The sequence below is a fragment of the Malaclemys terrapin genome, chromosome 20 (assembly GCF_027887155.1).
Source record: "Malaclemys terrapin pileata isolate rMalTer1 chromosome 20, rMalTer1.hap1, whole genome shotgun sequence".
Lineage (NCBI taxonomy): Eukaryota > Metazoa > Chordata > Testudines > Emydidae > Malaclemys > Malaclemys terrapin.
Genome location: NC_071524.1, coordinates 14,190,591 through 14,470,659, shown reverse-complemented (window position 1 = coordinate 14,470,659; position 280,069 = coordinate 14,190,591). Strand labels below are relative to the sequence as shown.

Here is a 280,069-nt window from a genome sequence, read left to right as displayed (position 1 = left end):
GTGGGCAGCACAGACGTCAGCTGGTCCTCTTCCTCTCTCTTCCAGTTCCGGAATTTTAAGATCATCTACCGCCGCTACGCGGGGCTGTACTTCTGCATCTGTGTGGATGTGAATGACAACAATCTGGCCTACCTGGAGGCCATCCACAACTTCGTGGAGGTGAGCACTGCCCCCGGCCTCTGCCCTTCCCTTAGTACGACTCAATTGAGCTGTCTTGTGGCCTGGTCCTTTGTGCCAGCTCCTCAGAGGGATGGCAGCCCTAAAAGGACCGTGAGCTACTTTCTGCAGCCCCTCTCTGTCCTGACAGGACAGTCAGCAGTTCCTGCCCCTCTGATCTCGGCTGTGATGGGACATAAAGAGGGTGCCTCGTCCTTCAGGTAGACTGGGGGCTGTGCGTGTGTTAAAGGGGGTCAGGGTTGCAGATTCCACTGGCTGCAAGGGATCTCCTTTGGTGACCCTTTTCTGAGGCATATCCCGCCCAGGCAATGGTCTGAACCATTGCAGCGGCCGGAAGCTGAAACTAGAGGAAAGGTTGACACCATTGGAACAACTGACCCAGAGACAGTAGATTTTCCATCCCTTGGAGTCATAAATCCAGGCTGGCTGTGTCTTTCTAAACAACCTGCTCTGGCTCAGGCAGGGATCCTGTGTGGGGGTCTGTGGGCTGTGCTATGCAGGTGATCAGACCGGACAATCACAATGGTCCCTTGTGACTTTAGCATCTCTGACCGAAAGGTGGCGTGGCTCCCTCCTTCTCCCGGTCTCTGAAATCCAGCTCTCCTTTCTCTTGGCCCAGGTTTTGAATGAATATTTCCACAACGTCTGTGAACTCGACCTGGTCTTCAACTTCTACAAGGTGAGCTCAGCCCGGCGGGGAGGGGAGCACGGGGCCAATCGCTCTGCGGTTCCATGCAGCTACTGCATAACACAGTCTCATGTCAGATGTACCTACAGGCTGGGGGCCCCTATCGTGGGAAGCAGTGACTCTGAAAAAGGTTTGGGGGAAGGAGGTGGATAATCAGATGAACATGAGCTCCCACTGCAATGCTGTGGCCAAAAAAATATATGCTTTATCGTGATGGATTCAAGGAGCTAAATCTATTTAGCTTAACCAAGCGACTGTTAGACTGGGATCAAGTCGCTGCCTATCAGTACCTACGTAGGGAACAAATATTGAATAATGGGCTCTTTAGCCTAGCAGAGGAAGGTCTAACATGATCCAATAACTGGAAGCTGGAACCAGACAAATTCAGACTGGAAATTTGGTGTCCATTTTTAACAGTGAGAGTCATTAACCACTGGGACATTTGACCAGCGTCGTGGTGGATTCTCCATCGCTAACCATTTTAAAATCAAGAGTGGATGTTTTGCTAAGAGATCTGCTCTAGGAGTTGTTATGGGGCCTGTGCTACACAGGCGATCTGACGAGATGATCCCAATGGTCCCTTCTGGCAGGGGAGTCTATGAATCATTGCTGCGCTGAGCGTGCTTGACCTCTCTCTCTCTCTCCTGGGTGGGGGGGGAGGGAGGTTTAAAGATTCAAAATATAACGTGTTAAATTGACAGCCCTTGCCCCCGATGACCCTTCCAGCTTCACAGGGCAGATCCCATGCAACTCTGTGACATTCCGGTAGAAAATTCCCCCCCTGCAGGTTGGGAGATTTTAGAGGGCTGGAATGTAGCAGGGAGAGGTTCAGCATGCTGGTCTCTATTTGATGGCTATGGACCCACTTGCCAGGCCTCAGTCCCACGAGGGTCCCGCTGTGTCAGGGTCACTCCGCTGCTCTGGGGGAGGACACGGGTGCCAGTCTTTTTACCCTCCCGTGGCACTTGGGACGCAGCAAATGGCAGAACCTGTCACAGCGTTGTCCTTGGAAATGCTTTTCGGTGCCACTTGGTGGATGAACCCAGGCGCTGCGTACTGCGCTGCCAGTGTGCTGCAGAGTGCCCCAGAGGGAGAGGCAGCGCTGAGGCTGTCCTCCGTGCACCTGGCTCACGGGTGGTCTGTTCTTGCGGCAGGTTTACACCGTGGTGGACGAAATGTTCCTAGCCGGCGAGATCCGCGAGACGAGCCAAACGAAAGTCCTGAAACAGCTGCTTATGCTGCAGTCCTTGGAATGAGAGAACTGGATCGAATTGGCCCCATCCCCCATCCTGCCCCGGGACTCCTCCTTGCACCCAGTCCCTGAATCAGTGACTGTCTCAGAACAAATTTAGCCACTCTCCATTGGGGGGAGGGGGGAGGACACCCCCTCAAATGGATAAGAACCACAAGTCGAAAGTTTCAGTCCCACCTCCCCCATGCTCGAATGCGGCAGCTGAGATCCCGGGTGGGTGGGTCTAAGGGGAGAGAGCGACTGTATTTAAAAAAAAACAAAAACCTTTTTTGGGGCCCTGACACAACCATCCCCGAACCTCTGTGTTTTCCCTCCATATAACCAGCGCGCTGTCTCTTCCCCCAACCCCCCAACCCCCCAGCTCCGTTCATGTCCGTGTGTGTGCCGAGTCTGCACTAGAAGTGGGACCACAACTGTGTGTTATCCATTGGTGAGTGGCAGCCATACCATATGGCCAGTGATGTATTGAAATAAACCATCTGTGAAACACTCCTTCCTCTGGGGTGGTCTCCGAAGGGTCCTGCAGCAGCAGGAGGGAGGGAGTGGGGGTGGGGTTCTTGGAGGTAGATTTGACATAAGGCTCTGAGGTGCATGCAGGAAACTCCTGTTGGGTGGTGTTGTCCGGCATTGGGAGCGGGTCATGTTCTCAGTGAGCTCGGTGTCCAGTGGCCTCTGGTGGGGAAGGAGGTACATGGGGGAGAGGGTAGGTTTTCCCCCATGGAAAAAAATTGTTTTGACTAAATTTTGCATGGACAATCTTGGCCAAAAAACCAACAACCCACAACTGTGTGTTTCCGGCCAAATTATTTCAATTTTGAAATGCTGCTGTGGTGCATCATGGGAGTTATAGTTTAGGCACCTTATGCTCCCATTCTCCCCATAGGCTGGGCTCCCTGGTTGGACTACCACTCCCATGATGCACCAGAGTCTTTCCTTTTGAAGGGAGGCAGTGCATCATGGGAGATGTAGTCTGGCTGGGGAGCCCAGCCTGTAGAGGAGAACAGGAGCCATGATGCACAGTTGCCATTTCAGGACTGAACTATTTTGGCTGTAATACTTAATATTTTGAGCTAAGTGGGTCTGGTCAGGAGCTGCTGTGTGACCTTCACATGCTGCAGGGAGTTCACCATAGACACGGGGCTCTTGCAGTAGTTGGCTTTCTCCAGAGCTTGGACTATCTACTGCTCAGGAATTTACCCTGGTGTCTCATGAAAGAGGCCACTAGTGCAATTCTCAGGAGCTGTCGTGTCCCCTGTTAAGGCTTTTCCCTCATGTTTTCCTAGAGAATGCAGGCTGTCTTGGGGCAGCCCGCAATGCAGGGAAAGGTCCTTTCTCCCTGGGGTGAGGCCTGATTCTTTTTAGGAAAGTCTGTCCTCTCAGCGTGCAGTGAACCACTGCTCCATCTCAACTGGAGCCATATTGGGCTAATAGGTTCACTGGTTCGTTGGGCCCAGAGTCCTGGATGAGACTTGTAGGTCCCTCTAGGTAGCAGCCTGGTATCCTTGCTCCTTGGGCGTCACGGTAATGGCTCAGAGATGGTGCCTACCCTGAATAATAAAACCTAGCTCCTACCACCCATAGCTTTCAAATGAGGACAGTAGCACCATCCCCCATTTTACAGATGGGGAAACTGAGGCACAGAACTGGACTTGGCCTAAGGCCAGCAGCAGAGCTAAGAATAGAACTAAGCTCTCCTGTGTCCCAATCTGGTGCTCTATCCACTAGGCATCACTGCCTCTCCCTAATTACTGCAGTAGTACCCTGCCTCCAGCAATACCCACTGGATGTGTTTCTAGTGGGGTCCTCCGGGGGTTGGTTCTTGGCCCTGCGCTATTTAACATTTTTATTAATGACCTGGAAGAAAACATAAAATCATCCCTGATAGTTTGCAAATGACCCCAAAATTGGGGGAATGGTAAACAATGCAGATGACAAATCACCGATACAGTGCGGTCTGGATCGCGTGGTAAGCTGGGTGCAAGCAAACAATGTGTTCACTATCATATGGCTAAATGTCAATATAGACATCTAGGAAGAACAAATGTGGGCTGTACAGGAAGAGAGACTCTATCCTGGGAAGCAGAGACTCTGAAAAAGGTCATCAATTGACCATGAGCTCCCAGTACGATGCTGTGGCCAAAAAGTCTAATGCGATCCAGGGATGTATAAACAGGAAGTTTGAGTAGGAGCAAAGATTTTATTTTCCCTCTGGATTTGGCCCTGGTGCGACCGCTGCTGGGATCCTGTGTCCAGTTCTGGTGCCCACAGTTTAAGAAGAACATTGATAAATTGGAGAGGGTGCAGAGAAGAGCCACGAGAATGATTAAAGGATTAGAAAACCTGCCTTAAAGTGATCAACAGATAGATAGGAGCTCAATCTTAACAAAGAGAAGGTTAAGGGGTGACTTGATCCCAGTCTATCAGTGCCAACATGGGGAACAAATCTTTGATAATGGGCTCTTTGTTCTGGCAGAGGAAGGTCTAACACAATCCAAGGGCTGGAAGTTGAAGCTAGACACATTCAGTTTTGGAAACGAGGCGTACATTTTTAACAGGGAGACTAATTAACCATTGGAACAATTTACCCAGGGTGGTGGTGGAGTCTCCATCACTGGCCATTTTAAAGCCAAGCTTGGATGTTTTTTTTTTCTAAAAGATCTGCTTTAAATCAATCAGGGCAGTCCTAGGGCCTGTTATCCAGGGGGTCGGGCTAGATGGTCACCATGGTCGCTTGGATCTATGACTTGATCTGGGATACTCCAAAGGAAAGGGAAGGCCCAGAGGGAGTTAATGCCACGCCTGAGGACAGGGAGGCGCAATGAATCTCCGTGCTATGAGCGTTTAATCGCACCTCTCCTCTTCCCATGCAAAACTAGATCAGAAAATGCCCCAGGCAGCGAATTCCACAACCTTATCCCTGCTCAACCAGGTGACTGCCCTCTACTATAACCATGTAGCCGCTTGTTCTTACGTTTATATGTGTCCTGCGATGCACCAGGACCAAGCCTAAAACACCGCTGCTCTGGAGAGATGTGGGCTGGCCCCTGTTTGATCCAAGTGCTGATTAGTGCTGCCAGCTGAACATGGATCTTCAGCCACTAGAGGGAGCCCGTACTGTGTATTTAACCATGTGTAAGAATGTTCCCTCGTAACTGCTTTATTCTCCCCTGGGATCATGGCTGCTAGCCGGGGTTGCTGGGATGAAACGAAGACGGGGGAAGCACCGGGTGATCATCAAGCAAAGCAGCCTGAGCATAAAATGGATTATTTACTTTATTATTAGTTACACTGAGTGTCCTGAGAACAGGACTCTTTAAGGCTGGGTGGTGCACAGTCCCACACTAACCGAGATCAGGGCCCCGCCGCGCCGGGCGCTGCCCAGACACACACTGACTGAGATCAGGGCCCCGTCAGGCCGGGCGCTGCCCAGACACACAGTGACCGAGATCAGGGCCCTGTCGCGCCGGGAGCTGCCCAGACACACAGTGACTGAGATCAGGGCCCCGTCAGGCCGGGCGCTGCCCAGACACACAGTGACCGAGATCAGGGCCCCGTCGGACCGGGCGCTGCCCAGACACACAGAGACTGAGATCAGGGCCCCGTCACGCCAGGCGCTCCCCACACACTGACTGAGATAAGGGCCCCGTCACGCTGGGCGCTGCCCAGACACACAGTGACCGAGATCAGGGCCCCGTCAGGCCGGGAGCTGCCCAGACACACAGTGACCGAGATCAGGGCCCCATCGCGCCGGGCGCTGCACAGACACAGAGTGACCGAGATCAGGGCCCCGTCGCGTCGGGCGCTGCCCAGACACACAGTGACCGAGATCAGGGCCCCGTTGTGCCGGGCGCTGCACAGACCCACAGTGACCGAGATCAGGGCCCCGTCGCGCCGGGCGCTGCCCAGACACACAGTGACCGAGATCAGGGCCCCGTCAGGCCGGGAGCTGCCCAGACACACAGTGACCATGAGCAGGGCCCTGTCGTGTCAGGCAGCTGCCCAGACACACAGTAGGAGACAGTCCCTGTCCCAAAGAGCTGACAGTCTAAACAGACGAAGGGTGGGAGCAGATACTGAGGCACAGAGAGGAAGGGGTTTGCCCAAGGTCATTGCAGAGCTGGGAACAGAACCCAGGTGGTGCCTGGTGTCCAGTGTCCCAGCAATTGCCTCAACAGCAGGGCTGGGAGCCCCTTTGCTTGGTCCGTGTAAAACCAGCGTAGGCAGTACAACGGAGAACAATCGTGCGCTGGCTTCCACTGGAGGATGACATGGCACCTAATCAGCGCCCTTATGTGCAAACCCCTTCACAGCTCTCCTGCTGGCCCCGTCTCTGCTTTTCTTCCTGAGCCCCCTGCCTCGTCTGCCCAGCCAATGAATCCCATCTTCCCTTCATCTCTTCTCTCATGCCCGGTGCTCCCTCCAGTTCCCACGGTGCCAGCCCCCCTGAAAGCTCTCATGTTCCCCGGAGCCCATATCTGCTGCCCTCCCAGCCCAGTTGCATTCGTTCTTATGCCGAGCGCCTGCGGGCGAGGACCGTCGCGTCTCCTCGCTCTGCCCCAGACCCCTCTGATCCCGCGTTCTGATGATTCCCTGGCTGCTTTGCTCCATGCCCACCAGCAGGAGATCCTTCCTGTCTGAGGCTCTCCCCATGCACTAAGAGGGCTTTAGGGTCTCCGGAGGTCACAGAACCGTGGAAACAGGTATCACATCTGTTCGCCTTTTAGTTCAGAGCCTGCTAGAGAATCCCCCAGCCCAAAAGTGTCCCAGAAGAGAAGCAGGCCTGGGATGAGGGTCAGCCGCATGTCTACACTACAAACTTAAGTCAAGTCCACATACAGCCACATACAGTAATTGCTGCAGTTTTTCATGTCCACACTACCCTCCTTCTGTCGGTGGTGCGCATCCTCACCAGAAGCGCTTGCATTGACTTAAGAGGGGCAGTGTGCGGGGCTGAGAACCTGGGCTCTCAGCTCCCCGCTCCGAGCTTGGCTGCCACCTGGGCTCTCAGCTCCCAGCTTGGCTCCCCACAGAGCTAACCAGCTGAAGTCTGGTTCCCATGGGGAGCAGGGAACTGAAAGCCCAGACAGCAGCTGGGCTCACAGCTGGAGCCCCCAACCTGCCCCAGGGTGACACCACCAGCTGTGAGCCTGGGGCATGGTTCACAGCAGGGAGCTACCAGCCTTTCATGTCAATTTCATGGCTCCAGCTGTGAGCCCAGAGCTGCAGAGCCCAGCTGTGAAATTGAGGAGAGTGACCGCCAATGTAAGTAACGCAGTGTCTACATAGACACTGCATCGCCCTAACTATGCTGGCAAAACCCCGATGCCTCTGGCGGAGGTGGAGTTATGATGTCGGTGTAGAGTTTATCCTCATAGGGCACTTACATCGGTGGGAGCAAGGCTGTAGTGTAGACATTGACATCATAAGGTCAACGTAAACTGCCTTATATTGCCCTAACGCTGTACTGTAGACCAGGCCTAGAAATAAGCCTTTCAAGGAAAGAGCCCTGGCCAACAGGATGTGGAGATTATGAGCCAGCGCCCCGTGTGGGCTGTGACGCACAGACGTGCTGGATTACCTGCTGTGTTCACAGAGCCTCTTAGTTCTACAGTGCCACCCCGGCTGAGGTTTGAAGTCAGATCCCTGTCATGTGACAGGAGAATGAGGTTGCCCTCTCTCATTCCTGGGTCATGCTCAGCCTGTGGGGTGATACAGTTCTTTACCAACAGGAAAGGGGATTCTCCCGAGCTGCAGCTGATGCTTCAAACAACATGACAACTCTATTTCCTGTAAAGGAGACGGTGGCACTTTAATGTAGACACTACCTACGCTGACAGGCAGGGTCATCCACCTCCCTGAGAGGCAGTAGCTAGGTTGACCAAATAATTCTTCCATCTACCTAACACTGCCTATAAGGGGACCTAGAAAGAACAGGAGTACTTGTGGCACCTAAGAGACTAACACATTTATTAGAGCATAAGCTTTCGTGGACTACAGCCCACTTCTTCGGATGCATATAGAGTGGAATAAATATTTATGCATCCGAAGAAGTGGGCTGTAGTCCACGAAAGCTTATGCTCTAATAAATTTGTTAGTCTCTAAGGTGCCACAAGTACTCCTGTTCTTTTTGCGGATACAGACTAACACGGCTGCTACTCTAAAAGGGGACCTAGGTGGCTTAACCACGTTGAATTTTTCACACCCCGATCAATGTAGTTAAACCAACCTAATTTTCTAGTATAGACCAGACTTTGGTCAAGACCTCACAGCAAAACAGTGGCAGAGCACCCAGGAGTCTAGACGCTCAGTGTGTCTTTTCTTGAACACCCTGTAAGCTATGCTCCATCCCAGAGCCAGAATCAGCCCTGGCCCCCTGCTTACTCCATTCAGGGTATGTCTGCTCCGATCACCGGGTGTGACTGCGGCTTGGTTAGACGTACCCAAACTAGCTTTAATCGAACTCGCTCAAGCACCGGAGCAGGGAAGCTGCCGCAGGGGGGGCGGTACGAGCTCACTAGAACTCTGTGCTGCCACGCGCTGCCAGGACCCACGTTAGCTAGATTCAGGCTAACTCTGGTCTGCCCACTTGAGCTGCAATCACACCCTGTGATTGCAGCATAGACCTACCCTGAACCACACTGCCTCTGAGCCAGGCAGAGAACCCAGGAGTCGCCCAGTCCCCTTCCCCCCACACACCTGGTCTATTCAGTTTCCTCCTCTGACACATTCAGAGCTATATGCTGTTATTTCACCCGCACATTGCATCACCTCACCAAGGATGTGGAAATCCGGGGGCTGGGCTGGGTTCCACTGTAATGGAACTGCGAGATGTGACCGTAGCCACATACTGAGTATGAAACAGACAGCGAGGTTGCATCAGCAGCAGTGACATCTGTCAGGCTGCCAGGTCTCTCGCTTCTGCTGAACGGAATTCAGGCTGGGAGCTGAGAGGAGCATTTGCAGCCGACACCCAAAACACCTGCCTGCTCAGAATGAAAAGGGCAGGTTTTCAGGGAGCGTTTAAAGCAAGAAGGGACCATTAGATCATCTAGTCTGATCTCCCGTAGACCACAGGCCAGAGAATTTCATCCATTTACCTCTGGATTGAATCACATAACTTGTGCTGGACTAAAGCATCTCCTAGGAAGGCAGCTAGCCTGGATTTGGAGACATCAACAAATGGGGAACCCCCACCCCCACTTCCTGGGGCAGTTTGTTCCGGTGTTCAGTCACCAGCACTGTGCAAAATCTGTGCCTTGTTTTGACTTGGAATTTGTCTGGCTTTAACTTCCAGCCACTGGTTCTTGTTTTTTCTCCACTGAATTAAGGAGCCCTTTACCACCTGGTATTTTCTCCCCATCAAGTTAAATGTACGGGGAGAAAACTGATTAGTGGGAAGGGGAGGGGGAACTCAGCTGGGAATCAAGCAACCTCGCAAATCTTTTTCGATAAGCCGAACAGATAGAGGTGTTTACTCCCCACACTCTAAAGCAATTTTCCAGCCCGCGGATCATTGTTGTGGCTCGTCGCTGCACTCCCTCCAATCTCACAATGCCCTTTTAACAATGTGGACACCACACCACAACCAGATGCAGTATCTCCGCCTCAGTCTCCCCAGTGCCATACACAGAGGAAAATCCCCTACCTCCTCCTCACCTCCCCCTTTCACCGAGGGGGACGCAACTGGCTGAAGACCACAGAAAGACTTGGTGGTAGATGCAGTATAAACAGGTGCCCCCCCAGGGTGCCCCGAGGTGGCCCCTGTGGTTCCCTGCCTCAGTTTCCCACTGAGTTCCCAGAATAATGCAGTCACAGTCGAGATCTTTGAAACAATGCTCCCCTTTGCCTTCCCTCCTTGCTGGGGCTGACCAAGCTGAGTTCCCCCTCCCATTCCCACTAATCAGTCTCTTGATCTTCCCCAGGTGGGTCTAACCGCGATCAGTATTGGCTGGGAGAAGGGGGAGCCGCCTTGTCCCACCCACCCTACAGGCTCTGGTCCCAGGGCCCTTAAAGGAACAAATGGTCTAACATGGCCATATACCTTCCCTCTCCCAAACTGCTTCCCCAAACCATCTTCTTCTTTCCCAATGACACCTTCACTTGCTTCCCTGGACACATGGGATGGCGGCACTTACCTCCTCTGGCCTTAAATGGCCAGTCCCCCATTGCAAGCAGGAACAAAACCCAGGAGTCCTGGCTCCCAGCTCCAGGCTCACTTCACTAGGTCCATAAGATCAGGCCAGTTGTTGCCTGATCTCCCTCCATTCCCCGAAACACCATTTTGTTGAGGGGGCATCCTCAGGAATACATTTTCTTCCTGTCCCTTGTGGCTCGAGCCCACACACAATCCACTGGCCTCATGCCATCCCGTTTCCTGCCCCAGAGGGTGTAGCCTGGGTGTCCACGCTCAAGAGTGGGTCCAGCTGATCTCCTGCACACATGCCCCCTCAAATAGTTACATTTCAAATGTCAGCCGGGGACACAGCAATTGGATTCTCCATTTGGTGAAATTCCAGGAGTACAGGGGACAGCTGGAGGGGGGTTACTAAAAATGGGAGCTAGAATGACGGATTGTATTTCTTCTCAGGTCTGTAGTGGGATGGGAGTTAAAGCAATTCACTGTCCGCTTCTACACCAACAGAGAGTAATCCCTGGCTCTTAGACAGCGCTTTTCATCAGTAGAAAACTAAGCGCTTTACAAAAGGGGGGGGGCAAGATCACTATCCCCATTTTACAGTGGGGGAAACTGAGGCACAGAGCAGGGGAGCAACATTCCCCAAGGTCACCTAGCAGCAGAGCCAGGAACAGAACTCAGGTTTCCGGAGTCCCAGTCCCAGTGGATAGGGCTTTATCCACTAGGCCTTACTGCTCCAGATGTAGAGTAGCTGGCAGTGGAGTGGTTAAGAGCACTCGGCTGCCAGTGGCCCATTTCCTACAACCCCGTCTGCTGGGACAGGCAGCTTGCAACCATGGCTGGGAGAGGATGGGCTTGAAGAGGAAGGTAAGTGGCACTCCTGCACCATTCCCTGCAGTGGGAAGTGGCTGTGGCTGGAGCAGATTAGAGCTTCTGCTACAGACATAGCGCTCCGGCGCTCCCCAGCTAATGGCTCGATTTGGGGTTCTCTAAGTGGGGTCCGTGGCTAAGCTGCTGTCTGCACAATCCTGCTGCAAGATGAACCATTTTGAGAACCCAGCAGTGGGTTTAATGGTACCTCAGCGGACCAAGAAGTTAGCCATTAGCCGGGGCCTTGCCAGGTTTCTTCCATTAGGAGAAGAAACTGATGATGGAGCCAGGTATGTTCTTTGGTGTAATCCTCGTACAAAACCCTGTTTCCCTCCATGCCGCAAGAACAAACACCGCCAGTTTGGTTGCTCACTATTTCCTACGCCTGTGTCTCAAGCCAGTCCTGTGCCCAAGAAGCTGTCTCTCTCTGCTCCTTCTCAGGCTACGCTCATGACTGCATCTCTCGCTGTCTGCTGGGTTTCTCTTATCACACGGACAGCTTTCCAAACAATCCTTTAGCCATGAAATCCTCTCATATTCTCCCTGGGTTAGTTCTTGCTCCGACCTTGCTATGCAGCTCGGTGCCTTGGGTGGTGGCTTCTATTGTTTCTAGCCCTGACTATGTAAAAGGGGCGTAATTGCTTCTCACATTTAGCCTGAATGAAGGGTGCTTAGTACACAAGATCTGTAATGTCTGATGGTAAAAGACCTGCTTGGGGCAGCTACGAACACCGTCCAGCAGATCAATAAGCTGCTGAATTAAAATGGGTGAGGATCACTGTATTACATGGATTCTCAGGACTGGAGTGGAGCCACCAGCCTAGCCTCTGTATGTCTCTCCTTCAGTCAGTCTATGCGGTTTTCACCATGGATGTAATAACCTGCGCTTCAGCCGCACTACCAATGCAAATCAAACTGGGTGTGGGGAAGAAACCTGCCCAACATGGCAGCAAATGCCAAAGCTCCAAGCAAAAAGCCTTCTGCTGGGTGACGTTAGCCCTTCACGCCACATTTAAATCTGCGTGCTAGCTGGCCAGCCATGCAAATGAGGCAGCTACACGGCAAGGCTTTGCGTATGGTCACAGACAGGGACGAGAGCAGGTGGGTTAGCGCTACCCGAGCCAGACTGGATCAAACCCAGATGGACTCCTTTATCTTAAGGCTACGCTTGTGTGCCATGGAAAGCAGAATCAAGGTGATAGATTTTTCCATGGTTTGAAGCCAAGGCAAATGTAAAACAAACGGCAAGTCCTGGCTTAAAAACAAAGGCAGCTGAATAAATAAATGCCAGAAAAGCCTGGAGCCCTGGATTTGTCGGGAAGAACGATCTATAAAGCACTCTGCGAAGCCAGCTCGGCAGCACTTAGAAAAAGGCCGAGTTGAAAGGAATATGCCCCAACAAGCCAGACCTTGCACTTCTTACTCTGTATGGTGGTTCTTAGGTAACTGTAGAAACATTCTTACCCAAGGGGGTGCCCCGGGCTGGGTGGGGAGAATGGAGATACATAGAGCGCAAGGCCAGAAGGGACCATATGATCCTCTAATCTGAGCTCCTGCATAACCCGGGCCAGAGAATTCCCCCAGTGATTGCTGCATCCAGCCCCTAACTTCTGGTTGAGTTGTAGCATCTCCTTTAGAAAGGCATGCAGTCGCTGCCAAAGCACCTACGTGATTTAATTCAGGGAAGCGCGATGGCTTGTGCTACACAGGAGATGGTGCCTGCTGGCCCGGGAGTCTAGCAATCCCGCGGCAGTCTGTCTCCGAGCACGTCCAACAACGTGTCTCAGCCTTATTCTGGGGCTTAGATTTGGCTCCTTCCCTTTCTGGGCAAGTTGGCTGCTGAACGTGCCTTGATCCGTTCAACCGCAGACTCCTACAGAAGTGTGCGGAACGCTCTGCCCCGTGCTTTCATGAAGAAATCTCCATTAACCCTCCATTAACCCCTTACCCTGCTCCCCCACCCCCAAGTCTTTCCAGATCAGAAAGTCCCTCCCTCTGGTTTGCTGCTAGATGAGAGCTGGACAGTCCTTGGAAAGGATCTTTCTCTTCTCCCCAGCTGGGACACAGCAGGGGTTATTCGCCTCCCTTCCTGGGGACCAGCAGAGGGTACCCCAGCCCCTGCCCCAACCCAGGGCTCGACAATGGTGGTCCCAGCCCCGCGAGGTGCCAAGTGCCCTCAGCTGGCATCAGCTGCTTTGGTTTAATAACTTTGCAAAAACCAAACCCCACCCAAAGCTTTAATTGGAGACTGAAAGGCAAACTGGGGATGGAATTGGTTCCCTCGCCAGGGACCAGAGCGTTTGATGGCGCCAGAGCCTTGGCACGAGTGGATGCCAAAGGGCGCGTGCTGATGGCAGGAAGGGAGTGTTACTGTTTGCATGCCATAAAAACCGCAGAACAATTAAGATGCTTATTTCTTGCTGCATCTTGCACAGAAAATTCCCCTGCCCCCGGCGCCAGGGCCGAGCCAATAATGACTGGGTAATTAGCGTGAGAACGTGGGCAGTTAGCACGGCTCTCTTCCACGTGCTCTGCATGCCTGCCGCTGCCAGAGCCGGCGAGGTTAACTAGAACCAGGGACAAAGCACCCAACAGACCCATCAGCGCTAAACTCTGTTATTCTCCCCCCCCTTAGTGCTAACCCTGCTGGTCAATCTAATTGCAGAGGCGGGGGCAGTGCCACCCGACCAGGAGCCCTGTTGGGTGTTGGGGTCATTTACGCCAGGGGCTTGAGTTCAGGACTCCTCTCCCTTCTGCTCCGAAGGCCCTTCCAAGAGGCACAGGAACCCCACAGCTTTGCAGAATCCCACGCCCAAGCCGCTCGTTGCCAGCCAGTTCTCTAACCACCCGTCCGTCCCCCTGTAAGGACAAAGATGTTCCCAAGTGAACCCTGCTAATGAGGAAGCCGATTGCTGAGTCAGCCATCTGACTTCTCATTAAGGGGCTCCTCGCACTGGATCTAATGCGGGGGGAGGAGGGTGGTGCCTGAAAGCCAAGGCCAAGATGGGCAAGGGACACAGCCGCTGCCAGGCTCTGCTGGGCCTGGAGTTCACAGGTTGAGTGCAACGTGAGCAGAATGTGTATGTCCGGCTCTTCTTGCCTGGCACCATCCGCCCTTCTCATAGATATGTGCAGGAAGACCTGACTTTTCACAGTGCTTTGGGGGCGTCTCCCGGAGCAGCCTCCCACAGCAGGTGACCCCTGGTCAGGGTGGGAGGCCACGAATAATGGTTGCAGGGGGGTAATTCAGGACAGAATGTCACCACTGCTGCAACGGAGGGGAGCCCGGGACCACACGGACGTGGGGACTGGACTATCCTCTTTCTTGTGCGCTCAATCCTGGGATCTTTCCCACATGAACATGAAGAAGGATGAGGCTGGTGCCCATGACAAGCTAGATGTAGCAGAAGGTTAGATTCACAGGGAGAACACGATTGCTCCAGGGACAGGAGCCTGCAGCCCGTATTGCATGCCTAGGGACCAGATACATCCCAGTCATGCCACTCAGATGCCTAACTCCCATTGAAATCAGTGGCAGTGAGGTGCCTATATACATTTGAGGATCTGAGCCTCAGTGCAGAGACTGCTCGAGATCAGTGCTGACAAGAGCGCCAGCCACTCTAAAAGGGAGCAACGCTGGGCTGGGGACAGGAAGCTCACCCCCACTCCATCCCCCTCAAAGCTCCCAGAAGCACCATATGAAAATACTCACCCTAGCTCGGTTTATCTCAAAGCACTTTACAAAGGAGGCCAATCTCATTAATCCCACTTTATAGATGGGGAAACTGAGGCACCAAGGGCCATGACTTGCCCAAGGTCACCCAGCAGCCCAGCCAGGAGTAGAACCCAGGTTGTTCAAGTCCCAGTCCAGGAGTCTATCGTATGTCACCGTGCGCCCTATGCTTCACTTTAGAAACAATATTAAATCTCATGCTTCAGGGCTTAAACTGGTCTCTAAGTTATAAGGGGTCAGGAGGGAACCTCACGTGGGGAGCAGATTATTTCACCTCTGCCAATGCGGGGTTCCCCTTCCTCTGAAGCAGCTGGTGCTGGCCGCTGTTGGAGTTGGGATACTGGGTTAGAGGGATCTTAAGCCTGATCCAGTCTGGCTAACCCTATGTTCCTGCACTTGTGCAAACGGAGGTCTGCTAGGAAGAGCAGGAATCTGGATGAACCTCGTGGGGGAATTTAGAACTATTCAAAATGTTTAAAACAAGTGTGTGTAGCTTGGCCAGGCCCCCACTAGGAGGGGACATGAGGACAATCGAGAGGTATTAGATTAGACAAATATGGGATGCACAAGGGCAAACCACTTAGCTACACGTAAGCCAGCTGATCAGTTTCCGAACGGGATTCTCTGAAAGGGCAACCTGCGGTAGGAAGGGACTGGACACAATGACCCAGGAGGTCCCTTCCGGTCCTATGTTCCTATTAACAGCGTCAGGACTGTGAAAGCTCTAATTGGCCAGATTGCCTGACCAGATGAGCGGCCTTGCCGGGACTTCTCTTGAGCCCAGCAGTAGCACTTGGTCAGTGGCTACTCAATGCTGACACTGGCAGCTGTGGGTGTTTCTATGCCAGCCTTGTTCCTCACTTTCCTCCAGCCCTGCTGAGTTTCAGACTCATGGTTCCTGACCCCGGCTTGACCCTTGACCCTGAACTCCTGGATCTTGACTCCGGCTCTGACCACTAGGCCAGACCACCCCCATCCATGACACACCAACGAATTGTTCAGGGTGGTACCTGAAGTTATAACTTGGCCAACTGGGAGGTATGACTGAGTGATCTGCTCTTTTAAAGGCCAGAGCTAGACAGTGATGTGACTGTGAAGGGGACAGGTGTTTCCTATAAAAAACCAGGCTGTCGTTAAAGAGAGGGGAATAGGAAAGTCTCTGGGAGAGGCTGGCAGAGTCCCCTGGGGGAGGCAGTGGGAAGCTGAAGGGGAAAACGAGCCTCCAGGGAGAAACCCCTGGGAGTGGTGCAGGGAAAGCCTTAACTATAGCCCAGAAGGGACTGAGATGGGAGCCCAGAAAGCGGGTTGAAGAGCAGCTGAAGAGGGACGGAGGAATTGCTTGCTTTTTTGGACTTTGGTTCGCCTCAAAGCGGTTAAACTAGTTTAGTGGTGTGGCTGGAGGGCCCCAGCCCTGTCCCCAGCACCGACCTGTGTGGGGTAGGCTCAGAGGACTCACCTTGTTGGGGAAACTGAGGCAGGGCCCTGCACAGACCGCTGGAGCCCAGAGGATGAGAGATGGGTGGAGTCTTTGCAGTGTCGGGTCTGGCCAGGAGGGGGGCAGTCTGGGTGGCGAGTCTTGTAGCAGGATCCACTTAAGAACTGGAGAGTTTAGGATAATTACTACTGGGATGGCTTCTGGCCAGCGGGATGAGATGTCTAACAGGTTCGGGGAGCCCCATCATTCAGGGCATTTGAAAACCAGACTGGACAAAGCCCTAGAGAATCCAAATTTTGGGCCAACCAACGTAGGGAGGGGGGGAGGAAGGAGAAGGTCCCAGTCACCAGCGAGAGATGACGAAGGCATAAATCAAAGTGGTTTCAACTGAAGTCTCACCTCATCAAGGTGGGTCTGGTCCCTGGTTCAGTCCAAGAGGGTCCAATTCTGTCAAGAACGCTGTGCTGATAAGGCCCCACTGAGATGCAGGAGTTCCGTGGACCCTGTTGGTTCCTGCTACATTTCCTGCTCCCTGGACACAGTGATGGCAGAAATTTCTCCTAGACAGCAACCGGATTGGGTCTGTCCACCCAGAGTCCCATTCTGCAGCCGTCCTCAGCTCCTGGGGGCTTCGGAGATCAGCTGCGGGATCAGGTGAGGAAGGAACTGAGGACATGCATCCCTGCTGATGGTGCATCCCCTGCAGCTGCTTGGGTTTGCGCTGGAGAGGCTGTGGCTTTAGTTTCCCTTCCTGTTGTAACAGTTTTATACCTTTTGGCTTAGTGCAGCTGGGCTGTCTGTAGCAGAGAAGAGACAGGTGGCTGACACACAATGAAAAGAGAAGTATGCAGAGGACAAAGGGCCAAATCCTCCCCTTCATAGACAGATAAGATACCTGCCAAGTTGCCAGCTCTTGTGACTTTATCGTGTTTTTTCTTAAATCTCCAGAACCCGGAGTCATGGGATTTCAGGGAGCATCTTAGCTTCCATTTTAAAAATAAGAAAGTTTCTAGCCATTGTGGCGGCAGCAAAAAGCTTGAAGACATGGCCTGAGTGTGACCCTAAACCAGAAGGCAAAAAACCAAAGAACTCCAGGACTTTACATCTCATTATTACTAAGCCACTCATGATTTTTGAGGCCAGATTTGTGGTCTTTAAATGTTTGGGGTTTGCAGTCCAGAGTCTGACCTGCAGCTCCTGGATTTGTGGTGCCCTCTGTTGGAGGGAGAGATCTGTGTGGTCATGGCCCGCTAAAGTTGTGGGTGCTGGGATCTGCAAGCGACAACCACATGGGACTCTGGCTGCCCCTTCCCAACTCTCCCAGCCTTCCTCAGAAACTCAGAGGGAGAGAAATCACTGCTCCATACACGCATCGTAAGCTGGGATATCATTCAAGGGAAACGTGCCACGATCTGTTCACTGAAACACTTACAGTTGCCCACACCCCCATCCGCTGCACCCAGATGATTTGCAACCTGGCCGCCCCAGAGGCGCCAGTGCTGATCACATGGGTGTGTGTGTGTGTGGGGGGGGGTTTCCTTTCCCCTCCACGTGGCTCACCCGACCCATTTTCCATGGGCTCCCTTCTGTACAGAGGAAGAAGGATGGGGGCAGACAGAAGTGGGCAGAGCTACAGAGCACGAGGCTCTAGAGAGATAGGGCTATAAATACAGGAGACAGGGAAAGGGCAGCAGAGGAACAGGTGGTGGGAGACAAAAAGCTGCAGCGAAAAGAAGAGAGATGGAAGCCTTTGATGTGTCCTTGGGGGGGTCAGAAATGTATTTCCCTGGGCTGCCAGCTGTTTGGCACTTTACCTTTAATTCCCAGCCAACCCATTTAGGATTCTTTGGTCTTAGCAAAGTTCTCCCAGCTGAATTAATATGCCTGGAAGTATTTCCACAGCCCTGTGCCAGCACGGTCCTCTCCTGAGCTATGGGGAGGTTCCATGGGCCCATGGGCTATTGCAGTACCTCCGGCTATGGATCCCAAAATGGTACAAAGCTCTGCTGTTCTTTCAGCCTCCTGTATCATATGTTCTGCAGTCCCTACGTAACACTCTCCTCTGCCTCCACCTCTGTATAACACCACCAGCCTCAGCCCCATATAATGCTTCTGTCTGCTCTGCCACCCCCATGTAACCACCCCAATGGAAGGATGACCTTGTATTTCACGCACAGGCTTTCGATTCAGGAGCTGTGGGTTCAATGCTTAGCTCTGTTACAGGTTCCCTGGGTGACCGTGGGAAGTCACGTCCTCGCTCTGTGTCTCAGTTTCCTCATCTGTTTTTAAAAATGACACTATTGATTCTTGCCTCCCTCCCATGGGGTTGAGACTGACTCCAAAAGGGCTTCAAGGTCCTCCAAGAAAAGGTGTTATGTCAGTGCCAATCATAACTGCCCATGCTCCCTCACGTCTCATTATAATGCTCTTCCTAGAAGGCCCCGCCGCAGTATATCACAAGCCTGACTCCCCACCCCACCGCCTTGTGTTGTCTTTCTTTGGACACACTCCCCTATAGAAGGAATCAGCTTAGTTTGCAGCAAGGGAGATTTAGATTAGATATGAGGAAATCTTTCCACCTCTATGGCTAGGTAAGCACTGGAGCGGATTACCAAGGGGGGTTGTGGATTCCCCATGGTTGGAGGTTTCTCAGGACAGGCTAGGCAAACACCTGTCAGAGATGATCTAGGAGGATGGACATAGGTTAACCCTTCCCGTTCCATGTTTCTATGAATCTATGATCTACACCAGGGAAAAGTGGGTATAAGACATGCGAGTGGCAGCACAGGTGTGAGTGACAACTCAAGGTGCAAGGCAATGAGGGATCAGGCCCAAGCTAATGGGGGATCAGGCCCAAGCTATCCCCAAGTCTGTATGATGCTCCTCTGTCAGCCCAGTGATGTGCGGGCAGGTTCCACCATGCAAGCGGTGCGCTTTACATCAGACCCAGCTGAGCCCAATCGCATGCTGAATCACCCTCACCAGAGTGGGGCTGCGGATGGAAGGAGGAGGACAGAGAACTAATGGGCCTCTCTGGGACAGTGGGACATAGAGAAATCTCTCTAGGCGGGTCCAGACTTAGCTGTCAGTCAGTCCCTCAGACACTGCCCCCAGGAGCAGAGAAAACCCACGCACAGAAACCTGAGCCTTGAGACGTCCGAGGTACATTGCCATGGAGACTGCAGCACCAGTCATGTAGGATGCCTCTGGAGAGAACATTATTGCCATGGAAACAGCTCCTTTCATACCTGAGCCTGGCGTCCCTTCTTGCTGTGAGGTGGCAGGGCTGTTTGCATCACTCTGCGGCTATTACACCAGTGAATGCACTGTGGAAATGGGCCTGGGAGAGGGACCCTCCTGGATCAAAGCAAGTCTGATCCAAATGGATGAGTTCACTGCTGGGAGGGGTTTTGTGTGTGAAAGCCAGATAATACCTAGCTTTTAGCAACAGTAGATCTCAACACACTTTACAAAGGAGGCTGGTATCATTATCCCAATTTTACAGATGGGGAAACTGAGGCAGAGAGCACCCCAGTAACTTGTCTAATGTCACCCAGCTGGTGAGTGGCAGAACCAGGCATAGAACCCAGATCTCCTAAGCCACAGTCACTGTGCTAGCCTCTGGGCAATACAACCTCCACTCTACGGGACAGGCGTCGCAGAGAATCACATATTGCTAACCAGTATTGTCTGTTTCTTTGTACTCCCCTGTCTGTCTGTCTCCACCTGGTGTCTCTTGTCTTCGATTGTCAGCTCTTAGGGGCAGGAACTGTTGTTTTGTTCTGTGTTTGCATAGCACCTTGCACAATGGGGAGCTGGTCAGTGACTGGGGCTCCTAGACTCCAGGGTAATATACATAATCCATAATAGTGGTCAGACCAGCACGTCTCTAGTGTAGACAACGTCCCTGCCACTCCTCTTCCTCCTCCGCCCCTCCACCACATGCAGACAACCCCCCTCTGTGGATTTCTGGCCTGTCACTGTTAATGATCTCTCCTTCTCTAGCCCACGTGATGCTTGCTATTGTGTCCTTGTCCTTTCTTCCTCCCTGTCAATGAGCCAATGAATTTCTGATTCTCTCTCCTCCAGCCGCATGGAACAACAGCAGGCCTGAAATGCTATCCAGCATCTGTTCCCCACCCCGCTGTAATTCCTGCCAGAGGCTGTGGGGCTGCTTTCCTGAGCACCCCAGTCACCCTTCTAATTGCTGTGGTGAGTTATTCCAACTCCGTGCTCCTGGGGCTGTCACTTCGCTGTGATAGCTTCATCGGCTCATTATGTCTGCGTCCCAGCGTCTGACGTTAGCAGCTGCCTTCGGAGGGACCCGCCATCTGTCACCTCTGATGCAGCTATGAGGCAGGATATAAGTGAGTGAGGATGGAGAGGGAGGGATGGGCAATCAGAACGCCAAAGCATCTGCTGAATTCATCCTGATTTAAATAGGTGAAGAGCCCACTGACTAGGGTGACCAGATGTCCTGATTTTAAAGGGACAGTCCCAATATATGGGGCTTTTTCTTATATAGGCTCCTATTACCACCACCACCCCCATCCCGATTTTTCACCCTTGCTATCTGGTCACCCTTCCACTGACTCCAAGATGTTTTGGTTTGACGTACCTGATCCAGGCAGTAGCAGCAAAGCAAGGAATTAATCCAGGGAAGTCCTATGGCCTGTGTTACGTAGAAGGCCAGACTAGATGGTCATTACGGTTCCTTCTGTCTGTGAATCTAAAAATAAAACCATCCTGTGTTGCTTCAGTTGGAAATTTGTCTGGAGGTTGTCTTGGACAATGTAAAATTGATCTCCTGTATCTTCTTATCCAGGACTTGCTCTTCTACACTGCACAACTGTCAGCCGTTGGTTCCTCCACCTGGTGTCTTCAGAGGTATTCAGTCAGGCACAAAGTGTGTGGCCCACCTAGAGGGGGCAATCATACTGTGTGTTCATATTGCACTTTACAGTCATCCTCACAACACCCCTGGAAAGTTGTGTTATTACAGCCATTTTATAGCTAGGGAAACTGACGCACAGGGCAGAGATGGGACTTGGCTTAGGCCACACAGCCATTAGGTGGGAGAGCCAGGAATACAACACAGGCCTTTTTGACTCACAACTAAAAGTGGGTGAATTTTTGGGGGTGAATAGTAAATTCACCCAAAAAAGCATTTTTCAGAGTACAGAAATTATTTGCGAATCTGGGCCAAACTTGGCTCATAGAAACAAAACATTTCAACTTTTCATTTAGAAGTAAATGTTTCATTTTGAAAATTAGCTAGATTGATTTTTAAGAAACCTCCCCAAAACAAACAGAGTGAAAAACACCAGAAAAGAAACAAAACCAGCCGCCCAAATTTCATTTAGTTTCAGGGTGGTTTTTTTTTTTTTTTCCTTTTCCATTTTGGGTGTTTTTTGATCCAAACTAAAAAAATTTTCGTCCAGCCCCTGCATCGAAAAATCAAGGATTCTCTCGGCTCTGCTTCCAAGCCCTGTGTTAGCGCCTTCAGAGCATGCCACCTCCCTTGCGGCAGGATGCATGTATTGTGGCAGAAAGGTAATGTCAGAGTGGGTGCTTCTCTCTGGGTTTCCTTTAGGAATTTGGGCAGCAAGATCATTCCTGGGGGAAGGATGAGAGAAGCCCCCCCCATTCCTTCTTTCTCCTTCTCCCCCAGTAATGCCCCCAGTTCTCCACATATCCTCTTTCTTGGCCTGAGACTGAGCCCAGCTCCCAGAATCTCTCCCAAGCTCCCTACCCGAAGGAGCCTACAGTCTAATAGTAGATTCAGCAGGGGTCACACTAGTGCCAAATTGGTGGCTTGTATGCCTGAAGCTCTGAGAGTCTTCCCAACACCCAACGGGTGCTGGGATGAGGCATTCACCCCTCACTAGCCCTGGAGGGGTTAATATAGGCAAGAGAGGCCAGTTAGCCACAGGCTGCACCTGGAGGGGGAGCTAGGATGCAATGAGGCTTAATTGGGGATGAAGCTCAACTGGGCAGAAACAGGTAAGGCTTCTATAAAGCCAGAGAGGTGGTGACAGAGAGTTGGCCTGGCCTGGCGCTACAATCAGACTCCTGGACACAAGGGACAGAGAGCAGGAGCCTGTAACAGGCAGTGTGGGAAGCAATCCAGGAAAGGAGCAGTGAGGGCTGGGAGAATAAAGCCCTGAGTGGCTGGGCTGAGGGTCCCTGGACTGGAACCTGGTGTAAAGGGCAGGCCTAGGTTCCCCTACAAACCCCTGCGGTGGCAGACTAGGGGCAGCCTCTTTGGGGTCTGCGGGGACAGTTTGGAAGGAGACTTTGATAATAGCTCACAAGGGGGTGGAATGTCAGTGCGGCTTGGCTGGGGGGTTAAGCTGCGAAGGGGAAAGCACTGCAGCTCCGGGACCAGGAGAGAGGCTATGGAGCAAGTGAGTGGGACAACAGGCTGAGCAACTGCAGGATGGGGCATCAGACCGTGTGGTGTGCTATTCCCCGGATAGGCCAGTGGGAGGTGCCAGAGCAGGAAGAGAGCAAGTTCCCGTTTAACTCTATTCTGCCTGAGCGACCTGTGGCAGGAGAGGATACGAAGTGATCAAAGCACTGAAGTCCCACTCTCTTTCCGCCATGTGGCCTAGTCTCTTTGGGTGCTCAGCTCTCCCCCCCGGGAATGCACTTCCTTGAGCAGATGGACAGGAGGGAGGGGTTTGAAACCGGGCACTTGGAAGGATGCAAGCCAAGAGGCCAAAATGGAAACTGCCAGCCCAGGCAGGCTAAGGAGAAGAGATTCCAGCCCTGGGGGCATCTCTTACCACCTGTTGCTGCAATCCGAAGAAGTCATGGAACTGGGGAAAGGAAGGCGAGACACCAACATCTAAAATTACCTTCTATAAAAAGGAAGAGATTGCGTAACGCGAAGGAACGTCATGGTCTATTTCAGGGCCTGGTTTTCGGGATCTGAAGTGCTCACAGGAAGCAGCAAAAATGTGGGAAAAGGAAGTATAATTTTGGTAAGGGACAGGGGGAAGCAAGTGGCCAACCAGTGTGGTGATATTTGGCTGTTTCACCCACACAGAGAATAACCTGGGTGCTTCATGCACAGGCCCATGCCGGGGCAACCCCTTTGTGAGCCTGCTATCTGGGCAATTCCTTTGTAGACATGATGCCCTCACCAGGCTGGTAGCAGAATGCCCTCTTCCCAGAGCACAATCCTCAGCTTGTCTTCCACTGAAATATTAGGCACCAATTCAGCTAATGGCAACCCCCCATACACACTATGAAATGTACCCAGTTGGGGTCACTATTCTTTACATGGATTTGGTTTGGGACAGATATTTGTCCCAGAAGTGATAGTCCTGGTGCTGCTGATACTTAGATACGTGGACTGTGTTCCCCTGTTGCCCGAACAGTTCGCTGGTATCCAGGGCCTTTTAGGGTTGTTTCCATTGGGATGAGAAATTGGTGAGATGAGTCAGGTATAGTCACGGCTGTAACTTTATGTACAGAAAATGTCCAGAGTCCTGTTTCCCCGAACGCTGTGGAAACAAACAGCTGCAGGCAGTTTCCTTGCTCAGAAATCCCCCCACCTGCAACCTCCAACAAGCTCTGTGCCCAAGAAGGCCTGTCCGTGCGCTTCCTCTCAAGTTCATGCTCGCAGCTCCTTCCCCAGGCTCTTTGCCACCCATCCCCACAGCCAATCTCCTAGCCTCTGTGTTCTGCAGCCAGGGAGATCCCTCAGGTCCCACTAATTGTGACGTGCCATGAGGCCTTGGGCGGTCGCTCCCATTGTCTGACGCTCTTTTTGCTACATAAAGAAGCTTGATTGCTCCTTCGGCGGAGCCTGAAGTAGGGTGTATGGCACAGCCACTGGGTTTAATGAGGGCTGTGATTGTCTGCAGGTCTCACACCCACCAGATGGCAGCCACTAGCCCCTTTCAGTATAACAGGTGCTTTCTGCCATGGTTTCATCTTTGAAACCAAAGAGTTTGTTACCTCAGAGCGTTTGCACGTGGAGTCCTGTGAGCACACTGTGTTCCTAACACCTAGAGTCAAAAGGAAATGATTGTTTACAGCTCCCAGAGCTTTCACCCCGGAGTTCTATGCAGAGCTGTGCTAAGACCGGTGCTACCTCCCGGAAAACTGGGGCGACTGCTATTGTAATCTGCCCCTCTCCAACAACCTTTTCTTTAACCAAAATGAAGCACTTTAAGGAAATCCAAGAGATTCCTTAATATACAGGTTCCACTTAAACAGGATGCTTCCTACAAAGCCATCAGGATGAACCATTTCCCTGCTGCATAACAACATGAGTGCAAGGCGAAATACAGAGCTGGGATGTCCCGTTTGAAATGGGTGCTCCAGCTGAACACTGAAAAATGCCACTGCCACATAGGGCAGATAGCATGGAAAGGGTGAGATCTGAGTCTCTCTGCATAGCTCTATTGTGTGGGCATTTTAAATGCCATGCACAGAAGGCCTTCCGAAACGAGCTGATGTTCACCAGGGAAGGAGCAACCTGAATCTTGTACCAGTGGATATTTATATTCAGGTTTGAACTTTCCTAAGGTATCAGTGTGTGTATGCTAAGTAATAGGAGCCTTGTAGGTAGTGTGCCGAGTCAAGAGGTTACAAGTTCGAATCCCAGCTGAGAAAAATGGACTGACTCAGTGTCTCTTCCAGGCTCTCAGGAGACAGGAGCTGCCCTGACTTACTTCCACACATCTGGATCTGGTGTTTGGGGACAGTGTGCTCCTTCCTCACCTGAATGAGTTCTGTGTCCCATCACCCATGCAGCGTACTGGGGGTCAAGGGACTGGTGGAGGTAGTGTCCTTCAGACTCCAGACGTTGTCCACCCATTACCACTCCAGTATGTAGCGTTCTTGCTTGCTCACGTTATTGTCCTCCTGCCCCATAATCCTGTATCTCAGCAGCATCCCGCTAAGAGTACAGCAGATGGATTTTCTGCTCCCTTGTACGGATCGTGCATGGGAGTTTTGCTCTTTCCAGCATGCTGGCCCAAACGCAGACCGCGTCTTCAGGCAATTGCTGGTGAAGGTGGACTGCTGGCAGTCTGTTAACTTCATTTCCAGCACGTAAGAAAAGGCAGCTGCAAATACTGCTACTCTGCACTCGTACAGCGCTGCCCAGGCAACCTAGAGAAATATAGATCTGATGTTCACCTTTCCTGCTGCTATGACCGTTTCTCACCTTGTCTCCCCTCCGTTTTCCCAGCATCCCCCTGAGGCCTCCTGCTGATCAATTGGGCCTGGCTGCTGATGGCTGGCAGCTAGGGTCTGAAGTGGCAGCTTTGCACAGGCCTCTAAAGACCAAAGCAAGTCCAATTCACTGCCCCAGCTCTGCCCTGAATGGGGAATGTGAGCCTCTAACGAGACTGCACTCTGTGCAGCCATGCAACCTACCCGGGGGCACAAAGCCAACTGGCACACCCAAGAAATATGCTGATTTAGTGCATCTCCCCAGGGAGCCTTCTCAGTTCCCCTTCTGTTCCAGCTGCTCCTTCCAGCACCATGAAGAACAATCCTAACCACCACCCCCTGTTTTTAATCCCCTTGTAATGGGTTGTCCACCCCACACAAGCCCTGAGGAAGTTAATGGGGGCCAGAAGGGGAGGGAAACCAGGGCTTAATAAGGCCTAATGGCAGATGAAGCCTGGCTGGGCTAGCATGATAAAGACAGGACATGAGAGCAGGAAGAGAGAAGGAGGAGGTCTGCTGTCCCTCCCTAGAGGGAAAGGGAGTTGACTAGGGACAGGGAGGGGATCCAGGGAAGAGTAAGCCGTGGGGTTCTGTCCTGGACTAAGGAGTCTTGCAAAAGTCCTAGAGAAGGAAGTAGCCTCGGGGAGCAGAGGAAGCTCCAGGGGTAAATCCAGAGCCAGGCAAGGAGATAGAGGGGTGGGGTAGGAAGGAGCCCAGGGAAAGCACAACAGCGTCTGAGACCAAGTACACTTAGGTTGCTAGTCATAGGGTCCCTGTCCTGGAACCCAAAGTAGTGGAGCAGACCTAGGTCCCCCTACCAGCCAATGGGAAAGTGGCGTAGGACCTACAGATGTGGAACAGAAGGCTGTCTGAGGTAGCATTTGGACAGTTTGCCCGGTGGGACTTTGTTACCCTGGAAGGAGGGGACTACATAGTGATCTGGCTGGAGGGGTGAGGCATGAAGAGGGCGCACCCTGAGTTAGACGGGGGGCCACAGGGCGAACGGCCAATGGAAAGGGGTGCCAGGTGGGGTGAGAGCTAATTCCCAGACCCAGCTACAAGGAGGTACATCTGCAGTGAGTGGAACCCTTCACAGCTGCTAACCAGATGCAATGCCCATCCAGCCCTGGACACAGTCATATGCCTTGTTTGGTGACAGGGGAACTGTCACATAAGTGGTTCATGGTGTTTTGACTGTCTGTTTCCTGGGTGAAAGAGAAACACAAGGGAAGGAGAGCTCGTCTGCTACAGGGACATTTACCAGTAGAGCTCTACTGGTATGATTGTATCTTAGGGCTATGCTGCTGTAACTGCCCTCGTGGATACACTCTTTCAGGATCTAGGGCATGTCTACAGGTGGAGCTGGAGGTGTAAATTCCAGCTCGAGGAGACATGCCTGCGCTAGCTCGGATCGAACTAGCATACTAAAAGCAGTGTCGCCGTGACAGTGCAAGTAGTGGGAGGGGCTAAGCGCCTGGAGTACATGCCTAGTGTCTTGGATGGATACATACTCAGGGCGGTTAGCCCCTCCTGCTACTTTCGCTTTATTTTTAGCCTGCTAGCTTGATAAGCTCTAGCACAGGTATGTCTCCTTGAGCTGGCAATCACCGCTCCAGCTCAAAGTGTAGACGTAACTTTTTCATGATTTAGGAATTCCACACGGGAGTTACACTGGCGCAGCTTTAGGGATGTAATCACATCTGTGTAGTTTTTTCTGGTACATTTCATGATATTAACAAGTCCCACAAAGGATTCAGTGTTTATTAGCAGCCAGAATCCAAGGGACGGAAAAAAATATAAACAGGAATAGCAGCGCTTCTGCTCCTGACTCATCATGTTTCTCTTTACAGATCATCTTGCCCCGTCCTCATCCAATGCTTTCTATTTCTGTCTGTCTGTTTGAATGTTGCTTAACAGGGGATGTACCATCAGACCACACCACCCAACCCTGTTGGGGAAGGTTGCTTAGAAACAGACTAACTGAAAGACAGGGCTAGGTGAATGAAAGTCATACAGGGTAGAGTGAGAGACTTGTGGATAAGCCAATGATAGTGGGGCTGGATACAGAAGAGGGGTGCTGTTTGAGCTGGGGACCAAACATCACTGGTTACCGATGGCCAAAAAGGGAAGTGCTGAGAATCAAAGACCACTTTTGATAAATGTGGGCCCCACTGAGGGAGGCAGTGTGGTCTAGTGGCTAGTGCACTGGAGTGGGACTCCGGAGAAATGGGTTCTATTCCCAGCCTTGCCCTAGCCTACTGAGTGCCCTTGGGCAAGTCACTTTGCTGCTCTGTCGCTTAGATTCCTCACCTCTAAAATGGGGATAATGAGACTGACCCTCCATCATAAAGTGCTTTGGTATCCATGGATTATTAAGAGTTCAAGATTGTTATGATGAATGAATGAGATGTCTGCCTGCATATTTTATGGTCTGTATTAGCATGTGAGTCCAAGTTAGACCAGACTGGATCAGTTAGAAGCTGAGAAACGTTCACAGGAACACAGGACTGGAAGGGCAATCCTGTCATCCAGACAACTCTGCAAAAAACTAGTCTAGCTATTAGCTAATGATAACAAGATGCCATGAAAGATCCAAGAAATGTTAGATTAGGACCGTGCAAAATGTTTGCAATGACCCTTATAACCCTCAAGTCTTGAGGTTTTTGCAGTTAATTGTGAATTCTCCAAAACAATTTCATTAAAAAAAACAACAACCCTGTAAAATGTCTCAGTTTTTCTGAATCATCAACAGGAGTAATTTCAAAAGAAACAAACCTCATTTCGGAGCAAAAAATCCCAAAAACTCAAAGCGTTCCAAATTCAGTTTGGACAGAGATCAGTTTTTACACTGAAATGTACGGGATTTCCATGTCAAATCAGCCATTGTGCAAACATTTGTGAAATTTCTGGCCCTGGAACAAAACGGGGAAAAAACATTTTTGGGAAGTGGGGAGGAGGGGAACATTTTTCAAAATTGTTGTCATTTTTGCACATTATTGGTAATAAGACACTAGCAGGGAATAGATATCGTGAAAAACACTGATATGCTATCAAAGAGATAAGCTCTTATCAGCGTTTTCCTGGAACAGACTTTCCCCAAATAGGAACAGACTGCGACGTCTGGTGCCGATATATGATATATTTCTCTAAAATCCTGTTCACCAGGGAAGTCATCAAGCAAGACTGGGGGTGGTAGACGTGAATTGAAGTTCGTTGGGTAAAAAGCCTCAAGCAGAAGGATTTGTTCCCTATCGTTGACACGGTAGATATTATTATTTTATTATTGATGAATCAGGAGGAGGCGGAGGAGATATTTTTAGAACAAATACCAAAAGTATCCAGAGCACAGGACCTGGTGGTAATGGGGGACTTTAACTACCAATATATTTGTTGGAAAAACAACACAGTAGGACCCAAGTTGCGTTTGGGAACAACTTTTAGTTTCAGAAGATGGAGGAAGTAACATGGGAGATGTCTATTTTAGATTTGATTCTGACTACTAGGAAGGAACTGATTGAGAATCTGATGGTGGAAAGTAACTTGGGTGAGTGACCACAAAATTGTAGATTTCATCATGATTCTAAGGAAAAGAAGAAGAAGTGAAAGCAGCAGAATAAAGACAGTGGACCTCAGCAAAGCAGACTTTAACAAACTCTGAGCATTGGTAGGTATGGTCCCATGGGAAGGGTATCTAAGGGATAAGGGAGTGCAGGACAGTTAGCAGTTTCTAAAAGAGACAAATATTAAAAGCACAGCAGCAAAGTACCCCGATGGGGAGGAAAAGATAGGAAGACTAGTAAGAGACAAATATGGCAGCTCGCTAATGACCTGAAAATCAAAAAGGAATAGTAGAAAAATGGAAACAAAGACAAATTGCTAAGGATGAGTACAACAGAATAGCACAAGCATGCCGATCAAAGCCAGCTCGAGTACTTCTAAACAAGCATCAGTCACTTCTTGGGCTTGCAGTATAGACATACTCTCCGTATAACTGAGAATCAGGCCTTCCATTTTCCAGGGAAGTTCTCGTCGTAAGTTTTGAGGGAATGTGCTTAGGCCCTGCCCACTGTCTGCCTGCATCCTAGTCTGAAGACGTCTCCAGAGTTTTATGGTTTATGGTTTGGTCTTGTGGGTTATTTGGCTTGGCTCGGCACACAGCAAGCTATTTATCTAAGAGCTTTTTTATTCCCCCTACAGGAGCAGCTAACTAATATGTTTATTTTCCTTCAAGGTAACCCAGCCAATTTATTGTTTTCTCCAGCTCCCTTGAAATGGGATTCTACTGAAAAACAGGCAGAATTGGGCAAGAAAGAAATTGGTCCATCCAGGTTCCTCAGGGCTTACACCCCAATGGGAGTTTGTTGGCTTAGAGTCCCTGGAAGTCCTGACATTAGGATCTGGCTCCCTGGATTTCCATCTGAAAGTGCAACATGCCATGTGCCCTCTCTCAAACAGGGGACTCTCTATAATCCATCGCCAGGCACCTGCTGAGAAACTGTTCATAATCCTGATGGCTCCAGCTTCCAACCTTCTTTGGTTCTATCCGCTTTTCCCGTTAGGATCAAGAGTATATCACATAGTCTGAGCCAGGAGCACTTAATCTTCCCTTTTGATGGGAGGAGATAGGAGTAGAGGTTTCTCCCTGGGTCTTCCATAAAATAGCCTCTCTTCCCCCGGCTCATAGACTTTAAGGCCAGAAGGGACCATTGTGATTATCTACTCTGACCTCCTGCACATCGCAGGCCACAGAATCTCACCCACCCACTCCTGTAATAGACCCATAACCTCTGGCTGATGTCCTCATATCTTGATTTAAAGACTTCAAGTTACAGAGAATCCATCATTTACTCTAGTTCAAACCAGGATGTGATCCATGCCCCACACGGCAGAGGAAGGCAAAACAAAAACAAAAAAACAGCCCTGGGTCTCTGCCAATCTGACCTGGGGGAAAATTCTTTCTTGACCCCAAATATCAATTAGACCCTGAGCATGTGGGTGAGACCCACCAGCCAGACACCTGGGAAAGAATTATCTCTACTGACTCAGAGGCACCCCCATCTACTGTCCCATTTCTGGCAGTTGGGGATATTGGCTAATAGGAGTTGTGGATGGGCCATATGCCATTGTAAGCAACCTCATCGGTTCATCCACTCCATAAAATTATCAAGCTCAGTCTTGAAACAAGTCTTGAAACCCTGAAGTTGACAGTGCAGGTTTTCACCTCCTGCAGAGTTGTAATAAAGCTTTGGACAGCCTTGTTCAGGAAGTATGGGAGCATTGGAGCAGTCTGATGGGGAGGCTCATGTGCACTCAACCTGCTCTGCCATCTTCTGTTGAGATTCACCGCCCCTCTTTCCAAGTACATGAGACACAAGCGTTTCATTTTGCTCCCAGGTGTTCAGTTCTAGACATGGACCTGGAATTGGCTGGTTTCCCTTGCAGGTGCTGGTGCTCTAGCATTTACTAGAGCTGACCAAATAAATACATAAATAAATAAAATAGGATTTCCCTTTTGTGAAAATTCCATTACTTTTAAATATTATTTTGTTTCAACTCGGAATGAGAAGTTGAAATAACAGAATTTCCTGCTAAATGAAATATTCCAAAAAATATATATGAATGTGGGTCTTTTCAAAACATTAGAAAAAGGTCAAAAAAATTCATTTCAGCTTTATCATTTTGACTTTTATTTTATGAAAAGGCCATCAAAGAAGGTATTGTCTGCTTTGTTACCAGTCCTTGGGGAGGTTCTTGTCTTCTCGAGTTTGGTAAGAAGTTGCTTAGGCATTGCCAAATAACTAAGTAATTTCCCAATTTAATGTAAATTTCTCATACTCAAATGATGACATATTAGCAGTTGGCTGTAGCATCAAATTTGATTCCATATTTGTACACAAAACATCTCAATATTCACATAACAGTTTCAAAAGTTATTATATGAGGGACTTGCATTTAAATATAAAACATTTGCAAATAAGCATCTCAAAGGAAGTTTATAGCATCTGAGGAACAAAAAGAAAAAAAAACACTTAAGAGGAAGTTTAAGAGGAAATGTGTTAGAAGTAACCAATAAAACAATTCCCCACCTAAAAATGTGCTGCTTCAAGTTGGAAGAATAAAGACTTCTGAATGTTTATAAAAGAAATTCATTTTACTATAAGTATTTCTAGAATGGTTTGTGTGGGTTTCAAATGGAAGGTTGTTCTCTTTGCAAAAACTGGAGTAAAGAGGTCTACTTTTATGATTTCATTTATAGCTCTGCTAATACATCTTAAGAATCACTCCTCTTTGGAATATCGTGAATAAAATGGACACTCACGTTCTCTTACACAACCAGGTCTCTTTCCAAGCAGTCATGGGATAAGAAGAAAGGTCCTCTCATGGATCAAAGTAGCAGTCTATCACTGACGATGATGACGATATTGTCGCAGTTCTCATCTATGGCTACGCATATGACTCTGACGTCCAAACCCTGATGCACACAGTTGGTTGCACTGCGGGCATGGAAAGTCCGTATCCATGATGTTTGACAATGCAGCTCTGTGGCACCTTTCATGTGCAGCCTGGAGACGATTTTGTCATTCCCACTCGAACCTGCTGCATGCTAATCTTGTCAGAGACTGCCAGTGAGTTCTCCTCTGAGCCGTTTGCTTGAGTTCTTTAAGATTGATGCCAGCTCACTGGAGACTGCTCTTCAAGTTATGTTTGAAGCGCTTATACGGATCACCCCTTCTTTCTTTGCCCTGATGCAGCTCCCCATAGAAGATCTGTTTTGGTAGGAGGTGGTCTTCCATTCTGATGACATGTCCAGTTCACCTAAGTTGTGATCTCAATAACATTTCCTCGATGCTGGTTGTGTTAGCTCTCTCAAGGACCTTACCCTCTGTCCTGCCAGCAAATGCTCATTGTTGAGCAGAGGGAGTGCATGTGAAATTGCTCAAGCTGCTTTATATGCCGTCTATAAAGAGTCCATGTTTCAGAACCATACAGGAGAAATGTTAGGACCATTGCACCATAGATCTTCAATTTGGTGGAGAGGCGAATGTTATGTTAGTTAAGGACTTTTGTTCGGAGTCGGCGAAGGGCCTGCCTGGCTTTACTGATTCTGGAGGCAATTTCCATATCAAGGGAACCATCACTTGGTGCTGCCCAAAGACTTGAACTGCTCCCCATTTTTCAGCTGTGTGGCTTGGATGGAGATGGCTGATGCTGGGGCATTGGAATGAAGTGCTGGTTGGAACAAGACCTTTGTCTTATCGAGACTGAGTATAAGGCCAAAGAACTGGGATGCTTCAGAAAATCTATCAACAATGACCTGAAGATCGTTATGTCTGTAACACTACGCCCCATATTCTTTATAGAAATATTGTTATGATTATAGGATATCTAAGGCGTATTTTATGCAAGATGGCTATGATTTACTGAATATGATCATCCTATTTGTATGCATGTACACTTTTGTATCTAAAGTTAGGAATACTGACTATACATCTGTATAACAAAAGTGTTTGTCCCTCGGGAATGCTCGCCAGACAGAGTGCAATCAGTCTGGCTGGCTAGCTGGGGACAAGTCAATGAACAATTAGGGAGAATAATAGGTCTTTAAAGATGCTAATCTCCCACCTTCCAGAGGCCTTGTCTATACTACCAAGTTTTGTCGCCAAAAACTGCCTTTTGGCGACAAAACAGCGAGCGCGTACACAGTACAATGGGACTTTTGTCGCAAAAAACACCCAGTTTTGGTGGCAAAAAGCTCCCACCCCTACGAGAGACTTTGGTCTTTTCCCCTCCCTTTATTGTCGACAAAGAGCCAGTGTAGACACTGCTGATTGTTTTGTCGACAGAACTGGCTTCCCCCAGTATCCCACAATGCCTGCCCTGATTGCTCTGCTCAGTGTTTTGATCTCTGCTGCCCTGCAGGCATGCGCCCCTCCCCTTTTAAAGCTCTGGGAAGTATTTGGGGAACAAACGGAGAGCAAATCATTGGAATGCTCCTGTTCTGCCCCATACTAGGAACACAGCAGCAGGCAGACTGCTGCTGCAGGGGGAGTGGGACAGACTGCTGGCCTGCTTTGCCATTCCTCGTCATGGAGAGCTCAAAGAGCTACTGATGCTGCTCTCTGCAGCTGATGTGGCTGTGGGAGATCTCAGAGAGAATCCCAAGATGCGCAGCGATCAGCTCTTCCTTCCCACAACACTGCACTGTGGGATACATACCCATGGTGCATTGCTCACCCTGTCGATGATAGTGCCCCCAAACTGGACGTTCTCTGCCGACAGAAGGAGCAAGTGTGAACACCCTTTGGTGAATTTTGTTTTGTCAACTTTTGGGTGTCAACATAAGTTCTGTCAACAAATCTTGGTAGTGTAGACAAGCCCTTAGATGCTACAAAGGGCCTTTAACTCATGGCTGCTTTGACACTGCCACGTCATGTGATCATGTCACCTGGTACCGGACTCTATGATAGAATACCAGTATTTTTCCACTGGGGGGAGGGGGGACGAGAAATCACACTGGAAAACAAAGTTTTCCCCCCCACATGTAAAACCTATTTAAAGCAGGGAAGTGAGATAATGAGAGTTTGCTTTTCACTGAATACCCGCTCAGGATGACTTCTGGAAACATCTAAGAAACAAAGCGGGGGGAAAGGACTGAGCCCCGGCTGGAAAGGTGTCTGGCCTGTGAAAGAAATACCTGGTGTTTTACGCTGCAAGCAAGATCAGCTTGCCTTCAAGCTCTGCAATCTGCCAAGAACAACATTTAGGGTGAGAAATTACTGCTTGGAACCAATTTCTTTAGTGTATTAAGCTGAGTTTGCATGTTTGTTCCATTGGATATGTAATCTGCTTTGATCTGTTTGCTAACCCATATAATCACTTAAAATCTATCTTTCGTAGTTAATAAACTTGTTTTTATTTTCTCTAAAACCAGTTTGTGGAATTCATAACTTGGGGGAGGCGCAATAAACTGTGCAAATCTTCCTCCGCAGTGAGGGAGGGAGTGAATTTCATGAGCTTACACTGTACAGTTCGCTGTGCAGCACCAGACAATATAATTTTGGGCTTACACTCTGGGGCACGGGGCGTGCACTTGAGTGCTGGGCAGTTGCCTAGCTGAGCTTTCCCACGCAGAGCTGATCTCAGTGTCTGTGTCTTTCTGCAGCTGGGTCTGATCCTACCTGTGTGTGGCTGGAGGAGGCTTGAGAGTCTGGCTCAGCAGAACAGGGTAAGGGAGTCTCGGCTGGTGGAACAGGCGAGCTCAGTGGGTACCCTAGGACATCAGGTGGCACCCCAGAGTGTGGGGGACAACCCATCACAATGTCTATGGGTCATCAGGGCACAGTTACCTGTAAAAAGTGCCTCGATGAGAAGTCTCTCCAGCATCTTGGTCTTAGTATTAAGTCTTCGAAGATCAAAGAGGGAGCCATTGAGTCAGTAGTAAATGTATGTCCCTGATCCAAGTCCTTTGTGGCATGGCTGAGGACACAGGCAAAGAACAAGTTGAACAGCACTGGAGCAAGTACACAGCCTTGTGTAGCCTATAGGATTAACCTGCTTGCTTGCATATATATATATCTATATATATATTTTTTCTTATAGTTTAAGTATTTGGTTTATTGTAACAGGTTTATAGATTTATATTAAAGTAAGTTCAGCTGTAATGCAAGGGACCTACAGGCCATATCCCGTATGTTGAGCTAAGGCAGGGGTCGGCAACATTCGGCATGCGGCTCGCCAGGGTAAGCACCCTGGCGGGCCGGGCCAGTTTTATTTACCTGCTGACACGGCAGGTTCGGCCGATCGCAGCCCCCACTGGCCGTGGTTCGCTGTCCCGGGTCAATGGGGGCAGCGAGAAGCGGCACGGGCGAGCGATGTGCTGGTTGCGGCTTCTCGCCACCCCCATTGGCCCGGGACGGCGAACCGCGGCCAGTGGGGGCTGCGATCGGCCGAACCTGCCGCATCAGCAGGTAAATAAAACTGGCCCAGCCTGCCATGGCGAGCCACGTGCCGAACGCTGCCGACCCCTGAGCTAAGGCAAAGTTAGCATATCTATGTTTGGGACCTTTCATCCAGATAGCAAAGTCAACACACGCACATATGTCTGAGACCTTTCATCTCAATAGATAGATAATGGTAGAATGGCATAGGGGGTTTCCAAGTCTGTACCCTCAAACTTAACAGGTACACCGCAAGGAAAGAACCGAAATATCCGGGAGAACAAAAATAACATATGTGTGTATGATCTAATGTCATTAATATGTATGTACATGTCATTAATACATAAAAACATACTAGCCTATGGAGTAAGTGACCCTAACATTTTTGTGGGTGAGAAATGAAGTTTGGGCTTAGAAGGAGGGCTCAGACACCTGTGCCCTATAAAAGAGGGCCTTGCTAGAGAGCCCGTACTTGTTTTTCTTAAAACTTTCTAAGTTCCAAAGGGACTAGGCGAAGCTTGGTTTCCCTAAGATTTTGTTCTTAGTTTTGTGTATTAGGTTTTGATTTTAAGTTTAAGCTAGTTAAGTAAACTCAAAGTTAGCTTCGATAGCTCTTAGCTCCAGCTTCTTCTAAGCTTTGCACCTCTCACTCAAGAATTGAGGAACCTGAACTGCCAGAGGTGAGGCTGGTCCTGTGTCTCTCACCACCAGGTTATCAAGGAAGGGTGTGAGTATATTAACCAAAGCTTTGTAGCATATAATACCATATGTATCTTTTGAATAGCAGTAATACAATTGTAACTTTGTAACTCTGATTACTTTACCATTTAATTACTACTTCATTTATCTTAATAAAAAGTTTTTAAGGCTATATCTGTCTCAGTGAGAGCTTCCTGTCATACCCACGAGGGTCCTTTGTAAATTCTGTGGAGCCTGATTCGGGACCAGAACCTTTTTGTGTGTCTTACTCACTCATTCTTAAGAACACAGGAACCTGATTTCCTATGACTGCTCCTTGGCAGCGATCCCAGAATTTCCAGTTATGTACCGTGGTTTGACTTAGAGTTTTAGCTTAGAGGTTTTGAATTTAATTTTGCAAGATGAAAAGTAATAGTGTTATTATTTAAAGTGATACACATGTTTAAGGGGCTTTGTTGAAGGTTGAAATTATAACAGATGGTACCGATAAGATATTAGAAGTTGCATCGGGCCCGATGACCCACACTAGTGGTGGTGGGGGAGTTCATAAATCTATGTATTAATTGCCGCCAAGAGGCCACAGAAGAGGCGCAGATGGTTCAAGCTACCTTATTTCAGTCCCCTCAACTCTCCCGGGCTGCACCTCTGATCTGTCTGCTTCAGTGTCCCCCAGTTGTTTGGCAGGTCCCAACAAGGAAAAGAGACCTCTCGATCAGCTATGCGCCATCGAGGGAAAAGAGGGGAACGCGCCGCCACCCCTCTATCGTTTACTTGGGACTTATTGAACTAAGTGTAAAAACCAGTTTGGGGTGTTGTTTCCTGTGGTTTCTGTGAAGGGACACCTTCAGTTTCAAAGTAAAGAACAGCAGAGTGGTGATTATATAGTTTATTACATAGGCTAGTCAACAGTGAAGTTTTAGAATTGAAATGAGTTCTATGTTACGTGTAAAGATGAGTGGAGCAAAGGCAAGAGTAAAGTCTGTTGGAGTTACCCGCAGTCTGGCTTTAGAAAACTTTGCCAGAAAATACATTCAGGAACATGGTGGAGGTTTAGTACAACTAAGAAATAGCTAAAGGATCTGAGCATTGTAACCCGTGGGGTTTTGCGAGTGCTGTGTTTGATGTAGAAACAGAGCAGAAAAAGAGAAAGGCTAAACTGGTGAAGGGAATAGCTGTTGAATGTCTGCTCGTGGCTTGTAGTTCGCTGGGAAAGAAATTGAATAAAAAATTAGAGTTACTCAGGAAAGTCCTGCAAACTTTGGATGAGGGAGGAAAGGTTATTCAGGATTTAACAAATCGGCTACATGTAGTGTCAGAGGAGCGATCAGCACTTTTCCAAAAGAAGCAGGAGTTAGAGAAAACATTAGAATGGTGAAGGTACCAGATACAGGAAGCAGGAGAAGAAGCACGTTGTTGGCAGGAGCGAGTGGATGCCAGCTTCAAATCGCTGGACAGCTATAAATCAGACTGAGGTTGGCTGTTGGAAAGAATCAAAGAGTTGGAAAAGATAGGAGATGTGTTAGAGGAGGACAAAGAATCGGTTCCCATCCCTATTGACATGGTGGAACCGACGGAGATAGAGAAACCTGCAGGGCCAATTACTAGAAGTAGGGCGAGAGAGTTAGTTCAGGCTGATACAGTACCTTTAAGAGCGGAGTTGGAGATTGACTCTCAGAAGCCACAGGCAGAGTCAAAAGAGGAAGTTAGCAGTGCAGAAGCTACTAGCAGTCTGCAGATAGAAAAAGGAAGTCCCAGGATGGCATCACAAGAGGTGGAGTTGAGTGTCATCATAGAGGAGGCGACTAGTGATGTAAAGGATGAGATGAGCAGAGCAAAGGGGGAGGAGATATCCTCTCCTCTGTTAGTGTCTGCCCCTGATAATGGAGAGGGAGTGCCTTTAGAGACTGTGATTGTTCAGGGACTAGAAGATGCGGTGTCACAAGTGACATAAGTAGCTAGTGCCTGTGATGTAGTAATCTCTAGGGGCTGGTCTACACCGGGGGGGGATCGATCCAAGATACGCAACTTCAGCTACGCGAATAGTGTAGCTGAAGTCAAAGTATCTTGGATCGAATTATCTGGCGTCCAGACAGCGCAGGATCGACGGCTCCGGCTCCCCCGTCGACTCCGCTACCGCTGCTCGCTCTGGTGGAGTTCCGGAGTCGACGGTGAGCGCATTCGGGGATCGATATATCGCGTCTTAACGAGACGCGATATATCGATCCCAGATAAATGGATTGCTACCCGCCGATACGGCAGGTAGTGAAGATGTACTCTAAGTTACAGCAGAGAAAGATACAACAACTCAGGGCAGGTCTTCACTACGGGGCGGGGGGGTCGATTTAAGATACGCAAATTCAGCTACGCGAATAGCGTAGCTGAATTCGACCTATCGGAGCCGACTTACCCCGCTGTGAGGACGGCGGCAAAATCGACCTCCGCAGCTCCCCGTCGACGGCGCTTACTCCCACCTCCGCTGGTGGAGTAAGAGCGTCGATTCGGAGATCGATTGTCGCGTCCCGACGAAACGCGATAATTCAATCCCCGAGAGATCGATTTCTACCCGTCGATTCAGGCAGATGTGTAGACCTAGCCCAAGGGATGCAATTCCTGCTCCTCCACCCAATGTTACATTGGCGCCATATAGATCAGGAGGCCCAGCCCCTTTGGGTGGACACTTATTGGCATTTGGGCGATCTTCAACATTGTCTAGGTCCCTAGAATTTCGTGGATGCTCTACACCCCCTTGGGATATGCTGGTATCACCTGGTGTACCGGTAGAACACCCTACTACACCAGATCTTAATGGACTGAGAGATGTCCTGCATCAGTGTGGAGATGCCTTGAGTGTAGGACGTAGAGGTTTTATGGAAAGTTACCCTGCTCATCCAGGATTATTTCCGGAGGAAAGTTCTGATAGCTCCAGCCGTTGACACAGACCAGAGTTCCTAAAGATGCGAGCGTCATGTACCTTTCCCAGCCATCCCACGTTGATGTTGGTGAAACGTCCCTTGTGATCCACCAGTGCTTGCAGCACCATTGAAAAGTACCCCTTTCGGTTTATGTACTCACTGCCTTGGTGCTCCAGTCCCAAGATAGGGATATGCGTTCTGTCTACCACCCCACCACAGTTAGGGAATCCCATTGCAGCAAAGCCATCCACTATGACCTGCACATTTTCCAGAGTCACTATCCTTGATAGCAGCAGGTCAAAGATCACTTTGGCTACTTGAATCACAGCTGCCCCCATAGTAGATTTACACACTACAAATTGATTCCCAACTGACCAGTAGCTGTCTGGCGTTGCAAGCTTCCAGAGGGCTATCACCACTTGCTTGTGAACTGTGAGGGCTGCTCTCATCTTGGTATTCTTGCGCTTCAGGGCAGGGGAAAGCAAGTCACAAAGTTCCATCAAAGTTCCCTTACGCATGCGAAAGTTTCGCAGCCACTGTGAATCATCCCAGACCCGCAACACTATGCGGTCCCACCAGTCTGTGCTTGTTTCCCAGGCCCAGAATCAGCGTTCCATGGCATGATCCTGCCCCATTGTCACCAGGATGAACAAATTGCCATGGCCAATGCTTTTAGAGACGTCTGCGTCCATGTCCTCATCACTCTCGTGACCGCCCTGCTGTCGCTGCCGTCGCCTCCTCGCCTGCCTTTGCAGGTCCTGGTGCTGCAGACACTGCAGGATAATGCGCGTGCTGTTTATAGTGCTCATAACTGCCGGGGTGATCTGAGCAGGCTCCAGGCTTGCCGTGCTATGGCGTCTGTGTGGAAAAAAGGCGCAAAACGATTCTCAGCCGTTGCTCTCAGTGAGGGAGGGGCGACTGACGACTGTAGCTATCTCACAGTTCCCACAGTCTCTGCCAACCATTTGAATTCTGGGTTGAGCTCCCAATGTCTCATGGGTCAAAAACATTGTTGCGGGTGGTTCTGGGTACATGTCGTCACCCCACCCCCGCCCTCCGTGAAAGCAATGGCAAAAAATTGTTTCTCGCCTTTTTTCACTGTCACTGTATGTCTCCTGGGTGCTGCTGACAGACGCGGTACTGCAGTGCTACACAGCAGCATCCCCTGGCCTTGCCTTGCGGACGGCAGACGGTGCAGTATGACTGGTAGTCGTCATCGTCGTCCCGTGGGTGCTCCTGGCTGACCTTGGTGAGGTCGGTCAGGGGCGCCTGGGCAGACATGGGTGCTCCTGGCTGGCCTCGGTGAGGTCGGTCGGGGGCGCCTGGACAAAAATGGGAATGACTTCAGATCATTCTCTTCTTTAAGTTTTGTGTAATGGAGATTCAGTCCTGCCTGGAATATCATGCCAGCTGGAGGCTTCTGCCTCAGACTGCTCTCCCAGCTGGCAACACCACGCGGTCACACCTACCCCAGCCTACCCCTTGTTCCCATGGGTCCCATGAAGCCTGGACAGTAGTAAGGAGCAGTCCAATTATAGGCTGAGCAAGTGCAGAATGGTAGTTCACTCTACTTCCCTGTAAGCCAACCACCCGCCCTGACTTTCTCTTGTGGGTGGAGAGCCCTTCCTCTCTCCTATGCAAAATCCAGCTGCAAGATGGAGTTTTGAAGTCACATGGGCAAGTTACATGTCCATGCATGACTCAGAACCTTAAAGGTGGTAGCCATTGCTCACATGCTACATTGAAAGTCCCCAGGTAGACTTGTTATGTGGATTGGAGTCTTCCAAGGTCCATTGTTCGTTAAGTGTTTCTTGATGGCACTTAACTTGCAAATTCCTTTCTTAAGAAGCTGACCAAATGCCTTACTAAGGCTACTTAAAATCAAACAAGTACACGGCCAATATTCATAACTTTGAATACAAAAATGACACATGCATACAAATAGGATGAATACATTCAGTAGATCATAGCCTTCGCAGAAATATGTTATATGGCATATGTAGCATAAAACATATTCCAGTTATGTCATATTTACATTCATAAGCATATTTCTATAAAGCATTATGGGGTGCAACATCACAAGACCATAACCCATTAATAATGAGGTTGTATTTAGCACTCCAGCCATACTTCTTTGAAGTACTACGTTGAGTGGGTAAGGCCCATAAAAATGCAGACTTCGGGGGTCGCTAGCTGGAGGATTCTCTGCGACTTGAAGTCTTTAAATCACAGAATTTGGGGACGTCAACAACAGAGTCAAGGGAAAGGGGTTGGGTCAGCTTTTGTGGCCTGCATCGTGCGGGAGGTCAGACTAGATGATCATAATGGTCCCTTCTGACCTTAAAGTCTATGAGTCTATAAGAGACTGCAGGGACTCAATTGCACGAGGCAACCCTACAGTGCCAGTCGTGGTGGGGAGGACACATGATGGGGTTTACAAACCCCTCACTAAGGCTGAGGCAGGGAAAAGGCTGGAGTAGTACTGGGCCAGGAAAGCTCCAGCCCTCAGGCCCTGCCAACCATGCTCCTGGGGAAAAGAGAAGTATAAGGAGAGCTCCAGCAGCTCCGGCAAGGGAGGAGAGAAGCATGGCCCTGAGACAGATGGCAAAGAAACTCTTACTGAGGAGGTCAAGCTGTGAGTCTTTCCCCGCTCCTCCTTTGAGCCATTACCCCCCCAGTGGTAGGGAGAACCATGTGTGGGAGCACCAGAGGGTTGCCTGCATCAGTCCCAAGTCTCTGGGTTTGGAGCAAAGGACTCTTATTCAACAGCAGCCATGCCCCAAACTGAGGCATCAGGGAAGAAGTGGCCCAGGAGAAGGTGTGCAGGAGGTGGGCCGAGTACAGCCCAGCCCACACTGTCACACTTTCAGGGCCCCGGACTGGGACCTGGTGGAGCAGGAGGGCCCAGGAACCCCTACCCACCTCAGATTTCCCTACGCCTAGCCCTGCCTAGGAGATCACCAATGAGGAAGCCGGCCTAACTGAACCCCTTCAGTGGGTCCTGAACACATGGAACTAAAAGTGAGACTGGAGCAGCAGGCCCTGACCACTAGACCTGCTGAGTCAACAGACAGCTTGGCTATGGAGTTCATGCGCTGATTGTGAACAGCCTGGAACAAGAGCTGTTGCTCATGTCAATGGCAGGATATGTGAATCTCTGAGACATTCCCTTCTGCACTTGTTGGGATGTATCGAGCCTTTAGGTGCTTAAACCAACATGTCGCACTGCCCCTCAAAGACTGAGAGGTGGGATAGACGTTTGTGAAATAGGACAGTTACCTGTTCCGTAACTGGCGTTCTTCGAGATGTGTTGCTCAGGTGTATTCCACTATAGGTGTGCGTGCTCACCACGTGCACCGGTGCCGGAAGCTTTTCCCTTAGCAGTATCTGTAGTGGGGGAGCCCCGCTGCGACCCCTGGAGTGGCGCTGACATATCGCGCCATAAAGGGAGCTGCGTGCTCCCCGCACCCTCAGTTCCTTCTTGCCAGACAACTCCGACAGAGGGGAAGGAGGGCAGGATGTGGAATACACCTGAGCAACACATCTCGAAGAACGCCAGTTACGGAACAGGTCACTGTCCTTTCTGCTTCGAGTGATTGCTCATGTGTATTCCACTATAGGTGACTCCAAGCTATCCCCGATGGAGGCGGGTAGGAGTTTACATGTAAAGTTTTAAGGGTTACCTGGGCGGATCACCACCCTACCAAACCCGGTGTCATCCCTCGTTTGGGAGACGATCGCATAGTGCGATGAAAAGGTGTGAACAGAGGACCACGTAGCAGCCCTACAGATGTCCTGAATAGGGACATGAGCCACATAGGCTGCAGACGAGGCCTGGGCTCTCGTCGAATGAGCCTTCACTATAGGAGGCGGGGGAACCCCTGACAGGTCGTAACAGGTGGAAATGCATGAGGTGATCCAGCAGGAGATTCGCTGGGTGGACACTGGCCGTCCCCTCATGCGCTCGGCAGAAGCAATAAAAAGCTGGGGGGACTTCCTAAAGGGCCTGGTTCTGTCCAGGTAAAAGGCCAGCGTTCTGCGCACATCCGACATGTGCAGGTGGCGTTCCCCATTGGAGGAATGGGGCTTAGGACAGAGGATCGGGAGGAAAATATCCTGATCCATGTGAAAAGCCGAGACTACCTTTGGCAAAAAAGCGGGGTGAGGGCGGAGCTGAACCTTGTCCTTATGGAAGACCATATACGGCGGTTCAGAAGTCAGGGCCCTGAGCTCGGAGACCCGGTGGGCTGAGGTGATGGCCACTAGGAATGTCACCTTCCACATCAGGTGGGACCACGAGCACGTGGCTAAAGGCTCAAAAGGAGACCTTGTGAGGCAGGAGAGCACCAGGTTCAGGTCCCAGAGCAGGACTGGGGGTCTGGCGTAAGGGAATGCCCGATCTAACCCTTTCAGAAACTGGGCCGTCATGTGATGCAAGAACACAGACAGGCCCTGCACCGGGGGGGTGGAAAGCCGAAATGGCCGCCAGGTGCACCCTGATCAAGGAGGGCGCCAGCCCTTGGGTCCTAAGGGACAGGAGGTAATCGAGGACAAGCTGGATAGACGCGGAGGAGGGAGAGGAACTTCTATCCCTCTCCCACATAGAGAACCTATACCACTTAGCCAGGTAGGTTCGACGCGTGGAAGGTTTCCTACTTTCCAGCAGGACCCTTCTCACATCCTCAGAGCACCTCCCTTCCTCCTCATTTAACCACGGAGCAGCCACACTGTGAGGTGGAGCGCGGCTAGGTTGGGATGGAGGAGATGACCTTCTTCCTGGGAGAGGAGGTCAGGGCGGAGCGGCAGCCTGCACGGAGGGGCCGCTAAGAGTTGCAGTAGGGACCCATACCAATGCTGATGGGCCCAATCCGGAGCTATGAGAATAACCCTCGCCCTGTCTGACTTCACCTTCTGTAGAACCCTGCCTATTAAGGGGAAGGGCGGGAAGCGTACAACAGGGGCCCCAACCATGGGAGCAGGAATGCATCCGATATCGCCCCGTTGCCCCCTCCCGCTCTGGGGCAGAATTGAGGGCACTGTCGATTCTGGGCGGTGGCGAACAGGTCTACCTGGGGAGCACCCCACTGTAGGAAGATCCACCTGGATACCTCCCTGTGCAGGGACCACTCATGCTGTTGGGAGAACACCCTGCTCAGGTGGTCCGTGAGCGTGTTGCTCTTGCCAGGCAGGTAAAAAGCCCACAGAAGTACGTTGTGGGCTATACAGAACTCCCACAGGAGTTGGGCTTCCTGGCATAAGGCCCGGGAACATGTGCCCCCCTGTTTGTTGACGTAATACATGGCGGTCGTGTTGTCTGTGAGGACTCTGACCACCTTCCCCTGTATGTGTTGGCAAAATGCAACGCTCGCCAGGCGTACGGCCCTGAGCTCCCTGACGTTTATGTGCAGGGTTAGTTCCTCTGGTGACCACATGCCCTGGGTCCTGAAATCCCCCACGTGGGCTCCCCAGCCCAGGTTCGAGGCATCCGACACTAGATCTAGTGAGGGAGGGGGCTCTCGGAAGGGGATACTCCGGAGCATGTTTGCAACGAACCAGGAACTGGTTGAGATTCCGCAGGTCGAGGACGGGCCGAAGCCCGCCCTTCGCCTTCGGAATGAGGAAATACCTGGAGTAAAAACTCCTGCCCTGTTATTCCCAAGGTACTCTTTCCACCGCTCCCAGGGAGAGGAGGTGCTCTACCTCCTGGTGGAGGAGGAGGGCATGCTCCGGCAGGGGTTGAAACAAACTGCAGCCTGTATCCTTGGGAGATGGTGCTGAGGACCCATTGGTCCGACATTGTACGGGACCATTGCAGTCGGAAGGCCGATAAATGGTTCATAAAAGGCAACTTTATTAACTGGGTCGGGGGGTACACTGGCAACAGGCCCGGTGACCCCCCTCAATGAGTCAAAAACGCCGTTTTCCCGGCCGTTTGGCCTTCAAGGCCCCAGCCTGTGGGGCCAAACGGGATTGGCATTGGGACCGACGCCTTTGTTCCCTCTGCCGCTTAGGCGCGGTTCGTACCTGCCCCAAACCGGAGGAGCAGAGGTTTGAGGCCGGGCTTGTCCTTAGGGGGCGGGACATAGAAGCCTAGCGTCTGCAGGGTGGTGCGGGAGTCCTTCAGCCCGTTCAGACGGGTGTCTGTCTGTTCTGCAAATAGGGCCTTGCCATCAAACGGCAGGTCCTGCATTATGGATTGGGACTCGACCGACAGCCCCGAGAGCGAGAGCCACGACGCCCGTCGCATGGAGACTGCGGAAGCCATCCAACGAGCGGCTGTGTCCGCTGCATCCGAAGGTGCCTGGAGAGCTGCTTTGGCCGCGGCCGCACCCTCGTCGATCAGAGCCCGGAACTCCTTTTCGTCCTTGTCCTGAAGAAGGGGCTCAAACTTGGGGAGGGATCCCCAGAGATTAAACTCATACTGGTTCAGCAGCGCCTGGTGGTTGGCTACTCTGAGCTGGAAACTCGCCGACGAATAAACCTTTTTTCCAAAGGTATCCAGTCTACGAGCGTCCTTGTCTTTTGGTGTGGGTGCGGGCTGGCCATTCCACTCACGGTGGTGGACCGACTCTACCACCAAGGAGTTCGGAGTTGGGTGGGTGTGTAGGTACTCGTGACCCCTTGTGGGGACGAAGTACTTCCTCTTGGCCTTTTTGGAAATAGGCCCAAGAGACGCCGGGATCTGCCAGAGGCCAGTGGTGATGTTGGCTACTCCCTGATGGAATGGGAGGTCCACACGCCCCGGTACCGAGGAGGCAAGGACATTGAATAGGGTATTGGAGGGCTCCTCCATCTCCTCGGCCCGGAGCTCGAGGTTTGCTGCCACCATCCTAAGCAGCTCCTGGTGCGCTTTGAAGTCCTCTTGGGAAGAGGGAGGCAGCACCGCAACTGAATCGCCCTGCGCCGAAGAGGTGGATGGTATGGTGCCTTCAGCAACCGACGGCAATGTGGGCTCGACGTCCGGGTCCGGAGTCGGTGCCGGGGGTTCGGCGCCCACGGTCTGATCCCGGTGCCGGGGAGGCAACGCAGGGCAGCCCTGAGAGGCTCCCGCCACGGAGCGAGGTCCCGGCTGCACAGGTGCCTGAGGCCACGGTGCCCACTGGCACCATTGTCCTTGCCAGGGAACGGCCTGGAAATGAGACGGATCGGGCGCCGACAGGGCTGGTTGCTCTTGCAGTGCGGTGCGGCCCGGGGAGAGACGGCTGTGCGCCGACATCGAAGTTCTGGAGGAGCGCACGGTGCTGTAAGAACGACTGGAGTGGTCTCTATCATGACGGCACAGGCCCCGAGACTTCAACCTGGAGGAAATCGAGAGGTAAATGTCCGAGGTGCCAGGGACTCTCAGGACGCACCCCGAGCATGGCCTCTGTGGTGGCGGGCGCTTGAGTACGAGCGTCGGTGCCAACGGCATTGAGACCTGTTCCTCTCTGACTGGCTGGAGGAGGAACGGCGCCGCCTCTTGTCACCTCCTCGACGGCGTCCGAGACCGGAGGAGTGGGATCTGCTCACCGAAGAGCCGGGACGTGGAGTCGACGTGTGTCATGGGGCTCTACTCGGCACCTCGACCCGGGAACGTACCTCGACCTCTGACACCTCCGGGGAGGGCTGATGGGCGCCCAAGGGCGGCTTCCCACGGGACCGGGGGCCCAACTGAGGCGGCGCTCCCGGCACCGAAAGCGCTAGGATATCACGCGTGGCCTGAGCTGCCTTTGTCGTCGAAGGCATGCATACCTCAGGCGAGGCCAGGTGCAGACGGGACTGGACTACTCCGCTCAGCGCGAGTCGAAGGTCTGTGTCCCGATGGGGATCGTGGGCTGCCCAACTCGGGTCTGGCCTCACCCCTCTCCTTCTCTCGGCACTGCTGAGCCTTCCCTTGTTTCTTAGCAGGGGAGTGGTGCCGGCTCGTCGATGGCGCCTTGCTGCACACCGAGGACGCGGTACCAGGCACGGACTCAGGACGGCGCATCGGAGGCGCTTCGCTACGCGCCGAAGACGAGGTGCCCGGCACGGGGTCGGCTTAACGCATTGGTGCCGGGGCCAATGCCGACTCCATTAGGAGAGCTCGGAGTTGGATCTCACACTCCTTCTTTGTTCGCGGCTTGAAGGAGCGGCAAATTTTACACTTCTCACTAATGTGAGCCTCGCCCAGACAGCGAAGACACTGAGTGTGTGGATCGCTTCTGGGCATGGAGTTGCAACAGGAGTCGCACGACTTGAAGCCTGGGCCACAGGGCATGCCCCGAGCCAGGCACTCGCGAAAGAAAGTTCAGCAAGGAAAGTTTTCAGTGAAACTGGATACCACTAAGGCTATAACGCTGCAGCCAAGGCTGGAGCAAGTTCCGATACCTTCACCGGCGGCAAGAAGGAACTGAGGGCGGGGGGGAGCGCGCAGCCCCCTTTATGGCGCGATATGTCGGCGCCACTCCAGGGGTCGCAGCGGTGCTCCCCCACTACGGATATTGCTAAGGGAAAAGCTTCCGGCACCGGTGCATGTGGCGAGAAATCACTCGAAGAAGAACCATTGTTGTTTGCAGTGTTCTTAGTCCTAAGATAGCTAGAGAGACAAGCTAGGGGAGGTAATATCTTTTACTGGAACTTGTCTCTATAGAATCCATGTTAGTCTCTTAATTTCCCTGCAAGGAGGGGCAAATGCGAAAAGGGGATTTTTCAACTTCCTCTTTGTGGCAGCAGTTTGGAGGGCAAGGCAGGGGAACAGAAACTGCCAAAGTAGGGAAAAATAAAACATATATAGAAAGTGGAAATGACCTACTCTGCAGCCAATCAGAACCCGATCCTGCTATACAGGGAGAGAGAGAGCACCCTGTAACTGAGAAATTGACGTCTTATCCCCATCAGAGAAATATCCTTCTCCATCCCTGTAGTGACTGGAGACTTAAGAGCATTGGGTAAGTGATTCCCTTCCAGTCTGTGCCTTATTCTCCTGGGATGTAACCTGCATTGCCATTAACACAGCCCTGCACCAATCAGGAGTATTCAAGTGGGTTTAAATACATTTCAGCCTATAATAAGCCAGGCCTTTTTAAATTACTAGAGTGGTGCCTGGCTATCAATCTGTCTATCCCCCAAGGGTCGGTCCTGGGGCCGGTTTTGTTCAATATCTTCATTAATGATCTGGAGGATGGCATGGATGCACCCTCAGCAAGTTCGCAGATGACACTAAACTGGGAGGAGTGGTAGATACGCTGGAGGGTAGGGATAAGATACAGAGGGACCTAGACAAATTGGAGGATTGGGCCAAAAGAAATCTGATGAGGTTCAACAAGGACAAGTGCAGAGTCCTGCACTTAGGATGGAAGAATCCCATGCACTGCTACAGACTAGGGAACGAGTGGTTAGGCAGCAGTTCTGCAGAAAAGACCACACAACTGATATGCAGTGGCATACTTTGACAATATCATTGTGTACAGCAAGACTTGGGATGAAATAATTAAATTTACACTTTTTAAAATCCTATGACCGTGAAACTGACCAAAATGGACCATGAATTTCATAGGGCCCTATTAATGACAATTACATCACATCATCCAATTTATTGCATTTTGTAGGTGGAATTCCTCATCTGACTTCCCTTCAGCCCCTGCTTGCATAAATCCCTGGACGGAGAATTTGCTGCATCAGAGACCCCAGCTCCCATTCACGCTCTTCCTATCACCATGAAGGCTCCCCTCTTTCTCTGCATCCTCTCTGCTCTCATGGGTCTGGGTGAGTCAGGGCTGTTTCTCTGCAGGGACTTGCATTCTAGGTTGTACAAAGTAGCAAGAGTCCAACTTGGTCCTTTACATAAATTTGTTTATAAATGTCACCAAAAAGCCAGTATCAGAAAAATGGGCCAACTGGACATGTCAAAGAGAAAAGACTTGTGAAGTCGTGAGTTGGCATGACAACAACACGTTGAAATATTATGGAAATAAGAGGAAATATTGATACTTGAAGTCCTCAAATACATGTTGTGATTGGTTCCTTTTTACAAATCTCTGGAAAATTGGTGTTTTATCCCTCACAAAAAATGTTGTGGGAAAAATCCACTTTTGAAAATCCCCTGTTCGGAAATGCTGATTTTCCTGCAGGAAATTTTAATAATGGGGAAACAGAGAAACGTCAGCACCGGAAAGCAGGTTGCACCAGATGCTTTCCCTAAGAACCCAGGGGACAGTGAGGGGGCAAGAAAGGGACAAATCTACATGAATAATTGTCTCTCTCCTTTTCTAGGTGCCTGTCTGCAGTGTGAGGTTTGCTCTGAGTTCGGCAGGAACTGCAAGGGCAGCATGGAGACCTGCAGCGCTGGAGAAGATTTCTGTGGCATCCTTGTGCTTGAAACCCGGATAGGTAGATGAGCCAGCTCCCAGATCTCAGATGATCAGAGCACACTGGATTCTATTCCCAGTTCTGGGTGAAGAATGGGGTCTAGTGGGTTGGAGCAGGGATAGTTTCAGGGGTGGGCCACCTGAGGAATCGCCAAGGGTGCTATGGTCAGGGGGGTGCAGTGCAGCAGCACAGAGGTGGGTGTTGCTGGCTGGTAGGGAAGGGCCACAAACTCACAGAGGTGACCCTCAAGGATGTGAGGGAGATTCCCAAACCTGACCCATTCTTTTTAGATGACAAATCTGAGAAACTGTCCCAGATTGAGGTATCATAAGAGGAGGTTTTGCAACAAATTGATAAACTAAACAGTAATAAGTCACCAGGACTAGATGGGATTCACCCAAGAGTTCTGAAGGAACTCAGATGTGAAATTGCAACAAAAATGATTAGGGGGCTGGGGCACATGACTTACGAGGAGAGGCTGAGGGGCTGGAGCACTCATGGGGAAAAAAAATGGGGGGTGCTGAACACCCACTGGCAGCCACCCTATCAGCTCTCCCCTCCTCCGCAGCACCTCCCACCCATTGGCTACCCCGTGGATCAGTCTCGGCACCTATTGGGGGCAGCGTGGAGCAACACTAGGTGCTCCGTGCATTCAGGTCACTTTCCCCACCTGGGCTGTGCTGTGAGGCAAGTGTCAGGAGCTGCGGCTCTCCTGCCCTCCCCTTATGCAGCCAATGGGGGGAAGTGACCTGGGTGCAGGGAGCCCTGACACTGCTTGTCGCTTCCCCCCCATGACTCACTAGGGGTGTGTGGAGGAGCAGCGTTGGAGGGGGAGAGTGAGCAGCAGTGTCAGCTACTCCCTGCATCCAGGTCAGTTTCCCCATGTGGGCACAGAAGGAGAGTGCAAGGGCTAGGCGTGCAGGATGTGGGTGCATGGGTTAGGGACAAAGGGGGAATAGTACAGGGTTTAGGAGCACAGGAGGGGGATGCAGGGTTTAGGGTCACAGGAGGGGGATGCAGGGGGTGGGGTGAAGGGGGTACAGTACAGCATAAAGTAAGGGTGGCAAGACACCATATACAATGGCACCCTTACTTTGCTGCTGCTGGTGGCGGCCTTCAGAGCTAGGCACCCAGCTAGCAGCTGCCACTCTCCAGCCACCCAGCTAGTGCTTAATTTGTGCTGAGATTTGCTGGGGCCGAGCTCCTCTTTCAATATAAATTAAGCACTGGGGGGGGCGGGCAGGGGGGAGGCAGCAGGGCCCTGGTGGAGTGGGAAGCTTTGGGGACAAGAGGTGATGGGGGTGGGGAGCCCATGGTGGCCAGGGGCAACTGGGGTGGGGGGGGACCGTGCTAGGGTGACCAGATGACAAAAACAAAATATTGGGACACATGGGGGGGCAGCCACAGGCTAACCCCCCCCACCCCACTGGAGCCATGGGGGAAGGGGGTTAGAAAGCCTGAGAAAGCCACAGGTCGGGGGCGCATGGCCCCTGCCCCCGCCGCAGCCCCATCAGGAGTGCAGAGCCCCAGCTCCGGGGGCAGCCCCGCCACGGGTTGGGGGTGCAGGGCCCCTGCTCCCACCGCAGCGGGTCGGGGGTACATGGCCCCCGCTCCCACCACAGCCCCGTTGCGAGTCGGGGGCGCAGGGCCCCGGCTCCGGGCGCAGCATCGCCGCGGGTTGGAGGTGCACAGCTCTCGCTGCCACCCTGCCGCAGGTCAGAGGCTCATGGTCCCCGCTCCAGCCCTGCTGCAAGCCGTGGGTTGGGGGCGCATGGCCCCGGCCCCCGCCACAAGCACACGGCCCCAGCTCCCGCCTGCAGCCCCGCCGCAAGCCACGGGCGGAGGGCCCCAGCCGCAGCCCCGCCACTTACCTGGGGGATGGTTCCCATCCACTGGGAAGCACCTGGCAGGTTCCTCTAGCTCTTAAGGTTAGCGGTGGGCAGCGGGGTCTCCACTCAATGTGCTGCGCGCCTGCCACAAGCAGTGGCTCCAGCTGCCATTGGCTGGAAATGGTGGGGGTGGGACTTCCTTGGGGGCGTGAGTTACACGCAGTGCTCCAGGGTCAGAGGCAGCCGGGGGGGGGGGGGTGTCTGCGCCCTGTCCACGCCCGCAGCTCCCATTGGCCGCAAAGGAGCCAGCGCTTGTGGTAGGTGCGTCATGCAGAGACCCCCCACACTGGCCACCCCTGTGCCTAGGGGCCGCAGGGTCCTGCTGCCCACTGTTTCCTGGGAGTCGCCCCAAATAAGCACCACTGGGACACCAGTGTAGTCCTCCAGCCCCAAGCCAAAATATCGGGACAAATGGCGATTTTCTCCGGATGTCTGGTCACCCTACACCGTGCCCATTGGGGTCAGAGGTGCCAAAATACAAGTTCACCCAGGGCGCCATTTTCCCAAAGGCCAGCCCTGGGTTGGAGCAGGGTGTGGACTAGGACCCAGGCCTCCAGGGTTCTATTACTGACTCTGTGACCTCAGGCAAGTCTCCATGCTTCAGTTCCCACATGGGTAGACTAAAGATAAAGACACAGCCGTCTTTTTGAGGAGCATGGGGATAGGGCGGCAGAGTTGGTGAGTAAACATCGGTCTTCTCCTTCTGTACAGCGGGATTTGATACACAGGTGGTAGCCAAGGCCTGCATGGCATCCAGTAAGTGCAGAGCCAGCCCTGTTGCTGTGAGGTTTGGGGAGCAAATGGCAATAAGGAAGAGCATCACCTGTTGTGAGGGGGATGCCTGCAATACAGCCTCCGTTAAAAGTACGTATCCCTCTCTCTATCTCCCCACCCTGCTAACACTCCCACACCAATTCTTCCTCTTCATTACCTCCCCCTCTTCCCCTTCTGCCCACCTGCACCCCTCTTTTCTGGAATGAGCCCCTGAGAACAGTCTCCTGCCCCACAGGGGGTGCTGCAGTGAGTTATACTGAGCCCTGAGAACAGTCCTGCTGCCTGCTGGGGGTGCTCCACTGAATAGCACTGGGTCCCTGGGGGAAGAGGTGGAATTAAGTGAATGTGGCTCTAGACTGCCACAAACTGCAGCTGATTCCACATGGGGCATGGTTCAATTGGTCTGTGCTGCAAACTCATGCTACTAACCTTGCTACGTCCAGTGTCTCCTGAGCTCCTGTATGGGGGATGTGGGGCTGAGCTGTTCAACCCTAACCTGCTCTCTCTGTCCTGAAGCCTATTCTGGAATGCCCCCCAAGTTGACTGCATTTGCTCTGCCTCTTCACAGTGCCCCCAGCAAACACAACCCCAAATGGTCGGCGTTGCCCTACCTGCTATTCTCTGTTTAACTTTCCATGCAGCGAAGCGACCTTAGCTTGCACTGGATCTGAGACCCATTGCATCGCACTAGCTGGAGGCATAACAATGGGTAACTTGAATTTATTTATTCTGGTATGCTATTTGCTTTCTTATTATTTCCTCTCAGATAACACCTATGGTCTGGTAGATAAGGGATTGGGCTTGGACTCCAGACATCTGGGTTCTAATATCGGACAGCAAGTGGCCTATTGTGTGACCTCAGGCAAGCCTCTGTTTCTGTTTTCCCTTGGACTAGATCACTTCTATTGGGGGCCCTGTTACGCTAGGCGCTGCACAGACCCCAGCTGAGATTGGGAGGGTCCCCCGTTGTGCCAGGCACTGCACAGACACAGCCATTCACCGTTGCACAGATTTTACCCTCTAAATAGTCAAAGGAAGGATTATTATCTCCATTGTATGGATGAGGAAACTGAGGCCCGGAGAGATTAAGGCTGGGATCTTCAAAGGAGTTTGGGGAGTTAGGGACCCAGATCCCATTAAAATTCAACCACCGCCTATGTTACACTCCTTTGAAAAATCTGCGCCTAAGTGATGTGCCCAAGGCCAACCAGGGAGTCTGTGGCAGAGACAATAATTGAATCCAGATATTATGAGTCCCAGCCTGGTCCCTTCATTAACACAAGGCCTCTCTTCTTAGAGATCCCACTCCCTGTCACCAACCATCAACTGTTTTGTTGCTCAATGAAGAGTGGGACTAATACAAAGCCCACTGAGATGAATGGGTGTCGTCAGTGGGTTTTAGATCTGGGGTCCCAGTGATTTGTCCAAGGACACACAGTGAGCCTGCATCAGAGCCGCGGAGGGGGAGGCTGTTGGGGCCTAGATGAGAAGGGGAAACAGAGCAGACGAAGAAGTGAAGGCCATGGAGGGCTTACATGCAGCTCTGGGGAATGGAGTAAAGGGGAGGCCTAGATGGAAGTGCAGAGAGCAGAGCAGAGGATGAAGCTGAGGCTGGAGTGTTTAAGATGGGCAGAAGGTGTGGATTTGTGGGTAATGGCGACAGAAGGAGACAAAGCTGCTGCTCTCCAGCTGCTCAGCTCTAAGGCAGCGCCGCCACCAGCAGCAGCACAGAAGTGAAGGTAGCAGAACCGCAATCCCCCTCTAAAATAACTTTTGCAAACCTCCCCTCTTTTTTGAGTCAGGAGCCCTACAATTACAACACCATGACATTTCAGTTTTAAGTAACTGGGGAGGAGGGATAGCTCAGTGGTTTGAGCATTGGCCTGTTAAACCCAGGGTTGTAAGCTCAATCCTTGAGGAGGCCATTTAGGAATATGGGGCAAAAAAAAAAAAAAAAAATCTGTCTCAGGATTGGTCCTGCTTTGAGCAGGGGGTTGGACTAGATACCTCCTGAGGTCCCTTCCAACCCTGATACTCTATTCTATGAAAGCTTCCTTGATGCTGACCGGCTGCTTCTTTTTCCAGGGGCAGGTTCACCTCCTGTACAGACCACCATGAAGGGTTGCGCCACTGAATCCGCCTGCCACCTTTTAAAAGGAAATTCAGGGCCCTTCGGAGACAACATGAAGATAACTACAGCCACATGCAGCCCAGCCACTGGCAAATCTGAACCGACTAAGGGACCAGCCCCGGGTGCAAGTGGCACAGCTAAGGGATCAGCCCCTAGTGTAACCAGCCCAACTAAGGGACCTGCCCCCAGTGCAAGTGGCACAGCTAAGGGACCAGCCCCTTTTGCGGCTGGCACTGCTCCAGGACCATCTGGGCTTCTCCTCCTCCCAGTCCTCACAGGGTTATTCCTGGTGAAGCTCCTCTCCTGATCCCCACACTGTGCACCGGCGACACTGCACTGAACAACACCTATTCAGCTTGCATTTGCCCTTCTCAGCTGCTGCCTTTCCATTCCAGAGGCTCTCCCTTTCTGGATGGATTTGTTTCCCCTTTACTTTGTTGCACTGAATAAAACAAACTGGAGATCAAAAATCTCTGGCACTCGCTGAATTATTTTGAGAGGAAAAATTTGTCAAAAAGCTGATTAGATTTATGGAGTCATGAAATTAGACAGCACAGTCAGGGAGCACCACTGAGTGTGCCTGTGTCCAGCAACCTTAATGAAAGATCCTGCACCCTACAGTCGGTAGCTGTAAATTTACACTGTACTTTGGAAATTATTGTTCAAAATCTGGAAGAGAATTTTTGTGGCAGAGCTGGGAACAGAACCCTGGACTCCAAGGCTCCACCCCAGCACTCACATTGGAGTTACTTGTATTTACACTTAGGCAGCTTCCTGAAGGGGACCTAAGGTGGCAGGTCTATTAGCTCATGGTAGAAAATTTGAATCAGCGCTTTTCTGCTTTCAAAAAATGTTCAAAATGCACATGTTTTGGTGTTCTCCTCCCACGCTTCCCTTTTTCCATTTTGCTGCTGAAAAAAGAAGAAAGGAGGAAACACCCCCTGGAATTTGGGGGTTTCATCCCCAAAACATGGAAAGTTTAAAAAAAAAAAATGCAAAATTTTCAGTTTTTTTAAAGAAAGCCAAATTTCAACATAAAAAGCGTTGAAAAAAATTCAACCAGCTCTAATCACGGTGTTTGTTACACAGGAGCTGATTGTTCCTGGCATAAGCACTGACTTTTATTTTTCCCGCTGGGGGGTACTCCATCCCTGCTCCACCCCAAGGCCCCATCACCACTCTGCCCCTTCCCCTGAGGCCCTACCCATGCCCCGCCTCTTCCCTCTTCCTCTGGCTTTTGTATTTCATTGTAAATGATGCTAGAATAGAAAAGTCCAAATGAAAAAGTCAAAATGAAACATTTTGATCTTGTTGAAATATTGTGATAATTTTGCTGTTAAATATTTTAGTGAATCTAATATGATACCTCAAAAGTTTTGATTTTGTTAATTTAGTATTTTCTGGGGGGTGGTGACAGGGAAGGGGGCTCGTGTGTTCGAAATATTTTGACTAGCTCTAATGTTTACTACTTTACTAGCCCAAGCTACGAACCCCGGCTACAGTGTAATTGCTGCCAGCAATAGACAGAAAGTGGAGATGAACTACAGGAAGGGCAGATTGAGGGAGAGTGTGACGTTCTGTACCTTATAGTAGCACCCCAGCACCCCCACATTCACCATGATGATATGATTATGATAGGTTTTGTACAAAGTATACCTTGGTGCAGACAGTGCGTTCAGGGAATTGCTGGTGAAGGTGGACTGCTGGCAGCCTGTTAACTTCATTTCCAGCACATAAGAAAAGGCAGCTGCAAATACTGCTACTCTGCACTCGTACTGTGCTGCCCAGGCAAACTAGAGAAATATGGAACTGATGTTCACCTTTCCTGCTGCTGTGACCGTTCCTCACCCTGTCTCCCCTCTGTTTCCCCAGCATCCCCCTGCGGCCTCCTGCTGATCAATTGGTCTTGGCTGCTGATGGCTGGCAGCTAGGGTCTGAGGTGGCAGCTTTGCACAGGCCTCTAAAGACCAAAGCAAGTCCAATTCACTGCCCCAAATGGGGCATGTGAGCCTCTAACGAGACTGCACTCTGAACAGCCATGCAACCTACTCGGGGGCACAAAGCCACCCAGCACAACCAAGAAATATGCTGATTCAGTGCATCTCCCCAGGGAGCCTTCTCAGTTTACTATCCCCTTCTGTTCCAGCTGCTCCTTCCAGCACCATGAAGAACAATCCTAACCCCCCCCCCCATTTTTAATCCCCTTGTAATGGGGTGTCCACCCCACACAAGCCCTGAGGAAGTTAATGGGGGCCAGAAGGGGAGGGAAACCAGGGCTTAATAAGGCCTAATGGCAGATGAAGATTGGCTGGGCTAGCATGATAAAGACAGGACATGAGAGCAGGAAGAGAGAAGGAGGAGGTCTGCTGTCCCTCCCTAGAGGGAAAGGGAGTTGACTAGGGACAGGGAGGGGATCCAGGGAAGAGTAAGCCGTGGGGTTCTGTCCTGGACTAAGGAGCCTTGCAAAAGTCCTAGAGAAGGAAGTAGCCTCGGGGAGCAGAGGAAGCTCCAGGGGTAAACCCAGAGCCAAGCAAGGAGATAGAGAGGTAGGATAGGAAGGAGCCCAGGGAAAGCACAACAGCGTCTGAGACCAAGTACACTTAGGTTGCTAGTCATAGAGTCCCTGTCCTGGAACCCAAAGTAGTGGAGCAGACCTAGGTCCCCCTACCAGCCAATGGGAAAGTGGCATAGGACCTACAGATGTGGAACAGAAGGCTGTCTGAGGTAGCATTTGGACAGTTTGCCCGGTGGGACTTTGTTACCCTGGAAGGAGGGGACTACATAGTGATCTGGCTGGAGGGTTGAGGCATGAAGAGGGAGCACCCTGAGTTAGACGGGGGGCCACAGCGCGAACGGCCAATGGAAAGGGGTGCCAGGTGGGGTGAGAACTAATTCCCAGACCCAGCTACAAGGAGGTACATCTGCAGTGAGTGGAACCCTTCACACCTGCTAACCAGATGCAATGCCCATCCAGCCCTGGACACAGTCATATGCCTTGTTTGGTGACAGGGGAACTGTCACATAAGTGGTTCATGGTGTTTTGACTCTGTCCGTTTCCTGGGTGAAAGAGAAACACAAGGGAAGGAGAGCTTGTCTGCCCAGGGACATTTACCAGTAGAGCTCTACTGGTATGATTGTACCTTAGGGCTATGCTGCTGTAACTGCCCTCGTGGATACACTCTTTCAGGATCTAGGGCATGTCTACAGGTGGAGCTGGAGGTGTAAATTCCAATTCGAGGAGACATGCCTGCGCTAGCTCGGATCGAACTAGCATACTAAAAGCAGTGTCGCTGTGACAGTGCAAGTAGTGGGAGGGGCTAAGCGCCTTGAGTACATGCCTAGTGTCTTGGATGGATACATACTCAGGGCGGTTAGCCCCTCCTGCTACTTTCGCTTTATTTTTAGCATGCGAGCTTGATAAGCTCTAGCACAGGTATGTCTCCTTGAGCTGGCAATCACCGCTCCAGCTCAAAGTGTTGACGTAACTTTTTCGTGATTTAGGAATTCCACACGGGAGTTACACTGGCGCAGCTTTAGGGATGTAATCACATCTGTGTAGTTTTTCTGGTACATTTCGTGATATTAACAAGTCCCACAAAGGATTCAGTGTTTATTAGCAGACAGAATCCAAGGGACAAAAAATATAAACAGGAATAGCAGCTCTTCTGCTCCTGACTCATCATTATTCTCTTTACAGATCATCTTGCCCCGTCCTCATCCAATGCTTTCTATTTCTGTCTGTCTGTTTGAATGCTGCTTAACAGGGGATGTACCATCAGACCACACCACCCAACCATCTTGGGGAAGGTTGCTGAGAAACAGACTAACTGAAAGACAGGGCTAGGTGAATGAAAGTCATACAGGGTAGAGTGAGAGACTTGTGGATAAGCCAATGCTAGTGGGGCTGGATACAAAAGAAGGGTGCTGTTTGAGCTGGGGACCAAACGTCACTGGTTACCAATGGCCAAAAAGGGAAGTGCTGAGAATCAATGACCACTTTTGATAATGTGGGCCCCACTGAGGGAGGCAGTGTGCACAAGATAACAAGATGCCATGAAAGAGCCAAGAAATGCTAGATTAGGACTGTACAAAATGTTTGCAATGACCCTTATAACTCTCAAGACTTGAGGTTTTTGCAGTTAATTGTGAATTCTCCAAAACAGGCCAATTTTATTTTTTTAAAAAACCCTGTGAAATGTCTGTTTTTCCAACTCATCAACAGGACTAATTTCAAAAGAAACAAATCTCATTTTGGAGCAAAAAACAAAAACAAAACAAAACTCAAAGCGTTCCAAATTCAGTTTGGACAGAGATCTGTTTTTACACTGAAATGTACGGGATTTCTGTGTCAAATCAGCCATTGTGCAAACATTTGTGAAATTTCTGGTCCTGGAACAAAACTGGGGGGGAAAAAATTGGGGGGGGGTAGGGAGGAGGGGAACATTTCTCAAAATTGTTGTCATTTTTGCACATTATTGGCAATAAGACACTAGCAGGGAATAGCTATCGTGAAAAACACTGATATGCTATCAAAGAGAGAAGCTCTTATCAGCATTTTCCTGAAACAGACTTTCCCCAAATAGGAACAGACTGTGACCTCTGGTGCCTATAGACTTTCTCTAAAATCCTGTTCACCAGGTAAGTCATCAAGCAAGACTGGGGGTGGTAGACGTGAATTGAAGTTTGTTGGGTAAAAGGCCTCAAGCAGAAGGATTTGTTCCCTGTAGTTGACACAGTAGATACTATTATTATTATTATTATTGATTAATCAGGAGGAGGTGGATGAGGTATTTTTAGAACAAATAACAGAAGTATCCAAAGCACAGGACCTGGTGGTAATAGGGGACTTTAACTACTAATCTATCTGTTGGAAAAACAACACATCAGGACACAAGTTGTGTTGGGGACAACTTTTAGTTTCAGAAGATGGAGGAAGTAACATGGGGGATGTCTATGTTAGATTTGATTCTGACTACTAGGAAGGAACTGGTTGAGAATCTGATGGTGGAAGGTAATGGGTGAAAGTGACCACAAAATTGTAGATTTCATCGTGATTCTAAGGAAAGGAAGAAGAAGTGAAAGCAGCAGAATAAAGACAACGGACCTCAGCAAAGCAGACTTTAACAAACTCTGAGCATTGGTTTCAGAAGCTGTATAGGAAGTTTTCATTGTGTGCAACCCACCGAACAGGTCACTCCCAATCACCCTTACAGAGTGAAGCCAATTAGAGCACAGGGGGAAGAAAGTTATAAATAAAAGACAGCCTTGTCGACTCTGGCTGATCAACTCATGACCAGGAGATGTGTCTGCCGTGAGGACTGGTTCCCAATACTGGTATTACTTTGGCTATAGGTGAGTGCTATTCCAGCTTTACTTTACTATGATAGCCCTCCATTAGGATGGCTGGTCCACCACGGTGTGTCTTACAGACCTTTAGAGCAGTGGTTTTCAACCAGGGGTCTGAGGCCCCCTGGGGGGCTGCAAGCAGGTTTCAGAGGGGCTGCCAAGCAGTGCCAGCATTAGACTTACTAGGGCCCAGGAGAGAAAGCTGAAGCCCTGCCGCATGGTGTTGAAGCCCAGGGTCTTGAGCCCCATCACCCGAGGCTGAAGCCAAAGCCTGAGCAATGTTGCTTTGTGGAGGCTCCTGTGGCATGAGGCTCCAAGCAATTGCCCGGCTTGCTACCCCCTAACGCCGGCCCTGGCTTTTATATGCAGAAAACGAGTTATTGCAACACAGGTGGGCTGTGGAGTTTTTATAGCATGTTAGGAGGGCCTCAGAGAGAAAAAGGTTGAGAACCCTGGATCTAGAGGGAGAACTCTGAGGGGAACACTTGTTACCCCTAGAGATTGTACAGCTAAATGTCAATTCCACCAGCTATTACCTAACTGCTTTACTTGGGGATTCTGTCTCAGTTAAAGAGAATGGGGCAGCACTTAGTGAGGTGGGGGTTGTACATACTTGCCTGACATAGCTGGGTTTATGGGGGAAAGATATTGCCCTATGAAGTGAGAGCCTTATAGAATCCAAGGAATGGCTATTTTAGATGCTGCTCCCAATGCCTAGACCATTTTGGATACAGGCTATAGATTTCTGTTTCACCTGCAACTGAGAGGACCAGTCAGCTATTAACCCGAATGCAGGAATGCTGCTAGCTGTGCAGATTACTCCAGACAGTTCGTTTGCTGACAGGGTTCTCAGACGTTTGAAAAGACTCATGCTGCCATTCTCCTCCAACTCTGAAGTGTTCAGGTGACACACGCTTGCATGTTATGACTACAGACTGAGAAATCACCATCAGAGGGGAAGGTGTTTTGATGTATGTACTAAAGTATAGGAAATGTTATATTGAAACCTTATATTTGAATGTATATGAGAGGAACAAAGTGGGAAGGAAGTCTGTATTAGGTACACGAATTGTCTGTAGCGTAGGTATAGCTGTGTTAGTCCCAGGATACTAGAGACCTCAGACCCGAGGAAGAGCTCTGTGTGGCTTGAAAGCTTGTCACATCTGTCCAGTAAAAGATATTACTTCACCCATCTTGTCTTTGTAAGGAACACCAGTACATTTACTGCCTAACAGTTTTTGTTGAAGTTATTCATAGTATTCCAAATACTATTTTTATTTTTGTTTTACTGAGGGCTTGTCTTCATATACAGCACTACAGTACGGTAGCACTTTAGTGAAGACGCTACTACACCCGAGAGGCAGTTCGCACAGGTGCCAACTTTCAGCTTTCCCCGGGGTGCTCCACCCCCATTCCACCCAGTGCCTCCCATCCCTTCCCCAAGACCCCACCCCGCCTCTTCTCGCCTCCATTCCGCCCCTCCCCTGAGCACGCCCTGCCCTCGCTCTGCCTCTTCCCCCCCCCCAGCACCTTCCACCCACCGCCGAACAACTGATCAGCGGCGGGCAGGAGGTGCTGGGGGGAAGGAGGAGGAGCGGGACCTGCTGAACAGCTGATCAGTGGGTGGCTGTTGGTGGGTGCTAAGCACCCACTATTTTTTTCCCCTGGGTGCTCCAGCCCCAGAGCACCCATGGAGTCAGCTACTGCCCATAGGCACTATGTCGACAGCAGAAGCTCTCCCACTGACAAAGCGCTGTCCACACAGGGGGTTAGGTCAGTGTAACTACATCACCTGGGGTGTGGATTTTTCACACCCCTGAGCGACAGTTATACCGATATAGGTCTGTAGTCTAGACCTGACCTAAGAAACTGTGGTACTTTTTGCAGTTGACTGGGAGCTATTAACACCTATTTATCAGGGTTTTACATATAGCCCTAAAGTTGAACTCTGTGCAGATGGTTTCACAAAAGTCAGAACTCTGGCTGTGCTTCAGCAAAGAGCTATGCAGAGGTGCAGGAAGACGGGGAGTGTAATAATTATAGATAATATTGCTCCAGCACACCCATACCCCCTTACATATGCCAGGTGCATAGCACAGGTATATGGCCCTGAGATCAAGACAAGGGGCAAGAGCTGAGAATGAGCATTCACTCTCTCTTCTCAAACAGGCACCCTATGAAATTAAAAAGCAAGAAAGGTAAAGGTGGCAGATGAAAAAAACCTTGAGGTTCTTTACACAATCCGTCACTAACCTGTGCTCTCGCCACTGGAAATGCTAGTAGTTACCCTAACCCTATATTATACACAGGTCATGGGGGAGACCAGCGTTGCCCAAATTGGGGATCCTGATCCAAAAGGAAGTTGGAGGGGGGTCGCCCAGTTCTGAAGGCAGCACCCCACCAGCAGCAGTGCAGAAGTAAGGGTGGCAATACCATACCATGCTATCCTTACGTCTGCGCTGCTGCTAGCGATGGCTCGGCCTTCAGAACTTGGCTCCCAGCCAGCAGCCACTGCTCTCCAGCTGCCCAGCTCTGAAGACAGCGCTACTGCCATCAGCAGTGCAGAAATAAGCAGTACCCCCCCCCCCAAAAAAAAACCTTGACCCCACAACTCCTTTTTCGGTCAGGATTCCTACAATTACAACACCATGAAATTTCAGATTTAAATAGATGAAATAATGAAATTTACAAATTTTTAAAATCCTATGACTGTGAAACTGACCAAAATGGACCGTGAATTTCATAGGGCCCTTAATGACACTTACATCACACCATCCAATTTATTGCATTTTGTAGGTGGAATTCCTCTTCTGACTTCCCTTCAGCCCCTGCTTGCATAAATCCCTGGATGGAGAATTTGCTGCATCAGAGACCCCAGCTCTAATTCATGCTCTTCCTATCACAATGAAGGCTCCCCTTTTTCTCTGCATCCTCTCTGCTCTCATGGTTCTGGGTGAGTCAGGGCTGTTTCTCTGCAGGGACTTGCATTCCAGGTTGTACAAAGTAGCAAGAGTCCAACTTGATCCTTTACATAAATTTGTTTATAAATGTCACCAAAAAGCCAGTATTGGAAAAATGGACCAACTGGACATGTCAAAGGGAAAAGAACATGTTCCTTGTGAAGTCACGAGTTGGCATGACAACAACACGTTGAAATATTATGGAAATAAGAGGAAATATTGATACTTGAAGTCCTCAAATACATGTTCTGATAGGTTCCTTTTTAGAAATGGCTGAAAAATTGCTGTTTTATCCCCCACAAAAAAATGTTGTGGGAAAAATCCACTTTTGAAAATCCCCTGTTGGGAAATGCTGATTTTCCTGCAGGAAACTTAAAAAATGGGGAATATGCAGCCAGGGTCAGAGCTTGTGTGTGTGTGTGTGTGTGTGTGAAATGAAATAGAGAAACTTCAGCACTGGAAAGCAGGTTGCACCCGATGCTTTCCCTAAGAACCCAGGGGACAGTGCGGGGGCAAGAAAGGGACAAATCTACATGAATAATTGTCGCTCTCCTTTTCTAGGTGCCTGTCTGCAGTGTGAGGTTTGCATGACTTTGGCAGGAATTGCAGGGGCAGCATGGAGACCTGCAGCTCTGGAGAAGATTCTTGTGGCATCCTTCTGCTTGAAACCCAAATAGGTAGATGAGCCAGATCTCACACCACCATGGTCCAGGGACCAGAGCACACTGGATTCTACTCCAAGTTCTGGGCAAAGAAAGGGGTCTAGGGGGTTGGAGTAGGAGGTAGGGTAGGAATCAGGCTTCCTGGGTTCTATTCCCAGCTTGGGGAATAAGGCCAGTGGGTTGGAGCAGCGATAATTTTAGGGGTAGGCCACCTGAGCAACCGCCCAGGGTGCTATGCAGCAGTGAGAGGTGGGCATTGCTGGCTGGTAGGGGAGGGCCACAAACTCACACAGGTGACCCTCAAGGATGGGAGGGAGATTCTCAAACCTGAGTCACTCTTTTTAGGTGACAAATCTGAGGAACTGTCCCAGATTGAGATGTCATAAGGAGGTGGTTTTGGAACAAATTGATAAACTAAACAGTAATAAGTCACCAGGACCAGATGGGATTCACTCAGGAGTTCTGAAGGAACTCAGTAGTGCTGCGATTTCACATCTAACTGTCATCATTTAAATCAGCTTCTGTACCAAATGACTGGAGGATAGCTAATGTGACGCCAATTTTTAAAAAGGGCTCCAGAGAAGACCCCTGCAATTACAGGCCGGTAAACCTGACTTCAGTACTGAGCAGACTGGTTGGAACTATAGTAAAGAACAAAATTGTCAGATGCATAGATGAACATAATTTGTTGGGGAATAGTCAACATGGTTTTTGTAAAGGGAAATCATGCCTCACCAATCTACTAGAATTCTTTGAGGGGGTCAACAAGCAGGTGGACAAGGGGGAGCCAGTGGATATAGCGTATTTAGATTTTCAGAAAGCCTTTGACAAGGTCCCTCACCAAAAGCTCTTACGCAAAGTAAGCTGGCATGGGATAAGAGGGAAGGTTCTCTCATGGATTGGTAACTGGTTAAACAATATGAAACAAAGTGTAGGAATAAATGGTCAGTTTTCAGAATGAAGAGAGGTAAATAGTGATGTCCCCCAGGGGTCTGTACTGGGCCTAGTCCTATTTAATATATTCATAAATGATCTGGAAAAAGGGGTAAACAGTGAGGTGGCAAAATTTGCAGATGATACAAAACTATTCAAGATAGCTAAGTCCCAGGCAGACTGCAAAGAGCTACAAAAGGATCTCTCAAAACTGGGTGACTGGGCAACAAAACGGCTAATGAAATTCAATGTTGATAAATGCAAAGAAATGCACATTGGAAAACATAATCCCAACTATATATATAAAATGATGGGGTCTAAATTAGCTGTTACCACTCGAGAAAGATCTTGGAGTCATTGTGGCTAGTTCTCTGAAAACATCCACTCAATGTACAGTGGCAGTCAAAAAAGTGAACAGAATGTTGGGAATCATTAAGAAAGGGATAGAGAATAAGACAGAAAATATCATATTGCCTCTATATAAATCCATTGTACGTCCACATTTTGAATATGGTGTGCAGATGTGGTTGCCCCATCTCAAAAAAGATATATTGGACTTGGAAAAGATTCAGAAAAGGGCAACAAAAATGGTTAGGGGTATGGAATGGCTGCCGTATGAGGAGAGATTAGTAAAACTGGGACTTTTCAATTTGGAAAAGAGACGACTAAGGGGGGCTATGATAGAGGTCTATAAAATCATGACTGGTGTGGAGAAAGTAAATAAGGAAGTGTTATTTACTCCTTCTCATAACACAAGAATTAGGGCTCACCAAATGAAATTAATAAGCAGCAAGTTTAAAACAAACAAAAGGAAGTATTTTTTCACACAACGCACAGTCAACCTGTGGAACTGCTTGCCAGAGAATGTTGTGACGGCCAAGACTATAACAGGGTTCAAAAAAGAACTAGATAAAATAATGGAGGATAGGTCCATCGATGGCTATTAGCCAGGATGGGTAGGGAGGGTGTCCCTAGCCTCTGTTTGCCAGAAGATAGGAATGGGCGATGGGATGGATCACTTGATGATTACCTGTTCTGTTCATTCCTTCTGGGGCACCTGGTATTGGCCACTGTCGGAAGTTAGGATACTGGGCTAGATGGACCTTTGGTCTGACTCAGTACGGCCATTCTTATAACATGTGGAGGGAAGTGCCCAGATTTCTCCCTGCTTTCTTCCAGCAGAGGAGTGGGGGTGCAAGGAGTGATGCACATATACTGCTCGCCCTCTGCCCCAATATTCCTCCGTACCCCCCTAGGAGGCTGTGAAGTGGGGAACCTAGGTGCCAACTTTCCAAAGTGCGGGGGGGTGCTTGACCGCCAGCTCTCCCCCAGGTCCTGCCCCCACTCCATCCCTTCCCCCAAGTCCCCACCCCTGCCCCACCTCTTCCCAACCCCACTCCGCCTCTTCCCACTCAGTTCCGCCCTACTCCGAGTGCCGTGTCCTCACTCCTCCCCCTCCCTCCCAGCCTCCTGTACGCCGGAAAACAGCTGGTCATGGTGGGAAGGAGGCACAAGGAAGGAGAGGGAGACACTGATCCACAGGGTAGCCGATGGGTAGGAGGCTCTGGGGAGGAGGGGGGAGCTGATAGGGGGGCTGCCGGTGGGTGTTCAGTACCCACCATTTTTTCCCCATGGGTGCTCCAGAACTGGAACACCCACAGAGTCGGTGCCTATGGGGGGAGCATGGAACAACGCTAGGCGCTCCGTGCATCCAGGTCACTTTCCCCACCTGGGCTGTGCTGTGAGGCAAGCGTCAGGAGCTGCAGCTCTCCTGCCCTCCCCTTATGTAGGTCAGGGGGAGGAAGTGACCAGGGAGCCCTGACATTGCTCGTCGCTTCCCCCCATGACTCACTAGGGGTGCGTGGAGGAGCAGCGTTGGAGGGGGGGAGCGAGCAGCAGTGTCAGCTGCTCCCTACATCCAGGTCAGTTTCCCCATGTGGGCACAGGAGGAGAGTGCAAGGGCTAAGCGTGCAGGAAGGGGGTGCATGGGTTCAGGGCAAAGGGAGCACAGTGCAGGGTTTAGGGTCACAGGAGGGGGATGCAGAGGGTGGGGTGAAGGGGGTACAGTGCAGCATAAAGTAAGGGTGGCAGTACACCATATACAATGGCACCCTTACTTCGCTGCTGCTGGCGGTGGCCTTCAGAGCTAGGCACCCAGCTAGCAGCTGCCACTCTCCAGCCTCCCAGACAGTTCTTAATTTGTGCCGAGGTTTGCTGGGGCTGAGCTCCTCTTTCAATATAAATTAAGCACTGGGGGGGAGGAGAGGGAAAGGCATCAGGGCCCTGGTGGAGTGGGAAGCCTTGGGACCAGAGGTGATGGGGGATGGGGAGCCCATGGTGGCTAGGGGCAATGGGGGGACACTGTGCCCACGGGGGCCAGAGGTGCCAAAATACAAGTTCGCCCAGGGCTCCATTTTCCCAAAGGCCAGCTCTGAGTTGGAGCAGCGTGTGGACTAGGACTCAGGCCTCCAGGGTTCTATTACTGACTCTGTGACCTCAGGCAAGTCTCCATGCTTCAGTTTCCGCCTGGGTAGACTAAAGATAAAGACACAGCCGTCTTTTTGAGGAGCATGGGGATAGGGTGGCAGAGTTGGTGAGTAAACATCGGTCTTCTACTTCTGTACAGTGGGAATCAATCTACAGCTGGTAACCAAGTCCTGCATGGTGTCCAGTGAGTGCAGAGCCAGCCCTGTTGTTTCGAGGTTTGGGAAGGGAATGGCAATAAGGAAGAGCACCACCTGTTGTGTGGGGGATGCCTGCAATACAGCTTCCGTTACAAGTACGTATCCCTCTCTCTATCTCCCCACCCTGCTACCACTCCCACACCAATTCCCCCTCCACCCCCTCTGCCCAACTGCACACCTCTTTTCTGGAATGAGCCCCTGAGAACAGTCTCCTGCCCCACAGGGGGTGCTGCAGTGAGTTATACTGAGCCCTGAGAACAGTCCTGCTGCCTGCTGGGGGTGCTCCACTGAATAGCACTGGGTCCCTGGGGGAAGAGGTGAAATTAAGTGAATGTGGCTCTAGACTGCCACAAACTGCAGCTGATTCCACATGGGGCGTGGTTCAATTGGTCTGTGCTGCAAACTCATGCCACTAACCTTGCTACGTCCAGTGTCTCCTGAGCTCCTGTATGGGGGATGTAGGGCTGAGCTGTTCAACCCTAACCTGCTCTCTCTGTCGTGAAGCCTATTCTGGAATATCCCCCCAAGTTGAATGTATTTGCTCTGCCTCTTCACAGTGCCCCCAGCAAGTACCATCCCAAATGGTCGGCGTTGCCCTGCCTGCTCTTCTGTGTTTAGCTTTCCATGCAGCGAAGCGACCTTAGATTGCACTGGATCGGAGACCCATTGCATCGCAGTAACCGGAAGTATAACAATGGGTAACTTGAATTTATTTATTCTGGTATGCTATTTGTTTTCTTATTATTTCCTCTCAGACGACACCTATGGTCTGGTAGATAAGGGATTGGGCTTGGACTCCAGACACCTGGGTTTTAATGTCAGACAGCAACTGGCCTATTGTGTGACCTCAGGCAAGCCTCTGTATCTGTTTCCCCTTGGACTAGATCTCTTCTCTTGGGGGCCCTGTTATGCTAGGCGCTGCACAGACCCTGACTGAGATTGGGAGGGTCCCCCATTGTGCCAGGTACTGCACAGACACAGCCATTCACCATTCCACAGATTTTACCATCTAAATAGTAAAGGAAGGATTATTATCTCCATTGTACAGATGAGGAAACTGAGGCCTAGAGAGATTTAAAGCTGTTATCTTCAAAGGAGTTTGGGGAGTTAGGGACCCAGATCCCATTAAAATTCAACCGCCGCCTATGTTACACTCCTTTGAAAAATCTGCACCTATGTGATGTGCCCAAGCCCAATCAAGAAGTCTGTGGCAGAGACAAGAATTGAATCCAGATATTATGAGTCCCAGCCAAGTCCCTTAATTAGCACAAGGCCTCTCTTCTTAGGGTTCCCACTGTCTGTCACCAACCGTCAATTGTTTTGTTGCTCAATGAAGAGTGGGACTAATACAAAGCCCACTGAGATGAATGGGTGTCGTCAGTGGGTTTTAGATCTGGTGTCCCCGTGATTTGTCCAAGGACACACAGTGAGCCTGCATCAGAGCCGCGGAGGGGGAGGCTGTTGGGGCCTAGATGAGAAGGGGAAACAGAGCAGACGAAGAAGTGAAGGCCATGGAGAGCTTACATGCAGCTCTGGGGAATGGAGCAAAGGGGAGGCCTAGATGGATGTGCAGGGAGCAGAGCAGAGGATGAAGCTGAGGCTGTAGTGTTTAAGATGGGCAGGAGGTGTGGATTTGTGGGTAATGGCGACAGAAGGAGACAAAGCTCCCTTGACACTGACCAAATGCTTCTTTTTCCTGGGGCAGTTTTATTTCCTGTACAGATCACCATGAAGGGTTGCACCACTCAATCCGCCTGCAACTTTTAAAAGGAGATTCGGGGATCTTCGGAGACAACATAGAGCTAAGCACAGCCACATGCAGGCCAGCCCCTGGCAAGTCTGAACCGACTAAGGGACCAGCCCCGGGTGCAAGAGGCACAGCTAAGCAGCCAGCTCCTAGTGTAACCAGTCCGATTAAGGGACCAGCCCCCAGTGCAAGTGGCACAGCTAAGGGACCAGCCCCTTTTGCGGCTGGCACAACTCCAGGACCATCTGGGCTTCTCCTCCTCCCAGTCCTCTCAGGGTTATTCCTGGTGAAGCTCCTCTCCTGATCCCCACACTGTGCACCGGCGACACTGCACTGAACAACACCTATTCAGCTTGCATTTGCCCTTCTCAGCTGCTGCCTTTCCATTCCAGAGGCTCTCCCTTTCTGGATGGATTTGTTTCCCCTTTACTTTGTTGCACTGAATAAAACAAACTGGAGATCAGAAAACTCTGGAACTGGATGAATTATTTTGAGAGGAAAAATTTGTCAAAAAGCTGATTAGATTTATGGAGACCCCTAGTGATGAAATTAGACAGCACACTCAGGGAGTGCCTGTGTCCAGCAGCCTTAATGAAAGATCCTCTATTCATCAAAGCCAAGTCCTGCCACTTCTACTGCTGGTGCACCCTACAGTCGGTAGCTGTAAATTTATAGTCTAATTTGGAAATTATTGTTCAAAATCCAGAAAAGAATTTTTGTGGCAGAGCTGGGAACAAAACCCTGGCCTCACAGGCCCCACCCTAGCACCTGCATTGGAGTTACTCATATTAATACTTAGGCATCACACTTAAAATAGCTTCCTGAAGGGGGACCTAATGTGGCAGGTCTATTAGCTCATGTGTTGGGCACATGGAGCTTTTCTCTGTGGTAAGAAAAAGCCCTTGATTTTCCCACTTAGTCCTCTCTAACCAACAGAAGCACGTGGGAGGGTGCATAATTAGACAGACAAGGAGGGAAAGCAAATAGAATAAGGGGGAAGGAGGATTTCTGCCCTGGGAAACGTTCCCATGCCAGGAACCATAGGCGCCAACTCCATGAGTGCTCTGGGCCTTACGCAGCCACGGGGAAAAAAAAGTGGGTGCTCAGCACCCACCAGTACAATTGTTCCGTGCTGCTGCCGATCAGCAGTTTGGGGGCTGAGGGAGGTACTTGGGGGAGGATAGAGAGAGGCAGGTGGGCAGGGACCTCAAGGGAGGAGGCGGAGAGCGGTGGCAGGCGGGTGCCTTAGGGAAGGAGGCGGAGCGGGGTGTGAAGAGGTGGACCGAGGGTAGGGCTTCAGGGGAAGGGGCGGAGTGGTGATGAGGCCTTGGTGCGGAGCAGGGGCGGAGCACCTTCCCCCCCGGGAAAAATAAAGATCAGTGCCTATGCCAGGAACAATCAGCTCCTGTGTAACAAACACCATGATTAGAGCTGGTTGAATTTTTTGACACTTTTTATGTTGAAAGTTGATCTTTTTTAAAAAAAAACTGAAAATATTGTGGTTTTTTTTAAACTTTCCATGTTTTGGGGATGAAGCCCCCAAATTCCAAGGGGTGTTTCCTCTTTTTCAGCAACAAAATGGAAAAAGGGAAGCATGGGAGGAGAACACCAAAACATGTCCATTTTGAACATTTTTTTGAAAGCAGAAAAGCTCTGATTAAAATTTTCTACCAAAGAAACAAAAAAATCTCCCTTTTAAAAATTATTTTGAAAACGTTCCCCCAAAACTATTCTGTTTTTCAACCAGCTCTGGAGATCATGACTAAGCTATGATTTTGTAATGAATATTTTTAGTAAAAGTCACAGGCAAAAAATAAAAATTATGGAAGTCATGATATTTACTAAAAATATCCATGACAACGTGGGGATCTGCAGGTCCCCACACCGCCTGAAGCGGGGCAGCTGTGCAGGGGCTAGGAGCTGCCTGCAGCAGCTGGGGGGGGTACCTCCGCTGCCCACAGCTCCAGGGGCCATGGCAGCTGGGAGCTCAAGGATTCCCCCACCCCCCTCGGCAGCTGGAGCTGTGGGGTCATGTAGCAGTGTGGGCTCTCAGCCCCTCCACAAACACCATCAGAGACCAACTGAAGCGCAGCACCCGTGTCCTATTGTTTGTGTCCATTCCCACCACCTATTATTTACAGAGACCAACACTCTGGGAGACTGCAAACTTCCCAGCCAGCAGGGCTCTAGTGCCCACACTCCTTCCTTTCCTGTCTCCTTCCTGTTTCTTAGCCAGCTTTATAGGGTAGGCTGCCTAGCCACACCTGCAGGTGGATCCACTCTGGTAATTAGGGCATGACCCCTCAGCCAGCCCAACTAATATCCTTTTCCCTCTGGAACAGGGCTAACGGGCCTGGCTTGTTTCTCTTAGCCAGCACCCTGTTACAGATACCTCTGCCACCCGCAGCTCTGGGGGCTAGGAGCTTAGGGGTTCTGCCACCGCCGCTCCTGGCAGCCAGGAGCTCGGGGGTTCTGCTGCCACCACCCCAGTGGCCAGGTGCTGTGGGGTTTCCCCTAGTGTCCGGAAGAGCTCAGGGGGTTCCTCCAGAGGCTGGGAGCTCTAGGGGGCCACCAGATGCACCGGAGGTACCTCTCAGCTCCTTGCCCCAGTGGGCAGTGGGGGACCCTGCAGCTCCTGACCACCACAGGCTGAAGTCACAGAGGTTGTTGGAAGTCATGGATTCTGTGACTGATAGCCTTAATCATGACCCTAATCCTGCACATATTTCACTGATGTGCTTAATTTTGCTACCATGAGTTGTCCCATTGACATTGACAGAGAAAATTAGGGAGTACAGGTGTGTATTTGTGGGAGGGGGAGAATGAAAGTTTTTGGTTCAGAAAACCTTTGAAATTGAATGTTTTCTAAACAAAAAAAATTGTCTGTGGGTGAACATTCCCTCCCATCCACCTATTTCTGACCCATTTCTCCATTCCTTTTTTCAGCAGCAAAATTGGCGTGAGGGGGGGGAAATAAAAGGTTGGTAGAACCAAAAATTTCCTATTTCCAATTGTTAACTCTGGCTTTTATATTTCATTTTAAATGATGATATAATATACAAGTCAAAATGAAACGTTTTGACTTTGTTGAAATATTCTGATAATTTTGCTGTCAAATATTTTAGTGAATCTAATATGATACCTCAAAAGTTTTGATTTTGTTGATTCAGCATTTTCTGGGGGGTGGTGACAGGGAGGGGGCTCTTCTGTTGGAAATATTTTGACTAGCTCTAATGTTTACTACTTTACTAGCCCAAGCTACAAATCCCAGCCACAGTGTAACTACTGCCTGCAACAGACAGAAAGTGGAGATGAACCTAGTTTGGGGCTTCCTACAGGAAGGGCAGATTGAGGGAGAGTGTGACGTTCTGTACCTCATAGTAGCACCCTGGCACCCCCATATTCACCGTGATGATATGATTATGATATGTTTTGTACAAAGTATACCTTGCGAGGTATCATTCTAAAAGTCTTGATCTGTTGAACATTAGCATTCCGTTGGATTGTAATTGCAGTATATGTTACTGAAATATGTTTTGAGGTTGGGAACACCCACAACCAGCCTTTCAGGTACAACAGTGGAGTAGCTAGGCAGTGTTAATGGCTCATCAACACCCATCTGGGAAAGAATCCATTATCCCAGAGACTGTATGCAATGGAGAATTCTCAGAGAGAGCATATATGCAATGGAGACTGCTTGACCAATGGGGACTAACTGACCCTCACATCACAGCATCGATCTTTCCAGCAATCTGGAAGAAACTATAAAAGAGGGGAAGTGACATCATCACTTGGCCTTACTCCCCCCCACAACTCAACACCCAGGGCCGGTGCAAGGAAGTTTCGCGCCCAATGCGAAACTTCCACCTTGTGCCCCCCCCGCTAACCCCGCCCCCCCCCTTGGCAGCTAACCCAGCCCGCCACCCAGGGAGCCCCCCCTGCAGCAGCTACCCCCCCTCCATGGCAACTAACCCTGCCTGGGGAGACACCCCCCCCTCCACAGCAGCTAACCCTGCCTGGGGAGACCCCCCCCCTCCACAGCAGCTAACCCAGCCCGGGGAGACCATCTCCCCCCCCCGTGGAAGCTAACCCCACCTGGGGAGCCCGTCTCCACGGCAGCTAACCCCGCCTGGGGAGACTCCCCCGTGGCAGCTAACCCTGCCTGGGGAGCCCACCTCAGCTCCGCCTCCTCCGCTGAGCACGCCAGCGCCGCTCTAATTCTCCTCCCCTCCCAGGCTTGCGGCGCCGATTGGAGGAGACTTAGAGAGGGGGCTGTGTGCTCAGCAGAGGGGGCAGAGTGGAGGTGATCTGGGGTGCGGAGCGGTTCCCCTGTGCAACCCCCCTGTTACTGCGGGCAGCCCTCCCCACGCCCCCCCCGCCCCAGCTCACCTCCACTCCACCTCCTCACCTGAGCGGGCTTTTAGGCACCCCCAACCAATAGGCGCCCTAGGGGGCCACCTAGTTTGCCTAAATGGTATCAACACCAGGAAACACAGCTGGAGGACAAAGACTTTGAACTGGAGGAAGGTGGCCCCAGGCTGTAAAAGAGTCCCAAGCCTGTGTTTTGAAGACCTGTAACCTGCTTGCACCATCTGTCAGAGGGAGACACCGCTTCAGACAAATCCTGCATAGTTTGTAGAACTTAGACTGCAAATTTATTTTTATTTCTTAAGTAACCAACTTTGACCTCTATGCCTGCCGCTTATAATCACTTAAAATCTATATTTCTATACAGCTGTTTCATGGTGGCAAGCGCTGGGAGGCAGGGGGAGGAGGGGGAAGGCGCTGCACTTGGGGAAGAGGCGGGCCCAGGGTGGGGATTTGGGGAAGGGATCCAATAGGGGCAGGGAGGGGGTGGAGTTGGGGCAAGGTCTTTGGGGAAGGGGTTGGAATGGGGGCAGGGCAGGAGGGGTCGAGCACCCACCAGTGCCGGGAAAAGTTGGCGCCTATGTAATAGTGCCCCCATTTTACCATGGGAGACATGGAGGAACTGAGTTGTCTGAGTCACACAGTGAATCAGGGGCAGAGCCAGGAATGGATTCTTGTTTACGCTAAGGCCCTTTTACCCTGCTCTGGCCTTAAATTGAGCACAAACAGCCCACTGGCTGGTATAGAGCTGGCATAAGGGATCTGCCTTGACCCTGCTCCCAGCCGTAGATGGTTTGGGGTGTGTGACCAGAACACACTGTACTGTGGCTATTCTCTGCTCCCCAGAGCTCATAGGTCGGGGTGGAGCACACTGTGCTGATGCGATTCTGTGCTCCCAAGGCCCTCAGGAGGTAGATGGGGAGCAGGGTCAGAGCACACTGCTATGGTTATTCTCTGCTTCCCAGGGCCCATATAGGATGGAACGGGGGCTTCGGTGGAGTACGGTATGCTGCGACTATTCTCCGATGCCCATAGGAGGCCATAGGAAACAGAATGTAAGTTAGAGCAACCCTGAGGCCAGCCCAGCTCTCCATAGCTCCGGAATATGAGGAGCATAAAGGTGGCTTTCCCCCACTCCCAAATGCAGGGACGGAATAACCAAAAATCTGACTCCTAGTCAAAACCAGACAAAACTCTCTATCAGTTGCTCTTCATTGTGGCTAATAACCCACCTGCCTTGCTCCTCTACATCAGAAAACCAATAGGTTTATTTAAAAAAGGTTTGCGATCCTAGCCTCTGTTGGCAGGAATCTGGGAATGGGCAATAGGGGATGATTTATGATGACCTGTTCTATTCATTCCCTCTGAAGCACCTGACATTGGCCACTGTCGGAAGACAGGATACTGGGCTAGATGGGCCATTGTTCTGACCCAGTATGGCTGGAGGTTGTGGATTAGGGGGTGCATTCAAAATATCCTAAAAACCAGTGATGAAAGGTTTGTTTTTTCAAATTATCCATTTCAAAAGGGCTTGGGGCTGGATTTGAACCCTTAAGCTAGCAGTGAAAGGCTTTACAGCTTGTTAATCATCCCCAGAACCAATTTAGGGCTTCTGTAGCTCTTCATGTCTTGCATTGCCTTTCCTGGGGGAAACTGAGTTAAATTGTCTGGTGCCTAAAATGGAAAAATAATTTCTTCTCACAGGTGAATATTGTAATATTGTGTGGGGTGTTTTCCTCCTCTCACTCCCTCGAAGAACCCTTTAACTATAAAAAATGCCAATAGCAATCTGTACTAATGTAGTGGGGAGAGGACAGGGGGTTCCTTGCATTGGTTTGAGAAGGGCTGCTGGAGTCTGCAGGTAGAAGGAAAAACAGTCTTAATGATTGCTTAAAGCACTGTATCCACCTCTGACAGACCTGATGTTTTGGTCTTTTTACACTTTGGAAACAGTTATAACACATCATGCCAATACAGTTTTGTAAGCTCTGAAACCTAGAGAGTAAGCTGTAGTCATGCATAGGGGCATATGGGAGCTTGGGCAAGACTGACAAGAGGTTTTTATCTTCTGCTACAATTGTCTCTCTGGTGGTAAAGACATAGTCAAGGCTCCCTGACACAACTGATTCCTCTTTAAAGAGCTAAATTAAGAGAGTTTGGAGGCAACAGACAACCCAGAGCAGAGATGGCTTTGAGGTGAGGGATAGGGTAGAACTGAAATGGCTTGCAGAGTGCTGCAGCTTACCTAGGGGAAAGAAACTCAGATGCAGGCCTCTCTACCCAGCAATCGAAGCTGAAATAATTTCAGATGGGTCAGGTGATAAAACAGCACTGACCTGCCAGAATCCTTGCAATACACCAACCCAGGATGGCAAACTGCGAGTGGGGAGGAGGTGATACTAGAACTCATTAGCAGCTCACAACTGCAAGAGGAGGACAGAGGTTGAGATTATTGTTAAAACACGCTGGGCAGTTGGGAGACTTACCTCAGAGAATTTGTTAATGTATTAATTGCTGCCTTTCCCAAGTTTATTCTGTTGTGTCCCCTCCCCCCTCCCATAAAGTTCTTTGTTTTAAACCCCTGGACACAATGCTTGCAAGTGGAGAAGTCGTTGCCTACCCAGAATCCCTGGGTGGTATATATGTTTCCCAGGTTTCTGAGTGCGGGCTTCAACTGTGTTATTTAAGTCTTTAAAAAGAACAACTAGAAAATTGAGCCTGGCCCTTTTTGCTGCCAACAACACCTGGCAGAAGGGTTCCATGTTCATGATTTGAACTGAAGAGTGACTAAGAATGGGTCCCCACACAGCAAAATCTGTGTTTGGGCTAGTCTATCTGACCGAGCTTGAATCCAGCTAAAGAGCTTTTGGTATGTAGATATACCCACAGTCTTGCAAAAGGGCAAGGGAGGGGATGGAATCTGGCTGTAAACAAAATACTGGATGTGCTCTTTGGCTTGAGCAAAGAGTCACTGAACCAGATTCAGCTCTAGTGTTAGCAGGTGCAACTTTCCTGGACATCAGGGCTGAATTTGCACTAGTCTCTGCAACAAACCCATTTCTCTCTCTCTGACTAGACCAGGGGTGGGCAAACTTTTTGGCCCAAGGGCCACATCTGGGTGGGGAAATTGTACGCAAGGCCATGAATGTAGGGCTGGGGCAGGGGGTGGGGGTGCAGGAGGGATTTCAGGGCAGAGGGTTGGGGTACAGTGTGCAAGGGGTTCGGGGTGCGGGCTCCAGCCCAGCGCCACCTATCTCGAGCGGCTCTGGGGTGGCAGTGGTGCACAGTGGGGCTAAGGCAGGTTTCCTTCCTACCCTGGCCCTGCACCGCTCCTGGAAGTGGCCAGCATGTCCGGCAGTGGCTCCTGGGGGTGGGGGGTAGCAGGTGGCTCTGCCGCACGCTGCCCTCGCCTGTGGGTACCACCCCTGAAGCTTCCATTGGCTGCGGTTCCCTGTTCAGCAGCACATGGAACCCTCTGCCCCAGCCGCATGTGCCACAGGGATGTGGTGCCAGCCACTTCTGGGAGTGGCGCGGGGCTACTGCAGACAGGGAGCCTGCCTTAGCCCTGGTGCGCCACGGGGCTGGCAATCCCGTGGGCCGGACTGAAAGCCCTGATGGGCCAGATCCAGCCCGCGGGCCGTAGTTTGCCCTCCCTTGGACTAGACTCTGGAGTCGGGCTAGGATGCACAGACTGTTCCATGGCCCTACCCACTCATCGCAGCTCTTGTGAAAACTCAAATAACATCTGGCAAGATTAACTTTCTAGTACTGATGGCGGGGCCATCCTTAGCCATAGGCAGAATAGGCAGTCGCGTGGGGCACCCACACTCTGCCAGACAGATGGCAAGCAGTGGAGCACGTAAGAGCTGCGCTGGGTCCTAGAGAGAGCCGAATGCCTGCAGCACAGTCTGAGGGAGGGGATTGGCTGCTGGGGTCTCTGGGAAGGGGTGGGGGAAGGAACTCACCTGTGATTGTGACTCTCTCCCCCGGGGGCGTGAGCTGAGGCAGACTGGGTGGCTCTGGCAGTATCCTTTGTTGCCCTCCCCCCCATAAGGTCCATTCTTTCCCCCCCCCCCCCGAGCACCACCCCTTCCCCCTCCCCCCACACGGAGCACCCCTCTCTCCCTCCTCCCCTCCAGCAGGGCTGGGTTGGGTGAGGTGCTAGGGAAAGTGTGTGTGTAGGGGGGGCTTTGCCTGCTGACTCTGAGGAATGAAAGTGAAACTAACTCACTTCCTCCGCACCTAGCCAGGGTTGGAATGTCACACACAGCTGGCTGGGCTGGGGAAAGGGTGACCAGTGTGAAAAATCAGGACAGGGGGTTGGGGTAGGGTGACCAGATGTCCCACTTTTATAGGGACAGTCCCAATTTTGTTTTGTTTTTTTCTTATACAGGCTCTTAACCCTCCACCCCCTGTCCTGATTTTTCACACTTGCTGTCTGGTCACCCTAGGTAGGGTTAATTGGTGCCTCTATAAGACGAAGCCCCAAATATTGTGACTGGCCCTATATAATCAGGACGTCTGGTCACCCTAGCTGAGGAGCGCGTCTCTTCCCCGGGCTGGCAGCGATCCATCTCATCCAGGGGGAACTCTGCAGGGCAGGATGAGCTGCTGTGGCTCCGTGGGTGCCCCATCCCTGAGATCAGATGCTGTGCTAACTTCACCATGGTCCGTTGGGCTGGCGGTGGTGCCCCTTGGCGCGTGATTGGACCTGAGGGCTTGCTGCTGTGGTTACCACTCTGCACCCAAAGAGGTGGATTTTGGGGTCCTGCAGTTTTCCACCTATCTCTCCTCTACTGCAGCTGTGGGACCAGCAGGCCGGGGGTGAGCCAAGCATGAAAGCAGTACTGTGTTGCCATTTAGATTGTCATTTAACAACTTTGTTTGCCAAAAATGCTTGCTAACAATCCTGAATCCAATTTCAATATATTTTTTAAAAAATCAATATCTTAGCCAAAAACAGAAAATTAAGTTGTTGACAATTATTTGTGACAGGTTTGGTTTGAGGCAGGGAGTGGGCCAGTTTTCATCAGAGAAACAAAAAATGTTGACTGGCTTTCCTATAGCCCTGTTACTGCTGAATAGAGCCCTCCAACAACTGTAATATGCTCATCCCCTTACTAGTGTCTAGAGTGACCATATGTTGTATTAAGATTCTCTTGCTTTTTTTTCCAGTGAGTCAGTATAGCTTTTGCCAGCCCAGAGGTTGGGCAGCCAATGTCTTACGTTTTCACAATGTTTTGTCCAACTTTCATAAAGTAAATACATGCTTAATATGAGTTAAAAAGGCCAGGGACACTTCCTTGTGAAGAATCTGTGCAGCAGATCATGCTAGAGCTGTGAAAATGTCAGTTTTTGATGGAACTTTAGAGGCAGTGATTTATCATGTATTTCTGGCAGTGCCCCAAATGTGCTGCTATTGCTCATGTCTTTCCAAAGAAAAATAAGGCACAATAGGACTTCTGTAACATTTCTGTGCTACCTTCATCTAGAGGAGATGATTCCGTACTGACTTCATTCAGGTCACTTTGTGCTTTACCTAGGAGTAAAACTAGGGTTATATTTTCCCACTGCTTGGAAACCCAGCTTATTAAACTGGATAATGCCATTGATCTATTTACAGTATAAGGTTGATAGAGAATTGTAACTAACATTAACACTGATGACCACTATACATTTAAAACTAAAAAGTGGCTTTGTAAAAATGACCTGGGTTTCCAACTCTACCGTGTCTCAGTCAGGGCGGAGCGCCTTGTGAGGTGTCTTCACACTAGCTCAAAGTCACAGACTCACGGCTATATTATATTATTTGCTTCATTCTGTCAATAAATCAGATTTTTTTCTATAGCGCTACTTCTTTGGTGCTAGTCCACCAGCATTACAGTGTGCTTAATTAAGTTAAACTGTTTTTAATAAAGTGCACATGGCAAGTTTTCCAATACTGTAAGCTTATGTTTGTGTTGCTAAGAGCAAGTCAGGCATAGGGGCACCAGTTTAATAATCCCGCCTAGGGCACCATAAATCCTAAGGACGGCCCTGACTAATGGTCAGATATAATGGGAATGTGTGTCGGTTCCACAATCAACAAAACAGTGTCTCGAGGTGGTAGCTCTGAATTTCCAGTTTGGGCTTGGAGAGAAGGCAGCAAGACAATACATGCCTGCATTTCCAGGTGTGTGTGGGAAGGATAGGGCAACTTGTGCATGAAGATTAAGAGAGTGGAGGGAAAGGGACAGTGTGTGAAAAATGTACTGCTCTGCCCTAGCTAAACCACACCATTCCAAGTTAGTCAGTACAATTTTGGAAGTATAGGAGCTTTAAGTACAGCTGTTGAAATAATGTAAATAAAAACATGCGTGTGTGAACAGGGGGAGATGCTGCTTATGCCCTAATGGGGACAACAGCAAAGCCCTAGTAAGAAGCAATAGGGAAGCATTTGCCTTTTTAGCTCATTCAGAATGAAATGAGGAAGAGGGTGTGGCAGACATGGAGCTGCCACGTAATCTATATAATACAATTCCAGGATTGTCACTCTGAAGCCTAGAGTGTCTGCTGAGTCAGTCTGAAGTGATGGAAACAGCTACAAGCATGAGTGAGAGCTCTTTTTATTTGGAATATTACTAGGTTTGATCGTCCCAGGGATTCATGGTCTGTTGCCATCCAGTTTTTAAGTTCTCGGCCATTTTGACTTTAAGAAGTACACCCGGGCAACAGCAAGGCATATGCCACCCCAAGAATCCTAGACCATTGTCATAGCAGAGGTAACGTAACCAATCACTTCCCTTATTCTACAGATAATTTGCATGCAATAATTTCATTGGTTGTACAAAAGACCACACAGCTGGAGGATTACTTGGCCCAACTGCTGCTGTTTTTCTGAACCACGCACACAACAACGCAACCAGCACACTGTGTGACACCCCAAGCCTTTAGCTGTAGTCATGCTGTATGTGACCTTGTCATTGAGAGAGCCTGTATAAGTTGTCACGGAGTATTGGGGGTCTCAGGGCCCTGCACCCCCGGCTTCCTGCGATTCACCATGACTCTCAGCCAGCCAGTAAAGCAGGTTTATTCGGATGACAGGAATACAGTCCAAGACAGGTCTTGCAGGCACAGACAACAGGGCCCCCCTCAGTTAGGTCCATCTGGGGGTCCCAGGCATCCCAGCCCCCCTTGGGAGGTCAGAGCCATCTCTGCCTCCCAGCTATCTCATCACCCAGCTTCCAAAACTCTGCCTTCAGCGACCCCCCCCCACAGCCTTTGTTCAGTTTCCCGGGCCAAGGTGTCACCTGGCCTCCAACCCCTTCCTGGGTTCTCATGTTACACGCTCAGGTATTCGCCTTCGGGCAGACTCCCATCCCGCAATGCAGACTATCCTAGTCACACTCCCCTGTCAGCATTCACAGACCACAGTAAGAACAGTCCCAGTTCGTCACATATAAGTATTTTGGGTTAATGGGATAGGGTCTTTAGTTTTCAGTTATTTTGTTTAAAGTTTCCTGGGAATTTCTTATTATTTATTCCAAAATTTTAAAAAGGGTGAAAATCAGTAAAAAACAAAAACAATGGGCAGGGAAGAGGGAAGGAGGGGTGCCCAGTACCCATGATGTAGCAAAGGAAGCAGATGGGGTCATGCTGGAGGGCCTGGGTCAACAAGGGGAAACAAACTGGGCCATGCTGAAGGGCCCAGTTATGAGGACCAGTACTCCCCGGGTGTAGCCCACTGTTTCCTGTGTGCTTATCACTGTAACAGTCCAGTGGTCTTGGCTGCCAGGACCTGGGTCCCTGTTTGTCTCGCTCTCCCACTACAGGGTGTGACCTGTGGTGCCTGGGGCAGCTCTCGCTGGAAATGCCAAGGTCAGGGCAGGCTGCAAAAAGGAGAGCAGATACTCCCAACATCTTGCTTCCAACGAATTTACATGACTTGTGTAGCGAGTGCTAGGAGTAACAGATCAAGGGGCTATAAACAGTTACATCAGGGGTAGACAACCTATGGCATGCGTACCGAAGGCGGCATGCAAGCTGATTTTCAGTGACACTCACACTGTCCGGGTCCTGGCCACCGGTCCGGGGGGCTCTGTGTTTTAATTTAATTTTAAATGAAGCTTCTTAAACATTTTAAAAACCTTATTTCTTTTACATACAACAATAGTTTAGTTATATATTATAGACTTATAGAAAGAGACCTTCTAAAAATGTTAAAATGTATTACTGGCACGCGAAACCTTAGAGTGAATAAATGAAGACTCGCCACACCACCTCTGAAAGGTTGCCGACCCCTGAGTTACATAGTGACTTGGACTCTGGGAAAGGGGGGTGATCAAACAACTGACCAAGATTTAAAGACAGAGTGAACTGGTTTGTGAGTTGAGGGAACAGACTGTCACCCAGTTCCCAGAGGTCTTGGGATGTCTGTAAACAGCTTAAACTTACCAGGATCTCCAGGTGGAAGGTAGATTGGCATCTGGTAAGCTAGACATGCATAAAGTCTGTTTGTAATTTTAAGAGCTTTTTCTCTGAAATGCTTTTATTCTAAATAAACAATACTTTGCTTTAAAAGGCTGTTTGTGGTCATTGGATATCATTGGTCATTGCTCCCGACAGGAGTGGACTGTAGGTGCTAAGCCTAAATTGAATCTGATGAGATAATCAAGACTAATACCAGTAGACTGCAGCTCAAGGCCAGTTTGAGAGTGGGAGAACTGTGTGATTCCACCCTGAAAGATGTGCTGACTCTATCCATGAGACCTGGAGGAAGTGCACCCATAAAGACCAGGAAGGAGTCAGAGAGGCAGTTAGCCCAGGAACTCTGACAGAGGGGAAGACGCAGAATTTGCTGGAGTTGTGAATAATCGGCCAGATCCTCAGCTGTTGTATATTGATGTTGCTTTATTGACTTCACTGGAACTATGCCAATTTACATCAGCTGAGGGTCTGGCCCTACAAGTCTAGTTGATGCAGGGAATAGGAAGAGGAGTGATGGGTCTTACCCAGAAAAAGAATGTCTCAAAATATTGCTCACACGTTTCCCATTCTCCTTCACTTCTGCCTGTTACTATCAATTCTCCTACCTGAGGCGGGGTGGCAGGTCTGGGTTGGGTCCGTCAAGGCGCTCATTGTTCATAGCCATGAGGTATCCTGTCCATCCTCTTCTCTCCTCTCTTCTTTTTTTTTCATCCCTTCTCCTCATCTCCATGCTTATAGCTGTTCCTTATCTCCCAGCCCACTGTCTGTCCATCCTCTTCCTGTCCCTCCCTCACTGAGTAACCAGGGAGCTAGGCTTGGAGCCTAGGTTTGCCACCTGCCCAGGTTTTCCCAGGATTGTCCCTTTGTTGAGGTAGCTGTCCTGGGGAATCTGTAATGTTGCGCAGCACACACTGCCACCTGTCCAGTTTTAAGGGCTCAGGATCATCCTGGATGCCCTCAGAGGTGGAAACCATATGTCCTTCTCAGAGGTACTGCTAGTCATGCACCAAGCCTGGTGCTTAGGGTGATGTTCCGGAGCAGCAGGAGAGACAGAGTTAATCAGAATGCCCCCTGGGGAGTGGGAAGCTGGGTATGGGAGTTGGAAAGTGGCATTTGGGGGTAACAATTGAGTCAGAGCTGGAGGCTGAGAGAATGCATCTGGGAGGAACTGTTGGGTGGCAGGGAGGTGGCAGTCTGGTGGGTGGGAGAAGTAAGATGGCAGCTGGGAGTAACTTAGGTGGCTGGGAGGTGGAAGGTGGGAGTAACTTGGGTGGTTGCAAGATGGGAGATGGCAGGTGGGAGTAACTGTTGTGTGATTGGTGGGAGTAAATTGTTGGGTGGCTGAGAGACAGGCGCTGACAGTTGGGAGGCACCATCGGGGGGGAGGTGGCAGTTGGGAGTAACTGTTGGGTGGCTGGCTGGTGGCAGTTGGGAGGCACAGTTGGGTAGCTGGGTGGTGGCAGGTGTTTGGCTGAGACACAGGCGGTGACAGTTGGGAGGCACTGTTGGGTGGGAGATGGAAGTTGGGAGGCATGGCTGGGTGGGGGCAGTTGTGTGGCTGAGAGACAGGCGGTGACAGTTGGGAAGCACTGTTGGGTGGGAGATGGAAGTTGGGAGGCATGGCTGGGTGGGGGCAGTTGTGTGGCTGAGAGACAGGCGGTGACAGTTGGGAGGCACTGTTGGGTGGGAGATGGCAGTTGGGAATAACTGTTGGGTGGCTGGGTGATGGCAGTTGTGTGGCTGAGACACAGGCGCTGACAGTTGGGAGGCACCGTCCAGCCGCTGGCTAACAGGCAGGGCAGCCGACTGAATTCGAGGCTGGCTATGTGCTCTGAGGTGTTTCTGAGGGGACTGGAGGAGGAGGGATCTGGTGGTCGGGTGCGGTGATGGGACTGGAGGCGCAGGGGCTAAGCGCACAGAGGCGGTGTCACGGCCACCAGCAAGGTGTCCCTGTCACACGGCGGATGTGGGGCTTTGTGTGGCGAGCGTGGTCTGATGTGAGAATTCGGGGAGGGTGACTCAGAGGTGGAAGGGACCCGCCTGCGTAAAGGGAGTTTTGGTGACATAGAATTGTGGGTGGCTGTGTGTAGGCGGGGGCACAACTTCCCTACTGAGGTAATATGTGGGGGGACAACAACAACCCGCTCCCTCAACAACCGGCAGTTGGGCAGAGCCTTTTGGGCGGGAAACCCACTCTCCCTCTCCTCCTTGCCCCGCCCACCCCCGGGAATTAGCCCCTCCCCTATCCAGTAGCCTGGTCCCTTCTCCCCCGCCAGGCTTTGGCCGCTCTATCTATCATCTCCCGCCCTCATCGCCCCGCCCCGCCCCTTCGACCGCTTCCACCAATCACCGCCCGTGCCCCGCCCCCTCCCCGCTCTGCAAAAGCGCCGCCGCTACCTCGCTACTTCTCTAGTATCACGCGCCGGCAGCTCGCGCCGCAGGCCGAGGCGCTCGCGCGCTGTCTCGAGGCTCCCCAGTCCCGCGCGCGCGCGCGCAGCGGGACCCGACGCCCCGTGCGGGCCATGGCCGCGTGTAGGGACCGCGTCCGCCTCCCGGGCGCCGGGGAGAAGGGCGCCTCCAACGGGGAGATCGGCCCGCCGGACGCCGGCCACGGGACCCTCTTCCCCGCGCCGGGCTCCCCCTCCCGGGCCGCCCGCGCGCGGGGCTGCCTGCGCGCCCACCTGCTGGTGCTGCTGACCGTGGCCGGGGTGCTGGCCGGCGTGGCCGTGGGGCTCGGCGTGCGGCAGGTGCCGGGCGGGCTGAGCCGCGCCGGGGTCCTCGCCTTCTCCTTCCCCGGCGAGCTGCTGCTGCGCCTGCTGAAGATGATCATCCTGCCGCTCGTGGTCTGCAGCCTGGTGTCCGGCGCCGCCAGCCTGGACCCCGCCGCCCTGGGCCGCCTGGGGGGCTGGGCCATGCTCTTCTTCCTGCTCACCACGCTGCTGGCCTCGGCCCTCGGGGTCAGCCTGGCCTTCATCATCCGGCCCGGCCAGGGGGCCGCGCCGCCCAGCCTCGGGGGCGAGGGGGGCGGCGCCGTGCCCGAGGCCAAGGAGGTGGCGGACTCCTTCCTGGATCTCATCCGGTGAGGCGCTGGGAGGGGGCAGAAGCCGGGGGGGGGGGGAGCCACGTGTCCCCTGGGGCAGATGCATAGGGGGGGGAGCGGGGCTGCAATTCCCCCAGCCTCTGGAGGATACGGGCGGGAGGACGGCGCTGTACATACCTTGGTGTCTGGGGAGCGTGGAGGAACCTGTCTTAGGCAAGACTTGTTCCGGTAGCGAAGGGAAAACGGACACGTGTCCCATACCCAGGGCCGCCTTGCAGGGTGGGGGGTGGAGTGGGACAATTTGCCCCGGGCCCTGCAGGGACCCCCCCATGAGAATATAGTATTCTATAGTATTGCATCTTCTTCCATTAAAAAAAAAAGGGGGCCCCCCAAAATTGCTCTGCCCCAGGCCCTCTGGGCGGCCCTGCCCATACCCCAGATCTAGGAGGGACCCAAGTCCTGGCTGACCCTGTTGATTCTGTCTGGCTCCTTAGAGACTAACACATTTATTTGAGCATAAGCTTTCATAGGCTAAAGCCCACTTCTTAAGATGTCTGGAGTGGAAAATACAGTAGGAAGAGGTGCCATAAGTACTCCTCGTTCTTTTTGCTGATACAGACTAACTACCACTACCACTCTGAAATGCATCCTGGCTCCAGCTCTGTACCTGGCAGGCTGCAGATCCCCCTCCTCTGCCTGAAGGTGCCTTGGCTACCCAAGCCGCCAGAGTTGCCCTTCAGGTGGATGCGTGCTTCCTCCCCTCCTAGCGCTGTGATGATGGCTGCTCCAAGGCCTGGATAGGACAGCTGGGGGCTCTGGTTGCAGGTGGTGGAGAGGGGAATCCTGCTCCTCCCCTTTCACCCCATTCGGGTTGATGACTGGTTTGGGGAGATAAACCCTTAGTGATCCCTCTGCACTGGCTGCGTTGTGTGTCCATTGGATGTAATATCTGGTCTCCCTGGCATTACAGTTGGCTGGGTCTATCCACTTACCTGCTTACTTGTCTGAACAGGTGCACTGAGTTGCATGCAGTTCCCTTGCTCCCACCCCACCCCCATTAGACCTTAAAGCCCTGTGTTTAACCTGCTCTAAGGCAGCTATCTTAAACTGCCACTCCTGAAATAACCTCAAAGGCTTTCTGCTAACCTTGTTCTACCTTCAGACTCCTGTCCGCTGGTAACTAAAGCTCTGTGGGTCTCTTGAGTGTCTGGTTGGTTGAGAGTTTGTAACATGCTGGGATGAAAGATGAGCAGGACATGTTGGATGAGAATGTGCATTGCCTCCTGCACAGCCCTCCCCGCATCTGGAGATCCCGAGAAAGACTTTAGACTCCCAACCTCCTTTCCTGGTACAGTTTGGGAAACTGGGATACAGTGTAGGTATCTATTACAGGGTTTAAAAGAGAACCTCCATGAGTTTATCTAGTTAAGTCCATTGATGGCTATTAGCCAGGATAGGTAAGGAATGGTGTCCCTAGCCTCTGTTTGTCAGAGGGTGGAGATGGATGGCAGGAGAGAGATCACTTGATCATTGCCTGTTAGGTTCACTCCCTCTGGGACACCTGGTATTGGTCACTGTCGGGAGACGGGATACTGGGCTGGATGGACCTTTGGTCTGACCCAGTATGGCCAGTCTTGTGTTATATTGGGCAAGTCACCAAGATAACATAGTCACCTATGGGAAGCTTGTAAAGACCTGATTGGCACTTCAAGCCATGTAGTATGTCCGGAATGGTGGGAGAGCCAACAGGAGACCAGAGGAATGTGATAGTCCCCAACACTTCTGACTCAACATGGCCTGTATATTGCAGTTCTTGTCTGATGTAAACTTCACACGTCCATTACAGACATCCTCTTCTTCATGGTGTCTGTAGGCAGAGGCAGCCTGGCCTCTAGGCTGTTAATTCGTTAATACTTAGTTGACATGTCAAGCTATACAAGTGTTGCCAAAGTATAAAAGGGAGCGATCCCTCTGGGCTGTGTCAGATGCTGACACTCTACCAGGGCTTTACTCTTTTCAGGGTCTCAGTTACAGTCAGTATGGTCCATTTGCAGTAGATATTCCCAATCTGGTTGCAGACTGCTATGTAGCAGCCTGCCAGTGTGAGAAAGGGAAAGAGACCGCGTCATGTTATGAAACCTAATGGCATCTCTCAGTCTCTCTCCTAGAGTTAAGGGCAGGGGTTTTTTTTTTCCTCATAGCTTTTAACAAAAAGCCTAGTAGGGAGAGTCTATTTGTGATAACAGTTGCCTGGTACAGGGAAGATCCTCCCGAATCTGCTGAGTCACAGTGAGTGGTGGTTGAATTAAAGTCTCTCCTTGGTAGCTGGGGATGAGAGAAGTGGCATGCGGCCCATAAGGAAGAGAATTGTCACAAAGCCTGTAACTTACTACTGAACGAGTATAGCCTTGCCTCACACCAAGGGCAGAGGCAACGCAGGCAAAGTTGACTGAGCTCCTGAACCATCAAATGTTCTTTGTTTCTGAATTATACAAATAACTAGATCCCGGTCTGGGTGGAGCAGGGATGTGAGGTAGGCATTATCCCTGGGTTGTGACTTGCCCACAGTCATGCAGGCTGTGGCAGAGAGAGGATTAGAACCACAAAGACCAGTCTTCTATAGCATCTTTCATACGAACGTCGTGCCCAAGGGAGTTGACTTGGAGGAGGACAAATAACCCCAGATCACAATTGATGAACGCAAAGGCTCTTTGTGAACGGATTAGTCTGAAATCTGGGGTGACGACCATGTTGTGCTGGTATAAATCTGACATTCTGAGTCTGTCAGGTGGGAGTTGGGATTGGTTGAGCTGCTAGCCTGGACTGGCATTTGGACACCGAGTGAAGGAGTCAGGCTTGTTGCTGATGGAGAGAGCCTGTTGTGGCAACAGGCTGCTCCTTGTCTGTGAGAGAGCTGATAAGTGGCAGGGGAGGATACACTAGGACTGGCTATTGTCTGTCTTGGCCAGCGCAGTATCTTTGATCACCGCACTGCTGGTCGTGGAGCCCCAACGTGAGAGATGACTAAGCTTTGCAATAGCGGCACGCTCCTATGCTTCATTTGTGTCTATTTGTATGCTTAAATCAGATGCCCTGTTCCTGTTTTGATGGATGAACAGAAATTTCTTGTTGCAGGAGTTCTCCATCAACTAACACCAAAAATCCCTGCATAGATGACTTATGTCCTAGCCCCACACTTGGAGTGTAATGCCTATTGGGCAGAGAATTAGCTAGCTATGTTTTGGACACTTCCTCTGATCTACCCTCTATTCTTGTTGGCTTCGTGGCCGAGGTGCTGCTGTGTCCCTAACAGCCTGAATCTCCTCCTTTCATTGGATCAGCCTGTCAGAATTTCCCCTCTTCCTGGCAAAAGCGTAAGGTCTTATGCATGATTCATGAGAAATGAGGCACAAGGACTGACATTTGAACAGTCGCTTCGTGTTCTTTATGGGCTTTTTTATGTGGCTCGGGGCTAGCAAGCTAGCTACTGAAGCCATCTCTTGCCCAGGGGCTCCGACATAGTGCTCTGCCAGTGGCCAGCTTCCACGTAAGCCAGTGTCTTATGCTGAAACGCCCTCACTTCAGTGGCATGAAAATGTAGCTTGCATTAGATGCCCTGGCTTTTTCAGGAACCAAACCAAACAGGGAGGGAGTCCCCACTGGTCTTGTCTTTAGGAGATGCAGGGGTGTGATGTAAGTGGAGTCCTGTCTGTCTGATGCAATGTTGACTCTGTGTTGAGTCTGCTTCCAGGCAAAGCAAGTGCTGCATAGGGTGGGGCTGAGACTGGAGTGCTGCTCTGGGCAGGCATTCCAGCACTAGCCATGCAGAGGCTGGGGAGGGGGATAGTAAAGCAGAGCTTTGAACTGTCAAGCATGGGTCTAAAACGAAGCTGTCTGCCTCAAGCCTAGAAAAAAGGCTAAAAAGAGCTCTTAGGAGCTCCTAGGAGGTAAAGACATCCGATGTCGCTTTATCTATGCCCCAAGGGCAGCAGCACAAGAAGTCCGTGGTCTTTGGGGAGCACGACTAGAATAGTAGGGTGGAAAGGTGAGAGGGTTAATTATTTTGGATGGGTTAGTCTTGTTGCCTGTGCTGTAAAATCAGAAATAGCAGCCAAAGTGTTCTCTTCCTAGTGGGGTTGTTGCATATTTTTTTGTGACCTGGTTTGTTTCCTTGCCTTTTGCGAGGGAGAGTTAAGGGCGCCCATGCTTTAGTTGTTGGCTTAGGCCTTGGCTACACTTGTGGATTCACAGCGCTGCCGCGGCAGCACTGTGAAGCGCAAGTGTAGTTGCGCCGCGAGAGCTCTCTTGCAGCGCTGCGAGTACTCCACCTCTCCGAGGGGAATAGCGTGCAGCGCTGCGAGCGCGTGTGGAGCGCTGATTACACTGGTGTTATACAGCGCTGCATTTGCTGTGCTGGGGGGGGGGGGCAGTGTTTTTTCACACCCCTGAGCGCAGCAAGTGCAGCGCTGTGAATTGCCAGTGTAGCCAAGGCCTTAGACTGGGTCAGGGATGCAAATGTCTCTTACAAAAGAGGAGACATCTCTAACTGCCTGTTGCCAGTGAATTATTATTGCCTTTGTCTGAGTTCAAATAGGCGAAATTATAACTCTCTTGCTATTATGCCGGAAGGTGCTCCTGGGTGCCAGCAGGTGTGGCTGGGATCCAAAGACCATCACCACCCTTGTTAAAGCCTGTGGGTTTGCCAAGTACTCCTGGAGCATGTCTGCATTTGAAAGTTAATTCAGATTCAAATATGTTGTGAATTCAAAGCTCAATAGCTGTCCTTGAATAACTGTGTTTAGACAAATCCTTGAACTACATCTTCACTGTCCCTCCACCCCCCCCCCGCCCCTCCCAAAAAAGTGGGTGGGTGGGTCTTTATTTTGTTTACAGCAGGAAAACTGTTTGTGGAGACCAAGGTCCTGTCATTGTACAGACCTCACCCAGCTGTCTCATTAGTGTCTTCCCTCTGCCCATGGTTGACCTCACTTAGTTTACCTTGCAGTAAAATGACAGGGCCGTGTCACCACCAGGATTGTATAGCAGGATAGATTGGGGGGGGGGGGGGGTGTTTAGTTCCTGGTAAAAATGCACCTTTTTGTCCATGAAGACAGCTGCAGACTCAGAAGCAATTAAGCCCCTCTGTGTAGTAAAAACAGCTGCAAACAATGGGGGGCTACTGCCAAAGGCACTAGGATGCATGGCAGGTCAGAGTAAAGCTGTGTGAACTGATGAGTTGCCAATGAAGGAGCTAAGAGTTGGTGTTGGATGCAGAGAGTCAGGACAAGGAATTGTGAGCCTGACCCTCAGAGGAAGCTTCTTGCGCATAGAGCATGCTGGAATGGCAGGCTTAGGAATTTCAGAGCAAAGAAACTGCCTGCTGGGAAAAGGACTCTGGATGTTGTGAATAAACAAGGTAACACCAAGAATACGGACTCATCTATTTCTCCTCCTAATAGAAATGACCTTGCTGGGCCCTGGATATTGGCCAGCTGGTCAGACCAGAGGGACAACTCTGATCATTAACTCTAATTATCCAGTCTCCTCTAAGACACCCCCATTTGGAGCCTTTCCAGTGAAGTGTTCAGCAGAAAAATGACTAACTGGTGATGTGGTCTGTCTTAAACTTGCTGATTCCAGTTCAAACAACCTTTTTTAGCCAAAAGATGATGAACAAGCTAAGGAGAATCTAAAGAGCCCAGCTGGGCTTTCTGCCTCAGACCGTCTCTAGTGGCAAAGTAGGGTACAGACTAGATCTCCAAGCTCGCTCCTCCATCTGTAGGGCCAAGAACGCAGAGTAACTTTTCTGGAATACTGTGTCCACACAGAGAACTGTTCTAGAATAGCGTATTTGGTGATAGCTAAGCTGTGTAGACACACCCTTATTTCAAATGATCTCTCTGCTTTACCCAGTTGCTACTTGTCAGGGACACTTGCCTCCTTGCCCAGGATAGCACCTTTTCTACATGGGCCAAAACGGACTACCTTAAACCAAAACTTCTGGGCAAAACAAATGCTGAGATAAAACCACGCACAGCCTAGAGAAAGGGATCGTCACTGATGCATCTGATACTTGAATTTACTGCCAGATTTGGAGGCGAGTAGATCTTGGACTCCTGGATTTTATTCCCGGCTCTGCGGCTGTCTTGCTCTGTCACTCAGGTCAAGTCTGCATTGATCTTTTTAGGCTGTGTGTAAATGAATACTGCAGCTGGCTGACGCTCGGCAGGCCCCAGAGGCTGCCATGGGATTGGTAGCTTAAACTATTATAAACTGCCTTAACTGTCCAAACCCATTTACGACTGTGCTTGAAGAGTTTGGAGTGGCTGGAATTAAAATGTGCGTTCTGCTACAGCTGGAATCTACTCTGTAGCTTTCATAAGCGACAGTAATCCAGCATAAGGGGGATTTGTCCTTCTTTTTAAAAAGCCATCGTTAAATCTGTTCCCAAAACAAATACAGACCTACGTGGCAGAACCCAACGGTCCCATTCAGCCACGGTGCTCTGTCACAATGAAGGGCCTGTGCACTCTGCATAAACTGACAATTCCTTATGTAGCACTTCTCATCTGCTCTCAAAGTGCTTCACGGTCTAATGTATTTATCCCCAGAATCCCCCTGTAGGGCAGGGCTATTATCCACAGTATATAGATGGGGGAATGAGGCACAGAGAGGCTAACTGACTTGTCTGAGGTCACACGGGGAGTCTGTGGTGGAGCAGGGAATTAAGCTGGGACTTGGGGTGCCAGCTTTCATGTTGTAACCAATGGATCATTTTTCCTGAAGTGGCTGGCTCATGTGCCCATTGTCCACAGGACCCAGGTCAAAAGGAGCGTTTAAATTGATTAGACCAAGTTAAATAAGTTTAGAAAGGTTATTTTAGGTCCTTTAACTGTCCTGAATCTCTTCTCACTGCTCTGGGCCAATTTTTGGGCATTAGTCTTTAAAGAGATTTATGTCTGACTCTCGCATACAGCTGGGAATAGCTCACAGGTGCGACAGTGAAACTTCAGAGAGCAATGAGATGTCCAAAAGAGGCAAAGAACTTGTTCTAACAATAGCGACCTTGGGTGTCTGTAGCAAGAGTAGGATGGTGGAGGGGTGGGATTTGGGCCAGTGTGATTGGTAAAGGGACAGGTTCTCATTCACTATAGAAGTGTCAGCTGGGTGGCAGCACAAATTTAGACGTCAATGGTTCTGCTCATGCAAAACTGCTGCCCGCTTGGGACATCCGTTAGACGTGGAAGAGATACCTAAGATAAGGCTGTCAAGTATCAGAGGGGGAGCCGTGTTAGTCTGGATCTGTAAAAAGCAACAGAGTCTTGTGGCACTTTTAAGACTAACAGATGTATTGGAGCATAAGCTTTCGTGGGTGAATATGAATGCATCTAAAACTACAGCACTAGACTTCCTCAAGGCAGATCTTTTGTCCTTAATAGGCTCCATCTCATCCCTTTGCAGCAAGGGGGAATTGAGGACAGAGTCATTGGCTTTACGTTGGAATTTCCTGGCATTTCACTAATCTTCAGTGATCCTGTTTTTGCTTTTGTTAACCAGGACTTTGCTCCATGTGTCTTGGCGCTAGGGAAGGTTTAGCATGCTCAAGTGACATCGTAAACATGTTTATCCGGAGGGCGTAGAACAACCAGCAGCAGCCGGGATCTGGAATCCTTGGTTTGACTCTGACATGGGTTGAACATCTGTTTGCCCTCTTACGCCTGCTCAGAAATAAGTGTGGTCTCAGTTCTAGCAGGCAGGGATCTATATCGAACAATTACTGCTGGCATTATTAGTCCTGGTCATGACCCCTAAGCCAGCACTTTCCCTCCCCCATTGGAAGCTGTGCTGAAGCCTCTTTCAAAGGAGAACTGTGGACACAGTCAAAACTGAACAGGTCAAAATGCCCATCCAAGGGCATCTGGGCACATCTGAATAAACTGCTTCCTCTCCCCCTTGCTCCCAGGAAAATGGATGATCCCTACAGTGTGTTTAGCTCCTCTAGGCTCTGCTATCCTGATCAGAAGAGGGGGAGTGAGAGTGAGCAACTGCCAGAGCTGAGGACCCTTCTGGGAGGCAGTGTGGCCTGGTGGTTAGAGCACTGCACTTGGGTGCCATAGAGCTGTGTTCTGTTCAGACTCTCACTGGCTTGCTGGATTACCTTGCCCAAGCCACTTCCTCTCACCATGCCTCAGTTGCCCCCTCTATAAAATGGGGGGTGAATGGTACAGACCTTCTTTGTAAAGTGCATTGAGATCTACAGCTGAGAAGCATTGCTGTACACTGTAGGTATTACAACACAATTAGTGCTGCTGGCTGAGGCATGCCTGGGTGTGTGGTCATCCTGCCTTTGCCTGTGCTATACCTGCCCTGGGGATAAAAGCAGCTCTCCAGTCTCTGGGGCTGGCGAGGTAGCACTTTATTTTGAGATTAAATCAGAGACGCTTGAGGAGGTTAGATTCTGTCCCTACTTGCCAGGCTTCCGGCACGGAGATGTGTGATGTATCAAAGCATCCGTGTGTACTTGGTTATAAAAGATCAAAGACCTTATCCCTGCTTCTGGAAGCTCTGACACAGACAATGCTCTGGGAGAGCCAGAGAAATGTTCCCGCTGGGCTTCTGCTTGTCTGGAGCGAGGGGTTTGCTCCCGTTATTTCTGCCAAGGGACTAGAGGTTTCAGAAATGTGTAGCATCCATCTTAACAACCAGTTAAATTTTCTGCCATCAGACACCAACGATCCCCTCTGTTTTTCATTATTTCTAACCAGCACTCATCTGAATCAGCTGCACAGGTTGGCTTGTGCTCAGAGAAGCCTTCCTAACAGCTTGGGTGGAAACAGAAGGAAACGTTGGCCTATTGCTCCTGGGGAATGTGAGGAGGAGAGATGCTGGCCTGTGATGCTCTGACATGTTTGTGAACGATCTACTGCCTTCCTGAGCCTAAGGGCAAGTCTACACTGGAGCGCTACAACAGCACAGCTGCACCAATGCAGCTGTAGCGCAACTGAAGCGCATCGGCACTCTCCAGTCAGCAAAATTACTCCACCTCCGTGAGAAGGCGGAAGCTATGTCGGCAGGAGATGTAGCGCTGGTGTGGAAAGCGCTTAGGTCGATGTAACTTACGATGCTCTGGGAGGGTGTGCGTCTTTTTCAGCCCCATAGCGACGTAAGTTACATAGACTTAAGCAGTAGTGTAGACCAGCCCTGAATTGTGAAAGCCAGCTGGACCCAGTGTGAGAGTGATCACGCCAACATCAGAGCTAGGAGACCTACCTAGAGTTGGAGCAGGGGCTGGTAAGATTGGATGTGAAAATCCTGATCTTTTATGGCTTAGGTTAGTGGAGCATGAGTGCTCCGTTATCAATATCTTCCCCTCCTCTGGGGAGGCTGGGCAGAGCTAGTAACTCCATTGCACAGATGGGGAAGCTAAAACGGGAAGTCTGGTAAAATATGGACTTTAGCTGCAGGTGGTGGGGTTGGGGCTGGGCCTGCAGAGGCTATAAGGGGAAGAGAATAGGCTAGAAAGCCACTCCGTGGTTTGAATGGAAAAAAATAGAGAACCACTTCAGACATCTGGGGCCTTATTCTGTTGCTTGTGGGATCTTGTACAGTCACTCACATCCGTGCACATAGTGACATGCCACCATGCTGATCTGGTGGTGGTTCACCGATGCTTTGCACTAGTGAGAACGAGTCACAAGGGCAACAGAGTTGGGCCCTATGAGTTTTCCCCCTGTAGTCCTTTCCAGCGAGCATAAACCAGTCCTATGTTGTCGTGTATGGGACTAGTTAAGGCTGGTGCGTCTACATAGCGGGATCTGACTCCTTGCAGAGGCGGAATGATTGACAGTTTGCCATGAATCCAGGGTATGAATTCAATCAGTGAAGAATGGAGCTCTGTAATGAATGTGCCCTTCTTCCCATGGGATTGAGACAGGCAGGGACCAAAGCTGCTGCAGGAGACCACAGTGCTGGAGTAGAGCTCTGTACATGTGCAGAACACCCCACAGCCCTGGTGATCACACTGCCCCTTATGCTGGGCTCTGTGACTGGAGAGTCCTATAAAGGAGGGTGACTGGGAACTAGATCCCTAATGCAGTCCGTGGCCGCGCTCTGGGAATGAGGCAGGAAGGCTCACACTAGCCCTATTGTGCGGGATTAGCTAGAGGCACATGACAGCGGAGTCTGCGGAGCTTTGTTGCTTTTGGTACTTACTGGCTCCTATCTTTGGGTAACTTGGGGACAGGGTGTTGTATTCTTAAGAGGATCACAAGCATGGCAGCCATATACTTCCCCTTCCAGAGCCTGCCTGAATACTCCCTTTACCTCTGCAGTGGGTAAGCCCCTTGCAGTGGGTAAGCCCCTTCCAGTGGGGGGAGTATACAGTCCCCCTACCCACCCCACTCCCAGCTAGGGCTGAGCTGGGCTCATGCCATGTTCGCTTTGGATCAGGAGGGGAAAATGCAGTCGCTCCCTTTAGAACCAGTCCTGTGTTGGAATGTGGCGATCGCTGGGGTTTGATAGTGGCGGCCCCGTGTGACTGCTGTTTGGATTTGTGTTTCAGGGCCGGCTGCTGGGGGAGAGGATGCGGGCATCTCCCCGCTGCCCCAAAGGGATGGTGCTTCTCAGCCAAGCTTGCCCATGTGGGCCGGGAGAAGTTGGGTTTGGACTGTGATGTGAATGCAGGGCAAAGTGCCTGGGTAACTCTTCACCCCACCTCAGCATCTGAGGCACAGATCATTCAGGTCTGCCTTCAGCCTTGGGAATTGTTGAAGGGCCTGCTGGCTCTTCCATGGGACATCCCCTCTCCCTGATCTCATGTAAAATTTCTGATGGAAGTAGCCGTTAGTGTCATGTTGTCCAGGGGGAGGAAAGCTCTGTTCTGTGTGGGTGAGGTGCAGCTTTGGGAGTCAGGACTCCAGGGTTCAATCCTCATCTCTACCACTCGCAGCGTGACCTTGAGCGAGCCACCATCCCTTGTCTGGGCCTCAGTTTCCCCATCTCTGAAATCAGGAATTGCCAGACTGCATCAGATCAGGGGCCCATCTAACCCATTCCTTCCACGGAACCCAGTGCCAGCTGCTTTAGAGGCAGGTCCAAGAACCCCAGCAGTGTTGGGATAACCTGCCCCCAGAGAAACTATCCCCTGACCCCAGAAGTTAGAAGCTGTCACAACACCCTTCCTTGCTTCCGGGGTAATCCCTTCCAAAACTCCTGGCTTTTAATATTAATGACCAGCTCTGGATATCCTAGTTCTCCTTATGAACATCTAATTCTCATATCAATCCTGCTAAGCTCTTGGCCTTCATTTTGCAGTTAAATGAATTGGGTACAAAGAGCTTGGACATCCTTGTGGGGATGGGAGGTGGTTCTGATAGTCAGGGGATGTAGTGTTGGGTCTAATCTTGTCCAACTATGCTACTCAATTCCCTGGAGGAGGTCAGACGGATCTATGAGTGATCCTTAACTAAGAGGGCTGGTCAGTATGTTTAGAGGAAGGTGGTGGGACCCAAAGGATAAATGTGGGGCTGATGGGTCAAGCACACTGTATCATACAACTGTATGAAACTGACCCAAGGAATTATTCCTATAGAAACTTGCCAATCTACCTAGTGTGTCAAAGGCCTGTGCAGTGTTCTCAACCCTGGCAGCTCCCCAGTGAGACCAGTGGTGTTGTCTGTGCTCTAGTAGGAAGCAAAGAGGTTGTCTCTTGCCCATAGTTAGAGATGTGTAGAGGACAGAGGCATGTATATTGTGTGTACCCATAGGGTGGGTATCACAAGTAACTTGTGGGTGCCAGGCATAAATTCCTTTAGCCAATGGATGGGTAGCAGGGTTTATCAAAGGCAACAATAGAAACTGCAACCGTCAGGGAAAGAAGTGATGGATCCGGATACCAGAGACTGCTGGTTAGGTGCAGCGTAGCATGCTCCAGGATATGCAGCTAAGCTGGTATTTACTCTGCTGGGAACAGTCATTCTGTTGTCTAGTGGCTCACCGGAGTGGATGATCTGATCAGACAGATGACTACTAAATGAAAGTGACAAAGGCACATGAAAAGGCCCCATGGACAACTTGTGAGGCAAATACAAATATTGCCTTTGTGCCAAACCTCTGATAAGGGGGGGGGGGGGGGGAGAGCAGGGGGGCTGTTACTAAAAATCCCTTTATAATATGGTCCTGTCATCAGGTGGAGGAGTTCTTAGCACCCAGGACTCCCCTTAACTCAGAGCAGCCTGGATTCTAACTCTCCTCATAACAGAGTTGTTCCACTCCAATAAAAGCAGGATTGCTGCAGAGCACAATGTGCTTCCCTTGGAAAATTAGTCAACCTGATAGTTGTTGATTGCAAGAAGGAACGAGGAAGTGTAGACCACTGGATTGGGACTTGGGACCTGGGTTCTAGTCCCAGATCTGCCACGGACTTGCTGGGTGACCTTAGGCAAGTCACTCCTCTTCTTTCTCCCCCTCTTCCTCCCCCCGCCTGTGCCTTGGTTTCACCTCTTGCTAGATGCAGGTACTGGTCACAACACAGTGGGATTCCCTAAGTCAGTTGAGACCTCTGTGCTATTGTAATAAGTGTAAAGTGAGCCCCCTGGGATAAGGGAGACCTTACAAACATGGGGTTCCGTGGTGCCATCTTTTAGTGGCTTTCAGGTGAGAATATCACTCCAGTGCGAGTTCATCTTGGAGCACACCCACCACTCCCCTACCCTAACTCATAAGGATGTCACTGAGTTCTGAGCACAAAGAGCGTTGTAGGCTCCTGCTCTTTTATGTATTATGCTGCTAGCAAGCAACCCGAAAAGCCATGCAAACAGGTCAGGTCCAAAGCCCCCATTTCAGGACTTCTGGGTTCTATCCCCAGTGCTGATGCTGCAATCGTGGAAGACACAATTGATCTCTGTGCTTTTGTAAAATGGCTAGAAGGTCACTGTGGTTGTGAGAGTCGGGGCTCGTCTAAAGAGGGATGTTGCCAGATTCAGGCTGTTCTAATGAATCCTATTTAGAACAGGAGTGACTCCAGTTTGTCTGCTTAAGGTTCACATGGATGCATTACTAACTACTCTGCTGCTGGCATTCCCTGTTGCTATCCTACACTGTACTGCTTCACATCTGGATTGGCCTGTCTGTGCTGCCTTCTGCTCTGGGCTAATCTTGACTGGATGCATACTCTAAGTGGTGGCATGCCACCACTTAGCCCCTCTACAGTACCAGAGAGGGGTGAGTTCATGCCCCGTATTTCCAGGAGACCTGGAGACCACCTGAGTTTGATTGCAAGAGCAATGTGCAGCATTGGACTGCAGACATCTACAAGATACTGAGATGAGGGGGCACTGCCAGGCCTGGCTCCAGTGCCCAGCCAGAGCAAAGGGGCTCTGTCAGAGGTACCTGAAAGCAAGGGAGGAGAACAGGGTTTCCAGTAATGCTCATCACATGGGTAGGTAATGGGACTGGACTCCAGTGACGACATTCTTAGGAGCTGTTTTCTACAAGGCATCCAAGACACCATGACAATACCCAAGATGTCTAGGGTCCTTTCCACACTACGGGGTCTAAGCCAGAGGAGGTCTTCCTGGGTAGACAAGAACTGTGTGACACAGCACAGGCAGAGATCACAAGACCCCTGTGGGTGCAGCCTGCCTGAAGCTGCCATGGAGGAGAGATCTACCAGCAGTCCACTTCACCATGCTGTGGGTGGGAGGTGTACCCATATTATGTGCCATGTTACAATACAACTGTCTAGGGGGTGTTAAACAGCTCTTTTCTGGGTATCCGCTGTCCTCTGCCAAGCTGAGCAGAGCTAGAAGACAAACCGGCAGACAGAAGTTATCATCCCCGTCCTCCTCCATGCTCAAAAGGGCACCTGTGCCAGAGACTTAAAGCTATAAATAGCAAATACCCCAGCCAGTGCCATGGTGGGGGTTACTCTGTACACAGTTTATGCTTGTTGTAGCAGCAGCTCCACCAGGAACTGTACTCTGGCTCCCAGGGTGTTCTAGTGCACTTCAATTAAGATACAATTAAACTGAGGTAAATGGCCAAAAGCAGCTTATGGAGCCACTCCAGAATCTCAAGGCATTTTCAGTCGCTTCCTACAGGCTGTTAACCTTTGTGTTTAGTTGCTGTAAAGGTTTATTTTTTTACAGGTGTTCATTTAATAAAAAAAAATGAAGGTTCAGGGAATGCTGTGCTTTAGCACACACCTTTTTCATGGCCCTATACACCCTGTAGAGCTAGTGGGCCCCTTCCATTCCTGCAGGAGGTGGGCAGACCCTCTCCTCAGGAATAGCAGTGCTGCATCTCTCCTAGGTTTGCCCATTGCCTTCTAGAACAAGACTGCCTGAGGCCAGTTCTCCAACATAAGGATGGGATAAGCACCCTTGCAGGCTACCACTAACCTGCCCCCTCCCCACCCCTGCTACATGGGTGCTATACAAGTGGGAAGAGAAGAGGGGAAGGACATTCTGAAGTCAGAGTGAGAAGCAAGGTTTTCTCTCTATTGGTACGGGGACTAGCACTGGGAGAATAAATGTGATCAGGCCGCTTGCCCTCAACAGCTGGTTCCCGGGGCCTGGGCATCCAGGGTCCTGGCACCAATACAATTAGCTCAAATCTCCAATGATGAGGAAGAGACAAGAGGAAACATTCAGGGAACCAGTGCCTGCAGCCTATGAAGGCAGAATGGTGGAGGCTCATTTTGTAGCAATGGTCAAGCACTGCCCCTAAGTCTTGCCCTGCCAACTATGTGGAACACATCACATTGGGATGACTGGGGTGTGGGAAACACCTCACTCAACTCTCTGCAGAAGGATAGGCCTGAGTGCCCCTCCTCTAGGAGATTGTGAGCACCCCATAGGCTGGGTGTGTCTCAGTTCTGTGGCCTACATTCTTGGTTAACTGTCTGGGTTTCTTTTATTAAAGTAGTAGTGTTTTTGGGGTGGGCGTTACTTGTTAACTCAATGGCTCTTTTTGCCCAACTTGGCTGGGACATCACTTGCATCACATCCCTCCATCCTAGGAGTTCCTAATAAAAACCGAGTCACTGTTTTAGTTGCAACACATTCATTACCCCAAACTATCCGTCGGCCTCACTGTAGGAGCACAGTTGCATCACTGCTCCTGTTTCCCTGAACGCTTGGGGCATGTTTTCTCAGAGGTTGTCTATAATCAGAAATTCTCTTCGCTCCTTGTCCAGGCTCTCTTCCCTGGCTCGTGGATGTTTTGTGATGAGCGTTTGCTATGTTCTGCACAAGGCATGCAATGAGGAGAAATAGCCAGCCTGGTGCGGTCCCAGGGCTGCTTTCCCTTCGCTCTTCCAAACGCATGTGCCACCATTTTGCAGCGCCCTTTTCAGCAAAATCTCTGGCCTGGGATGTGTGGGTGGTGCAAAGAAAAGGCACTGATCTCTTAGCAATCGCCCCTGTACCATGCACAGGCATTGCCAAACTTTGACCTGGGGCAGAAGCATCCTCTTAATAGCCTTGCACACCTCCACAAGACCAGCCCAAGCAGTTGATTTCTCTTCCCCCACCCCCAAAACAAAACTCCAGATCACTAAGTGACCACTAGCAGTGGGGGGAGGGGGGCGGAAGGTGAGCTTCCAAATGGCCCCACACTTCTCTGTGCAGAGGGGAATTCTCATGTTGGGCTTTTGCTGCTCCAGGGTGAGCTCTGCAGAGATCTCTAGGACCGTAGCCTGCGGCAGCTACTGTTGGTCAGCCCCGTTGTGCAGCACTGTCCTGTCCTCCATCTGCGCTAGTTGACCGAGCCCAAAAGCAGCGCTGCACTCAGTAAGGCTGCTCCGGTTAAATGCCCTGCTGGAGTAACGGCTGGATTTCCTCTTCTCCCCCTCAGCGGCTGTATCACTGCGGCATCCAGAGCTCCTGACCCAGGCCTGTCGGCTGAGTGACTGCCAATGCACATGCCTCATCCTGACAAGCTCTGTGCTCCGTGTGTCCCCAGGGCGGTCTGATTAGCAGTTTGAAAATGGCGCTGGCAAAATGCAGATGAATTATGGGATGTTAGGAGAGGAATCATCGGTGTTTCTCCGATCTCCTTCCCCAAGCCCCAGAATTCCTCTAGGTTCTGGAAGGCTTCCCCCAATGCACTGTGAGAAAAATCCTAGAGCATTGAGTTGAGCGGTAGAAGTTGGCACTATGGGGACGGCTGCCCAGAACGCTTCCTGCTTCATTTGAACAACGGCAGAGCTGTGTGGCTGCCGTAATTAACAGAGGTTGTACCTTAAGGCTACATAACAGCTCCGTGCTGCGTCCTTCAGTTCTATACAGTTAATTCAGGGTACTTAGAGTGAACAAACGAGATTGATTTAACTTTCCTGTATAGACAAACCTTTGCTCTGAGATCTTTAATGCGAAGGGGGCCGATTTAGTGACCTTGTATTTCTCTGAAGCTTCGCTGTCTAACCCTTTTCCTTCTCCACAGGAACATCTTCCCTTCCAACCTGGTGTCGGCGGCGTTCCGCTCGGTAAGTGACTCGCTGCATCATCCCATGCGCTGCGCTGTGTCCCGCAGGTCTCCCCTTAATAACTGTTCTAGAAACTGTCCTTGAGCTGTTTGTCCGAGTGTAGGACACCGCCTGCACTGCAGATATCCTCCGGGTTGGGGGCAGAACAGTCCCTTCACAGGTCAGTAGTGTAGATGGAACCTACTGACTCTCATGGTGTATTGCAGAACTCTCAAGAGCTGCCTTCCATAGACTTAGCCAGGGCCGGCTCTAGGGTTTTTGCCGCCCCAAGCAGCAAAAAGAAAAGATAAAAAGACGTGATCACGATCTGCTCTACCGCCGCTGCTTCAGTCTTCAGCGGCAATACAGTGGCTGGTCCTTCACTCCAAGAGGGAGTGAGGTACCCGCTGCCAAATTACTGCCGAAGACCCGGACCTGCCAACCCTCTCGGTTGGCCACCCCAAGCACCTGCTTGCTGAGCTGGTGCCTGGAGCCGGCCCTGGGCTTAGCGTGGGTGAGAAGTGCCCTCAATATGTTTATACAGCACCTAGCACAGTGGGGCCTCTGGGAAAAGAATAAACGATGAACGTGATGTTGGGTGCATAATGCCTGCTCTAGGGAGACCGTGGTGGTTTTGCTGAGTCACTCGGAATTAGGATCAGGTAGATCCAAGTGGCGCTCAATCTCCCCAAGTTCTTGTAATGGGTCTGCCATGGTGTCTGATGGCCTCCTGAGATTGAAAAAGGACAATCAGTGTGTGCCCTTTAGAGAGGGAGAGAGCCCTTAAAGGAGAGCTAAGCTCAGGTGGGTGGGGTGGTGGGGGAACTCAGGCTGAGAATTATGTTAACAACCAAGGCAAATCCCAGATGGGGATGTAAATTCGCCCTTCTCCATTGTGTGGGAACTCTGCCTGCTCACACTGCAGTGCATTTAATGCACATGGATTCTAAAAATACACCTGGGAACTGGCAAGCTCCGACTAAGCACCTGATTATAGGATCTGGGTAGCAGGTGAAGGCTTCGGTGTGAGCATCGCGGTAATTGCAGGGTTTACATACAGTGTAGTTTGGCAGATGCAGTTATTGCTAATGGAACAAGGGGATCATAAGCAAATCAGTCACCGCGCTAACCTTTGGGTTATATTTATTTGTGGCAATTATACTGTGGTTATAGTTGTAATTGCAGTGTAACTAAAGTGTAACTGGTCACTACGCTGTACCGTGTGACCTATAACTTCATACCAAGCACGCACACTCCCCCACCCTGTTGGCCATTAAACAACATTGGGTGGGTTTTTCCGTCTCAGCCCATCTTGTAGGCCCCCAAACCGTGTGGGGTTAATCATAAGTCATGGTTGAAGCAGTTTATCTCCCCTTTTGTCTCTCCAGTATGCTACCCACTACAAGCTAGTGGTGATCAGAAAGAATGTCACCGATGAGCTGGGAGTCTTCAATGAAACCATCACAGAGGAGAAGGTAAGAACCTCATCCTGGGGAATGGTGCTGCTACAAGCCGCTCTGGTCTGATCCCTGCTGAGATGAACCTTCAGCCTTGCCTCTGCTGCTAAGAACACAGGGAGCAGGTGAAACTGCTGTCATCCCAACCCATGTCAGAAGCTGCACACGGAGGCCTCTGCTTTACAGCAGAGCCAGAGCCTAGGCTGGCCTGAGGCCGTCCTGTTTGCTCATACGGGATTGGTTAGTGGTGAGGCCCGGTTGGGGTGGGACCATCTAAATCCGCTAAGCAGTTGTCTCTGTTTGGATTGGAGGGGCCTTGGTGCTAAGAGTCCTGTCCAGATGGGAACTCTGCGGTCCCACCCGGCTTCCTCCTTGTCTGTGACTAGGACACTGCTGGTACCCCATCGGCCTCTTCTCCATTGCTCTGGAATAGGACATAATTGCAGGGAGCTTCTTCATGGCTTGGACGTAGTAGTCTCTCAGAACTAGAGGCTTTGCATCCTGCTCTGTTCCCTTTCCAGCCGTGTCTAAGGAACCCCTGGGAGAGCCAGACAGGCCTCCTTAGTACAGACAAGGTGCTATCTCCCAAAGATGAAGCCCTGTATTTTTAAAAATTGGATGGTGACTGGATAGGTATGTTCTAACAACATGAATCAGAACAGACCATTCCCATTGCTCCCCCTGTCCTCAGTCAAGTGGTCATGGAAGGACTCTGTGTATGACACCAACCTTCACAAATGCTATCCAGACCATCTCCCTTATTCCTGGAGATGCCACCCAGCGTGGTCCGCTATGGAGGCTCATGACTGTACAGACATATGTTCAGTAGTGTGAGTGCTGGGCAGAGGATCGCAAAGACAAGACCCAGGCAATGCATGTGTCTGTGTCTCGCAAATGCAGGGAAGTCACTTCTCCAGGTTCTCCAGCCTTCTGGGACCTTAAAGTACTGATGGCTAAAGTTCTACAAGGCTCTCCTTTCTTGCCAAACTCATGCCTGTCAAGCAGCCACAAATAGCTAGAGCCTTTCTCTGATCCCTGGTCTGTTGTCTTCTCTGAGCTACCTTGTTCCTCTGATGACAAATGTTGACGACAAATGTTGACCTCTTCTCTGCTCAGGTTCCCCTGGGAGATGAGGTGGAAGGGATGAACATCCTGGGTTTGGTGGTTTTTGCCATCGTCTTTGGGATCGCTCTGCGGAAGCTTGGGCCCGAGGGGGAGAACCTGATAAAGTTCTTCAACTCCTTCAATGAAGCCACCATGGTGCTGGTCGCCTGGATCATGTGGTATGAAAGGGCAGCTAGTTGCACCCATTGGGGGAGAAGGGGGTTGATTCGGTGAGGGGTGGGCAGTGACTGGTAACTGGGCGATGAGACTGTCTCCTGTAGTGCGTCGCCCTGGGTAGATAGCCAGAGCGGTGCGGGGTGGGTGCAAAGGCCTGTGGGGATAATTATGGGGCTAGATGAGCTGGTGATGGGAATCTACCAAGCTGCTCAGATAGACTGTGGTGATTCTGTGCTGTAATGGAGACCATTCCACTTGGCTCGGTGCTAATTCGTTAACATCCTCACTCTGGAAGAGCTGGGCTCACTCACCAGTACGTACAGTTAGTGCCTTGCTCTCAGGCCCTCCGAGACCTGGATGTGAGCCTGACTACAGAATGGGAGATGTCAAGTGATTCATCCAGGGTGGCAGTCATCTGCAGAGCCACAAATAGAACCTGGCCCTGCTCTGCTGATATCGGGTCAGACACATGCCGGGGGCGTAATATTATACCGCAGATGCTCTTGGACGCGGTTGTTGGCACTTTCTTTCCTGGTGTGCCAATATGCCAGGTGCAGCGGTGACTACGCATTGGTGCTTACACCCAGTTCTGCCTCCTTTTAGCGGCTGGATGTTCCTGTTCTTCCTCCGCTGTTGGGAGATGGGTAAATGACTTGCTGTATTGGAAACGCCATGGTGTAGTGCGAGATGGGAGTGGAAAGATCATGGGAGTTTTTTCCCTAGCTGAATGGGGGAAACATGAGCGGATTGTGGGGTTCTTTGCTTCTGGAAGGGTCTGATGCGCGCATCTCTGGACCGGAAAGGGCAATAAATAGAATCCTCTCTCTGGGCTGGAGGAGTGGACAACAAGGATCAGCAAAAGTCCTCCTGGCTATGGCTGGACTCCTTATCCACCTCTTCTGGGATCCTGCCCCGCTCAGTCCTCTTGTTGTATTTGGACTTTCAGAAAGCCTTTGACAAGGTCCCTCACCAAAGGTTCTTAAGCAATGTAAGCTGTCATGGGACAAGAGGGAAGGGCCTCTCGTGGATCAGTAAGTGGTTAAAAGACAGAAAACAAAGGGTAGGAATAAATGGTCAGTTGTCACAGTGGAGAAAGAGTAAATACCGGAGTCCCCCAGGGGTTGGGACTGGGACCAGTGCTGTTCAACACCTTCATGAATGATCTGGAAAAAGGGATGATCAGTGAGGTGGCAAAATTTGCAGAGGATACAAAATTCCTCAAGACAGTTAAGTCCATAGCAGACTGCGAAGAGGTACAAAAGGATCTCACAAAACTGGGTGACTGAGCATCAAAATGGCAGATGAAATTTAGTGTTGATAAGGATAGGGGTCTAAATTAGCTGTCACCACTCCAGAAAGAGATCTTGGAGTCATTGTGGAGAGTTCTCTGAAAACATCCACTCAATGTGCAGCCGCAGTCAGAATGTTAGGAAAGGGACAGATAATCAGACAGAAAATATCATAATGCCACTATATAAATCCATGGTACGCCCACATCTTGACCATTGCATGCAGTTCTGGTTGCCCCATCTCAAAAAAGATATATTAGACTTAGAAAAGGTACAGAGATGGGCAACAAAAATGATTGTGGGAGTGGAACAGCTTCCATACGAGGAGAGATTAAAAAGCTTGACTGAGGCTGAGAAATGACTAGGGAGAAATGATAGAGGTCTGAAAAATCATGAATGGTGTGGAGAAAGTGGATAAGGATGTATTATTTACCTCTTCACATGACACAAGAACCAGGCAGTCACCCAATGATATTAATAGGCAGCAGGTTTAAAACAAACAAAAGGAAGTACCTCTTCACCCAATGCATAGTCAACCTGTGGAACTCCTTGCCAGGGGATGCTGTGAAAGCCAAAAGTATAACTGGGTTCAAAAAAGAATGAGAGAAATTCCTGGAGGATAGGTCCATCGATGCCTTCTAGCCAATATGGTCACGGGCACAACCCTGTGTTCTGGGTGTCCCTAAACTTCTGACTCCCAGAAGCTGGGACTGAATAATGGGATGGATCACTTGATAATTGCACTGTTCTGTTCATTCCCTCTGAAGCATTTGGCGTTGGCCACTGTCAGAAGACAGGATACTAGGCTATGTGGACTCTTGGTCTGACCCAGTATGGCCATTCTGATGTAACCTTCTCTCCACTCCCAAGCAGCATGTGCTGGGCAGACTTGTTTCAGGAGATGTGGATTCCTCCTGACCTATGAGAGGTAGCATGAACTAAGAAAGGGATTCAGCCCAGATTTCGGTGGAAGTTAGGAGCTTGAATATCTTTGAGGATCTGAGCCTGGGAGCCAGGACTCCTGGGTTCTCATCCTGGCTTGGCCACTGCACGCAGATCTGGGGCAAGACACTTAACCTGGCTTTTCCCATATACAAAATGAGGATAATTGCCAACCTGGCTGAGGGGGGGGGGGGGGTGTCTCCCTGTCTTCACTGGTCTCTCCTGCCCTTAGGTACGCCCCCCTTGGTATCATGTTCCTGGTGGCTGGCAAGATTGTGGAGATGGAGGACGTGGTGGTCCTCTTCACCAGCCTGGGCAAGTACATCTGCTGCTGCGTCTTAGGGCACTTCATCCACGGCTTCATCCTCCTCCCAGTTATCTACTTCATCTTCACACGCAAGAACCCCTACAGGTTCCTCTGGGGCATCTTCACAGCGCTGGCCACTGCCTTCGGCACCTCCTCCAGGTATTGCAATGCTAGCTGTGGGCACAGGAGCTATGGGGCTTGAGTAAACCTCTCGTAGGGAGGCTTCCATCAGATCAGGGAGGCCTGGCTGCTCAGCCTGGAAAGGAGAGAGGGTGATAGATACTGGGGATGTTAGAAGGTCCCTTCATAGAGTCCAAGGCCAGAAGGGCCCACCATCTTATCCAGTCTGACCTCACCACCCCAACTCCACCCTACTGCTCACGTACTGAACCCAACAATCTCTTTATGTGATACAAGAACCAGAGACAGTGCTTGATTATGCTGAAAGTCGAGGAAAATGCTACCTCCTCTTCAGCGGTCCTGGCTGCTGCTGCTACTCTTGCTGGGTTTGTGGTCACTCAGCAACTCTAACTGGCAGTGGTAGTGTTGCGTTAACCTGTGGAACTCACTGCTGCATGATACTAACACGTCTAGTATCTTTAAGAGTCAAGAAAAGTACTCAGGTTTTTCTGGGCAGTAGAATCATATCCTACCGAGGATGCAGTAAATAGGGCTCTCCATCCTTGGGCTTCAGGGCATAAACTCTTCACTGGGGTCAGGAAGAAACTTGCTTCTGTTAAGTTCTGTTAAGGGGGGAGGGATAGCTCAGTGGTTTGAGCATTGGCCTGCTAAACCCAGGGTTCTGAGTTCAATCCTTTAGGGGGCCACTTAGGGATCTGGGGCAAAATCAGTACTTGGTCCTGCTAGTGAAGGCAGGGGGCTGGACTCGATGACCTTTCAAGGTCCCTTCCAGTTCTAGGAAATAGGATACCTCCATTAATTTAAGTGAGGTGTATTCATTCTCCTGTGAAGCACCTGGCTTTGGCTGCTGCACAGCAGAACGTATAGACCAAGGAGGTAACAAACTTGGTGGGGGCTGTTTCCCATTTGTAGCGTAGCCTATGGGTGCCCTTCTCCCACAGGGAAGGGTGCCTATGGATCTATTAGGAAGTTCTGCATTGGTTGCCCACCCTTACGTACACACCCGGTTCAAAGCCTCGCTGGGCGGGTGCATGAGTACTCAGCGTACGCGCTCTGATCTCTCCACAGCTCTGCCACGCTGCCGCTGATGATGAAGTGCGTTGAGGAGAACAACGGCGTCTCCAAACACATCAGCCGCTTCATCCTGCCCATCGGGGCCACGGTCAACATGGACGGGGCCGCCCTCTTCCAGTGCGTTGCGGCCGTCTTCATCGCCCAGCTGAACAACATCCCACTCAACTTCATCCAGGTCATCACCATCCTGTGAGTGGAGCAGCCCGCACCCTGCTCTAGCGCTAAAACACTGAGCCACAGAATCTGCCCCACCCCACTCCGAGAGCTGGGCTGGTTATTAGCCCTCGCTTACACAGGGGCGAGTGGGGTCCTGAGGCACAGGGAGGTGATGGGACTTGCCAAGCGGTGGCAGGGCTTGGACTAGAACCCAGGAGTCCTGTCTCCATACGAGACCATGCTTCTGTCCAGAGGCGAGAGTCCTTGACTCCCAGGTTCTTGATCTAACTGCTAGGCCCCGTTGTCTGGCCCCACCCGGCTGTTCCCCTTCCTCTTGCGGCTTTCTGCAGGAAACGGAATCTCCCTTCCTGCCTCACGTAGGAAAAATGCAGTCATGAGCGTGCTGCCAAGACCAGGGGAGATGCGTGTGACGCTGGCTCACAGCAGGAAGTTGCTTCTGTGTTATAACTGAGCGCAGTGAATGAGTAGCCGAGTCCTGGCGCTAACCAGTGCGAGTTACAAGGGTTAGCAGCCAAGAGGCTGAATGTCCTGCCTCTGCAGAGCTCCCAGGTCTTGGAAATCCAGGGGTTTGAGGGGCCCAGCTCCGCCTCCTCTCCCCCCGGCACCCCGTGCTCCTAAAAGGCGGCCTTCACGCCTGGGTTGTGTCTGCGTTTCCCCAGTGCAGACACTGCTGGGGCGATGTCTGGGATACGGTCGCTGTCTGAGCTAAGGCACAGACGAGCTGTTGTCGTAGGAGCCTTCACTTCACCCAGGTGCTCCGCCCCGGCCCCGAACCCCCCTCCAAGTGTGGGCACTGAGTCAGACTGGGATATGCCGTTGCCTCTGAGTGCGGGGCGCTCAGCCATGCCGATCCATCTGGCACAGATCACACAAGGTGACCAGAGGGTCAGTGATCAGAGTGTCCCGTGATTGTCCCGTGGCTCATTAGAGCCGGATTCTTCCTCCTTAGTCGAGAGACGCTGCCCATGCTCCTCCCCAGCAGTGGGTGGAAGGGGAAGAGCTCACTCTGCCCTTGGCTTTGCTGGCTGGCGTGGGGCCTGTCACTGGCTGGTCATGCTGCTGGGAGGTCCCTTCTCTGAGCAGTGCTGACACACATCCGTTGGCCACGTACTCCTTAACTCAAGGATCACGTGGTTAGGGCACTACCCAAGGACTTGGGATACCTGGGTTCAAGTCTCAGCTCCACCACAGACTGTGTGACCTTGGGCAAGTCACTTGGCCCCTGTGTGCCTCAGTTTCCCCATCTGCACAATGGGAATGAGCCCTGCCCCACGGGGGGAGGTTGTGAGGATAAGTGAGTTACATTGTGAAGTGCTTTGAGATCCACCAGTGAAAAGTGCTATGTACGAGCACCCCTGCTGCACTGGTGACGTGTCTGATCTCTCTCTCTGCCCTGCAGTGTTACAGCTACAGCCTCCAGCGTGGGGGCAGCGGGGATCCCTGCCGGTGGCGTCCTCACCCTCGCCATCATCCTGGAAGCCGTTGGGCTGCCGACCAACGACATCTCCCTCATCCTGGCTGTGGACTGGCTCGTGTAAGGGCAGGACAGGGGGGCAAAGACACTGACGCGGGCTGTACGGGGTAGAACAGACAGATCCGTCTAATGGGCTCGGCGGGTGCAGCTGGCTGGAATGGGCCGGCTGGCTGGGTCCGTGGGAATCCGCTTCCCAGAGGCCCCCTACATTTCTGCAGCCTCAGCAGAGCACGTTAAACCAGCGGAGAGCAGTCTCTCTTGCACGGGGAGAGCCCTGGGCAAAGTGACACACGGCTGCACTCCCCATAGGCTGTCTCTGCTTGGATGGGGCTGCGGTTGCTGCATTCGCCTGCCACGCAGCCGCCCCTGCTTCCAAAGGGGAAGGGACGGTGCCACGTAGACAAGCCCTGCGGCACAGCGCAGTGCCGCTTTGCCAGTGGGCAGCTGAAGCAAGGGGGTGCGTGGGTTAGTCTCCCATGAGAGCAGCCTTTGGGGCAGATGCCTGCGAGGTTACCCTTGCATGTAACCAGGCCCGGGAGGGGAGTGGGTAGGTCAGGACGGGGAAGAGTGTCTCAATCATGGGCATGATCAGTGCGAGGAGACTGCTGCTGGCTCCTGTCCAAGGTGAGCTAGGGAACTGGCTGGCCTGGTTAGTGGGCTCGGTGCTATTTCCCCATGTCTGAACACTCTGGGCCTAGCAGCTAAAAAGCCTGATGGAGTGGGACCAGCTCGGAGCAAATCCCCGGCTCTGAATGGGACGTGCCCTGGGGCACAAGGGTGTATCCTGCGGGGTGCAGCATTCCTCCTGCTCTAGAAATCCTCTGGCGGCATCTGCCACAGTTGTGCCAAGTCAGCATCCAGCCCAACCAGAGGTCAAGAGCTGCGTGAAGGGCTCTGGGTTGCTGGGCAGGGGCTTTGTGGCAGCGCTGGGCTGCCGTCTCCCGGTGGCGCTGAAGCCCCTGCCCCTGGTTCAGAGCTGGGGAGCAGTGTCTGACTCCCTGCTGTCGCCCGTCTGCTCACCTACCGATCCTCCTGTGTTTGTTCAGGGACCGCACCTGCACCGTCCTCAACGTGGAAGGAGACGCCTTTGGAGCCGGCCTCCTGCAGGTGTACACAGAGAGGACAATGGGGAAGGCTGAAGCCGAGGAGCTGGTGGAGATCAAGACTGAGGACTTGGGCCCCAGCAAGGTTCCGGGCGAGGAGGAAGGCTCCCCACTGATCAAGAGAGACGGGCCCGTCCCGCTGGCTGCCGCTGGCTCCTGCGAGAAGGAGTCTGTGATGTAATCGGCGCCCGGAGCGTGGTCCTGGTCGGAGACTTTTCCTTTTTTTAGGGTTCCTTTTTAAAGATGTGTCAATCAGAGCAGAAACGGCCACTTCTGGTTTTCTTAAACCTTGAATCTCCTGGGCCGAGGCAATCTCTGTGAGGGGGCTGATTAGCTCAAGACAATCCGACAACTTTCTAGAGTGACCCCCTGACACCACCCATCTGACTTGTGTTGAGGGTGCCGGAATCTAGGCTGGGCTCCCAGCCCCATCTCTTATTCCTTTTCTATGTCAATCCCATTCTCCTGACGCTGGCTGCAGCCTGTGCTGGGTCAGAGGCCTCTTGAATCACTCCTTGCCTCTGACCTTCTGAGGTCTGCCCTCCCGCCCCTGCTCTCTTCCTGTTAATTTTCTGGACCAAGCAAGCACCAGAACTGACCTCCTTGCGCTTTAAATGTACTTAAGCATCTGGCGTTTCTCGAACTACCGGTAACGCCACTTTCCGTTGTGCGCTCAGCTGCTCGAGTGGAGGCCGGCTGGCTCGCGGGCCCTTCCTGACCTCTGACCTCTCCTTGCCTGAAAGACTTGATATTCTAGCTCCTCCAGAGCTCCGGCTGGGGGTCCCTGGAAGAGATCCCCCCCGCATTCTCTCCATGTGGCTACAACTTGGTTGTGAAACAGCTTGTGCCTTTGTCCGTGTGGCTGTGGTCCAGTCCTGTCTGTCACGCCGGTCCCGGAGGAGCCGGCGCTGACGTTGGTGTGGAGTCATGTGTCTGTGTCCCACGGTCTCTTGGTGTCCCGAGAAACTGGTTGCTCCAGCCAGGCTGACGTAATTTATTTTGCTATTTAAATGATACAAGTGAGTTGGTCTCTCCAGATTAGAGGGGAGGGAGCCCTTAGACAGCACCAATGGACTGTAGGCTGCACGTGGCATCTACCATCAAAAGGGAACGGGACAGATCCTGGACTGATGGGGAAGCCTGTACGTCAACACCCACGCTAGGCATTGCCTTAATTATTTGACTCCAAGCCCTGGTTCTTGGGCTGGACACTCCAGCCAAGGGTTACAGCTCAGTGCTGATGTGTCAACCCTCTGGCTCTTCAGCATAACCTCGGACAGGCTGTGGTTCCTCTGGCCTCATTCACTCCTCAGCCTTCTAGACCCAAATCCTGCAGGGCTGTTCCGATGCCAGCTGGAATCTGCTGCTCTCCCCTGTGCCACGACCAGCCATGGGAGGCTCTGATCTGGAGCTGTTCTTGGAGGCGAATGGCTTGTTCTGTTCCGTTCCCCAGCAAGCCGTTCTGGGAGCTATCAGGCCCTGGTAGCGCTTAAGTTATTGACTTCACCCACAGCCTCAGTCCGGTGGGTTGGTCCGTTTGAATCTCTGCTGTATTTTCCCCAGAGACTTTGGGGTGAGGAATCACGAGGGAGGGTTGGGTTTGCTCTTGGCATCAAGGTCCGACCCCGTTTTAAACAGATGGGGGGCAGGCTGGGAGCAGATGCCAGGCCCCTCGGTAGATCTGACAGGGGAGGGTGTTTGCTGTACTGGCCGGATCTTGGATGTGATTGCCCGCTCTGCTGGTCCATGTGCTGTTACTGACCCGGGGTCTCTGGCGGATTCCCGCCTAGGCCAGGGGAGGAGCGTTTCATTACTCAAGCTGGCTCTTTAACGCTGGTTTTACTTGGGCTTTTGAAGGCCCTTCGTTTGCCCTCTAAGGATTCAGGCTGAGTTGAGGGTTCAATGGGGGGTGTTGAGAGAACCGAGGCGTTCCTGGGAGATGCCGGGGCTGCCTGCTGTGCCCTGTCGGCCCGCAGGCTGCGGTTCTCTGCCAAACCTAGGCTGGTGCTGCCCACCGTCCTCTGGGCGGCCTCCCTTCTCTGAAGAAATCTGAGCGGCTAAGCAGGCAGCCTGGCCTGTGGGGGAGTCGCACACCGTCCACCAGGGTCTGGTTCCTGTTGGCAGCCCCAGGCAGCCTTGCTTCCACCCAGGGGGCTCCTGCCACCAGACAAACATCTGGGCAGCTGCTGCAGATGAGTGCTCACCCCCTCGTGCCCGGCCCCTAGAGTGCCGAGCCGCTCGCTGGAGAGAACAAGCCCCGGCTGATCCCCGTGTGAACTCCCTTTGCTGGGGGGGGATATTTTTAATGCTGTTTTCGCTGCTGGGGACATTGGCACGAAACAGGCGCTTCAGGGCATTTAGTGGCCTTGTGCCAAGTGTTCCTCTGGCAGCCGTCTCCATGGCAACCAGGATCATTACTCCAGGTGAGGGAAGAAACCGGAGCCGCGGGTGAGCCAGCTCTAGAGAGACAAGCTGTACTGCCGGTAGCGCGGCTGTCTTTGGGCTGTAGCCTGGGCCTCTTGACCTCTGCCATAGCTTCACGGTGACCTTCAGCCAGTCTCCTTCCCTCAGGGGAGGCAGATAACCTGGGTTTTAGCCCAGCCACCTACAAAGCCCTCTGGCCCAGTTTGCTCTAAGGTTGGGCCAGCTAGCACAGCTGTTGGGTATCTGTTGCTAGTCCTCCAAGGCTGCCCACAATTCCCCCCGAAGGATAGACCCATTCTGCAGTTGCCTTGGAAATAATCCTAGGGCATCCCAGCTCCAAGAACCAGCGGCTATGCCCCCAGATCCAGGGTCGGATCCAGCCCGCAGTAACACAGGTAGGGCTTTGCAGGGGCATGCTCCCACCTGGGCTGGCCTGCGCCAGCTGCCTCTCACCAGCGTGACCTGGGCAGAGACTCCATCCCCTTTGTTCCAGAAGGGGGGTGAGAAAAGGCTCAATATGGGGGATAACTGAATCCTGAGGGTGGTGATTTGAGGGGCATCCCCCACTGGGGTCTGAGCCTTGCTTAGGCCCTGTAGCTGCTACGGTGATATAGCACTCCTCAACACAGCCCCATCTGCAGGCTTGGGTCCCACACTGGTCAGTACTAACCCTGGATTTCAGGGGATCTTTGCCATCCCAGTCCCGGGGAGAGGGAAGCACAATTTGAAGCAAGAGTAACTGTAGTGGCAGCTCCGTGATTCTCAGGCAGACTCTGCTGGGGGGACTGCAGGTCTCCTCATCTATTGGGCTTGAAAGCCAGCCCTGGCCCCTATCCCTGGAGACAAGAATTTCCATCTCCAGAAGGTACCTGCATGTAGGAGCAGCGGAATGTGGTTTACATGGGCCACAGATCAGTGCCTGTGGGTTTAGGAAGGTTGGGTACAGGTCTGTCTGAATCTGCTTCAGCCTTTTGGAAACATGAACAAATCCCTAGACTGGTCTTTGGGCTGAGATCTCCCCACTGCCCCTGAGACGGAAGGGGACGGGGATGCAGGGGCAAGTTCAAAGTACACAATGCCAAAGGAATTGCTGGTAGGAGCCCTGCAGGGGCAGTGCTGCTCTCAAGGGCGCTCGGGGGGGGTGGTGGCAGTGTCTGTCCTCAATGCTGCAATGACTGTAACTCTAAACTATGTCTAGTCTTGACTGTGTAAACAATAAAACAAGACTGTCCACAGGTGCGTTTGTGCTTTGTACGCTGTGATCCTCCTAGCGTGGCCTCGGAACAAGCGGGCTCTGCTGCTGTGGCTGGTCTACGGGGCCCCAATAGGGCCTGGGCCCCCTTACTTTAGGCTGGCAGCGGAGGTGAGGGGGAGCAGTGAGCTAACCCTCAGATGATGGGCATCGTAGACAGTATGTGGGGGAGGGGAGGTCAATAAAGACAGAGTAAAGAACCAGGTCCTAGCACGCGGAAAAAGCAGGGAACGCTGGTTTATGCAGTCCCTGGGCTATTGGGTATGGGACCAGCTGCCGATTTGTGCCACGGCTGGGCTTCGCTTCCCATCTGCGGTGAGTCAGGTTGGCCCACCCATACGGTTCCCGTCTGCTTTCCTGCCCGAGGCTGCCTCCCCCAGAGCCAGCCCCTGAGCCTTCGCTCTCCCCCATCCTAGGGAAATCCAATGTTGCACAATCACCCAGTGCGAGCAAGTCTCCGAAAGCCGGCACCCGCCTTGGCTTGTAGCCTGTGGGGGCCTGGAATCTGCCTCCACTCACTTGCAAGGGCTTTGGCACAGCAGAGCATGACAATCATTAAACTGCTGGCTGCACACTGGATCACTTCAGGTGAAAGTTGGCGAGCAGCTGACAGCAGGAGGGCTGGCAGGGGGTGCTGCCCTTGTGTTCTGCTTAGCAATGAATAAAGATTGTTTTCTTTCTCCTTTTTTTTTCCACACTACTGCTTCCAATTGACTGTTGTCCTTTAAATACCGGCCCAATCCAGTCTTGTTCTGTTGGGGTTGGAAGAGGAGCGCCTCTAGCCCAGGGGTCGGTAACCTTTCAGAAGAGGTGTGCCGAGTCTTCATTTATTCACTCTAATTTAACGTTTCATGTGCCAGTAATACATTTTAATGTTTTTAGAAGGTCTCTTCCTAGAAGTCTATAATATATAACTAAACTATTGTATGTAAAGTACATAAGGTTTTAAAAATGTTTAAGAAGCTTCTTTTAAAATTAAATTAAAATGCAGAGCCCCCCGGACCGGTGGCCAGGACCCGGGCAGTGTGAATGCCACTGAAAATCAGCTGGCATCCCACAGGTTGCCTACCCGTGTTCTAGGATGACTGCTGTGAACTAGGCCTTTTCCAAGATGGTGTCCCTTCCCAGTGTCTGTCTTACACCTCCTGGTTCTCCAGTTGGCCACAGCATCATCTATGGTAGCCAAGACAGGACCTGACTTTCTACTGGTAACCTCCCAAGCTACCCTAAGTGCATCAGGAAGCATAGCCCAAGCTGTTCTTCCACTGTGGGCCAGATTTAAAGGACTGATCTATACTCCCTTTATTGTTGTTAATCATGTTTATTACAGGGGATGGCATTGTGCTAGGGGCTGTACAAGTGGTAGCAGTCTGCCCTTCCACGTGGACAATTGAATAAGCCCAGACAGAGCCAGGCTGGGGCAAGGGTGGAGCATGAACAATGTGATGGCATCAAAGGGCAGGTTCGTGCCATGATTTTATTTGGGTAGGTTTAGGAAGGGAGGGGGAGCAGAGACGAAGAGGGTGGGAGGAAAGTCCAGTCCGTTGCAGCGTCCCCTGCTGCTCCCGGCTGGAGTCTCGAGCTAGTTCCTTTCTGCAGTTTTTCCCCAAAGCCTCATGGCAGGGGCTCTGAGAAGCACCAGTTCCCCCAGAGAGAGGGGGTGGGTCTCCCCAGTATAGTTCTGGGTCTATGGGAGGTGACCCAGCTACACTGGGCCGTGGAAAGGGGGTCTGCAGAACAGCAGAAGGTTGTATGGGGCTCTGCATCGGCTTAACTTGTAGGCCACTTAATTTGCCCATTGTCTTGCCCCACGGCTTCCTCCCCACACAGAGAGCTTGAGCCGGGCTCCCCTGTAACCCTGCCCCTGCTCAGGCCAGGAGGGCAGCCCCCAAAGCTCAGACTGGATACGGATTTCCCATCTATGTCCAGCAATGGCATGTGAAGAGGATGGTCGGTGCTGCCCTCTGCTGGCAAGAACTGCGCTACACTGCATGGGTTTGGCGGGCCCTGCGGTAAACAAGCCAGGCCCAGGTCTCCTGCGGAAGGGCTACACAGCTTGAGTCTCGATGGTAATAGCCAGTCCTGGGATGAGACTGCATTCACTGGAACGGAGCTCGTCCCTCGACGCCTGCTTTGGCCCCTCTCTGCAACTCCTCATCTTCCTCCTAATCAACCCTGCCTGTCTGGGCGGGAGGCATTCCCGCTTCTCTTTTCCGGTAGTGGATTGGCTTACTTCCTCTGCAACGGGCAGAGGACCCAGCTTCCCTTCCCCCCAGCTGCACTACAGCTAGTGGACATATTTTTACTGTCGCTGGGACCTTCTGCCCTATTCTCCCTCCAGCATCTCCCTGATGGCTATATGGATTTGTTTTTACCACTCTCAGACTGTTTGGGAGACAATATTCTTGTGACAGGATCCCTGGGGTGCAGCCTGGGACTGTGGGACCACTGTGCCACCTTAACTCTCCAGCCTGGGCTGTCTCTCACAATGCTTTGCTAGTGACAAGCAGCAAACCCCTCTGGGCGCTGTGATCACTCAGCACAACCGCATGTGGAGCCCCACACCCGGCTAGATTGCATGAATGCTCCCCGAGCCACTCATGAATCACACAGAAAAAGGCACCAGCCAATCCTCCCAGCTCCCAGCTTTGTGCCTCAGGAATATACCGTCTTGCACTGCTCAAGACAACCAGTGCAAGTTTATTAATTAGTTCGCCACTTGCCCACTTCATCAATGGAAAGGGGATATACACTGCATCTAGGAGTGCAACAAAACCAAGGGCTCATAGGTGAGAACTGACGATAGGGTGAAGGAAACATGCTAAAATGCAGGGGATCTGTGCAGATGTGGGCACTTGCAGGCACCTGACTCCCCTCAATTTCCTGCGGGTTAGGTACCTAAATACCTTTGAGGAGCTGGGCCTAGCCATTTCTTCAAAAGCCACCAGTCCATGCCATGAGCCTCCATTTATCTATTATCAGAGGGGTAGCCGTGTTAGTCTGGATCTGTAAATCTATAAGGTGCCACAGGGCTCTCTGTCGCATTTATTTATTCTCATTCTAGATTTCTAACTAGGGCTCCATCATTACAACCTTGTGGATTTCTTTACAGCAAGGAATGGAGCGAGAGAACTGCCCTGGCGTGTCTCGGGGATGTTTTCCGACAGATCCCAGGGGCAGCTGTCAGTTGGGGAGAGTTTTAAACACAGCATTGCTGAGCCTGGGGATTACCGTGGAGCTCCAAAGCGATCACAAAGATCAAACCAGTTCCCATTTGGGCCCAGATCCTCAACAGTTCAGATTCCCCAGGCCTGAAGGGACTATTGGGATCACCTCACCTGACCTGCTGGATAGCACAGGCCAGAGAACTGCCCCAAAATAATTCCTAGAGTGGAGCTTTTAGAAAAAACATCCCGTCTGGATTTAAAAACTGTAGGCGATGGAGAATCCACCATGGCCCTTGATAAGCGTAATTACTCACTGTTAAAAATGTACGCTCTTTCCAGTCTGAATCCATCTAGCTTCAGCTTCCAGCCCTTGAGTTGTGGTAGGCGTTTCCCTGCTAGATTGAAGGGCCTGTCATTAACTATTTGTTTCCCATGTAGGCTGAGATCAAGCCTCCCCCTAATCTTCTCTTTATGTAGCCTGTAGGTGTTTGCTAGGTAAGGCGGGAGTATAAGTTAAAGCAATAACAGAGTGAGACAGACCTCCAAGACAATAGCTTAGCTAAACTAAGCAAGGCATATAGCCCCCAAAACGTTAGCATGAACAGCTAACCTTAGGAGGGACCCTGGCTCAGAAGATCTCGCAGGACAGAACACTATGGTGACTAAACTGCTCTCAGGTAGTCACGAGATGATAGTTTCTATCAGCTTGGGGGGATATGTTAAGTTAGGAACATCAGCAGATGGCTGACCACAAGGGTGCCGTGGTAACTAATTGACGTATATGCTAATAAGCATGAGGTAAACAGGCTAGTAGTCTATGGGAGAAGGGGCTCCCAATCACAGTAGAGTGAGGAAATACAAACGAGGAAAAGGGGAGAAGCCCCTCCTGAACATTAGGCATAGTGGCGTCTGTGTAACACCGTTTAAAAGTTGTATCCTGGCCTGAGTGCCTTGGGAGATGGAACTCCTGGGAGGTGCCAGGGTTATGACAACTAGTGATGGTGACGAGGAGGATAATAACTAACACTTCAGGTTGTTCAGCAAGGGATGGTGTGAGTATATAGATGCTCAAATGCACTTTCTGTATTATCTCAATCTACCTTGCTGGCTTGGCATGTTGCAATTTTACCAGTCGTGTTAATAAAACGAGTGCGAGTATTGCAACCAAGCACACCCGGGTTCCCAACTGACCTTTCATTTTAATAATATTGGGCCTGAGCTGGAGACAAGAACCTACCAAACCTCAGAATGTTAATGGGGAATTGTAGTTGGTCCTAGCCGGGGCTCGACCCTTCCGGGCAGGAGGGGAGCCACACCGACTCACTACTCTGGGAATAAGCAGTCAGTTAGTCCTGAAACTCCGGCTCTTTGGTGCAGAGTCGGAGCAACCACAGTCAAAGCTCAGGAGCCCAGGCCCTGGATCAGGGCGGGGCAAACACAGTTAGCTCAGACCCTTGCTTGCTGGGCTGAGCGGGCAAATAGTTCAGAGCCCAGCCCCTGGATCAGGGCGGGGCAAACACAGTTAGGCTCAGGTCCTTATGGCAGGGGCTGAGCGAGCAAACAGTTCAAAGCCCAGGCCCTGGATCAGGGCGGGGCGAACACAGTTAGGCTCAGGCCCTTGTTGCAGGGGCTGAGCGAGCAAACAGTTCAAAGCCCAGGCCCTGGATCAGGGTGGGGCAAACACAGTTAAGCTCAGGCCCTTGTTTGCAGGGGCTGAGCGAGCAAATAGTTCAGAGGCCAGGCCCTGGATCAGGGCGGGGCAAACACAGTTAAGCTCAGGCCCTTGTTGCAGGGAGCTGAGCGAGCAAATAGTTCAGAGGCCAGGCCCTGGATCAGGGCGGGGCAAACACAGTTAAGCTCAGGCCCTTGTTGCAGGGAGCTGAGCGAGCAAATAGTTCAGAGGCCAGGCCCTGGATCAGGGCGGGGCAAACACAGTTAAGCTCAGGCCCTTGTTGCAGGGAGCTGAGCGAGCAAATAGTTCAGAGGCCAGGCCCTGGATCAGGGCGGGGCAAACACAGTTAAGCTCAGGCCCTTGTTGCAGGGAGCTGAGCGAGCAAATAGTTCAGAGGCCAGGCCCTGTAGCCGAGCGTTGGGTGAGGGGGAAGCCTGCCACCCGTACGGAGGGTGGCAGGGGGGAACGCAGGCCCACCCACTCCACTGCGTTCCAGCCCGGGGCCCTAACAGCGGTTGCTGCCGCTGCTGGTCAGTGGGGTATCCAGACCGCAACACACTGACATAGGCTCACACTCAGTTGCAGCCGGACCGGGGTCGGCTACCCCCGGGCTACTTCCGTGATCCCCCTCACAGCCTACCTCGGTCGTTGCGCCGGGATCGGGCCAGTCCACCTGCATGGGCTCCTCTCTGCCCGGGCTCGGCGGCAAGTCTGGTAGCTCTGCCGGGAAGTCCGGCCAATGGTCCTCAGGCGGCTCCTCTGGATAGCAGCAGGGGCTGAGGGGTTCGGGTCCAGTCTCACCCTCAGGGTTAGCGGGGTTCGGTTCCCAGGGGTTCTCCCAGTGGCGGGCGTGCACGGGCTCCGGCGGCTCCTCCTCGTAGCGGGCCCGGGGTAGCTCAGGCCAGCTAGGGTCTTCGACGGTCTCCCGGCCGGGAGCTCCCGGCCGCACGTCTGCTCCCTGTGGTGGCTGGCCGCCAACTGAGCTCTGGCGGCCGGCCTTTATACTTCCTGTCCCGCCCCTTGACTTCCGGGGGGCGGGGACAGGCGGTGGTGGTCCCACCCACTCTGGTGCCGGCACGTGGGCCCCCTCTTCTGGGCAGGAGGGGAGCCACACCGACTCACTACAGGAATTCTTAAGTAATTAATATAATCAATAAACAATCAATAGGTCAGGCAACAGTTAAGCTAAATAGTTTGAGCTCTTGGAGTCTGTCACTGTAAGGCAGGTTTTCTAATCTCTTAATCGTTCTCGTGGTTCTTCTCTGAACCCTCTCCAGTTTATCAACACCCTTCCTGAATTGTGGGTACCAGAACGGGACACAAGATCCATCAGTGGTCACACCAGTGCCAAATACAGAGGGGAAATAAATAACCTCTCCGCTCCTACTCAAGATTCCCCTGTTGATGCATCCAAGGATTGCATTAGGCCTATTGGCCAAAGCATTGCTCTGGGAGCTCATGTTCAACTGATTGTCTGCCCCCCTGCCCAAAATCTTTTTCAGAGTCACTGTTTCCCAGGCTAGAGTCCCCCATCCTGGGAGTACGGCCTGCATTCTTTGTTCCCAGATGTACACATTCACATGTAGCCATATCAAAATGCCTACGGTCTGCTTGCACCCAGCTTACCAAGTGATCCCGTTCGCTCTCTCTCAGTGACCTGTTCTCTTCACTGTTTACCACTCCAATTTTGGTGTCATCTGCCAACTTTATCAGCAACGTATGTTTTCTTTCAGGTCACTAATAAAAAGGTTAAATAATGTAGGGCCAATGATCCCTGAGGGGCTTCCTAGAAATACAACTGTGCAAGGCTGATTCCCGGCTTCCAGTTACATGTTGACACCTATCAGTGAGCCAGCTTTGAATTCATTGAGAATGTGCCAAGTTAATTTGATAGCTTTCTAGTTTTTTAATCAAAATGTCATGAGGTACGAAGTCAAACGCCTCACAAGAAGTCTGCTACAGCAACACTGTTCTCTTTATCAACCAAACTTGTGATCGCATCAAAAAAAGGTATCAAGTTAGGTTGACAGGGTCTATTTTCCATAAATCCATGTTGATTGGCATTAATCATATTACCTTCCCACGTCAGCCACTCTATTTTGCCCGGGATTGATATCAGACTGACAGGTCTATAATTATCTGGTCATCCCATTTACCTTTTAAAAATATTGGTGCAATATTAGCTTTCTTCCAGTCTTCTGGAACTTCCCCAGTGCTCCAAGACTTAGTGAAAGATATTATCATTGAACAGTATTTAGATTCCTAACTTCTACTGAAATTAATGAGTTAGGTGCTTAAATATTTTGAGGATCTGGATTCAAGGAGGTCGAGATATGGTGGCTTAAACTCTGATATTGTTCACAGCCCCATATGTGATCAAAACAAAGGCTGAACCAGATGGCAGGAGATGCCAAGAAAATCAGATGGGCAAATCACTTTGAGTGTTAATGATTATTTAAAATAACCCCCTTGGTGGACTTTGTCCTGAACTCTGCAAACCAAGGGACTAGGTCTACAGTCCTTCCTGAGGCAGAACTTCCATTGACTTCAAGGCAGTGTGGGTATGGGGAACGGGGCCAGAGTCAAATGAATCTGCTCCCCTCACTACATTTCTAACTGTGATCCTTTAGGGCAAAGACTCCTGCGGTTCCTTTTCGATAGCAGAAGAGATTGTTATAGGTAGAGGATCTAGATGGTTCGACTGCATTTCTACTGCATTGTCTGCGCTAATCAGTGTTGCCGACTCTTGTGTCTTGTAGCATTTAGATACAGGAACTCCTCACTTATAGTCGTCCCGGTTAACGTGGTTTTGTTGTTATGTTGCTGATCAATTAGGGAACAGGCTTGTTTAAAGTTGCGCAAAGCTCCCTTATAACATCATTTGGCAGCTGCCTGCTGGAAGAGCAGCCCCCCCTTGTGGGGATTAGAACCAGGGGAAGCTGGCAGCCCCCCCCCCCCCATCAGCTCCCCTAAATTCCCTGTAAGGTATTCCCTGCTCCAGCCCTGCCCTCTGCCTTGAGCTGCTCCCGGGAGCTTCCTGCTTGCTGGGGGGGCGGGGGGGCGGAAGAGGGGTGCTGACATCAGGATGTCCCCCTGCTCCTGCCTCCCTCCCGCTCCGTACCCCCTCTCCACAAAACAGAGGAGGGGGACAGGGCTTGGGGACAGAAAGGAGGCAGCTTGCTGGAAGCTGTTGCTTCCCAGCCGATCTGCTTAAAAGGGCAACGTGCTTGTAGTGGGGTCAGCATACTTAAAGGGGCAATGCACGTCTCTCGCTCTCACTCATGCATGCACCCCCGGCACTTTGGAAAGCCAGCACCTGTGTAGCCGTGCATGCGCTGTCAGGAGGAGGGAGTGGTGCGCTCCAGCTGGATAGCGTAGGCTCATGTTCGGTTTTTGCAGCTACTGCCCTGCCTCTATTGTGTTTCCTCCCTCCTGCCTCAGTCCAGGCTGCCCTGTAGAGCGTGAGGCTACATTAACAACAGCGTATTAACCCTTGAGGGCTCAGCCGAGTGCTAGTTCATCCTTTAGCAGTAAGGCATTCCCTGGGAAATAGCCCACCCTCTGACTCCACCACCTCAACCAAGCTTCACAATCATTCATTGCTGTGTACAATATTCAACTGTTTGTTTAAAATTGATACTGTAGGTGTATAGAATGTCTTTTGTCTGGTGAAAAAAATGTCCCTGGGACCTAACCCCTCCTATTTACATGAATTCTTATGGGGAAATTGGATTCGCTTAACATCGTTTCGCATAAAGTCGCATTTTTCAGGAACAGAACTACAACGATAAGTGAGGAGTTACTGGACTGAAGCCACAGCTCCAGGAACTGCGACTGGGTGAAAATCTCAGGTTTCACTGAAAAATAAAAAAGCGTCTGTCCCTCCTGCTTGCACAGAAAAGCTTGAAAACCTGATCCAATTGCCCCCTAAAGGCTTAATAACCAGAAAGCAGAGTGAAGGAACCCAACGTTTACTATTCTTTAAAATCTCACGAGTCTTCCGCCAATCTCAGGATTTTTAAGCACTGGCTGCTGGACCAGATTTTCCATAAGTGTATTCAAATTATATTAAGGACTTTGCCTTTCAGCTGAAGATCCCCAGCTTTACACACACACAGCAAACCTCGCGCTTCCCCACGGGAGAGGGAGGGAAGTATCATGAGCTCCATTCTACAGGGGAGAGGAAGGACGCTGTCCTACGCGTCACACAGGGAGTTAGAGAATAGAACTCAGGTCTCCTGGCTCACATTTGGATGGTTCCCCCGACCAAGGGGCAAATGCCTGGGATTTTCTTATTAAATTCTCGCATTTGTGTTACTCCCGACGCCTTCCATGAGTAAAACAAAGGGTTAATAAACTCAATTTCCTTTACCCTGTGGAGGCAGTTTAGTTACAGTTTTACACTTTGTTCAGCTTGGGACAACGAAATGTGGCTGGTTATTTTCACGTCTTGTTTAGAGGCCGTTTTGGTTCCTCGTTCTCCCACACTAATCCCGCGCTGCCCTGCTTGGGTTCCCAGAGCTCTAACAGGAAGGCTTAAACTAAACCGAAACATCCCACTGAATCTTTAAATGAGACTATTCCAACTCCTGGCTGTAACGATTGTCACTTTCTCCTTTCCTTTTTCCTCCAAAAACTGAGCCGGGGATCAGCCAGCGTATGGGCAGCTAGGCCTAATGGGTGGAGCCAAGGTCAGACGCCAGCAACCAGAGCCGAGGATCAGAGCTGGAGTCAAATGCCAGGATAGGGAACGGGCTGCAGCAGGGCTGGGGCGAGGCTAGAAACCAGGTAGGAGCAAAGTCTGTCCTAGCAGCCGGCTGGGGATTTGCCTTTCACAAACAACTTCCTGGTGTTCCCTCCAGGCTTAAGTAGCGTGCCTGGATCAATCGGGGACTCTGGGAGCACTGTCAGTCAGACTCGGTGGGCAGCACGTCCTGTGATGCTGGGGCCCACAAGGCCCACAGCCTGTGGAGTTTGGGAGACGCGCTGAGACAGCATCTCCATGAGGTCTCCCCTGGGTTGCTTTGTTAATTGTCCTGTCTTGGTGTTCAAAGTGTCTGACCTCCAAACGGCCACAAGCCCTTCGGACAATCCCCCCAGCCCCAAAGGTGAGCGTAAACTCTCCTGGCTTTAGTGGGCCGTAGCAGCAGCAGTGGGCAGACAGCTCCCTTAGCAGCAGCATGGTTCATACTTTCTGTTGGTATCAGTGATATGTTCAAGAGAGAGGGATCCCTGCTCCCTGGGCCTCAGAGTCTAATGCTCTCTTGGGCCCCAATGCAGAGACAGAACCCAGAGTCCTTGCTTATTTCCCCTTATCCAGCTTCTTCCGGGCTGGGTTTGGATACTCTGGATTCTCGATCACACCTGCGCCGAACTTCAGCTCCAAAAAGCTCCGGAAGTTGTTGGGCGCCAGAGCCGTGAAGCCAGCAAACGGCAGGGGTAACAGGGGCTTGAGGAAGTGCTCCGGGAACTCCACGTCCTGCCGGTGGTCCATCCACGTGTCCTTGGTCATCAGCCCGTTCTTGGGGTAGAAGGGCCAGAGGTCAACATGCAGGTGGTTGTGCTCGCTGTACTGCACACGGTAGAAGTCGCCCTCGATGGCCTTCTCCCAAACAAAGCCCTTCTCGTCCACGATGGAGCCAGACTCTACGTTTCTGAGGAGGTCGCAGTTGGGAATGTCCTCCAAGTATATCCCTAGATCCACGTCATAATCCCATGGGATGATGTCCTGATGTCGGGCAGCTCCTAGTAGCGTCCCACCTTCCAGCCAGTAACGCACCCCGGAGGTCTCCAAGATGTTGATGACATACTTTGCCGTCTCCCTCAGGGCCTGTAGACAGCAAGGCGGGGTCCAGCGGTTCTGGTAGAGATATTCCGGCGTATCATCATGGACGGTGCCGAAGCAACGTGGCGTCTCTTTGCTGCACCCAAACCACTGCTGCTTCCCATCCTCCAGGAGAACCCGCTTGATGCCGAAGTCTCGGAAGAGCTGCAGCTGGCTGGCTTTGGCGCGGTTCTCTGCCTTCCACTGGTTGTGCGAGGAGCTGAGCAGAGGCTGGTGGGCTGAGGAGAAGGAGACGTCAAGGATTCGGACCGTCCAGCCCCGCAGCGATGTCTGGATGAAGAGGGAGGTCAGCAGGGGCTTGGCCAAGGGAGTGGAAAGGTTGAAGAGATCCTTTGTGCGTAGAAGAATCACGGCGTCTCCCTTCAGAGCTGTGCAGAGCCTGGTGGAAGGCGCTACGCTGTATTCAGCAGTCCACTTTCTAAGGCTGACCTTTAGGTTCAAGCACTGGAGGGGAGCGAGGGACTGCACGGGCGCTGCCACCATTTGAACTCTGCCCTGGTTGGCTTTGAACTCTTCTAACATACGATCCAGCTGCCTTGTGGAATCAACCTTGACCCCATCAGGCACCAGGGCCACATACTCCGTCTTCACGTACATATCAGGCCTGGACACATGGGCAGGCTGGTCAGGGGCTGGCTTGAGGATCACGAGCTGGACGTTGGGAGCATCTGGTAAAACAAGCGGAGGGTACGGCAAGGTATCTGCTGTCACCATGACTGGCTGCTCCGGCTTCTGTTTCAGGAAGGCCTGCACCACATCAGGGACGTAGTTCTCAAAGTCCTCAAACTCCCTGATGATGACGGTCACCCCGGGCCTCTGGGGGACAGGCAGCAGCCGGGAGCTAGGCTGGACGTGGTCTCTGTGTCTATGCAACATCCGCTGCTGCAGCCTCGAGACGTAGTACAGTATCAGCAGATTGATGACAATGGCGAGCGCTAGGACCCCCTGACAGAACGTGATGCGCATCTTGCGAGACAGCTGGGTCTGTTCACCTGGGGAACGATGTTACGTGGCTGTGGTCTCCGCACGAAGCAGCCAGCGGTATTTGCTTCCCCAGGAGGCTCTGGGCTCATCTATCCCAACACAGCTTACTTGCTGGTCACCCTGGAAAGAAATGCACATGGAGTGTGAGTGCCAGAAATGTTTGTGGCTAGGGAAAGCCTGCGTCCACTGCTCAGGGGCTGTCTCCCCAATCCTATAATTGGAGCGGGGGCTACTAGACAGATATACTAGATGGAACAAAGGGTTTAAAATAAAAGCTCCCCCCAGCTGACTGCCACAAGAAACACAGTCCCTGATTCTTCAGGTTCACCGAGGGGCATCTCTAAATTAAATCTCTCCACTGTCCGTCACTGAGACAGCATGGTCTAGTGGGTAGAGAAGGGGCCAGGAACGCAGGACTCCTGTATTCTGTTCCCATCTCTGCCACTGAACCACTGTGCATCCTTAGACAAGTGACTGCCACTCCGTGCCCGTTTCCCCAGTCAGTAGCAGAACCTGTAGGAGTCCTGCCTCCCAGTCCCTCCCTCGATTCCAGTCTGAGCCTCCCTCAGTCTGTGTTTATTGTCTGGTTATCAGCACAGCTCAACCACCGAGCAAAGCCAGCCAGTCAGCGCAGGTTGGAACTGGCTGACCGAACTGCCACTCCCAAAGGAGCTGCAGCCAGCGGAAAGGACAGACCTCAGTATTGTAGGCATGTCTGAACTCGGATTGCTCCTCAGGCACCTGGGGTTTCCGTCTTGCTGGGAAAATAGGAGCAAGGAGGCCATCCAAAAGTTCTGCATTCGTGCGCACAGCTTCTCAACCTGCATTAACTGCTAAAGTTCCCAGAACAACAGATGCGCCATGACGAGGGGGCTGCTTTACTTAATCTTGTTTGGATCAAGCTTGCTCATTTCCCCAGAGGGATCAAGGCCTCCGTTTTAAGCACTAATTTCTCTGCAAATCCACCTTCCCCTGGTGGGAAAGGGGTGGGGAACACAGAGCACGGCACCCTGCACAACAAAAGCCCAGTTATCAGGAAAAGAAAACCCAACTGTCCTCCTCACCTGGGGGCACTGTTACAGGCAGGCCTGCTGAAAGCAATTTGGGGCCCCACCTCCTCCCGTTTCACTTTATTTACACAGATGTTTGGGGGGGGGGTCCCCATGTGCTTGAGTCCCTGCTACAATTGTCCACCCTTTCCCTCCCTCTCTCGTCTGCCCTGGGAATACTGCTTTGCATTGTAAGGAGCCAGTCTGTCAGTAACACACCCTGTATCCCAGGAGAACTCTGTTAATGCAACTATAGCCCCATACCCTGTACCTTTAATCACCAGAATCTCCGTCCCAGGTCGCATGAGATGACCCCAAGCCCCAGATCTGAACTTTCCCAAAGTTTGGAGGTGTCTCATTCGGGGGGTTCTGATCTGAGTTCAAGTCTAATCTAACCCGATGCTCTCAGCAAATGGCTTGCGGCAGCTGCTCGTCTCCGATCCCATTGTACAAGATACAGTGTCAAGCAGTTAAAGCTCTGAATGTGACCCACTGCGACAGATAGAGCCTGGGGTGGAAACATCAAAATCCCTGTTTTTGTGGGACTTTTGAGGAAACAGCGTTCTGTGCTCCCTCCGCTCGCTGAGCTGCAGCATCCAAGTAATCAACATCGTCCCCCAGAGCTGTGCACGTTCCTAGTGATAACCATGCTTAAACAAGGAAGCCAAGCAGGCAATTTGCTTTGTTGCCTTGGGGAGTTTAAGAGCCCACCATGCGCTCACTGTCCTTTAGTTAAAGCTACTCTCCTCCCAATAGGTCAACGAGCTCCTGGAGCAGCCACACGGTCTGAAGTGGAGCAAGCCCTGCTCTGCTTCCTCAAGACTGCTCCCACCTCAAGATGCAGGAAGTTAGGAACCAAACCTAGAAAGAGGCAAATGTCACGCAGCGATTCGATCAGGGGAGCTGGAAGTCAGTGTTGGCTTAGTGGTGAGAGCAGGGTGTCCTCCTGCATCCCATTCCCACCTCTGCCACTGATTCACTGTGTGACCTTAGACTCAACACCTGAGCTGTCTGCATCCTAGCTCTACAATGCAGGTATCTTTATCTCCCCCCTTCTTTTGGGAGATTCAGCTAGGAGAGGTCTACACTAGCAATGTTGTCAGTATAGTAATGTGGTTGGGGGGTGATTTTTTGGATGACATTTCTATGCTGGCAAAAGACGGGTAGACGGAGTTATGCTGGCATCGCTTATTTCACTCGGGGAACTGACATAATCTATGCCAGCAAAAGCACTTTTTTGCCAGCATAAAATGCGTCTGCACTAGATCCACGGATTAAAAGGCCAGAAGGGACCATTGTGATCATCTAGTCTGACCTCTAGCTATGCCAGCAAACCTTTTCCGGTGTAGATTTGGCCTTAGCAGGAGCGGTGCCAGGGTTTTTGGCGCCCTAGGCGGGGGTCCTTCCGCGCTCCTGGTCGTTGTCGGCAATTCTGCGGCGGGGGGTCCTTCCGCGCTCCCGGTCTTCGGGGCACTTTGGTTTAGTACTAATTAGTACTAAACCAGACTCCTTTCTGCCTTGGACTGCAGCGGCCTAGCCACCGTGATCTAAACTGTTAAAACTGTACGTTACAGACTAGAATTCAAAGAGGAGACGGCAGTGTCACTTGAAAGATGAACTGCCCTCAGAATTAAAAACATCTCTGGCTTTGTCTACACTACACAGCTTTTAGCGAAAAGTGGAGCAGTGTAAACGCTGTTTGTCGGTACTTTTGCAGACAAAATACTTCCACTCCCTACGAGCAGGGTTCACATTGTCGACAGGACAGCCCTCCTGCTGACAACGAGCTGTTTACACTTTTGTCTTTGGGGCTGGGGAGGTGGGATGTTTAAGCACCTGTGAATGACAAAAGTTTTGCCATTCAATTGGCAGTGTAGACAAAGCCTAAGATTCCCTAAGGAGGCTGAAGTTGAGTTTTCTCAGCATGCAAAGGAAGCCTGGGCTCAGGGAAGCTTTTCCACTAGAGGGCTCGTTGCATTGTTAAGCCAGGGCTCTGTAGCTGATTTGTTGATTGCAATCTTGTCAGCATGGGCTTAGTTTTTTTAATCACTTGTTTATAAGCACCACAGACCTTAGTCTCCTCCCCTGCTGCTTTGCGGGATTGAAAGGGATCCTGTGTCAAGCAGCATTTAAGAAGATGGGTTTAGATAAGCTTGAAGTTGTTAAAAAGCCATTGTATTAATCTGCATATATGCATCCGAAGAAGTGGGCTGTAGTCCACGAAAGCTTATGCTCTAATAAATTTGTTAGTCTCTAAGGTGCCACAAGTACTCCTGTTCTTCTTTTTGTATTAATCTGTGCTCCATTCCCAATGTGTGTATGTGGGGGAATCTATGTCAAATTGGAAAGGACAAAGCTATATTAAAAGGCACTTACCCTGCTCTAGCACCTTCAATGCATGGTTTTTAAAAGACGTTAATGAACTAAACTCCGCAATCTGCCTGGGAGAGAGGCTTTGTTGTCTCCACTGAAACTGCGGCACACAGATGGGTACTGATTTGCCCAGAGTGAATCAGTAGCAGAGTTGGGAATGGTGGAACCCAGGAGTCCTGACTCCCTCCTACAGACGCCTGAACACCAGTGACACCCCTAAAAACATCCTACCCCACAATGGTCCATGAACAGACCGGGTGAGAGTGAGAGGCTAGACAGAGTCCAGATGAAATGTGGTGGGAGGCATATTTACCTGCCTTCTCTTCCAGGAACATCTGAGAAAGGGGACCCTGAAAGGAGAAATCAAATAGGTCAGATGAATTAAGACCTAGAGAGTATTTCACCAGCCCTGATTTTTTTTTAAATGCTGTTTCCTTTCAGACAAGGTACTGGAGAAGAGGGATCCAATCCTCAAAGTTTCCAGAAGAAATCAGCTGGAATTTTATTAGTATATAGCATTAAACGCTGGCCTGTGTGAAATGAGCTGGGGGACTCAGTCCAACTCCTAGTGGCCATATGTCCACATTAAAAAAAAAAATCAACAATCCCCCATCCCTATTGGCACTAACTGGCTGCCAGGTGGGAAGCCGCAGCAAAGACCAAGGAATGAGCGAGCCCCCTCTTACCGCTAAACTGTGTCCCTCCAGGGAAGGGAGAAGGCACCCAGTGTAGTGCGTTTTTAAGGGAGTTGGTTCTCTAGTTGCCTCTGATGTACTTGTGGGGATGTCTCCGGGGTTGTCAATCTGGCCCCTTTCACCAGCACTAGAAGTAAAAAAGAGCATAAAATGATTGACAGGAAAATAACCTTCGTTGTAACAAAGTACTCGATCAGGCAAAGTTTGTAGCTAAGTGTGACATCAGCGAGCACTCCAGAATGTGTGTTTCTGGCTCCCGTCTCCTTTCCCTGCTCCTTGTCAAAATATTTCTGCTGTCCCCTGCTCAGTCATACAAGAAGAGTCAAGCAAAACCATTAGACTCTATGACTGCCGTTACAAACAGCTCCCCGACAGTTATGACCACAATCTCTCCACCTGCCTAGGTTCCACCAGGAGACAAAAGCCCCAGGTAAGAGTTCCACACATATCACAATGCACAACACCATAAAACATAGGGGTATTCAATCAACAACCACCGATCATAGGCTTCGTAGCCCTAGCTTCTGAGTCGGTGTTCTGTTCCTTCCAGCAACACTCCTGAGGCCTTGGATTTCAATGGTCTTGAACAGTCTGTCTCTATCTTAACCCAAAATGGACATCTTTATAGGCTGTCAACAAGATGCCTGAGGTTTTCCACTCATCTACATCTTCCTCCTCCTAGTTTCTGGCTTTTGAGAACAAGAAAAAAGTTGACATCACATTATATATTTTTAAATCAGGGAAATGACTGGATCCTGAATGTAAGTGAATTTGTGTAAGAGTGGGGCACAAGGATGTCTGGACAGAGTCCCATCTCTCTGCTTCCTCTACATCTATTCCACCCCAATTTCACAGCGCTTCTGGACTTGGTTCCTTTGCCACAGCCAAAGATCTCAAGATTTCTGGAGGCAGCCCTGTGAGTCCTCCTAGGCAAGACAGGTAAAACACATTGATAAACCTGAATACCAACCAGTGGTGGATTTGGGGTAAGGCAGACAATTGCCCTAGATAAGGAGGTAGAGGGGGAAAGGAGATGGTGAGCACCCTGAATAGCTGAAAGGAAGAGACAGTGACTGCTCTGAATAGGGGCCGGTATGGAGCTAAGGTGACGGACCAAATGTTCCAGCAGTATGGTTGGGGAGATGAGGCAGGCTTTGATTTGTCCTCATCCAACCCAGACTGAAGTTTCAGCTCTGTGCTAAGAAGGGATCTACCCTGGGGGCAGAGAGAACAGTACTTTGGGGAGGGGACTGATCTGGGAAGGACGTGGCCTGTCAATGGGGTGGCCTGTGCAGTCCTAGGTGGAGGTGAGACTGTGCTTGCCGTGGTGAGGAGCCTTGTTGCCATGGGGACCTCTACCTGTTTGCTATGGGTGGATGAGAGGCCTGTCCTGAGGGAGCCTGATCGAGACACCCCTTGAAACGGGAACCTCTCCCTGTCTGCTCGGGATAGGGGTGAGAAGAGACCCTATTCTAGCGGGAACTTGGTTGGGGTCCCCAGTGTAATGAGAATCCCCCTCAGCCTGTTCTGAGTGGGGGGTGAAGCAAGTCTGGTTGGGGGGGGGTGAGGTCTGGTAGGGAGGCGTTGCCATGGGAACCCCTTCCTGGATGGACCTCTCCTTGGATGCTTTGGGTGTCTGGATGGGGGGGGTGGGGGTTGCCCTGGGAACTGCTCCCTCCCTGCTCTGGGCGGGATAAAGCAGGCCTTTTAGGGAGGGGGGTGTTACCATGGGAATCCTTCTCTGGGGACAGTAGGAAGGTGAAGCAGGCCTACCCTGGGGGGGCCTGTTGCCATGGGAACCCCTCTCCCCCGATCAGGGGGAAATCAGGCCTACCTGGAGGGGCCTGTTGCCATGGGAACCCCCGCTGCTCAGGGGGAAGCAGCCTGCGCTGGGGGCCCCGTTGCCATGGGAACCCCCCTGCTGGGGGGGGGAAGCAGCAGGCCTACCTGGAGGGGCCCGTTGCCATGGGAACCCCTCCCTGCCCCCGTCCCGCGGCGCGGGCCCCATTTCCTGGCGGCTCACTATCTGGCAGGAAGTGCCCCCCCCCCCGCACGGCTCCCTATGTGGCAGCCGCCGGGATCCATGATGGAGGCTGAGCGGGTGCTGGTGCGGGCCCAGCAGGCCCCGGGCCCGGCGGGGGCAGAGCCGCCGCCCCCCCCGCCGCAGGCCCCGGGCCGGGCGGCCGCGGGGGCCGGGCCCGGCGAGCTCAGCCTGCCTGGCATCCTGCACTACATCCAGCACGAGTGGGCCCGCTTCGAGGCCGAGAAGAGCCGCTGGGAGGCCGAGCGGGCCGAGCTGCAGGTGCCGGGGCCGGGCCGGGCCGGGCCGGGGCGCTGGGAGACGCGGGAGTCCGGGCGGTTACCGGGGCCACCGCTGCCTCCGCCGCTGCCGCCATCTTGGAGGGAAATGGCCGACGGGACCCCCCGTGGGGGGGGGGGGGAGTGTCAGGGTCCCCCCAGGACTGGGACCCCCGTGGGGGGGATGGGGGGGTGTCAGGGTCCCCCCAGGACCGGGACCCCCCGTGTGGGGGGATGGGGGAGTGTCAGGGTCCCCCCAGGACTGGGACCCCCCGTGGGGGGGATGGGGGAGTGTCAGGGTCCCCCCAGGACTGGGACCCCCCGTGGGGGGGATGGGGGAGTGTCAGGGTCCCCCCAGGACCGGGAACCCCCGTGGGCGGGGGAGTGGTAACCCCCCCAGGATTGGGGACCCCTTCGTGGGGGTTTCGGGGGGAGTGTCAGGCCCCCCCCCCCGGATCGGGGGCTTAGACCTGAGGAGAGACCAGGTCGTTGCAGGGAGAAGTTGGGACCCCTTATTTGCAACTAGGGGTGGTGGCTGTTGCTGTCCCAGAAGGCATGAGGAGGCTTGGGGGGAGTGTGAGGGGTGGGGTACGTGGCTGTCACCTCCCCATAGCACCAGGGGAAGGAGCGAATGAGTTGAGGCGAATGCAGCTGTCCCCCTCCAATAGGGAGTTGGGGTGATCATGGGGGAGGAACATGGCTGTCGATCCCTCCATAGTGACCAGTGAAGGAATTGGGGTGAATGTTGGGACAGGGGCCAGGAAATGTCTGCTGCTGCCCAAGAGGGATTGAAGAGGGAGTTGGGAAATGGGAACCTCTCCAAACAACAATGCTGACAGCGCCCAGGGATGGACATTTCCCTGAGTAGTGACTAGGGCTGTTAAGTGCATTGACTTCTCCGAATAGCCACGGCCAGCGGATCTGCGGTTAGTAATTCAGGTGAATTCACTTCCACAGGGTTGGAGGGATGAATTGGTTGGGATGGAAATAGGTGCTGAAGATGTTAAAGGAATGCCCTGTCCCAAACCGCAGCTCAGGTACAGAGCATTCTCCTTCCCGAATACCAGTGGAGAAGGGCGAGGACCTTTCAGATCCTTGGCAAAGGGTGTCTGAATGAATGGTGTGACTCATCAGCGCCTGGGTGAGAGAGTTACTATCCCCTTGAAAGTTGATGGGTTTGTAGATCACAGGAGAGAGGCAAACAAAATTGGCCAGATCTCGTCGACTTCACTTTATTCCTCTGCTCGCACATGGAGGACAGGTGGAAGAGGTGAAGAGCAATAGCTTATCATGTGCTAGGCCAGAAGGCCTTGATGCCAGCCTCTGGCATGTGTGCTGAATGCTGCGGGCTGTAAGGCATCCCTAGAAAGTGTCTCAGATTTCCGGATCCTCATAGCTGGTGTGGACATGAGGCATAAACTGCTTTTTGGGGTGCGTGCTTGTATATATAGCTGGTCTGTGTAGCAAGGGGAATTGAAGGGGCCAAGCAGCAGGGTTTGATGTGAGCAGGGGGGTGAAAGGCAATGGATGGGACAGAGTTGTAGGTATCCAGGCAAGGCAATATGCAGGGATTGAGAGACCGAATCTGGCTGGAGAGTTTAATGAGATCGGGATGCTAGGGGAGCCGTGAGATGGCTTTAGTCTGCAGGGTGAGGCTGAGGAGAGTTGTGTAGGAGGGGTTATGAGTGGAACAGGAAAAAGGCCATAGAGAATTGCTTATAAAATCGAGGGCGTTTCCCAGGGCACAGGTGGGAGGGTAGCAGACTGGACGAGACCTTGGTGTGAGGGAAGAGAATCATGTGAGTCAGTAGCAGCAGTATGGAGAAAGAGAAACTGATCAAGAAGAGGAAGCTGCAAGGGGAAGATGAGATGGGGCTTTCAGAAGAGCATTAGGATGCAGTCTTGGCCGTGACTCTGATGCCAGCTCCATAGCCCAGCCAATGAGACTCTCAAGGAGGAGGTACCCTGGGGGTAGGCTGCCATGTGCTCAACACTTCTATAGTGCTGTCCATCCGCCTTTGAAAACACTAACTCATTAAGCCTTGTAACTTCCCCCATGAGACTATTTCAATAGTCTCGGATTGGGAAACTGAGGCACAGAGCTGGGAGGTGACATGACTCCTCCGTATTTGTGGGCGCTGTCAGAGCCATGATTAGAAATTGGGATTTTCTGGCTCCTAGTCCTGTGCGGAGACCACTTGACCATATCTCATTCTCAAGTGAGAAGAGGCCAGGGGAGCATTGCTTGGTCTCAGTAATTCCATGGATATCAGTGTCAGGGATGAGGAGGGACTTGCTATTGAGGGAGCTGATGTTGACATTTACCCAAGAGAGTGGTTAGTGGCTGAAGAATGATGGAAAGAGGATGGGGTACTTCTCTTAGAGGTAACAAGGGCATGTGTTGGGGAGAATGCTTTGGGATCATCTTTGGGAGATATTAGCTGGCTGTGCCTGGTTTAATATGCTTATACTCTAACTTCCCTGCAGCTGCTTAGATTTTGGATTCATCCAGCCAGCTCTGACCTCAGCCTTTCCTGTTTGGAAGAGAGAGAAAGAGAATTATCATGAGGGCTAGGATGCAAGCAATGCATTCCGAAGCCAGCCAGTGATACTGGAGTTAACCAACCGCAGCAAATGTGCATTGCTACTGAAGGGAGCGGGGATGTGGCTGAAAAAGCCAAGTGGAGGAGAGCAACCCCACCACAAATCCTCTTGCCCACCCACATTTCATAACTGGGTAGGGAGCGCTGTGGCAGAGGAGCACGTAAAAGCGCAATCAGCGCTCCGCCTCTGTGTCTGTAAGCATCATGGGAGCATCCTTGTGGCAACTGGGACTCCAGGGGAGAAGGAAGGAGCAGTGGAAGAGGGAACGTGAAAACAGCTGCAAGGATGGTCCAACGGCTAGAGCCCTACCCAGGGCTGTGGGAGACCTCGGTTCAATTCCTGCTCCACCCCAAACATCCTGTATGAACCGAGGCACATCACTTTGCTTCTCTGTGTTTCAGTTCCACATCTGTAAAATGGGTCTAATAGCACTGCCCTACCTCACAGGTAAAGATTGTGTGGCACTCAGATTGTGCGGGCCAGATAAATATTCAAGATAGCGTGGCAATTCACATGAAAAGTCCCTCAAACAATATTCACTGCATCACGTCACCTTGTGCCTCGCTTACACATCCTTAAGGAGACAGATTTAGCTCGTGATCATTTATTGCTCGGTGGGTTTCACCTGCGTTCTCATGCGCCAGTGCAGCTGGTGCATGATTGGCCACTCAGTGGTGTTTGTGGCAGCATTTGCAAAGAAACCTTTGCATAATAGAGCTTCTGGATTGTTGCCCAAGGAAGGTTGCAACTTCCGGCCTTCCTGCAGACCTCGTTTGCTAACTGTAACACAGGCCTATCCATGCTTCAGTGCAACTTTCTATTGCCCCAGTAAAGACACCCATTTTAATGCTCTACGTTTACGTTGGCCCTGCTACTCCTAGGAAAGGACATATTACAGCACATAAACCCATGGCTTCGGCAGTGTAAGAGGTGGGCATGGCTTCTGATTGACGTTCTGATTCAAAGGTTGCATACTAAAAGTCATTCCATAAAGTCCCATTGCTTTAGGCTTGTCTAGTGTCCCACATTTCCTGGTGGAAATTCCAAGGTGTGTGTTGTCAGAGCAGTTTGTGTTACTTGCTGTACTTTTATCTCCACTCAAACCTTTCATAGCAGACACGCAAAATGGGACATACAGGTGAACAGGGCTAAGGCTGTTTGGGATCTTAATTGAAAGGCCTGTTTGGAAATTATCAGTTGATTGATTTTAGACTTCAGCTTGGAATTCCTTGGCTTTCTACAGGACTAGGTAAAACTCTAGTGTTCTTCACATTTTTCCTTCTTCAAATACTTTCTCAGTCTTAACTCCATTTTACCACCTTTTTTTTTTTTCTTAACCAGGGAACTTCCTTCGTTTTAATCTGACAAGTGAAGTACTGATCCCCTTCCTATTTGGAATTATTCATTCTACACCAGGCACTCAAAGTACACTGTAGCCTTGGTTACCTGCGTGTTATTTAGCATACCTTGATGTCATCTTTGTTAGAACTGCACTGCCGTTTCTCCAAAGCTACAGCCTTTAAAAAAATGGTTCAAGCTGGCCAGTGTGCCTGCGGACTCCAAGAAGTCTTTGTAGGAATCTGAATATTTTGCCTCCATGGAATCTTTCAACCTAGTAAGATCTGTAAAGTATTTTAAGCAGTCCCTGAGGGTCACAGGCTCCTTGGGAGTGATTGTATTAACCTGCGGGATGGTTTGTGGGGTCGAGTGTGATGGGCCAAGAATCTTTGTCTTGATCCAGCAAACTCTGTGACTTTTATGCTTCCCCAGAGCTCACATAGGGTTAAGCAGGCCAAGAAGTTATAGTGTTAGGTTAGGTTCCCTTGGAGTTGCTGTGGGAAGTGGAAGCTCTTTAGGAATGAGTTTACTGGCACACACTGGAAGCTGTTCTTTGACCCAGTCTCTGAGCAGTGGTTAGCACAGTCCTTTTCCATCTGCAAAGTGCTCTTTCCCCACCCCCCACCTCTGGTGCGGTGGGTCGGTATCATTATCCACACTGTACAGATGGGGAAACTGAGGCACCAAAATGGGAAGGGCCTTGCTGAAGTCCCTGTGAGTCTGTGGCAGAGCCAGGACGAGGACTTCAGATTCGTCGACTCCTAGTCCTGTGTTCGTTCCATTCGACCAGAGTTTTTCAGCCTTTGCGAGTTGGCAATCCCTTATTTGAAGTTAAAATTTTTTGCCACCCCTTTCCACTTACTATAAAAGTTTAGATTAAAAATATAAATTGGTAATTGAGGCTAAGTAATCGATTTGTGTGTGTGTTTCGAGAGCTCGACAGAGAACACATGACCTTGAACGGTCAGAGGATGTGGGAAGTGGGGTAGCGAGATCTTCTTTGCTTTAGATTGTAATAAAAATTTCAACGCCTCACGATCCTTCCCACTTCCCCCTCCCGGGGGTTATGACCCAATGTTTGAGAAACACTGCACTAGACGGTGGTACTCTAAGGTAGGTTATGTTTGCAAAGGGAATTCTAGTCTTGAGCCTTGCACGGTGATCTGGTATGTGACGGCAGGCTGAGTTGGGCTAGATCAATTCTTGTAGCCAGAGAGGGCTCCAGGTTCATTTGAGCAGGTACATGGCTAGCAGGAGAGAGGGGTTGTGGAGGAGATGGGACTGATCCCTACAGAGATGGCAACAGTGCTCCTGTGGGGTTCGACTCTGCTACCCTAGAGCGTTGGGCACAAGGTGCTGACGTTAGAAGCTCAGAAAGCTGGGGATGTGCTATGAGTTAAATGATTGGAAATGAATCTGTAACAGGTGCTTAGCATCACTGTTTGCTGGGACAGGGTTTGACTGACGGGAGCATGTCGGACCGGAAATCTGGCTAATAAGCAGAAAATCTGTGTTAATAGACTGGTGGGTGGGGGTGGGGGGCTTAAGAAGGTGTCAGCTGGCGGATGGTGGAGCCAGCTCGCAATCTCGCCTTAGGAGCTGGCAGGCAATTTGGCATATGGTGCAGATTCCCGCGGCTTAAGCCAACAGACGGTCCTTAAGTGATGGAAACGTTTTGTGATTGGGTTAAATTGCCTGTAGAAGGGTGAGAAAATACACACACGAGCTCAGTCCAGACTGGAGCAGTCTCTCAAATGCAACAGAGCATGAGGAGTGGAGTGAGCTCCTCGCGGCCGCTGCCCAGCAGCGGGCAGGTCTGCAATTAACTGGATTGCTGCTGTGTGAAAGAGCTGGAGGAGGGAGGTGTTGTGGATGCCTTGCAGTGCCTTGGGCTGAGTCGGCCCCGGCATTAGCTGCCTGATGCCACTGAAGTCAGAGATGCACCTGCAGGAAATTGGCCTGTTGTTTTTATCAGTGTTTTGGCAATGACATCGGAGGGGAAGGATAGTTTTGTGGTTAGGGCAAGAGAGCTGGAAGTCAGGACTCCTGGGTTCTGTTCCTGCCTTTGGGAGAAGGGAGTGGGGTTGAGCAGCGGGGCTGGGAGTCAGGATGTCTGGGTTCTATGCCCACCTCTGGGTGGGGTCTGGTGGTTAGAGAAGTGGGGCTGAGAGTCAGGATTCCTGGATTCTACTCCCACTTCAGCATTTAGGCAACTCCAACTAGCATAGAACGCCCCAGCATGTCTCTTCAGCAACACAGCTGCTGGAGCACATCAAACCTGTCCTCCGCTCTCTATACTGGCTTCTTAGAACATATTGAATCAGGTTCAAGGTCTTGGTCCTTATCTTCAAAACGCCACATGGCCTGGGCCCAACATATCAAAAAGATCATCTAAAGCTCCTGGAAAGACTGTGGTCGACAGCTCTGCTGCTCTGGTCCAATGGACTCTCAACAATAAGAGTAAAGCTAGTCCATGCGGGAGACAGAGCCGTCTCCAGGGGTGGTCTGAGGCTGTAGACCAAACATCTCCAGGAACTAAGGACTATTGTAACCCTCACCACCTTCCACTCCAACTGCAAGGAACATTTCTTTGACCTGCCTTCTATAAAAACACAGCAACAAGTACCTGTATATTAAAAGAAAACAGACACCCCTATCAAAACCAGACAGTCCACTGCACGGCACTTCTCCCTCTGGGGAGAGGAGGAGAGACCAGCACATGACCGATGTGTAGTCATGGTGCGCTGCTGGAAGGCACTCAGATACTACGGTGATAAGCGTGGTTAAAATCTTCTATGGAATAGACCAGAGTGGGGGCTAGTGGTTAGAGCGGCGGCAGGGGAGCTGGGAGTGAGGACTCTTGTTTTCAATTTGAGACTCTGCTCCTGCTTTTCTATCTATGGGATTCTGGGCAGGTCACCGCGCCTCTTGGTAAATCTGTAAAATGGAGAATAATGGCGCCGACTCTCCCCAGGGAGCTGTGAGGCATCCTGTGTGACGGGGTGATTTGCTTTCAGATCCTCGGATGAAAGTGGCTGAATAAATTAGTGCCTACGCCCTGCACTGATTGGGAACGTTAGCGCCGCACACAAGCGACTGGGCTGGTATAACTGGCACTGTTTTTTGGGTTCTGCTGGAATAAGTAAAAAAAATAATCATCCTTTACCCATTTCTAGCACTTCCTGTATGGGGATCTCCAAGCATGTTAGGGCAGGCAGGGGGTGAGGGCGGCATGGGTGTGAGCCAACAACCTGCACTCCAAGCCCTTATGGGACCTGACTGACCTTGGGCTTGGTTCTTGTTCCTACAGGCCCAAGTGGCGTTTCTGCAGGGAGAGAGGAAGGGCCAAGAGAACCTCAAGACAGACCTCGTGCGCAGGATAAAGATGTTGGAGTATGCCTTAAAGCAAGAAAGGTAAGAGATGTGGCCGCTAGAGGAGATGGGAACACCCAGGGCAACTATGGCTTTGGGAGTGGGCTGGCCTGCTTGTCACTCCCCACGTTTCGGGGATCCTTGGAAACTTCCCCTCCCACGCAGACTCCCTGGCTTCGTTTTCTCCAGCAGCAGAACAGGTGCGGGGCCCTTCGCTCTTGGAGGGGGTCCTGTCGTCTGTTAGGTCACCAGGGTTAGACCATGAAAGTCTCAGTAATCAGTTGTGATCCCTTGAAATCTACTGCTACTGCTGTCTCATGAGTCCAGCTGCAAGGGTTTCCGAACGGTGATGGGCGCATGGCCACCCCCCATCCTCCTCCCGCTCATATACACACATGGCAGCACACTGGGGTGTTAAGAGAAGAACAGGAGTACTGGCTGTTGGGTAGAGCCTAGGGAATCATGAAGGGGCCAGACTACGGTCAGTGTCTGACTCTGGTCTGGAAGGATGCGTCGGTCTAGTGGTTAGACTAGATGAGAGCAGAGAAACACGTGTTATGACTCCTGGGTTCAATCCCAAGCTCCAAGGGGAAGGATTGCCAGGTGGTTAGAGCAGGGGTGCATGGAGAGTCAGGACTTCCGAGTCCTGGTCTCCATTCTGAGGAGTGGTTGGAGCAGACTCACTGTGTGACCATAGGCACGTTGTGTGTCACGTCTGTGCCTCAGTTTCCCCCTCTATAATATGGGAATCGTGCGTTGTCTCAGTTGCTTTAGGTTCACCTCAAACTTCACTTTTCCACATTTGTTCAAGGTCAAAATACCACAAGCTGAAGTTTGGAACCGAACCGAACCAAGGAGAGAAGAGAGCGGATCTGTCAGAACCAGGTACTGTACCATGTGAGTGCTCTCATACTCACAGTGTCCTATATATTCTGCCCAGTCCCCTGCTCATGGATACAGACATTATTTCTGTGATTGCGCATAGCTGGGATGTGGGATACTATGGGCTCGTGACCTCTGGGTTGGATTCTTTCCATGGGGTTAGCCTAGCACTGACAGGTGAGGGCTTGGGTTTGAGGCTGCTCCAGGGCTGTGGGTGGCTTATTGAAAAGCTGGTGCTGAAGCCAGAATGGGATCCCCATGGCGGATGTGCGTCACTGACACCCTTTCTTTACTGTCCTCTCAGTTTCCAATGGCCCAGCGGAAACAACTTCACTGGAAAGCAACCCACTGGTGTGGAAAGAAGGGCGCCAGCTGCTCCGGCAGTGAGTATGAAGAGCCTCCTGGGAGGGGCTGAGGCTCAGGAGCTGAGCCCCAGGGGAAAGTGGGCGAATGGGGAGCTGTGTGATGGGACAGGGGAAGGAGGAGTTGGATGAGCCGCTAGGATGATTCTCCAGGCGAGATTTACTTGGATTGTAGCTCTTAGAAGAACTTGCCACAGGAGCATGAATCCCAGTGTCCTGGCCTGTTCCATACTGGACAATTCCACTCTGCCTCTCTGAATTTCCCCTGTTTGTTTCAGATGGGTATGACAGCATTGGTATGTGCTGTTAAACACTTGCTGTGCTGCATCCCAGAGGCAGTTGCATTTCTGGGGGAGGCGGGAGGCGATTTTCCTTTGAATATTGTCAATACAGGTCCATGCCTTTTGGGATATGCCTGCGCTCTGCACCCTTTGCAAAGCCCTGACCGTCAGGGCCCCATGGACTTAATCTCAAGCTATTCCAGGTGAGGTTGGTAAAAGAGGTGTGCCCTGCCCCCCACACCGTCGAAGCAGCAAATGGGAATATTCTCATCTTTGCCCTAGCTGGTGTTACGTGACATTTCTATTGCTCTTGCCCCTAGGGTCTGTCTACACTGCAGTTCAGAGGTGTGAATGCGGCAGGTGTAGACATACCCGAGCTAGCTCGAGTAACAACAGCAGTGAAGCCGTCCCAGGATGGGCAGTGGCCACACGAGTATGTACCCAAGCTCCCAGGCGGGCAGGGCTAGCTCATGCAGCCGCCTATGCTGCTGTGACTTCACTGCTGTGACTTCACTGCTATTGTTACTTGAGAGCGCATTGCTCTAGCTAGATCAAAGCTAGCTTGGGCATGTCCACATACCCTGAGAGGCCAGACCTGGCGAGGTGCCGTTGAATTAGAGCCTGTGCAAACATACAGAAAATAGCTCATAGGCTAAAGGAGCTGTGTTGTCACAATCAGCTCTTAGAACAGCATTGGCAGGTGCTGATCCATGAGGAGCAATTCCTATAGAACCAAACTGAAACCCTGCCCATCGCCTCTGTTTTATCCACTAACCGACTAGTTGCCATTCTTCTAAGAACTCTTTGGAACCAAGATCCCATGTGCGATGGGGCACAATGCTCCTCAGTTCTGCAGCAGGCATCCTAGGACTAAGCTACACAGTCTCAATCTCTTTCCCTGCCCCCCCCCGTCTTCATCCCCTTCACTGTCTCAACTCTGGTCAGTACAGAATCCACTGGGGCTAGTAGTAATCAGGTTAATTGAGTTTACTCTGTCAGAACTGGACTGTCTGTGGTGCCGCAGATATTTGCATTGATAACATGCAGCTGCTTTGTAGAATATAACAGGGGGCACCAGGGGAGGCTTAAGGTGCCACGGAGGGGTTGCATCATCTTTCCCTCCCCCTTTTGTGCAGGTGTCTTTAAATTTGGGGAGGGGCATGTTGAATACCTTTATACCCCTCCCCAGCAATTAGCCCCATGAAACTCCTCCAACTCCAGTGGAGATGCAGAACATCATTAGCAATGAAACAGTCGGCATTGACATTTGACATGTTGTCAGTATGTTCCAGAGTTAACGTTCCACTGAGATGAAAGGGACAGTTCACAGCCCTCTAAGCTATTCTTTCTGGCTATTGATAATCCTTTTCTGGTGCCACTCAGGTTACAGTTTTATTTATTTTGGTCTCTGAAATACACAAGGATGCAAAAATGCCCTGCCCAGACTTTGGGCTCCCTGGCGCTCCTGACAAAGCATAGAACCTAAATACTACATGTCCTCATCAACTCTGAAGGCTTTTGGGTGCTGCTTTTGCAGCTGCCAGGGCCTGGGGCACAATTACGCAGCAACCTGAAAATACCCTGCAGTAAAGCATGGGCGGGAGGACCCCTCTTTATATGACCTCACCTGGACTAAACCATAGCTCTAGCGTGAGCGCCTCAACGGTCAAAGATTCTTTGGGGCGTTGGTGCAGGGTGGATCTGTCCTGACAGTGCAGCAAACACTCCCTTTGCAGGTGAGGAATTTGTCATTGCTCCATATGTAGCTTGGGTGGTAAGTTCAGGCACTAGTGTCCCAGTCCTCCGGCCATCAGCTCAGTAGCGTTATCCCCATGTGTACTGGGTGGGAACCGAGATGCTGAGAGCGCAAGTGACATGCCCAAGGTCCCCCAGCAAGCCTGTGGCCGTGCTGAGGGGAGAGAACCCAGTTCTCCTGACTCCCAGCCCTGTGCCTTATCCACAGGCCCACTCTTCCTCCCTGCAGCTATGTTCCTTTTAATGTGGTATCTGCCCTGTGGCTGGGTGAGCCACCTCCCTCTGAGGCTCAAATGCCGCTGGCAGCGTGGAGGGCTGTCACGCTGCACCCTCCTCCAGAGAGGGACTCTGGGGATCTGTCTGGGCCTCCCCCATTTCCCCTTAAGTCTGTGCTACTTGCTTGGCATCACGGACAAAGTGAGGGAGAGCACAGGACTGCGAGGGGGAAGTTCTCGGGTCTGCTTTGCTGACCTGGAGCAGTCCCTTCTCCATGCCGGCTCTGGAAAGATTGCTGACCCGCAGTGTCTCTAAAGTGCTTGGAGATCCACAGACGGAGAGTGTTACGATGTCCTGCGATGCGTCCTCGCTCTCAGCTCGCCTTTCTCCCTCCCCGCAGGTACCTGGAAGAAGTGGGCTACACAGACACCGTCCTGGACATGCGCTCCAAGCGAGTGCGCTCCCTGCTGGGCCGCTGCTCCGTGGAGCTGAACGGCACCGTGGAGCCCAGCGATTTGGGGCTGGGCCCCGCTCCGGGCCCCACTGGGCTGAACGGGGGCGAGTCGTTGCTTGTCAAACAGATCGAGGAACAGATTAAAAGGTGAGCGGGCAGCCCTCTGTCCTGTCCATACATCTTGCTTCCCTCCGGTAGGGGGCATCGCTGTTCTATGCCTCCTCTTGAGTTCTATCAGGGGCTGCGTGCTTCTCTTCGCTGGGGGTTGTCTCACAGGCTGCTGCATGGATGGAGTTTGGCTGCTAGGGTCGGGGGTGCTCTCCTAGATGCAAGGATGGGGATCTGGCTGGCAGGGGAAGGGGGTTCCAGCCTGGAGTGTCTCATGGGGCAGGGTAGGTCTCTGCTGGATGAGGGGGGGTTCCGGCTGATGGGGGGAACCAGGGCGGGGAGGGTCTCTGCTGGATGCATTCAACCCAGAGTCTGGCTGGTAGGGGAGATGGGTGATGCACTGCGTGGAGGGGGATACACCCGCTGCAGGGAGGGGTCTTGGCCCTGATTCTGCTTGGTAGAAAGGGGGCGTGCTGCCTAGATGGTGCTTTGCCTGGAGATGGCCTGGTATGGGGGAGCTGCCCCCACCGAGGGGTTTTGCTGCTTGGTGTCTCATCCCCAATGGGATGTGCATCTGTTCACTGCAGAAGTGTTGATATCCAGCTGCAGGGCGCCATGGGAGGGACATCTGGGCCGTGGAGATCTAGCATAGGAACCGGAGCAGGATCCTCAGTGGCTGGTCCTAGCTGCTTCAGAGGAAGGTGTGACAGGAGACACCTATGGCATTACCTGCCCATGGAGGCAGTTAGAACTCAGCTAGTGCCCTGAACCAGGGACGTTTCTATCCCTTCTCCCCGACTTCCACAATGCAGCTGCTCTCCTTTCCCTCTGCCCAGTGGGCCATGCTGGGTTGGGGGGCTGCAGTGCAGCCTCGCTCTCTAACGCTGGCCTGGTATCGACTCTGCCTCTGGCAGGAACGCTGGGAAGGAGACAAAGGATCGGATCAGCAGCTCGGTGATGGAGAAAATCCCCTTCCTCCAGAACTGCGAGGACGAGGACAGCGATGAAGAGGAAGATCTGGAAGGCCTTCCTCTCGAAACCCAGCGGCAGCACAAGAAACAGCGAGTAAAGGCAGGTTTTACGAGGAGAGGAGAATGTCCCATTTCAGACATTAACATGTCCTGGGCCACTCTAACAAGCACTCCCAATAGGTTTCTGATGGCAGGGGCTGGGCATCAGAACTCCTGGGTTCTCTGAGCGGAGAGTGTAGTGAATTGGTTAGAACAAGGATTCACTGGGAGTCAGGACTCCTGGGTTCTGTTCCTGGCTTTACTACTGTCTCACTACGTGGCCATGGGCCAATCCTGTCCATGTGCCTCTGTTTTCCCCAGCTGTATAACAAGGTTAATACACACTCGCCTATGTAAAGTGCTTGATAAGCCTCTGCAGAAGAGTGCTATAAATAATGATCAGATGCTCCTGTGTTTGCCTTGGCAGCCAGATAGGAAGTTGTCCCCTACTGTGGGTGGTGGGAGCTGAACGTGAAAGCTTCCAGCAATGATAATTCTTGGCCTTCCTCTAGCATTTTCATCCAAGGATCTCAAAGTTCTTTAATTAATCCTCACGCTCCATCCTGCGGGGTGCACCACCATTTTGCCCATTTTACAGATGGGGGATGTGAGGCACAGAGCAGAGAAGTGACGTGCCCAGTCGCATGGTGAGCAGTGACAGAGCTAGGGAGTCTTGATTCCCAGCAGCCTTCCCTGCTCTAACCACTAGAGACACTCTCCTCCCAGAGGTGGGGATAGAACCTAGGACTCCTGGTTGCCCCTGTGTTCTAACCATTGCCCCATACACCCTCTTTTTCTTGGTTCCCCTTCCCTTGCTGATGGGGGAGTGGTGGTTTCTTCTGCAGGGTTCCCTTGTCCCCTTTCTACCCATCAAGTATCTCTGGCTTCTAATGAGATCCGTGCTGCAGCAGCAGCGGTGTGGCAGAGATTGCAGAGGGGCGGTCTGACCCCTGCTGCCGTAACACAGTGATGCCTGAAATGACTTCACCTTCCCAACTCCAGCCTGCCCCAGGGTGAGGGACCTGCCGCCCCAGCGCTCAGCCTGGGGGCATGGTAATGGGACAGCCAGAGAAGCCCTACGCCGTGTGAATGTCGGTGCACGCAGGTGTCCTAACACGCATGCCCAGAGCCCTGCGCTATGCTCGTGCATACGAGTGGCTATTGGCCTTGTATAGAACAGCTAACCCTTTAGTGACTGCAGCCCTATATGCACACTGCTCCCCCTAAGCACTCCGCCTGGAGAAAGGCAGCATCCTTCCCATGTGTGCAGATGTGCCTGGCCCTAACTAACCAGTAGTGATGGCTTTCCTTGGCCACGGTCTCTGATCTTTCTCCCCCAGCCCTCCTGTGTTGAACAGAATCTCCCTGGACCCCATCCCAGGTCTGGATATATCAGTCCTGTGGGCTGGTGTCTCCGCGTTGTGACCACAGGCTGCGGGGAGCAGGGTAAGCTTGGAGCCCTCCCCGCCCTAGGCTAACTCTCTCCAGTCTGTGTTACCAGCTTGCCACAAAGCCCCTGATGCCTGAGGTGGAGGATGAGGAGGATGATGAAGACTCTGAGGATGCCTTGAACGAGTTTGACTTCTTGGGCTCTGGGGAGAACGGCGAGGGCTCCGGGGACGCCCGGCGCACCGGGGACGGGAACGAGCTCGGTAATGGGAGTGTGTGGATAGGATCCTAGAGCTCCCAGCAGCCATCCCCACAGGACGGGCCCTCCAGCCTGGTTCTGTGTGTCCATGCGATGGGGCTTCCCCCCCTTCTCCTGCCCCCTTCTCCGCATGTCCCTGGGGGAGATCTTTTCCCAGCTCCTTACAGTCCACGTTAACCCTCCATTGCTGCAACTTTCGTCCATGTGTCATCCAAACGAATTCCCCACCCACCTTTGTGGTGACATCCTTCATGTATATGCAGCCAGCGACTTGTCTCCCCCTCCCCTACAGCTTCCTCGTAGCTTAGCCAGGCTCTGCACAGAGTACGTGGTTGCTGGAAGCCAGGATGCCTGGGTTCTATCTCTGGCTATGGGAAAGGACTGGGATATAATGGCGGGCCCAGGGGGGCTGGGACTCGGGTTCTGTCCCCATCTCTGGGAGGGGAGTGGGGGTCTAGTGATTAGAGCAGGGGGGCTAGGAGTCAGGGAGAAGAATACCTTTACCCCCAGCCACCTCCTGGATCATTTCTGTTAGTCAAACTCCCTCCGGTTCGTTCATATCCTCCCGGAACATGGTGCCTAATACTGCACGTAAATCCCAAGAGCCCCATAAAGGGGAGCTGCCGCCTCCTTGTACACACTCCCACTCCCCAGGATCTGTTGTGCGCTTTACTGCTGGGTCACACTGCAAACTCCTGGTTAACTTCCCAAACCGGGGAAGGTTTCTAGCAAGGTGAGAGAGCCACTGACTCCCCATCTCTGCTGCAGGGATGTGGGGTTCCCTGCCCCCTTCCTCCCCCAGCTGTGCTCTGAGCTTTCAGAGGGGAAACGCAGACTTCCTGCCGAGCACATTACTAGCAGCAGCCGCTGTTCCCATGTCCGGTCGGGATGATCCTACTTTCCCCTTGGGGCTGCCCTCAACCAGCCTTCAGCAGGAAAGCACCGAGCAGCTGCACTTCCGCTGCAGGCTTGGATGGCATGAAACGTTCCCCCTCCCCCGTTCCCACATGCACACGTACAGTAATCCATTCTCCCCCCCACTGATTCCAGCCTGGCTCCTGGCAGCTCCAGTTCCCGGCAGTGAAGCTGGTCCTAGCCCCTGGACCTGAACTCCATATGACGTGAGCACCCTAGAGCTGCTAGAAACACTCCATATTTCCTCCCGGCTGCAATGGGCCATGCAGTGTCCCAGCCTGGAAGGAAAGCTTTCCTTTTAAAGGGGCGTCATTAGTTTCACACCATGAGTCGAAGGCAGTTTTGGGCAGCAACGCCGGCTGCCGTGAGCATGTCACACCTGTCCTTTGCCCTCTACACTGACAACCTGTAGAAATTGAATCTAGTTCATGGTCTCGGTCCTTATCTTCAAGGCACTCCATGGCCTGGGCCCAGCCTATCTAAAAGAGGCTCCAGGGTGGGGAACTTGGTCGATGACGCTGTTCCTCCAGCACCATGGAACTTTGTTACCATCAGGGTGAAGCCTGTCTGCACAGGAGACAGATCGTCCTCGGGGGCCGGTCCCAGACTGCGGAACAAACGTCCTCAGGAGCTAAGGACTATCCGAAATCTGCCCGCCCTTTGCCCCCAGTGCCAGGAGCACTGCTCCAACCAGGCTCCTCTAACAGAAACACAGAGCGGCATGGACATTTTAATAAACAAGAACAAAACTTTACCAAAACCACCCGCCCACCCACACAATCCCCACCCCTCGTGGGATAGAACGAACCACAGGGGAGAGGTGGTTATTATGTCAGTTACTGTGTGACTGAAAGGCGCCCTGATGTTATAGTGATGAGGGCGAGGGAAGAACCCCGTAGAACAGAATAGGTCCCAGGCCAGAAGGGACCATTGTGAGCATCTAGTCTGACCCCCTGCATACTAGGCCATAGGGCTTCACTGAATGAATTCCTCTTCTTGCATTTTTCTCTTTCCCCTGTGGCTGGATGGAAGACTTCCACCAAGAACAGGGGAAGCAGTGGAACTGACAAATGCTGAGGGCATACCCATGCTCAGTATATTTTAGGGGTCTGGTCCCAAAGAAGCTACCTGTCTCTTACCACGCTGCCAGGGCCTGGATTTTAACCTTCCTCCCTCATCTTCCCTTCCTCTGCAGAGAGCCGGAGAGTTAAGCTTCAAGGCATGCTTGCCGATCTCCGGGATGTTGATGGGCTCCCTCCTAAACCATCTATTCCATCTGCCATCTCCAGTCATCCCAGGTCTCACGAAGGTAACAGCTAGTCCCTTTGTTCCCCTCCTGTTTCGGACTGTGGGGTCGGGATTGTGTTATGGAGGGGAGAAGTTGGGGGGTCCGTTACTCTCAGGCTGTCATGTTCCTCTGATCTGCTTTGGACCTCTTCAGCCAATCCCCAGTTACAGAGGCCCTACAGACTACCTCCCACCAAGGGGTGCCCCCAACATACCCTTCTCAAGCTTGGAATACTGCCTTCTTTCCTCTAGTTGTAAACCCGCTTCCACCTGGCACCTCTCCAGTTAGCCCTGAGCTTTGCCCCTTCTCCCCCCAGGGTCGCTTGGCTTCTCCTCGGACGTGTTTATCATGGACACCATCGGCGGAGGGGAAGTAAGTCTGGGGGACCTAGCAGACCTGACCGTCACCAACGACAACGAGCTCAGTTGTGACGTGAGTAGCCGGCGTCATCTCCTCGCCCCAGCTTTCCGAGCTGGCCCTTCGCCCAGGCCCCGGGAGTGTTCGTCAGTGCCGCCTGTGGTGCCGGGCATCCCTGGCACAGCACCACTCCGTGCACCCGGTACATCCCATTCCAGTGGGCTCTCATACCCGGCTGTCCTTTGCACAGAGATGAGTCTAATGAGCCCCCCAGGCTGGGGATCTTTCTGCCTCCTGGGGTCCCTGGGCAGAGCAGTGTCCAGGATTATCTCCTCCCATTCACCCCCTGGTTGGAGTTAGCAGTCATTTCTCTCCGCAGACCTAGCTGCTGTCACCCCCAGCGTGGACTATGTTATAATGCCCTCTGCAGGAAACAACCCGAGGATCTCAGCTGGTGCAGAAGCCAGCTGCCTGCGTGCTGGGGGGGAGTTCCATGCAGGGACCCCCGTGCTCTGGGGACTGCGCTAGCTACTAGCTTATCTGGGTGTGGAACAGATGGACAGACCACATGAGTGGGTCCTGTCTGACACAGATGCCCTCTTGTTCCATGTGCACCAGGCAGACAGTTGGGATCAGGCAGGATGTGTCTACTAGCAGTCCCCAGATGGGAACTCTCGTGGGAGCTAGGGCCGGGGCCTTCTCCGAGTCGGTCTGGGACATATGGTGCAAACTTGGATTCCTATGGGACCACCAGAACACCCTCCTGCATAGCCAGTGAACATACCAGTATGACTCTACTGGGTTGCTAGTTTCCCTTTCAAATATGCAGCCATTTTCCAGTGCAGGAAGGAGTACGAGGCCAGTTTGGGTTTCTTTCCTGCCTCTTTTAACTCTTCTGACAAGAGTTTTGTTCTAATCCACCCCGTGCTCTGTCCTGAGCATTCCCAGCACCAGACCTGAGCGCATGGCTCCCAGGGCCAGACAGGAGGTAGACTCAACCCTGCTGCAGTGCAGGGGGGTGGACTAGAGGACCTCTTGGGATCCCTTCCAGCCCTGCAGCTCCATGATTCCATAAAAAGCCACGTTGCCGTTGGCATCAGCAAAAGTGTGTAACTGAACCTGTTGGGGTTGAGAGGGAGCGATGGCTCAGCGGTTATGACTCTTGCCTGGGACTTGGGAGACGGATTCAAGTCCCTACTTTGCCTCACGATGCCTCTGTGACCTTGAGTGAGTCACTGCCTCAGTTTCCCCATCAGTGAAATTATTATTTATTAGGTGTATTACGTTAGCGCCTAGGAGCCCTCGTCATGGCCCAGGGCCACATTGTGCTAGGTGCTTGCGAACAGAGGCAATAATAATAATACCCCTGCTCTGCCCTGCCTCACAAGGGTTTTGAGAGGATAAATATTGTGAGGTGCTCTGATACCACAGTGATGGAGGCCATATAAGGACCTAATGTAGTTAAGACAGGTGTGGTACTGAGCCAGCAAGCAGGCAAATGCTTGGGATAATCACCCACAAGCAGAACGTAAGAACGGCCATACTGGGTCAGACTAAAGGTGCATCTAGCCCAGTGTCCTGTCTTCTGATAGTGGCCAATGCCAGTTGCCTGGGAGGGAATGAACAGAACAGGTGATCATCATGTGATCCATCCCCTGTCACCCATTCCCAGCTTCTGGCAAACAGAGGCTATGGACACCGTCCCTGCCCATCCTGGCTAATAGCCATTGATGGATCTATCCTCCAGGAACTTATCTAGTTCTTTTTTTGAACACTGTTATAGTCTTGACCTTCACAACATCCTCTGGCAAGGAGTTCCACGGGTTGACTGTGTGTTGTGTGGAAAAATACTTCCTTTTGTTTGTTTTAAACCTGCTGCTTATTAATTTCATTGGGTGACCCCTCGTTCTTGTGTTATGAGAAGGAGTAAATAACACTTCCTTATTTACTTTTTCTGCACCAGTCATGATTTTATAGACCTGTGTCATATTCCCCCCTTAATTGTCTCTTTTCCAAGCTGAAAAGTCCCAGTCTTATTAATCTCTCCTCATATGGCAGCTGTTCCATTACCTAATCATTTTTGTTGCCCTTTTCTGAATCTTTTCCAGTCCCAATATATCTTTTTTGAGATGGGGCAACCACATCTGCACGCAGTATTCAAGATGTATGCATACCATGAATTTATATAGAGACAATATGATATTTTCTGTCCTATTATCGATCCCTTTCTTAATGATTCCCAACATTCTCTTCACTTTTTTGACTGCCGCTGCACATTGAGTGGATGTTTTCAGAGAACTGCAGAGGATGTGCAGAGGTAGCCTGGCTGCTGGCCCCTGTCGGGGGCTCTAATTGGAAACGGACAGAGGTGGCTTGGCCCAGCTCAGAGGAGGAGGAGAGCATAGCTGTGATCACACGGCCTTGTTTTGTGTTTCCAGCTGTCGGATGGCAAGGACGCCTTTAAGAAGACCTGGAATCCCAAGTTCACCCTCCGGAGTCACTACGATGGGATCCGGGCCCTGGTTTTCCACCACACGGAGTCCGCGCTGGTCACTGCCTCTGAGGACGGCACGCTGAAGCTGTGGAACCTCCAGAAGACGGTTGCTGCCAAAAAGTGAGCCCCGCCTGTAGCTTGGGGAGCATGCCAGGCTCAGCAGGGCCAGCAGGAGGCGCTGCGTGGGGGAGGGATGGGGAGGGTTTGCCAGGCAGATGCGTTAACCACACCCTGTAAAAACCAAATCTGGGGAAGGGAAAACACACATACATCCACGTGTCTAAGGCATCTGCCAGCCAGCAGCCCCTAAAGGTTCCCTCCGGGCATCCCACATCATGCTGCATGTGGGGCTGGTTATTTTGGAATGGGGAGATGGGGAAGGGGAGCATTGCCAGCTGTTAGCCTGATTTGTTCAGTTTGACGTGGGCACAAAAGGGTTAAAATCACAGCAAAATCCCCATCCCTTCTCCCCTGATGCTGAGGGAACACATTGAACCCTGGGCCTTTCCACTGGGCGGGTCCTGTGGTGTCCCTGAGCCAGGCCTGCTGGGCGGTAGAGTATAAAGCATCCAGCCCTGCCAGCAGTGAGTAGGACCCGGGTGTCCCCCCCTAACCTCTGCCCTTTCCTCTCCTGCCGCAGGAACGCTGCACTGGACGTGGAGCCGGTCTACGCTTTCCGGGCGCACAGGTAGGTCCTGGGGTGAGAGGCTGGTGGCTGGTACTGCTGCCCAAAGGGACATCTCTCCACCCGTGTATTGATCCCAGGGTCCAGAATCCATGAATGACTCTGGCTGGAGCATCTCCCTAATGTACTCTGTGGGCCCAGAGAGCCAAGCCCATGACCCTAGAGCAGGGGTAGGCAACCTATGACACGCGAGCTGATTTTCAGTGGCACTCACACTGCCTGGGTCCTGGCCACCGGTCCGGGGGGCTCTGCATTTTAATTTAATTTTAAATGAAGCTTCTTAAACATTTTAAAAACGTTATTTACTTTACATTCAACAATGGTTTAGTTAATATATTTTAGACTTCTAGAAAGAGACCTTCTAAAAACGTTAAAATGTATGACCGGCGTGCGAAACCTTAAATCAGAATGAATAAATGAAGGCTCGGCACACCACTTCTGAAAGGTTGCCGACCCCTGCCCTAGAGTCTGGATCCTTGGCCCCAGTGCAGCCTTTGGGATCAGACGGTGGAACCCTGGTGATTTAATGAAGGGGTGAGGGTTAAACCCATAGGAGATTGGGGCGAGAGGGTCAGGGCTAATCCTGAACCCCCAGCCTACCCACGAGTGCAGCTAGTGCAGCTCCTATGTCCTGCAAGTTCATTAAACGACTCCGTCAGTCCACGAGGGACGAGCGGCTCAGTCCAGGCCGGTGCTGTCTGAAGTGCCAACCGAGCAGAGTCATACTAGAGACTTTGCCACTAGAGGGTGCTCTGACTCCACAAACACTTTCCTGAAGCCCAATGCTCAGACGGGCTCCACACAGCTGGGAGCTCCTTTCCTCTAGTGGGTGGCTGTGGTTGGCTCATCCTGTGTGGTTTGCATCCACGCTAACTCCTTGGGAGAGTCTCTGTGAGTGCGAGGCAGAGAGGGGAAGCCCCATCCTACAGTTTTGGAATTCCCCCTCCCCCATTCTTTCTTTGCCCCATTTCCTTCACCCTCCCCTTCATCTCTGTGGCCATCCTGTTTCTGCAGGGGTCCAGTGCTCTCCGTTGCCATGGGCTGTAACAGTGAATATTGCTACAGTGGCGGAACGGACACCAAGATCCGCTTCTGGAGGGTCCCGGATTTGAGCATGGATCCATACGACAGTTACGGTGGGTGCGGGCATCTGTCTGTCCGTCCTCTCCCCTGGCAGTCCCTATGCACTGATCAGACCCCAGAGTATCCAACCTGTCTCCTGACAGCTGGGAGGAGGGAAGAATGAGGGCCAAATGGGAGATTTTTGGTGATTTTCAGGGTGGTCTTGTCTCCTTGGGGTTGCTGGGAGTTTTCCAGGCGGCAGTGCTGGGGAGTGGCCTGTGGTGGAACCTCTTCATGTGCTGATGGGCTGTACCTGATGTGTAGAAAACTCAACAGGGTGCAGTGGCTCTCTATTTTATCTGTGGAGACTACAGCTCCCAGCATGCACTGCGGCCTGCCCACTCCAGTGGAGGTGGAGCACTGTATGCTGGGAACTCTCAGCTAGAGGAGGGCCCTGGGGCAAACTAGGGTGAGGCTCCCCAGCTGGGAGCCAGGATCCAGCGTGACTCCTCCTTGACCCCGGCTTTGTTTCTGGCCCAGATCCAGGAGTCCTCAGCAACGTCCTAGAAGGCCACACGGATGCAATCTGGGGCCTGGCATTCAGCCCTTCCAAGAACCGCCTGGCTTCGTGTTCAGCAGATGGCACAGTCAGAATATGGGACCCTAGCGAGAACCCATCCTGCCTCAGCACCTACAACACGGAGCGTGGTGAGCGAACCCTACCCCGGGATAGCAGAGCCTGGCTGGGAAATGGGGGCCTCTTTGAGAGGATGTTCCCCACCAGATTAAGGCTTTGGGGGGGGTTACAAACGGGATGGGGAGCTCCCTCTTCTTGGGTCAGTCTTGACCCCAGTGCCCTAGCACAGTGCTAGGGAATGCTGTGCTACAGTAGGTGGAAGGATGGCCCATTGGTTAGGGCACTAGCCTAGGACTTGGAAGACCTAGCTTCAAGTCCTTGTTCTGCCACAGACTGCCTGTGTGATCTTGGGCAAGTCACTTAGTCTCTCTGTGCCTTGGTTTCCCCATCTGGGTAATGGGGATTATAGGCCTGCCCTGTCTCATGGGCATTGGGAGGATAAATCCATTAAAGATTGTGAGGCGCTCATATATGACAGAGATGTGGGGGGGCACATATGTATCTTAGGTGCCATCTAAAACGAGGGCCCTTCTCTCTTGTGGGCATTGAAGATCCCTTGGTAACTTCCCAAAAAGTCACAATGCTGCCTGATGCCCTGGTCAAATCCCAACTCAGGGAATGCTGTTCCGCCTATGTAACAGACCTCTAGTTTCAATTGGATACAGGGCACTTCTTCACTTCCTGTTGTAAACTATGTGCTGTTGCTGTGTGCACGTGACATGCTCCAACTCAGAGATGGCTGCATTTTGGGAGTGGATGGGTTGAAACCTGTATGTTACTGCGGTTGGAATGCTTTGCTCTGTCAGGCGCTGCAGCAGGTGTGGTCTTGGCGCTGAAGCGTTGGTCCCGTAAGGCGGCCTTCATTGTTCTCCCTGTGTCCCCGCCCCTCCCGCAGAGTACGGAATCCCTACCTCTGTCGTGTTCGCCAGCACGGACCCTGCCCATGTTGTGGCCGCCTTCCGAACAGGCAACACGGTGCTGTATGACCTGGAGACCTCCCAGCCCATCCTGACGCTGGAATCCAGAGCCGCCACTGGTGAGCCGGGGCGACTCCTGCGTTCTAGTCCCAGCTGTGGGAGGGGAGTGGGGTCTAGTGGTTAGAGCACAGGGGTGGGGGGAGGTTGGGAGTCAGGACTCCTGGGTTCTTCACAGCTCTTACTGATTTGCTGTGTGATGGTAGGCAAGTCACTGCCTCTCCCCGATTCCCTCCCTCCCCGCCGTGAAGTGTCCATTTCCCAGGCAGCGATGAGGACCAGCACTTCAATTTGTGCTTTGAGAGCCTTGACTGGATGGTGCTTCTCCAGCAGGGGGTGGTAAAGGGATCCGCACAGGAGGGGTCAGGCCAGTTTAGCCGCTCTGGGAAGAGGGAGATGATTGTTTAGTCCTAGGCTGGCAGCTGCTCTGGTGGCGGGGAGAGGGAGCATGCATGGTTCGGTGGTAACCTGCTCCCTCTCCCATGTTCTGACCCAGGATTCAGTCAAATCAATCACGTGGTGAGCCACCCGACGCAGCCCGTCACCATCACGGCGCATGACGATCGAGGGATCCGCTTCTTGGACAACCGGACAGGTACGGCAGCCATCTGGTGGCAGCTGGGACGGGCCTGCTGCCCCCTCCGCGGCCCCGCCCCCTGGCAGGAAGGCAGCCAGCCCAAACTCCGGGGGCGGAGAAGGGCCTTGCTGTTTCCCAGAGCTCCACCTCATGGGGCCATCTCCGCACAGCCTTGAGGCTCTTGAGGGAGGGTCTGACATCACTGTGCTTCGGGGTCCTGCCTTGGGTGTCCCCCGTCTGCTGGGGGTGGGAATAGAGGCAGGTAACGGTTATGGGGCCCTTTTCCAGCTCCTGCCGTGCGGCCTGCTGTCTACCCAGGGCACGTGTGCGAGCCTCCCCATGCACCCTTCGCAGGGAGATTCACCCATGATGTGATGAGATCGGCCCCCTCTCGAGGCCAGGCTTCGTCCCCAGCTAATACATGCCCGTGTCCCTCCCAAGGACCAGTCTGCCCTCGAGCTCCCCTCGCCTGCCTTGAACAGACTGTGTCTACAGATCTGATGGCTCCCAGCCCTGTCTCGCTCACCCGCTGGGGATGTCAGTGTCTCCCCCTTCCCCAGGAGGGTCCAATCCACTCTCGCCAGCCCGGGGGCCCCTCTGTGCCCTCCCCAAGTGTGCTGCTCCAAGACTCCCCCCCCCCCCCCCCCCCAGTAGAGGGAGCCGCCTTTTCCATGGCCATGTGCGGAATCCAACACTGTAAGCTACCCCACCCCGTGGGCTGTGGGGAGAACACCTAGTGGTTGGAGCAGGCCCCAGGCATGAGGGGGAGCTGCCCTATTAAACCTTTCTCCTTTCCTTGCCTAGGGAAAGCCATCCACTCCATGGTCGCTCACTTGGACGCTGTCACCTGCCTCGCCGTGGACCCCAACGGGGTCTTCCTCATGTCTGGAAGTAAGTGTCTCTCTGCCCCACCCTGCTCCCCAGCTGCATGTATCTTGCCTGCTTTCCGCTTTGAGAGTCCTCTGCGGGGGTGGAGGGGATGGGCAGTGATCTGGGGAGTTCAAATCCAATGGGGACCAAAAATCTTTCCTGCCCGTGTGGCCCCGGCGTGAAATGAGTTTGCTGGATCTCAGCTGCTTCCAAGCGGGGCACCCGCCATCGCCACTGGCATGAATAGACCTGCCCTCTTGGCTGCGTCAGAGGGGCCAAGGACCGAATGGGTCATGGGGGCTGGGCTCTCCTCTCCCACCCCTAGTGCAGGGAGCAATGCGGGCGCCCTTGGCCTGGCACTGCCCATGGTGGGCCTGTTCAGTGGGAAGTGGATTCAGAATCCAGCACTAAGTGCAGTAAACGAGCAACCCAGAGTGTCGGGAGTGGGAGGTCTGGTCTTTGCTTGCTGGGCTTTGAGGGAAGAGCAGGGAAATGGGAACCAGGACTCCTGGGTTCTATCCCCAGCTCTGGGAGGGAAGTGGGGTCTAGTGGTTAGAGCACAGGGCCTGGGCGCCAGGACTCCTGGGTTCTGTTCCCGACTCCGTGGGCGAGTGTCTTCTCCCCTCGATCCCGGGTGACCCTTCTCTGCTGGCTCTCCCAGGCCACGACTGCTCCCTGCGCCTCTGGAACCTGGACAACAAGACGTGCGTGCAGGAGATCACGGCCCACCGCAAGAAACACGAGGAGGCCATCCATGCTGTGGCCTTCCACCCTAGCAAGGCCCTGATTGCCAGTGCCGGGGCCGACGCGCTGGCCAAGGTCTTTGTATGAGCGGCGGAGGATCCTGCAGGTGAGCTGGGGCTACGGGAGAGGGCGGCGCCGGAGCAGGAGGCAAGAGGCCCCCCCCGGCCCCGCCCCCTCACCTGCCACCGGCTTGCTCCTCTTGTGTCTCCCAACAGGTAGGTCCCCGGGACTCTCCAGAGGTGCTAACCCCGTCTGGCGATGAGCGTTTTTCCCCCCCCACCTCCCCACAGCTCAGGACCTGCTGCCAAGGGGCGGCTCTTCTCACCCAGTGGAGTGACGCAGACTTGTGTGGCTGGCGAGGGTGGGCAGGGGAGGATGGCAACCCCGTGACTGCCCCTTCCCGTGCCCTCAGGGCCCAGCAGCCAGATTCTGGAATGTTTTCTGCTTGTTTCAAGGTCGCCTGGTTTTATTTCCCAGCCAGTGAGCGGAAAGTGTTCAGGGCCAGGCACGGCTAATGGCAGGGAGGGGCAGGGCCCAGCTGTTCCATGACGTTGGGCACTTGTCCCCTTCCCAGCATCAGGGCAGCTCTCGCTGCCCCTAACTCCCCTGGGCAAGGCTCTGCCAGGCCACAAAGTAACCCCCGGACCTTTAGGGTTCATAAACCCTCCAGAACTGTCTCCTGGCCTCTTCCTTTCCTCCCTGAGCTGTCCCCTGCCGGCCCCTTGCAGAGCCCCCGAGTTCCAGCCGAGCTGCCCCTGCCAGCTGATGCCAGGCCCGTCAGCAGGAGGGACTTGGGGGCAGGCTTAGTGATCACGAGGGGGGCCGGAGAGCCAGGGAGGGAGGTGCACTGAGTAGAAGAGGGGGCCAGCTGGGAGGTTGCTCAGATTGACTTGGAATAAGAGGCCCCATTGCGTTGGGTCAAGCCAGGAAGGTTACTTCCTGTGGGGAGCAGTGTGGGGGTAGCAAGGGAGTTCCCAGGCTGCTGCCCGCCCGGACGAGTGACTGGGACAGGGGGACGGGACTCAGCCCCAGGGGTTACAGCGTTGACAGTGGAGGGGCCGATGGGTGCTGCCCTCCCCTCTCACCCCTGCTCGGGGCAGCGCCGCTGGGCCTGATGCGAAGTGTTTGGTCTCCAGGGCTGCTGCTGCCCCATTAGCCCCCCCAGTTTGCAGGCCAGCCAGCCTCCCGTGTCAGATCTCCTCCTGCCCCCGGCCTGCTTGGCGCTGCCCTGGATCCTGGCCCCATCAGGTCCTGGGGGGGCAGCCCTCGGCCTCCTTGGCTTCCTACCTTATTGTAGCAATAATCCCTTCCCGTGAGGGGTGGGGGCCTCCGAGCAGGCGGCTCCTGTGTGACACTACTGCTCCCTTAGCACAGGGGTGCGTGCCTGCACTGTGACGGGAGCTCCATTCATCCACGAACGGTTCTCCTGCCCTCCGACTGCAGCCTGGTTCTCAGCCCATCCCCAGCGCAGTCCGGGCAGAGCCTGGCACCTGGAGTGCTCCCCCCAGAACACTAAACCCCCATGCTGTTCCCAGGGGGCAAGGCCACCCTTGCCAGGACTGGACGTGAGCGGTGTTACCTGGGATGGCTGCACTGGTCAAACACCCCTCCCTCCCCCCCCCCCCCCGAGCAAGCCAGTGCCAGCAGGCTGGGCGTTCCCCTGGCAAGGGTTGGACACAGCCATGCACAGAGCCTGATGGATCCCATGGCATTCAGAGCCAGTTTGCAGTAGGGTCGCCCTCGCCATCACCCCAGCAATAAAGTCCACATACCCGGGGCTCCAATGCCTTCCCTTCCTGTCGCCACTCCCTCCCCACCCTCCCCCGACAGCGACCTATGCTCTGCCCGTGGGCACATGACTCACCCCCAGCTTGGCTAACGTCACCTAGACTGCAACCCTGCTTGAGAGGCAGTTGGGTCTAATGGTTAGGGCAGAGGGCCTGCTGGGAATCAGGACTCCGGGGTTCTGTTCCCACTCCTTGGGGAAGTCACTTCTCCTCCGAGCATCTCCCTTTCCCTGTCCTCAAGGGGGACAGTAATTCTTCCTCCCTGCCCCGTTTGCAAAGTGCATGGTGCCGTTGAGCAGCTGAGTGTTACCCTTGCCACATCAGAAACCATCTCCCACATCTCAGCAGGGACGAAGTCCCCGCTTTGGCTTGGACACTAACCCATCGCGCCGTGGGGTGCCCCCTGGAGCCTGTGCCATGTCATGGGATTCTGCATGAAGCAGCTACAACACCAGGAACCACACCAACGAGGGGGGGACTAAAAGGGAAATGTTAGCTTTGATCGCAGGGCTCTCTCAAACCTCTCCACGGTGGTGGGGGCTGATTCCACCATGGCCAGAGGGGTGCAGATCACTGCCCCCTGGTCGGTATCCCCTGCCATCTCTTCATTTCATCTTCTCGCCTGTAACAAAGAAAAACTCCTTGTATATTCTGTACAAATGAAATCCGATTGACACCGAACCCAGAAACACCGAAAGGGCTGAAGCTAAAGTGACCACAAACCATGTTATCACTGTGTGATAGTCTCTACCGCTGGCATTTTCAAACCGACTAGCGATTGTGGGGTGCCAGCTCTAAAGGGGGGTGTTGCTGAGCCAGCTGCCCTCTGGCAATCAGGCCCCGTAGGCCATGTCGAGGCAGGGGAGCTGCCCAAGAAATCAAATCGCTAGCCGCTCTTGAAAACCTCGGCCTACGTCCCCAATATACTGTATGTATCGGTGTGCTGTATTTATCCAAACTGAGAGCACTCGCCTTTTTAATGCCGTTTAACTTTTTATTGTATATTTATTTGACCTCTTTGGGTTTTTTTTTTTTTTTTGTCCTGTTTAATCACAAGACTGAATCATATGTGAAGAAATCTGCCTCAATAAACCCCCTTTGGAATAAGAAGCAGGTTCTTTCCCCTCCTTGTCACTGCATTGAGCTGGGTCTATGCAGCATTCGTTGGTACAGATGGGGGGGCACTCTCAATCCCCCCGCTGAAATGCAGCCACCTCTGGGGCGCATCGTGTAGCGACGTCGCACAGGATCAGTTTAGAATAGGAAGTGAAGGAGAATCTGTTATCCCATTGAAACTGCAGGGGCAATCCAAGCTGGGCTCTGCCCTGCACCTCAGGTTTGACACTGACTCGTGGGTGGGTGGTGGTGGTGGGGAACACGACATGCCCTGGGAACTTCAATGAGCGCAAGGTTTCAGGTTTAGCTCTGTCTGACTGTGCCTCCAGCACCCCCTAGTGCCCAATGCATCACTTCCTGAGGTTTCCTGGCCCCGTCCCCACCAAGCCCTGACCCTGCTCAGGCCCTGGTGCGGGGCAGCTCTGCAGGCCACCAGAGCCATAGGGAGGATGGGGAGGGACTGGACTAGAGGAGCCCTTTGCTGTAATCTGCAGCGGGGCAAAGGGGATCCCAGGCAGATGGGCTGTTAATCGGAACTGGCCTGGGGCGTGAGAGACGGGGCATCCGTCTAGCTGGGCCTGACGGTCTGAGCGGGTGGGGATGGGGGGAGATACTGGACGTTCAAGATTTGCGATGTTAAAACAAAATGAATGTGACAGATCCCGCTCTGCACCGCTCGCTCCGCCGCGTGGGCCCCATTTCCCTTCCTGCGGGGCCTGTCAGAGTCGTGTCCCCCCCCCCCCTTCCCTGGAGTTACAATATTTGCCTTCCTGCAGCCTCGGAGAGGCCCCCAAGACTTGGCTTCCGGGCCCAAGAGCAGCTTGCAGGGGTTTACAGAGTTGGCGAAGCGAGAGCCCAGCTGACGCTCCCCAGCGCAAGCACAGGATCAGCTCCGTGGGATGCCACTCGCCTGGCAGAGAAGCTCCCCCTAGGGGCGGGAGAGGGGGGATAACATCAGCCCCCCCTTCTCCAAACCTGCCCCCGAGATCGCACCATTAGCAGCTTCCAGGAGCCCATTGCAATGGGAGTAACTCCATCTGCATCTATTTCCACTGGCCGGTGTTCGCCTGTCACCGTGACCGTGCAGTGCACCCACCCCCAGCTGGGAGCGGCGCCTGGGCCCCAGCACCGGGGCTTGTTTGAAACCGGAGTGGGCTGATGCGTGGGAGCTGGATGGTAATGAATGGGTGTTCACCTGACTGGATCCTGAGAGCCCACAGGTGGCTGCTCTTGGGCCCCTGCCAAGCTTCCAGCATTGCAGAGGAGAGCGAGGTGAGCCTGATTGACTCCTTCTGTGGCCCTGAGCAGAGCTCCCTTATGGAAGGGACTCGGGGGGGGCGAAAGGGGCTGTAGGGGCAGGTGTTGGGAGAGACATTGCCATGGGCACATAGTTTCTCGAAAGGAGAAGAGGGTGTGTATGTGGGGGGAGGGAATCTCTTTGCCCTATTGTGACTCCACTTGACTAGTGTCAGCAGGGTCCCCCTCCATGCTCCCAAAGGAGCAGGTAAGTGCTGAGACCCCAGCCTCTCCCCCCCCCCCCCAAAGGTAGGGAGCAGTGGGGGGGCCCAGCCTTCCCAAAGAATAGTGGTAATGGATTTCCAGCAGACAGCTCTTGTGAAGGTGGGTGGGTGGGGGCCAGGGGGGTGGAGGGAGTGTCCCAAGGGCCCTCAACTGCCTTCATCTGGCCTTGCTTGGGTGTCTCGGATTAGAATAATAGAATATCAGGGTTGGAAGGGATCTCAGGAGATCAGCTAGTCCACCCCCCCCTGCTTAAAGCAGGACCAATCCCCAGATTTTTGCCCCAGATCCCTAAATGGCCCCCTCAAGGATTGAACTCACAAGCCCGGGTTTAGCAGGCCAATGCTCAAACCACGGAGCTATCCCTCCCCCCCACAGTCAGTCACCTAGGGGCTGAAATCTGCTGGGCCCCTTGAGCTGACGGCCCCTAGACATGTGTGTCTTGGAGGAGGTTCTCAGGGGGTGTTGTCGGCTCTGCAGCAGGGGCTGTCTCTGTTCTGTGTTTGTACAGCCCCTAGCACAATGGGGCCCGGTCCAGGACTGGGGCTCCGAGGTGCTACCATAATACACCTAATAGCAATAGAAATGTACAGCCCCCTAGCACAAAAGGTGCCTGGTGTTATGTCTGGAGTGCCTAGCCATTACTGTAAAACACCTAATAGCAGTGAAAAAATCGCTAGCCCTTAGCTCAATGGGGTCCTGGTCCATGAGGTGCTACTGTAATACATCTAATACTAATGGGGAGCTGACTTGGTGCTTGTGCCTTGACCCCCATGCACAAGACTGTTTCCCCTGGGATTGGCTGGGAGGGTGGGGAAGATGTTAGCTTCCTAAAGGCTTGGCTGTGCCTAGAGCTCAGGCCCTGATTTCTGGAGGGGCTGAGCCCTCCAAAGCTAATGGGAGCTGCAGGTGCTCTGGGCCAAAGTTTCCCTCCCCCATGCTGGGCTGAGGAGCTCTGTAAGGTTTATTTATGGGAATGGATTGTTTTTCAGTAGGTTTGAATTTTGCTTTCAGCCGCGGCTGCCAGGAAACTTCCCGGACCGTACACAAGTACACCCACCCACGTCTTGCATTTATTTCCAAGAAGCAAACGTTCCTCAGAAAAGAGGAGGAACTGGTTTTGAACCAGCCAACCTGGGGGCAGAGGCTGGGACTAATGGAAATACTCCCGCCCCCTAAGTCCCCAGCAATGATGCCCCGCTTCCCGTTATGTTCCTCCTAATGTTTATTGAATTGGGATGCTCCTTTTTCTAAATAGGGGAGTGCTCCCCAAGTTGAGTAAGGATCAGGGCACAGCAGGGGGGCCTGTGGGGCAAGACTTGAGAGGCCTCAGCAGAGCTGGGTGGGGGGGAGGGAAGAGATCAGGGCTGGGCTAGCAGAGGGCGACGGGTCGGGCTGGAGGGGCAGCGATAGAGCTGGGGGGGAGCTCAGGGGCTGTGGGATAGAGGGGCAGCGATCGAGCTTGTGGGGGCAGGGGCTGTGAGCTGGAGGGGCGGCGATAGAGCTGGGGGGGAGCCCAAGGGCTGCGGGATAGAGGGGCTGTGGGATAGAGGGGCAGCGATCGATCTCGGGGGGGCAGGGGCTGTGAGCTGGAGGGGCGGCAATAGAGCTGGGCAGGAGGAGGCATGGGGCTGTGGGTTGGGATTGAGGGGCACTGGTAGAGCTGCCCTTTGGCTGGCATGGGCCAGTTCCTTCCTAGGGCTGTTGGTGGCCAGCTGCCTTGTGCCTGGGGCCCCTTCCAGCCGCTGTTTGCGTTGGCGGTGGCTGGGGGTGGGGCTGCCGGGGGAAGCACCTGCAGAACCTGCCCAGAACAAAGCCCCCCTCATCCCGCACCCAAACCGGCCTAGGCCTGGCTGCATGCAGGGCAGGAAAGCCCAGCCTGCCCTCAATCCGCTTTGAGGCTCCTGAGAGGGTGCGGCTGGGTCTGCTCTTTCCCATGTAAACAGGGCGGGGCTGGGGCTGTAAGGCTCCGAGAGCCCCTGGCAGAACTCCCAGCAACTCTGCAAGCCATCTGCTCCAAGACCACGCATTGCACACACATGCACATGCACAAACATGCCTTGCACATGCATTGCACGCAAATGAAAATGCTTTGTACATGCATTGCGTATGCATGAACACACATTGCACCCACATGCCCCATACCCAGAGGCACATGCGCTGTGCATACCATTTTGCAGAAACATGCCCGTTTGAGAACACACAATCTCCGCACACCCAGGCCTGCGCGTGTGCCCCACAAACCGTCATGTCCGCCAACACACGGGAGCCCGTGCACATCTGTACATGCTTGACTGCATGCCCACCCCCGCCAGATACGCCAGCAGGACGGGGCGCCCGCACGTGCATATCTACCCTCTCCTGCTCACCCACACGCAGGGGCATGAGCTGGGGCAGCGGCGGGGTGCCAGGATGGCCCTGGGTGTAGTTGACACGCCCCGGGTGGCTGGGTCGGAATGCTGCCCAACCTGTCAGGCTCCTTCCTCCCCCCCAGGGCAGGGAGGATGGTGCAGGGCCAGGGCAGGAAGATGACTCTGTGCTCAACTTCCCCTTGCCCAGGGGCAGCTGCCGCTCGGGCTCTGTATGGCCAAGTCTCCATTACTCCTCCTAGCAGTGGCTGGGAGCCCTCTCCTTGGGGCCCCTTCCCATACCCCTTCCCTCCCTCCTGCTTCCAGTGTCATTAGCTAATAATCCCCAGGGCACAATTAAGGAGCGAGTTCTACTCCTCCCCACCTTCCAAGTGCTGTACTCAGGAGCGGATAGGGACAAATCAGTTCTTTCTGGTCTGACTCCTCTGTACTTAGATTGGCAGCACTTCGGGGCAGGAACCGGCTTTGTGTTCTGTGTCTGTACAGCACCTGGCACAATGGGGTCCTGGGCCGTGGCTGGCCCTCCTACCCGATACTTGAATAAAGCTAAAAGCAGTAAGAATGGACAGCGCCTCGCACAACAGGTTCCTGGGGCATGGCCCAGTGAGCGGGGCCTCAGGAGACCTGGGTTCTGTCCCCAGCTCTGCCATGCTGGGTGAGTCACTTCCCTGCTGTGTGCCTCAGTTTCTCCATAGGGAGAACGACGCTGACACCTGGCTGGCTGGCAAGCACTACAGAAGAGCTGGGGAGTGACAGGTTGTGGACAGCTCCGTGCCAGCCTGTGTCAATGCTGTTCATTCTGCAAATATTTGGCTGCCCTAGATTGGAATAGCGGGTTTGGTTCCGTTTGCTCCCGTTTGCTCCAAAGGAGAGCCGACACATAGCAGGGGCCAGAGCGGAGTAAAGACCAGGAAGACTGAAAGAGGTGTCAGTCCACATCCAGATCGGGCTGACCCGAGAGTTCGTCCTGCTCCCCCCGCAGCCTCAGACCTGGCTCGTGTCCAGTGGCCGGCATGCTCCACCTCTGACAATGTTTGAAGCCGGTGGGTTTCAGACCGATCTGCTCTAGGAATTATTGTGGGGACGTTCTCTGGCCTTGGGATCTATGAAAATCCTCCTGTTGCAGGACTTGAACCAAAGTCTCCGTGATGGGGTCAAGAGGTAACTTTCCTGCTGGGCAGGTTATTTCTTCATTGCCCACCAGGGGGCACCTTCCTCTGCAACAGCTGGTGCCAGGGCACTGAAGGAGATGGGATACTGGGGTAGATGGGCCTTTGGCCTAATCCCTACTTCCTTCCCCTTAGGTGAACACTCGCTCAGCAGCGCTCACGCTAGGAACATCTCCAGGCGCCTCTGCTCTGTCCCCTCCCAGGCCTAGGCAGTCACGGCTCCAGCCCCCAGGTCTCTGTGGGTGGGGGAGCTCCCAGCCCCTCCAGCACTGGGTGGCAGGATGTTTGTCTAAGGCAGGCCACGCAGAGACGAGAGCAGCAGTGAGTGGCTCTTCTGAGCCCTGGAGGGGGAGTAGGGATTATGTGTCCACCTCCCTTCCTCCCCTTGCCACCTTCCTGGGGAAAGGGGGGAGGGGGTATGGGGACCCAGAGACGGGGTCCCCAATGGGGAAGGATGGTCACATTAGAACTTCTTCCAGGGTCCTGGATGTGTTGACAAGTGCCATGTACAGATGTGCAACCCCGTGCCTCTACGTTTGTGCAATCGTGCCCCTGCGCATGCGTGTGCCAACACATGTACAAACACACACTGCACACAGACATGAGCAAACACCTCTGCAACCATGCCCGGCACTCCTCCATGGGCAAACACACAGGTGCACCCAACGGGCAACTCTGCCAGCACGCTGATATCACACACATGGGCTGGAGCAGATCAGAGAATCTGGCCTCACGCCTAGCACTGGCCGCTGCCTTGTCCCCTGCGCTCTCCCCACTGAGGTGATGGCCTGAGAGCCTTCTCCTCCGCAGCCCCTACCCGCTGCAGGAACCTCCCTGGACTCGCTTGGCTGCAGCCCATCTCCCCCATCCTTCTAGGGATGCCCGGGGAGAGGCAGAAGGGTGCAGGCAGGACCCCAAACCACTGGCAGAGGGATCAGGCGCCCTGGTGCCAGGAGGAGGCGCTCTCCCCAGCGTGTGGGGGGGGCACTGACAGCGCCGAGGGGAGGGGGGGTCCCAGCACGGGGCGCTCTCTCTAGGGCAGCGGGGCACTGACGGGGTGGGATGTTGGGGGGTGGGATGTTCCCCCAGCAGAAGGGGGAAGACAGGAGAGGGAACTGTCCGCTGCCCCTCCCCTCAGCGCCTTGTTTAGTGGGGGACTCCAGGCACCCATGGAGACAGACGGGGCGGGCTGTCCCCAATCTGCCTCCAGTGGGGGACAGCAGGAGAAGTAGGGGATGGCTGGGGCGTCCCGCCGCGCTCTCCCGGGGCGGGGTGTGGAGGGGGGGGGGGGAAGAGTCGTCTGACTTCATCCCCGGAGCTCGCCATTGGCCCCGCGGCCCGTCACTCACGGCACTTCCTCCTCCGTCCCGGCCGCCCGTAAAGTTTGGGGAAGAAAAAGAAAGAAGCGGCGGCGAAGAGCGAGAGGCGCCGGCCGGGTCCCCGTGCGCCCCCAGCCGTGCCAGCGTCCGTGCGCCCCGGCCGTGCGCCCCCAGCCGTGCCAGCGCCCGTGCGCCCCAGCCGTGCGCCCCCGGCCGTGCCAGCGCCCGTGCGCCGCGCCCCTCGGGGATGCGCTGCCCCCATCGGATGTGACAGCCAGACCCGGACGCCTGGGCTCGGGGTGCAGGGGCGGGGGAGTCTGTGCGTCTCTCCGGGGGGCTCCATGGCCTCCCCACCCGCCTGCGCCGGCCCCCCGGCTCTCCCCTCTTCCCCCGGGACCTCGGGAGGCTGCCTGGTAGCCTCGGAGCCCGCGCCGCTGGCGCCTGGGTCCTGCGCCGCTTGCCAAGGGGTCTCCTTCCATCTCCAGATCGGGCTGACCCGGGAGTTTGTTCTGCTCCCCGCGGCCTCGGACCTAGCTCATGTCAAGCAGCTGGCGTGCTCCATAGTGGATCAGAAGGTAAAGGGGGGGGGGGAAGGGAGCGCGACGGGGCGGGTGTGGGGCGGTCTGGGGAGCAGGCGCTGCCGGAGGGACCAGATAACTCCGGGCCCAAGAGGCGGGAGAGGCTCTGTCGCTCTCTGTGTGTTTAATTGTGTCTAGATCGTCCTGTGTGTGTGTGTGTTTGTGATTCTAAATTGGTGTGTGTGTGTGTGTGAGAGAGAGGCCATGTGTGATTGCATATTGTGTGTATGTGATTGTGTGGTGTGTGTATGATTGTGGTGTGTGACTGCGATTGCAAGTTGTGGGTATGATTGTGGTGTGTGACTGCGATTGCAAGTTGTGGGTATGATTGCGGGGTCTGTGTGTGACTGCGATTGCAAGTTGTGGGTATGATTGCGGGGTCTGTGCATGACTGCGATTGTGTGTTGCATGATTCCGTATCTGTATTGTGAGTGTGTGACTGATTGCATGTTGTGTGTATGATCGTGGTGTGTGTGTGTATGACTCTGTGCGATTGCACGTTGTGGGTATGATTGTGGTGCATGTGGCAAGAGCATTTGCATGACTGTGCCTCTGTATCAAGACTTAATGTGTGTGCCTGGAATTGCGTGCCTCCACATGGGTGTGTGTCTGGGAGCCTGCCTGTATCAGCTGCGTGGGCTGGGAAGGGTTAACTGCAGTTGTGGTGTTTTGATGCTGTACTGTGCATGGTGGAGGAACAGGCAGGCCTGGGACAGGGATCGATGGGGAAGGAAGTGGTGCGCAGAGGGGAGGTGGGAAGCTGTGTGGGGGTAGATAGGGTAATGAAGCCGGATAGTGGGGCCAGACTCTGGGTTGGGGCTGGGTCCCATCTCTGCCTGACTCCCCCCATCGGGGCGGGGGTTTCATTTGGTTGGAAATGGCAACTTTTGAGGTTTAAGCTCTGAGTTCGGCGTGCCTCGTCCTCCCCCAGGTAAGGGGGTCCTCCGGCCCCCGCTCCCCAGAACAGCAGGGCTTCAGCCAACAAGTGGAAACTCTGCCCGTGACTCCTTGCCTGACAGGAAAGGGATGAGGTTTTCCAGCTCCCAGAGGCCCAGCTGGGTTCACGGAGGCTCGTAGGACGAGGCAGACCTGAGGGGACCTCTCCATCCGCGTTCTGGGGGTGACAGGGAAGGAGCTGTGGGGCCAGGGTCTGGTCTGGGTGCTTGGAGGTCTGGGAGTTCAGGGCTGGGTATCCGTGCTGGGAGTTTGGGTCTGGGTGATGAAGATTCTGCAGTTCGTGTTTCAGGGACACCCTTGATTGCTTGATTCCCAGTAACGAGCTCCAGGACTGACCTCCCCTCACATATCCACACATGTCGTCCATCCGTCTGTCCCCCCGTCCCCCGCCCCGTGCTGGTGCCCTTCTCCCCTTCGCCTGGGATCTTGGGGCACAGGCTGTGGAGGCCTAAAGGGAAGGGGAGCAGAGGGATGCATCATGAACCTATTTCATGCCCTCCCCGCCCCTGGTCCAAACTCCGTGCTGTTGGGGTTACCTTTCCAGTTGAATCTGCAGTCCCTGCACGGGAGCCATCAGGGCTGGGAAGCAGGGGAGACCCCAGTGGCTGGGGATGAGTCTCCCGCTCCCCCCCGCTGTCTGGGGAAAGGGCCCCGTCTCCCTCTGCTGGATCTCTTAGCTGGACCCCAGTTATACCCTGTCCCAGAGCCTGGGCAAGGAGCTACTTAGTGGCTGGCTCGGACGCCATTCGTCAGAACTGATCCAGTGACTGGCGGGGGGGTGGGAACAGGATTGGGAGCCTGGACTCCTGGGTTCTATCCCCAGCTGTGGGAGGGAAGTGGAGGCTAGTGGTTAGAGCAGGGGGGAGGGGCTAGATGTCAGGACTCCTGGGTTCTGTCCCCCAGCTCTGGGGTTTAATGTGGCCTTGCATTCAGCACAGGAGACTGTAAGGCCTTGGGCAAGTCGTGTCCTCTCTCTCTCTGCTCTCCTTGTACTCTACTGGGCTTTGAGATCCATGGATGCGCAGTGCCACTGAAGAGTTGTGTTACTGTCTGTAGGGGGCACTCTCCCTTGGATGCAGTATAGGGGCATCACCTGGAGGCCCCAGGCAGGGATCAGCCCCAGCCTGGTGCTAGGGGTTAGGGTGCTGCTGGAGGCGCTGTCTGCTATAGGAAATGCAAAAGCAAGGCCATGATTGCTTGTGGTTATTAAAGCTCCCACGGCTGCTTTTCACAAGGGAAGGGCTCTTAGCTCAGGTCTCCTGGCTAAATTCCAGTCTGGGTAATTGTCTTCCACTTCCTTAAATTCCTGCCTGTAGTTTCAGTTTGGCTCATGCTTCACTTCCTCCGTTCTGAACCATAGAGAGTTTGTGTGGCTGTTAAAGAGCTGCTGCGCCTCACCCCAGAGGTGGCTGCATTTCAGTGCTGGGCGTGGGAGCCCTGTATAGAGATCCACCGTGCTCCACCCCAAAGGTGGCTGCATTTCAGTGCCAATGTTTAAATTTTGCTTGGTGCTTTGTGGATCCTCAAGGGCCCGTAGAAATATGAGCGTGCCGGTTACTAGGCCTTGCCCTGATCTTGATCTAGCCTTGAATAGAGGGCCGGTCCCTGATGCATGAGCTGGCCCAGAGAAGAACTCCCTCCCTTCGGGTTTATTGCCTGCTGTTATGTGCCTGCTTCCTGCAGATCAGTAACAGTTTTGGCAGCAGCTGGGAGAAGGGAAAGCGTGACTCAGGGATTAACCCTTGGCTGGCCAGCCCAGGAGGAGGAGAAAAAGGCTGGGTTTGACCATCCTAGCTCTTTGGAGATGCCCTAGAGCGATCCAGCTAGCCTTGTAACTGGGGTGTGTGTGATTGTTCCCACTTCCCCTGGCAATACCGCTCCCCCCAAGTCTTTTCTTCTGGTGGGTCTACAAGGGGAGCAGAATGGGGCATCAGAATCACACACACCCCTGCTCTCGCAAGACACCTTCTGCCCCCCAGACCTGCCTCCCTAGCTGGAAATCCATTCCCTGCCTCCAGAGACAGAGGAGTGAGGGAGGGAGACAGGCTGCTCCCCCAGGCTTGCACTGGGGTGTGGTATCACAGGGGGGCTGGGATCCACCCCCTGCAACCTTGGGAAGGCCCCTAGGGGATGTGAAGAGGGGATTCACCAGGCTGCAGCTGCTTTTGTCTCTTAGGGGGCTGCCACGCTCCACCCCAGAGGGGGCTGCATTTCGGTGCTTGGAGGAGATTCCCCATAGCTTACCAGGGACAAGGCATGAACCATGCGCACGTACTGTCCCCCCCCTTCCCCGCCCCCCCGATCAGTTGTCCGCATTTTGGAGCAGGGACTGTCTGTCCTGTGCCAAGCGCTGCACAGACACAGTGAGGGCCGGGGCTGTGGCTGGGCTCTTAGGCACTACCGCAATACAGCTAATAGCAATAAAAATGTACAGCGCCTAGCGCAATGAGGTCCTGGTCCAGGAGTGGGGCACCTAGATACTACCATAATACATCTAATAGTTATACAATACAGAGTAAAACAGCCTCTAGCACAATGGGGTCCTGATGTGTGACTGGGTGCTACCATAATACACCTAATAATTAGGATCACCTGGGCATTGGCTGATCTACCACAGGCTGGGTCCTATTGGGGTGGGGGGCACTGAACCAAGGTAGAAAGAAGAGCTCTTGGGGGGCCTTCAAGAGACCAGACACGTTGTGAGGAGCAAGGCCCCGCTGGCCTCGTCTCCCAGCTTTGAATCTGTAGCTAACTGGGGAGGACTTTGAATTCCTGCGATGTTATCAGGGACTGGGCCCTGCCCATGGAAAACGCTCTGGCCCAGCGTGCCTGTGCATGGCTGCCCTCTGCTGGGCGGCGTCAGAACCGCTCACTCATGTGTCATAGCCTCGCTGCTCATGGAGATTCTCCAGCGGTGCTGGGCTTTCCGGGCAGGGGGCCGGGGTTCTGTCCTTGCTGCTGTCGTGAGGTCGGGAGGCCAAAGTCTTGGGAGGCTACAGGTTTTGTACGTTACATGAGACAGCAGGAATGGGAGTGAAGCGTCATGACAGGTGAGGGCTGGAGGGTCTTTCAGGCTGCTAGATTTTAACCCTTTTGGACTGGAAAATATGATCTACAAATCCAGATCTAGGTGAAGTGTCTTTTTAAAACAGTAATACTCAAAACCATTTCTTACCGTATTTTTTTTTGTTTGTTTTTAAATCCTGTTTGTACAAATATCAAACCTTAGATTTTAGGCCTCAAAAGAGGCCAAGTGTCCCCAGGAATAGTAAATAATTATTATTGAACAGAATGTGGTAGCACGTAGAGATGTCTAGTTTGTGCCCCATTGTGTCAGGTGCTGTACAAAACATGGCAAAAACAGCAAGTCTCTGCCCCGGAGAGCTTGCAGTGTAAAAGACTCGACCTACCAGCAGGGTGAGACCTAATTAATATAGCTTCTAAGTGGTTACTATAGTATTAATGTAGCTAAATAATTAGTAGAGCTACTCATTATCTTCTCTTTTGCTCACACTTCACCCAGAAATGATTCCAAATAAATTTACAATTCTCGCCATTGTATTGGCAATCTTGTGAGACTTTGGGTTTGTTCCCCCTCCCCCCATAAATCCCCAGCTGCAGGAGTCAGGTTATTACCTGCGAATCTCAGTTTAAATTTTTTTGGTTTTAAAATGTAAGTTCTTGTGGTTGTGGACAAAAGCTTGAAAATATGGGCCCTGAGATTCTATGATATCAGAAGGCAAATGAATAACCCCAAATCTATTATTTAAAAAAAAATCTCATGATTTTTTAAGACAGTCTCATGATTCTTGGGGCCTTTTTTTTTTATACAGTGTGTATATAGGACACTTTATCCCTATGATCTATCTATCTATATGCAAACACCACCCACCCCTATTTTGTATCCATCCATCTGTCCTAATGTGGCCCTCATTACCACAGTACTGCACTCCTCACAATATTTAATGCATGTATTTCTGTAAATGCCTCTGCTTCTGGGATGGAAGGAACGCAGCTCTCTGAGTGCCATGGAGACACTGCCCAGTCGTGTGGGGTGGGGAAGTGAAGAACTCTTCCTCCCCTTACCCCTACAGGGAGGATTCAGGCTGGACAATTGTTCCGGCCCCACGGCGGATTAGGTCTGATGCCGGCACGGGTCTAGCAGCCCGGCTCACAGTCATTGACAGTCACAAGTGGGTGGGACCGTTGGTTTACGGGGGGTTCAGCTGTTCAACTCCCCCTGATTCACTAGGGAGGAAGTGCGCCTCCTACTGACCCACCAGCGCCGCTCCCTGCAGCCTGGGATCTATGGGCAGCCCGTGGCTCTTTGAACTTGGCGTCCTGTTAGGTGGGAGTTACCCTTAGTAGGCAAAAGGGCTCTGGGAGCCAGGACTCCTGGGTTCTTTCCCCAGCTCTGGCAGGGGAGCGGGGTTCAGTGGTTAGAGCAGGGTGGCTGGAATTCCTGGGTTCTTTCCCCAGCTCTGCTTCTGACTAACTCAGCATCCTTGGACAAGGCACTTGGCCTCTGCTGTTCCTCAGTTTCCTCCCTGTGTGGTGGCTCCTCACAGCCCCTGTCACCCAGGCCAGAGCTGTTGTTGCTGCATGGAGGAGCCTGGCTCCTCAGAGGAGGAACCGGGGGGAGGTCGGGGGGAGTGCAGCGTTGGCACCTGCGCCCAGCCCTTCGCTGAATGCTCTGGGCCCCAGGCCAAGAGCCCTGCTTCTAACCACGTCCTGACAACAGGCAGCCGGCTGCAGCCGCAGAGCTGGGGCATGAGCCCGTTCCCTGAGGTCCCTCGTGGGCTCCTTGCCTCCCCGCTGCCTCCCCCCTGCCCAGAACCAACCAGGCCTTGGCCCTGTTCAACCCAGCTTGAGATGCAGCTGACCCCAGCCCCTCCCCTTCTTGGCCCCAGCTCTCTGGGGCAGCCTTCCCTTCCTGTCTTCGGTGGCCCCCAGCCCAGTGGTATCTGGGCACCACACACTCTTGGGTGTATTTATCTTCATAAGCCCTCCCTCTGAGGCAGGGTGGTGCTGTTCCCCCCCCCCACCCCATGTTATAGATGGGGAAACCGAGGCATGGAGGAGCTAAGTGACTTGTCCAAGGTTGCACAGAGGAGCTGTTGCAGAGCTGGGAACGGAACCCGGGGTCTCTCGGGTCATCGCCCAGCCCCTTCCCCACCTGGCCCTTCATGACTTTAGTCATGTCACCCCCTAAGCCCAGGGCACATCACGGTTACACCCCCCCACCATCCCAGCCCTGTGGCTCCTACTTCACGTCCCAAGATTCCCTGTGTTCTGCTCAGTAATACCGTGCCCCCACTTGCCCGCACCCGGGCACTGGCCTCGTCCGGAGCTTGTCTGGAAGGGTAAGAGGTTGAGGGAAGGGTTGTCTGTCTCCCTTCCCCTCCTTCCATCTGCAGTACCCTGTCTGTCCTCCTGTCCATCCTTCCGTCCATTGCCTGTCTATCTGTCCATCCTTCATCCACTCCCTGTCTGTCAATCTATCCTCCTGTCCATCTTTCCACCCATCCACTGTCCATCTGTCTCTCCATTTTATCCTCCTCTCCACCTTTCAACCTCCCTCTCTGCCCATCCACCCACGCTGGGGCTGGCTATCTCAGCGCAGGTCGGTCTGTGTCTCGGCCTCCTGGTCTCAAAGAGAGGAACCTGCTTTTCCGATTTGCCTGTCGCTGCAGCCGGCCTAGTTCTGTCCCTGCCAGCCTTGGGGATGTGCGCTGAGCTCTCCGGACAGCTCCCCCTGTGAGTGAGGGGTTTTATTGTCGCTTGGCTTGTCATGAGAACGAGCTGGGCGGTTTTGGGGGGTGGGGGGGTGTCTCTGCAGGATCGCCATGGTGGCATTTTGGGTTCTCTGCAAAAGCTGAAGCGGGGTGGTTTGATCCGGGTCCCAGCACCTCTGAACCCGTCCTGGAGTGGGGAGTTGGGTTCAGAGAACCGTCCCCGTGTGTGTGGGGTGGGGGTGGGTGTTGGTGTTGGAGAGGGAAAAGGTGTCTTGCTCCCCTGAGCTGAGCTCGCAAGTTGGCTGATCAGGGTGCATCCGTGGGGGTGTGAGGCGACTCCTCCTCCTGGCGCCGATGGAGTGGAACGGGCCGGGCCCTGCTTGGGCAGGAGGGAGGAAGGAAGGAAGGGGCCGGAGATCAACTGGAACCAGATCGCTCCTCGCCGGGGCCATCTCAGAGCCAAAAATAACCCTGCAGATTTGCATAAGCAGCTGGAGGGAGAGCGCGTTAGCCCCTGTGCCCTGGCTGGCCTTTGTGGGCTCTGTTATCAGATGGAGGGGGTGGGGGGGCACCCTGCCAGCTGATACTGGGGGAGCCAGAGCACCCAGTCCCACTGTACCGCGGGGGAAACTGAGGCACGGGGGAGCTGACGTGAGTTGCCCAGGGAGTCTGTCTGCGGCAGAGCAGGGCCCTGCTGGGAAAACACGTCCTCACCTAGCAGGCTGCCCCAGGCACCTGTGCATCAGACCCTCGTCCCCTCCTGGCCGGAGGAAGCCATCGGGGCAGCTGTGGGGCCTTTGGCCTGGGATCTTTTCTGTCTCCTCCAGACCCTTAAACACCCCATGTGCCAGCCCCATCTCCTGGCACCAGCGTTGCCTTGGGGATGGATCTGGGTGGGGAGCTCTCGGAGCAGATGCACTAATGGGTCGCCGGGCCCAGTCTTTCCTCCCCAGCTCCTGACCTTGGGTGGGACCCCCAAAGTCCAGGCTGGGCTCAGCAATCATGGAAGGTACTGGGGGCAGCTAGAAGTTCGCAACAATGCAACCCCTGCTCCCCACCAGATGCTGCAACTTCTGTGAGCTAGCGCTTAGAGCAGGGCGGGCTGGGAGCCAGGACTCCTGGGTTCTGTCCCCAGCTCTGAGAGAGGAGTGGGGGCCAATGGTTGGATGGGGGGGCAGGGCTGGGAGTCAGGACTCCTGGGTTCTATTTTGAGCTCTGTCATTGATTCGCTGTTTGATCTTGGGTAAGTCACTTGCCACCTCTGTGCTTTGGTTGCTGAATGCAGGCCTGGCTGCTTAACTAGCTGGGTGCTCCCGGCCCTGCCCCCTCTGGCTCAGTTGTGGGTGGGGGGGTGTTGGGCTGTATATGCCCCCATGCAGAGGCGCACTGGCTTGGGGTGTTCCCTGCCAGCCAACAGGATAGGGAGCCGCCTTCTGCTGGATGTTAGGTCTGGTGATCTGCGGGAGGGGCTCTGAAGAACATAAGAACGGCCATCCTTGTTCAGACCAGTGGTCCATCTAGCCCAGTGTCCTGTCTTCCGACAGTGGCCAATGCCAGGTGCTTCAGAGGGAATGAACAGAACAGGTCATCATCAAGTGATCCATCCCTTGTTGTCCAGTTTCAGCTTCTAGTAGATTTAGGGACACCAACAGCATGGAGTTGCATCCCTGACCATCTTGGCTAATAGCCATGGAGGGATCTGTCCTTCAGGAACTGATCTCATTCTGTTTTAACCCAGTTATACTTTTGGCTTCACAAAATCCCCTGGCAATGAGTTCCACAGGTTGACTGTGCGTTGTGTGAAGAAGCACTTCCTTTCGTTTGTTTTAAACCTGCTGCCTATTGATTTCATTGGGTGACCCCCCTGGGTCTTGTTACCTGAAGTGGTAAATAACACTTCCCTAGTCATTTTCTTCACACCACTCATGATTTTATAGACCTCTGTCATATCCCCCGTAGTCATCTCTTTCCCAAGCTGACCAGTCCCAATCTCCTCATATGGAAGCTGTTCCATACACTTAATCCTTTTTGTTGCCCATCTTTGTACCTTTTCCAATCATATCTCTTTTTTTGAGATGGGACGACCAGAACTGCATGTAGTATTCAAGGGATGGATGTACCATGGATTTCTATAGGGGTCTTATAATGTTCTCTGCCTTATTATCTGCATTTATCAACACTGAATTTCATCTGTCATTTTCTTGCCCAGTCACCCAGTTTGGTGAGATCCCTTTGTACCTCTTTGCAGTCTGCTATGGACTTAGCTATTTTGAGTAATTTTGTATTGTCTGCAAACTTTGCCACCTCACTGATCACCCCTTTTACCAGATTAGTTAGGAATATGTTGAACAGCACAGCCCAATACAGATCCTAGGAGGACTCTGCTATTTATCTCTCTACTGTGAAAACTGACTGTTTATTCCTACCCTTTATTTCCTGTCTTTTACCCAGTTACTGATTCATGAGAGGCTCTTCACTCTTATCCCATGACTGCCTAAGAGCCTTTGGTGAGGGACCTAGTCAAAGGCTTTGTGAAAGTCCAAGTACACTGTGTCCACTGGATCATTCTTGTCTACATGTTTGTTGACACCCTCAAAAAATTCTAATAGATTGGTGAGGCGTGATTTCCCGTTACAAAAGCCGTGTTGACTCTTCCCAACATATCGTGTTCACCTGTGTGTCTGATAATTCTGTTCTTTACTCTAGTGTCAATCAATTTGCCTGATCCTGAAGTTAGACTTAACCGGCCTGTAATCGCCTTGGTGTCACATTAGCTCTCTGCTGATTTAAGCAATAGGTTACCTACCATAGTTAGTTGTTCTGCAATTTCATATTTGAGCCCCTTCAAAACTCTTGGTCCTGGTGGCTTATTACTGTTTAATTTATCAGTTTGTTCTGAAACCTCCTCTATTGACATCTCAATCTAGGGCCACTCCTCAGATTTGTCGCTGAAAAAGAATGGCTCAGGTGTGGGAATCTCCCTCACATCTTCTGTAGTGAAGACCGATGCAAAGAATTCACCTAGCTTCTTCTCTGCAATGCCTTTGTCTTCCTTGAGTGCTCCTTTAGCGCCTTGATTATCCAGTGGCCCCACTGATTGTTCGGCCCACTTCCTGCTTCTGATGTACTGACAAACAGTTTTGCTGCTAGTTTTTGAGTCCTTTGATAGTTGCTCTTCAAATTCTGTCTTGGCCGGCCTAATTATACTTTTACACTTGACTTGCCAGAGTTTATGCTCCTTTCTGTTTTCCTCGGTTGGATTTGACTTCCCGTTTTGAAAAGATGTCTTTTTGTCTCTAGCTGCCTATTTCACTCTGCTGTGATGACATTTTTTGCATCCTTGTACTGGGTTTTTTTGGGGTGTGTGGGTGTGTGCATAAATTTAGTTTGAGCCTCTGTTATGGTGTTTTCAAAAAGTTTCCATGCAGCTTGCAGGCATTTCACCCTTATGACTGTTCCTTTTAATATGTATTTAATTAGCCTCCTCGTTTTAGTGTAGTTCCCCCTTTTTGTAGTTAAATGCTGCTGTGGTGGGTTTCTTAGGTGTTTCCCTCCCTACATTGATGTTAAATTTAATCGCCATATGGTCTCTATCACCGAGTGGTTCAGCTGTATTTGCCTCTTGGACCGGATCCTGTGCACCACGTAGGGCTAAATTAAGAATTGCCTCCGCAGGGTATTTACCACATGGCTCTGCTGTGTCCCCCAGCACTGAGCCATGACCTCCCCGTCCCATGTCTCTCTGTCTGTTTGTCTGTCCTCACAGTTCCCAGAGTGCGGCTTCTATGGGCTCTATGACAAGATCCTGCTCTTCAAACATGACCTGTCGTCCGCCAACATCCTGCAGCTGGTGCGGGTGGCCGGAGACATCCAGGAGGGGGACTTGGTGGAGGTGGTGCTCTCAGGTAACACGCGCGGGTGTGTGGATGAGGGAGAGAGAGAAAAAGGGCTGTGTGGGTCTCTACACGCCTTCTGCCCCCTGTTGGAGGGGTTGGGCCCTGCTCTGTGTGTGTGTGTGTGTCTGTCCCTGCTGCCCCCTGCTGGACAGGATGAGCCCTGCTCTGTGTGTGTGTGTGTGTGTGTGTGTGTCCCTGCCGCCCCCTGCTGGAGGGGATGAGTCCCACTATGTGTGTGTGTGTGTGTGTCCGTCCCTGCTGCCCCCTGCTGGACAGGATGAGCCCTGCTCTATGTGTGTGTGTGTCCCTGCCGCCCCCTGCTGGAGGGGATGAGCCCTGCTCTGTGTGTGTGTGTGTGTGTGTGTGTGTCTCTCTCTCTCTCTGCTGCCTCCTGCTGGACAGGATGAGCCCTGCTCTGTGTGTGTGACACCACAGCACACTTGCCATCCTTTCCTAGACGCTCACTAGCCCATCCGAGCTCTTCCCACGCAGCCCGCTCCGCACTGGCTCGCACCTGCCAGCGCCGTAGGTTGTCCAGCTGCTGACCCTGTCCTGGTGGCGCTGTGAGGGCATTGCCAGCTTGTTCCCCAGCGCGCGACAGCCGATCCTGACTCGGTGGCGGTGGCTGCGTTGCTTGCCCTGTGTTGGCAGAAGGCTGGGCGGACCGATGGGGCGCTGAGGGCTGGGTGGGGCAGAATGGGGCCGCCCCCGGGGCTGGCGAAGCGGATGCTACACCGGCACGATGCTGCCCCTTGGCACGTTGCCATACGACAGGCAGGGCCTGGTTTGGGATGCGTCATGGCTGGAGAGGACGGGACACAGTGCCACGGGGTGCTGGGAGATGGCAGGGGGACAGGACGTGTCTTGGTGCCTCTGGGAAGAGGCTGGGATATAGCGTCAGGTACCCGGGTACCCATCACGGCGTAGTCACTCCAGGGCTGTGGGTGGGTGGGGAGCTTCCCCATGCACGGCTGTGGGCCGTGCCCTGGCTCCCTGGCGCCATCGCTCTCCTCCGCTGCTCCCCGCCCACGGCTGCTTTCGCTCCTGCCGGTGCCCAGGTGCTGTTTTGAGTCAGGGCCGCCCGCGCGCGCCCCGGCAGGAAGTGGTTTGGGGGCCGGCTCCCTGGCACGAGACCTGGTGGGGGGAAGGGCAGGGGCGCGGCAGCTCCGAGGCCCGCGGTGATGACGTTTCCCCCACCGCCACCCCCCACAGGAAATCCTGCCCCGCGCCCGCCCAATCTGTGCCAGCGGCCCCCCTGTGTTAGAGAATCCCTTCTCGCCAGCAGGGGGCGCCCCTGGCACCAACAGGGGGGTCCGGCCACTGCCCAAAGCGGGGTGTTGGCTATGGATTGTTACGGGGAGGTGGGCGCAGGGAAGTGGATCCAGCCGGGCCCACACGCTCCCGGGGGCAGCCGGCGGGTCTGGACTGGGCCGTGCCGTTCCCTGAACTCCCTCCCTCTTGTCCGCCAGCCTCGGCCACCTTTGAGGATTTCCGGATACGTCCGCACGCCCTGAACGTGCATTCGTACCGCGCCCCGGCCTTCTGCGACCACTGTGGGGAAATGCTCTTCGGCCTCGTGCGCCAGGGCCTCAAGTGTGACGGTACGGAGCCCAGGGGGAGGGTGTGGGGGTGTCTCCCCATCTGAGCCCAAGGGTCTGGCTGACTCACGGGGGTGGGGAATAGGACACGGGGCCTTTCCCCTGTAGGCGATGCCGGCTCTGATCTGGCCCCAGGATGGGGGACTGGCTGGCGCAGGGGGGTGGGGAGTGGCTGTTCGGTGACCCTTGTGTGTAATGAGTTGAAGGGGGGGGTCTCAGCCCAGTTTGAAGGGGGTCCCACTGCACAAAACAGTAGGTGAGAAACAACCCAAATTGTCCACAAAGCCCCACAGACTGAGCAGACATAGGGTGGGGGCACTCCTATGCCCCTGGGGGGGCAATCTCTCTAGGGTGGGGGCACCCCTATGCCCCTGGGGGGCGATCTCTCTAGGGTGGGGGCTGGCATCGCTTTTCACCCCCCAGGTCACCTCTGCCTGGCCTGCGGGGTTGGGGGGGGCAGAGTGCCTGGCACTGGGGAGCTCTGCTTTTGACCTTGGGGGCACCGGCGCGTGGCTGTGGCCCCTTCGCCACATGTCCTGTCCCAGCCTCGGGACGCAGCCGGAGACGGAGTCATTTAGCATGTAGGTAATTAACCAACTTAATGCTTAACCTGGGCTCCAAGCTGTCCCGTTAAACCAGCGTCTCAGCCGGATCCACGCTGGGACCGCTGCCCAGAGCGGTGCCTCCTGCCTCCCCATCCGTCTGTCTCTCTTACACTTAGATCGTAGCCTCTGTGGGGGAGGACTGCGTTGGTCTTCGGACAGCGCCATGGGGCTCTGATCCCGCCATGGGGCCCTGATCCCACACTGGGACTCCCCCACCCCCGGGCCCTCCCGCCGCTCGTCCGGTCAGAAATGTGACACAGGCGGCTCCTCCATATTGCAGGTTGTGGCCTGAACTACCACAAGCGCTGCGCCTTCAACATCCCCAACAACTGCAGCGGGGCCCGTAAGCGCCGCCTCTCGGCCACCTCGCTGGCCACCTCGCAGTCCCTGCGTCTCGCCACCTCCGAGTCCCTGCCCTGTGCCTCCGACGAGCTGGTAAGAGTCCCCGCAGGGTGGGGATGGGGACCGCTCGGCTCTGCATCGCGGGCCAACCCCGGATATGGCGCTGGCCGTGCATCGTGGCCACCTGAGCTGTGTGTCAGGCCCCCTATACTGCCCGGCTCAGGGAGATTCTTCTCAGGCTGGAGGGGCAGGGTCTGGGTGCTGGGGATGGGAGCGGTCTGGGGTCCATCCTCACTACTGCTGGGTAGTTTAGAGCCGTGGCTGGCCGTGACCAAGGGTCATGCCCCAGGAAGAGTGGGGGTGGGGGTGGATGGGCAGCCCCTGGGTGTCACAAGATCAGGTCTCGACCCAGCTCTCAATGTACTGGGTCCCCAGCTGGACGTCCCACCGCCCCGCCCCATGGCGGCGCTAACTGGCCCCCTCTGTGGCTGCTGCAGCGCTGGGTTGGCCATGGAACGTGACTCCCCCTCCCCCGTGGCTGGTAGAGGGCAGGGCACGGGGCCTGCGCTCTGGGGCACGGAGCTCTTGCCTCCATGGGTTATAATGCCCACTCTCCCCCACTCCCCCTGCAGAGCCGGAGCTCCATGGAGACCTTGCCCCGTCGGCTCACCAGCACCTCCTACATCGGGCGCCCCATCGAGCTGGACAAGCTGTTCCTGTCCAAGGTCAAGGTGCCCCACACCTTCCTCATCCACTCGTACACCCGCCCCACCGTCTGCCAGTTCTGCAAGAAGCTGCTCAAGGGACTCTTCCGCCAGGGCCTGCAGTGCAAAGGTGAGTGGGGAAGGGAGAGCGGGGGTCAGGTGGGAATCTGCCATTCTCCAAGAAGGGCCAAGGTAAGGAGAGGGGAGCGCTGGGTGCACATGGCCGGTGGAACTCCCAGCCACTGGAAGGTCCAGTGGTGCAGCTGGATGTAAGAAGGGGCTGGATATTTCTATGGGAAAGGGCTTCCACTCTCATGCTTCAGGGCCTGGGATAAGTATCAGAGGGGACAGGAAGGAGATTCTGCCCACCCGCTCCACACCCACCCCTAAAAGGGAGGAGTGAATGTGCTTTCCTTTGAAGCTTTCTTAATTGGCTGCTGTTGAGAGGTGGGACACCAGGCTAGATGTGCCCATGGGGTCTGATCTCGGGTGGCAGGGTTGCCAGGAGACTGGCTATAGAACAGAAATGGCTCCACCCAGCTCTGAAATTGATTCTTATTTATTAGGTATATTATGGTAGTTCCAAGGGGCTCCTGTCATAGACCAGGACCCCCTTGTGCCAGGCCCTGTACAGGCAGCTACTCCTGGGGTGGGACGTGGCAGCTGTCTGACAGAGAACAGCAACAGCATACAACAATGAGGGGATGGGAAGTGGAGGAGAAGCCATCACCTACAGGAGGGGGAGATTTCAGGAGGGACAGGAATGGACACGGCTGGTGGGGCTTGGCTGAGACCCTGGGGCTCGCAGCCTGGCTGGTGCAAGGAGTCGGGGAGGGGGTTTGTGTCTTGTTCTGCCATCTCCCCGGGAGGGTGGGGGCACTGTCCCTGCTGCTGCACAGCGCCCCCTGGTGAGACTGTGGGGTACTGCAGGATATTTTGGGAAGGGGGGCGGGACGGTGGAGAGACAGGGCCAGAGACCCCCATGTTGGCACCCCCCTGACGCTCACCCCTCTTTCAGACTGCAAGTTTAACTGCCACAAGCGCTGTGCCACCCGGGTGCCCAATGACTGCCTGGGCGAGACGCTCTTCAACGGCGGGGGTGAGTGGCAGTCGTGCGTGGGCGGAGGGGATGGTGGTGTCTTGGCGCTACTGCCCAGGGGCTGGGGAGGGGGACGGGACTGGGGGTGGGGATCGAGCCCTAGCCCTGGCTCATACAGCGTGTGGGCTGCAAGACGAGTCTCCTTCGTCCCTTGCCCGCCCAAGGGCTGGGATCCCAGCGTGGCAGGGTCCTGGGGGGCAGTTCTGGACACCCGGGGCTGCAGCCTGGCACCGGCAGGGCCTCCCCTTCCCCCGGTGCCGTTCCCACGGATTCTGGTCTTCCCCCCCAGACGTGCCCATGGAAGATGCCAGCGATCTGAGCGATGCCGACAAGAACTCGCTGATGGACGAATCGGACGACTCGGGCATCATCCCCGGCTCCCACTCTGAGAATGAGCTCTGCGGAGGGGACGACGCCAGCAAATCCCAGGGGTACAGCCCTGCCCCCCTGAATTGCCCCTGCCCTGCCCCTCCCTCCCCAGAAGCCTAGGCCAGAGTCCCCCTGGCTTCAGGCTACCAAGAGCTGGCAGCTGTGTTTCCTGGTGTGGGGAGCAAATGTCCCCTGACCACTTCACCTCTGGGTCTGGGGGACCTTCCCTGGGATTTCCTGTCCCCCCCCCAGCTCTGATGACCCTCAGTCCTGACCCACAGCCCCCCCCAGCTCTGGGCTCCCCCCGCCACAGCGCTGCCCTTACCTCTCAGTCCTGACCCACAGCCCCCCCCCAGCTCTGGGTTCCTCCCGGTTCCCACAGCGCTGTCCTTCCCCCTCAGTCCTGACCCCCAGCCCCAGCCCCGAGGTTCCCTGCCTCCACTCCCCCAACCCCCGCAGCTAACGTGTCCGGTCGTTCTCCCCCGCCCCCAGCTCCATGGGCTACATCCCGCTGATGCGGGTGGTGCAGTCGGTGAGGCACACGACCCGGAGGTCGAGCACGGCGCTGAAGGAAGGCTGGGTGGTTCACTGTAGCAGCAAAGACACCCTGGTGAGTGGGGCCCAGTTCCTCCGGGGAAGCCAGGCTCAAGAATTGGCGGGAATGGGACGCTAAACTGTATTATACTGCACCGCCACCAGGTGGTGCGGTGAGTAAAATATCCTATTTAAGCTAACCTCAGCTGTCCCCGATGGACGCAGCCGGGGTGGGTAAGTGAGCTCCGTAGCCCGGCCAGGTCTGGTACCGGAGGATGAGGAGGTGCCAGGAGTGGAACTAAGAACAGAAACAGAAGAATCAGCAGCCATCTCATCAACATGCCCCTTTTCAAAGCCCCACAGAACTTTATCTTTGACAAACCTTCACACTGGAGAGACTGGAAACAACTGGTCCCCCCCCCCCCCCTCCACTACAGAAGGGATGTGGACAAATTGGAGAGAGTCCAGCGGAGGGCAACGAAAACGATGAGGGGGCTGGGGCACATGACTTATGAGGAGAGGCTGAGGGAACTGGGATGTTTAGTCTGCAGAAGAGAAGAGTGAGGGGGGATTTGATAGCAGCCTTCAACTACCTGAAGGGGGGTTCCAAAGGGGTTGGAGCTCGGCTGTTCTCAGTGGTGGCAGATGACAGAACAAGGAGCAACGGTCTCAAGTTGCAGTGGGGGAGGTCTAGGTTGGATATTAGGAAACACTATTTCACTAGGAGGGTGGTGAAGCACTGGAATGGGTTACCTAGGGAGGTGGTGGAATCTCCTTCCTTAGAGGTTTTTAAGGCCCTGCTTGACAAAGCCCTGGCTGGGATGATTTAGCTGGTGTTGGTCCTGCTTTGAGCAGGGGGTTGGACTAGAACCTCCTGAGGTCTCTTCCAACCCTGATATTCTATGATTCTAAGATTTTACAAGATCTCGCATTGCTGCCAAGCTCCAAAAAGAAACTGGAGATATCCAGCTACCGTCTTTAATGTGTGCTACGGGGAAGCAGGCAGAGCATGTCTTTAAATCCTTTGACTTTAGTGAAGCCAGTCACAGAGATGATGGTGGAAAGGTTCTGGCTGTGTTTGATGCATGCTGGATACCTCAGAGAAAAGTGATGTATGAAAGAGTATGTTTCCACTGGAGAATTTAAGAACCACAGGAAGATGTTGAAAGTTTTTTTAAGAGCTCTGCATGCATTGGCTGAAAACTGCGTTTCTGGGAATGCAAAACATGAAAATATCAAAGACAGGCTTGTTGTTGGGTGAACCGATAAAAATCTTTCCCAGCAGCTACGATTGAGGAGAGATTTAACCCTAGCCGCAGCTATCCAGAGAGCAAAACAGTCAGAATTAGTCACACATCAGAACAAAAGGCAGGAGCAACTTGAAACACCTAAAAGTAGCTTTGGCTTGGTCTGCACTGAGATGATGCATGTCCAGCTAGAGGTGCATGGTGTAATAATTGCACCAAATAGGGACATTTTGCAGCTGTTTGCAGCACCAAAGCAGTCATAGAATCATAGAAGATCAGGGTTGGAAGGGACCTCAGGAGGTCATCTAGTCCAACCCCCTGCTCAAAGCAGGATCAATCCCCAACTAAATTCCCAAATCCCTAAATGGCCTCCTCAAGGATTGAACTCACAACGCTGGGTTTAGCAGGCCAATGCTCAAACCACTGAACTATCCCTGCCCCCAGTCTCGGATTTGACTTGTATTACAGACCATCAAGAAACATGGCTTCTGGGATCTATCACTCGTGATGACGTAGAGCCTGCCTGGAGAATGAAATTGAATACTCGTGGCAAGACTATTGACTTTAAATTGACTCAGGAGTTGACGTCACAGTCATCTCAGAAGGGACTTACAATCACCTTTGACTTCTCCCAGAGCCGAAGTCACCTGATGCAGCTCTGAACTGCAGGGGCCAGTTCACCACAGAAACAACTTACAGAGACAAGAACTTTACATTCAGAGTGAGATCAAAGAATCAAAGACCCAGCCGCAGCGTGGCAGCCCTGATGTCCCAATTTTATAGGGACAGTCCTGATATTTGGGGATTTTTCTTATACAGGTGCCTATTACCCCCCCACCTCCTGTCCCGATTTTTCACACTTGCTATCTGGTCACTCTAGCTATGATGGGCCCAGCGAGGAGGGTGGAAGAACTCGACGGAGGATTTGATGATATTGGGCTTTTGAAAGGAGATCCAGTACAAATCACTGTAAGAGACAATGCTGAACCATACTGTGTACCAACACCTCTACCAGACAGACCATGGAAGAGATTAGCAGCAGACTTATGTAAATTCAGAGGATAACATTTTGTGGTTGTTGTGGGCTGTTTTTCCAGGTATATAGAGATAACGTACTTGAAAGATATAACATGTCGCAGTGTTATCGAGAAACTGATGTGCCTGTTCGCTCCCTTTGGCATTCAAAACAACCAGCGATGGACAACAAACCACAAAGCGCCGCAGCAGAATTTAAATTTTTCGCACGAAATATGATTTTGATCATATTCCCAGCAGCCCACATTACCCACAAGCGATGGAGAGGCTGAGAGAGCTGGGCAGACAGCCAAGGAAATCCTACTGCAGGACGATCCATTCCTTGCTCTTCTGAGTTACAGATCAACACCAACAGCAACTACTGGATACAATCCGGCGCAACTCCAGATGGGAAGACAACTCAGAGCTACTGTTCCAACTTTGGAAAATAGCCCATCTCCAAATTGCCCCGTCGTGAAGAGAATAGCCAAATCTCACAAGAAGGCTAAAAGAGCTAATGAATACTTTTATGACAAAAACAACGAGGAGTCCTTGTGGCACCTTAGAGACTAACAAATTTATTTGGTCATAAGCTTTTCTGGGCTAAAACCCACTTCATCAGATGCATGGAATGGAAAATACAGGAGCAGGTATAAATACGTGAAAGGATGGGAGTTGCCTTTACCAAGTGTGAGGTCAGTTTAACGAGACAATTCACTTAACAGCAGGATACCAAGGGAGGAAAAATAACTTTTGAAGTGGTAATGAGAGTGGCCCATTTCAGACCGTTGACAAGAAGGTGAAATTAGTAGGGGAAATTAGTATTGGGGAAATTAGGTTTAGGTTTTGTAATGACCCAACCATTCCCAGTCTTTATTCAGGCCTAATCTGATGGTGTCCAGTTTGCAAATTAATTCCAGTTCTACAGTTTGGAGTCCGTTTTTGCAGTTTTTTTGTTGAGGAATTGCCACTTTTAGGTCTGTTATTGAGTGACCAGAGAGATTGAAGTGTTCTCCTACTGGTTTTTGCATGTTATGATTCTGGATGTCAGATTTGTGTCCATTTATTCTTTTGCGTAGAGACTGTCTGGTTTGGCCAATGTACATGGCAGAGGGGCATTGCTGGCACATGATGGCATATATCACATTGGTAGATGTGCAGGTGAACGAGCCCCTGATGGTGTGGCTGATGTGATTAGGTCCTATGATGGTGTCCCTTGAATAGATATGTGGACAGAGTTGGCACTGGGGTTTGTTGCAGGGTTTGGTTCCTGGGTTGGTGTTTTTGTTGTGTGGCGTGTAGTTGCTGGTGAGTATTTGCTTCAGGTTGGGGGGCTGTCTGTAAGTGAGGACTGGTCTGTCTCCCAAGGTCTGTGAGAGTGAGGGATCATCCTTCAGGATAGGTTGTAGATCCTTGATGCGCTGGAGAGGTTTTAGTTGGGGGCTGTGATGATGGCTAGTGGCGTTCTGTTACTTTCTTTGTTGGACCTGTCTTGTAGTAGGTGACTTCTAGGTTCCCTTCTGGCTCTGTCAATCTGTTTCTTCACTTCACCAGGTGGGTATTGTAGTTTTAAGAATGCATGATAGAGATCCTGTAGGTGTTTGTCTCTATCTGAGGGATCGGAGCAAATGCAGTTGTATCTTAGATCTTGGCTGTAGACAATGGATTGTGTGGTGTGTGCTGGATGGAAGCTGGAGGCATGTAGGTAAGTATAGCAGTCAGTAGGTTTCCGGTATAGGGTGGTGTTTATGTGACCATCGCTTATTAGCACTGTAGTGTCTAGGAAGTGGACCTCTTGTGTGGACTGGTCCAGGCTGAGGTTGATGGTGGGATGGAAATTGTTGAAATCCTGGTGGAATTCCTCAAGGGCTTCTTTTCCATGGGTCCAGATGATGAAGATGTCATCAATGTAGCGCAAGTAGAGTAGGGGCATGAGGGGACGAGAGCTGAGGAAGCGTTGTTCTAAGTCAGCCATAAAAATGTTGACGTACTGAGTGGCCATGCGGGTACCCATAGCAGTCCCACTGGCTTGAAGGTATAAATTGTCCCCAGATCTGAAATAGTTGTGGGTGACGACAAAGTTCAGCCACCAGGTTTGCTGTGATGGTATCCGGGATGCTATTCCTGATGGCTTGTAGTCCATCTTTGTGTGGAACGTTCATGTAGAGAGCTCCTACATCCATAGTGGCTAGGATGGTGTTTTTTGGAAGATCGCCAAAGGATTATAGTTTCCTCAGGAACTACATTGCCAACATTTTTATGGCTGACTTAGAACAACGCTTCCTCTGCTCTCGTCCCCTTGTGCTACATTACCACAAAAGTTATTTTCCTCCCTTGGTATCCTGCTGTTAAGTGAACTGTCTCCTTAACTGACCTCACACTTGGTAAAGGCAACTCCCATCCTTTCATGTATTTATACCTGCTCCTGTATTTTCCACTCCATGCATCTGATGAAGTGGGTTCCAGCCCATGAAAGCTTATCCCCAAATAAATTTGTTAGTCTCTAAGGTGCCGCAAGGACTCCTCGTTGTTTTTGCTAACACGGCTACCCCTCTGAAACTTTTATAACAGACGTCACTCAGTTAGAGACCTGCCCGCTCTAGAACCTGGTGTCCGTGTTCATGTCCAGTTGGGTAGAGAAGAAGGATGGACATCTCCAGCTGCCATAAAGAAAAAGAATTCAGTGCTCAGGTCATACGTGATCGACACCGACGGTGGAGACGTCAGCAGACACCGACAACACCGATAGTTTGTTCCTCAGCAAGAGCAAACTCTGCGGATGGCGGCTGCAGGACAAGACGACGACTCCCCAAGGTTTCCAAATCGACCACGGTCCGTCCTTGCAACTGCTGGCCAGCCCGATGGCCGAGTCGTTCCGCGTTTGGGTCGTGTAACTAGAAAACCAGCAGGAGTCAGAGAGACGTGACAAACTTAGCCGCTGTGAATGGCACAGACAGCGTGATGGTGCGAATAGTGCATGTGGTCGGAAGGGAGATGGAATGGGATGTTAAACCATATTAGACTGTTGAGCTGCTAGTTGTGTGTAACGTACTTTAGTTAAGCGACTCTTGGCTGGTTCAGGACCATGATGCCGGGCAGGAGTAGAGATGGACTGAGGGGGACCCCGCTCCCCCCCCCACCCATGCTGGGCTGTGACCATCTGCCTAGGGCCGAGCCGCCAGCCCCACGCAGTGGTAGACACCCCCATGGGAACTAAGTTTGTTTCTTTCCCCTCCCCAGAGGAAGCGTCATTACTGGCGGCTGGACTGCAAGTGCATCACGCTCTTCCAGAACAACACCTCCAGCCGCTATTACAAGGTAAGCGCCCTTTGCCCTGGCCTGGGGCTTGGCCTCCGCGGGACCTGCCTGGTATGGGAGTCACAGGGGAAGAGCAACCTGTCAGAGCCCACCTAGCCCGTCCCCCAGCCCCGCGGGGTGCAGGAATTGTTCCTGATGGTCCGTTTCCCCAGCAGAGATGGAGATGCCCCTCAGGGCCCACCAAGCCCATCTCCACCCAAGGCAGAGTCATCCCCGACTGTCTGTTCCTCCTAGGGAGGTGGGGGAATTGTCCCTGACAGACTGTATCCCAGGGTTCGTAGGTTTCAGTGTCCCCAGCCCTTCCCTTGGGGAGATGTTTCCCCAGCCTGGCTGATCAGGTTCTCCGGCTCCTCCATTGAGTTTCACGCTGTAACTCCTGGCTGTGTGTGTGAGTGAGTGTGTTTGTGTGTGTGTGTTGTCACCACACCCTTTGTGTCAGCGGCCCCACACTGATGACTCAGGCTGCTCAAAAATCTTTGGACAAAAAAGTCCTTTTTCCGTCAAAAGACATTTTTGGCACCAAAAAAGGGAAAAAGTTTTTAATTGTTGAGGATTTTTTTTTTTAATGGAAATTCTCAGCAAAAAGGCACCCGCTTTTTTTTTTGTATGTTGAAGTGATGTCGAATTCCCACCGTCTCTTGAGTTCCACTGCCCCTTCGTTTTCTTCCCCTTGGAAAAAGTTGGTGGGACGTGAAAGTGTGTGTTGTGGGGGGAGAGGAGGGAAGAGATTCCACTCTTTTCCTCCTTTCCACTTGAAAAGTTTTGGGGGGAAATATTTTCAAATGTCTGAATTTCTCTCAGGTTTTTAAAACCTTTTACAAAAATATTTCCTTTATTTTCCACTGGGGTGGCGGGGGGGCGGAAAAAAGAAAGAACTCCTTTTTTTTTTTTAACAAAAAAACGGTGTGTGTTTGGGGAAGAGAAAATGAGGGAAATGGGTGGGGTGGGGGGGGACCCTGAAAATTTGGAGGGAAATCAAAGGGCCCAGAAGCCAGGCTGGGCCGAGCTACTCTGCATTTGGTCCCTGAGCTTGCGGGTGGGTTCCCGTTGCAGGAAATCCCGCTGTCTGAGATCCTGGCGGTGGAGCCGGCCCAGACCTTCGCTCTGGTGCCGCCGGGCGGCAACCCGCACTGCTTCGAGATCGTCACGGCCAACGCCACCTACTATGTCGGGGAGAACTGCGCCCCCGCCCCGTCCACCGCCAGCCAGCAGCACAGCGGGGTCGGGCTGGAAGTGGCCATGGCCTGGGAGAGCGCCATCCGCCAGGCCCTCATGCCCGTCATTCTGCAAGACGCTCCCAATCCTCAGGGCCAGGCCCCCCAGAGTGAGTGAGAGCCCCGAGGCCTGGGCTGGGCTCCAGGGCAGTGGGGAGAGCGGGGCCCCTCCCCCGCTCCCTGCAGCACAGCGCCCCCTAGCACCGTGTTGGGTTGTTGGGGCCAGCGCTGACTGCGAGGGGAGAGCGCCCCCTACTGAGCCCATACCCCGCTCCCTGCAGCACAGCGCCCCCTAGTGCCACACTGGGACATCGGGGTCCTAAAGAGCATCACCTATCGGGTCACCATCACCGCTCCCTGCAGTGCTCCCAATGCAGGCTGGTCCCTGTTTGGATCGTCTGGGAGCCCAGCCCGAAGCACCAGCATCCTGTCAGACCCTTCTGGGCCTAGCCAGGCAGTGTCCCAAGTGTGGGAGGTGATTGCCCTGCAGGGGGCGATGCCGATCTCACCTGGGGAACACTGAGCCGGTCCTGGGGTTGGAGCTTGGCGTCCGCGTGGCTGGGAGGAGCTCAGTCCTCAGATGCTGCAGTTCCCTGGGGATCAGGGTTAAGAGCTGGGAAAGGGGTGGGGACTTGACACGCCGTTCCCCATGTAGGATTTCATGCCCTGGACACAGTATATGGGGGGTGGGGAATCGTGATTGGCTCAGGCCAGGCCTGTCTGGTGCCAGCTCCTAATCAAAGGCCCCTTTTCCCTTCCCAGGGCAGGCATCGCTCAGGATCTCCGTGTCCAACAGCCAGATCCAGGAGAACGTGGTGAATAGAGGCCACGCCCCCTCTCTTTCTGCCACGCCCCCTCTCTTTCTGCCACGCCCCCTCTCTTTCTGCCACGCCCCCTCTCTTTCTGCCACGCCCCCTCTCTGTGTATGTCCAGACCCAGGAGAATGTGGTGAGTAGGGATTCCCCCCACCCCATGGCTCTCTGTCTGTATATAAAGAGTGGAAACATGAACCAGCGGCTAAGGAGGAGGACAAAGGAATAGCATGAGCATGTAGGGACAAAACCAGAAAGGCTAAGGCACAAAATGAGCTACATTTAGCAAGCAACATAAAAGGCAATAAGAAGAGGTTGTATGATTACTTCAGGAGCAAGAGAAAGGTGAAGGAAAGTGGAGGCCCTCTCCTTAGCTGGGAAGGAGAACTAATACCAGGTGACCTCAGGAAGGCGGAGGCATTTATGCCTCTTCTGCTTCAGTGGCCTCTGAAAAGGTTAATTTGTGACCAGATACGTAACACAATTAATGGTAACAACAAAAGGGAAAAAGTGTGAGCCAAAATAGGGGAAAAAACAGGTTAAATAAGATCGATATATTCGAGTCGTCAGATGACATTCACCTGAGGGTACTTAAGTTGCTAGCTGAAGCAAAATCTCAGAACTGTTGACAATTATCTTGGAGAACTCCTGGAGCACGTCAAAGGCTTTGTGAAAGTCCAAGTACACTATATCCACCCAATCAGTCTTGTCCACATGCGTGTTGACCCCTTCAAAAAATTCTAATAGATTGGTGAGGCGTGATTTCCCTCTGCAAAAGCCGTGTTGACTTTTCCCCAGCATATCGTGTTCATCTATGTGTCTGATAATTCTGTTCTTTACTATAGTTTCAACCAATTTGTCTTAACTGGCCTGTAATTGCCTCTGCAGCCTTCTTAAAAACTTGGTGTCACATTAGCTCTCTGCCAGTTGTCTGGTTCAGAAGCTGATTTAAGCGATAGGTTACCTACCATAGTTAGTAGTTCTGCAATTTCATATTTCAGTCCCTTCAAAACTCTTGGTCCTGGTGACTTATTACTGTTTAATGTATCAGTTTGTTCTGAAACCAAATCTGTCAACACCTCAATCTGGGACCCCGCCTGTCTCTATGCCCCACCCCTACATGTGATGGACACCCTCCCTCTCACCCGGATGGGCCGACATGACCCTTTTTCTTGTGCCGTTGCAGGACATAGCCACAGTTTACCAGATCTTCCCAGACGAGGTCCTGGGCTCAGGGCAGTTTGGAGTTGTCTATGGAGGTGGGTTCAGGGGAAGGATGGGATGCAGGGCCTGCCATTGAGTACCTCTGGGGTGGGGTGCGGTGGGTGTTCGTACAGGGATTGCTCACCCAGCAGTGCACTGAGATGCAGCTGCCTCTGGGGTGGAGCGCGGGTGGGGGCTGTTTAATGGCTGCACAGGAATGCTGCAGACCAGTTCGGAAGAGAAATGGAAGAAGACTCCCGTGTTCAACCCTATTTTGGGTAGGGGAGATTAGCTGGCTTGGGGGGTGGGGAATGGGACATGGAGCCTGTCACCTTTAGGGGGCGCTGGGTCCAATCTACCCCCAGGGTGGGGGACTGGCAGGGTCAGGGGGTGGGCAATGGGACACGGGGCCTCTCCCCTCCAGGGGGTGCCGGCTCCCCTGGGATGAGGACCCTAATGCCTCTGTTCTGGCCCCCTCCAGGGAAGCACCGTAAGTCGGGCCGGGACGTGGCAGTGAAGGTGATCGACAAGCTGCGTTTCCCCACGAAGCAGGAAAGCCAGCTTCGCAACGAGGTGGCCATCCTGCAGGTGAGGGGGGACGGACGGACAGACAGTGATGGCGCCCGGCTCCTCGCTCCCCCACCCTGGAGAGAGCACACCCTCCACCTTCCATGGGGCCCGCCTCGGGTGTCCTGGGGCTTGACTGGCTTAGGGGCAATTCTGAGAGCTGGCCCCGAGGTTGCTGCTCGCTGCAGTGAGTTGCACAGGTCTCAGCCCAGGTCCCAGCAGGGCAGGGAGACACGGGTTGAGCCGGCCGCTCTGGGGGAGGCTGTGCTGGGGGAGGCAGCACGTGGGGCTGGGGTTTGCCTGGAGCTGGGTGGCTCATGGGGGGTCACCAGCTCCAAGGGGGGGTGGGGCTGGCGGACGGGTGGATTCCCTGCCCCCAGCCCCCGCTTTTATCCCTCCTCTCCCCGGCTCCCAGAGCCTCCGCCACGCAGGCATAGTGAACCTGGAGTGCATGTTCGAGACGCCCGAGAAGGTGTTTGTGGTGATGGAGAAGCTGCACGGGGACATGCTGGAGATGATCCTGTCCTCGGAGAAGGGCCGGCTGCCCGAGAGGCTCACCAAATTCCTCATCACCCAGGTGAGACCCGCCCCCCCTCCCACAAGCTGCCCCAGCACCGCAGTTTGTCCCTGGGGCCACTGGGTGGGGGAGTTCACCAGGATGGGCCAGGGGCATGCGGCTGTCTGTTCTGCTGGAGGGGACTGGTCCTGATATGTGTGTCCGTCTGTCTGGAGGGGCTGAGCTCTGCTCGGGGCGTGTCCCTGCTGCCTCTGGGGTGGCCCAACGCAGCCTGGTCCCTCAGCTCCTCCCTGAGGTGGGCCACAGGGGGAACAGGCAGTGCCCCCTCCCTCCCCTCCAGCTGGTGGGGTCAGGCCTCTGCCCCTCCAGGCTGCTCTCTCACCCCTATGCCCCCGCCAGCCCCTGGGGGGCGCCCCCTGCTGGGCAGATGGGGGGAAGGGTCCCGTAAGCTCTTGGGGCAGCCCTGGCCCCACACGCGATGTCTGACCTGCCCCGTCCCGGCAGATCCTGGTGGCCCTGCGGCACCTGCACTTCAAGAACATCGTCCACTGTGACCTGAAACCGGAGAACGTGCTTCTGGCCTCCGCCGAGCCCTTCCCCCAGGTGAGACCCCCCCCACCCCCGTTGGACTGTCCCTCCCCCCTCCATGTGACCCCCTCCCCCACGTGAGATCCGACCTCCCCCTCCCCCAGGTTGGACTGCCCTCCCCCCTCCCCAGGGACCCCTCTCCCCAGGTATGACTGTGCCACCACTCTGCACAGGGATCCCTTCCCCCAGATGAGACCCCCCCAGTCCCCTCCACAGGTACCCCTTCCCACTCCCTCTTCCCCTCTGCTGTTTGTGACACCCCCATCTCCCACTGTGGAGACCCCACAACTCCTGGGGCACTGGGGAGAGAGCCCCCCACCCCGCTCCCTGGAGCACAGCGCTCACTGGGGCATCGGGGCCAGGGGGAGAGCACCCCCTGCTGAGACCCCTCCCCTGGCTCCCCCAGGTGAAGCTGTGTGACTTCGGTTTTGCCCGCATCATTGGCGAGAAGTCGTTCCGGCGCTCGGTGGTGGGCACCCCGGCCTACCTAGCCCCCGAGGTGCTGCTAAACCAGGGCTACAACCGCTCGTTGGACATGTGGTCCGTGGGCGTCATCATGTATGTCAGCCTGAGCGGCACCTTCCCCTTCAACGAGGACGAGGACATCAACGACCAGATCCAGAACGCCGCCTTCATGTACCCGCCCCATCCCTGGCGCCAGATTTCGGCCGGAGGTACCTGCCCGGGGGAGAGGGGGGATCTCGGCAGGAGGGACCGGCCCGGGGGAGAGGGGGAGGGGGGATCTCGGCAGGAGGGACCTGCCCCTAGTGGGAGAGGGGGAGGGGAGATCTTGGCAGGAGGGACCTTCCCTGAGGGGTGGAGGGGGGATCTCGGCCAGAGGGACCTGCCACCAGAGGGGGAGGGGGATCTTGGCCAGAGGGACCTTCCCTGGGAGGTTGAGGGGGGATCTCGCTGGAGGGACCTGCCCCAGTGTGTGTTCTGGTTGGGAGGGGGATGTCTGTTACCTCCTAGTGGCAGGACCCAGCCACTACAGCAGCTGGCTGTGGACTCCCCAGCTATGGGGTTTGCACCTCAAGCTCTAATGGCAGTGTGGGGGGAGCTCAAACTGCCTGCGAGGGGGCAACACCCCCAACTGACACCCCCATCCCTGCAGCACAGCACCCCCAGCAGGAAGGCCTATGTTGCCAGGGCACCATACCCGCTATCCCCACACCCCGTGGCTTTCCCCAGGGCAGACTCGGGGCCCTTCCTGCCCCCGCAGGCGGCTCCATGACTCCCCCGCGCTCTCTCCTCCTCCAGCCATCGACCTGATCAATAACCTGCTCCAGGTGAAGATGAGGAAGCGCTACAGTGTGGACAAGTCCCTGAGTCACCCCTGGCTCCAGGTATGTAGGGGTGGCCCAGCCGTGGCCTGACAGCCTCCGCCCAGACCCGGCAGTGTCCCCCAGCCCTGCCCAGGTCCAGAGCCGTCACCTAAGGGAACGCTCAGGAGGACTGTCGCTATCGCTATGGAGAGGTGGGGAAACTGAGGCACGGCGAGGGGCTGGGACTTGCCCAAAACTTGCCCAAGAATCCTATCTCCCAGCCCCCCTGCTCTAACCACTAGACCCCACTGCCCTCTTACACAGCTCACAAGCCTACTGCCGTTGCCCCTGTGCCCGGTATGGTCCTGCAGCCGCTGCCCTCGGTTGCAGCAGCAGAAGGGATGATGGAGCCAGCTGGAGGTAGCGGTTCTCGTGCTCTCCAGCAGGGGGCAGCACTGACACACGCTCCAGATGACCTGTTGCAGGGTGATTTTGGTGCTGTCCCCTAGGGGTCAGCCGACACACACCAGCTGGCCCAGTGCAGGGCAGTTCTGGTGTTGTCCACCGGGGGGCAGCACTGACAATCCCAGCTGGCCCAGTGCAGGGCAGTTCTGGTGTTGTCCACCGGGGGGCAGCACTGACACATCCCAGCTGGCCCAGTGCAGGGCAGTTCTGGTGTTGTCCACCGGGGGGCAGCACTGACACATCCCAGCTGGCCCAGTGCAGGGCAGTTCTGGTGTTGTCCACTGGGGGGCGGTACCGACACATGCCAGCCAGCCCTGTGCAAGGCGGTTCTGATGTTGGCCAACAGGGGGCAGCAGTGATGCACTTGGTCCCTGTTAACCCGTTGCTGCCCTTGCAGGATTACCAGACGTGGCTGGACCTACGGGAGCTAGAGACCAAGATGGCCGAGCGCTACATCACCCACGAGAGCGACGACGCCCGCTGGGAGCAGTTCGCCGCCGACCACACCCTGCCCTACCCCGCCCACCTGCGGGCCCCCCGGGGGCCGCCCCCCGAGGAGGAAGAGGAGGAGGGGGAGGGGGAGCTGCAGGGGCTGACAGAGAGGGTCAGCATTCTGTGAACCTGGCCCCCCCACCCCGTGGCAGAGAGAAGACCCCTCCCCCAGCTCTGGTGGAGGGGGCGGGACAAGACGGACCCCTGGGGATGGGGTGAAGGACACCCCTGCCCCCGCTTTGTGCTGTGGGGACGTGGCTCTCCCTGCTGGCGCCAGAGCAGACAGGACGGCTCCCTTTTCCTGACTGGTGCACCCCCGCCCGCCTACCTGCACGCCCGCCCCTGCCCATGGGGGCCACTCTCAGGAGCCCCGAGCAGGCGCCCCTAGGGCTGAGGAGAGGCAGGTGGGGGCCCGGGGATGGGCTGGGGACCCAGGACATGGCAAGGGCCCTAGGCAGGGCGTGACGCCTGGCACAGCTGCTGAGGTCGCTTGGCGCCCGTCTGGACGGCCCTCGGATCCCATGGCGCCCCGGCCAGTGCAAGAATGGAATAGAAGAGGACGGGGTGAGAGGCCCGGGGCCTCGGGGGGGGGCCTGGCAGGTGCGCCCAGGCTCCTGGGGAAGTGGGTGATGGCCTGGCGCTGTGATCTGGGGCTGAGGGCATGAGGGGGGGTGGAGTCCCAGGCACATGTCAGGGACCTGGGGGTGGCTGAGGGGTCCCAGCGATGTAGTTAGGGGAGTGGAGGGAGGGTGCAGGATGTACTAGGCTTCTGTGGTTATGAAGGGGGGGGGAGTCCCAAGGACATGGGGTTGGTGTTAGGGGCCTAAGCTATGAGTGAAGGTTTTTGAGGGCATGGGGCCCCTCCCTGCACCCACTCTCCCTGGTCCTTGCTGGGGGCAAAAGGGGGTCTCCATTTTGGGGAGCACAGAGGGAGCTGAGCCCTCCCCCTCCTGTCTTCAGCGGGGTAGAGGGGAGAAGTGTCCCCCTGCACCCCAACCCCTGCTGGCTCCAAGCAGCGTTGGCCAGACCAAAGCCGCCCTAGGCCGAGCCCTGCTGGATCTTGACGCCCTGCTCCACATGTGGCCTGCGTGGCCATGTGCCTCCTGGCCCGTGCACACGCGTGTTCACGGCGGGGCTTGGGGACAGGCGAGTAACTGACGAGGGCGATGGAGCTGGGGCTGATCTACGCCGCCCTGCGGTGGATGCTCGTACAGGGACGTGTGTGTATAAATAAATAGTGAACAGAACCCGCCCAGCCTGCCTTTGAACTGAAATGTACGCGACCCCCCCTGCGCGGGGCGACGCTGAGTCTCCCCCCCCACCCCATCTGGAACGGACAGTAGTGATCGCCCTGCACTACAGCTAAAAGCCCCAGCTATTGCTAGAGGTGACCCTGCCCCCCTGTAGGGCACGAGGTGCAGCCTGGCGCAGGGCTGGGGGTCACGCTTCCTGAGGAAGCGCCTCCAAAAGTTTCAGATTTAGCCACACTCCGAAGTTATGCCCAGGAGCCAAAGGTTCTCATCCTGCCTCTCCCGCTGGCTGTGGGCAAGCCCCTTCCCCCCTCTGTGCCTCCATTTCCCCAGCGGTACAATGGGGATAAAGACATGGTCCCTGCTTGATAAAGTGCTCTGAGCGCTCCAGAAGGAAAGGCCTCGATCCGAGTCGGGGGGTTGTTTCTTTTAAAAGCAGTGCCTGTTTGGGGTGGGCATTGGAGCCCGACAACGCGGGTCAGGCGGGAAAACAACTGGATCCTCGCGGGTTGGGTCAGCTCTGCTCCCACCCGGGGGGGCTGGCGTGGTGGCAGCTCCATGCCCTGCTCCGGGCGGACTTGGGTAGAATTCGCTTGTGGCCTAAAAACAGACCTGAGCTGCTCTCTAGCATGGATGCTTGTTATATCACTTGAAAGTTGGCTTGCACCTGTAAATTGACCGGCACCAGCTCAGTTGATAGATACCAGGTTTAAAGTGCTATTAAGGCATCCGTGTGTCTGCCAAGGGTCTCCCGTTCACACCCCTGACACAGGCACTTGGGCCAGAGGAAAATCTGTGTGTAGAGCCAGTCTCAGTGGGTAGCCAGTCCCCCCTTCTCCCAGGGCGACTGGGGCTCCGGGACATGCCCCTGCAGGAGTCGTCGGTGCTGAGGCGAATGGAGGTCTGGTTGGAAGTGCTTGGAGCCCAGGGTTGTGCCTGTGAAGCTGGGGCCGGTGGCTGCTTTGGGAAGCCTGGCTGGGATTAGCCCACAGGTGTCGATTTCTTCCCTGTTCGGATCTCTCCGTGTTCCAGCCAGAGAAGAGGTAGAATTTGTGACCATGGAGGGCAGGCTACCCGGGCTCTCAAATAATAACAATCCCTAGTGCTTTTCAAAGGAGGGCGGTGATATTCCCATTTTATGGCTGTGGAAACTGAGGCAGAGTGAGGGGACGGGTCTTGCCTGTGGCAGGCTGGGAACAGACCCCAGAGCTGCCCAATGAGTCAGTTACAGCCCTCCCAGGGGTGGGTTGGCTCTTTAACTCAAGCTGTACCGGGTCCCGCTTTTAGCTCAGGAGGGTCCCGGTTCAATCCCCAGGCTGTCAGCCGAGGGTGGTAAGAAATCAATCTGTGGCTTTGTCCCCAGGCCCCCCTGCTGTCCCTAGACAGAGCCTAACTTTGCTGTCTCCAGAGCTCCCGTTTCCCCAACCCGAACGCCGGCTCCCATCACTCAGGGTACCGTGTAGTGTCCTGAAATCGTGGTAACCCTTTAAATAGTTGGTGTGTTCCAGGTTTTCCCCGAGTAGCCGGGTGGCTGGGTAGCAGGGCCTGGCTAGTTAGACAGACCCCGCTGTGCCCATGGAGGGTCTTCCTTACAGGTGGATCTGGGAGCACGGCCTGGCATGAAGGGTGCCCACCTTTTCCCATTGCAAGCCCTCCGTTTGCAGGTCCTTGGCCTTTCCCAGATGTTAGATGGTTTGGCCTGGAACGTCTCACGCTGGGCGTTTGCTGCAGGCTCAGTGGGTTTTTTGGGGGGAGAGGCGGGGGGGGGGAATTGCACCCAGATGTCTGAGCGTCCCTGAGACCGAGGCGCGGGAGAATGACGTGTCACTTGCCCCAGGTGGAAACTTGCCCCATGGGTTGGAGCCGGGACGTGCGAGGTGGCAGGGGGGTCGCCCTGAGGACAGAGATGTGCTGGTCCCAGTCCCAAGCTGGTGGCTTTCCCAGGTGAGGTGTTGGTTGACCTTGTATCTAAGGCCCAGGAGGCAACTAGTCAAAGGTAGCGCTAAGCCCATCTCCCTTAAAGGGCCATCCCATCCCCTGGCCACTAGGTTTCGTTTTTAGGGAGACGGGGTGAAATATGTGACCCTCCACAATGCCAGAAGACGTCTTGATTCCCACTTGCCCCCATCCCTGCATCGGGGAGGGGAGTGGGGGATCTAGTGGGTTAGAGCAAGGGGGAGCCAGGACTCCTGGGTTTTATTCTGAGCACGGGGAGGGGAATAGGTTCATGTGCTTAAGTGGAGGGGAGGTAGGGAGGCTTCTAGCCCCCAGCTCCTCCCCGACTCATTGTGTGACCTGAAGCAAAATAACCGTCACTCTCGGCTCTGAGCCGTTGGTCGGTTTCTGAGGAACTCCAGGGGACCAAATGACTATGTGTCACGCCAGGAGCCCACACTGGAATTACCGGGCCCGTCTGCACGGTGCAGGGAGACAGTGCTGGGAGCCGCGGGCCGTCCCCTGCACCTGGAGCCATTTCTCAGTTCTCTGCTGCTGTGAATCCCCAATGGCTGCCGGATGTAAACAGGAAACCACCGAGAGCAACTGTCTGGGTGGGGACCTTAGGACACCCGGGAGCCAACGTGCCCCGAGACCAGGCCTGCCTAGCCCCAGGGACCCCGTCAGAGATCAGGGGCAGGGGAGCGCGGTGTTCCCAGGCCCGCAGTCGTGACCAGTGGGTGGCAGATGGTTACTGGGGGGGCACAGACTTGGTTGGTTCCTGTCTGCACTTCTGGCATGACTCACTTCCGGCTGATGTGAGAATCATAGAATCAGAGACTATCACAGTTGGAAGGGGCCTCAGAGGGTCATCTAGTCAACCCCCTGCTCAAAGCAGGACCTAATCCCCAACTAAATCATCCCAGCCAGGGCTTTGTCAAGCCGGGCCTTAAAAACCTCCAAGGAAGGAGACTCCACCACCTCCCTAGGTAACGCATTCCAGTGCTTCACCACCCTCCTAGTGAAATAGTTTTTCCTAATATCCAGCCTAGACCTCCCCCACTGCAACTTGAGACCATTGCTCCTTGTTCTGTCATCTGCCACCACTGAGAACAACCTAGATCCATCCTCTTTGGAACCCCCCCTCAGGTAGTTGAAGGCTGCTATCAAATCCCTCCTCACTCTTCTCTTCTGCAGACTAAACAATCCCAGTTCCCTCAGCCTCTCCTCATAAGTCATGTGCTCCAGCCCCCTAATCATTTTCGTTGCCCTCCACTGGACTCTCCAATTTTTCCACATCCTTCTTGTAGTGTGGGGCCCAAAACTGGACACAATACTCCAGATGAGGCCTCACCAATGTCGAATAGAGGGGAATGATCACGTCCCTCGATCTGCTAGCAATGCCCCTACTTATACAGCCAAAATGCCGTTAGCCTTCTTGGCAACAAGGGCACACTGTCAACTCATATCCAGCTTCTCGTCCACTGTAACCCCCAGGTCCTTTTCTGCAGAACTGCTGCCTAGCCACTCGGTCTCTAGTCTGTAGCAGTGCATGGGATTCTTCCGTCCTAAGTGCAGGACTCTGCACTTGTCCTTGTTGAACCTCATCAGGTTTCTTTTGGCCCTATCCTCTAATTTGTCTAGGTCCCTCTGTATCCTATCCCCACCCTCCAGCGTATCTACCACTCCCCCCAGTTTAGTGTCATCTGCAAACTTGCTGAGGGTGCATCCACGCCATCCTCCAGATCATTAATGAAGATATTGAATAAACACGGCCCCAGGACCGACCCTTGGGGCACTCCGCTTGATACCGGCTGCCAGCTAGACATGGAGTCATTGATCACTATAAGCCCGACGATCTAGCCAGCTTTCTATCCACCTTATAGTCCATTCATCCAGCCCATACTTCTTTAACTTGCCAGCAAGAATACTGTGGGAGACCGTATCAAAAGCTTTGCTAAAGTCAAGGAATATCACACCCACTGCTTTCCCCTCATCCACAGAGCCAGTTATCTCCTCATAGAAGGCAATTAGGTTAGTCAGGCATGACTTGCCCTTGGTGAATCCATGCAGGTGAAGCATCAGTTGGGGGGTTTCTAGTGGCTCGTGGCTTTCAGAGCGTCTCCAGCCGCCCCTCCACGCACTATCTGGCCTGTCTATCTGGGGCTCCTAAGGGCGGCTAGTTTAGTACATGAACGGTACAGGGGTAGTAAGCCTGGTCTTGTATTTATCCAGCACCTCTCGGCCAGCAGGAGCCCAGCGCCCGTCACAGGCGATCCATGGAGGGGCTGCAGCCATCGCTGAATTGCAGCCACTTCTGGGGTGGGACGTGGTGCGGGTGGCAACGCTACGCAGCCATTTGGGGTGCTGTCTCCCCACCCCACCTCAAGCACCACAAATCCTCCCCTCCCCACGCTCGGCTCACCAACAGCCCCTCGCTTTTCCCTGTAGCTCCTCCCCTGCCCAGGTCCCCTCCCCCTCCATTTGCTGCAGTCTGGGCTGAGTGCTGGGGGGACCTGATCCTCTCCGAGGCAGTGCTGTCCCCATACCCGGGTGTGATGCTACAGGGCTCTCTCAGTGCTGCAGGGGGTGGGGCAGGGGGCTCGGCAGGGGGCGCTGTGCTACGGGGGGTGGGGCAGGGGGCGCCGTGCTACAGGGGGTGGGGCGGGGGGCTCGGCAGGGGGCGCCGTGCTGTTGAGGGTGGGGCGGGGGCCTCGGCAGGGGGCACTGTGCTACAGGGGTTGGGGGGCTCAGTAAGGGGCGCCGTGCTACGGGGGGTGGGCAGGGGGCTTGGCAGAGGGCGCTGTGCTGCTGGTGGTGGGGTGGGGGGCTCGGCAGGGTGCGCCGTGTTACAGGAAGTGCTATCCTAGCATAGGTCCCCGCTCAGCCACTTTTCCTGGGGCCGAACCCTGGCCCAAGTCCTGCAATACCAGCCTGCCCCCCTCATGCCCTCCACCACTGTGACTCGGGGGGGCACCGAGTGCTCCCGAGGGGGCTGTGCTCAGCGTCCGCTCCCAGGTGCAGGGATCCAGGCCAGGTACTTCCCGGGCCCCGAGCCACTCACAGCCCTCAAGTGCTTTTGCTTTATTTGCCTTCACATTTTTGCAGCTTGGTCCGGGCTCTCCACAGCCTGGCCCTGCCCCCCCCCCGCCCAGTTCTCCCCCCTAGTGCTCCATGGCCTGGCCCCTTCCTCCCCTGCCCGCCTGCCGCCTTTCTGAGATACAGGAATTGGAGATCCCAGCCCCAGGTAGTGCCCCTGCTTGTCCCTGGGAAGGGGAAAGATGTTTTGGGCATTTGAATTATGACCCCCCCCTGCACAACCACCTACCACCCACTGTCCATCCTCCCACCGTCCATCCACTGTCCATGCACCTCCCACCCACTGTCCCTCCATCCACCCACTGTCCAACCACCTACCACCCACTATCCATCAACCCACTGTCCATCTATCCACCACCCACCATCCATCCACCCACCATCCAACCAGTGTCCATCCCCCACCATCCATCCACCTACCATCCACTGTCCATCTACCACCCACCATCCATCCACCTACCACCCATCTACCCAACATCTTTCCACCCATCCCTGCATCTCCCCATTGATGGATCCAGCCAGCCATCTATCCCCTACCACTCATTTAGCCACGCCCCTATCCATGTAGCCCCCTCCTTCCCCCATCCGTCCATCCTGCAACTGGGACACCATTTTGCCGCACTGTGACAGGGCCTTCATTTACACCCAGAAGAGCGGGTGAAATGACCATGTCACCCATGGGTGCGCGGCCTTGGGGGAGCGTGCGCAGCGGCCGTGCGTGGTGCGAGGCAGCTGTGCGGTGGCCATGTATGGCGTTGAGCGCCTGTGCCCAATGGCCATGCATGGTGTGAAGCGGCTGTGCGTGGCATTGGGCGAGTGTGTCCGGCACTGGGCGAGCGTGTCCGGTGGCACTGGGCGAGCGTGCACAGCGGCTGTGTGTGATGATAGCCACGGACGAGTGGCAGTTGTGCGCTGACCTTGCTTGGCGCTGAGCCAGGGCATTGTGTGCGCGCGCTGCCCGTGTTGGCCTGGGATGGGAACGGGGGCACTTGCGCCATTGGGGATTGCAGAGCCAGCCCGCGTGCTGCTTCTGGCAACGTCAGCAATGTTTCCCTCTTGCCCAGCACCTCCCAGCCTGGTCGCCCCCCTCAGCCCTCCGCCTGCCTTGGGGAGGGGAGGACGCGTCGGGGGGCAGACGGGCTCAGAGGTGGGCCACCCCCTGGCCAGCCGTTGGAAACCCCCTTTCCGGTGTGTGTGAAATCCCGGACTGCGTTTCCTAGAACTCGCTAGTGTGGGACTGCGGGGCGGGGGTGGGGGCGGGCAAGGGTGTCTGCTGGCGAATGGCAGCGGGGCGGGCAGAGCTGCCAGCCATTCACACGCCAGCTGGGGTAGCGGGGGCGGGCGGGCGCGGGGGAGCCTTTGAGGCTGCAAAGGAGCCGAGATCTGAGGATGCATCTGTGCCCCTGAGCTGCTCCGGTGCCAGCGTCCCCCGAGGTTGGGGGCTTCCACTCAGCTCTCCAGAGACCCACCCTGGCGGCCTGGTATGTGCCTGTTCCCCCCCCCCCCCGCCATTCCCCTGCTCTTGAGATCAGTCCCTGGGGAGGGGAAGGGGAAGACTGGGGCATGCGGCTGTACAGGACCCCCCACCCCAAGCCATGCCTGCTGCCTAAGGGGCAGGGGTCGGGAGGGGGGCAGACATGGGGGACTGCCTGGTGGAGCAGGGGAGGGAGTGTGAGGGGGGCGGTGAATAGCGAACCCCTCCCTGCCAGATGCCCCCTCCCCCAGAGCCCCACAAGTAAATAAACTGCAGGGGGTGTGGTTTTGGGGAAAGGGGGGGTCTGAGTGGGAGGTGAGGGCACATGTGTTATACCTAGGGTGACCAGACAGCAAGTGTGGAAAAATCGGGACGGGAGTGGGGGGGTAATAGGAGCCTATGTAAGAAAAAGACCCAAAAATCAGTACTGTCCCTATAAAATCGGGACATCTGGTCACCCTAGTTATACCGGGGGGGGGGGAATGGGGTGCTACATCCAACCCCAGCTGTCTTGGGGCCACAGAGGTGGTCCCCCATCTCACACGGACATAGGGGGCACAGGAACGGCCAAACCAGCTGTTTGCCCCCCAACCTCTCCCAGAGCCGGCACCAAGCCCACCCCACCCTCCTCCCAGGGCCCTTTCCACACGCCAACATGCCCTGCACACACACAACCCACACAGCACATGCGTCACCCCTGGTACACTGGCTCCCCCCCACACGTCACTGTTCCACGCCATCCCCTGTGACAGAGACACCACGTTTCACACCCAGCCACCCAGGCCAGTCCCCGTGCATCTCCAACACCCTCAGCCATGCAACCCTGCCAGAGATCCCCAACCACTGTACAAGGGTAGGTCGGTACCATTATCCCCTGTGCTACGGATGGGGAAACTGAGGCACAGAGTGGGGATGTGACTTGGCTAAGGGCAGTGGCAGAGCCAGGAATAGAACCCAGGCAGTCTGATTCATAATCCCCCATGGCAAACATTTTCCCTTCCCAGGAACAGAACCCAGCTCCCACTACCAACCCCCACTCTGACCTCTAGACCTCACTTCCCTCCAAGAGTTGAGGACGGAACCCAGGCATCCTGATTCACAATTCCTCCCACAACCCTTGTCCCCACCCTGAACCAGGAACTGAACCCAGGAGTCCTGATTCCTCAGCCCCCCCCCTGCTCTAACCCCTAGACCCCACTCCCCTCCCAGAGCTGAGGCTAGAACCCAGGAGTCCTGGCTCCCAAGCCAGTGCATTGTCTACTAGACCACCCTGTGGCATACTGATACCCCCTGGCCCCCATAAAACCAGCCAGCTGCATGTGCCACCTTCGCCCCCCCCACTGAGGACAGTGCCCCCTAGTGCACCAGCCGCAGTTCTGCCACCGCTGTGGGAGATTCCCCACTCGTCGTGCGGCAGGACGGGGCTCCCGCCCCCACAGCCGCACGTCTGGCTGCCGCGTGCACCATTCACCGCCTGGCGCACGTGTTCGGTGCTCAGGCACCCCAGGCAGGAAGCGGGCCCCAGGTTAGTGTCGTGGGGTGGAAAAGGAAATGGTCGCACCACAGCGCGCCTCAACCACCCTTAAAGAGCCAAGGCCCGCATGCTGGAAGCCGGGTGTGTGCGGGGTGGGGATGAGGCTGGTCAGTGGCCTGCTGGCGACATGCACGGGCATGCTGAAGTGGGAGGCCTTGGGAGCGCCAGAAGCACGTGGGCTGTTGAGGTCCTTGGCCAGGCTTTGTTGTGTGCAGTGTCGGCCGATGGCCTCGTCCCACTGCAGCCGGTGGGCGAAACCCTGGGAGAGCTTTTCAAAAAAGATTGTTACGAATGTGTAGCACGGTAGCACCTACGAGCCCCAGTCGTGGCCCAGGCCCCCACAGTGCTAGGAGCTGTACATTCAGATTGCTATTAGGTGTATTACGGTAGCGCTTAGAAGCCCCAGTCGTGGCCCAGGCCCCCATGGCACTAGGAGCTGTACATTCGTATTGCTATTAGGTGTATTACAGAAGCACTCAGAAGGCTTGGTCATGCGCTAGGCCCCCCACATGGTAGTAGGTGCTGTACATTTGTATTGCTCTTAGGTGTATTACGGTAGCACCCAGGGGCTGCAGTCCAGCCCAGGACCCCATTGTGCCTGGTGCCGTACAAGCAGAGAACAATGACCTTGTGTTTTCTCACCTGTCTGCTCATTGGTACTGCGAAGAATGCGGACTCAGTGCACGGCCGTGTGCATCCCTCATATGTACTGCAAGGAGTGGTAGCTACCCTGGAAGGTAGGGATAGGATACAGGGGGACCTAGACAAATTGGAGGATTGGGTCAAAAGAAACCTGATGAGGTTCAACGGGGACAAGTGCAGAGTCCTGCACTTAGGACGGAAGAATCCCAGGCACTGCTACAGACTAGGGACCGAGTGGCTAAGCAGCAGTTCTGTAGAAAAGGACCTAGGGGTTACAGTGGACGAGAACCTGGATATGAGTCAGCAGTGTGCCCTTGTTGCCAAGAAGACCAACGGCATTTTGGGCTGTATAAGTAGGAGCATTGCCAGCAGATCGAGGGACGTGATCATTCCCCTCTATTCTGCATTGGTGAGGCCTCATCTGGAGTACTGTGTCCAGTTTTGGGCCCCACACTACAAGAAGGATGTGGAAAAATTGGAAAGAGTCCAGCAGAGGGAAACAAAAATGATTAGGGGGCTGGAGCGCATGATTTATGAGGAGAGGCTCAGGGAACTGGGATTGTTTAGTCTGAGGAAGAGAAGAGCAAGGGGGGATTTGATAGCAGCTTTCAACTACCTGAGGGGGGGTTCCAAAGAGGATGGATCTAGGTTGTTCTCAGTGGTGGCAGATGACAGAACAAGGAGCAACGGTCTCAAGTTGCAGTGGAGGAGGTCTAGGTTGGATATTAGGAAACACTGTTTCACTAGGAGGGTGGTGAAGCACTGGAATGGGTTACCTAGGGAGGTGGTAGAATCTCCTTCCTTGGAGGTTTTTAAGGCCCGGCTTGACAAAGCCCTGGCTGGGATGATTTAGTTGGGGTTGGTCCTGCGTTGAGCAGGGGGTTGGACTAGATACCTCCTGAGGTCCCTTCCAACCCTGATAGTCTATGATTCTAAGAACGCAAACTCAGTGCACGCACACATACACGCACACACACACACACGCCACCCCTGGCAGGAGCTCGCGCTACACCGCAACGGAGACCAAAGTGCACAGATTGGGAGCACACAGCCCCTCCCCAAACCCAGCAATGCTCACCAATTAATGCTCTGCCTCCCAGCCCCACATCTGTCCCTTGCCCCCCAGTCCTGACATGGCTGCTGGTTCTTAGCCCCACATCGGCCTGTTCCCCAGCCCAGCAATTACCTGAGCCAGCCCAGCCTCAGGTTGCTTCTGTACCTGCCTGCCCCACACCAGGGAATTTTCTGTTCCCAGCCCTTACTTCTGCCCCAACCCATCTCAATTCTTCCCCCCAGCCCCACATCCTCCCCTTGTCCCCAGACCCATGTCAGTTCTACTCCCTAGCCCCACATCCTCCCCTTGTCCCCAGGCCCATGTCAATTCTTCCCTCTAGCCCCACATCCTCCCCTTGCCCCCAGACCCATGTCAGTTCTACTCCCTAGCCCCACATCCTCCCCTTGTCCCCAGGCCCATGTCAATTCTGCCCCTCCAGGCCCACATCTGTACCCAGTCACACCTCTCATAGACTCATAGACATTAAGGTCAGAAGGGACCATTATGATCATCTGGTCTGACCCCCTGCATGCTGCAGGCCGCAAGACCCTTCCCTGGACTCTACCGTTGAAGTCCCCAATCCTGTGTTTTAGTGACTTCAATCGGCTGAGACCCTCCTGCTAGTGATCCCTGCCCCATGCTGCGGAGGAAGGCGAAAAACCTCCAGAGGCTCAGCCAATCTACCCTGGAGGAAAATTCCTTCCCGACCCCAAATATGGCGATCAGTAATACCCCGAGCATATAGGCAAGAGTCTCTAGCCTGACCCTTGTTGGCCATTATGCTGTTCATGTACCATTGCTTGGTTTTCCTTGGCTACTATGTTTTATCATTAAACCATTCCCTCCATAAACTCATCCAACTTAATCTTAAAACCAGACAGGTCCGTCGCCCCCACCGTTTCCCTCGGAAGGCCGTTCCAATATTTCACCCCTCTGATGGTCAGAAACCTTCGTCTAATTTCAAGCCTAAACTTCCCCCCGGCCAGTTTGTATCCATTCGTTCTCGTGTCCACATTAGTACTAAACTGGAATAATTCCTCTCCCTCCCTTGTATTAACCCCTCTGATATATTTAAACATAGCAATCATATCCCCCCTCAGCCTTCGCTTTGTCAGACTAAACAACCCAAGCTCCTCTAATCTCTTTTCATACGACAGGTTTTCCATTCCTCTGATCATCTTAGTCGCCCTTCTCTGCACCCGTTCCAGTTTGAGTTCATCTTTTTTAAACATGGGAGACCAGAACTGCACACAGTACTCCAAATGAGGTCTCACCAGCGCCTTATACAACGGAAGCAGGACCTCCCTATCTCTACTAGATATACCTCGCCTAATACATCCCAAGACCGCATTGGCTTTTTTCACCGCCACGTCACATTGCCGACTCATAGTCATCCTGCGGTCCACAAGGACCCCTAGGTCCTTCTCCTCTTCCGTTACTTCTAACCAATGCGTCCCCATCTTGTAACTAAAATTGTTATTATTCGTCCCCAAGTGCATCACCTTACACTTTTTACTATTAAATTTCATCCTATTTCTGATACTCCAATTCACAAGCTCATTCAAGTCTCCCTGCAGAGTATCCCTATCCTCCTCCGAGTTTGCAACTCCTCCCACCTTCGTATCATCCGCAAACTTTATCAGCCCACTCTTGCAATCGGTCCCGAGGTCAGTTATAAATAGATTAAATAAGATGGGTCCCAAAACCGAACCTTGAGGCACTCCACTAGTAACCTCCCTCCAACCCGACAATTCACCCTTTAATACGACCCGCTGCATTCTCCCCATTAACCAATTCCCTATCCACCTCTGGATTTTCATATCGATCCCCATGTTTTTCATTTTAACCAATAGTTCCTCATGGGGTACTGTATCAAACGCTTTACTGAAATCCAGGTATATTAGGTCCACCGCATTTCCCTTATCTAATAAGTCCGTTACTTTCTCAAAGAAGGAGATCAGATTCGTTTGGCACGATCTGCCCTTCGTAAAACCATGCTGTAATTTATCGCATTTGCCATTAACTTCAAGGTCCTCAACTAGTTTCTCTTTCAGAATTTTCTCCAGCACCTTGCACACTACTGATGTTAAACTAACAGGCCTATAGTTACCTGGGTCACTTTTTTTCCCTTTCTTGAAAATAGGAACCACATTAGCTATTCTCCAGTCTAACGGGACTACCCCCGAGTTTACAGATTCATTAAATATAGTCGCTAATGGGCCTGCTATTTCCCGCGCCAATTCCTTCAATATTCTCGGATGAAGATCGTCCGGTCCACCCGACTTAGTCCCATTGAGGCGTTCTAGTTTTGTTTCTACCTCGGATACGGTAATCCCCCATCCTGTATGCCCCTCTGTAACGGTGCTAGTATCCCTAATACCTTCATTGGCCTCATTAAACACCGATGCAAAATATTCATTGAGATATTGCGCCATGCCTAGATTATCTTTAATCTCCTCTCCGGCTATAGTCTTCAGCGGTCCCACTTCTTCTTTCTTTGCTTTCTTCCTATTTATATGGCTGTAAAACCTCTTACTATTACTTTTAATTCCCCTCGCTAAGTCCAACTCTTCCCGGCCTTTGGCCTTTCTCACTCTATCTCTACATTCTCTGACTTCGCTAAGGTAAGTTTCCTTACTGATCCCTCCCCTCTTCCACTCTTTGTACGCTTTCTGTTTTTTCCTAATCGCCCCTTTCAGCCGGTCGCTCATCCAGCTCGGTCTAAGTCTCTTGCTTAGTAATCTTTTTCCCTTTTTGGGGATACAGGCCTCTGACAGCTCTTGCATCTTTAACTTAAAGTAATCCCAGGCTTCTTCTGCCTTTAGGTCCCTTAATACGTTTGCCCAATCCACTTCCCTTACCAGTCCCCTTCATTTGTTAAAATTGGCCTTTTTAAAATTATAAACCCTAGTCTTTGACTTAATTCTGGTACTCTTTCCATTTAGTTTAAAGCGAATTAGCTCATGATCACTGGAGCCCAAGTTGTCCCCCACTACCACTTCCTCAACAAGGTCCTCACTACTTACCAGAATCAAATCTAAAATGGCCTCCCCCCTCGTCGGCTCAGCTACCACTTGATAAAGGAATTGATCCGCAAGCACATCTAGGAACATCTGAGCCCTATTATTGCTACTAGCGTTTGTTCCCCAATCTATATCCGGGAAGTTAAAGTCCCCCATAATTACACAGTTTCTATTAGTATTTACCTCCCTTAATACATTAAACAATGCTCCTTCTACTCAGCTCTGATTGGCTGCTCTCCCCGCCAAGAGGTGAAGCAAGCGGGAAAGGACAGCCAGTCAGTGTGTGTGTGTGCTGCCCCCTGCTGGCGGGGATGAGCCCTGCTCCGTGTGTGTGAGTGAGTGTGTGTGTGTGTGTGTGTGTGCTGCCCCCTGCTAGAGAGGACAAGCCCTGCTCCCTGTGTGTGTGTGTGCTGCCCCCTGCTGGCGGGGACAAGCCCTGCTCCGTGTGTGTGTGTGTGTGTGTGTGTGTGTTGCCCCCTGCTGGCGGGGACAAGCCCTGCTCCCTCTGTGTGTGTGTGTGTGTGCTGCCCCCTGCTGGCGGGGACAAGCCCTGCTCCCTGTGTGTGTGTGTGTGTGCTGCCCCCTGCTGGCGGGGACAAGCCCTGTGTGCTCCGAAGACACCGTTGATGGGGCGGGGGTGGAGGTACTTCACTGCTATTAAGCCCCGCTCTCTCTTTGCAGCGCCGCCCCCAGCACCATGCTGAATGCCAGCGCCCCCTGCCCGTCCAACGCCTCGCGCTGCGGGGTGGATTTCCAGGCTGGCCAGGAGCTGGTGGTCTCTCTCTACGGTGCCGTCTTCCTGCTGGGCCTGGCCACCAACGCGCTGACCCTGTGGCCTATCGTGCAACAGGTGCGGCTGGGCAACGTGCTGGCCGTCTACCTGCTGGGCCTGGCCGCCTCCGACGTGCTTTACCTGCTCACCTTGCCGCTGTGGATGCTGTACGTGTGGCGCGGGCACCGGTGGACCCTGAGCGGCCTGGCCTGCCATGCCGCCGGCTTCGTCTTCTACTCCAACATGTACGTCAGCGTCCTGCTCCTCTGTCTCATCTCCCTGGAGCGCTACCTGGCCGTGGCCCACCCGCTCCGCTCCCTGGGCCTGCGGAGCCGCCGCTCGGCCGCCACCGCCAGCGCCCTGGTGGCCCTGCTGGTTTTCACCTTCCACGTGGGCATCGCCCTGCGCTCCCCGGAGCCACTCAACGGCACCTGCTACGACAGCTACCCGCTGCAGCCCGGCGTGGCCAGGTTCAACTACTTCCGGGTGGCCGCCGGCTTTGCGCTGCCCTTGCTGGTCCTGGGGGTCTCCTACCTCAAGATCTTCCAGGGGGTGCGGGCCAGCAGCACCCTGCTGGGCTGGCAGAAGGCCAAGGTGAAGCGGCTCTCGCTGGGCGTCATCGCCATCTTCCTGCTCTGCTTCGCCCCCTACCACCTGCTGCTGGTGGTGCGGACGGTGGCCTCCGCGGTGCTAGACGGCTGCTCCCTCTGCTCCTTCGAGCAGCGGCTCCACCTGCCCTTCTCCCTGGCCCTGGCCCTGTCCAGCCTCAACAGCGCCCTGGACCCCGTCCTCTACGCCCTGGTAAGCGACAGCATCAAGAACGATCTACGGAAGGTGTTCGGCTACATGGCGCGCGCCCCGCCGCCCGGCACAATCACCTCTCTGGCCTTGTGACCGGGGCTGGCACGGCACCGACCGAGGGAGACTGGATCGGGGATGCCTGATGGCACCAGAAGGGGGAGCTGCGTGCTTAGGAACGTCGGCCTCGCCCACGGGAGAAAGCCTGCAGCACCATGCCCGATGGCACCAAGAGATGCAGCTGGATGCATGGGCAGATGCCCAAGGCTGGAGGGGAGGGGTCTGGGGCCCAGCAATGGCTGGGGGGTGGCTTGCCAATGAGGCTGCATAGACGAGGGCATTGTGGGAAGGGGACAACCCTGCCTGGGAGCTTGCGCTCAGTGGCCGAGCGGTCGCTCTCTGTCGCTGGGATCCCGGGCGCTGCGTGGGGCTTGTGGGGGAGCTAAATCTGAGAACTCTGCAGAGAACGGGGTACGGGACAGGAGATACTCCAAAGAGGGTGAAAGATTATTTAGGGGGAGCAGTGAAGACAGAGCGGGTAAAGCAGGATATGATTCCCTAACGGCGAGGCTGGGGGATCCTCTCTGCCAGGGACGGAGCCTATCTCATCGGGGACTTCAATCGAGGGGTCCATGATGTTGAGAAGAGGACGTCTCCACCCAGCAAGAGATAAACTGTTAACAAGCCCTCGTTCACTGTCCCAACATTAAAGTGTGGTCCGGGACTGGACATCAAGTTTTGCGGGTGACTTTCACTGCAATAACCACCGATGAACATCTTTTAAACCTTTTCTTACAAGGACCCTGAAAAAGAAGGGAAAACAGTCCAAGTCCTAAAGGAGGCTTCTCTTTTAACGAGGTGTCAGCGCCTTTAGCAATAGAAGGTTGTTGTAATAAATAGCTCCTGTCTGACAGTCTGTTAAATAGCATGAAAAGTGGGATGAACTGTTCTTTTTGGGGGAGCGGGAAATACAAGGGATTTCTGATGGTCTGAAGCCGCCGGTGGAGTCCGATTCTGCCTCCTTTAAGACAAACACACGTGAAAGGGGAGGGAAAAGAACAACCAAGATAGGAAACGCAGCATCTGTGGCTGGTGCCGTCTCTCTCCTGCAGCCTCATTGCTGGAGACACACGGGCCCAGCCCACGGGCTGATCAGCCGCGCCGAGACCTGGCAAATTTGTAGCAGCGTTGGGGCTGTTTAGGGCCCTGCTTTCAGTGGCCTCTTCGGTCGCAGGCTTGCAAAAGTTGGAGTTGCATTGGGTGGCGGAGCCGGGCGCTGATTACACAGCTGGCAAAAGGAGGGGGGAGGAAAGAAGGCAAAGGAAAGTGACACATGGATGGTGATGGGGCGAGGGGGGGCAGCAGGGAGCAAGTCTCCCACCCCCCCGTGTGCCGAGTTTGGCCGAAGCAGCTGGAGAAAGATGAATTCACACTGGAGCAGGTGCAGAGAAAGGCTGCCGGGCTGATGGTCATGGATCAAAGTGCTGATCTCATCAGAGGCGTTTGACAGAGCGGGCCTTGTTCCGTCTGCGGGGGGATCCGATTGCGGGGGGGCGGGGGTGTCCCCGGGAAGGGACAAGAGCTAGGGAAGCTAAGGAGAATGTTGCCACCAAATGGGAAGAAACTGACCAGCCGAGGCTGGTTTTTCTCAGGAGAGGAGGGAGGGTCTGGGGCAGTCTCTCGACTGGAGCCACTGCAGGGCAGACAACCATCATCCGCAAAATGGCAGAATCCTCCGGGGCCCTCTCTCTGGCCGGCTCTGTTCAGGAGGCCTGTCGGGACCTGGGTGAGAAAGGCCCAATGGTGCCCAGGACATGGTGGGGGCGGCCGCTGTGATAGAAACGCACTCCACGCCAGGCGGGCAAATCTCACTGGCCAACTGACACGCAGCCCGGTGACTTCAGACATTTCCTCCCATTTCTAGACTCTTTCAGCCCGTTGCCATGCCGACCCCTGACATTCCCAGGGGCCCCTTGGCCCCCTTAGCCCCACGGCTTTTAACTTAAACGATCCACCCCGGATCTGCCCGTTTGTTGCCAGCTTTTCAGACTCGGGTCCCGGACCAGGCTGACGACTTTTGTCCCCTCGGACAACTGAAAATCCAGGTGTCTTTACCGCGGGCCCTGGAACGCAGGCCGACGGGACTGTCTCGGCTGTGCAGGCCGGCGCTGACGTGGTGCTAGCGGCACTCTGGGCCATACGGACTGCAGGGTGAGTGCCCAGCTAATGAATAAGGACCAGGATCCGAGCCTTGTCCTTTCTACTCGCCCGTGGGACCCATTAGTAGATTCCGCCCCCCACCCCCCACCACACACACGCCAGATCCATGAGCAAACTCGGTCAGGTCTAAGACGCAGCAGAGATTTGGATCCACGGGGACACGAGGCGATGGAAGTGTGGGGGGCCACAGGGTTTGCCTGGCTATGGTGGTGGTGTTATTGCCGTGAGATACAACGGGCCCTAACTCAAGCAGAGCTAACATGCATATGTCTGCTCCTCCCAGCTCCAGTGTGAATGTACTCCCAGCCACACCACCCCCGCCCCCGACGGCCTAGGAACTGGTGACATGGTTTTCCCATCTCAGGAAAATAGTCAAGATTTGGGGAAATTTCCTCGTCTCAAATGGAGATGAAGCGTCCAAATCTCGCAAACGTTCGCGAACCGAACAGCCAACGTTGGTTTGGGTTCAGGTCGCTGGAAACGTTTCGTTTTTGAACTTTCTTCATTTCGGTTGAAACGACCATTCGCCTCAGATGCTACCGGAAAAAGCCTTTCAAGCCAGGAACCGGCAATGTGCCATTCAGACGACAGCAAGATGGGACATTTTGACAATTTCTAAATTTCTTTTCACCTTTTTTTTTTTCAAGTCAAGAAATTCCCCAGAATTAACCCGGCCTTGTAAATAGTTTTGGTTTTCAATGAATCGACTTTTTTGGATGGGAAAAGTCTCATTGAAAATTCCCTGACTTACACCGTGCTAACAGAGAACAGGCACTGACCCTAACAGAGCGTCCCCCTCTAGCGGCAAGGCGCCGGCTAGCGGGTTGTAACTTGACGACAGTAACGGAGCTAATATAGCGGTTTCCTTTGATCATGCTCTTAAAGCCAAAAATCCAGGGATCCGTTCCCGCAGAGAGTCAGCACACACCATTGCTTGTCCGTCTGCCTCACCCTTGCTAAGCATATCGTCTCCTTGGCCCCTTCAGCCCTCGGGGGCCTGCTGGGCTGGTCGTTTTGAGTCTGGATGCAGCTGTCTTACTAAATTCATTATTCCCTCGTGCATGACTCGCACCAGCACGGACTAGTCCGATTCTGCTGTTCTTAGTTTGGAAAGTTTCTGGGAGGGGTCTAGTGGTTGGGGGGGAGCAGTAGGGGCTGGGAGCCAGGACTTCTATCCCCAGCTCTGGGAAGGGAGTGGGGTCTAATGGAGAGAGCAGGGAGGCTGGGAGTCAGGACTCCTGGGTTCTGTCCCCCCCAGTTTGGGGAGGGGAGTGGGGGTTTAGTGGATAGAGCAGCAGGGGGTGGGAGGGTCTGGGAGTCAGGACTCCTGGGTTCCGTTTCCAGCCCTGCCTGCCTTAAAGACAGGCAGGGGTTTATTAAAAGTGTCCAATCAATGAGGCCTTTTCCCCATATGTCTGTGCTGTCATGACGCTTTCTGGCCCCCAGAGGGGGGTATCGGCTTCTTCTACAGATGCATGAGCCCAAACCCTTTCTCCTTTGCTAGTGCTGGGGTGACTGGACTGGGGGAGCAGGCCAGGGTCGCTGGTGGGGCAGGCCATGGTTGGGGGGCTTGGGGCTGTGATGCCAGCCCCCTTCCCCAGCACTAAATCCCCTTAGAAGTTAACTGGGGGGCAGGGCAGCGTTTTGATCCCGGCTCGACCTGCGGACACCGATCCTGTTAATCCCCTGCCCCAGGCCCTAATCCTATTGGAGCTGGTTAAATCTCCCCAGCCCCTTCCCGTCTGCACTGGCTTTGGCAGCTGCAGCCTGGGGAAGGGGCAGCCTTCCTGATCTCACGCCCCCAGCCACTCTGCTCTCCCTGGAGCCAGGCCCCTTTTTTCCACCATCCCTGCTACCCGGCCCGTTTTTAGCACGGCCATTTTCACCGTCATTATCCTCCGCCAAAGAGAAGGTGACTTGATCCCAGTCTAGCAGGGGACAAATATTTAATCCTGGGCTCTTCGGTCTAGCAGGGACGGGTCTAACACGATCCAGTGGCTAGGAACTGAAGAGGGACAAATTCAGATTGGAAAAAAAGGGGTAAATTTTCCACAGTGCAAATAATTCACCATTGGAGCAATTTTCCCAGGGTGTTGGTGGATTCTCCAGCCCTGGCAATTTTTAACTCAAAATGGGATGTTTTATTAAGCTCTCAAATTCATTCAGGGCAGGTCTCTGGCTTGTGCTCTCCAGAGGGCCGGATGAAATGATCTCTGCATCCATGGCTCTCTAGATGAAGCTGTGACTATGATCAGTCTCTTTAGGCCTTATCTCTATGCTGTGAATCGCTGATCTTGCAATGGGCACTTCCATGTCCGCCGTCTTCCCCCAGCCCGGTTGCGTGGAGTCCAGCCTGGCCCGGCAGGCAAAGCAGACCCCTCCTCTGCACAGACACGTTTCACTCCCATGACGGAAGCCAGCTGTGACCCACGTGCTGGAATTCACAGTTCGAACGAGGATGGTAGACGCTGCTCCGGGATAAGGCATGTGCCTCCAGTGGGGCTCTGTGGGGGGTGAGATGTGGGAGGGTGTGCTGCATAAGTGGAGGGGGGCTGGCATGTTGTGGGCTTGTTAGGGGCTCTTGTTGGAAGCAGCAGGAATAGTGGGCCCTGGGAGATTTTCCAGGATATGGGGGGACCTGGAGGGGCACTGCAGGTATTTGGGGGTATCAGGGACAGCAGGGGATAGGAAGTATTGGGAGGAGGGATGAATGGTGGGAGGCTACAATGGGAACAAGGAAGACATCGGCGGGGTGGGGTAGGAGGGCGAACATTATGGAGTGGAGGGATTGAGGAGACTGCCTTGGGGGAGGAAGCCATAAATGGGGGGCAGCGTGCATTGGGGAGGGGCTAAATGGGGGTTGCACAGGATGCATTGGGGAGGAGGTGGAGGAGTGTGCAGGGTGCATTGGGGCTGGATGAGGGGGGTGGTGGAGTGTGCCAGGGGAGGTGCAAATAGGGGTGGGCAGAGAGGACTGGGGAGAGGATTAGTGGGGGAGTGCATTGGTGGACGGGATGGGGGGTTGCACGGGGTGCATGGGAGTTATCAGAGAGCGCTGGGGCGGGGATTGATTAGCAGGGCAGAGGTGCATTGGGGGAGGGGCTGTGACTTACACAGGGTGCACTGGGGAGGGGTTAGTGGTGGAGTGGGCAGAGAGCACTGGGAGGAGGGGCATTGGGGGAGCAGGTTATTGGGAGTGCATTGGGGAGGGGATGCATTGGAGGAGTGGGTTCATGGGGGAGCATTGGGTTCAGCTGTGAGGTGGGGGTGTTGAATGACCATTGTGGGAGGGGATGGTGTTGCACAGGGTGCATTGGCGGGGGGTTTATTGGTGGAGGGGATGGGGTTGCATTGGAGGTGAGGTTAGTGGGGGAGCACTGGGGGGTTTATTGGGGAGAGGGTGAATTGGGGAGGGGGCTAGTGGGGGGTCAATTGGGTTGACATGGAGGAGTTGAAGGACCATTGGGGAGGGGAAGGGGGTTGCACAGGATGCATTGGGGGCATTATTGGTGGAGGGGATAGGGCTGCATTGGAGGTGAGGTTAGGAGGGTGCACTGGAAGGTGCACTCGGGGAGAAGGTGCATTGGGGTCACATGGGGGAGTACAGTTAAGGACGATTGGGGAGGGGATGGGGGTTGCAGCACATGCATTAGGGAGGTTATTGGTGGAGGCGATGGGGCTGCGTTGGAGGTGAAGTTAGGAGGGTGAACTGGAGAGTGCACTCAGGGAGAAGGTGTATTGCAGAGGGAGCTAGTGTGGGTGCATTGGGGTCACGTGGGGGAGTAAAGTTAAGGACGATTGGGGAGGGGATGGGGGTTGCAGGGCGTGCGTTCGGGAGGAGGTGCATTGGAGAAGATTAGGGAATGTGCACTGAGGGGGATTATTGGGGGCAGGATGCACTAGGTTTAGCTGGGGGGTGAGGGGGCACAAAGGACCACTGGGGGCTTTACCAGAACCAGCAGCTCCCCCCTGAATCAGCCGACCCCGCTCCTGGGTCTATTTATAGTAGGCAACCCAGGCTCTCAGACAGGAGCCAGCCAATCAGGTGCTTGCACCGCCCCCTGGTAGGTAGGATGAGTGATAGCCACACCCCTCTTGCAGTGGGTAGAGCTGTCACTGCCCCTCCCGGGACGAAATGGATGAACCAATGGCTAGGTGCGGGAGGTGTGGTCATGCAGATTTCACTCAGGGTCTGAGCCAATGGCAGCATCCATGGGCGTGGCTATGCAGATAAGAATATGTAAATGAATCATTGGCTGGGAAGGGGAGGCCATTTAAACAGGGTGGGTGGAGCCAAGGATTACAGTTTGGGGCGTGGCTATGCAAATAAAACAGGGCAGGGGAGTCAATGGCTTCAAATTTAACAGGGTCGGACAACCAATGGGTTGATCTCAAGGTGTAGCTATGCAGCTAAAGCAATGCGGGAGAGCCCGTGGGTTCATCTGAGGGCGTGGCTATCCAGATAACTGAGGTCAGGAGAGCCAATGGATTGATAGGAAGCCGTGGCTATGCAGATGAGGTAGGGCGGGAGAACCAATAGCTTGATCCGAGGGGGTGGCTATGCAGATAAAACAGTGCGGGGGAACCAATTGATCGGCTCAAGGGCGTGGCTATGCAGAGGAGGCGGGGCGGATGAGCCCACGGCTGTGTTGGGAGGGGTGTCTATGCAGATGAGGCCGGGCAGGCGAGCCAATGGCTGTGTTGGGAGGGGTGTCTATGCAGATATGGCCGGGCAGGCGAGCCAATGGCTGTGCTGGGGGTGTCTATGCAGATGCGGCCGGGCAGGCGAGCCAATGGCTGTGCTGGGGGGAGGGGTTATGCAGATGAAGCGGTGACAGCGCCGAGCTGCCGCAGGCGGAGCGGTTCGGCTGCGCTGGCCGGGGCCGCAGGGGCAGCAGCGGGAGCCGAGCCGCGGGGATGATCCGGGCGTTCTCCTTCCCCGTGAGCCCGGAGCGGGGCCGGCTCCGGGGCTGGCTGGAGGGGAGCCTGGCCGGGCTCTGCGAGCTCCACCTGCTGCGGGAGCGCCAGGAGCGCCGGGTGCGGCAGGCGCTGCGCCTCGGGACCGAGCCCGCCGAGCAGGCGGCCGGGGAGCCCGAGCCGGGCAGCGCCGGGGAGCCGGCCCCCGAGGAGCAGCTGGTGAGTCCCGGCCGGAGCGCCTGGGGACGGGGTCCGGAGAGCGGGGGCGGCGGGGCCGGGGTAGGGGTCCCGGGACGGGACGGGGACTCGCTGGGCACGGTCGGGCTAATTCCAGGGGGCTGTGTCCGGCCTCCCCATAGCTGTGCGGGGTGTGGGGGGTGCATGGGGCTGGCCTGGGGATGTGCGGGGAGCCCCAGCTGTGCGGGGTGTGGGGGGTGCATGGGGATGTGCGGGAAGCTCCAGCTGTGCGGGGTGTGGGGGCTGGCATGGGGATGTGCGGGGAGCTCCAGCTGTGCGGGGTGTGGGGGGTGCATGGGAATGTGCGGGGAGCCCCAGCTGTGCAGGGTGTGGGGGGTGCATGGGAATGTGCGGGGAGCCCCAGCTGTGCAGGGTGTGGGGGGTGCATGGGGCTGGCCTGGGGATGTGCGGACAGCACCCTGCGGTGCGATGTGGGGGTAAATGGGGCTGGTGTGGGGGGCAGTCCCCACTGTGTGTGTGGGGGTGTGTGTGTGTATGGGGCAGTTATGGGATGTATGGGGCTGTTATAGGGGTGTGGGGGGACCCCCCAGCTGTTCAGTGGGGGGTGTACAAGGCTGTTGGGGGGGGTGAGGTTTATGAGGCTGTTCTGAGTGGGTGTGGGGGGAGCCCCTAGCTGTGTAGTGTGGGGGTCTATGGGGCTATTATGGGGTTGTGGGAGCCCCCAGCTGTGCAGTTTTAGTGTTTTCTAGGGGTAGGGGAGCTCCCTTTTCCTGGGGCAGGTGAGCAGGAGGCTTCCTCTCCCCTTCCTTTGTGTATTTAACTTGCATGGAAACATCTCAGACCCCCTGGCCTCTGGGAGCCCCTGGGCCCGGCCTGTGGACTGACTCAAGTTGATGGCACCACCATGTCCTAGGTTACATTGTCCCCTGCCCTGTGGTTGGAATCTGTTGCTCTTTGTGTGTTTTCTCTATGGCAGTGTGGTTAGAGCAGGGAACCTGGGAACCAGGACTCCTGGGTTCTATCCCTAGCCTTGGGAGGCGAGTGGGGTCAGTGGTTAGAGCAGGAGACTGGGAGTCAGGCCTCAAGGGCTCTGTTCCCAACAGGAGCAACCCAGGGCCAACTTTTCTTCCTGATTTGGATGGGCTTGCAGTTTAAACTGCTTTTGGAACATGAATCCGGTAAGCAACAAAGTAGTGAATTATTGTGTGACCATGAGGCATTAGTTGGTAGATCTCCCACTAAGTATAATAGCAACTGGGCTTTTAGTGTTAGGGTTTTCCTGAGAGCTAGAGAAAGGAGGATATTCCTGATACCTCTGGATAGACGCGAGGGGGAAAATGGGGCCTGTGAAATTGCGAAGCGATAAACTGAAAGTAGAAGAAAATTAATTCTCTCCTCCAGTGATGCTGGAGCAATTTTTATAGTGGGGGTGCCGAGACCTATTGAACCCAACTGTAAACCCTGTATATGATGAAAACCACTTCAAGTCAGGGGGTGTGGCAGTACCCCCAGCATCCGTAGTTCCAGCACCTATGCTCTCCTGTGTAGCACAAAATTAACTTGTGGAATTCCCTGCCACAGGATGCTACCAATGCACAGTGCTTGGGTAGGAGTTGGAAAAAAGTGAAGATTGTTTTTTAATACAAAACCTCACCCTCATGCTTCAGAGCTGATCACTGGCTAATGGTCAGGAAGGCACCCAATCCGAGTGCACAGTTAGGTCTGTTTCCTCCATGCCATCCAGGAGAGAATGTGGATCTAGACTGGCCCATTGGTCTGCTCTGGTGCAGCAAGGAAGGGGGTGGTGGGGACACTGCACTCAACAGACCATTGATCATTTCTGTTTTGGCATCTTCAGGAACAGAATTCAGTCTGTGCCCAGACCCCGTGCTAATGCAGGGGAAGGGCTGTCTTGTCATTGACCGATTAGACCAAGCACCTATTGTCTTCTCCATGTGCGGGTGGAAGGGAAGATCCTGCAGGCTGTGGGGCTGTGCTGGCCCAAGGCAGCTAGGGGGAGGCCGGAGACGGCAGGTGAGGTGTTCCTCTGAGGTCTGACTGGTATTTAGTCCTGCCGTAGCTGGGGCGCCAACTGGGGATCAGGGCCCCGTTGTGCTGAGCGCTATGCGGGCAAGCCATAAAGAGTCCCTGCCCCAGAGACCTTACAGTGCAGGGCTGGATCCCTAGCTGGGGTAAATTGGCTGTAACTCCATTGGAGTCAGTGGGGCCAGATCCCCAGTTGGCATAAATCAGCTTTGCTCCACTAACTTCATTGTAGTGCTATGGAAAGCTCTCTGGGGCGCGGGGTGTCTGTCTATCTGTCAGCGCTTGTCAGGTTCTCTGGTGCATGGGCTGCGTCTTCCCCCATCTCATTCTCCGCCTGCTCAGAGGGGAAAGCAGGTGGGCTGGGAGTTGAAAAGGGGGGGGGGGCATCGCTCATAAAACCTGCGATTGTCCCGTCATCAGGTTCCTCCGTGACCCCAATGTCACTGTGCCGGAGTCAGCTAGGACTTCGGTTGTGTGGCGAGATTCCTTGCTGCGCTGTCCTAGCCAGGGAGGGGCTGGGGTTGTGGTGAGCTTCCTCAGTGCGGTGTCGTAGCTGGAAAGGGGTCAGCGGTGTGGTGAGCTTCTTCACTGTGGTGCCCTGCCTCTCCGAACTCAGGCTGTCCTGGGAGTGCTGGGTGGGGCAGATCTCTCTCCGGCCTGTGACCCTGGCTGGCTCTAACCTAAGACCCTGCAGTACCAATCCAAACTGTCCCCAGTGGCTCTGGAGTGGGGTTGGGGGATGTTGTGTGGGTCTTGTGTCTCTTTGTGTAACAAGTCCTGGGCAAAGGTGTCTGTTGGGCACGCGGGACCACCTTACCTCTTGGAAAGTGGTAATAGCTAAAGCTATTCTCACTGGAGTGCTTCCCTGGGTGCATCTCGGCCCCTCCCTGTCGCAGCAGGACAGACAGATGGACAGCACTGCTGTGCTGTGCTCCAGACTGCTGCCCATGCCGGGAGAGTTACAGTAGTCAAGGTCATGCTCCAGGGCAGGAGCTGGGCCCTGGAGCAGGGTCAGGAAGGGGATTCCTCAACTGCCCCTGCAGCGCATTCAGCCAGTAGCATGGCTGATTCGGAAGCCTTGGATGTTGACTGGTGCTGGTGGCAGGGTGCTGGGCTGACGTCATGTAGTAAATATCTTCATCCCCACCCCCATGCTCTAGTGTCTCTTAACATTGCGGCAGTAGGGGAAGCTACAGGACTTGAGTGGCTTGGTGACCTTCCTCCTAGCAGTGACCTGGGTGGATTCTACATATAGGGGGGAAATAGAGGCACGGCACAGATGAGGGAGTAACATATCCTGAGATCACCCAGCAAATCAGTGTCCGGGACAGGAATAGAACCCAGGACTCAAGGCACCAATCGCTTCTGCTGTAACCACTAGACCCCACTCCCCTCCCAGAGCTGGGGGTAGAACCCAGGAGTCCTGATTCCCCCCACTCCTGTGCTCTAACCACCCCCCACCCTCTTGCAAGGTGCTCTGTATTTTCAGTGCCCTGGATGTGCTATCTTGCTGATTTCACAGCTTGGCCTGTGCAGCCGTGGGAGCTCTTTGCGTCGCTGACCAGATATCGCTTGGACCCCTAAACTGGGGGCTGCCGTTACTGGTCCCTTCTGCTGCTGCCAGGGCTATGGGGTTCCTGCTGGGCCTGGTACATCTCTGCCCCCCCATCCCTGCCCCCCTTTCAGCTCCGGCTTTGCCAGCTATTTACTGATTTAATAAAAAGATTTTGCTCTTTCTCTCCCCCCCCCCCCCGATTTAATTAAATCGACTTCACGTTTGCGGAACTGCTGTCAAAAAGCCCGGCAGCGTCTTCCAGCAGGGGATTAATGGGGCGAGCAGCCAGCAGCCAATGACAGGCGTCTGCTTTGCATAGTGATGAGATCCTCTGGTGGGGCGGGGGTGAGCTGGTCTGGAGGCTGTTCCTTGGACCTTGCATTGAGGGAAGGCAGGGGAGGGAGGGCCCTGGAGCTGTGTGGCCCCGGGGACGAGGCTGCAGTCAGATCAGGATGCTGAGTGCTGGGTGAATTCGTCCTGCTGCAGATACAAACTGCGTGCCTTGGTGCTGATAACGCTGCTCCGGCGGTGGGATAATGGGCCGACGAGTCCTCCTGTCACCCCAAGACTGTCTGGGCTCCGGTGGGGAGGGAATGAGTCAGCCAGAGAACAGGCTGCCTGGACTTCTGTGTCTTCCTTACACCCCTCCGCCCCTCCCATCTTGACCGTGTGTCAGTGGCGTGGTGAGCTGCATCTGAGCAGTGCCAGCTAGACCCCAGGGCCAGGGCAAAGCAATCCAGAATGCTGGGCCCAACCTCACATAGGGCACTATGTGGCCCCGCCCCTGTGCCCCGCCCCTGTGCCATGACTCCGCCCCCTCTTGTGTTGGGCAGGGGTCACGCACGCAACCATCCTATTTCTCCTCCCCCCGTCCCCTTCTTTGGTCTTTATCTTCTGGCTGGGCTGGGGTCCATTCCCGAGATGGAGAGGCGCCTTCCTCCCTCAGAGAAGGTTGGGAGTTTTTCAACAAAATTCCCCCCCCACACACACTGGGAAACGCTGATGCGTCAAAACCCAAATTTTTTGTGGGAAAGTTTTTTTTGGTTTTGACAAATTTCCTGATTTTTTTGGTGGGGGGAAGGGGATAGGAATTGTCACCACGTCCCTGTCGTCACATTTTCCAAAATGAGAAAGTTCCAGGTTGTTGGGTTTTTTGGGTGGGGGTGGGGGAGGGCAAAAGGGAAATTTGAAGTTTAATTTGAGGGGGAGGAATGTAAACAAGGCAGATGAGAATAAAAAAGCTTTCAATCAACACAAAACCTTTCAATTGGACCCAGTCTTCTTCTGATTCTGTTTCCTCTACGACTACTACTTCTTGGATTGCTGGTTGGTGAAAATTTTCAGGATTTTGACTTTTCTTCCCAATTCGGGACAGGAAAAATAGAAAATTCTTGAGGGACGGGCAATCTGTTTCCCATACAGCTGTGCTCCCCACCCCTCATATATGTGTGTGTGTAGGAGAGGGGGGGCTTCTGACACCATCCCAGCCTGGTTTGGTGAACTTCCTCAGGGAGGTGCTGCCCTGGCTGATGGAAGTTAGGACACCCCCCTCCCGCCCCCAGGGTGTGGTGAACTTCCTCAGGGGAGTGCCGGTGGCTAGCATTGTCCGTGTCTTTAGCCTTGGCCTGGCCATTCCCCTGATGCGCCGTCCGGCATGCGCTCTGGCAGGCCTCGTCGGTCCCCTGCCTTCCAGATGGAGCTGGGGCGTGTGGGAGTCTTGTCGGGGGTGGGGGGGAAACACGTGAGCCGTCTGGAATGGGCCGGCGGCCGGCGGGCTGAGGTCGGCTCATGCCTGAGACATGACGGTGCGCGAGGCTGCGGCTTGGCGTCCGGAGCGGCCCCGGTTTAGGGTTTCCTTGGGAGAGATGCTCAGACAAAGCAAAGCCCAGCCACGCGTCCCCGGCTGCAGCGTCCATCCCCCCGCCCCCCACCCCGCACACACATCGCCCCACTGGCTCCGGCTGGGGCTGCCTTTCCGCTCGGAGTCTGATTTCTCCTCTCCGCTCCTCGTTTCTTCAAAGGCAGAAGCTGTTGGTGGCTCACAACTGAGGCTGTGGGGGTGGGATCCTTGGGCAAATCTGCCTCTCCCTGTGCCTCGCTGTCCCCGTCAGTAAAACAGGGGTAATAATCCTGCTCAGACAGTGCAGCGCCCGGCGCGGGTGGGTGTGGGGGGCGATCTTGGGTGGGGAGGCCGCAGAAATGAAGCGAAGCTGCTGCCAAGGGACTAGCAAGAAGCAGGGGGTGAGCCCGTGGTTCCAGAGGGGGAGCTGAGCCAGCCAACCCCCTCCCCCCCCCCACTTCCCGCTGGACTTTAAATCAGCGGGATGGGGGAGGGCTGAGAGTTGTCGGCATGAGGCAGGGCTGGTGGCAGCCGACAGCTGCATGGTCAGGGGCCTGGCGGTAGCTGCTGGGGGCAGACTGGGCCCCTCGGCTGGGCTGGCTGGAGCTGTTTCGCTTTGCCTGCCCCCCTCCACCCCATTCCTGGCCGCTGAGGGATGCTGAAGGGATGCAAGGGGGCAGGCTCCTGCCTGGTGCGCAGCCTCCCTTCCCCCACCGCTCCCTCCTGCGCCTTATCTCTGCTTTATTACTTATGGGCCATAACCGCTGGGCTGGGGGGGGCTGTGCCGAAAGGAGCGAAACTCCGGCCTGGACTGGCGGGGGAGGGAGGGAGCGAGCTGTAGCTAGCGGGATGGATGGGGCAGGGAGGTTGCTGGTGCCAGGATGGGCCCCATTACGTCAGGGATCTTCCTCTGCGTGTCACCCCAACGCAGACCCCGTTATTCCCCCAGCCCCAGAGAGCCCTCAAGACAGACCCTGTTGTCCACCCTCAGTAAGCCCCCTCCCAATTGACCTTAGCACAGATCCCCATCACACCCTCTCCTCCTGGGAGCCCCTGCCCTATCTGACCCCAAAACAGACCCCATTACCCCCTCCCCTCCTCAGTCACCATGTGTCTGGGCAACGCCTGGCGGCCCCGATCTCGGTCACTGTGTGTCTGGGCAGCGCCCGGGGTGACGGGCCCCCGATCTCGATCACTGTGTGTCTGGGCAGCGCCCGGGGTGACGGGCCCCCGATCTCGGTCACTGTGTGTCTGGGCAGCGCCCGGCCCGACGGGGTCCTGATCTCTGTCACTGTGTGTCTGGGCGGCGCCCGGCGTGACGGGCCCCTGATCTCGGTCACTGTGTGTCTGGGCAGCGCCCGGTGCGACGGGGCCCTGATCTCGGTCACTGTGTGTCTGGGCAGCACCCGGCCCGACGGGGCCCTGATCTCGATCACCGTGTGTCTGGGCAGCGCCTGGCACGACGGGGCCCCCGATCTCGATCACTGTGTGTCTGGGCAGCGCCCGGCCCGACGGGCCCCCGATCTCGATCACTGTGTGTCTGGGCAGCGCCCGGCGCGACGGGGCCCTGATCTCGGTCCTGTGTGTCTGGGCAGCGCCCGGCCCGACGGGGCCCTGATCTCGGTCCTGTGTGTCTGGGCAGCGCCCGGCGCGACGGGGCCCCAATCTCAGTTGCTGTGTGTCTGGGCGGCGCCCGGCGCGACGGGGCCCTGATCTCGGTCACTGTGTGTCTGGGCGGCGCCCGGCCCGACGGGGCCCCGATCTCGGTCGCTGTGTGTCTGGGCGGCGCCCGGCCCGACGGGGCCCTGATCTCGATCACCGTGTGTCTGGGCAGCGCCTGGCACGACGGGGCCCCCGATCTCGATCACTGTGTGTCTGGGCAGCGCCCGGCCCGACGGGCCCCCGATCTCGATCACTGTGTGTCTGGGCAGCGCCCGGCGCGACGGGGCCCTGATCTCGGTCCTGTGTGTCTGGGCAGCGCCCGGCCCGACGGGGCCCTGATCTCGGTCCTGTGTGTCTGGGCAGCGCCCGGCGCGACGGGGCCCCAATCTCAGTTGCTGTGTGTCTGGGCGGCGCCCGGCGCGACGGGGCCCTGATCTCGGTCACTGTGTGTCTGGGCGGCGCCCGGCCCGACGGGGCCCCGATCTCGGTCGCTGTGTGTCTGGGCGGCGCCCGGCCCGACGGGGCCCCGATCTCGGTCGCTGTGTGTCTGGGCGGCGCCCGGCCCGACGGGGCCCCGATCTCGGTCGCTGTGTGTCTGGGCAGTGCCCGGTGCGTTGGGGCCCTGATCTCCGACAAGGAAAAACAAGAAAGAAGAAAAATGAAGCCAACGTGGAAACCCCAAAGTAGTGACATTAGTTGGATCACCCAGCCCGGAGAGCTTCTGATGTGTTCTTGGACCTTGGCCGCCCTCCTCAGCTGGGGAAGCATATTCAAGGACTGCCCCCCAGTCTGGTCCTCTCCAGCTCAGTGTGTCCCTTTCTCGTACCCTGTGCGTTAGGATCACACATGGCGCTTCTGTCTAACTAGGTCCTTGTATGGCCCCATCACCGTGGCAACTGTGCAAGCCCATCACCATGGTAACTGAGCGCCTGATCTTCACAACACCCCATTTTACAGATGGGCAAGTGCTGCACCTCAGTTTCCCCAGGGTCACACAGGGACCGTTTGTGACAGAGCTGGGACTTGAACCCTTGTCTCCTGCTGCCTTAAAACCCGAGGCCAGCCTCATTGCCAGAAACGTTGTTGCCTTGAGACTGGAGGGTGAGTAGCAGGCCCAGATGGAAGGAGGAGAGCTTGTGAATTCTGAATAGATGCTTAAAAAAATCTAAGGGCAGGGGTCTGCTCTGGTGCCATGGGCCAAAAATCTACCCCACCCCTGTGCTGTGTACTCCTCCCCCCCAGAGGTGGCTGCATTTGACTGCTGCTGAGTGTGTGTGCACAGCTTGTGAAAAGATTTGAGATTTGCTGGGGAAACAGTGTAACAATATCAGACCATTGCCGTCTTCTGGATAGACTTGGCACGGCTCTGCTGAGTGTCATAAGCCCTGTACTGCTAACACCTAAATTGTGGGAGATTCTCCTTCAGCCCAGATGGGCTTTTGTGGCAGAAGGTGCTGGGTTCTATCCCTGTTGTTGGTGGGAAGTTCTGAGCTACCACAGACCTTCCTCCAGATTATCTTTCTTGAGCGTGTCAGTGGGTTGCTGGAAAGATTACCACACCGTGCCACGCCGCTGATTGTGGTTTCAGTTCAGGTGGAGGCATTAGCAGCTGTTAAATGCCGCAAGAACAAAAGAATCTGCTTTTATGCAAATATCCTTTGTAATTAAGAAGGCAAAAAAAAAAAAAAACCTACCGAGGGGGCGGAAAGCCGCCGAGAAGATGCTGAATGCACAGCCTGGGATGTTGCTAAGTATAGCAGTGGCTAAATCATCCATGGCGTAACTCCTGTGAGAATCAATGGTGTAACCGCTCAGGAAGTTTTTCAAAAGTCCTCTGGATCCAGGCTTCAAGTGCAAATCCCTCTAAGGTCTTCCATAGCCGAACAGGGAAAAATCATTTCTAGGTATATAAACCACACGCACTTCTGTGGAGAGAAATATACATGTATTCAGATTTTATTTATCACGTGCCCCGGCCCAAGACTACTTAGAGAATAGGGCACACAACGGCATTTGGTATTAAAGAAAAATAGGCAACCCCCAATACCCACCTGATAAGAGAAATTCCGCCCCCTCCCCCACATATATATTTCCCCATATCTAGCTAATTAAAGAAATTCAGTCGTGGAACTGCTGGTAAGAAACCTAGGCTGTCTCTACCAAGATCCTTTCCACACCTCCGAAGCTGATGCTTCTCTTCAAGAATGGATGTTTTTGTAAAAGATCCGCTGGAGTTCAAACAGGAATTAATTTGGGGTTATCCAGGAGGTCACACCACATGATCACAATGGTCCCTTCTGGATCCTAGAAATGCTCATTCAAGACTCCATCAAATGAAGCCAACCTTGATTTTTGTTCTGAGAAAGGATGTTCTGTTTCCCCCCCACCCAGTGAGTTAGGAATCAGTACCAGCCCCGAATTAATGGTCATTTACAAATTGGTTTTGCAAGCGTAGAAGATGAGAAATTTCGTCCTTCGTCAAAATCGGCGGTTTAATTTTAACCGCCCCAACAAAATTGTAATTCTTTTCCTCGTTAGCCAAGTGAAAGCTTTGCAGGAATTAAATGTTGCTATGGGAGCACCTGGGTAGTTTTTTTTTTAACAAGCTCTTGTTCTAACGATTTAAACCTCATTCCAGAAATTATGGCTGGGGAATAATCTAGGGGAATTAGATGCTTATGGAATTCACATGCCTACCTCCCTTAGGAAATTCCAGTCCTGTAAGTCAGGTGGGATCATTCATTGTCTATTCCCCTACACCAGGGCAGAGTTGGTGCGTAACAATCTAAAGCCACTGATGGCCCAGGGGAGTTAGGAACCTCAACTGGTCAGGTCCTTTTGTCAAATCCTGCTTGGTGCCTCTCTGCATCTTGAGGCCTCTAAATCCCTTTGTAAGCCTGGCCCTCCGTTCCCGAGGCGAACAGAGGGGATGGGAATGACGCACTTATAAGCAACAGGAAGTTTATTTGAGTCCTTTTCCTTATAAAAATCCTTTAATGCTTGCCATTTGTATGACGCTTTTCAGCCACGGGTTGCACAGCGGGTTAGTACGGCCCCGCCCCCTGGTTTACAGAAGGGAAACTGAGGCATGGAGGGGGAAAGCAACTCCCCCAAGGTCCTTCAAGAAATCAGTGGCAGAGCTGGGGAGAGAACCTAGGGGTCCTGACTCCCAGCCTCCTCTGCTCTAACCACTAGACCCCACTCTCCTCTCTGTGCTGGGAATAAACCCTGGTTTTCAATGGCCCTGGCTCTATCCACTCTCTCTCACAACAGGGAATAGAACCCAGGAGTCCTGAACGCTGGTGCAAAACATTGGCCTATGGGTCATGCGCTTTCCTCTGTGCTGGGTGTTTTTTACACACGTGTGTGCAACGTACGTCTCCAACCGTTGTTCCTTTTTTTTTTTTTTTTTTTTTTTTTTAATACAGCCTCCCCATTTCTCCGATCAGGAAAGCACCCTTGACTGTCCAAGAGGAATTTTCCTGTGGAGAAATGGGAGCTGTGCTTCCCTCCAATAGATTTTTATGGTCCGTCATCTCCTCTCCTCTTGGCGGTGGGGGGAGGGCGGGGGAGAACGCGGAGCGGCAGCTTCTTTAAGGGAACGCAAGAGCGAGACAGAGGGAACCGATGCAAAGCTCAAACTGATGATAGCCTGCAATCCCCTTGGCGGCGGTTGGCTATCAGGATCCGGTGTGCTAAAGGAGCTCGCTGTAACGGCGAGGAGAGTAATCTGCGCTGAACTGCACCGCGGGGACCAGCAATAACTAACTACTTAGTTCGTGCTTTGGCCTGCCCTGCTACCACCTGAGCTGGAGGCAGTGTGGCCTAGTGGCTAAAATGCTGGCCTGGCACTCAGGAGACCTGGGTTCTCATACTGCCTCAGCCACTGGGTGAGTGGCTGTGCCTCAGTTTCCCAAGCAGTAAAATGGGGGTTGTGATCCTGCCCTCCTGTGCCGTGTGAGATTTCATGGTGAAGAGTGAGGCTCCCCCCTGCTCCCCATTCAGCTGTAGAGTGGTGCCAGCCCTAAAACTCATGTGTCAGCTCCCCCCAGAATCAGGAGATGGCCTTACACTATCACCAGACTTTCCCAAATAATGGGGTGGGGGGGATTCTCTCCATGAGCCTTTAGGGCATCCCATTTTCTAGCTCTGTCTCCTCTACCACAAGCCCTACAGACTTAGATCTGGGGTAGGTCAAAGCGCAGTCTGGGACAGTCAGTGCATGGCAGGTTACCGCCAGGTAGATTCACGCCCCAGCTTGTCGCGTGCTAACAGTTCATCTAGACAAGCCCTTACTTCATTAAGGAAAAAAAAATGGAAGCAGATATTTTCCCATGACTCCGGGAGCTGGGTCTTGAAGCGCAAGAATCAGCAACGCTGGATTATTATTTATCACTGTATATCACAGTACCACCTAGTGGAGATCAGGGGCCATTGTGCCAGGCGCTGCACGGCCACAAAGTCCCTGCACCAAAGAGCTCACAGTTTAGGCAGGAGAAGCAGAGAGAAGTGATTTGCCAGCGCCATATAGTCTGGGCAGAGCCAGAAATGGAGCCAGGGCACCTAGCTCCCAGACTGGTGCCCTATCCACCGAGCCAGGTTGCCTCTAGGTGGTCCAACCTTTCTACCTCCCAGGCTAGTGCAATGTTGGATGTGCTAGCCAATATGGCCAGGCTGGGAGATTTACTAGCCAGAGGGGTAAACCTGCAAGCCAGATGCTGACCTGAAATATGGGGGAGGGGGGCGTAAAGACCTAGCGAGACCAGCCCATGCCTCCGTTCTGCCACTACGGGAGACGAGAATGGGGGCTGGGATGCTTCCCCTGTCTCTGCTCTTCTTGGTCAGCCTCTGCTAGTAAGTGTAATGAATCTGAAGCCACCTCTGGCGGCTGGCTCGGTGAAGGGTGGAACATTGAAACCTGGCAGGAAGTGAGAGAGAGAGAAACCCCTACTGTGGTATCCTATGGAACTCCCTGCCACATGATATTATTAAGGCCAAGAGCATAGCAGGATTTTAAAGGAAGGGTTACAAGTTTTCCATATAAAAGAAGAATAGGAAGTTTTGGTAGAAGGGATATAAGCCTTCATGCGTCAGGGCTTACGCCAACCCAGGGGTCTGTCAGGAACTTCTGCTCTCGGCCGGGTATTCCATCATTGCCCACCAGGGCGGGGGGCAGGAAGACCGGTTCTTGCACCTTCCTCGGAAGCAGCTGTGGCTGTCACAGACACCGTTCCAATGCTCGGGCATGCTCAGGCCTTTTATCCTCCGCCGGACTTAAAATGGGTGGAAACGGCCCCTTGAGAGTCCCTCCCCCGCAAGGGCTTCTCCCCAGCCAGTGTGGAGCTGGGGTAAGAGGACCTTGATCCCAGCCCCTGACATTGGGGGCATTGTCGGAGCACACTGCGCTGTGGTTACTCAAAGTCCGCCAGAGGCAACCGAGTGTGAATGAGAGTAGCCCTGAGGCTGCACTAGCTAACTTGGGGGCTGGGGGAGGCCTAGAATATGACCGGGGGGGAGGGCCACTATGCAAAGAGGCTTAAAACCACCTCCCATCATCACTGCCACAAACACAGGGGGTAGGATAGCTGGGAATCGGGCCTCACAATACTGCGCTAGATGAGGTGCTGGTCGAATCCGGCCCAGCAGGTCCTAGGCCAAATTCCTAGTGCCTGTGTGGCATGCAGATTAGAGACTCGCACGGCTTCCAAGCCACCATCCATTTGCTGCGCTCGCCACACGTCCAGAGCCTGGCCCTTGGCTCTGCGGGAAGCTGGGTTGCTGCTTTGAGGTTACTTTAACTGAATTCTACATTTTAACCCTTTTTTAACCTTGACCTGAGCCGTGAAAGGCGCAGAGTTTTGTCTGGCTGGATTCAGCCAAGCCCTGGCGCTCGGGAAGTCATGGGATCTGACGGCACTTTTCCATTTCTGGTTGCTGCGATCTCTGCTTTAGCTCCGCTGCGCCCACCTCCCTGCTTACGGCCGTTAGCTGGACGATAACGGCTCTGCCGAGGTCTGGCTTGTGTCTTTGTCTCCTTGTTGCTCCAACATCCAAACATGCGTTTGAATGCAGCCAAATGCAAGATCGTGTGTCTAGGAGCAAAGAATGCAACGACAGGGGGGACTATATCCTGGAAAGCAATGGGTCCGAAACAAACTGAGGGGTCACGGTGGCTGTCGTCTGGCACGTTTATACTGGACACTCAGTCCAGGCTCTGTCTCCGGTTTGAGCCCAATGTCCCCCCCCCCCCCTTGTGTCCACACACAAATTGCTCTGGCTTGGGTCAGCAAGCACTCACCTAGGACCCTGCTAGTGGGGTGCATCCAAGCCCTGCTCCTGGTGTGACTCAGGCCCGTTGCCCATCATTTTGCAGTGTGGACACAGCCCGAGTCGGGCTGCAGACCACGTAGTGCCGTGTGGACGGGTTAGCACGGCTGAGAGACCCTGGCCCAGCACTTGTAAGCTTTGCAAAGCGGTGTGGATGCTCAAGCATGGGCTTGGAAAGGCCGAGTCCACATGCCGGGGTCCACAGACCCAGGTTCGCAATGCAGTGTAGACGCACCCTGTCAATCCCATCCTCGACCTGACAAACCGTCTGAGCAACCATGTCAAATGCAAGGCCCTGATTGGCTGGCATTGGAGTAGGGCCTTCAACCTGGTTTGCTGTATCCCTAGCGACTGCCCTGACCACCGGGCTACCCAGTCTTTCTTTTTGGCTAGTTAATGACTTCTACAAAGGGATGAGATCGAGGCTGATTCTCCAGCCTGGTGGGTGGGGTGCTCCTCGGGGAAATGAGAGACACCGGTTCAATTCCCTGGGCTGGACCATGCCTGGTTCTCATTCTAGTGCTCTAGGCAGGAGAACAGAGCAATCCATGTTTAGTTTTAAAGGGACGGAGTGGGGAGTAATGGTTAGAGCGGGATGGGGCAGGGGGAGTCAGGACCCTTGGGTCCTGTTCCTAGTTCTGGTGGGGTTTAGTGGGTCAGAGCAGGGGGCTGGGAGTCAGGACGCCTGGGTTCTATTCCTGCTCTAGGAGGGGTGTGGGGGTTAGAACAAGGGCGGCTGGGAGTTAGGACTCCTGGGTTCCATTCTTTGCTCTGCCATTGGCTTTCTGATCTTAGGCAAGTTAGTATGTCTTATGGAAAAGAGGAGACTAAGGGGGGATATGATAGAGGTCTATGAAATCATGAGTGATGTGGAGAAAGTGGATAAGGAAAAGTGATTTACTTATTCCTATAATACAAGAACTAGGGGTCACCAAATGAAATTAATAGGCAGCCGGTTTAAAACAAATAAAAGGAAGTTCTTCTTCACGCAGGGCACAGTCAACTTGTGGAACTCCTTACCCGAGGAGGTTGTGAAGGCTAGGACTATAACAGCATTTAAAAGAGATAAATTCATGGTGGTTAAGTCCATTAATGGCTATTAGCCAGGATGGGTAAGGAATGGTGTCCCTAGCCTCTGTTTGTCAGAGGATGGAGATGGATGGCAGGAGAGAGATCACTTGATCATTGCCTGTTAGGTTCACTCCCTCTGGGGCACCTGGCATTGGCCGCTGTCGGTAGACTGGATACTGGGCTAGATGGACCTTTGGTCTGACCCAGGACGGCCGTTCTTATGTTCTCAGTTTCCCCATTTGTAAAACAGGGATAGTGCTGAGCAGGTGGGACTGGGAATCTGGACTCCTGGGTCCTATTCATTAGAATGGCCAGACTGGGTCAGACCAAGGGGCCATCTAGCCCAGTATCCTGTCTTCTGACAGTGGCCAGTGCCAGGTGTTTCAGAGGGAATGAACAGAACAGGGCAATTATCGAGTGATCCATCCCCTGTCATCCACTCCCAGCTTCTGCCAGTCAGAGGTTTAGGGACACCCGGAGCACAGGGTTGTGCCCGTGACCATCCTGGCTAATAGCCATTGACAGACCTGTGCTCCAAGAACTTATCTAGTTCTTTTTTGAAGCCAGTTATACTTTTGGCCTTCACAGCATCCTCTGGCAAGGAGTTCCACAGATTGACTGTGCGCTGGGTGAAGAAATATTTCCTTTTATTTGCTTTAAGCCTGCTGCCTATTAATTTCATTGGGTGACCCCCTGGTTCTTGTGTGATGTGAAGAGGCAAATAGCGCTTCCCTAGTCCCTTTCTTCACACCAGTCCTATTCCCAGAGGACTTGAACCTGGGTGTCCCATATCCCAGGAACGCCTCCTAACCTCTGGGCTGTTGGCTGTTCCAGGCTCTCTCTCTCTCTCTCTCTCTCTCTCTGTCTGTCTCTCTCTCTCTTTCCTTCTCCCCCCCATTGTGTTTTTGTGAGTAATTTCAAAAGGTCTCAGTTCGTTCCAGTGTGAAATAAAAACAAATTTCAAAACCTTGACATTTTCTGCAGATGGGGATTTGTGCTTTCTGACCAGCCCCCATTAGAAAAGGAACGAACATTGGAACAACTGACTGAGGGGCAGTGGTGGATTCTCCACCGCTTGGAGGCTTTCTGCTGAAATCGGACATTTCTTTCCCACTCTAGCTCGACCACAAGATATGGGCTGGAAGTGGGATTCTCTGGCCTAGGTTATACAGGTCAGACAGGCTGATCAGAATGATGGTCCTTCTCCGCTTAAAATCTCCAAATTACCACAGTAGAGCTCCAGGCCCCCCCCACCCCTGTAGTCACTCCCTGCAGAGTTTCCACCAATCCCACCCCAGATCTCCTTCCCCTTTCTTCACAGAACCCCGAGTACAGCTGAGATTGTCACAATTCCTCTGACTGTGGCTCCAGGGCGTCCTGTCTAAATGTATTCCACCTCCCCCCCCCCCACACACGATGTCTGTATGTGGCTCTGTTCTGTAATTTATCCCATACGCTCTCCCTGGCCCGATCTTTAATTCAGCGAGGAATAGCTCAGAGCAGTGGCGCTGTGCAGAATGAATGTGGAGGAGCCGCACACCTGGTTCTCATTTGAGCTCTCTTTTGGAGAGCGGAGCAAGCTATGTTTAGTTTTAAAGGGGAAGGGATGGGATTTAATTGCTAGAGGAGCAGGGATGTGAGAATCGGGACTCCTGGGTTCTATTCCCAGATTTGGGAGGGAAGTGGGAGCCAGGACTCCTGGGTTCTATTCCTAGCTCCGCCATTGACTCTCTGGTTGTAGGGAAAGTCATTATGCCTCAGTTTCCCCAATTTGTAAACCAGGGAAACCGCGGAGCTGGGGAGCAGAAAGGGTTAATATTTATACAGTATCCTGGAGGTGTCAAGTATCGCATACATGATTATATTTGCTGCCTTGTGCTGGTGAGAGGCAAGAAGTGGAACTGATTAGAATCGGAGTGAAAACAACCCAGCTGTGTTTCAGGGTTCCTGAGCGAGGCAGGAAACCCAGCGCATAAATAGGATCTTTGCAATCTCTAACCAGATCAGATCCATTTCCCCGAGGCAGGTTGCCTGATATTGCGCTGCAACTAATCTTAGCCACGAAGCCAGGAGGAAAGTAGGCTAGATTTAAATATACACCAGGCCTCTTAATGCAGAGTTTTGTTTTTTTTAAAATGTGATTTCATATGATTTTAAAAATTGGGAGGGGAGAGGATTTCATCCTGTGAAGCCATATTGATCCTCCCACACATGCGGGGTGTCATCAGGGTTGGGGTCATTGGATTCACAGCGCAGTCCTGGTAGCAGTAGTAGGCTGTTATCTTCTATGTGGATCTGCCACTAGAGGGGGAGGAGAGACACTTGTTGACTGTGGGTTTCACAGCTATATGCTGACACCAGAGGGATGTTGAGGCTCATGACTGGTCCTCCTCCTATCCCACTCCCTCTTCCTACCTGCCTCTCTTCTGTTCCCCCATCCAGCCTCCTCATTCCTCACCCTTCTGCATTCCAGCCTGGCAGCTGTCTCCTCTTCCATGCTGCCTGGTGCCAACAGGGGGAGCACTCGGAGAGAATCTCCTTGCTCTTTGTTCTGCATTGCCCCCGCTACCCCCCAGCATCCCCAAGGAGCAATTTCCAGGAGTCCTGCTCAGGCTCTGTGGGCCTGGGCTGGAGCATGTTCAGTTGCTCTGTTGGGATGGTGCATGGGCAGTCTGGTTGGCACACAGGACAGATTCTCAGGGGAACAGCAGAAGGCACATCCCTGGCTCCTCTGCCAGATTTCAAGTCCCTGCCCCAAAACATGGGGGCACTAGAGCTTCTCAACCAAATGGCTGGAAGAAAAAAAAATGTTGGGGGGGGGAGCATGGCCCAAGCGCTGTATTTCCCCCTAACTTTGTTCTCAAAAACAGCTGACCTGTTTTAGCTGAAACTTTCCAGAAAAATTCAGGGGGAGGTTGAACCTGAACAGCTAAAGTTATAAGTAACCGAAAACAGGCTCTTATAATGGAAACTGTCAGACAACCTTAACGATTGACATCGCTATCTGGGCTGCCAATAACACACCCATGCAAATCACAGATCCAGTGCTCCTTGCCGTTGTATCTTTCAGCTCCATCCTTTACCAGAGGCTAATCGTGGCTGCTGGCAGATGGATCGGGATTGGTTTTTCAAACACATTTGTGTGCGTGGATTTAGATGTTTGAAATGTGCCAGCACCAGATATTACAGAGCTTAGCAGGATTCCAAAAAGGATTAGCCATTTAGAGGAATAATAAGAACGGTTGCGGCTACACGCGCTGGGATGAAAATTTACATGGGATATAAATCCGCCTGCCTTGGGGTATAATCCCACTGCAAATGGATGGAGACTGGGAGAACTTCCCTCATAGGCGGGTTAGTTGGTCATGGTCCTATCCACAGTGCCTTGCACCTGCCTCTGAAATACCTGGACTAGCCACGGGGAGGGGGGTGCTGGGATCTGGCACTTCCTAGGGGGTGATTTTAAAGTTGTTTTCTGGTTTAAAAAATCTTTGGACCAGGAGCTCAGCTGGTGCAAATTGGTGCTGCGCTGTTTGCTCCAATGGAGTGATGCTGACTTACACCAGTTGAGGATCCGGTTCTGTTCATTCCAGTGTTGCTGGGCCAACTCCAAGAGAGTGACCCCCATTTACATCAGTTGGGGGCCCAGACCCTTAGCTGACATCAGTATCTCAAAGACAATAATCTGGTTTTTATTTTGATAGGGCCCCTTGAAAAAAATTCTTTCCATGCTGGAGGACCAAACAGACCTTTATGGCTGGCGTTTTAACTCCCAGGGCTCCTGGGTTCCCAGCTATGGGAGGGGAGTGGGGTCTAATGGATCGGAGTGGGTAAGAGGAAGGGGGCTGGGATCCAGGACTCCTGGGTTCTATCCCTGGCTCTGGGAAGGGAGGGGGGTCTAGTGGATTAGAGCACGAGGGCTGGGAGCCAGGACTCCTGGGTTCCATTCCTCACGCTGGGAGAGGAGCATGATTTAGTGATTAGACTGTCAAATTGCCAACAGCCTCGCTCAGAGCAGGGCTAGCCGACACAGCAGTTAAAACCCCGATGGCTGCCGGTTCGGCCATGGGACCTGTATGGCTGGATCATCTGGCCTTCTGGCAAGGGAAAAGTGCAGCGAACACATGGGTGATGCATGCAGGTCGTTTCAGCCCTTACATGTGTACTTAATGTGGTGCCTACATGCACCCTTATAGTAAGGTGCCCAGATACCGTGGGGATGGGCATGGGATAGTAGGATAAGAACCTGACTAGCGCCACTGGAGGATTTGATGGGGCAGAAAGTCCAGTGGCCAAGGCCATTGAGGGCCAGCGGTTTTCCAAAGCCCAGCATCCACACCTGGGACCTCAGCACTCAATTCATTTAGGTCGCTAAATGGAAATTTTGGCCTGGCTTGTGAGTGCTGCCCCCTTCTGGATAGTCCATGTAACAATCATCTCAGGTCCTGCTCTTGCCCCATTAATATAGCATCTGAGGCCCCCACAAACTTTAATGTAACGATCTTCCCAGCATTCCTGTGAGGCAAGGCAGCTATGCCTATTATTCAGATGGGGAAACTGAGGCACAGAGAGCCTTGTGTCCAAGGTCACCCAGGGAGGCTGTGGTGGAGTCTGAGGCTAGAGTCCTGGACCGCTAGGCTATCCTTCCCCCTCCCTCACCAGCCTTGCTCTTTCTCTGCTATCCAGACCCTGCTACGCTGACGCCGAAAGACCTGAAGAAAACAAACCCTCTGGTCCCCCCAGAGTTTAACAGTTTTTTTGAGGTGGGGGGCATAGTTAGGAAATTTGCCATTTTTTACATCCAGCCTCTTCACAAAATGGCCGGACTTCACCCATGAGCCTGACACCGAGGGCCTCTGGGAGACAGTGGAAACAGAGGGGGACGGTTAGGTGCCGGATTGGAGGTCAGGAATGTAGGGGGGTATCGCCCCTTCCGTGGGGGTGGGGGTGTGGAGAGATTTATCAGATGTCCCTAGAGCAGCACGATAATCCCTGATTTTGAATGTCACTTGTGAAGGGTGGGGAGGACATGGGCTGTATTTATTGAGTACGGGGGTGGATCTGGGATAGGATGGGAATACCCGCCCCACGGCCCCTTTGTCTGCAGCTCCCTGAGCTGTAATTTATTCATTGACGTTGCCGTTGTAGGAGGAATAATTAATTTCCTCCGGCGCTGACCAGGTGTCGCCCCCCCCCACTTTCCCCAGGAGCCGTGATAAATGAACCCCCCCTCAATCTTTGAGCTGAAATTCACCCCAGGCAGAGGGGAAGGCAGTCAGGCGTGAAGCAGAGATAGCGGGGATGGGGGGGGGTATGTGTGCACGTGTCCCCGGTGCAGGGCTGGGGAGCTCTCCCCAGGGTGGTCTGTGTTGGAGGGTTTCCTTTCTCTCCTTTCCCCCACCCGTTCAATCTCTCACTCGTTTTTCTCTCCTTTTGTTGTTGTTGTGTTTTCTGTCGGTCTAGCCCCACGTCACCCCATCTGTCCGTCCGTCCCAGCACACCTCTCCTTTTCCCTCTCGCGCCCTCTTGTTCGATTTCGCCTGTCCCGTTCTTTCTCTCCTCCCCTGTCTTTTCCTTCTCGCTCCTGGGGCAGGAGAGCCGGTTTGAAAGGTCACCGGAACCCACGGGCGGGGGCTGACGGTGGCCCGGGCTGTGGACTGATTACACCTTTTATGAACTGACTTGTAGCCAGGCCGCGGTTCGGTTGACGTGGGGTGTTAAGAGTTTGCCTGAACGTGGTGGCGCTGATGCTTTAGGGATCCAGGTTTAACGTCCGCTGGCTGTGTTGCGCTTTGTTTTATTCCTGTCTTGGTATTTCTGAACATTTTTTAAAAGTTTTACTGAAATTTGATGTGAATAAAGGTGTTTTTCATGACGTCTTCTCTCCTTTTCTTCTCTCGCCCTCTCTTCTCTCCTCCTTTTCCTCCTTTCTCTTTCTCTCCGTCTCTTGTTCTCCCCCGCCCCATCCCGACTGGCTCTGGCCTCGAACACAGACCCCCTCCCCCCCCCACCTGCGCCCACCCCGGCTCCTTGCACCTCAGGAAGCTTCCCCCCACCTCCGTTGGGCCCAGGAGTTCTGGGATCCGGCTGCCTCCTGCTTTCCCGACCTTATGGGGCAGGGTAGAGAGCCTGGGGCCCGTCTCCTGGCTCCCTGGGCCTTGTTTCCCTGGGCGGCTGCACACCCCATATTTGGGGGTGGGGGTTGGGATATCCCAATGCAGTGGGGCCAGGTGGTAGCTGTTTCCCCTCCCCCCCCAGCCCTGGAGCTGTCCGCTCCCCCCCTTCCCTGGGGTGAGGACGTCTCCCCCCCCCCACACTTTTGTCTCCAGCAGAGTTTGAGCGACAGCCCCAAATGGGTCTCATTGTCTCCCCCCACCCATCTGTCTGGAGGTCAAAGGTCACCCAGCGGACCCTACCCCGTATGTGGGCTGTCTGCGGCACATCCCCCCCTCCCGCCATGATATCCCCTCCCCCAGGGTGCAAAGTTCAACTGAATGTAAACATGGTGGGGGCGCTCAGGGGCTAGCTGACCCCCTCCCCGACTATCTACCGCTGATGGGGGGGGTGGCAGTTTGAGCCCTGATTTTTGGGAGAGGGCTGAGGGGGTGACGTGCAGCAGTGGTTTCTGGGTGGGGGGCACTGTTAGGGGGTAGTGGAACCCCCCCAAATGGGGGGGCTTGGAAGGCTCCTGTTGCTGGAGTATCAATGCTTCGCTAACATCCCGCCCCTCTCTGGTTCCTTTCCAGGATGCGCTGCCCGGGCTGATGTGGGAACTGGAGCAGCAAGTAGGGGGGCTGCGGCTGTACCCCGAAAAGGCCTGCGGGGAGGCGGCCGAGACGGACAGCTGGCCCAGCTCGGGTAGGGACCCCGGTGGTGTGATATGGGGGTGTGTCTCAGATCGGGGGAGAGATGCAGCCGACCCTCACCCCCGGTTATCCCTGCAGGGAAATGGGACCCCAGAACTGCTTCTCACACCCCAGATTCCAAGCTGAGGCCCTCCCAGGGAACGGGCCGGCTGGCTGCCCCATGGGCTGCTCCCATCCCCCGTCGCAGGTCCACGGTCAGCTGACCCGACCTGTCCCCATCAGCAGTTCCCACAGAACATGGGACTAGTCCCCTCTACTGCTCTGGGGCCAGTGCCCCCCACACATTCCCAGTTCTCCTTGTCTTCCCTCTGCCCCTCCAGCCTGGTCTATCACTGCCCCCCCCATCACCTGCCTCCCCCTTCCTTGCCCCCAGCTCCTGGCTGCCTCTTTCTCTCCCCCATGGCTGTCCCACAAATCCATCCCTGCCCCCCGCAGCTCGCAGCTGCCCCCGCAGCTCACAGCTGACATCTCTTGCAGGTTTCTACGAGGGTGCCTCCTCCGCGGTGGCCTCAGACTCGCCGGCCTCTGGCTTCGGGGATTCTTCCGGCTTCCCCTCCAGCTCCGGCTCCTGCTCCCGCATCGGCCAGGCCGAGTCGCGTGGCAGCTACGCCAGTGAGCGCCCCAAGTCCGTGGGTGAGCGGCTGCTTGGCTCCTGAGAGACCAGCACGGGGCTGGGGTCGCCCTGCTGATCTGGTGGGGGGAGGGAAGGATATGGGGCCGGATGGGGGCTGTGGGTCGGGTCCTGGGGGATACCGGGCCGGATGGGTTGTCAGGGACCGTCAGGTCCTGGCCGAGGAGAGTTGGGGGGTGGCGAACGGGGCTGGCCTGTCTCTGGGGTTGCCTTCGTCCCTATGGGAGCAAAGAGGGCCGAGCACTGCCCCCACCAGCTGGAGCCTCCCTGCATGGGTCTGTCCCTCCCTCTGTCTGCGGGTCTGTCTCTCAGTCCGTCTCTCTCTGTCCCGCAGGCGAGGTGGGCAGCAGTGGCAAAGACAGTGCCGGGCGGGGCATGGTTCCCCGCTCCTACTCGGCCCCCTACTCCAGCTCTCAGGACTACCCCTCCGAGCCGCCCCCGCGCCTCCTGCCCCGGGACAGCCTGGACCCCTTCCTGTACCCCAGTCCCCTTCACGCCGTGGCCATGCAGAACCCGCTGCTCCGCGGCCGCCTCTATGACGCCACCCCCTTCTCGCCGGGCCTGGCCTATGGGGCGGAGCAGGCCGGGGGGCTGGAGGAGTTCGGGGGGCAGGAGCTGCCCTGTTACCCCGAGGCCGCTCACTGCCACAAGGTGGAGAGCTACATCTCGCGGCTGATCCGCCGGCGTAGCCAGCTGGCGCGGGGCGGCAAGCCCCGGACTAGCCTCAACGCCGAGCCGCCCGCCAAGGCAGTGGCCCGCCAGAACAGCCTTTGCAAGAGGCCCTCGGAGCTGCTGGCCCCCCAGGCGGACCGCAAGCACCCCCCGGCCATGGAGCGGGGCAGCAGCACCCCCTCGCCCTGCGGCTACGAGGGCGGGGCCGGCGCCGCCGCCCGGATCTGGTCGTCCTGGGACGCCGCAGCCGAGAGGACGCTGGCCGGCAAGGGGGCCCCCGAAGGCTACGCCCCCCCCCACTCCAGCCTCAAGAAGCCCCCCAAGCTGCAGGCGCTGGCCCACCTCCGGCCTGCCCTGTCGGTGGATCACTACGAGGAGGGGACGGACGAGGACGGCACCCACGCCAGGAATGGCCAGGAACCCCCTCCCTACGAGGAGAGGGGGGGCCGCCCCCCGCTGGCCTGCACCGAGGACGGGGCTTGCCAGATGGTGAAGGCGCAGTACATCCCGGCCCAGCAGCCCCCCCGTGCCCAGCAGGCCCACCGAGGGGCCAAAAAGAAGCCCCCTCCCCTCACCAAGGGGCACTCGGTGGAGCTGTCACCAGAGCGGGCCCCGGTGACGCCCAGGGAGAGGCCTCGGGCAGCGGCGATGCCCAAGAAGTGCCGCTTCACCGAGGAAGGTGGGGAAGGGCCAGGGGGGCGCCGGGCTAGTGCCAGGAAAGGCTCCCCCCGGGGCAAGAAGGCGGCGCGCTCCCAGTCGGAGAACAGCCTCCTGAACAAGCCGGGCGCCTCGGGCACCAAGTACCACACGGTGGAGAGGGACGAGGTGGTGCTCAAGCCGTCCCGGCAGCGCCGCCCCCACCCCGGTGCTGCCGGCTATCGGAAGTGGCGCTCGACGGCGGAGATCTGCCAGGAGGAGGTGGGCGCTGGGGAGCCGCGGCGGAGCCGGCGGGCAGGGCGGAGCGGTCCGGGTGCCGCCTCGCCCCCCTGCAATGTGCTGTATGGCTACGCCGGGAGCGACTCGGAGTGCTCGGGCGGGCGGGGCGGCGGGGCGCGGCGGGCCCCCGTGTGCCGGCTGGAGGAGGGACTGGCCTATGGCGACAGCGAGTCCAGCCTGAGCGAGGGCTGCTCGCCCACCTTCAGCACCGGCTCCAGCGACACGGACGAGAGCAGCGGGCTGGTCTGGCCCCAGCAGCTGTCGCCGCAGCTGGTCGCCAGCACGGGGCCCGGCCAGGCCGGCGGGCGGCCCAAGGTTTTTGTCAAGATCAAGGCCTCGCACGCCCTCAAGAAGAAGATTATGCGCTTCCGATCGGGCTCCCTGAAAGTGATGACGACGGTGTGAGATCCTGGGCTGGGGGGGTGTCTAATCTTCCCCACCCCACCATTCCCTGGGGGTGCCCCCGACGCACACCCTCTCCAGACTCCTCCACCCCCCCAACCAACCCTGCCCCATACCGCCCTGGCCTGGGGGGGCACTGACCCACCGCCATCTCCACCCTCCAGCTTGGGAGAATCCCCTGACCCATACCCCTCCAGCCTGATCCACCACACTCCATACCCTGTGGCCTTTTGGGGGGGGCTTGACTCACCCCCCCATCTACCCTACCCGTGTGGGAGTGACCCTCTCCCAACCTGCTCCAACCCCTTCAGGATTATCCAGCCACCCCCACTCTCAGCCTGGGAATGTCGCTTGACCCAACCCCCAGCCTGATCTACACCCTGACCCGCCCTAGCCTGGGTGTTCCCCTCGACCCCTTATTCCACCCCCCAGCCTGCCAGCCCCCTGACCCACTCTGGATCCATGCACCCCCCTCACCTCATGCCCCCCACTCCTACTTGTCTTGGGAGGGGCGCGTCATCCCTCCATCCCACCCAGCTTTGGGGCCTCTTTGATCTCCTTTCCCGCCGGTCCAGTTCTCCTCCCAGGGTTGCCAATTTTGGTTGGATGTATTTCATCCCGTGACATCATCTTTAATTAAAGATTCATCTTTAATTCCTGGAGACTCCAGGACAATCCTGGAGGGGTGGCAACCCTGTCTCCCATCATCCCCAAACCCTTCCCTCTCCGGCCCCATGATGCAAACGTCAGGCTGGAAGCGGGTCTGTTCAAGCCCCCAGGTTTTATTTTTAGCAGAGGTGCAAGATGCCCCCCCACCAGTCTCCATGGGCAGGAGGATGCCATGAGGGGGTAGGGGCGCTGGCTGCTAGGGGTCAGTGGGTTACATTGCGGCCGGGCAGCTGGTGCTAAAATTAATTGGGGAGGGAAAGGGGTGGGGGAGCTGCAGTCTGCCCTGGCTTCCCTTCACCATTGTTCGTGAGCACTCACTTCCTGGTGCGAGACCCTCGCTGCCAACCCCACTCCTGTCCCAGGGGAAATCATGGCACCGGGAAAACCCTGATGCCGAGCTGCAGCGGAGACGCTAACGGTGAAACCGGGGCACTAGTGAAATCGTGGGCCCTGGGGTGACGCCCCCCGCATGGGGTGGTGAGCTGCGTTTGGGCCGCTAGCCAGGAGATTGTGACGCTGATGCGATGGTGTCTGAATGGACGAGCTCTTCGGGTCTGTTAATGGTGACGCTGTGGGCATTAGTGAGCTTGTGCCAACACCCTAGCGGCTGGCACCGAGCCGTGCCTGGGGCACGAGCACTGTAATCGTGCCCCACTAGTGTTCATCGCCTTGCTGGGATCTGGGCCCCACCAGGCTATCAGCAGCTTCTGGGTTAGGACAGACCTCTGTCTTTCCCTGCACCCACGGATCATGTCCCAGGGCTTCGGCGTGACGGATTAAGGGTGCAGAGATCTCAGGGTGGTGGCACCCCCGTCCTCTCCCTTTGGGAGCCTATGCCTGGGTGCATGGGCTCTAGCTGCCCCCTGCACATGCTCCCACCGCTGCAGCTCATCCGATACTCTAGGAGCCCCTGATGAACGTGGCGGGCAGGACGGGGGCGTGAGATACAGGGGCCTTTCCTCTCGACCTCCCAAGTTCCAGTCCCGCCCAGCTGGGTAACGCTGCCCGGTCTCCGCGTCTGCAATTAGTTGGTTGGGTCTCAGCTCACACCAGGAGCCCGGGTGCTGCTCGCCGTCCCCCTCCATAACAGGGGTCCCTCCCGGCCAGGGCTGAGACTGACTCGGCAGCATTTGGGGTGCAGGTGTGAGGTTCCCCCTGCCCGGGGTTGTGCCCACTCTGGGGCTAGACCAGGAAGGATCCCTCTCCAAGGGTCACCATCTCAGCAGCGATAAAATTCCCATCCCCAGTTGTGTGGGTTTCATCTCTGCCAGGGAGGGGGTGGGAGCCCAGGGCCGGTTACTAAGGAGATCCAGTCTGTTCCATTACATCGCTCCCCTGAAATAGACACCCGTGCCCGCTACACAGATAATTAACGGTGTTATTCCCCTGCCGCAGACCCCGGCCCCGCTAGCGGGGGAACGGCTGGGCCAGCACTTCCATGGAGCGACGTTCACCACGTCGCATGCTTTGTAAATGAACGTATTTATTATTCTGATTTTGTAATGTAACTCCCCTGGAGTCCGCGCTGTACATAGGTACCTCCCTGGAGTCTGTGGCAAACCCCCCTGCCAGTCTTGTATTTCTATATATAATTTCCCTCTCCCCTTCACCCCGTTTTTGTAAATAAAAATCAGTGTTATTTGTGGAAGTGCTACTTTACTCGGGGGGGTGTGGGGGGGAGGCAGGGATTGGAGCACCCACAAAGTTAAGGGGCAGGTTTCTGAGCAGTATTTGTTGTTATGGTAACACACAGAAAACCCCAACTGAGATCAGGGCCCCGTCGCGCCGGGTGCTGCCCAGACACACAGTGACCGAGATCGGGGCCCCGTCGCGCCGGGCGCTGCCCAGACACACGGTGACCGAGATCGGGGCCCCGTCGCGCCGGGTGCTGCCCAGACGCACGGTGACCGAGATCGGGGCCCCATCGCGCCGGGTGCTGCCCAGACGCACGGTGACCGAGATCGCGGCCCCGTCGTGCCGGGCGCTGCCCAGACACACAGTGACCGAGATCAGGGGCCCGTCGGGCCGGGCGCTGCCCAGACACACAGTGACCGAGATCAGGGGCCCGTCGGGCCGGGCGCTGCCCAGACACACAGTGACCGAGATCAGGGCCCCGTCGTGCTAGGCGCTGCCCAGACACACAGTGACCGAGATCGGGGCCCCGTCAGGCCGGGCGCTGCCCAGACACACAGTGACTGAGATTGGCGTCTCATGGGGCCAGGCGCTGCCCAGTAACTGAGATCCAGACCCCCCATTGCATGCCATGCATGTCCGTGAGTATGCAAACAAGTGGCTTTTGGCGTGGCACAGGGGTGTGTGGTGCTAGATACCCTGGTGTGGCTGGGGAAAGCAGGCCCCAAACCTCAGGCTGGGTCGGCTGTAGCATCCCCACACACATGCCCCCTGTGACTGACTGCGGCTCAGACCCTGGCATACCTCCCCGTGCCTGGCGTGGGTCAATCCCCCCATGGCAGCATCATCCCACTGCTAACACCAATAGTGAATCTGGAGGGCGATTCCAGCCTGCAGTCATGTCCATGGGCTGCTTTGAGCTCCAGGCAGTCACTGTTAAAAACGCTCGGCCCAGAGACCCTTATGAAAACCAGATGCGGGAAGTAGCTAGGAAAACGTTCCTGCCTTCCAAATTCTTTCCCTCGGCCCCAGGAACGCCGGCGCTTGGCCCCCTCCCCCCAGCCCTTGCTCAGCTGAATTATTACGAGCTGTGGACAACACGCACATTCTCCTCCTCGAGCCGTGCTTGGAAGCCAAAGTGTGGAGCCAGTTCTGCTCCTTGCCCCCCCGCCACCCCGCTTGTGCAGATGGTCTCTGCTCCCCACAACCTAGGCTGCTGTCTCCCCCCCTCCAAAATCTGAGCTTCCGCGCTCTCTGCACCCCCCACTACGTGTTGCGCTGTCTCTCCTACTCCTGCACCCCCACACCCGTGCTGTTGTGCTCTCTGCACCTCCAAATTGGGCCTGCTAAGTCCCATGGCCCCTTGCACCCCCTAACCTGAGTGGCAGTGCTCTGCACCCCTCTCCCCATATCCCAAGCCTACTGTGCTCTGTACCCCCCAAACATGAGCTGCTGAACCCCTCTCCCAGCACCCCAGTGCTGAGCTGCTGTTTGCTGCACCCCCAAACCTGAGCCACTGAGCCCTTCTCCCCTGCACCCCCAAACCTGAGCCGCTGACGCCTTTTCCCCCTGCACCCCCAAACCTGAGCCGCTGACCCCCTCTCCCCATGTACCCCAGTGTTGAGCTGCTGTTTGCTGCACCCCCAAACCTGAGCCGCTGAGCCCTTTTCCCCCTGCACCCCCAAACCTGAGCCGCTGAGCCCTTTTCCCCCTGCACCCCCAAACCTGAGCTGCTGAGTGTCTTCCCTTTCCCACCCTGCCTTGTGCATGATACAAATGAGGGGTTCACCTCCCCATGCCTCTCTCTGTGGGTGGGAATGGGACACCCCCACTTGAGGAGGCAGATGGTTCTCCCTCCCCGCATTCACACCCGGGCTGGGTGCTCCATCTCCTCGCATGGGGGAGGGGGGAAAGCAGGGAGCATCGGGCTGCCTCCCGTTAGGGGGGCCTAGGGTAGAAACGGGGGGGGGTGTTGATCCAGGGAATGGGGGGGAAGGAATGGGACCACACCCTTTAATTTGTACCATCTGCAAATCACACTGAAACCTGAGCAGAGCGGGTGGGGGGAGGGGGGCTGTTCTGGGGGGGAGGGGTGGAGGTTGTGGGGTGGGGAATGGGCTATTGCGGGGCAGGATGTGAATATGTTGGGCTCCCCCAAAAGGCAGGGGTGGTGGTTGGCTCTGGCTGGGGTGGGGGGCTGGGCTGTGGGAAGGGGCTAGTGTGTAGGGAGGCTGGGGATGTTGGGAGGCAGTGGGAGGGCAGGGATCTGGCGGGGGGGAAGCCTGGGCTGTTGGGAAGGGTGGGTTGGGCTCTGCTGGGCATTGGGGGGGGGCTGGGGGCTGGGCTGTGGTGGGTGCGCTGGGATCTGGTGGGGGGCTGGGCTGTGGCAGAGGGGAACGTGGGGAGGGGCCGGTTGCTCTGCCTGACTGAAGCGGCTGGGCCTGCGCTGCGCTGGGGTCGAACGCCTGCCAGATGTTAGACAGTGGCCCCCTTTCATGGCCTGCCCCAAGCCAAACCCACCAGCCGCTGGGACTGTGCGCTTCACGCTGGGGCGGGGGGAGGTGCGACAGGCCTGTGGGACCCATGATCCCCTCCCCCAACACCCAGTGGGGATGGGGCTGCTTAGCCAGCGCTGGGGAGCTGGGGGGGTGGGGGCTGTACCAGATCTGTGTGTGCGCGGGCAGGTGGTGCCCCATTCCTTGGCACCAGATGCCTCGATCCCAAGGCCGGAAGGATCATCTCACCCCCCCTGCATGGCACAGAACTGCATGAAATAATCCCCAGAGCAGATTCTTTTCAGGGCTGGGGGGGGGGGGGGGGACAGGGAGGAGGGGACCCACCCCTCCTGCAGCCACACCAGATCTTTGCCCAGGCAGAGGCCCAGACCTGGGCGTGCGGGTCTCTGGGGGACTGTCGTGCCATTGCAGGGTTCGCCCAGAAGCGGGGGTGGGAGTCCTGGGGGGGCACAGCAGGGCAGTGGGGCTGGACAGTACAGCTTGGAGCTGGCAAAGCACCACTTGCCTCCCGAGGGGCATTGGCACTAGGTGAGGCTGCGGTGCTGCGAGCTTCCTCCGGGCAGTGTCAGCTGGGGACTGTGGAGCTGCGAGCTTCCTTACAGCAGTGCCCCAGCAGCACCTGACACAGACAGAACAGAGCGAAGCAGCGATTTCGGCGTGAGTGCCGGTGTGGGGCAGGGGGCAATGCAGAGGGAGAGCTGGTCTGGGCTTAGGAGGACGTTAGCACGCCTGTAGCCCCTGCTCCAGCGATTCCCCAGCATCGGGCTCAGCCCACAGACCCTCTCCCCACACTCCCCGGCTGCCAGCAGGAGGACATGAAGCCTGAGTCAGGCAGCACCTTCCCACGGAGCTGCTAAAAATACCTCGCAGGCAGTGGCAGGGACTGAGCGTTGCCAGACTCCCCCATTTCTCCTCCCCGCCCAAGCCCCAGATTGCTGCGAGACGGGGGCTGAGCTCTGCTCCCCTGGGAAAGGGGTTAGTCTGCCCAAGGAAGGGGCCCTGGCGTGTCCACACACACCTGCTTTGCTCCTACCCTTCCTGGCACATGGAGCTGATGGCAGGCAGTTGGCCTGAGTCCCAGCTCCCTACACTTGGGGGCAGGGGAAGGGTTAACTCTCTTTGTGTTCCTCACATTCAGGGCTCAGCCCAGTTCCTGGTCAGGGGTGCACCCCCTATGGCCCAAGGGGCAGGGAATAGCCACAGCGCAGTGCGTTCTGGCCACGCCCCTGATCCACCCCCTACGCCGGGGTTGGGGAGTGGGGGAGAGTCTCAAGGGGCAAGGCGCCTACCCGTCCCTCCGTCTGGATCGCCCACGGCCGAGAACTGGCTTCTACTCCCTATCGCCGCAGTGCGGTGAGCTTCTCCAGGGCAGTGTCGGCTGAAGCCTGCTTGCTCCTGCCTTCAGGCACCATAGGGTTAACAAACTACCTTACCCACAGCGGGGTGCCTCCCCCTCCCACGGGCATGTCCCCCAGGCAATGAGCCAAGCTGGGCCCCCTGCCAGTCGTTCTATCCTGGCCCCTTATAGGGTGCCCATTGGGCTGGGTCCGAGCACCTAAGGTCCTGCTAACGGACAGTCCACAAGCCGGGATGGTGGCAGGAGGCAGATGGTGCCCTATAGGGGGGCGATGAACTACCTCATGCCCCTGGCACCCTGGGGTGGGGGTAATTGATCGGTTTGGGCTAACTTTTCTGGGACGGAACAACTGGCCAATATTACAGTGGGGAGGAGGCGATTAATTAAGGTGGCACCATGGGGCGGATTAATGAGTCTGGGGCCGCAGGGGGTAATTAGACGGGAGCTGCACACTATGAGAAGGAGAATGGCCCAGCCTGAGGGCCATGAGCCAGGCTGGGCAGATGGGGAGAGCAACCCAATCTAAGGGGCAAGGGCTGGGCTGGGTTGGGCCGAGGGGACTAGGGATTCTGGGACAGTGGGGCAGTTCTGCAGCAGAGGGGCCCCCCCACACGGCCAGCACCCAGCTGGGGACTCCAGCGTTGTGAGCTTCCCCACAGCAGTGTCCTGCCAGCACCCAGCCGGGGACCCTAGTGCTGTGAGATTCCCCTCCGCAGTGCCTGGGAGGGCTGAAGGTGGTTTTTGAGGTGCTGCTGGGAGGGCTGAAGGTGGTTCATAGATTTTTTTGGGGGGCGGGGGGGGGCCCTAGCACCACAGCCTGGGCAGAAGAGATGCAAGCGGACAGGATTTTCCCACAATGCACCGGTGCCCGGGCACAGGGCAGGCATGAGTAGCCAAGGTGGGAATGATGGGATGCATTGGCAAGTGCTGGGAGCTGGCTGGCTCCTCATGGCAGTGCCCTGGGGGCACCCCGTGAGTTCCAGGTTGGTTCAGACTCACCCATGGGTGGGGGTGGGGGGGGGCTAGGGCAGGACACTGGGGTGGGCTGCCTGCCCTGAACTGGATGCTAGTCTGGGGGCAGGGGGGAGGGTCTCTCTAGGTCCCACCTGGCTGAATCCACTCAGGCTCCCCCCTGCAGTGACTAGGACTAGGCTGACAGACTAGAAATCAGCAATGCTGAGAAAGTCTGGGGGACTGGGCAGGGGGAACTCCTTGTCTAAACAGCTGCTGCGGCCCACTCCAGAGGTGGCTGCATCTCAGCGCTGGGTAAAAACTCCCTGTGTAAAGAGCCCATGCATCCCACCCCAGACACAGCTGCATTTCAGTGCTGGGCAGAGGATCCTTGTATGAACAGCTGCCACACCCCTCCCCAGAGGTGGCTGCATCTCAGTGTTGGGTGAACAGGATAGGACAAGAAGCAATGGGCTTAAACTGCAGCAAGGGAGGTCTAGGTTGGATATTAGGAAAAAGTTCCTAACTGTCAGGGTGGTTAAACACTGGAATAAATTGCCTAGGGAGGTTGTGGAATCTCCATCTCTGGAGAGATTTCAGAGTAGGTTAGATAAATGTCTATCAGGGATGGTCTAGACAGTCTTTGGTCCTGCCATGCGGGCAGGGGACTGGACTCGATGGCCTCTCGAGGTCCCTTCCAGTCCTAGAATCTATGAATCCCTGTATAAAGAGTCCCTGTATGCCATGCCAGAGGAAGCTGCATTTAATCACTGGGTGAAGGTTCCTTGTATAAACAGCCACTGCACCCCACCCCAGAGGTGGCTGCATCTCAGCACTAGGTGAATTGTTCCCTAAAAGGAGCCCTTTCTCTGTCTCGTTTCCCTCTGGAATGTGCCCGATTCCTCCTCCTTCCCCCCCCCCCGCCGCCGCTATCGTCCAGATCTTAATGAACCGATTCCACACCCCGGCTTTCCCACCCCTCGCTTCTTCCGGTATCAGAACTGGCTGGTGCCGTCGCCATGGCGACGGTATTGCAAGCGCTTGCCTCTGGATAAGTGGGCGAAGGGACGAGAGGATTATGTTAACCCTTCCGCCGGCTCCTTCCACGCCAGCCCTCCGTGCGAAGGAATCCCAGGGCTGGCCGAGGAATCGAGGGGACTAGCAAAGCCGCCTCCCTGCAGGGCCCGTCTACACTAAGCCAGTAGATGTTGCAACAATATTTCTGCAGGGTGGCAATATTTGGTCCGTGCCACAGGGATGAGGCCTTTAGTTCAGTCTTGGCCAAGCCACGGATACAGGGCTAGGAAGCCACATGTGTTGCGGCAGGTCCTGTCCCCACAATGCACCTGACAATTGCCCACAGCTCTCTGCTCCCAGCAACGGGGGCTGGCACCACCCACGCCAGGACAGTGTGGGTTTGCGCCACCCATGGCTTCAGGAGGTGGCTCTGCCAGACAGGGCTGCCCAGAGGGGGGGCAAGTGGGGCAATTTGCCCTGGGCCCCACAGGGTACCCCACGAGAATATAGTATTCTATAGTATTGCAACTTTTTTTTATGGAAGAGGCCCACGAAATTGCTTTGCCCCTGGCCCCCTGAATCCTCTGGGCAGCCCTGCTGCCAGCCGGTCCTGTCACTCCAGGTCTGACGGCCCCCGGGTTCGAACTCTGACGGCCCCCGGGTTCGAATGCTGGGGGAGATGGAGTGGGGGGCAGGGCATCCTCGGCTGGGCGGTCCCAGGGCACAGGGCACCGGCGGTGCGGAGGGGCTGAAATGACTCTACCAAGGAACCGGTGTCTGGAATCCACATCCCTGAGAGATCTAGCCACCGTACATGTCAAGTGTAGACAAGCCCATAGCAGGTGCAGCCCCGGACGCTGAACATATGAAAGATGGGTGGGGTTGTTACAACGGGTGGGTGCCCCGAAGAGGGGAAATGTTTGCAGCAAATGCTGACGGTCTCGGGGAAATGCTGCTTGGTTGTAGGGTTTGTTATTGGAACCAGCCTGAGTAGTGTGGGCGCAGCATTGCCTCCTGCTGTGAGGAAGCGGAACTGCTATGTGTGTCATAGACCCATCACTGCTGGTGTGGATTCTCCTTTGGCTTCAAGTGATCTGGGCTGGTGGAGGAGGAGGATTTGGGTTTTACCTCAGCGGCTGCTAGGAAGTGTTAGGAGAAGATGGCTATTAAACAAAAATAGAGAGGAGTTGCTTTACACAGCGTAGAGTTGCGGCTGCCTCTGGGGTGGGGCCCGGCAGCTGTTTATATAGGGATACCTCATCCAGCGCTGAATTGCAGCTACCTCTGGGATAGAACACAACAGCTGTTATATACAGATGTATCCCTTGCCGGGTACTGAGATGCAGCCGCCTCTGGGGTGGAACACAACAGCTGTTTATACAGCAATGCCTCCCTCGGCACTGAAACGCAGCCACCTCGGGGGTGGGATGTGACAGCCATTTAATGGCAAAACTATACCGTTTGGGACAGAAAGCCCAGGAGAATCCCATTTCCAGGGTGGGCTATGGGGGAAAGGGAGGGCAGCGTCACCCAGACTCGGTGCTCCAAAGGCTACATAAAGCCTCAGACTCTTTGGCAGTAAGTGGTGACCAAAAACAGTAAAAAGGACAAATAATTAAATAGCGAGTCCCGGTCTGAGTGGCTGCAACGTGTCGGGACACCCGGGCGGCACTGCCCTCTGTGGGGCACACGGGAACTCGGCGCTTCCGGCTGGTAATTTGGGGGGGTGGGAAGAGGGGGGTTGCAGGGGACGATACAGCAGGAAAGGAGCTAGATGGAGGAAATCCATGCCCCCCCGCCTGCCCCAGGAGGACGGGGATGTGGGGCCTGGGGAGGGTGCACATGGGAGCTGGTCCATGAACTGGATTGGTCCTGTGCAGGGCCGGCTCCAGGCACCAGCCCTCCAAGCATGTGCTTGGGGCGGCACCTGGAGGGGGGCGGCGCTCACCCGGGGAGAGCGGGGCCGCGGCTGGGCTCGGCACCCTCCCCTGCCACGCTCCCTGGGGCGGCAAAAAAGCCAGAGCCGGCCCTGGGCCTGTGGTGCTCATTCGCCCTCATTCTAGCCATCTTTCGCTGTTGCCCCCCACAGCGACCCCCTCCCTGCCATGCAGCTCCTTTAATGGCCTCGTCTTCCCCCCCCAGCCGGCCCTAAAGCCCTCAAGTGTGGGGCCAGCCAATTCCAGCACTCATGCTGGCTCTTTTCCCCTGCCACACCCTCTCTACCTCTTCCCCCTCCTCCCTTTCCCCTTGCCCCATCCTTTTCTCCCCCCCCCCACCTTTCCCCGTCCCCTCTCTTTCTATCCCTCCATCACCCCCGTCCCCCGGTCTGGAATCCGTGAGGCCCTTCCAGACGCTCCGCTGGGATTTGCTGGGGCTAATTTTAGCCCCTCAAGGCCCTTATGGCTGCCAAGGCAGCTGCAATGGGGCTGGCGCTGAGCCGAGAGCGCCTGCCTCCCCCGTGACCCCAGGGCAGAGGGGCGCGTGTCCCAGCCAGCTCAGAGCCCTCCGCGAGGGCGCGGCTTCCTGGCACGGCCGGGCATGGCCCGTGCCGTGATCTCCCGCCTCCCCTGGAGATTCGCTCCTGTCCCACCTCACCACAATTGCGCGTGCCACGCTCACCGCAGCACACGTGGGCACACGTGCTGCCACGCTGCGGGTCGAGCCGCGTCTCTGCTGTCACTTCCCCATTGGGCCCTGAGTCCCCCCTGCCCTCCTGCAGCGTGTACACCATAGCACCGCCGGCCACGGCCCGGCACACAGTTCACCCGCGGCACCTTCCTGCCTACACGGCACGCTCTCGTGAAACACGAGGGCAGCCCCTGGAGCCCGGTCAGTTTCCGGCTCGTGGTGAAGATCCCAGCGGTTTCTGGGACGGAACAGCAGCATCTTTGACCCCGGCAGGGCCTATACCGATGTCTAAGGCCCTCTTGCCCTGCATGGACCTCCATGCCCTCTCCAGGTGTGAGCTCCATGGGGCGGGAAGAGGAGGAAACCTTCAGCTGGAGAGACCCTGGCGCCCTCCCCCATGCACCCCACTGCCCGCTGTCTGCCAGCTCTGAGGTCTGTGGCACGTTCCCAGGCGCTGTATGGATCCCCTGTCCTTCGGTGCCCCCACGTGGGCAATGTCAGAGCTGCACATGGGGAGGACGGCCACAGAGTGCAAAGGATCGGACTCGGGGTCCCAGCGCCAGGGATGGGGAGAGGCAAAGCAAAGTCATTGCACATAACAGAGAATCAGGGAGCAGGGGCTGGGCAGGGTCCCGGGGGATTCTGGGTAACAGGGAACGGGGTGCAGGGGATGGGCAGAGCCCCAGGGGATTCTGGGTACCAGGGAATGCGACTGGAAAGGTCTTGTTGCTCCCCCATTGTCTTGTCCAAGTGCAGTTGCAGGGTAGCCCCCCCCCCAATCTCGGGGTGCCCTTTTGCCCGTGAGCTGGGGCCTTCCAGGGTCCATATCTCGAGAGGCGTCTGGGTAAGGCCTGGAGCCTTGTGGCCTGCTGAGGGCGAAGGGGGTACGGGCAGCCCATTAGCCACCCACTACACACAGCCGGCTTGGGCTGCAGCCCATCAGCCATTTCCTCCAGGGACCCCTTGCTCTGGGGCTGGGATTGCTCCAGTGGGGAGCTGGGCACAGGCCAATCTGCAGTGATAGAGAGAAGAGCACCCCCAGAATCCTGGGGCCACATTCTCTGTGGGTCAGTGAGGAAGGCAGGGGGGAAGGGCACTTCCATGGGGGCACATGGCATCCCTTGGCACTGGGCCACATGATGGCACAAGGGGCAGAGAACAGGCCCTGTGAACGGAGCGTGTGTGAGCATGGGGCCAGCGTGTGTCTGTGCACATGGTGTGTGTGTGCACAAAGGCTTCCGTGCCTGGCTGTCCAGTTGCACCAGTGTGTGTCAGTCCAACCATGGAGGGGGGGTGTCCGCGTGCACCTGAGTGTGAGTGTATATGTGGGTCCATCCACCCTTCCACGTGCGCCGGTCCATCTGGCTGTCCGTGTGTGTGCCCCATGGCTGTCGGTCTGTGACCACGTGTCTGTATCTATCAAGGGGCTGGGGAAGGGTGTTTGCCCTTGGGTCTATGTGTCCGTCCCGCCGTGTCTGCCTGTCTGTCCAGCCATGAGTGTGCTCATGTCTGTGCGTCTGTCTGTCCACATGGGGCTCTGGTGCTGGCCCTGCCTTCCCCCACTCTGCCAGCTGCTGCGAGCCACCCTGCTGAGCCGGCGCCCCCCGGGGGGCAGGGGGAGGTGACACTCAGAGACGCTCCACACCAGAGGCTGCTGAGCCACTCCATCCAGAGAGAGCGAGAGACCCGGACACTTTGGCAACAGGTAGGAGCTGACTCAGCACCCCCCCTGCACCCCATGTCCCCTCCAAAGTGAGCCACCCCCTCCTAACCCCCCCTGGGCTGGGGCTCTGACATGGGGAGTCTAAGGCTCCCTGTTAGCTGGAGTGAACCCCGCTCCCCTAGGAACTCCTGGGACCCAGCTGGCATGGATCCCCAGCTGCTCCCGGTGCATCCGACAGCCACGATCCCCATCGGCCAGGGAGCAGCTAAATCTCCCCCACGCCCCGGACAGTGCCAGCAGGGGCTGGTCTCCCTGCCCTCCGGGGGCAGATGCCAGGCTGGGGTGCAATCACGGCTAAGGGGGCATCTGGTCCTTCTCCGTCCTCCGCTCCAAGCGTCTCAGAGCCTTTGCCAAGCCAGACTAACTGCCTCCTTCCCAGCATACAGGTCAGGCTCCTTAGCCCTGTTTCAGGGTGGAGGGCTCAGGGACAAAGAGAGGAAGGGGTTTGCCCAGGGACCCCCAGTGAGTCAGGACTAGAACCAGGTGCTCTGGTTCCCAGACCCCCCAGCTCTGGCCCCCTAGACTCCATTCTGCTCCCAGAACTGGGGCTAGAACCCAGGAGTCCTGACACCCAGGTCCCTCACCTAATCTCTACCCCACCCTTCTCTCCCGCTGCTGACACTTACTCCTTCTCCTGCACTCCCCCAGTGACAGGGGCCAGCCTGAGAATAACGTATGAACCTCCGTGCCCAAATCTCTGCCCATTCTTAGAACTGAGCAATCTTGCCCAGATACAACAGAGATGGCACTGCTGTAAGAAGATAGATAGATAGATAGATAGATGGGGGGAGGGTATGGGGATAGATAGATACATAGATAGATAGATAGATAGATAGATAGAAGGGGTGTATGGGGATAGATAGATAGATAGATAGATAGATAGATAGATAGGGGGTGTATGTAGATAGATCGATAGATAGATCGATAGATGGATGGATAGATAGAGGGGGTGTATGGGGATAGATTAGATAGATAGATAGATGATGGGGTATATGGGGACAGATAGATAGATAGATAGATAGATAGATAGATAGATAGATAGATGATGGGGTATATGGGGATAGATAGATAGATAGATAGAGGGGTGTACGGGGATAGGTTGATTGATCTATCCCCAGAAGTTCTGAAAACTCTTTATCCCCAGCTCACCTTTGTTTCCGAGAGCTGCTGCCGAAGAGCCCAAATCCCTGGTGAAGGTGAGTTCTAAGCAGGTCCGGATCCATCCCGCAGCCCCTAAAACGGAGTGAGATTCCCGGATGGGTGTTGCTGGCTCAGCAGCTTCCGATCCATTCGGGGCAGCACCAGAACCAGACCCAGCCCCGGACTCTCCTGAGGCGAGGGGACACGCGTTCCACCCGGCTCTGGGGCCTCGACTCACCACGCTGGAACGGAGTGGTCCAAGGGCCTGTGGGAGATTTGATTTGTAATAACCCCCCGTGCCCCCTCTTTCCTGCCCCATCTCTGCCCTCCCACCACATACAGGCCAGTGGCAGTGCAGAGCCAGCTGTGCCATGCATTGGCTTGGCACCCGGGCAAGAGCTCTGGGGCCGGTGACCCTCCCAGAGCGGGCACGAGTCCAGCTGGATGTGCAGATCTGGAAGGAGGGAGGGTGTTTGTGCCTCCAGCAACGGCTAGGGGTCAGATTCCAGATCCCTGCGGCGGGGGACAGATCTGGAACTGAAAAGCAAAGCAGCCAAGGCCCAGCCCCTCTGTTATTTACCTGCTGAGAGCAGAGATCAGGGACCAGCATCTCCCCCAGCGGCAGCTGCGAAGCTAGGGAGGGCCTGGGGCAGTGAGAGGAATGCAGCTGGCACTTCAGGGCGCTTGGGACATCTCCTCAGCAGGGGAACGTGTCTGCACGGGCCCACCCGTGCACGCTGACCGTGTGCAACCACCCTCCCCGTGCATGCACATGCACACTCGTGCACATGTGCACACTTTAGCACACACATACCCTCCCCGTGGTCTTGTCCTCGCAGGCCCATAAGTCCTTTTCCTCACATGCCCTTGCACACATACACACATGTGCAAGTCCTTGCACTCCCATCTGCACACTCATGCACTCCCATGCCCGCATCCCCACAGGCACAAATGTTCGTAAGAACCTGCGCCCGGGCACACACATCCATTCAGACATGCATGCAGGCATTCGTGCACTAACACATGCCCTGGCACTAACTTGCACGTGGATGCACGTCAGCGTGCCAGCGCACGCCAGCAACACATGCACCTTTAGCTCTGCCGTTTCACATGCAGGTGGTCTTCCTCGCTTACAAACGGCATTCACCCTGCAGGCTCATAGCGCCGCGCAAATGAGATGCCCGGACAGCTCCCCTGGCGTTTTCTGTGCGGAAGAACTGGGTCGGGGTGGGGATGGGGGGCCTTTACAACAGCACAAAGCAAGCGGATTTGACTTGAAGCATCACCCCCAAACTCTAACCGACCCCCTTAGAAAAACTTCTCTGCGTTTCACTAACCTCCCAGTCACCCCCTTCCCTAGTCTTTTAATAACTGCCTCTGCCCGAGGGGTTCTGGCGGGCCCCCGTTCCTGACGGAGACTCTGTCACCCCAATATTCCTAGTCCTGATCGGTGGGACCTTCCCCGCCGGAGCTATCTTCATGGGATTTTACAGACCGGATCAGAACCTAGAGCCGCCAAGATTCGCGGTGTTTCAGGCCACCCTCCACCCCCGGTCCCCGCACAGCTACGGGTGGGTTGGGTAAAGGCTGCAGGCACCGTCCCTTTAAAGGCCCTGCCCCGGGCTCCTAGCCATGCAGTGCCCCCTGCTGTGCCACTTAAGTGCTGGCCTTCCCTGTGCCAGCCTTGGAACAGGTGACATTTCCCTGCACCTGGCTGGGCAATTAGCCGGCTGCTTTGAGCATAGCTGATCAGGGGCCTCCTGCGGGCAGGGCTGGAGGGGAGGGGGAACCGCTGAGCGGCCCTAATTAACCAGGCCTCCCAGATACGGCTCCCCCTCTTCCCGGAGTGTGGCTAATTTCCCTTCCTTGGATCAAGTCAGAGGCGGTGGGCTCCCCGCGGTCCCCAGCACAGCCAACCTCCAGCCCCCTTCATCTGCAGCCCCCCTCCTGGCCCAGCGGCTCCACTGAGCTCCCTTTAAAGGTTAGCTCCGTGCTGGGGGGAGGCGTGGGTGGAGCAGAGAGCTCAGGGTTGGGGTGGGGGTGGGGGGCAGGGTGAGCTCATAGGCACACGCAAACATACACACGTACACATACATGTACTCGGCTTCCTTCCCCAGACGGGAAGACGAGCTCTATGCAGCTGGAGAGCGTGTATCTTCCCCCCATTCCGCTCGCATGGGGGTGCTCTGTAACTGAGATCCCCATAGGGTGACCAGATGTCCCTATTTTATAGGGACAGTCCTGATATTGGGGCTTTTTCTTCCATAGGCGCCTATTACCCCCCACCCCATGTCCCGATTTTTCACACTTGTTGTCTGGTCACCCTAGATCCCCATCAATGCCTCACATAGGAGCCACTCAGCGCGGATGATTCTGTCACTACTGACCAGGAGCCATCCTGGAGCCAGCACCTGGAGGGGAAGGGCCCCGTATCCCATTGCCCGCCCGCCTGAGCCAGCCAGTCCCCACCGCTATAGGGGGCTGGATCAGAGCTGGCGCCCCCTATAGACGAGGGAGCTGGGAGCGTGCGAGGGGCAGGCGCGGCCCTGGGGCTCGGGGAGTGGTGTCCCGGTGGTGACAGCAGCCCGCGATGAGTTACATCTGCTCTCTCTGCCCCCCTCCCACCTTCCCCTTATTCCCCCTGCTCCACTCGCCCCTCCACGCCGGCTCCCTGCAGGGCAAGCGCCTGGCTGGGGAACCATGTCCAACAACATGGCCAAGATCGCCGAGGCCCGCAAGACGGTGGAGCAGCTCAAGCTGGAGGTGAACATCGACCGCATGAAGGTGTGACTCTCTCCCCCCCCTGCCTCCTCCTCACCTGGGCGTGCAAGCCCCGCCCCCGTGCCACTGTCTCCACTGCTGTGGAAGCCCCACCCCAATGCCATCCCCTCTGCATGATGGCTGTGGGGGGAGCTCCCAGCTACTCCAGCCCCAGCCTCTCCCAGCAGGGGGCGCTGTGGGGAGTGGGGCAGGAGCCAGCTATGGGAGGAGCTCCCGGTTACTCCAGCCCCGGCCTCTCCCAGCAGGGGGTGCTGTGGGGAGTGGGGCAGGAGCCAGCTATGGGGGGAGCTCCCGGTTACTCCAGCTCCGGCCTCTCCCAGCAGGGGGCGCTGTGGGGAGTGGGGCAGGAGCTGGCTGTGGGGGGGAGCACTGGCTGGGAGATCGCCCAGTGGCTCTGTGGCCAGCAGAGGGTGCTCTCCCTGGGCTCCCGCTGGCGTGTTTAACCCTTTCCTCCCCGTGGCAGGTGTCGAAGGCTGCGGCGGATTTGCTGGCCTACTGCGAGGCGCACGCCAAAGAGGACCCGCTGGTGACCCCGGTGCCCTCCTCGGAGAACCCCTTCCGCGAAAAGCGGCTCTTCTGCATCGTGCTGTGAGCCCTGCGGCCAGCGACTCAGCGCACCCCCCCTTCCCTCCCCCCGGGCTACGGCTCCAGAGCGGCACCGCTAGCTCTAGCGTAGGGGAGCGGAGAGTGGGTCAGAGAGTGGCGGGGGGGGGGGGGGGACGACACTGGGGGACAGAGCATGGGGTGTGGGCTGCACACCCTGACTGACCTGGGGAGTCTGCTTCACCTGTCCTCCTTTCCCCCTCCCCCTCCCCCTCCCCCTCCCGTGAACATTATCTCTGAGGATTCACCCTTGGCTGCTGTTTCCAAGATCAATAAACACACTGCTGAGTTACTCTCCCTCTGCCCGTTCATTGCGTCCCCAGCCCCTGTCCCCCCACACTCCCAGCTCCTGTCCGCCCACACCCCCAGCTCCTGTCCCCCCACACCTCCTGTCCGCCCACACCCCCGGCTCCTGTCCGCCCACACCTCCTGTCCGCCCACACCCCCGGCTCCTGTCCGCCCACACCTCCTGTCCCCCCACACCCCCAGCTCCTGTCCGCCCACACCCCCAGCTCCTGTCCCACCCACTGCCCCCACCTGGTCACTGAGCCACCAGGTCTCGTCCCCCTCCCACTGCCCCCACCTGGTCACTCAGCCCCCAGGTCCCGTCCCCCTCCTGCTGCCCCCACCTGGTCACTCAGCCCCCAGGTCCCATCCGCCTCCCACTGCCCCCACCTGGTCACTCAGCCCACAGGTCTCGTCTCCCTCCCACTGCCCCCACCTGGTCACTCAGCCCCCAGGTCTCATCCCCCTCCCACTGCCCCCACCTGGTCACTCAGCCCACAGGCCCTGTCCCCCCCAAAAATGGGACCTCTGGTTCTAACTTCCCTCACCCTGCTGTTCTAGTCTGGTCACTGAGCCCATCCTCCCCTGCTGCCCCAAATTCCACCTCTTTCCCACCACCCCCACCCAGATACTGAGCCCCCAGGTTCCCCCCGAAGTCCCCAGGTTCTCTCTTCCCCCTGCTGCCCCCCACCCAGTCACTGAGCCCCCAAATTCCATCTCCACACCATGCCTGCCCAGTCACTGAGACCGCAGGCCCTGTCTCCCCCCAAGTCACTGAGCGTCCAAGTTCTGTCTCCCCCCAGCCAAGACCCCAGGACCGATCTCTGCCCCAAGACCCCAGGTTCTGTCTCCCTCCGCTGGCCCCCACCGAATCACTGAGCCCCCAGACCCCATTCCCCCCTGAACTCCCAGGGTTCGTCTGCCCCCACCCCCCACCCACGCACAGTGCCCTCAAGCCCTGAATCCCCAGGTCCTGTCTCCCCACCCCCGATGTCCCCATCCAGTCACGAAGCCCCCAGGGCCTGTCTCCCAGGGGGATGCCCAGGGGTGGCTGACAGATATTAAGGGACTCGGTCCCCTCCTGTGTAGCAGGCTCTGTGGCACTGTGGCCCTCAGTGTGGGGAGGTGAGGCTGTGTGCCCATCGCCCAGGCTCCCACAGCGGTGCTCTGTCCCCGCCGGGCAAGCGGGTGCTGTGGCTGTGAGGCCTAGAGGTGCCATGTGTCTATGAACAGGGGAGGAGCGGGGCGGGGGGGAACCAGCTGCCCCCCATCCCAGCAAGGGCGGGGGAGAGGGGGACCAGAGTCCGGCATGCTGCCCCCTTCCCTGTTATAACAGGGTGACATCCAGGGCTGTGGGAAGAGATTGGAGTTTACTGGCAGGACCCGGGTCAGAGTGACTCTGGGTTAATGTTTCTGCCACACAGCAAGGGCCGGAGCCGCCGGCTGCACTGGGAGCTGTTACACACGTCCACACGCGTGCACAACGTCCAGACACACACATGCATGCCTGGATGCACACACACACACACACACACACACACACACACACACACATGTACACACATGGATGAACACACCTGCATGCACATGCATGCGTGGATGTACACAACTGCACACAAGCCTGCATGCCGGTATGAACAGGGATGCAAACACAGACCCATGCCTGTATCCACATGGATGCACACATGCGTGCATGGATGCACACGCATACCTACAGACCCATGCACACGGTGGCGTTGGAACACATTTAATAGTGGGGGTGCTGAAAGCCAGCACCCTTACCCCTCTCCGTGCCCCCCGCCTCCCTGCTGGGGCCCGGAGCAGGGCTGTGTCTCTGAGGGAGGAGGGGGGGAACTGGGACAGGGGTAAGGGGACAAGGCTGGGACCACACCCACCTGTAGCAGGGATACACCTGAAATGGGGGGGGCTAAGGAGGGACCCAAAGATGTTGGGGTGTACGATCACCTGCCTACTGAGGTGCTAATGGGTAATGACTTGGACGACTGGCCGGATGGCACTCAGAGTGCCTTGGTCCTTACCCAGAGCCAGAGCTAGCGAGGGACATGGGAAATCTCGAAGGGGAGACCAAAGCACCCAGGGTAGGGCTTGACAGGGCTGGGCCGGAGCCTCTGTCCCAAGGTGGGGAAACTGAGGCACCACCAACCAGGGCTGTATTCTCCAACCCAGCAGCTGAATTCCAGACGGAGCTGCAGGAGGATCCCTCCTTAGAGAAGCTGAGGGCCCTGGCTGGCCACAGCGGTGCAGGACACCTGGGGGAGGACCACCGGGAGCGATTTCTGTGGGAGAAGGGATTCCTGTACTGGGAATGGGCTGGTTTGGGGCAAACAGAACCATGGAAAGCCAGGAGGCAGGTAGTGGTCCCCCAGATGTACCGCCGCAGACTGTTGCAGAACTTTTACTGGCCCGGGGTCTTTGACGCTGTCCAACACTACTACAGGTCCTGTGACTCCTGCCAGAGGGTGGGGAAGGCCTGGGATAAATGTAAAGCAGCTCTGAGACCTTTGCCCATCAGAAAGGAGCCTTTCCAGAAGGTGGCTATGGACATAGTGGGGCCCCTCAGCAGGGCAATCCAGTCGGGGAAGAAATACATCCTGGTGGTGGTAGATTTCGCTACGCGCTACCCCGAGGCGGTGGCCTTGTCCTCTATCGAGGCAGACACTGTGGCAGACGCGCTGCTGACCATTTTCAGCAGAGTGGGGTTCCCCAAGGAGGTCCTTACAGACCAGGGGTCCATCTTCATGTCAACCCTGCTCCAGTGCTTGTGGGAGAAGTGTGGGGTCTGGTACACCTGGGCCTTGGCGTATCACCCTCAGTCCAACGGGCTGGTGGAGAGGTTCAATGGGACCCTAAAGATGACGCTGAAAACATTTATGGACCAGCATCCGCAGGACTGGGACAAGTATTTACCCCACCTGCTGTTCACATACAGGGAAGTGCCCCAGGAATCCACAGGGTTTTCTCCATTCGAGTTGCTGTATGGGAGGAGAGTGAGGGGACCCCTGGGCTTGATGAGGGACGAATGGGAAGGGAAGGCCTCTCCCGATGGAGAATCAGTGGTGGAGTATGTACTGACTTTCTGGGAAAAGCTCGCAGAGCTCATGGGCTTGGCCAGGGGAAACCAAGCCAGGACACAAAGGAAGCAGAAGGTCTGGTAGGACCGCTCAGCACATGCCGGCTCCTATGCTACCGGGGACCAGGTGATGCTCCTCATCCCCGTGAGGAAGAACAAGCTGCCTGGGACGGCCCCTTCAAGGTCATCAGACAGGTAAACGAGGTGAACTATGTAGTGGAACTGTCCCACCGGGCTCACAGCCACCGGGTGTATCATGTCAACATGATGAAACCGTACTGGGACAGGGAGAAGTTGGTGCTGGCTGTGTGTGGGCAGTGGGAGAAGAAGGGGTGAGTCTCCCACCTGAGGCTGGAGCTGACCCCTGGCTGGAATCAATTCCCCGCTCAGACCAGCTAACCCCTGTCTGGCAGACTGAGATCAGAGAGGTGCTACCTTCAGAATGGCAGCTGTTCTCCAGCCGGCCTGGGCTCACTCACCTGGCTGTTAACCGGGTGGAGACGGGAGCCAACCTTCCCATCAGGTGTTCAGGGTCACTGGGAAAACAGCCCAGGACCTGGCGAGAGAGGGCGGAGACATGCTGGCTTTCGGGATGATCCAGACGTCCTCCAGCCCCTGAGCCTCGCCCGTGATGCTGGTCCCCGAGAAGGATGGGTTGATCCGGTTCTATGTGGACTATCGGAAGGTCAATGCCATCACCATGTCTGATGCCTACTCCATGCCTAGGACTGACGAGATCCTAGACAGGTTGGGGGGCGCCCAGTACCTCACTACTATGGAGCTCACCAAAGGCTACTGGCAGGTGCCTTTGGACCCGGAGGCCAGGGCGAAATCCGCCTTCACCACTCCAATAAGGCTCTTTGAGTTCCTGGTCCTGCCTTTCGGCCTCAAGGGGGCACCTGCCACCTTCCAGCACCTGGTGGATCAGTTACTGAGGGGGACGGAGAACTTTCCTCTAGCGTATATTGCTGATATTTGTATCTTTAGCCAGACCAGGGAGGAACATGTGTCCCAGGTGAAGAGGGGGCTGGGACACCTCTAGGATGCAGGCCTGACCACAGAAGCTGGAAAGTGCAAGGTGGGGATGGCAGAGGTGTCATACCTGGGCCACAAAGTGGGGAGAAGCCACCTGAAGCCGAAGCCGGCCAAAGTGGAGGCAATCAAGGACTGGCCCGCCCCCCAGACTAAGAAGCAGGTCCAGGCTTTCATTGGGATGGCGGGGTACTACCGGAGGTTTGTGCCCCACTTTAGCTCCCTGGCAGCACCCCTTATGGACAAGGTGGTCTGGACTGAGCAGTGGTAGAGGGCTCTCTGTGCGCTGAAGGGGGCACTCATCCAAAGCCTGGTGCTGGTAAACCCGGATTTTAGCAAACCCGCCCTGGTGTTCCCCGCGCCTCGGACACAGGGCTGGGTGCGGTGCTGATGCAAACCGATACTAAGGGAGAGACACACCTCATTGTGTACTTGAGCGAGAAGCTGCTGCCCCGGGAGCTGCACTATGCGGCCATAGAGAAGGAATGGCTGGCCATGGGGTGGGCCCTTAAAAAACTGCAGCCGTATCTATTTGGGTGGCGCTTCACGGTGTACGCCGACCATTCGCCCTGACGTGGCTGCACCAAATGAAAGGGGCTAATGCCAAGTTCCTGAGATGGGCCCTGCTCCTCCAGGGTTATGACATGGAGGTGGTCCATGTGAGGGGGAGTGCCAACGTTATAGCCGTTGCTTTATCACGGGGCGGGGGCCCTGAACTTCCCCAGGTCTCTGGCTAAGTGACCCTGCTCCGTTCAGACTCGAAGGGGGGAGAGATGTGACGGAGTGGGGGGTTTTCTTGGTTTTTTTTCTTGTTTTTTTTCAATGGTTTGGATGCAGTGGGGGTGGGATTCAGTGTCCCTGGGTGTTACTGGTTTCACGAGGTGATGGGTGAGGGAGTTTGTTGTTACAGAGGACCGGAGAGGGAACTTGGGACCCCGGCCAATGGCCTGGAGAATGGAGACCTCAGCAACTGGTGACCTGGTGACCGGGAAGCCCAGCTCGGAATTCACAGCCGGTTCTGGCCAGTGGGAGGACAATGGGCTGCGGAGAGAGGACCCCGGTGAACTGACCAGTCGGGGCCAGCCAGAGGGGGACAAAGGACGGAAGAGAGGAGAGGAGGCCCAGGCGACCCTGTTTACCTGGAGAGAAGACAATGGACAGAGGCAGGGCTTGGGGGAGATGATATCAGATGCCCATCTGGGAAGCAGGGGGGCTCAGGACTGGAGAGAGGGGGCAGGCAGAGCCCACCTGGATGCAGGGGAGACTTAGATGTACTGTGCTGAGGGAGGCCAGCCCTGAGGCCCTGAGCGTTTCCCGTGCTGTGTTCAGACGCTCAATAAACCCTCCTGTGTTACGCTGGCTGAGAGTCGCTCCGGGCTAGAGAACAGGGTTGCACTATTCCCTCTGGGAGTGGAAGCCCCGGGGGTCCAGAGCGAGTGGACTCCCTGAGGGGGCTCACGGCGAGAGGCAGGCGTACTAAGGCTCAGAGAGGTGCGGTTCCAGGAGGCAGAGGGGCTTAACCCCCGAGAGAGAGTGGACCCCCGAGAAGGGCTGTCGCACTGAAGGGGGTTCCCCCCAGGGACTGTACGGCGCCAAGAGTGGGCACGACCCGTGAGTCCGGGACAGCCTGGCCAGACACAGCCCCTGCCCCCTTCCAGCAGGGAGGTCGAAGCCTCTTCCCAGACAGACCCCGCTGGAGGCAGCGAGTCCTTTGCTGGGATTCCCGGTGCCAGCTCACCACCTAGTGGTCATCGGGGGGAGTGCTCTTCGGTGCAACTGGCCATGGGTGCTGGGTGCTGGCCAGCCTGGCTGGGGGAGATTGCCCCCAGTGCACTGCTGCCTGCTCCCGGTGGTCATCACCAGCTAAGCCGCGTTGGACCTGGCGAGAGCTTGGCTGGGAGCCACCCAGGGAAAGCCGGGGGCTGCCCCAGGAATGGAAGTGAATCAATGCCCCCCCCCCCAGCTGGAGGGGAAGCATCACCCCGCGGTTAAGGCTCAGCTGACCCAGGTTCTGGTCCCAGCTCTATCAGCCTCTACGGGCGAGTCACTGCCCGCTCCCTGCCTCAGTTTCCCCTCCCACCCATTGCGTATCTCGATTGTGCGCTGGCAGGGGCCGTCTCTCACTCTGTGCCTGTGAGCACCTGGTGCAGAGGGGCCTCCGGGTGCTATCGTAATGCCCATAATAGCACGTCCATTGCCCTGGGTTGGGGGCTGTGCTCAGAAGGATGGGGGGGGCGGGTCAGGGCAGGCAGGAGCTGCGGCCTGGTGGTTTATTGTGTCCCTTTGCGGGGTGGGGGCAGGGACTGGACACTGCGACACCCGGATTGGGGCACTCTCTGTGCTGGGCAAGATACGGCACAAGGAAAACCCCAGCGCTAAAAGCACAGGGAATGCCCCTCCCCAAAACCAGCCCCCTGACCCCCCTTTGAGCCCAGCCCTGCATCCCCCCGCCAAGGGAAAAGGCCAGGGCAGCTGCCCCATCACTCAGTGGCAGGAAAAGGGGCCAAACTGACTCTGCGCTGCCCCTCCAAGTGACTCCTGAGACTGGGTTCCCCCCAGTGAGTCTGAGCTTCCTCCCCATGGATGCTCCTGCCCCCCGCCCCCAGTGCCGGAGCTCCCTCCATGACTCCTCCTAGGCTCCCCCCACGCAAGGTTCCTGGCTCCGTTCCCCTGTCCCTGTTTCTTGTTCTTCGCAGAGTCCCTGCGCTGAGCCAGCCCATAAAGCACCGTGACTGCTTTACTAGCCAGCCTCCCGGCACGAATACCTTTCCCCTAAGAGGAAGAGTAAACAGGTCCCTGCGTGGCTGCCCTCCCTACTGCTCCCTCGCAGCCTGGCTGTCCCTGGGCATGTACATTCATGGGCATGGAAAGAGACGAGGCCAGAGGGACCCAGCTGAGCCCAGCGTACCCCGGATCCGGAGCAAGGCATGGCCCATTCTGACGCAGCCCAAGAGACACTCGCAGCTGATGGTCCAGGCTTCCCTCTCAGCCCCCCGCTTCTCTGCATCCTGCTAATGTGGCCCGTTGCACCCCCTTGGCTTGCCCAGTGCACCCCCTTTCCCAGTGTGTGCCCCCTTCCGCAATCTGCCTCCCCCCCTGGAGCCAGCCACCTAGCGATGGCCAGTTGTCTATCCAGGTCTGAGGAAATGCACTGCGCTGTCGAGGGAATTAGCTAATGCATTAGCCAGTCACCTGCACTGTTCCACATTTGTGCCTTATTTCTAATGGGAATTTGTCTGGCTTGAACGTCCAGCCACTGGTTTTTGTTCTGTCTTTCTCCCGGGCCCAGCTGCTAACCTTTGGCCTCTGTTCCACCCCAGACATAGCCGCATTTCAGACCCGCAGACTGGCCTGCAACACTCACCTCTGGCTGCAAGCCTCAGGAATTATTATACTGCTCGGAGCAATCAGGGCCTCCCAGTGCCTCTCTCGTGTCTTTGGAACATGATATCTAAATTGCTTACCGCTCCCATGATTAGGCTCCAATCTCAGCCATGCTCAATTATTTACAGCCCTATTAGCTACTATTGATTTACAATCCTTCCTGCTCATCAGGGCTATAATTGCATCTGACTTTCCTCCGTCTCCCTCTCTGCATCTAGGCCTCCAGCTCTGAAACTTGCATCATGTCTCCAGCCCTGCCTGGGATCAGGGCCGGCTCTAGGCACCAGCAAAACAAGCGAAACAGCTGATTCGCGCCCCACGGCCACTTGGGATCTCCCCCTCCCTCCCGGGTTTGAGAGCCTGGGAGGGAGGGGGAGACCCCGAGCGGCTGCAGTGCGCGAAACAGCTGATTCGCGCCCCGCGGCCACTCGGGATCTCCCCCTCCCTCCTGGGTTTGAGAGCCTGGGAGGGAGGGGGAGACCCCGAGCAGCTGCGGTGCACGCGCTGCTTCTCCCTCTCCCTCCCTCCCTCCCTGGCTTGAGAGCCTGGGGGGAGGAGGCAGGGCTGGGGATTTGGGGAAGGGGCGGAGTTGAGGCGAGGCCGGGGGTGGGGTAAGAAAAAAACGGCGCGGGGGGGCAGCCAAAATTGTTTTCGCTTGGGGCGGCAAAAATCCTAGAGCCGGCCCTGCCTGGGATGCGCCAGCTTGCGGTTAAAGCGATACAGCCGCTTCCCCGCCCCCCACTCCTGCAACCCTGGGGTGCCTCAGCTGATATGAGCAGCGGCCAATGCTAACAGCATCAACGTGGACTGTCAGTAGGTTTCAGAGCCAACGCCGCCTTGAGCTGATTGGAGGGCTGCCTTCGAGCTGTCGTTTCAGGCTCTGTGCAGACTCAGGCAGAGAGCTCCGTGCCGGGTCTGTTTGGGAGGCTTTCCTCGTGAGCGCTTCAGGGCAAGGAAAAATTGCCAAGGGTGCAGAGAAGAGCCAGGGAAATTAGTCGAGGACTGGCTGCAATGCCTTATACTGTTTAGTTTGTTGCTAACGAGTGCAGATGGGCGGCCTTCCTGGAGATGTGTTAGCCAAACACAAGTCACGGGGCGCAGGACAGGGGGACTGGAAGAAGTTCTGAGGCCTGCGGAGGACAGCGCAGGTAGCTTAATGGTCCCTTCTTGGCCTTAAACTCGATAAATCTTCCTCTGGGCTTTTGTAGTGCCCACAGCCCTGTATGTTCCGAGTGCTGCTGTGGGGTAAATAGATGCTCGTAATAACCCCAGGGCTACTCAAAGCCAATTTAAATCCCATGGGATCTGGTGAGTCAGCAGGGTATAGGGTGACCAGATGTCCCGATTTTATAGGGACAGTCCCGATTTTTGGGTCTTTTTCTTATATAGGCTCCTATTACCCCCACCCCCTGTCCCGATTTTTCACATTTGCTGTCTGGTCACCCTAGCAGGGTAATATTGGTACGGTCAAACCAGTAGGAATCTAGGACTGGGAACTGGCTTTCAAGGCGTGCCAGGTGATCCATGTCTTGTGTGTGATAAGGCGAGAGGCAGAAATCCATGTGCAGCTGGAATCCATTCATAAAAAACAGTCACAGGGGCCTGCAAAGTGTGGGGAGGGTCTGCCTGGTGGTTAAGGCACCGGCTTAAGCGTCAGGATACCCAGGTTCAAGTCCTAGCTTAGTGATAGAGAGTGAGTGATTTCCTTGTGCCTCAGTTTTTCCTATCTGTATAATGGGGGTGATGATACAAATGTAGCTCTAGCAATGAAAATGGCTATGTAAGAGTGAATTATTAGCATCTGAGCCACCTAGTCTGACTACCAGAGACCAGATTATCAAAATTAGATTATCAAGATTAGAAAATCAACCACTGGGATTTTCTGGTTTGGCATAAAGCAAACCACGAATGAAGAAGTCAGTTCTTATTATTTATTTGCATTATGGTAGTGCCCACCTGAGATCAGGGCCCCGTCGCGCCGGGCACCGGCCCAGACACACAGTGACCGAGATCAGGGCCCCGTCGGGCTGGGCGCTGCCCAGACGCACAGTGACCGGGATTAAGGCCCCGTCGCGCCGGGCGCTGCACAGAGAGAGTGAGACAATCCCTGCCCCCGAAGAGCTACCAGTCTACGTGGACAAGACAGACAGTAGAAGGGTGGTTATTCCATGGGATCACACAGGGAGTTTGCAGCAAAGCCGAGAAGTGACCCAAATCGCTGGGATCCCTGGTCAATGCCTGAGCCCTGAGATCAGCCTTTGCCTCCAGCGGGGCCCTCAACCAGCCAGGCAGGGCTGGCGAGGGCGGGGGGGAAAGGAGGCCCCCATCCAACCCTCTGCAACCGGAGTGACATGGGAGGGGCTGGGGCCCCAGCTAACGGGGTGTCCCAGGACCCCGAGATCCTCTTGCTGGGCCTCCCGCCTACCTTCAGTGTGTTCCGCCGAGGAATCGGCACCAGGTGAAATCTCGCTTCTTCCTGCTCGCACCCAAGCGGACGGCTAAGGCGCTGCAGCGGGGCTGGGCTGCGGGAGGGGATGGGGATGGGGGAGCTCAGTTGGGGGGGCTCCATCCTTGGCCAGCAATAGCGCTTCCCGCTGACAGGAAATGCCTAAGGCCTGACATAACCCCAGTGCAGTCCTGGGGGAGTTAGAGGCAGAGCCAGGAATGCAGGCTCCTAAATCCCCTGCTCTAATCACTACATCACCCCGACCCAGGGCCAGAGATAGAACCCAGGAGTCCTGACCTCCAATCCCTTTGCCCAAGACCCCGCTCCCCACCCAGAGCTGAGGACACAACCCAGGAATGCTGACCACCCTTCTAGGGCTAGTGGCCCCCGGCTTTGATTAGCCCACCCTGCTGCCTAACGCTTGAGCAGCGGCAGCCAGCAGAGACCCTCCAAGTCTGCGACATTCCTCAAAGATCCCCATGAGGCCACGAGGTCCCAGCGCGCGGGGGGAGCGGCACCGATGAGTCCCCTGGTCACGAGCGGGTCATCCCGCCCGAATCCAGCCCCGCAGCTCTGTCACCCTGGACGGCCGCCCAGAACCCCCTCTCCAAGGAGTGCTCGCCCCAAGTCCGGCACAGTGCCCACCCCCTCCATGCGGTGGAAGCTGGTGAGTGACGTGCCCTGGGGGGATCGTGTGGAAGGAAACATGCAGCCTGAGTCATGGAGACACATGGAAGCTCTTACAGCTGGGGGGATTCCTTCAACACCCCACCCCCCCGATAACGGGATCCCCCAGGGCTTTGGTAACAGACAGCTTGGAGAAGCCGGTCACACCCACATGGCCATTTCCCAGCCGCTGTTCACAGCTCATAGCCATCTGATTGGGAGGGGTCTCTATCCATCCATGTATCCATCCATCCCCCTTTATCTATCATGCCCCAGCCTCACCCCTTCCCCCTTCTCTGTCCCCAGGCACACCCCTCTGTTGATCCAGCCAGCCCCATAGCCATGCCCCTCCATCCCCATTCACACTCTGTCATTGATCTACGCCTCTGCCTAGCCCTCCCTCCCTATACACACTCCTCTCTCTACCTAGCCACATACAGACCCTTGTACCTCCCTATCCTCATGCGTACCCCTTTACCCATCAATCCACCCAACCCTATACACCCCCATCTATCTATCCTCATGCATACCCCTTTATCCATCTCTCCATCAATCCACCCAACTCTATCTATCTACCCACGATTATCAGCTCAGGAGTAGAACGTATCACATTATAACCAATCCAACGCCAGTTAGGGTTTTCCCAGCGACACACACAGGCCGCTTGGCCCTTCCCAGGCCCGGTGAGGATACAGCTCCGACCTTCCTGCTTCTGAAGCCCAGGCCTCCCCGCATTTGATCTAAAGGAGAATCTCCATTTGATCTTAGCACAACAGGGCCTAGGACACACCGCTGTCATGCCAGGTCACGCTGGCCTCTTACACTAAGCAGGGCCAGGCTTAGTCCACAGTTGGATGGGAGACCCACTGAGTCCCCAGCTCAGTGGGAAGTGGCGTGGATGAGTCAGGAGGGGGTGCTCTGCCTTCTTTGTACCCAAATTGACTACCTTCCTCCCCACAGGGCTGGGATCTGGATCTATTTCTGCTTGGTCCTGCCAGTGATTCTGGGCTGGGATCTGTGGCCTAAACTCCCCACGCATGCACTTCCCAGGGGAGACATGGGCAGTTTGGCAGGGAGGGGCCCTACACCCCAGCCCATGTCAGGCCGGGTTATAAAATCAGTGATTGAAAACGGCTGGGCCTTCAGCTCAGGGGGGAGGCAAATGGCCCTGCTGTGATCAGAGCCAGACGCGAAACCTACCTCATTGTTAGTTTCAGCCCCAGGAGTGGCTCTCTGTAAGGCCACGGTCAAGGGGTCTGCGTGACCAGGCAGGACATGGCTGGGGGCACGGGGATGGCTGGGGGTGTGTGTCATCATTGGAAGGTTCACCCTTCCCAGGCCCCATCCTTAGTCCGGGTAGGTCTGAGGTCCGGTATCCTTGAGATTAGACCTGCCTGTTCCCTAAATCCGCTGTCGCTGACTGAGGGCTAATCCTCCCACGCTGCCGTCCCGTGCCAGGTTATCAGAGTGTAACGATGCAGTTCTGATGGGACCCAACTGAGAGTGCCAATTCAGGACAAATTGCTTAAAACAGGGCAGTTACAGCCCAAGGCTGGGGTTTTTCCACCTTTAAGGCAAACCAAACCAGCCAGACTAAGAGGACTTTGGTCTCACCCCACTGGTTAACCACAAGTCACACAAGCAATTCCCTTAGACACGCCAATTTCCCAGTATCATCACCAGTGCCACTCGTTATGGGGACGAATGGTTATGAAAACCAATACCCCAGTAAAAGAAAAAAGGTTCTCTCGATCCTAAAGGACCAAGCCCCAGACCCAGGTCAATATACCAATCAGATCTACACCACAAATCACGCTGTTGCAAATCCATTAGAATCTAAAGGTTTATTCATGAAAGGAAAAAGATCTAGAGGAGAGCTAGAACTGGTTCAATGGAATCAATTACATACAGTAATGGCAAAGTTCTTGGTTCAGGCTTGTAGCAGTGATGGAATAAACTGCAGGTTCAAATCAAGTCTCTGGAGTACATCCCCCGCTGGGATGTGTCATTCAGTCTTTTGTTCAGAGCTTCAGTTTGTAGCAAAGTCCCTCCAGAGGTAAGAAGCAGGATTGAAGACCAGATGGAAACGAGGCATCAGCCTTTTATAGTCTTTTCCAGGTGTACGAACACCTCTTTGTTCTTACTGTGGAAAATTACAGCAAAATGGAGTCTGGAGTCACATGGGCCAATCCCTGCATACTTTGCTGAGTTACAAGGTGTATCTGCCTTCTCTCCATGGGTCAATTGTATAGCTGATGGTCCTTAATGGACCACCAAGCAGGCTAGGCAGAGCTAACACCAACTTGTCTGCGATGTCTCCCAGAAGCATAGCATAAGTTTGAAATACAGACAGGGCCGGCTCCAGCATTTCTGCCGCCCCAAGCAAAAAGAAGCCGCGATTGGCGGCAGTTCGGCGGCAGGTCCTTCGCTCCTAGAGGAAGTGAGGGACCTGCCGCCCCCGAATTGCCGCAGGTGCCGCCCCTCTCCCATGGCCGCCCCAAGCACCTGCTTGTTAAGCTGGGGCCTGGAGCCGGCCCTGAATACAGACAGTATAGAGCCAATATTCACAACTTCAACTACGAAACGGATACACACATATAGACAGCATAATCATAACCAGCAAACCATAACCTTGTCTTGGACACCTCATTTGACCCCCTTTTTACAAGATTTGGTGCCACTACAGGACTTTGGTTGCAACCATGTTCTATATGGTTCCAGATTATATCAACAACGTCACACAGGGCTAATCCCCTCACACTGCCATCCCATGCCAGGTTATCAGCGCTAATCTCCTCCTGGTGCTCTCCCAGGCCAGTTTATCAGTGACAGTGCAGAGTAGCCCAGCTTGGTGGGTGAGAAAACCGGTGGCTTCCCCCGACCCCATCCCACCCGGTGGGTGGACCTGACCCCCACCCCCCCAAAGCTGCAAATTCATTATGCAGCCAGATGGGCCGGTGGCTGCCCAGGCTGGGGGGAGCAGGCCCCTGCCAGGGGCATTTGTGCACCAGCCAGTACCCCAGCCCCACTGGCGCCGATCTCCCCATGCCACAGGCAGCCTCCGGCTCTGGTTCCTTCCCTCATTTCCTCCCTAATTAATTGAGCAGGTTGGCTAAATGAATTGCAAGTGAACCTGCTTTTGGAGCACACTGCAGGCCTCCAGGCTAACCCCTTCCCTGCTGCTCTTGGAGGGGCTGGGGCTGGGAAGTAGCAGAGCCCTGGCTGGTCCAGGGGGCTGTGTGTTTGCCTTCGACGAGGGGGTGGGGCTGGGCTCAGAAGCTGGAGAAGGGGGCTGGGGCGTCGGCTGATTTAGCCTAGGTTCTGGGGACTTCCTAGTGATCTTGCATAAGGGATGGGGACGGATCCCTTGGGATACCTCTGGGGGACCATGGGGGGGATCTCTAGAGACTGCGGATGAGCACTGAGGGCAGCGGCCTTGTGAGCTGGGAGCGGGCTGGAGAGGAGACCCTTTGGTGATCTGGCTTGGAGAGGAAGCCAGGACTCGCGGGTTTTAGGCCCAGCTCCGGGAGGGCAGCCTGGCGGGGGGGGGGGATGGGGACGGGGACAGGAGTGTAACTCAGGCTGCCGGGATTCAGCTCTTGGTTCTGCTGAAGACTCGCTGTGTGAGCCCCTTGCCTGCCCCGTGCCTCAGTTTACCCAGCTGTACAATGGGCATAACGAATGTGACCCAGGGAAGCTGAGAGGGTTAATTGAGGAAAGGGGCTAGAGACCAGCACAGCATCCTCTGGCCTAGACCCACTCAGCTGGGCAGGGGGCAGATGGAAGGGAGGGGATTGGACGGGGGATACACAGGGGGCAGATGAGGAGGGGCAGACAGGGACCACCTACGGACCCTGCAGTGAGACTTCGTGGCTGACTTGAGCCCTCTGGAGTTCTGTTCCAGCCTCCTGGAGTATCTTTGGGGGGCTCTCCATCACCAGGTGGTGGTGGGGGCGCCTGAAGGGAGGACCCACCCAGGCTCGGGACAACAGCGTCTAAAGGTCCCAGCTAAAGCCAGTCTGGCTCGGCCCACGGGGCCCTTCCGCACCCAAAGTCCCATTAACCCCTTTGCCTGGGTCCCCTCGGGTGCCCAGCATGGAGGCAGTTCGCCAGGGTGGGGGGGATCCTGCATATTCAACTCCACTCCCTACAGCTGGAGCTGGCGAGGGGGGCTTTGAACTGGTAGCATCTGCCACTGCTTAGCAGCCGAGCCGCCAGTGCTGGGACCTCGTCTAACCCTGCTTGCCCACTGGGACGCTTTGGGGGGGTAACCCAGACCTGTGAGCGGCTCTGTCACCCCCCTCGGCTGCTTCTGTGCTGGGGAGCTTGGGCTCAGAGCCTGGACACCAGCAGCCTGCTCACGGCATAAGGGTCATACCCAGCCCTCCACCAGATCAGTGACTTCATGCCAGTGACCCCAATAACGCTCCCGGTCTCCCCAAAACCAGTCCCTCTTGCTGGACACTCCCAGAGGTAACCCAAAGCCGGCTGCCTCCACAGAGCCAGGGCACACAACGGCTTCCAAGCTGCACCTCGCCACACAGCTTGTGGTAAAGCTGGAATACGTCGGTTCACAAAGAATACGGGCAGGTCTGGCTACGAGCAAAACCAAATCAAACCCAACCTGCTTGCTAGCGACAAAAACTTCATTTGAGCAAGTTACAACCTTTGTCAGAGCAGTTTTTTACTTCCATCTTGTTGCAGCATCTCCATGCGAGGGGATCCGCCTTTCCCGGGCTCCCAGGGTGCCAAAACGGCCTTTCGCTTCTGCTTGTGTTTCCCCAAACTCCTTGTTTTTCAGGATGACGATTTCGCAGATCCTTGCTGATTCCTCTGGAAATGGGGCTTCCCTTGGTTGGATTCCATCATGCGTAATTTCATGGGCGAGAGGCAGGTAGCTGCCTTCCCTCCTCTCTGAGAGAGGACCTGGGTCTCCCTTTGTTTGGTCACAGACTTTAAAGCAGGGGTGGGCAAACTACGGCCTGTGGGCCGGATTTGGCCTGCAAGCCATTTTAAGCAGGCCCGCGAGCTCCCGCTGGGGAGCGGGGTCTGGGCCTTGCCCCGCTCCGGTGCTCCAGCTGGGGCACTGGGTCAGGGGCCGCACCACGCGGCTCCCAGAAGCCCTCATGGCCCTGCTCTGGCTCCTACGCGCTCCAATGGGAGCTGCAGGGGCGGTGCCTGCGGAGGGGGCAGCGTGCAGAGCCTCCTGGCCGCGCCTCCGCATAGGAGCCAGAGAAGGGACATGCCACTGCTGCCGGGAGCCGCTTGAGGTAAGCGCCGCTCGAAGCCTGCATCCCTCAGCCTCTCCCCACACCCCAACCCCCTGCCCCAGCCCTGATCCTCCCCCCGCCCTTCAAACCCCTCGACCGCAGCCCGGAGCACCCTCCTACACCCCAAACTCCTCATCCCCAGAGCCCGCACCCCCCACCAGAGCCCTCACTCCCTCCTGCACCCCAACCCCAATTGTGCGTTAAATTCATGGCCCGCCATACAGTTTCTATTCTCAGACGGGGCCCTCAGGCCAACAAGTTTGCCCAGCCCTGCTTTAAAACATAATAGCCTCATGTACCCATCATTCCTCATGTCGTGTTAATACAGATATTTCACCAGGATAGTCATCAATGCCTCCGGCTTTCATAAAGGACTGGATTCAACATGCTTTGGTAGTATAATAATACTGTGGACAATCAGTTGACTCAATTGCTTATTTTGGGGGGTTGAGCCCCCCTGGCGTGTCTGGACCCCCCCCCCCCCCGCCTCCTCTCAGATACCAATGTAGACACCTGCCAGGCTGTCACAGAAGGGGATCACATTCCTGTCCGTGGTGCAGGGCCCTACTTGTTCTCTATTACTGATGCACAAACCTATTCAGGGTTATTTGCACACCTAGATGAGTGTGCAATACGAACACACACGCAATACGAGCATGGAATACACAGGCATGTATGCAGGCACACAGCCATGCGTCATGCAATACAGATCTGCCTATATGTGCGTAGGCACACATGCATGTAGCACATATGTGCGTGTGATGCAGGCATGCACACAATCATGCATAGAAGTACACAGCCATGTGTGCCTGCAATGCGGACATGGATGCAATACAAACATGCGCACATACATAAACACACGTGCACAGACACATGCATGCAATGCAGGCACATGTGTAATACAAGCAGTCACACAACCATGCACACATGTACACAGCCATGCATGCATGCAACACAAACATGCTTTAATGCAAGGCAAGCACGCAAACACATACCAGCATGGGGGTAGCCACAATACAAGCATGCCCATAGGTCAGCCTGTGTACATGACATGCAAACACGCAAAATGCCTACCAAAATGCAGCAGGCATATATGCAGCTCTGTATAAATGTATGCCATCCTACGCTTGTTTGGAGAATGTGTGCATTCACACACAGTTGCATGCACACATAGCACATGTCAAGACATGTATGTGCATCAATATAAGCACTTAGCATGCAGTGTCTTGGACTGGAGCAGCCACCCATTCAGCTAAGCCAATACCTGCTGCTTCGCTACAAGGCAGTATTTGAATCTCCAGCCCTCCTGCAGCAGGGAGTTCCACAGATTATCCACATGCCAGTTTTGCATGTTCTGTCTTCCAGCTCCAGTGAGCACCACCCTGGCTTCCCTTGGTTGGATTCCATCATGCGTAATGGAATCATTGCCTATTCTCGTTGCAGGCAATGGTGCCAGTGGGACCCCGCCAGCCTCTTGGGAGGGCATCCAGGCTGCTCACCGGCACCAGCTGAGCAGGGACAATGGTGGCCCGGCACAAGGGCTAGAGAAGGACAGTCTCCCCTCTCACACCCATAGCCTGAAGCTACCTGTCACTGTCCGGGTGCCTGCCTTCCCCAGACCTTGCCATCGGAATGCCAGGCCATGTGTGTTTGGAGTGGGCTCCATGGAGACCTGTCTAAGCATTGTAACGTGGAGGAAGTGCAGGGGCCCAGCCGTCACCTCCAGAGCAGGGAGCGAGATGCCTGTCAGCTGCCCCGAGCTGCCGTTTCCTAATAAGTCGGGCCCTGTCAAATTCACGTCCATTTTGGTCAATTTCACGGTCATAGGATTTTTAAAATCGTAAATGTGATGATTTCAGCTATTGAAATCTGAAATGTCAGGGTGCTGGAATTGTGGAGATCCTGACCCACAAAGGAGTTGTTGGAGGGTTGCGATACTGCTACCCTTACTTCTGCGCTGCTGCTGGCGGCGGCGCTGCCTTCAGAGCTGGGCACCTGGCCAACAGCCACCGCTCTCCAGCCACTCAGCTCTGAAGGCAGCGCAGAAGTAAGGGTGGCAATACCACAACCCCCCCTAAAATAACCTTGTGAACCCCTGCAACTCCCTTTTGGGTCAGGACCCCCAATATGAGAAACGCTGGTCTCCCCCGTGACATCTGTATAGTATAGGGTAAAAACACACACAAACAGATTTCATGGGGGAAGACCAGATTTCATGGTCCATGATACGATTTTCATGGCCATGAATTTGGTACGGCTGTATAGATAGATGGAGGGGGGTATATGGGGATAGATAGATAGAGGGGGTGGAAGGGGATGGATAGATAGTGTGACAAAGTTCCTCCTCTATCTTGGTGGGTCCTGCACTTATTGGCGGATTTTCTTGCCTCAGAGATTCACCATGTGGGTTGGGGAACAGCCCAGAGACCTTCCCCTCTGGAAGAACCCACAGTCCAGGTCAATTGGGAGGTTTGGGGGGAACCCGGGCCCACCCTCTACTCCGGGTTCCAGCCCAGGGCCCTGTGGACTGCAGCTGTCTATAGTGCCTCCTGTAACAGCTGCATGACAGTTACAACTCCCTGGGCTACTTCCCCATGGCCTCCCCCCAACACCTTCCTTATTCTCACCACAGGACCTTCCTCCTGGTGTCTGATAACGCTTGTGCTCCTCAGTCCTCCAGCAGCTCTCCTTCTCCTTCTCAGCTCCTTGCGCCTCTTGCTCCCAGCTCCTCACACTCACACCACAAACTGAACTGAGCTCCTTTTAAAACCCAGGTGCCCTGATTAGCTTGTCTTAATTGATTCTAGCAGCTTCTTCTTAATTGGCTCCAGGTGTCCTAATTAGCCTGCCTGCCTTAACTGGTTCTAGCAGGTTCCTGATTACTCTAGTGCAGTCCCTGCTCTGGTCACTCAGGGAACAGAAAACTACTCATCCAGTGACCAGTAGATTTGCCCTCTACCAGACTCCTGTACCCCACTGGTCTGGGTCTGTCACATATCCCTCCCCCCTGCTCAACGCCAAGGGGTTGGGCAGCTTGGGACGCCAGACAGTGCACACGTGACAAGCCATCGGCGTTGCCATGACGGTTCCCTGCTCTGTGTTGCACACGGAACTGGAAAGGTTGGAGGGATAAGAACCATCTGGTCACCCTTGTGTTCTTCTCCTTGTTCCGCTGCATCCATTGAAGAGGGGCATGGTCGGTCACGAGGACAAGTCTGCGCCCGAGCAGGTAGTAGCGCAATGTTTCCATGGCCCATTTGACGCGAGGCATTCTCTCTCCACCACTGCATATTTTTGTTCCCTTGGAAGGAGTTTCCGACTGAGGTATAGAATTGGGTGTTCCTCCTCCCTGACCATCTCTGATAGAACGGCCCCCAACCCTACTTCCGATGCATCCGTCTGCAGGATAAACTCCTTGGTGAAATCAGGGGCTATCAGTACGGGGTTATTGCAGAGGGCAGTCCGTAGGTCTGAATGCTTCCTCTGCTGTGTCAGACCATCTCACCAGATCAGGTCCACGGGCTTTCACTAGGTCAGTCAGGGGGCTTGCCCTTGTGGCAAAGTGGGGGATAAATCGGCGGTAATACCCCACCACACCTAGGAACGCCCGGACTTGTTTCTTGCGACTTGGTCGGGGCCAATTTTGGATGGCCTCTAACTTGTTCACTTGGGATTTTACCAAACCTTTTCCCACAATGTAGCCAAAATACTTGGCCTCTGTAAACCCTACAGCGCACTCGGCAGGGTTTGCTGTAAGGCCAGCTCACCTGAAGGTATCGAGGACTGCCTCCACCTTCTCCAGGTGGGTTTCCCAGTCTGGGGTATGAATGACCACATCGTCCAAGTAGGCAGCAGCATAACTGTTATGCGGGCGTAATAGCTTGTCCATGAGGTGCTGGAAGGTAACTGGGGCACCATGTAGTCCAAAAGGACAGTATATTGAAAAAGACCCTCTGGTGTAGAGAACGCAGTCATTTCCTTTGTGTCTTCTGCAAGGGGAATCTGCCAGTACCCCTTTGTCAAGTCTAGGGTAGTCAAGTACCGGGCATTACTAGCTCATCTATGTGAGATATGGGGTACGCGTCGAACTGAGATACTTCGTTTAGTCGCCGGAAGTTGTTGCAAAATCTTGTGGTGCCATCAGGTTTGGGCACCAGCACGATTGGGCTGGACCACTGACTGTGGGATTCTTCGATGATCCCCAACTCCAACATTTTTTTTACTTCTGCTTTTATTTCCTCCCTTTTTGCCGCTGGCACCTGATAGGGCCTCATTGTCACTCTGGCCCCAGGGTTCGTGACGATGTGGTGATATGTCTCGGTTGTTCAACCCGGTTTTGTCGAGAACACATCTTGGTTCCGGAAGATCATCTCAGACTCCTCATTCTTCTGGTCTGGTGTTAAATCGGGAGACATTCTCACCTGTTTGGAAGGCTTGCTTTCCTGGGTTAGGTCTTTTTGGACCGTTGTGCATGCCTCTTGTGCGTGCCAGGGTTTCAGAAGGTTAACGTGATAAATCTGTTCTTGTTTTCTGCGTCCTGCCTGCCACACCTTGTAGGTTACTTCCCCCACGGGTTCAACCACCTCATAGGGCCCCGGCCATTGGGCCAGAAGCTTGCTTTCTGCCGTGGGTACCAACACCATAACCCGATCCCCTGGTTGGAACTGTCGCACTTTTGCCTGGCGATTGTAATGGGTTCGCTGGGCCTCCTGGGCCTTCTCCAAATGTTCCCGTACAATAGGGGTAACCCGGGCTATCCGGTCTCGCATCTGCATTACATGCTCTATTATATTTCTCCCCTCATTGGGTTCCTCTTCCCAGATCTCTTTGGCGATATCTAGTATGCCACGGGGGTGACACCCGTATAATAACTCGAAGGGGGAAAACCCAGTTGAGGCCTGAGGTACCTCCTGGATAGCGAACATAAGGTAGGGTAGTAAGATGTCCCAATCCTTCCCGTCCCCACTTACCACCTTCCTTATCATAGCCTTGAGGGTTCGGTTAAACCTTTCTACCAACCCATCAGTCTGCGGATGGTAGACCGAAGTTCTCAGGGTATGTATATGGAGCAGCGTACAGAGGTCCTTCATTAGCTTCAACAT

The 280,069-nt window shown here is 54.4% G+C and overlaps 9 protein-coding genes and 1 pseudogene across 13 annotated transcripts in view; 9 read left to right on the top strand and 1 right to left on the bottom strand.

Moving 5' to 3' along the window:
• Positions 1–2,609, top strand: part of AP2S1 (adaptor related protein complex 2 subunit sigma 1) — an 8,986-nt gene extending 6,377 nt beyond the window's left edge. The window contains exons 3-5 of the mRNA XM_054010024.1: positions 46–159; positions 797–856; positions 2,020–2,609. Coding sequence (XP_053865999.1) covers positions 46–159; positions 797–856; positions 2,020–2,121 — 276 coding nt within the window. The 3' untranslated portion in view covers positions 2,122–2,609. The remainder of the gene's footprint in view (positions 1–45; positions 160–796; positions 857–2,019) is intronic.
• Positions 2,610–47,895: 45,286 nt separating this feature from the next.
• Positions 47,896–54,606, top strand: LOC128826641 (phospholipase A2 inhibitor and Ly6/PLAUR domain-containing protein-like). Its single transcript, XM_054010033.1, has 6 exons — positions 47,896–47,936; positions 48,597–48,753; positions 49,261–49,377; positions 51,957–52,109; positions 52,588–52,728; positions 54,105–54,606. Exons 2-6 carry the CDS (start codon positions 48,705–48,707, stop codon positions 54,455–54,457), a joined length of 813 nt encoding a protein of 270 aa, XP_053866008.1. The 5' UTR covers positions 47,896–47,936; positions 48,597–48,704; the 3' UTR covers positions 54,458–54,606.
• A 7,794-nt stretch (positions 54,607–62,400) lies between these two features.
• Positions 62,401–68,926, top strand: LOC128826799 (phospholipase A2 inhibitor and Ly6/PLAUR domain-containing protein-like; annotated as a pseudogene).
• Positions 68,927–83,741: 14,815 nt separating this feature from the next.
• Positions 83,742–113,725, top strand: SLC1A5 (solute carrier family 1 member 5). The gene is made up of 8 exons (XM_054009639.1): positions 83,742–84,395; positions 100,800–100,842; positions 102,210–102,296; positions 103,395–103,561; positions 106,023–106,256; positions 107,307–107,501; positions 108,889–109,023; positions 110,010–113,725. The coding sequence occupies exons 1-8, from the start codon at positions 83,839–83,841 to the stop codon at positions 110,245–110,247; spliced, it is 1,656 nt and encodes a 551-aa protein (XP_053865614.1). The 5' UTR covers positions 83,742–83,838; the 3' UTR covers positions 110,248–113,725.
• Positions 113,726–120,772: 7,047 nt separating this feature from the next.
• On the bottom strand, positions 120,773–131,916 carry FKRP (fukutin related protein). Of its 4 annotated transcripts, none has more exons than XM_054009765.1 (4): positions 131,891–131,916; positions 129,519–129,654; positions 129,146–129,182; positions 120,773–125,530 (listed from the first exon to the last, which is right to left on the bottom strand). In XM_054009765.1, exon 4 carries the CDS (start codon positions 125,390–125,392, stop codon positions 123,884–123,886), a length of 1,509 nt encoding a protein of 502 aa, XP_053865740.1. In that variant the 5' UTR covers positions 125,393–125,530; positions 129,146–129,182; positions 129,519–129,654; positions 131,891–131,916; the 3' UTR covers positions 120,773–123,883. The 4 variants fall into 4 exon arrangements, with proteins under 4 accessions (XP_053865740.1, XP_053865743.1, XP_053865742.1 ...); XM_054009768.1 differs by lacking the exon at positions 131,891–131,916 and adding an exon at positions 131,475–131,542; XM_054009767.1 differs by lacking the exon at positions 131,891–131,916 and adding an exon at positions 131,362–131,451.
• STRN4 (striatin 4) lies at positions 131,587–159,355 on the top strand. 2 transcript variants are annotated; one of them, XM_054009763.1, is made up of 18 exons: positions 131,587–131,829; positions 139,078–139,181; positions 139,951–140,024; positions 140,326–140,404; positions 143,036–143,236; positions 144,112–144,268; positions 145,709–145,859; positions 147,966–148,079; positions 148,375–148,490; positions 150,854–151,029; positions 151,550–151,597; positions 152,609–152,730; positions 153,197–153,364; positions 154,189–154,329; positions 154,764–154,862; positions 155,649–155,735; positions 156,376–156,564; positions 156,674–159,355. In XM_054009763.1, the coding sequence occupies exons 1-17, from the start codon at positions 131,590–131,592 to the stop codon at positions 156,543–156,545; spliced, it is 2,247 nt and encodes a 748-aa protein (XP_053865738.1). In that variant the 5' UTR covers positions 131,587–131,589; the 3' UTR covers positions 156,546–156,564; positions 156,674–159,355. The 2 variants fall into 2 exon arrangements, with proteins under 2 accessions (XP_053865738.1, XP_053865739.1); XM_054009764.1 differs by lacking the exon at positions 131,587–131,829 and adding an exon at positions 137,331–138,537.
• A 6,439-nt stretch (positions 159,356–165,794) lies between these two features.
• PRKD2 (protein kinase D2) lies at positions 165,795–196,110 on the top strand. Its single transcript, XM_054010026.1, is given in 20 exon segments — positions 165,795–166,311; positions 176,773–176,911; positions 178,372–178,503; positions 179,386–179,540; positions 180,080–180,281; positions 181,170–181,250; positions 181,540–181,681; positions 182,112–182,229; positions 187,655–187,732; positions 188,786–189,056; positions 189,709–189,761; positions 190,945–191,017; positions 191,443–191,549; positions 191,944–192,105; positions 192,550–192,648; positions 193,040–193,307; positions 193,894–193,979; positions 194,761–194,881; positions 194,884–195,020; positions 195,022–196,110. Coding segments are annotated over 20 exon segments (2,880 nt in total). The 5' UTR covers positions 165,795–166,077; the 3' UTR covers positions 195,244–196,110.
• A 6,435-nt stretch (positions 196,111–202,545) lies between these two features.
• On the top strand, positions 202,546–211,307 carry LOC128826606 (probable G-protein coupled receptor 132). Its single transcript, XM_054009972.1, has 2 exons — positions 202,546–202,617; positions 209,545–211,307. The coding sequence occupies exon 2, from the start codon at positions 209,561–209,563 to the stop codon at positions 210,527–210,529; it is 969 nt and encodes a 322-aa protein (XP_053865947.1). The 5' UTR covers positions 202,546–202,617; positions 209,545–209,560; the 3' UTR covers positions 210,530–211,307.
• Positions 211,308–217,543: 6,236 nt separating this feature from the next.
• On the top strand, positions 217,544–244,088 carry DACT3 (dishevelled binding antagonist of beta catenin 3). The gene is made up of 4 exons (XM_054009828.1): positions 217,544–217,789; positions 239,016–239,127; positions 239,613–239,768; positions 240,101–244,088. Exons 1-4 carry the CDS (start codon positions 217,571–217,573, stop codon positions 241,777–241,779), a joined length of 2,166 nt encoding a protein of 721 aa, XP_053865803.1. The 5' UTR covers positions 217,544–217,570; the 3' UTR covers positions 241,780–244,088.
• A 10,118-nt stretch (positions 244,089–254,206) lies between these two features.
• Positions 254,207–258,846, top strand: GNG8 (G protein subunit gamma 8). Its single transcript, XM_054009982.1, has 4 exons — positions 254,207–254,251; positions 255,414–255,465; positions 258,087–258,193; positions 258,654–258,846. The coding sequence occupies exons 3-4, from the start codon at positions 258,110–258,112 to the stop codon at positions 258,780–258,782; spliced, it is 213 nt and encodes a 70-aa protein (XP_053865957.1). The 5' UTR covers positions 254,207–254,251; positions 255,414–255,465; positions 258,087–258,109; the 3' UTR covers positions 258,783–258,846.
• The last annotated feature ends 21,223 nt before the right edge of the window (positions 258,847–280,069 follow it).

Excerpts from the sequence above, each read along its gene's own strand:
- LOC128826641 (XM_054010033.1), top strand. The coding sequence starts at position 48,705 with ATGAAGGCTCCCCTCTTTCTCTGCATCCTCTCTGCTCTCATGGGTCTG. Across the intron at positions 52,110-52,587 it reads CAATACAGCCTCCGTTAAAA|TGCCCCCAGCAAACACAACC; the intron begins GTACGTATCCCT and ends GCCTCTTCACAG. Across the intron at positions 52,729-54,104 it reads AGCTGGAGGCATAACAATGG|GGGCAGGTTCACCTCCTGTA; the intron begins GTAACTTGAATT and ends TTCTTTTTCCAG.
- DACT3 (XM_054009828.1), top strand. The coding sequence starts at position 217,571 with ATGATCCGGGCGTTCTCCTTCCCCGTGAGCCCGGAGCGGGGCCGGCTC. Across the intron at positions 217,790-239,015 it reads CGGCCCCCGAGGAGCAGCTG|GATGCGCTGCCCGGGCTGAT; the intron begins GTGAGTCCCGGC and ends GTTCCTTTCCAG. Across the intron at positions 239,128-239,612 it reads GGACAGCTGGCCCAGCTCGG|GTTTCTACGAGGGTGCCTCC; the intron begins GTAGGGACCCCG and ends CATCTCTTGCAG.
- FKRP (XM_054009765.1), bottom strand. The coding sequence starts at position 125,392 with ATGCGCATCACGTTCTGTCAGGGGGTCCTAGCGCTCGCCATTGTCATC.
- STRN4 (XM_054009763.1), top strand. The coding sequence starts at position 131,590 with ATGTGGCAGCCGCCGGGATCCATGATGGAGGCTGAGCGGGTGCTGGTG. Across the intron at positions 143,237-144,111 it reads ATCGAGGAACAGATTAAAAG|GAACGCTGGGAAGGAGACAA; the intron begins GTGAGCGGGCAG and ends TGCCTCTGGCAG. Across the intron at positions 151,598-152,608 it reads TACGCTTTCCGGGCGCACAG|GGGTCCAGTGCTCTCCGTTG; the intron begins GTAGGTCCTGGG and ends CTGTTTCTGCAG.
- SLC1A5 (XM_054009639.1), top strand. The coding sequence starts at position 83,839 with ATGGCCGCGTGTAGGGACCGCGTCCGCCTCCCGGGCGCCGGGGAGAAG. Across the intron at positions 107,502-108,888 it reads ATCCAGGTCATCACCATCCT|TGTTACAGCTACAGCCTCCA; the intron begins GTGAGTGGAGCA and ends TCTGCCCTGCAG. Across the intron at positions 109,024-110,009 it reads CTGGCTGTGGACTGGCTCGT|GGACCGCACCTGCACCGTCC; the intron begins GTAAGGGCAGGA and ends GTGTTTGTTCAG.
- LOC128826606 (XM_054009972.1), top strand. The coding sequence starts at position 209,561 with ATGCTGAATGCCAGCGCCCCCTGCCCGTCCAACGCCTCGCGCTGCGGG.
- GNG8 (XM_054009982.1), top strand. The coding sequence starts at position 258,110 with ATGTCCAACAACATGGCCAAGATCGCCGAGGCCCGCAAGACGGTGGAG. Across the intron at positions 258,194-258,653 it reads TGAACATCGACCGCATGAAG|GTGTCGAAGGCTGCGGCGGA; the intron begins GTGTGACTCTCT and ends TCCCCGTGGCAG.